General features: G+C 40.7%; 23 protein-coding genes, 2 non-coding genes and 1 pseudogene across 47 annotated transcripts in view; 12 read left to right on the top strand and 14 right to left on the bottom strand.

Moving 5' to 3' along the window:
• The first annotated feature begins 15,778 nt into the window (after positions 1-15,778).
• Positions 15,779-17,492, top strand: LOC125314223 (phospholipase A1-IIgamma-like). Its single transcript, XM_048275939.1, has 2 exons — positions 15,779-16,482; positions 16,567-17,492. Exons 1-2 carry the CDS (start codon positions 15,922-15,924, stop codon positions 17,221-17,223), a joined length of 1,218 nt encoding a protein of 405 aa, XP_048131896.1. The 5' UTR covers positions 15,779-15,921; the 3' UTR covers positions 17,224-17,492.
• Positions 17,493-22,569: 5,077 nt separating this feature from the next.
• Positions 22,570-24,239, top strand: LOC125314219 (phospholipase A1-IIgamma-like). Its single transcript, XM_048275930.1, has 2 exons — positions 22,570-23,285; positions 23,430-24,239. The coding sequence occupies exons 1-2, from the start codon at positions 22,617-22,619 to the stop codon at positions 24,174-24,176; spliced, it is 1,416 nt and encodes a 471-aa protein (XP_048131887.1). The 5' UTR covers positions 22,570-22,616; the 3' UTR covers positions 24,177-24,239.
• Positions 24,240-43,231: 18,992 nt separating this feature from the next.
• Positions 43,232-44,910, top strand: LOC115756641 (phospholipase A1-IIgamma-like). The gene is made up of 2 exons (XM_030696503.2): positions 43,232-43,941; positions 44,026-44,910. Exons 1-2 carry the CDS (start codon positions 43,381-43,383, stop codon positions 44,680-44,682), a joined length of 1,218 nt encoding a protein of 405 aa, XP_030552363.1. The 5' UTR covers positions 43,232-43,380; the 3' UTR covers positions 44,683-44,910.
• A 4,113-nt stretch (positions 44,911-49,023) lies between these two features.
• On the bottom strand, positions 49,024-71,947 carry LOC115756632 (GDSL esterase/lipase At1g31550-like). Its single transcript, XM_030696485.2, has 6 exons — positions 71,680-71,947; positions 71,330-71,557; positions 70,697-70,845; positions 70,042-70,318; positions 69,409-69,678; positions 49,024-49,046 (listed from the first exon to the last, which is right to left on the bottom strand). The coding sequence occupies exons 1-5, from the start codon at positions 71,945-71,947 to the stop codon at positions 69,419-69,421; spliced, it is 1,182 nt and encodes a 393-aa protein (XP_030552345.2). The 3' UTR covers positions 49,024-49,046; positions 69,409-69,418.
• On the bottom strand, positions 54,857-55,621 carry LOC115756645. The gene has a single exon (XM_030696506.1). It carries the CDS (start codon positions 55,619-55,621, stop codon positions 54,857-54,859), a length of 765 nt encoding a protein of 254 aa, XP_030552366.1.
• On the bottom strand, positions 59,139-59,885 carry LOC115756646. The gene has a single exon (XM_048275541.1). The coding sequence runs from the start codon at positions 59,883-59,885 to the stop codon at positions 59,139-59,141; it is 747 nt and encodes a 248-aa protein (XP_048131498.1).
• Positions 63,095-68,121, bottom strand: LOC115756631 (DEAD-box ATP-dependent RNA helicase 36). Of its 2 annotated transcripts, XM_030696484.2 has the most exons (8): positions 67,933-68,121; positions 67,001-67,468; positions 66,714-66,921; positions 65,755-66,077; positions 64,765-64,968; positions 64,599-64,680; positions 64,179-64,277; positions 63,095-63,520 (listed from the first exon to the last, which is right to left on the bottom strand). In XM_030696484.2, the coding sequence occupies exons 2-8, from the start codon at positions 67,426-67,428 to the stop codon at positions 63,362-63,364; spliced, it is 1,503 nt and encodes a 500-aa protein (XP_030552344.1). In that variant the 5' UTR covers positions 67,429-67,468; positions 67,933-68,121; the 3' UTR covers positions 63,095-63,361. The 2 variants fall into 2 exon arrangements, with proteins under 2 accessions (XP_030552344.1, XP_048132858.1); XM_048276901.1 differs by lacking the exons at positions 63,095-63,520; positions 67,933-68,121 and having other exon boundaries at positions 64,244-64,384; positions 67,001-67,533.
• Positions 71,892-74,796, bottom strand: LOC115756634 (signaling peptide TAXIMIN 1-like). Of its 2 annotated transcripts, XM_048276908.1 has the most exons (3): positions 74,356-74,796; positions 73,984-74,124; positions 71,892-71,908 (listed from the first exon to the last, which is right to left on the bottom strand). In XM_048276908.1, exons 1-2 carry the CDS (start codon positions 74,475-74,477, stop codon positions 74,001-74,003), a joined length of 246 nt encoding a protein of 81 aa, XP_048132865.1. In that variant the 5' UTR covers positions 74,478-74,796; the 3' UTR covers positions 71,892-71,908; positions 73,984-74,000. The 2 variants fall into 2 exon arrangements, with proteins under 2 accessions (XP_048132865.1, XP_030552347.1); XM_030696487.2 differs by lacking the exon at positions 71,892-71,908 and having other exon boundaries at positions 73,763-74,124; positions 74,356-74,794.
• Positions 74,797-91,511: 16,715 nt separating this feature from the next.
• LOC115756639 (nudix hydrolase 15, mitochondrial-like) lies at positions 91,512-95,715 on the bottom strand. 4 transcript variants are annotated; one of them, XM_030696500.2, is made up of 6 exons: positions 95,275-95,715; positions 94,648-94,790; positions 92,679-92,798; positions 92,391-92,588; positions 92,102-92,213; positions 91,512-91,992 (listed from the first exon to the last, which is right to left on the bottom strand). In XM_030696500.2, the coding sequence occupies exons 1-5, from the start codon at positions 95,630-95,632 to the stop codon at positions 92,211-92,213; spliced, it is 822 nt and encodes a 273-aa protein (XP_030552360.1). In that variant the 5' UTR covers positions 95,633-95,715; the 3' UTR covers positions 91,512-91,992; positions 92,102-92,210. The 4 variants fall into 4 exon arrangements, with proteins under 4 accessions (XP_030552360.1, XP_048132862.1, XP_048132863.1 ...); XM_048276905.1 differs by having other exon boundaries at positions 91,569-91,992; positions 92,102-92,588; XM_048276906.1 differs by lacking the exon at positions 91,512-91,992 and having other exon boundaries at positions 92,098-92,588.
• Positions 95,716-97,116: 1,401 nt separating this feature from the next.
• Positions 97,117-101,426, bottom strand: LOC115756637 (protein IQ-DOMAIN 9). 12 transcript variants are annotated; one of them, XM_030696499.2, is made up of 6 exons: positions 101,031-101,426; positions 100,287-100,378; positions 99,182-99,346; positions 98,627-98,854; positions 98,097-98,210; positions 97,117-97,746 (listed from the first exon to the last, which is right to left on the bottom strand). In XM_030696499.2, exons 2-6 carry the CDS (start codon positions 100,359-100,361, stop codon positions 97,393-97,395), a joined length of 936 nt encoding a protein of 311 aa, XP_030552359.1. In that variant the 5' UTR covers positions 100,362-100,378; positions 101,031-101,426; the 3' UTR covers positions 97,117-97,392. The 12 variants fall into 12 exon arrangements, with proteins under 12 accessions (XP_030552359.1, XP_030552357.1, XP_030552355.1 ...); XM_030696497.2 differs by having other exon boundaries at positions 100,287-100,398; positions 101,032-101,426; XM_030696495.2 differs by having other exon boundaries at positions 99,182-99,358; positions 101,031-101,425.
• A 616-nt stretch (positions 101,427-102,042) lies between these two features.
• TRNAI-UAU lies at positions 102,043-102,116 on the bottom strand. The gene has a single exon. It is a non-coding gene; the product is annotated as a tRNA-Ile (tRNA).
• A 2,234-nt stretch (positions 102,117-104,350) lies between these two features.
• LOC115756647 (sodium/calcium exchanger NCL2-like) lies at positions 104,351-109,316 on the bottom strand. The gene is made up of 8 exons (XM_048276291.1): positions 108,956-109,316; positions 106,848-107,042; positions 106,532-106,713; positions 106,288-106,409; positions 105,900-106,150; positions 105,638-105,670; positions 105,142-105,446; positions 104,351-104,641 (listed from the first exon to the last, which is right to left on the bottom strand). Exons 1-8 carry the CDS (start codon positions 109,314-109,316, stop codon positions 104,393-104,395), a joined length of 1,698 nt encoding a protein of 565 aa, XP_048132248.1. The 3' UTR covers positions 104,351-104,392.
• A 2,196-nt stretch (positions 109,317-111,512) lies between these two features.
• On the bottom strand, positions 111,513-118,673 carry LOC115756654 (sodium/calcium exchanger NCL2-like). Its single transcript, XM_030696515.2, has 7 exons — positions 118,205-118,673; positions 113,807-114,004; positions 113,498-113,679; positions 113,259-113,380; positions 112,857-113,145; positions 112,395-112,700; positions 111,513-111,912 (listed from the first exon to the last, which is right to left on the bottom strand). The coding sequence occupies exons 1-7, from the start codon at positions 118,560-118,562 to the stop codon at positions 111,664-111,666; spliced, it is 1,704 nt and encodes a 567-aa protein (XP_030552375.1). The 5' UTR covers positions 118,563-118,673; the 3' UTR covers positions 111,513-111,663.
• A 641-nt stretch (positions 118,674-119,314) lies between these two features.
• On the top strand, positions 119,315-123,165 carry LOC125314087 (annotated as a pseudogene).
• Positions 123,166-131,861: 8,696 nt separating this feature from the next.
• LOC115756640 (probable pre-mRNA-splicing factor ATP-dependent RNA helicase DEAH9) lies at positions 131,862-148,041 on the bottom strand. Of its 4 annotated transcripts, none has more exons than XM_048276279.1 (23): positions 147,642-148,040; positions 147,394-147,538; positions 146,275-146,349; positions 145,814-145,903; positions 145,565-145,641; positions 143,744-143,813; positions 143,519-143,604; positions 141,505-141,574; positions 141,285-141,380; positions 139,978-140,083; positions 139,435-139,481; positions 139,271-139,354; positions 139,111-139,164; positions 138,351-138,451; positions 136,860-136,950; positions 135,707-135,871; positions 134,343-134,432; positions 134,177-134,248; positions 133,853-133,951; positions 133,666-133,752; positions 132,676-132,729; positions 132,444-132,523; positions 131,862-132,321 (listed from the first exon to the last, which is right to left on the bottom strand). In XM_048276279.1, the coding sequence occupies exons 1-23, from the start codon at positions 147,743-147,745 to the stop codon at positions 132,174-132,176; spliced, it is 2,091 nt and encodes a 696-aa protein (XP_048132236.1). In that variant the 5' UTR covers positions 147,746-148,040; the 3' UTR covers positions 131,862-132,173. The 4 variants fall into 4 exon arrangements, with proteins under 4 accessions (XP_048132236.1, XP_030552361.1, XP_048132237.1 ...); XM_030696501.2 differs by having other exon boundaries at positions 141,505-141,571; positions 147,642-148,039; XM_048276280.1 differs by lacking the exon at positions 139,111-139,164 and having other exon boundaries at positions 147,642-148,041.
• A 2,679-nt stretch (positions 148,042-150,720) lies between these two features.
• On the top strand, positions 150,721-155,532 carry LOC115756649 (glutamate receptor 2.9-like). The gene is made up of 5 exons (XM_030696509.1): positions 150,721-151,021; positions 152,792-154,035; positions 154,295-154,604; positions 154,695-155,092; positions 155,233-155,532. Exons 1-5 carry the CDS (start codon positions 150,721-150,723, stop codon positions 155,530-155,532), a joined length of 2,553 nt encoding a protein of 850 aa, XP_030552369.1.
• A 1,906-nt stretch (positions 155,533-157,438) lies between these two features.
• LOC115756650 (glutamate receptor 2.9-like) lies at positions 157,439-173,097 on the top strand. The gene is made up of 5 exons (XM_048276337.1): positions 157,439-157,828; positions 158,059-159,323; positions 159,559-159,868; positions 159,959-160,356; positions 172,705-173,097. The coding sequence occupies exons 1-5, from the start codon at positions 157,519-157,521 to the stop codon at positions 173,005-173,007; spliced, it is 2,586 nt and encodes an 861-aa protein (XP_048132294.1). The 5' UTR covers positions 157,439-157,518; the 3' UTR covers positions 173,008-173,097.
• A 2,812-nt stretch (positions 173,098-175,909) lies between these two features.
• LOC115756635 (peroxidase 19) lies at positions 175,910-178,752 on the top strand. The gene is made up of 3 exons (XM_030696488.2): positions 175,910-176,313; positions 176,826-177,026; positions 177,935-178,752. Exons 1-3 carry the CDS (start codon positions 176,038-176,040, stop codon positions 178,511-178,513), a joined length of 1,056 nt encoding a protein of 351 aa, XP_030552348.1. The 5' UTR covers positions 175,910-176,037; the 3' UTR covers positions 178,514-178,752.
• Positions 178,753-179,353: 601 nt separating this feature from the next.
• Positions 179,354-181,498, top strand: LOC115756636 (D-aminoacyl-tRNA deacylase). 2 transcript variants are annotated; one of them, XM_048276338.1, is made up of 8 exons: positions 179,354-179,514; positions 179,617-179,708; positions 179,859-179,925; positions 180,024-180,054; positions 180,198-180,338; positions 180,966-180,986; positions 181,094-181,157; positions 181,257-181,498. In XM_048276338.1, exons 1-8 carry the CDS (start codon positions 179,356-179,358, stop codon positions 181,291-181,293), a joined length of 612 nt encoding a protein of 203 aa, XP_048132295.1. In that variant the 5' UTR covers positions 179,354-179,355; the 3' UTR covers positions 181,294-181,498. The 2 variants fall into 2 exon arrangements, with proteins under 2 accessions (XP_048132295.1, XP_030552350.2); XM_030696490.2 differs by having other exon boundaries at positions 179,355-179,514; positions 180,966-180,991; positions 181,099-181,157.
• Positions 181,499-182,560: 1,062 nt separating this feature from the next.
• Positions 182,561-188,037, bottom strand: LOC115756651 (negative regulator of systemic acquired resistance SNI1). 2 transcript variants are annotated; one of them, XM_048276026.1, is made up of 15 exons: positions 187,762-188,037; positions 187,528-187,594; positions 187,133-187,226; positions 186,978-187,061; positions 186,806-186,895; positions 186,092-186,163; positions 185,227-185,308; positions 185,091-185,140; positions 184,681-184,893; positions 184,538-184,608; positions 184,372-184,441; positions 183,470-183,535; positions 183,149-183,301; positions 182,921-183,057; positions 182,561-182,748 (listed from the first exon to the last, which is right to left on the bottom strand). In XM_048276026.1, the coding sequence occupies exons 1-15, from the start codon at positions 187,889-187,891 to the stop codon at positions 182,709-182,711; spliced, it is 1,419 nt and encodes a 472-aa protein (XP_048131983.1). In that variant the 5' UTR covers positions 187,892-188,037; the 3' UTR covers positions 182,561-182,708. The 2 variants fall into 2 exon arrangements, with proteins under 2 accessions (XP_048131983.1, XP_030552371.1); XM_030696511.2 differs by having other exon boundaries at positions 182,561-182,752; positions 187,762-188,036.
• A 61-nt stretch (positions 188,038-188,098) lies between these two features.
• On the bottom strand, positions 188,099-188,171 carry TRNAE-CUC. Its single transcript has one exon. It is a non-coding gene; the product is annotated as a tRNA-Glu (tRNA).
• Positions 188,172-189,936: 1,765 nt separating this feature from the next.
• On the top strand, positions 189,937-190,846 carry LOC115756626 (ethylene-responsive transcription factor ERF091). The gene has a single exon (XM_030696477.2). The coding sequence runs from the start codon at positions 189,937-189,939 to the stop codon at positions 190,732-190,734; it is 798 nt and encodes a 265-aa protein (XP_030552337.2). The 3' UTR covers positions 190,735-190,846.
• A 1,711-nt stretch (positions 190,847-192,557) lies between these two features.
• On the bottom strand, positions 192,558-193,679 carry LOC115756628 (pathogenesis-related genes transcriptional activator PTI5-like). Its single transcript, XM_030696480.2, has one exon. It carries the CDS (start codon positions 193,521-193,523, stop codon positions 192,975-192,977), a length of 549 nt encoding a protein of 182 aa, XP_030552340.1. The 5' UTR covers positions 193,524-193,679; the 3' UTR covers positions 192,558-192,974.
• Positions 193,680-200,393: 6,714 nt separating this feature from the next.
• On the top strand, positions 200,394-202,518 carry LOC115756627 (ras-related protein RABA1f-like). Its single transcript, XM_030696479.2, has 2 exons — positions 200,394-200,821; positions 201,688-202,518. The coding sequence occupies exons 1-2, from the start codon at positions 200,601-200,603 to the stop codon at positions 202,118-202,120; spliced, it is 654 nt and encodes a 217-aa protein (XP_030552339.1). The 5' UTR covers positions 200,394-200,600; the 3' UTR covers positions 202,121-202,518.
• Positions 202,519-205,985: 3,467 nt separating this feature from the next.
• On the top strand, positions 205,986-248,009 carry LOC115756623 (disease resistance protein RPV1-like). 2 transcript variants are annotated; one of them, XM_048276101.1, is made up of 5 exons: positions 205,986-207,180; positions 207,273-207,550; positions 208,410-209,536; positions 209,751-210,035; positions 247,033-248,009. In XM_048276101.1, exons 3-5 carry the CDS (start codon positions 209,450-209,452, stop codon positions 247,861-247,863), a joined length of 1,203 nt encoding a protein of 400 aa, XP_048132058.1. In that variant the 5' UTR covers positions 205,986-207,180; positions 207,273-207,550; positions 208,410-209,449; the 3' UTR covers positions 247,864-248,009. The 2 variants fall into 2 exon arrangements, with proteins under 2 accessions (XP_048132058.1, XP_030552331.1); XM_030696471.2 differs by lacking the exon at positions 209,751-210,035 and adding an exon at positions 246,660-246,944 and having other exon boundaries at positions 205,990-207,180.
• A 32,794-nt stretch (positions 248,010-280,803) lies between these two features.
• The window catches only part of LOC115756621 (disease resistance protein RPV1-like), a 4,218-nt gene continuing 1,055 nt past the window's right edge, over positions 280,804-283,966 (top strand). Inside the window, exons 1-5 of the mRNA XM_048276098.1 lie at positions 280,804-281,543; positions 281,959-282,551; positions 282,678-283,159; positions 283,279-283,566; positions 283,682-283,966. The exon at positions 283,682-283,966 is cut by the window's right edge and continues 1,055 nt beyond it. Of these exons, the coding sequence (XP_048132055.1) occupies positions 280,939-281,543; positions 281,959-282,551; positions 282,678-283,159; positions 283,279-283,566; positions 283,682-283,966 (2,253 nt within the window). The 5' untranslated portion in view covers positions 280,804-280,938. The remainder of the gene's footprint in view (positions 281,544-281,958; positions 282,552-282,677; positions 283,160-283,278; positions 283,567-283,681) is intronic.

The following is a 283,966-nucleotide window of genomic DNA, read 5'->3' as shown; positions in this document are numbered from 1 at the left end:
ATATTTCGACGAGTCGGTGGCATCCGGTGCAGCAGATGCAGGAATCATGGTTATATCACCTTTTCGACAGAAAACAAAACTCATATTCAGGCTTGACTTTGAATGCTCAAATAACCAAGCCGAATATGAAGCCTTGATCCCGGGATTGAATGTTTTAATTGACATGGGGGTCGGGTCAATTAGAGTAAAGGGCGATTCCCAGCTGGTGATCAAACAACTAAATGGTGAGTATCAATGTTTGAATGAAAACATAATTAGACACCACCACCTGGCGAAAGAATTGTTGTTAAGGTTCGTCGAGTACGAACTAATTCATGTCAAGAGACGTGAAAATTCAGAAGCCAATGAATTGGCTCAAATGGCGTCGGGATATCGTATATCGAAGGAGCTAGCGAATCACATCATTACTCAAGTAAGGACCTTACCGTCGATAGATACTCGGGTAATGATGATTGAGAAACTTGAAAGCTCGGGACAAGCCAACGGCCAACAAGATTGGAGAACCCCTTTGGTAAACTATCTGAAAAATCCAGGTTACGGCATTAAAGACTTCAAGAGAAAAGCCCTAAAATATCTGTTGATTGACAACGAGTTGTATCGAAAGACAATCGACGGATTGCTTCTTAAGTGCTTGGGGCGGGAGGAAGCAAAGCTAGCCATGACAGAGGTCCATGAAGGGATCTACGGGGCACATCAGGCTGGATTAAAGATGAAGTGGTTATTAAGGCGACATGGATATTTTTGGCCAACAATTACCCAAGACTGCATTGACTATACGAAAGGGTGTCAATCATGCCAAAGACATGGGCCAATCCAGCAAGTACCGGCCGCACTAATGAACCCAATTGTCAAGCCGTGGCCTTTTCGAGGATGGGCGATGGACGTAATAGGAAAAATTTATCTTCCCTCATCGAAGAAGCATAGTTTCATTTTAGTGGCCACAGATTACTTCGCGAAATGGGTTGAAGCGGCGTCGTACAAAAGCATGACATAGAAAACAGTCGGGGAGTTCATCGAAGAGCGGATTATTCATCGATTTGGGATTCCAGAGACTATCACTGCGACCAAGGGACAGTCTTCACGGGGCAAGAAATACTGGATTTTACTAAGTCGAGGGGTATCAAGATGATTCATTCGACGCCCTATTATGCCCAAACTAATGGCCAGGCAGAGGCTTCAAATAAAATAATCATCGGATTGATTAAAAAGCATTTGGAGGACAACCCAAGGGAATGAGACTCACTATTGTGGACGGTGTTATGGGCTTATCGAACTTCTAAAAGATCAAGCAATGGAGCCACTCCTTATATGCTAACATATGGACAAGAGGCCGTGTTACCCCCGGAGATTACGGTGCAATCATTAAGAGTAAAGCTCCAAGATGGTATGGCTAAAGAGCAAGACGATGAGATGATGTACGCCAACATTGATGAATTGGGAGAGAATTGAGCCACGGCACTTGGAAAAATTAATGGCTCGAAGCGAAAAGTTGCCAAAGCTTACAACAAATACGTGAAAGCTAAGCGTTTCGACGTAGGAGATTTGGTGTGGAAAACTATTTTGCCTATGAGCCTCGATAGCGAGAAGTTCGGCAAGTGGTCATCAAAGTGGGAAGGACCATATTTGATAACAGATACCCTCCCAGGGAACGCGTATCGAGTAATGGAAATCGATGGAAAGAAACTACAATGTTCGATTAATGGGAAGTATTTGAAAAAGTTCTACCCATCGATGTGGGAAATGCAAGAAGAGTCGGAGGGAAAGGAGTAAGAAAATTCAGTTTCATTCATAGAACCTTCATACATCCCTCACTTTCTCTTTTCCTCTCTCTCTTTTTCTCTCTCTCTCTCTCTTTCTCTTGCTCGCCCCAGCAAACCTTCACTAAAAGTGCTCCCCGAAACGAATAACGAAGCCCCGCAGCCGGCACTTTAACGTGGCGTTCTCCTCCCTAGCACGATGGTGAGCCTCGCCCAACTCCTCCCGTGCCGCCTCCGGCTTCTCCTTCTCGCCCTCCAGCCCCTGAAGGTACTCTTTACGAGCCTGCATAAGACCGCTGGTAGAATCCAGCATGGTCTTCAAACCCTCCGAAGGGGCTTTAATGGAAGCCAAGGACCGGGTCTCACAAGCTTCAGCCGGTTCGTATTCCCGCTGCTCAGAATCCTTCGTAGGCCAACGCAGGTATCGCTGGCTGGTAGTCGGACGTTTGGAAACAATGTTCCGAAGTTGGAGGACGCTAGCGTGAGAGGCATGAAGGGCTTCCTGGACATTGCAAAACTCCTTGTACACCACTTCACCATTCTCGATTTCCTCGATTTTACACCAGACTTCATGTTCGGTGAGATCGTGTTGGGACATGGTCGCGAGATTACAGCGAAACTTATCCAGCCCATAATCAAAGAGCGTGATGAACTCTTCGTAGTCCGACCGGAATGGATGGTTGGAGGGCGGACCTTGAGGTGCGGAGCGGTTGAGCAGGGCGTGCGGTTTCTCAAGAGCCCGAGGTTTCACCACCAGCATGGTGTATAGGTGTAACTCAAAAGGGAGATAATCTCCCTCCAAATGGCCGAAAACTCACGGCTAAAGTGTGTAAGGGGAGATGATGCGGAAGAAGAAGACGAACGTTCCATTAGGGCTTTGAGAAGTTTGTTCTAAGGATGAAAGGCTAAGGATTTGGATGAGGACCTACTTCGGGCAAGGGATCCTATTTATAAATAAAGACCAAGGGACAGTTCACCCCACGATGCTAAGTATCCGCCCACGACCTTCCGATGACCGAGGCGGTAAAAGTTAGTGGACGGTTATCGAAACGAAGAGGTATATCGTGATTGGTGAAGTACATAAGTAACCATAATGACGCAAGTGGCGGGTTTCCCGCTGGCTATTGACCACGTCAAACCATCGTGACGATTCGAATTCGGAAGGAGAATCGGAAACGACTTCTTTCATTAAATGCCGCATGGAAAAAGAGTGATCTTGAGAAGATCATGTCATGATGAACTTCGGAGAATTAACACTAAGGCCGAAAGTTCAATGATAGATTAAGGTGATAAAGACAGGTGGCATTAATATGGGACTAGCAACAACGGATTACAACACGCGCTGTTCGAGGGTCAAGACAAAGCTATGAAGTTGCATTTCACTATTGCGATTAGCGTCATCAATTGCTTCCTTTTGGTATTTAGCTTGCATCATATCAATGTGCGGTGACTCGCAAATCGCCTCTTGCTGTCTGACTACCTTTAACTGTGCAGATAGGGCTTGTAGGGTGGTACAACCGTCATTTTCCAGAATATCAAGAATACTACGTTGGTAAGCCAGCTCATTATCAGCAAGGAGAGAGTCTGTTTCCAATTTGTCGATGAGTGCTAGTTCACGTTGCCTTGATCCGAAGGATCTTAAAGTCGAACCAAATGAGAGGAAGAGCTCATTAATGGCAAACCCAATAGCACGGCATTGGATCGGATAGGGTAAATGGGCCAAGAAAGTAAGGAGAGCTTTGATCTCATTCTCAACAGGTGTTTTGTTATATATAGCGGCATACCCTTTTCCCAGTAAATCATGCAGACGTAACTACTTGCTGCGAAGATATAGATAGTCATAGCGAAGAGTAGTCGATGGGCCGGTTGAGGCATTCGCCATGTTCATATGAACAACCCATGATTTATTTGGCGGATCATCCGTACGACCGTTAGAAGCCAGTGAATCATCTGCGGAGAAAGTTGGGTTAATACTTACGTCAAGCAAGAGTGAAAGAGAAGTGCCTACCTCCATCGATAAATTGTTCATATATCTATATCAACAAAGGGTTTACATTCATCGATTGGTTGCTCAAGTATAATGCTCGGGGCATGTTTTCTTAAAGGATGCGGCAAGCCCAATGGAGTTCGACGGACTTTCGGAAGAACATCCATTGCACTAGTTGGAAACAAAGAGGAGCGGTAGGAAAGCCACCACTTGTCGAAAAATGAGGAACTACAAGGATAGCCGGAGAAGCCGATAAATGTAAATTGCCCGAGAACAACACATGCGACCTCGATATGACCTACCATGTCGATTACATCCTCCTTGCAACCGAGAAAAGGGAAATTCATGGAATACACCACTGGCATTGGGATTCCTTGAGTAAGCCCAAATTGGCGAGCACAATAATGAGGATTATAAATTTCGAATCCCGATGAGAATTCGCTACCGCGAGACAAATTCATGGCTAAGTCGGTTGGGATTAACACGCTCATCCGGAATAGATGAGAGCTGGAACTCGCACTGGAGGAGCCATAGATATCATCATCGACAGGCAGCATGAAAAAATTGAAACTAGTGAGAGACAACAATTCGGTGAGGAAGTGTTGCTGGGTTTGTTAGTGTTGCTGGAGGAGCCATAGATATCACCATCCAGCTCCTTTTGTTAGTGTTGCTGGGTTTGTTGCTAGTTTTTTAGGCCGACTGTTTGGCCATTCCCGTTCCCGTTGGGCTCTTTTGCCCTTTTGTGATTACTACTCCTCCTTGGTGTATTTTGCGGGCGGATCACCTTTGAACTCCCTAGGTCACATTTCGTGACATATAGAGTTCAAGGTTTTTGTGTCCGTTTCTTTTGTACCTAGCTTTTGAAAGATCAATACATACTTACCTTACCAAAAAAAAAAAAAAAAAAAAAAAAAAAAAAAAACAGTTCGGTGAGGAAGTCATCGAAAGGTTAAGGTTATCATGAGCACAACGAAGGATTTGATTAAATGTCATAGGTGCACCATTTCCTTTAACCTCCGATGGCTCAGCTGTCGAAGTAAGCGCTTGATCAAGGAACATATGAGGGAAGTACGCTCGAAGCCAATAATGCGGGATCCATAAAGGACCGGAAAAAGGAGCAGGATGTTTATCCATCAGCGAGGATTGAGCATCCGACAACCCTCGATACAACGCAGTCGGGAACATCCGGCCTAGTCCAATATCAACACCACGTGCTAGTTCATAGGTCACATCGAGGAATTCCGAAGAAATTCGACATGTGGGGAGACAAAAGACATATTTGCAAAGCCAACACGGAAGGAAGGCTGTATGTTCCCCAAGAAGAATGGGTCCTGAAGACTTAGCATGGCAATCAATGAATTTGTTATATGGCGGGTTGAGGCAACAGGACATATCGGGAAAGAATTGGTTATTCGGAGGTTGAGAGTCACCATCGATAAATGGGGAGAGACCGGTCGGGAACCAAATATCGAGAAGGGTAGGGGTTACTGGACCGGTAGGCAAAAAGAAACAATTCGATGATGGTGACCAAAAGTAACACAAACCGCCAATGAGGCCATACTCGGAGGAATCAACGGATGCACCGCAAAATGATAACATGACATCTATCTTGGCTTGTGCCCAGATGGTAGCCACTTCTCCTTCCGATCGTTTGTACCAGGTATAAAATTGGTGGTCGAAGGATGGATATGAAGAAAATCTATAATTATCCGACAACCAAGTAGAGGTACAAATGATGGATTGCTCAAAGGGTAAAATTTCTTCCGAGAACGAGAAAAGCGAGTTAATCGGTGAAGAAGGAGGTGGCAAACTTGTGAGATTCGGACCTAAAATGATGTGACCATTGCTGGGCTGGTGATCCATGAAGGATAAGAAAAGTTCCCCTTTGGCTTCATAGTGGGTAAAAGCGTTGAAGCACGACAAGCGGGAAGCTGCATGAGTGCTCATGTGAACTCTATGGCAAAGTTCGTGTGGATTGGCATTTGGCGGCAATCATTATTTATAAGGGATTTTGAAGTAACCGACTCGGGATAATGATGGCAGTTACTCGGACGTGGGCGATTACATAGATCGTGGCAGAATGCAATACAAAAAATAAGGAGGAAAAAGGGGAAATTTCATTAACAAATATCATGATACAAGGCCGTCTTGATCCCCTCAAGCAACTCACGGAGTAAACGCTCAAACTTCCTATTTTTATCTATGTACATGTTCCTAGTACGACGTTGATCTACTTCTGCTTGCACGACTTGAGCGCAATCGGCTTGTTTCTTCTCTTCTAAGGAGGCTACGGACGTTTTCGGTTGATCTTCTATGGAGGATCGATGAGAGAGTACAATCGATCGTTGACTTCGAGTCTCCTCTAGTTCTCTCCCTATCGCCAGCCTCTGTTGCTCCAGGGCAACTTCCTTCTCGTCCAAAGCAACGAGCTAGTCAATAACGGATTGAAGGGATTGTTCTCCTTGAGTCACAAGTTGCCCCGCTTCTTGGGTCTCGGAGCTAGGAGAGAAGAGCTGATCGGGAAAGTTCGATAAGGCGAGCATCTTATCCCGACATTGTCGAAAATGCACAAAGGGCGTAGGAAAGTGTTCCAAGAATGTTTTCAGCCTACGAACTAAACTTGTAGGAAGCTTCCCATTGGTCTCCTCTTTGATCGACCATTCCATCATGAATTTGATACTTTGAATATTCGATGGATTGTCGACAAAGGAGGCCACCCCGGAATGAACAAGGTCCAAGGAGCAAGATAGCATAATTCCCAACTTGCTGAAAGTCTCTAAGTCGGAGGAGCTGCTTGGTTGAGGCATACTTGGATGATCCGAGGAGCGAGAAGATCCAGCAAGATGGGTTTGAATGTCTTCGACGGGCAATAGAAGAAGAGAAGCAGCAGAAAGATCCCGGATAACGTCCGCAGATGAAGGATCTTCAATGATTGAGGGACCTTCGACTATCGAAGGAGCTTCGATCGTCGAGGACGGGACAAAAGTAAGGGCTAGCGAAGAAGGCTCCCCTTGAGGCTCTATAGGCGAAGGAGCCGCAGGTTCAGACGAACTTCTAGCAACGGTAATATTGCTGGGCCCACCAACAGTTGGATCAAGACCCACCAAAGGATCTTTAGGACAAGCGATTGGAGGTGCTTCGATATGCTGAGGGACTATTGGAGATTCCACCGGAGATTTGCTCTTCTTCGCTCCCGGTTTTCGCCGTTTAAGAGAAGTGAGCGTTTCCTCATCAGCTTCGTCATCCGAGTCGTCGCCTAGCAGCAAAGGTAAAGTACAGTCACTACGGGCCGGTGACACCGAGAAGTTAGGAAGAAAGAGACTCACCAGAAAAAGTCGTCGAGCGTTTGCGACCACCAATTGAGGGGGATCTGGTTGCACCCTTTTTCCCGATCTTCTTCAACGTATGACCGAAGGGCTGTATCCGGCTACTCTTGAGGATGGACGAGATGGCATCTTCAAAAGGGCTCTCGAAAGCAAAGGACGTCCACCAAGTTGTAAACTCGGAAGTTACACCGGGACTAGAGCGTAGTGTTGTCGGGATGTCCCCCGAAAACCGCCGATACATCGTAGTCGTAATCTCGGCGCAGCGAGCGAACGGACCATCAACCTTGATGTTATAGACCTTCTTGTCCATCGATGGGAAATCCATGAGATAAGGGATAGGTATAGGCACTGCCTGTCGAAGGCCGAACTGCTCGGCGCAAGAATGAGGAGCATATGGTTCAAAATCGGGATAGAACCTCCCCTTAAGACATAGTTGGATTGGAAGGTCTCGAGGGAATAGGACAAAGGTCCAAAAGTCACGATGATTGAACCATTTTAAGGTTCGAGAGCTGAAACAAAAATTGAATTCGCCTAAGCGGTAAGGAAAGAAGTCTACTTGATCAGCCTCATAAGACAGAAGCCGTCGAAGAAAGAACCGGAAAGGTTGAACATCGCCGGGAGCCTTTGAGGGGGCAGCTTGGAGCGATCGTATACCAAGTTTTAAAGGAACCATGTTAGGATTGGAGGAAGGAACGCTCTCGAACATGAAAGGAAAATAGAATGCGACCCAAGCTTGAAGAATCCATAGCGGACTCGACAAGACACTGTCTTCTTCAAAATTTGACATTAGTTGGGCAGCATAAGAAATACTTCTATATAGAGACGCCAAGGCAAGAGAACCAAGAGCAACAAGATTCCCCTTTGCTAAAAGTGAAGCAAGGTTATAATAGTCCTTGGATACTTTGAGAGTCGGACTAAAGAATAGATACTTTGACAACCAAAAAAGAAGGAAAGCCGTTTGCTCCTCAAGGGAAACAGCTTCGGATGTTCTACGATAAGCATCAATGAACTTCCCGTAGGAAAGAGAATAATCAGAGATGGGGCAGTCCTTGGTTTTCCCCATATTTTTTACTGAAGCCCCATAAGGGGAGAGACCAGCTATGGCAAAGTTATCTAGAAGGGTTACGGACATGGGACCCCATGGGAAGAAAAAACAACCGGTAGAGGAGGACCAGAAACTTGTAACGGACCCCGGTAGGCCTCTATTCAAATCGTGGGACAACATGCTGACCTCAATCGCTGTCCCGATCGGCGCCGTTTCCTAGAGACCGACTGTTGGAGTATCCCCTTGAAGCCTTTGGAACCAGGTATAAGCCCTGTCATCAAATGATGGAAAACTCCTAAATCGCTAAGCCGGCGTGGATCAAATATCCTTTAGTGGAGATGCTTGAATAAGAAGGTGTTCATCCGCCCACATTGGGAAGCAAGGTTGAAGAGACACTGGAACATGATGATGATCGTGGAGACTAGGCCCAAGAATGAGACCGGCATACTCTCGTTGAGTATTTAACAATTTGAAGAAACAATGATCAGCATTATCACTATTGATGATCTCATCGAAGCGGGCGATGAACTGGTGAGGAAGGAACTCGGGGGTTTCGGTAGCCGTGAAAAACTTGAAATGCTCGGGAAAGGGGTTTAGGGTTTAAGGGAAACCTTGGATGAAGAAAGACGACAATTGAAAGCTTTTTCAAGATCTTTAAAAGCAAGACAAGAAGAGCCGGTGCACGGTACAAAGTCGAAAAGGTTGCATTTCGGGAAAATGGATCAAAAGGAAGCGTAATCATCATTTGTACAGTGGAGACCATCAAATCGAGAGGAAAATATTTTAAAAGAGGTAAATCATCGATTTACATCTTTTAAAGGGGGGCATGTGTTGGCACCTAAAACAAACCAAGAAAGCTCGTGACAAGCACGTGAGGGGGCGATAATCAGCTATAGGAAGGAACACTGAAGCAAGGTACGTGTCGATCAAAAAAGTGCCACGTGTCGGGGTAAATTCTCACGCCACTTCCTTCCAGAACAAGAAAAGCGCGCGGAGGAGGGTCACATCGAGGCGATTGCTAAAAGATTGGCGGTAATCCCCACGAGGTAAAAAGAAAAAGGCGCGAAGACCGGGAAACCGTCATCCACGTGGCTTATGGAAAAGGGCAAAGCGTGGGGCAAAAGGAAGAAACCGCTCGGCGGTTACCGGAGAGCCTGCCTATAAATACCTCACGGTAGCAAAAACACAAGACACACACAACAAACTCAAAACACTTGCATTTTCAACTAGCTCTTAGCCTTTAGCCTAGCCTAGCTATAGTTTTTCAGATTCCCGTCGTCGATTCAATTCCGGCGAGTCTCATATCCAGAGTTAGGTGTCGTCGATTAAATTCCGACGTCCGTTCACTAGGTTCAGTACCGTCGATTAAATTCCGGGGTTGCACCCTTCATCCATCCTGTCCCGATCCGTCGATTCAATTCCGGTATTGTGTCCTATAATTTCCCGTCCAGTGCTGTTGATTAAATTCCAGCATTGTATCCTACATCATTTCCCCGATCCTGTCGATTTAATTCCAGAATCGTGTCGAAATTTGTTACATACTTTTGCTATTGCACGTGTTGGGCTGTCGAAGTTGTTGAAAGACTGTAACGTGCCTTTTGTGCCAACCTATTGCATTTGACATTCTCTGTCCAAAACTGGCCCCGAACTCCTTTTCGGAAAACGAACGGATTAAGTTCAATAAAAGATTCTCGCGTTAGCAACCTTTTTTGAGCTATAGTCATTTTTGGGCCCGAAACCCATAACCAAAAAAGCCTAGTCGAAGGATTTAGACGCGCAACAATGCCTTAGACACATCTCAGACAAAGGAAAAGAAAGCCACAAAAAAAAATTGATACTCTTCTTTTCCTTGCAGGTTCCAAAGTAAAGCCTCCTCGATCAAACCAATCAAACGTTGGGGGGGTCTTTGTGGGGGTCTTCCAGCTTCGAAAACGCCACCGATGTGCCGCTGTGAACAGTTGTTGTCGCCACTGTGAGGAGTCCAGCCGTACCAGGCCGAGCCGAGCCATGGAGGTTCCCGCACCGTTCGGTCCGAAGTGCAAAGCTTGGAGTGAACGAATCAAATCCGGAAAGCAATTTGGGTATCTTTCCTATTTTGAATGCTTTCAATATTTTTGGTTGCTTTATTTGAATAAATTGCCAATTGAATTGCATATTTCAATAATATTGTTACTTGATTTAGAACATTGCAATATACCGTCGCTTAAATTGAGAAGTTTTAGACCAAAAAAAAAAAAAATTTGAGAAGTTGCACGTCTAAATTAAGCACTATGAAAAAATTTGCAAAACTGGCTTGCCTAATTTGAAAGATTGTGATTTCAACGTGAATATTCTTGGAATCTTGTGATATTCTGGTCGAATTTGGAAATCTTTTGAATATACTCTAGATACCCAAAAATTTTAATCATGTGATCAATTAGGAAATTTTCTAATTCGCAACCGCATATATGGAAATAAGTCTATCTATCGGGCTTTAGACAGAATTATTTACATAGTGGGTTTTTCAAATTTAAGAGTTGATCTTTCAAGTTTTAGATCAAAACTTGATTCAAAAGAAATAGCGATACTTATCCTTTAATTAAAAGCTTTGCAATTGTAATTTAAATTCATGTCATAAAATCGAAATTTTTTTAAAAAAAATTGATGGCTCACCTTTTAATTCATCTCACGAATCAAAGAAACTTAAAAAAGATGTACCAAGATATGGTTTCTTAAAAACCACATCTCATCAGTTTTTTTAGAAAGATAGGATTATCATATTCAATAAATAAAAATCTTTTGAATTCATTCTGACTTTAAAAAATGTAGACATAGCATTTAAAAGATTTTTTTTTCTAAAATTTTGAAGTTTAATGCATATTAATTCCGAAACCTTTAAGATAATCTTGAACCAATTCGGTATCATTTTTTATTAGTTTTTATTTTCGAAATAACACAAAAACAAAACAAAAATTCATCCAAAGAAATCTAAAAAAATTGCACCTTTGAACTTCAAATCAAAATTCATCAAAATTGCCTAATTGAACATTTTTCATGAAGTTGGTACTAAAAGTGCATTAATTGAAAAATTAACCAAGTCCCCGAATTCTTAAATCAATGGTTCATAGAAATAAATAGTTTTCTCTTGCTATTTTATTTAGGTTCCTAATCGGCCTATCAAAAATGATTAGTGACGGCTCTAAAAATTAAAATCTTTTTCCTAGTAATCGCTTGAATCTTAAGTTGTGAATCGATAGAGCTTGGGAGAGTTCGAACTAGGTTAGTTAATCCAATTAATTAATCTGGTAATCCATTAACTTGAAACTTCAAATTTTAAGTTGCGACACCATTGACCGTGCTATAAATTCATATCTCCTCATTAAATGAGCTCCACATGTTTGCTTCTTTGATGCCCAAGACACTACACCATTTGCAAGCTTGAAAACCTATCCACATGTCAACTTGTTATCAATTGTGCTAATTATCAACTAGCATCTGAATATTCTTCTAATTCTGCTGGTTATCTTCCATAAAATAGACAATAATTTACTTCTTTCTTTACGTAACGAAGAATATTACTTATGCCATTATAAACGCTATATTCGGTCTAGTGCATTGGATAGCATATATCAGACTTCTAATTGCACTACCATATTATAATTGTGCTAAAAGTTGTCTAGTATCATCCATCAATTTCATTCACACATAGTATGGTATATTTGATTCTTTAATTTCCAAATGCTGGCATTTTTGGGGAAAATTATCAAAAAAGTTCTAAACCTATTGCATTTTTTTTAATTCAATCCTAAATCTTTTAATTTTGTTAGTTTAGTTCTAAACCTTTTGTATTTGTACCAATTCGGTCCTAAATTTTTTATATTTTTTTTTCAATTTAGTCCATCCGGCCATCTTTGACCAACTGGCATTGACGTGGACCCATTTGGAGCTGAAGGGGCAATTTTCAATAATAATTTAATATGTTTTAATTTTTTTTTCAATTTTTTTCTTTTCTTTCTTTTTCTTTTTATTGTTCATCTTCTTCCTCTAAGAAATATTGTGACTGGATCATTAAGATGCAATAATTAATCGGGTAAACAATTCCCGAAATTTCAAGATCAAATGGTCGTTGTTAAAAGTTGCGATACTTCGAGATCTTGACGATTGGATGTGAAGAGTCGCACGCCATCAATGACAAGGCAACGTGCCTATAGGGTAACCATATTATATCGTTATTCCTTTTTTGTAACTTTTAAGGAATTGTATCAATATTATTTCTATGTTTTTAAGAAATGCTTATTGGTGATCTAACAACTATATTTGTTTAACTTTCTAGGGTAAGTGTACCATTGTGCCGGCTAATTTTTATTTCAAAAAGCGGTTTTAAAACCCTTACCTAGACGTCGTGCCACCTTTCTTGGATCGAGCTCTCCTCCAAAACATTGGATTTTCCCTTCAACGTAAGATCAAGATGCTATCGAAAATTCTAGGAAGAAACACAAACTAAAGAGAGATGAAGTTACCCACTATGAGCATGGCGTGTTTGGTGAGAATCGAACCTTTGACGATAGTCGGGGGTTCGAAACTCTCCCAACGTGTTTTTCGAACTTAAGTGGGGGCCCTTGCTGGTGGGCTTGATTCCATTACGATCGACGGGTCTGGATATATATAAAAAAAAAAAAAGAAGTTGAAGTTATTTACCTTGTCCGAAAATAGGAAAACCGACCACTATTTGCGGGAGGTCTTGGGCCCTACACAACGCCGGGCCCCACGTTTGGAACACCACTTGGCGAGTGCCTATTGGGAGCTGCCAGCCTACACACACACACACACATATATATATATATATATATATATATATATTGACATAACTTTGACTAAACATATCTTTTTTGCCTTATGTCTAATTTACTTGAAATTTGTGCACGAAAAGCTTGCGAAGGAAACTTTTCCAAGTTTCGGTCTAATCTTTGGAGAAGTGGTGGCATCGCGGATTCGTGGCAGTTGGGTTGAAAGTGCAGTGGTAATGAAAAGTTGTGATGTTTTCTATGTGATCGACGCGATTCCGACATTGTTGTAAATATTATGACTTGACTTTGAAATGGATTAAGTTAATCGGGTAAAAAAGTTCCGATACCTCAAATCGGATGGCCTAGTTAAAAGTTACGACTTCTCGAGATCTCGATGATTGGATCTAATAGCTAGCACACCATAGGAGAGAGAGAGAGGGGGGGTTGGGGGGTTGGGGTGGTGGTGGTGTGGTGGGGGGGGGGGGCGGAGTGGGTGGCGGGGGACCAATTGTGATTTGATTGCATCCGTACTACCTAATAGAGAACCATGAGAGCAAAGAGAGGTGGAGACGGTGACTCCGATAGTGGCGGCATGGAGGTCGGTCTGTAAGAACAGGAGTAAGAGAGGAAGACGGCATTGGAGTTTGTCAAAGTTGATATGGTAAATTAGCTTCAAACAAGAACGATGCATCAAATAGTGAAAGATCGGGCATGGGCTCGGCGGTGTCCGATCCGAGGTGGAGGAGTACACAAAGAGAGTGGTGTTGGTGCTCGGGGCTGGCCCATGGCGGCGGCGGGGAGCGGCGAAGGCCCGATCGGAGGTGCGATTGTGGCCGGTGGTCATGCTTTGGAGGTGGTCTTGTGGTGTAGATCCACAAATTGTTCATGTCGATCTGCCACATTGGATGGCCGTGATTTATTATATGCAAATTGATGTGACAAATACATGCAAAATGTTAAATCGAGAAAAACAGCACGAAGCAGCAACTACCGGTTGACAAATTGATCCGCGTGAGAAAAGAATGGAGCGGGATTGATAATATCGGAGGCAATTGTTTTATCACTCAGCCTCCACACACTAAGTAAAGTTTTAGTTCATCACTGTATGATATGATTGATCTTTGCCTATTTCATAAGGATTATTCTAAAAGTAATCAACAATTGGTGGAGGACGGAATAGCAATTCCCTTCATTTTTCTCGTGCACGGGGACAGGACTGGCCAAACAAATAGGACAGGCGCATGTTCCGGACCTGACATAGTACCAAAGCTAAGCGACAATATAATTGCAATAATCACTCAATAGTGGACGAGAAAAGGCACATGTGTTTCACAAGAATTTTACGTAACAAGAAAACCCTAAGCACTGTTATCAAGAGCTCTGATTTTTCAGTCACTATCTTTTTTCTCTTCCTCTCTTTCTTATTCCCAGCCTTGTATTCTTGGTGCACGGATAAGATTGTCTAAAAAAAAAAATCTTAAATCTATTACACTTTTACCAATTTAGTCCTAAACCTTTTAATTTTGTCAATTGAGTCTATCCAGCCAATTTTGGCTAGAAACTATTAGCATGGTACTGTCGTTGATGACTTGAAAATTTTTAATGAATTTATAATATTTTTTTCCATTTTTTCTTTTCTTAGCAACCGGTGTGAGTGAGGGTTGCGGCTCTCACCCAACAGCCCGCGATGCCCGATGACCCTCATCGATCATTGATAAAAGAAAAAGAAAAAAAAAAGAAAAGAAATAAAAGTCAAAAGAAAAAAAATTATTAAATAGTCTAAAAAATATAAAAATATTCTAAAAATTATCAATTTCGGCGCTAACTATGCCAATGTGGGATAGCCGGCATCTACATCGGTGATTTCTGGCCAAAATTGACAGGATGAATTTCATTGGCAAAACTATGAAAAAGTTTAGGGCTCAATTAAAAAAATTAAAAGGTTTATGACTGAATTGACAAAAGTGCAATATGTATAGAACTTTTTGGACAACACTATAATGAGCTGTAGAGCACTTCTCACGGGTGAATGGTCCATCAACGGTGCACATTTTTCTTGTTTGACAAGTTTCAGTGGTTGAAAAAGTGCATACATAAATGGATGAGGGGTGCCACATAGGATGGTCGTGCCGCATACAATTATAAAAAAATATCTCGGTCGGTGCCAACCGTGCGACATGCAACTGTCGGCGTCCACATGAGCAATTTCCAGCTTAAATTGACCCGATGAACTGAATTGGTGCCATTATAAAAATGTTTAAAACTAAATTGGCCAAATTAAAAAAGTTTAGGAGTAAATTAATATTAAAGCAATAGATTTACGACTTTTTGGTACTTTTCGCCAAAGTGGATGGTCCATTCCCATTCATCAATAATTGCATCACACATTGCCTAGGAAAAAAACATTGGAACATTTTGTATCCTTCCGTACATTGCGCCTAGGAAAGAACATTGGAACATTCTGTATCCTTCCGTACATAGACATGTAAACTCCAAGCATACAATCTTGGACATGCAATTTCGAGATTCTAGCGTTCTATGCTAGCAAGAGATCCTTATGAGACTAAAAATTAGCATTCTCACTTACTAAAGAAAGGAAAATACTTCTCCGACAGCCTGACAAGATTGTCGGCTATTTTTGATAGCAGATTCACACACCATCACAGTGTATTTTGCATAAAGTACTTATTAATTAGAAAATCGTGGGATTAGAAGTAATAAACAATACTGTCAAACCTGTCGACTAGCGGTTTTCCCAAAAAAAATGCATGGTCGCTCTTATCCATTCTGTTCGTAGCGCTATTTAATAAAGGTGGGCCTAAGGGAAAAAAAAAAACGTGGAAGTTTCACCTCAAATATACAATCAGGAAAGTTTTTCTCGTGCTAGATAGTGCAAAAAGCAACTCTATCACGTAACTCATCAAGATTGGATGGCACTGTGAAAAGGTTGAGTCTATAAATTGCATGGAAGCAAGACTGCGTCTCCACAAGCCTTTCCATCTAGAGAACAAAAATTACCAGTGAAAGAGAGAGAGATACCATGGGAGGAAACAGCTCAAGGCCATGGACTGACCTCAGCGGCGAGACCTACTGGGAGGGCATGTTGGATCCTCTGGACGAGGATCTCCGGATGTACCTCGTACACTACGGCGAACGAGTCCAAGCCATTTCTGATGGGTTCAACGGCCAGGCGGAGTCGAAGGGCTACGGCCTGCCCCGGTTCCCCATGGACAAGCTCTTCCAGGAAGTGGGTCTCGAGACGGCCAATAACCCGTTCAGGTACGAGGTGACCCGGTACTTTTACGTGCCGACGAAGTTGCTCGATCTCCCACTGGTTCCAGACAGGTCTTGGGCCGGGTACGTCGCGGTGAGCACCGATGAGGTGACCACGAACTTTGGGAGGAGGGACATCTTGGTCGCTTGGAGAGGAACGACAGAGCCCTTGGAGGCCATCTCTGATCTTATCGACTATCTGGTCCCTGCGACCAACATTTTCCCAAAAGACGAGCACAAGGATGTCCGGATTCACGGTGGCTGGCACATGCTGTACACGAAAAGTGCTTTATTTGATCCGTACGTGAAGCATAGTGCCAGAGACCAGGTTTGACATTCACTCGTACTAAACATTGCTCTTGCTAATTTACCTTGGAATTTACTAAACTAAAGATTGTACTACTTTGGTCAGGTTCTAATGGAGGTCCGGAAGCAAGTGGATCTCTACGCTGGTAAAGATGAGCCGATCAGCATAACAGTGGTCGGCTACAGCATGGGTGCGGCTTTGGCAACGCTCAACGCGCTGGACATCGTGACCAACAAGTACAACGTGCCCACCGACCACCCTGAGAAAGCCTGCCTGGTGACGGCGTTTGCCTTCGCCAGCCCCAAGGTCGGGAACGAGAGCTTCCAGGAGTTGTTCTCATCATCGGAGAAGCTCCGTGGCCTTCGCGTGGTCAATGCCATTGATATCGTTCCCTTCTTCCCTCCAGTCGGATATGACCATGTCGGAGAACAGCTGATGGTCGACTCGCGCAAGTCCCCATACCTGAGGCCCCTCACCAGTAGTCTTTCCGGCGCCATGGGAATTGCGCATCAGTTGGAGACGTACCTGCATCTAGTCGCCGGGACCCAAGGGATCAGTAGTAACCACTTTGATCTCAAGGGCCGACGCGATATTTCGCTGCTGAACAAGAATTGGGATGCCCTGGACGATAGCAAGTACAAATTTCCGGTGAAGTGGTGGGTGGCGAAGAAGAAGGACATGGTCCAGAATGGGAACGATGGGAGCTGGAGCATGGCCGCTCCGTACATCCCACCTCGACCAGAAGATGATCAGAACGAATAGTCCCAAGTCTGATAAGCTATTACCGATAAGTTGCTACTTTATGACTTAGCAGCAGCAGCAGCAGCAGAATAAAGGTTCCTAATGCAAAAGTGGAGTTGTCTGATTGAGTTGTACTACGTGGACTAAGTTATGTGTGTTGCACTGATGTTCCTAAGCTATATGTCCGATCTTTTGTTTACCTTCATGTCCTGAAATAATTATGGTATTAAATGCAAATTAAAGATTGTTTCAGTATTATTTGTTTTCTTATAGTAGTTTTATTCTGTAAATCTTGATTTCTTAATTTTGTTTTTTGGTTGGAAAAAAATTTCCATTCATTGAGCATAATAATTCTCAAACAGCTAACACGAGTCCGACATACCATTTCGTAGTTCAGCTATATGAACTAATTTCAATTCTAGATCCCAACATATTAAAATGATGACACTCGATATGGCTCCAATTCCTAACCCAAGTAATTTCAACTAGGCCAAGTTTTCTCACACAAAACCTGCCGGACGATCTGTGCTCTACTTTCAACCTACCCAAAGACAGACGTTCACCACATAACCAACGAATTCATCATGCATGCACCGAACTTCATATATCCTTCCCCAATCCATGTAGCCGAACCTCCTTTTACACAGCCCCACTCCAATTCGTCAAGAATCATCGACAGCCAAGACGATCGGCTCACATATTTCACTTACCCAATACCTAAAGGCACCAACTCATGTAATGGATCGCTCATGAACCACCAATTTCCCCATCATGCAAACCCGAGTACTCACAATCATACCCATTTTCAAACATCGATAATTCATGCTAAAACCAATGACAAATGAACAATCTAGTGGTAAGGATAGATATCTACTTGCCTAGGATTATGTACAAAGACAACAGGGTTGAATTGACGCCAAACAAACCATGGTTCCTTCCTACTACTTCGGTGCCACTCAAATTCAGGATGTTCCATTAACTTCTTTGACGATCAGCCCATAGATTCAAAGTACCCACAACCTTAGGACTTCATACAAAGAAACGGGGCTTGAGTTGCCTTCCGGATGAGCTCAAACCGACCTTCTCGTCTAAGTGGCATCATACGGGTCACCGAGCGGGAGCGGCAAGGCAAGTGACATCGAGAGCTGGGACACGAGGCCTACAACAGCTCGTGGACAGTGGTTGTCTAGCTAGGGAGTTGCCGGCGTGGGCACGAGAGCAAGAGGAGTCGCTTGGGTGGATTCACCAAAGAAGAGACGAAAAAGATGAAGTAGAAGAAGAGGGAGGCTGTCCATGGAAAACGAGGGGGAGCAAATAAGAGGAAGAGAGAGAAAATCAGCCCCTTTTTTAGAGGGTCAAGGTTGGTGGAAGAGTGGCGGTCGGTTGGGTGCCTTCGTGCCTCAATCTTGAACCAAACTTCGCGTGATTGTTCTATTTGCGGTTCGAAGATAACTAATGACAATTAATGATCCGCCAATTCCGGATTTCATGGGGCCAATTATGAACCAAAATCCAATACTTCAGACCCACTTTGTAGCTCCGATTAGCTGCATTGTAGTTGAATGCTTTGATGAAGCGCAAGGTCTCTAGAAAGATCCCGTAACGCTTTGCCTTCTCAAGATTATCCTTGTAATTCTGTCCATGGCAGGCCATCCACTGCTCGAACTCGGCCAATGTCGAATTTGGGGGCATTGCGCCCGAAATCCAAGCCCCTGCACAGAACGATGCTGTCAATATGTAGAGCTTAGTTTGCCTCTCGAGCCATAAGGCCATTATCGAATGCTGAAGTGTATCAAAGATCAAAGATGGATCGACGGATTGTTAGTGAGCTTTGGGCCAGTGCAGATACATATGAGCAAACCATGTTCATAAATAGAACTTCATGATCAAATTAATTGATCAGAGAACTTTGTTAATGGTCCGGTCATATTCATTTCCTTCATTGCTTAACTGTGATGAAAACCATAAAATATGTTCAAAATTAATATAGTTGACGACTATGCCTCGAAAAATTTAGTAAATGTCTCGATCTCAGATCTTTGGCTCGATTGAATTGTTAAGTTGGTTGTCTATTTGTCTCTTTTGCATGTTTCTAGTTGGGGTTTGACTCAGGTATTCAGACTTATGAGACGCCTTCTCTCTACAAAAGTCCGACGCGAGGCGTGACCTCCGATGAGTTCCTCCCATTCTTCTTGGCAAACCAAAAAACAAAGTTACATAATTCCTTCTACTATATCGAATCAATTTCAGTTTTGCTCCTTCATGCCTCTGTCTGCTTTGGGGTCTCTTGTTGGCTGGAGACCTCGAATTTGAGGTTGCGACCTCGGACAATGTGCGCGCGAACTAGGCGTGGTAGCACCCACAATGGACTAGGAGTCAAGCGAACAAGAAGGAAGATGGGAAAACATATGTTCTGGCCATTGGATCTCTTGGGCACCGCTTTGCGATTTGCCTTGTGCCTAAGAAGTAGAGGTGTCAAACTGATTGATCGAATTGGGTTTGGATCGAGTAGGCTCAAAAATTGTCCGACCCATATTGACTCATTGAATCCGATTTGACTTATTTTCATACCCGACCTGATTCATACTTAACTCAACCCGTGTTATTTAAATACTTTTATATTTAACCAAATCATGAAACACTTCTTTTTTATAATTTGTTAAAAAATAATATTGCTAAAACACTTTCATGCAATAAATCTAGGGAAAACTTTTTATAATTTTTTTTTATAATTTTAAACATTAATTTTTATGCTCCTTTCCTTTTTGTCCATCCGAAATCCAATGGCCGGCGACCAAAGGCATTGGGTAGGTAGGCCGGTGCGGGCGAGCGGTGGCGCTCGGCTTGCACCGAGAAGGCGCAAGAGGCACCAAAACGTGTCAGCCTAGCACGCCATCCTCGGGGCACCATCATAAGAGAATCCAAACTCTTCTTCAGACGACCGAAGGCCTTCCTCTTCGTCAACGTCGAACACCTTTATCTCTCCATTCTTCTCTAAGTACCCTCTCTAAACAACCTCTCTCTCACTATCTCGGGTAAATTGTCAAAAATGTCATGAACCTATTACATTTTTGTCAATTCAGTCCTAAACTTTTTAATTTTGTCAATTCAATCTTAATCCTTTTAATATTGCCAATTCAATGCTCGATCATTTTTTGCTGCCAATTCAGTCCATCTAGCCAACTTTGGCCGGTCGGTGTTGGCGGGGAAATTTTTAGTAATATTTTAATATTTATTCAATTTTTTTATTTCTTTTCATACTTACTGTTCTTCTTCCTCACGACACCTCTTCCCAAGCCTTTGCATGCACCTGCTTGCATCACTGCCAACCTCCATCCTTGGCCATCGTCGGCCACCGCCAACGCCGACGACCGTCACCAATCTCGCCATTGGCCAATTACGATCATCACCACACTTCCTCTAGTGGCCAAATCACTCAACACCAATAACCTAAAATTATTCACCAACACGAAACCAGAACTAGAGCTCTAAAGATCATATACACATAAAGCAGGGAAAGAAAGCTAACGCGACAAAAATCCGATCATAGGCGTCATTTGAAAGCAAACAATGGCTTCGGCTCACGTTAACATCCATGGACAGATCTAGTATTATGATCACTTGGCCTTGCCTAGATCCGGCGAGGCTAGACGAGGCCCGGCTATCGGCGGTTGAGGCCGAGCTCACCTAGCGATAGTGGCGCGACGCCATAACCGGGTGAGGTCAACCTCACTTAGATGCGGGCGAGGCCGACCTCACCCAATTGTGGCAGCACCGGTGGACCTTGTCGGCACTCGATGGAGGACGAAGATAAACCAAAAAAAAAAAAAAAGGGAAAGAAATAAAGAATTTGAATTTTTTTTTAAAAAATTTTAAAAAATTGCCCTATCAGCCCCAACTGGATCCATGTCAATGCAAGTCGGTCAAAATTGGCCAAATGGACCGAATTGGCATAAATACAAGAGGTTTAAGACTGAATTGACATAAATGCAAAATGTTTAGGATTGGATTGGCAAAATTAAAAGGTTTAAAACTAAATTTGTAAAAGTTCAATAGGTTTATGACTTTTTCGAGCCACTTTCTCCGTGGCGAAGCATGAAGCCACCAAATCCGAAGAGCTTCGAGCTCCAACATGGCTGCAAGGCTTAATGGCTTGACAGCCATGAAAGTGATAGCTAGTGAGGGCTCGCGGCCCTTGCTCGGATCTGGGTGTGGGTCGCAACAATCATTAGTGGCCGACAGCTCTACTGGTCCTTAAAAATAAAAAGAAAAAAGAGAGAAAAAAAAATCCATGTTGGTGCCGGTAGTACCACGAAGGACAGCTGGGGTCCATGTTGTCAATTTCCAACTAAAATTGGCCTGATGGATTCAATTGACAAAATCTGGAGGATATTCAAGCCATTATGAACTCGGAAGGCATACGTAGACGTTGCTTGCAGAACTTAATAGTCACTATTACTACATACGAAATGAGCCGTGCAAGAATTTAAACGAAGTTCATTTTCTGCTCTGCTTTGAGCTTCGTGCGTCATGAAAAGCATGGCGCATAGTGATGACCTATTCCCTTTCTGTGACGAAACAATATCGGATTGAGGAAGCAAGGTCCTTTGGCATCATTAATCCATATGTGCAAGCAAGGAATTAGAATTAAAATAAAATAAACAAACATAGAGTAACGATTCATCTAAGTATATGTTTAATTCATGGACTAGCTTTTTTTTTTTAAGGGTTAATACCGCGGAAAACCCTAATCCGCTACGCCCGTAACAAGTTTACCTCAAATTAATTTTTTGACCACAAAAAAACTCAAATTGATACATAGATGACAAAGTTACCCCGAATTAATTTTTTGATCACGAAAAATCCAAATTAGCACACTTGTGCAAATTTATCCAAAAATAACTTTTTGACAACCAAAAAATTGAAATTGGTACAATTGTGATAAATTTATCCTCCATTAATGTAATTGAAATTGGGTTAATGCCACGAATAATCCCAAACTTGTACAATACAAATAGAAGCTAAAAACCCCAAATTGGTACATCAAATTCAGCAATTTGACAGTAAAATTTAAGGAAAACTAACGGGGGTAATTTTGTTATAGATGTATCGGTTTGGGATTAATTTCTCACAAATGTATCAGTTTTGAATTTTTTTGTGATCAAAAAATTAATTTAGGGTAACTTTATCATCGATGTACCAATCTGTGATTTTTCGTGGTATTACTTTTTCTTTTTCGAGTAAGCATCGATTTAACACTTTAGAATGCATTTGAGATGAGGCGTGAGGCCCCAGAGAATACTATATAGGAATGACATGCAATACATTCCCAAACCCCGAACAAACTTTAGTTAACCCCTTCTTTTTCTACATATTCTTGCGGATGCGGTTAAAGTAGTCGAGCGCTCGAGACCATGCCGGCAGAAACCCTCGTCCGACGGAGGATCACGATGAAGAAAATCATGAACGCCGTGTCAAGGAAGTTCGCGAGGAAGAAAACGGCGGATGGCATATCCAAGAAGTGGAAGATCCTGAGCGGCGAGAACAGTTGGGAGGACCTGTTGGACCCTCTCGACATCGATCTCCGTCGGTATGTCGTGCACTATGGAGAGATGGCGCAGGCCACTTACGACACCTTCACGGCGGAGAAGGAGTCGAAGTTCGCGGGGAGCTGCCGGTATGCGAGGCGGGACTTCTTCTCCAAGGTGGGCCTGGAGCTGGGGAATCCATTCAAGTACAGCGTGACCAAGTTCTTGTACGCGACGTCGCAAATCCAAGTCCCGGACGCGTTCCTAGTGAGATCGCTGTCGAGGGAGGCGTGGAGCAAGGAATCGAACTGGATTGGGTACGTGGCGGTGGCGACGGACGAGGGGAAGGCCGTGCTCGGGAGGAGGGACATTGTGATTGCCTGGCGAGGGACGCTCCAGACGTTGGAGTGGGTGGACGATTTCGAGTTTGATTTGGTCTCGGCCTCGAAGATCCTGGGGGAGGCGGGCGATCCTAGGGTGCATCAGCGTTGGTACTCGATATACACGTCCGACGACTCGCGCTCGCCGTTCAATAAGACTAGTGCCAGAGATCAGGTGGGTTTTGAATTGCAATGGCTAGGTAGTCAGATCGGATCGAATCGAACGAGTACGTGATAGAGCAGAATCATTAGTATGATCGGGAATGATTGTGATTTCATCTTTTCATTTGGGTTTCTTGTCTGATTTGTTCCGTGACAGGTTCTGCAGGAAGTGAAAAGACTAGTGGAATTGTTCAAGAATGAGGAGATCAGCATCACTGTGACCGGCCACAGCTTGGGTGCGGCAATCGCGACGCTGAATGCGATCGACATCGTCGCCAATGGACTGAACCGGCCTAAAGATCAAAGAAGCAGGCCTTGTCCTGTCACGGCCATAGTCTTTGCCAGCCCCAAAGTCGGCGACTCCAACTTCCAAAAGGCGTTCTCCAAGTACCGGGACCTCCGAACCTTACGCGTCCGCAACGCCTTCGATTTCGTCCCCAGCTATCCAATCGTGGGCTATTCGGAAGTCGGGGTGGACCTGGGCATTGACACTCGAGAATCCCAGTACTTGAAGAGCCCCGGGAACGCGACAAGTTGGCACAACTTGGAGTGCTACTTGCACGGGGTCGCAGGGACGGAGGGGTTGAAAGGCAGGTTCAAGCTAGAGATCGACCACGACATCTCCCTCGTGCACAAGAGAATCGATGCTTTGAAGGATGAGTACCTCGTGCCGGTCTCATGGCGGTGCGAGAAGAACAAGGGCATGGTTCAGCAGGAAGACGGGTCCTGGAAGTTGATGGACCATGAAGAGGATGGCGAGGTTACGTCAATGTTAAAAAGGTCAATAGAGGCACAACATACGCTTGTGCTCCCACTCCTAGTCTTTTCCAGGAAAAGCAAAGACAAAAAAGCACGAAAAAATGGGATTTCACGCGAGCGCTTCAAAGGCCGTCGCTGTCGTTAAGAAAGTTCGAACGATTGTCGAGCCGCCTGTGCCTTTATGCATAACATTACGGGTTAGAGTTTTCTTTTGCCTTCACGGACGGTGTATCTCGGTTTCTCGATTAAAATCACGAAAATGTAGAGAATCTTAAAACTTTTAAATAGAACAATCAAGTCATAAAACTTATCACAAAAGTACAATCGAATCTTAAAACTTTATAAAAGAGCAATCAAGTTCTAAACTTGTCAAGAAGGTGCAATCGAGTCCTAAAAATTATAAAGAAAGTGCAATCGAATCCTAAAATTTGCAAAGAAAGTGCAATCAAGTCATAAAATTTTCAAAAAATGTAACTAACAAAACGACTTAGTTGGACCAATTCGATATGCTTTTGTGATAATTTTGAGGACTTGACTGCACTTTTTGATAGATTTAGGACTGAATTACTCATATGAGACAAGTTTTAGGACTTTCAATGCACTTATCCCAAAACATATGTAACAATTATAAAAGATATTTTTTTTGGAACTTCTAACGATTTATTTTGATATTAGAAAAACCAGTTTCATTTCTAAGTATTTTTTTTTTAATCCAAGACACTTGATTTTATCTTAAAACAGAATTTAAAGAGAGATGGAGTGATTTAACTCCCTTGAAAATAGAAAAATAACCGCTATTATTAGCAAACTTAAAGGAAAAGATAAACCTCATGCAAGATTGGACTAGCTTCCCATAGAGGTGACAAACCGGTGGATTGGGTCAGATTTGAGTGAGTTACAAACGGGTGCGGACCTTACTGACCCACTCAAGCCATATATACCAACTATCATGCCATAATTTATGTGACCAATAACCAACTCGACCAAGGTCCAAACCAAATCCATCCAAAATGAACTCATATTTTAAACATTACCATTATATTCGCAAATTACTAGTTCTGTGGCAAAAAGCCTGGAAATTCAAAATGAAGATGAAAATCAACAACTTGAAAAGATGATGGCAAAAAAAAAAAAAAAAAAAAAAAAGGTAAATCTGAATATCAATTAAAAGCTAACCTGTCTCTGGCTCTGCTGTTTGTTCTTTTTTCAAGTAGAAAAGTAGGTTTTTTTCTCTTCATTACACACTTTCAATCCACCTTGTCCATTGTATTATATTAAGTGTGAATGAAGTGATGTATATACAGTTATACACTCTTCTAATAAAGCTTAGGTCCTTTTTTACCAACATAAACCGAACATACATTTGCCAATGAATTTTTTTAAAGAAATATGGAAGTATCTTTCCAAAGCATAGTCTAAATTTTCAGATCGTAAAATAACAAGCACCTTAATGTACTTGATAATTTATTAAATTGCCATCCTTACCTTATCCCTTGTAGGCATGTGCATCTTCTCATAATAACTCATTTGACCTCTTTCTTACTTGTTTGGCAACATTTATGTTCCCGAGAACAGTTTCTAGACTGAAATGATTATGCTCTCAGGAATAGTTTAATGCGTTTCGTAATTACACAAAATTTATATCTCCGAAATAGAAAAAGAATAGAAACGCATTTTGTACGAATCTAAACATTTCTATTTCCAATTTTTTCCATTCAATTATAAAAATGTCGGTGAAGACGGCAGGGACCATCCAGCTTTAGCGACGGCGGTGGGGGTGACCGGTAGCCAACGGCAAGGGCGGGGGCGGTGGACTCATGACTGTAAAGACGAATATTAAGTTATACCGAACTTATTTTTCTAAAATTACGCCTTTTCTCTTTTCGTTCTAGGGAACAAGGAAGCTTCTTTTTTTTTTTTTTGTTTCTTATTTCCATTTCAAGTCTGTTCCTGAGGATAATTTTTGTGCCAGGGAACAGAAACAGTCTCACGTTACCATACAGATTTTTGTTCTTTATTTATTTTTCTGGTACAAAAGAACATGAATGAAAGAATCAAGAGTGTTACCAAACATGCCTTTAATTTTCCAATCCACAAAGCAAATTAAAACTAAAAATCCAAACAAAGTGACCTAAAACAGCAACATAAGCAAACTTATTATTGATCCTCAATTTATTGCACAAATCTGTTATTATCGATGTCCTCGAACAAGCGATCACAAAGTATTTTAGATGAATAAAATTGCAAATATCACTAGCTTTTTGCGACAGACAGGTTGGCCAGCCAAACCGAAACAGCAGCAGCTAATGTAACTAAGACATTGGTATGTCATTAGCGAGAAGATAACATACGCAAGAGGGATCAAACGCCACCTTTCTGGAACCTGTGAGGCTCAAAATCATCTGTTCAACCGTCGGAGAGGTTGTCATCATCAATGCCACCAGAAGGACTAGCTGCATGCTCCGCAGTCCCATTCCCTGCCGTCACGCTGCCGGACATCGAAATACCCACCACAATAATCAAGTCGGTGAAGCGACGAACAAGAGGATGGGTGTACCCAAGGGGGATGTACACCAAAAGATAGAAACTCAAGATGATGAAGAGCGAGACGGATCCCATGACCAAGACAACAATCGCGAGCCAAGCAAGCTTGGTTACAGTCACGTAGACACCCGCCATGAATGCCAGGGGCATCGCGGCAAGAGTTACCAGCAACGGGAGCCTTGCTTTCAAAAGGGCATTCCGCACCGCGTAAGGATCGTTAATCTGTGTCCAGAGGAGGATCACGAGTGCGATTATGGAGCTGTACATGGCGATGGAGTTGGAAATCACAAAGACATTGTACATGGCTTTGTGGAGCAACATGGCGATTCCAGCTCCCGGGTCAGAACCATTGTATCCTCCGGGGACGGAAAAACCAGAAGCGAAAGTCATAGCAGCCACAAGCGCTGCCACGACCATGCGAGTGTTCACCTCCCCCTTGAGTCTATCCAATTCCCGTGGTCCCAGTTCTTTCCCTTTGCTCTGCCCGGTTGGATTGCAGATAGCTAATTCTCCACTTCTCGGTGTCCCAGCAGATGCCAAGATTATCCGTGTTAACTTCTGCATGAAGTGAGTCAAAACACTCAAAAAGACACCAAAAACATTATGATTTTCGCAACTATGTTACAGATCTGGTTGAGACAAAAGTGTAAAAGGTCGTACCTTCCTAAGTGGAGCATCCATTCCTTTCATGTCCTGCTCGACTGCATCGAGAGCCGTCATGTTATCCTTATTTACCAGCTTAAGATCAACTCTTCTGTCTCGTGCAAGAAGAAGCAAGACCGAAGGTTGCCAGTGCAACGCAGCCAGATGCAGAGGCGTATTCATGTCGGAATCTCTCGCATTTACGAGGTGATCGAACTTGGGATCTTTCAGTATGTATTTGACAGTTGAAATGGATCCGTGCCCCGCGGACACGTGAAGAATGTTCTCGCATTTCCGTGATATGAACTCTGCGGGGTCTGGCCATTGCCGCACCAGCTCCTTGACGATCCTGACGTGATCCATTAAGCAAGCGACATGGATAGGAAGATAGCCATTTCGACACCTTTGCTTCAGGACGCTCTCTGGGAACTTCTCGATCATGAATTTCACTCCGTCGAGATAATTCGTGTACGCGGCATAATGGAGTGGAAGGCGGTGATCCGCATCTCTCAATTTGAATAGCCACGGCTTCTTTTCCCACATCTCTGTTAGCATATCTAAATCCACCCGCGAGAATTTCATCATTTGGCTCACAGTCTTGCCCCACAGGACAGTAAACTAGACTTTGCTTGGGAAACTTGATTTATACACCACCAGTGGAAAACCAAAATGAAGAAAACAAGAGAGTGACCAAGAAAGATTAAAGAACCAGCGAGAGCGTGAAAGCAGTATTTACCCTTTTTCTGGTACATAATGGCGAGATGAACGGGCGACATGCCGAAATTATTCTTCTCTAGTCTCCTCTCGTGTTCGCCCTCATCTGGCGCTGCCAACAAGCACTTGAGAACCTCCACATCCCCTGTTTCGACTGCTAGGCACCATGGAGTCTTGCTTTCACCATTCCTCCGGTACAGCATCTTGGGTTTTTTACTCACCAGCAGACGGATCACCTCGTAATGCTGATTCCTCACGGCCTCGTGCAGAGCGGAGTTCTTGTTCCGGTGAGAGTATTTGGGATTCCCCCGGGGAAGGAGAAGCTCCACAGCATTGGTTTTCCCCGCTCTAGCCGCGATGATCAGAGGTGTCTCTGCCCTGGAGTTCGATGCGGAGATCAAATTCTCAGGGACAAAATCGATGATTTCTCTGACAATATCATCACTCTCTGTTTTCCATTGACGTCGGGTTAGTTTGAGCGCGAAAGTTGGAGGATTTTAAAATGCGCAAAACAAAGAATAAATGTGAGGGTCACTCCCTTTTCAATATACCTGCCGCAGCGTGAAGCAGTGTATTCCCGGAGGGGCTGGTTAGACCGAGAACGATTGGCAACGACACTCCTTCCATGGTGCAATAATCCTCCAGGGCTTTGATGAACCTGTCGACGTCTCCATCCTTTGCTGCGAAGTATAGCGGAGGATCCATAAACTTGTCGGATTGTGCAGGATCCTGCTCGCTCGTGTTGAAGTCGGGGTAGGATTGTGCAGAGTCGGTGTCGGACTGTGCAGGATCCTGCTCTTGCTCGATTGGGTCGGCCCTGATCAACGCTTCCAGTTTCCGCCTTCTCTGCTGCGACATCTCCTCGTCTATAGGTGGGTTCACATCCATATCTGGGAGTTCAAAGTGATAATGATGAACAAATTTCAGGAGCCAATTGATATTTTCTGAGGAAAGAAAATCACTTGAGCAACTGTATCATTTCATTACATCTATCATAGATGATCTATGGTGGTCATCATCCGATTCAGAACAAGGAAATCAGAGCTAGGCTGGTTTCTTTTTCCTCTTTCTTTTGGATTGAAAGTTACTTGTCCACTTTCACGCCAAAGTTTCAGATGTCGTTTCAAGGCTTAAGTACACTACAAAGTGTTAAAATTTGTGTACGGCGCTGACTTTAGTATCAAAACTTTCAAAACAATCACTTAAGTGGCAAATTTTTTGAAAAACGATCACTTAAGTGTCAATTTTTTTAAAAAACGATCATTTAAGTGTCAATTTTTTTTAAAAAAATAATTACTTCAGTGTCAACTCCACCGAGCCACGTCAGCTCGAATATTAATAAAAAATAGCACGTGTCGGATTTCCGGCAAGCCACGTCAGCTCAAATTGAAATTGGCACTGAAATGATCATTTTAAAAGAATTTGGCACTTAAGTGATCGTTTTTTAAAAAAATTGGCACTTAAGTGATCGTTTTAAAAATTTTGATATTAAAGTGAGCGTCGTATACAAGTTTTGACACTTCTAATGTACTTTAGCCTCGTTTTCAAAGTTTTAACAAACTAGAAAAAGAAAAATTATGCCCATTTATATATTTCTAAAGGTTTTAGATATTTCGCAGTGAATGAAGATCAAATTGCAAAGCACCAAAATGAGAAAGAGGAAGTGAAAAGACAGAAGTTTCTTATTGGGTGGACCCCCGGAATCTCAAGCTCGGGTGCCCGGAACCCGGCTCGGGCACCTGGGACTAGGTCATAGGCACAAGAGCAAGGGTTTCTCGAACCCAACCACTAGGAGACCGAGTACACGAGTCGAGGAGCTAGGCTTGGCCTTGGTGGACCCGAGCTCGAGTACCAACAACTCATGCACGGGAGCCGGGTACCTAGACATGACTGCTGGAACTTGGACACGAAGACGATGTCCTAGGCCTAGCCTTTATAAACCCGAGCCTGGCCTGACCGCCAAGGACTAGGCACAGGTGTGAGGGTACCCCTAGCCATGTCCAAGCACCGGGATCTAGCCATATTTTGAGAATGAATTCTGATTTTTAAAAGATTATTCAACTTTTCGAAATTAAGCATAAGTGATTCGTTTCACTAACTCATTTTCCTTAGCAAACTTGAGATTATTCAGTAATAAGTTTCCCACATAACAAAGGGATATTCATTTTGAAAATACATTATAGGAAGGGAAATAACATCCTACTCAGATACCATTGTGTCATAATTTATGCTAAAATTGATTTTTAAACGGGTATATGGGGTCGTGATTTGATATTTAAGTAATTTAACACACGGCAAATGATACCAAAGAGTATGGCATCGACGAGATACATGACAAAAACGAAGAACTTCTTCGCGCCAACAATACGTGAACAGACAAAAATCTACGGCTGAACTTACTTCACCATGACGAGGAAAAAAAAAAAAACCAGAAATCACAACCAAAACAAAAGCCACTCACCAGCTCCGTCCAGCCACGGAATGCTTCGGCCTCTCCCTCTTCCTCTCTATCTGCAGCCTCTCTCTCTCTCTCTCTCTCTCGAAAGCAAAGCCAATGAGGGGGAAGAGGAGGGAGTAGAGTATTAATAGAGGAGGGAAGGGCCAACGGTCTCGTCTTTCTGTATCTTCTCTTGACGTTGATGAAGAAGTGAGAGAGAGAGAGAGAGAGAGAGAGAGAGAGAGAGAGAGAAATGATGGGTAGGACAGATGGCAATGAAACGCGAGTCAAATTCATGCGAAATGAAGGGTGAATTTGGCAGCTAGGATAGCTTCAGAAGGATGAGTTCCCCAGGAAAGAAGCAAGGAAGAGAAAGTGGGATAATACAGTAATGCGGGAATAATAAGCAGCATTCAATGTCACGTGTCTAATGTTGCGCGGAACAAGCGATCGAACAATAAATAGACAGAACAAGAAAATAAATCGGACACTAAATGTACGTGATTCGGTCTTAGATACATACGTCCACGGAGAGAGCAGCAACGAATTCCACTATAGAACGAGCGATACACGGAGATTACAGATTTAATTCGAGTAACTCAAACACTCTCGGTGTTTTTCAAGCCCCAATTACATCCAAGAATGCACATAGTGTTTAGCCCCCAATTCCTAATGAAATAATCTCTCAATCTCGCAAAGGAATTAAAACAAATCTAACCTCAAGATTTAATCGGCTTCGACACTTGAATTCTTGATGTAATTTCGCGAATAAAACGAAGTCCCAATATCAAGCACTCGCCTAGGAAACCGGTGCTTCAAGTGAAGGGATTTATCGGAACCGAATCAGATGATCACACAGAGAATCGAGAAAAATTGAAAGACGCACGAGATTACCCAGGTTCACCCCAAAATTAGGGCTACGTCCTGCAAAGAGATTTTCACTATATTTTTCGGTTTACAGCCAATTCGCAAATTACAATAATAAAACCGAGCAAAATATATATGCCCAAAAACAGGCTAAAAAACCTAAATCTCTTAATCCCAACCATACGGGCCAGCTTAAATAAAAGTCCAAACCCGTAGAGGTTTCGGGGGCGCTGCCCCCGAACCCCCATCCGCTCACCGGCGAGTGGGGCAGCCGTCCGCCGACCGGGCAGCGGAACCCCCGTCGGGAGGCGCTGCCCCCGAACCCCCGCCCGCTGACCGCGCAGCGAGACACCCGTGTCGGGAGCGCTGACCGGGCAGGGAGACACCCGTGTCGGGGGCGCTGCCCCCGAACCCCCGCATCCCCCGCGTAGGGGTCATATGTCGTTGGGTAACACTTCGGTTTCCCTAAGCTCACGTGGGCATACCCGGTGTGAGAAACAAGGGTCCCCGAAGTATTCGCTAACTCCAACATTCTCCCACTTAGTGGATACTTCGCGCAAATGAGAGCCCTTCCAATATCATTCTTCTTCAATCCAATCACAACAGAGCACCATTCAAACTTCGCACCTGTAACGGCTTTAGTAAGGAAGTCTGAACTATTTTCTACCGTTCGACCTTTACAAGTCGAACCTCATTATTCTCCACTTTTTCTACGATAAAATGATATTGAATATCAATGTGCTTTGTGCGTGAGTGAAATGCCGGATTCTTGGCTAAATAAATAGCCCCTTGATTATCACATCTCACATCTACAGCACCTTGCTCAAAACCGAGCTCCGAGCACAACCGCCATAACCATACAGCTTCTTTTCCGGCATGAGTAAGAGCCATATACTCAGCCTCCGTAGAAGAAAGCGCTACCACGCTTTGTCTCCTACTCATCCAACTCAATGCAGCACCAAACAATGTGAAAACAAACCCGCTAGTGGACCGTCTACTATCAATATCTCCACCCCAATCAGCATCTACATGGCTTACGATATCAAGCATATTTCCATTCCCCGTACCTTCGTAACACAAAGAAAAATTTGAAGTTCCACGAAGATACACGAAAACTCTTTTGATCGCATTCCGGTGTTCTTTACCTGGGTTAGACATGTATCGGCTCAAGACTCCCACTGCTTGGGCTATATCCGGACGCGTGCACACCATAGCATACATCAAGCTACCCACCGCACTCGCGTATGGAACTCGGGCCATCTCTTCAGCTTCTTCATCCATTTTAGGACATTGCTCTGCAGATAACTTGGTCCCTAAAGGTATAGGGGTACCAACAGGCTTACAATCTATCATATTGAATTTCTTCAAAATTTCTTTGATGTATTTCTCCTGCCCTAGCCACAGCTTCCGTTTCTCATGGTCTCTCCTAATCTGCATGCCCAAAATAAAATTTGCAGGCCCCAAGTCTTTCATTTCGAACTTTTTAGCCAACAAACTCTTCACGGACTTCACCATCTTCACGCTATTCCCGATCAACAACATATCATCCACATATAGCGTGAGAATGACAAACTGATTGCCCGTCCTCTTCACATAAACATAATGGTCAGAATTTGAACGCACAAAATCAAGCTGGAGCATATACGTGTCAAACTTCCGGTACCACATCCTCGGTGACTGCTTCAGCCCATATAAGGACTTTTTCAATTTGCACACCAGATTCTCCTTTCCTTTTACTTGAAAGCCTTCCGGTTGCCTCATATATATCTCCTCCTCCAAGTCCCCATGAAGGAAAGCCGTCTTGACATCCATCTGTTCTACCTCAAGATCATATGCAGCTGCTACGGACAGAACAAACCGTATCGAGGTCAACTTCGCCACGGGAGAGAAAATCTCGTCATAATCAACACCCTCGATCCGAGAGTACCCCTTGGCTACAAGCCTAGCCTTGTACTTCTCTACAGTTCCATCCGGTTTCAGCTTTCGCTTGAACACCCATTTACACCCAATTGTCTTTCTATCCTTAGGCAATTTACACAGGCTCCATGTCTCGTTATGATCAAGTGACTGCATCTCATCTATCATCGCGAGCTCCCACCGATTCGCATCATCCATGGATCTCGCCTCTTTTACAGAACTAGGATCATCTCCGGTAATGCTCAAAGCATGAAACGTACTCAAAGCACTAAGGGAGTATCGAAGTGGTACCTTTCTTTCCCGCGTCGATCTCCCGAGAACCGGCATGCTATCTGTATCCGAGTCTTCATCCGAATCCACATCCTCGACTTCGTTAACCGAGTCCCCTTGCTCCGATTCAGAATCAGATTCTACTAGCGTACCTTGTGGAGCCATCTCCATAGTTTCAACTTTAGGACTTTCTTCAAGCACTACCACTTTCTTCGGCTCATCCCCTTTACGTGTGCCAACCTGGGATTGTGATTCACGAAAGACGACATCCCCGCTGTATACAATGGTCTTTGATTCCGGATTCCACAACTTATAGCCCTTGACCCCTTCCTTATATCCGACAAATATGTTCTTCTCAAACTTATTGTCAAGCTTACCCCGTTTCTCCTTGGGTGCATGAACATATGCATCACACCCGAACACCCGAACATGTGACAGATTCGGCTTCTTCCCAAACGCTGCCTCATATGGTGTACGATCCTTCACCGATGAGGTTGGTGACCGGTTCTTCAAATAACAGGCCGTGGCTACGGCTTCAGCCCAAAAGTCCGGCTCCAAACCTGCCCAACTCAGCATGCATCTCGCCTTTTCTATGAGTGACCGATTTAATCTTTCGGCCACCCCATTCCGTTGGGGCGTATATGGAGTCGTCTTACGCCTTGCAATACCATTATCCACACAAAATTGCTCGAACTTATCCGAACAGAATTCACCTCCGTTATCCGTACGAAGGACCTTGATCTTCCCGCCCAATTGATTTTCAACCAATGCCTTAAATTCATGAAATTTCTCGAATACATCTGATTTACTCTTAATAAAATAAATCCAACTGTATCTTGAAAAATCATCTATGAATGATACATAGTACCTGGATCCTCCAATAGATGGAGTCGAAGTAGGTCCAAAAACGTCGCCGTGAATCGGCTCGAGAACCTCAACTGCTCTCGTACCGGTGTGTTGGAAGCTAACTCGGTTCAGTTTTCCATGGAGACAGTGTTCACAGAACCCGAAACCCATAGAGCATTTTGGAACACCTTCTACCATCCGACTCGAAGCTAAGGTAGACAGCCCCTTTTCACCGATGTGCCCTAACCTCTGATGCCACAACATGGACATATCATGTCCATCTTCTTTGGCCTTTTCAGAAACAAACCCGCTACCAACAGACACTGTTTCCCCGAGCAGCTTATATAATGTCCCGTAACGGACTCCTCGTGCAATCACAATAGAACCTCGAGTCATCTTGCACGAATCCTTATCACGACTAAAAGTAACCCCCGAGTCGGCCATCGTACCGACCGATAACAGATTTCTACTCATCAAGGGTATGTGCATCACGTCCGGAATAGTCTTCACGGTGCCATTACTCATCCTCGACTTCACCCCGCCACGCCCGACAATCTGAACCGTAGTATCATCTCCGAGCATGACATCCCCACCATTATATTGCTCATATTCATAAAACCGGTGTCTATGAGGCGTCATGTGGTATGAAGCACCGGTATCGATCAACCGGATATCCTTGTCTAATCGCACCATACATGCAGCAGCCAAATACATATCTCCGGCATCGACCTCCTTTTTACCCGAGGATGATTCAACTTCCTTCTTAAAAGCCGGCTTGTTTTTACGGTCTCGCTTCACATGGCCCCATTCTTCACATCTCCAGCACTATACCCTCCTCTCCCTACTCTTCGATCGCCCATGAGATTTGGACCTGGACCCTTTCCGATTCGTAGTCTTCTCTGCTGGCCTTCCCCTAGCCGCCAATGCCTCTTTATCGGAATTTCCCGATCCCTTTCTTCGTGTCTCCTCCGATAACAAAGCAGAACACACACTTTTATATGATAATTCCTTATCCCCACCACCGATCACAACAATCAAGTTATCCCATGAATCCGGCAGTGAACAAAGCGGTGTTATCGCCTTATCATCATCCTCAAACTTAACACCGATTAATACGAGTTGACTAATCAACGTGTTAAAGCTATACAAATGTGCAGAAAATGAGTTGCCCTCATGCATCCGAAGATTATACAGCTTTTTTCTCAAAAATAGCTTATTAACCAACGACTTACTTTGATACAACGACTCCGGTTTCTGCCACAAATCCTTAGCTGTAGGTTCGCTCATCACGTTCGTCAGAATCGAATCTGTGAGACAAAGCCGAATCAAGCCCTTTGCTTTCCAATCAATCCGATCCCGGTCTTCAATCTCCTTTGGATCCGCCCTTTTGGAAGACGTCTCGTCATCCTTCCCCGCTTCCTTGCCCGATTCCCTTATCACGACACCAGGCTTCGCAGCAACAGGCCTTTCCGTTTCGATTGCCGACCAAAGATCTCGATCGCAAAGTAGATCCTCCATCTTCATCTTCCACAGATCGAACCGCATCCCATCGAATTTTTCGATCTCAATCCGTGACCCTCCCGACATCTCCGATAAACCCTAATCTCTCGAACACAAGGCTCTGATACCAATTGAAGGGATTTATCGGAACCGAATTAGATGATCACATAGAGAATCAAGAAAAATTGAAAGACGCACGAGATTACCCAGGTTCACCCCAAAATTAGGGTTACGTCCCGCAAAGAGATTTTCACTATATTTTTCAGTTTACAGCCAATTCACAAATTACAATAATAAAACCGAGCAAAATATATATGCCCAAAAACGGGGTAAAAAACCTAAATCTCTTAATTCCAACCATACGGGCCAGCTTAAATAAAAGCCCAAACCCGTAGAGGTTTCGGAGGCGCTGCCCCCGAACCCCCGCCCGCTCACCGGCGAGCGGGGCAGCTGTCTGCCGACCGGGCAGCGGAACCCCCGTCGGGAGGCGCTGCCCCCGAACCTCCGCATCTCGCGCGTAGGAGTCATATGTCGTTGGGTAACACTTCGGTTTCCCTAAGCTCACGTGGGCGTACCCGGTGTGAGAAACAAGGGTCCCCGAAGTATTCGCCAACTCCAACATCAAGAACTTCTTCGTGGACGAAATATCACGAAGACCCACCACGCTTCCAACTCACCCTCGTCTAACGAAAACAGAATAGATATAAACAAAAAGATATGCAAGGAAATCTTAGTCAAAGTTGGACTCAAATTTCCTCAGCCGAATATATCTTCTCACGCATGGAATCCAACACCGAATAAGATTAACGTGGACTTGGACTTTTCCCCTTCTTTTTTTTTTTCTTTCTGTTATTTACTTTTTTTCACGTGGTTATCTTCAAGAAGAGTCCCATTGTGAATAAATATTCATATAATTCGGTCAAAGTCAAAGATTGCACTTCCCCCTTTTCTCTTTCTTTCACGTGAACACATATCCACCGACAAATACATGTGACAATCTTTTTCGTTCTTTCACATGCTAGAGCATCCACACAATACATCGTTGGATTTCGTTCGAGCTCAAATTCAAGACATAATTTCAACATCTAACAGCTCTCTCTGTCTCCCTCTCCTTTAGTCAAACGTTTTCATAGTCTTGGGGGTGATTCGATAGATGCACCTGCCAAGAACAGGTAAAACATTTGGGAGTGTTTGAGAAAATTTGATTGTGAGCAGAAAGTTCATACTTCTTTAATACTTTGACGTGTGACAACCGTAACTATTCTTGAGGCGCTATCTGCCCCACTATTGTTGTTGTCGAATTTCAAGTAAATATACATTCGGGATATATAACCAAACTCACAGCGAAACGAGGTCATCAATTACTTCACTTCCCTCCTAAAACTTAACTTTGAACGTGTTGTCGGACTTGTGGAAAAAAGAGAACAAGAGGGAATTATGAAGAAGAGGAAGTTGTGAAGAACGATGTGTGATTTGGTTCTATTTATAAATAACCAAACAACGCATCTTTTGGAAAATATGTACCATATCTGAACCATCACTAGTTTTCACATTCAACTAATTACTTCTATTTATGTCAATAATCACTTCTTTTTATGTTCTTTTAATTATTTATAGATAACAATCTATTTCAACAATCCCTCGTATTGACATGTAAATTCACATGCAATTCTTCATTTTTCTTTTTCGGTGACTTTATTATATTTGATTTTTTTTTTGCGACAAAGCAAAATTTAAGAAAAAAAGGTAATTATCATTGGAAATTAAGTTATTGTCGATTCCAATTGTACTAAATAGCGCAGCTGTCCTCATAAATCATGCGGTGTAACATTCAAAATCTAATTAAATGATGTGATATGTGTTAAGTTTTACGGCGTAAATAGTCAAATATGTACCGAGCATCTTATTCACACACAACGTTCCTTTTCCGGTGTAAATGTTGGACTTCCGTCCCCCCCGCCGATTGCTGCATCTTTCAATGACAGCACTAATCATTAGTCAAGGAACCTTCCTTGACTATTGATTTGTGCTTTGTGATATGTGTTAAGTTTTATGGCGTAAATAGTCCAATATGTACCGATTGTGATTTGATTGCATCTGTACTACATAATAGAGAAACACGAGAGCGAAGAGAGGTGGAGATGGTGACTCCGATAGTGGCGGTGTGGACGTTGGTCTGTAAGAACAGGAGTAAGAGAGTAAGACGGCGTTAGAGTTTGTCAACGTTGATATGGTAAATTAGCTTCAAACAAGAACAATGCATCAAATAGTGAAAGATCGGGCCTGGGATCGGCGGTGTCCGATCCGACGTGGAGGAGTACACAGAGAGAGTGGTGTTGGTGCTCGGGGCTGGCCCATGGTGGCGGCGGGGAGCAGCGAAGGCCCGACCGGAGGTGCGATTGTGGCCGGTGGTCATGCGTTGGAGGTGGTCTTGTGGTGTAGATCCACAAATTGTTCATGTCGGTCTATCATGTTGGACGGCTGTGATTTATTATACGCAAATTGATGTCACAAATACATGCAAAATGTTAAATCGAGATAAACTTCACGAAGCAACAACTACCGGTTGACAAATTGATCTGCGTGAGAAAAGGATGGAACGTGATTGATTATATCGTAGGCAATTGTTTTATCACTCAGCCTCCACACACTAAGTAAAGTTTTAGTTCATGACTGTATGATATGATTGATCTTTGTCTATTTCATAAGGATTATTCTAAAAGTAATCAACAATGGGTGGAGGACGGAATAGCAATTCCCTTCATTTTTCTCGTGCACGAGGACTAGACTAGCCAAACAAATAGGACAAGCATATTTTCCGGACCTGACATAGTACAAAGCTAAGCGACAACATAATTGCAATAATCACTCAATAGTGGACGAGAAAAGGCACATGAAGAGGTGGCCATTTGAAATCGTGGGCCCAAAATCGGCCCGGAACCGGCCCGTTGACCGGGCCCATGGTTCCATAATTTTGGGAACCGGCCCGGAACCACCGGTTCCAAGCCGATTCTAACCCGTTATTTATTAAAAAAAAGGATATGGTGGGGCAAAAACCCGTTGGGCTCTTTGCTCCACGGCGCTCCCCTCCGGCCCACCCCCCCCCCCCCACACACACAAGCCACAACGAGCCAAATTGGTCATTGCCTAAAAAAAATATATGAATTATTTTTAATTCTTGCCTATAAATACCTATCATCTCCCTTTCATTTTTCTCACAAATCCTCTCAACAATTCTTTCAAATCCTTTTAATTCGCTCAAATTCTCTCAATTCGCTCAATTCTCTCAATCCCGCCTCAATTCTCTCAATCGGATTTCCCATCAATTCTCTAAAAAATGACAAGTGAAAGCAGAAATGCCGACAAGGGCAAGATGACTATGGGAGATTCCGAGTATCCCATTCCCGAATATGATCCTCGTGAGTATACATGTTGGGAAGACAACGACAATAATATCAACATTGTCCCGATTCCGAATATCGAGCACATCCCAACACAAGAAAGTCTTCATCCTCCTACTGGTGTCGAAGAAACGTCAACGGCAAATGAGTCGGAACGGAAGGGCCGAGAAAGTACATCCGACTTGTGCCTACACTTCGACAATGTACGTGATGAAGACGAAGGTAAGTATGATATAAAATGTAAATATTGTTCGCAAACATATAAATTTATGAAAGGAGACGGCTACGGAACATTCCGTTGGCATCTGACGAAAAAACATCCAACGCAAGCGAGGATCGACAATATGCAACAACAAATTTCCGGGTACGCCAATTCTAATGCTCATCCTTTATTCCGTTACACATATGCACTTTATAAACAAACATTAGCTGAATATATTGCCCTTAATCATGCTTCGTTTACTACTGGTGAAAATTTTAATTTGAAATATTTGATAAATACTGCGTTGGTTCCGCAAGCACCAACTATTCCAAAAAATACTCTTAAACGCGAAGTTTTTCATCTTTATAAAAAAGGAAAAAAATCTTTAGCAAAATTTTTTGCGAAATTCAATGAACGTGTGCATATAGGTAGCGATATTTGGAGTGATCCTTGGCAAATTCATTCTTATATGGGTGTCACGCGTCATTGGATAGGTGACGATTGGACTATTCAAAAAAAACTTATTGCATTTCAAGTTTTTGATGAAAGACATTCTGCTCATAATATTTATAGAATAATTAGATAAGTTTTAGAAGAATATAATTTGATAAATAAAGTATTTTCAATTGGTTTTGATAATGTCGCCGCAAATACCGCTTCTATTCCTGAATTAGAAAATATTTGCAAACCCTCTTTTGGCGGACAATTTTTTCACATTAGATGTGCTTGTCATGTTTTAAATTTATGTGTACAAGATGGTTTATGAACTCTTGACACTTCTCTCGTCTCAATAAAGGGTGCAATTAAATTTTTATGGAGTCATCCCCATTTTATGAAATCATGGGGAAAATTTTATAAACAACATGGGAGAAGGGCAAGAAGATTTTCAAAAGATATTCCGACTCGTTGGAATTCTACCTAAGAGTTGCTTCGGCAAACTTTTGATTACAAAGATTTATTATGTATGTTTATTTCACAAAATATTCCCGAAATTACTTTACTTCCGCAATATTGGGATATTTGCAAAAAAAATTTAGATTTTTTGAAAATTTTTAATGATGCTACTAAGACTTTATCTTGTATTTATTATCTTACTACACATTTATTTTTAATAGAGTGTGTTAATATTGGTAGTGTTTTTAGTGAATATGAAAATGATACTAAATTAGCTCGAATTATTTTAGTAATGCGAGAAAAATGGTTGCATTATTATTTCCAAATTCCTCTTGTCTATTTAGTTGGTATTATTTTTGATCCACGTATTAAATTAGAAGGTTTACTAGATTATTTGAATGTGTATTATCATGATTGTTTACATTTGGAAGATTCAATAGATATTTCAAATATACAAAGAGATGTTAAATAATCTATAGTAGTATTATATGGAGAATTTTGTAGTAGATATGGTTTAAGTGATTACGGATCTTTACAATCTACTGCTTCACATAGCGAAGGTAGTAGTTCACTTAGTAGATGGTATAATATGCTCAAGAGTAGGCAAAAAAAATAAAAAGGGGCAATATGTATTATTTCTGAATTAGAAAAATATTTAACCACTCAATTTGAGTTTCGTGATACAGAACATAGTACAGATTTCAAAATTCTAAAGTGGTGGAAGAGTCACCAAATCGATTACCCAGTTTTCGCCCTCATCGCTCGCCAGATATTAGCAACCCCTTCTTCAACAGTTGCAGTTGAATAAACATTTAGCGCTGGAGGATTAGTTTTAGACTCTCGTCGTTCAAGATTAAGCCCGGAGTCCGTGGAAGCTCAAACTTGTGTCAACGATTGGACGAGGACGAAATTTCAATACCAAGAGCTGGATCGAGAATACGAATTTTTTAGCGAGGATTGTGGAGATACCACCGCCACGGGTACCATAACGGGTAGCGACGATTGACGATGAGGTACGTTGGGGTTATCAAAGGTAAAATAACTACATGGACTTTGATTCTTCTATCCCCAAGAAGATATGTAAGCGCTTAATGATAATTCATTAAGTTCAAGCCCATTCCTCCTCTCTCTCTTTTTTCCCCACATTTTATTACAATGTACAATTTGATTATAATTTATAATTTATAATTTATAATTTTATTTTATTATTTATTATTTTAAAAATTAAAATTAAAAAGGAACCGGAAGGAATCGGCCCGGAACCGCTGGTTCCGAATCGGAATCGGAACCGGTATTTTCAACGGCCGGTTCCGGTTCCACCTTTTCGTGGAATCGGAACCGCTGGTTCCTGAACTGGAACCGGCGGTTCCACGGGACCGGCCATCTCTAGGCACATGTGTTTCACAAGAATTTTACGTAATAAGAAAACCCTAAGCACCGTTACCAAGAGCTCTGATTTTTCTGTCACTATCTTTTTCTCTTTCTCTCTTTCTTATTCCCAGCCTTGTATTCTTGGTGCATGGATAAGATTGTCTTAAAAAAAAAATCTTGAATCTATTACACTTTTACCAATTTAGTCCTAAAACTTTTAATTTTTCCAATTGAGTCTATCCAGCCAATTTTGGCTGGAAACTATTAGCATGGTACTTTCGTTGATGACTTGAAAATTTTTAATGAATTTATAATATTTTTTTCCATTTTTTCTTTTCTTAGCAACCGGTGTGGGCGAGGGTTGCGGCTCTCACCAAGCAGACCGAAATGCCCAATGACCCTCATCGGTCATTGATAAAAGAAAAAGAAAAGAAAAGAAAAGAAAAGAAAAGAAAAAAAGTCAAAAGAAAGAAAAAATTATTAAATAATCTAAAAAATATAAAAATATTTTAAAAATTATCAATTTCGGCGCCGACCGTGCCAATGTGGCATAGCTAGCGTTTACGTCGATGATTTCTCGCCAAAATTGGCGGGATGAATTTCATTGGCAAAATTGTGAAAAAGTTTATGGCTCAATTAAAAAATTAAAAGATTTATGACTAAATTGACAAAAGTGCAATAGGTATAGAACTTTTTGGACAACACTATAATGAGCTGTAGAGCACTTCTCAAGGGTGAATGGTCCATCAACGGTGCCCATTTTGCTTGTTTGACAAGTTTCAGTGGTTGAAAAAGTGCATACATAAATGGATGACAGGTGCCACGTAGGATGGTCGTGCCACATACAATTATAAAAAAATATCTCGCTCGGCGCCAACCGTGCGACATGCGACCGTTAGCGTCCACGTGAGCAATTTCCAGCTTAAATTGATCCGATGAACCGAATTGGTATCAATGTAAAAATGTTTAAAACTAAATTGGTCAAATTAAAAAGTTTAGGAGTAAATTAATACTAAAGCAATAGATTTACGACTTTTTGGTACTTTTCGCCAAAGTGGATGGTCAATTCCCATTCATCAATAATTGCATTACACATTGCCTAGGAAAAAACATTGGAACATTTTGTATCCTTCTGTACATAGCGCCTAGGAAAGAACATTGGAACATTTTGTATCCTTCCGTGCATAGACATGTAAACTCCAAGCATACAATCTTGGACATGCAATTTCGAGATTCTAGCGTTCTATGCTAGCAAGAGATCCTTCTAAGACTAAAAATTAACATTCTTACTTACTAAAGAAAGGAAAATGATTCTCCGACGGTCTAACAAGATCGTCGGCTATTTCTGATAGCGGATTCACACACCATCATAGTGTATTTTGCATAAAGTACTCATTAATTAGAAAATCGTGGGATTAGAAGTAATAAACAATACTGTCAAATTGTCGGACTAGCGGTTTTCCCAAAGAAATGCACGGTCGCTCTTATCCATTCTGTTCGTAGCGCTATTTAATATAGGTGGGCCTAAGGGAAAAAAAAACGTGGAAGTTTCACCTCAAATATACAATCAGGAAAGTTTTTCTCGTGCTAGATAGTGCAAAAAGCAACTCTATCACGTAACTCATCAAGATTGCATGGCACTGTGAAAAGGTTGAGTCTATAAATTGCATGGAAGCAAGATAGCGTCTCCACAAGCCTTTCCATCCAGAGAACAAAAATTACCAGTGAAAGAGAGAGAGATACCATGGGAGGCCACAGCTCAAGGCCATGGACTGACCTCAGCGGCGAGACCTACTGGAAGGACATGTTGGATCCTCTGGACGAGGATCTCCGGATGTACCTCATACACTACGGCGAACGAGTCCAAGCCATTTCCGATGGGTTCAACGGCCAGGCGGAGTCGAAGGGCTATGGCCTGCCCCGGTTCCCCATGGACATGCTCTTCCAGGAAGTGGGTCTCGAGACGGTCAATAACCCGTTCAGGTACAAGGTGACCCGGTACTTTTACATGCCGACGAAGTTGCTCGATCTCCCACTGGTTCCAGACAGGTCTTGGGCCGGGTACGTCGCGGTGAGCACCGATGAGGTGACCACGAACTTTGGGAGGAGGGACATCTTGGTCGCTTGGAGAGGAACGACAGAGCCCTTGGAGGCCATGTCTGATCTTATCGACTATCTGGTCCCTGCGACCGACATTTTCCCCAAAGACGAGCACAAGGATGTCCGGATTCACGGTGGCTGGCACATGTTGTACACGAAAAGTGCTTTATTTGATCCGTACGTGAAGCATAGTGCCAGAGACCAGGTTTGACATTCACTCGTACTAAACATTGCTCTTGCTAATTTACCCTGGAATTTACTTAACTAAAGATTGTACTACTTTGGTCAGGTTCTAATGGAGGTCCGGAAGCAAGTGGATCTCTACGCCGGTAAAGATGAGCCAATCAGCATAACAGTGGTCGGCTACAGCATGGGTGCGGCTTTGGCAACGCTCAACGCGCTGGACATCGTGACCAACAAGTACAACGTGCCCACCGACCACCCTGAGAAAGCCTGCCTGGTGACGGCGTTTACCTTCGCCAGCCCCAAGGTCGGGAACGAGAGCTTCCAGGAGTTGTTCTCATCATCGGAGAAGCTCCGTGGCCTTCGCGTGGTCAATGCCATTGATATCGTTCCCTTCTTGCCTCCAGTCGGATATGACCATGTCGGAGAACAGCTGATGGTCGACTCGCGCAAGTCCCCATACCTGAGGCCCCTCACCAGTAGTCTTTCCGGCGCCATGGGAATCGCGCATCAGTTGGAGACGTACCTGCATCTAGTCGCTGGGACCCAAGGGATCAGTAGTAACCACTTTGATCTCAAGGGCCGACGCGATATTTCGCTGCTGAACAAGAATTGGGATGCCTTGGACGATAGCAAGTACAAATTTCCGGTGAAGTGGTGGGTGGCGAAGAACAAGGACATGGTCCAGAATGGGAACGATGGGAGCTGGAGCATGGCCGCTCCGTACATCCCACCTCGACCAGAAGATGATCAGAACGAATAGTCCCAAGTCTGATAAGCTATTACCAATAAGTTGCTACTTTATGACTTAGCAGCAGCAGCAGCAGAATAAAGGTTCCTAATGCAAAAGTGGAGTTGTTTGATTAAGTTGTACTAGGTGGACTAAGTTATGTGTGTTGCACTGATGTTCCTAAGCTATCTGTCCGATCTTTGTTTTACCTTCATGTCCTGAAATAAATATGGTATTAAATGCATATTAAAGATTGTTTCAGTATCATTTGTTTTCTTATAGTAGTTTTATTCTGTAAATCTTGATTTCTTAATTTTGTTTTTTGGTCGGAAAAAAATTTCCATTCATTGAGCATAATAATTCTCAAACAGCTAACACGAGTCCGACATACCATTTCGTAGTTCAACTATATGAACTAATTTCAATTCTAGATCCCAACATATTAAAATGATGACACTCGATATGGCTCCAATTCCTAACCCAAGTAATTTCAACTAGGTCAAGTTTTCTCACACAAGACCTGCCGGACGATCTGTGCTCTACTTTCAACCTACCCAAAGACAGATGTTCACCACATAACCAACGAATTCATCATGCATGCACCGAACTTCATGTATCCTTCCCCAATCCATATAGCCGAACCTCCTTTTACACAGCCCCACTCCAATTCGTCAAGAATCATCGACAGCCAAGGCGATCGGCTCACATATTTCACTTACCCAATACCTAAAGGCACCAACTCATGTAACGGATCGCTCATGAACCACCAATGTCCCCATCATGCAAACCCGAGTACTCACAATCATACCCATTTTCAAACATTGAGAATTCATACTAAAACCAATGACAAATGAACAATCTAGTGGTAAGGATAGATATCTACTTGCCTAGGATTATGTACGAAGACAACGGGGTTGAATTGACGCCAAACAAACCATGGTTCCTTCCTACTACTTCGGTGACACTCAAATTGAGGATGTTCCATTAACTTCTTTGACGATCAGCCCATAGATTCAAAGTACCCACAACCTTAGGACTTCATACAAAGAAACGGGGCTTGAGTTGCCTTCCGGATGAGCTCAAACCGACCTTCTCGTCTAAGTGGCATCATACGGGTCACCGAGCGGGAGCGGCAAGGCAAGTGACATCGAGAGCTGGGACACGAGGCCTACAACAGCTCGTGGACAGTGGTTGTCTAGCTAGGGAGTTGCCGGCGTGGGCACGAGAGCAAGAGGAGTCGCTTGGGTGGATTCACCAAAGAAGAGACGAAAAAGATGAAGTAGAAGAAGAGGGAGGCTGTCCATGGAAAACGAGGGGGAGCAAATAAGAGGAAGAGAGAGAAAATCAGCCCCTTTTTTAGAGGGTCAAGGTTGGTGGAAGAGTGGCGGTCGGTTGGGTGCCTTCGTGCCTCAATCTTGAACCAAACTTCGCGTGATTGTTCTATTTGCGGTTCGAAGATAACTAATTACAATTAATGATCCGCCAATTCCGGATTTCATGGGGCCAATTATGAACCAAAATCCAATACTTCAGACCCACTTTGTAGCTCCGATTAGCCGCATTGTAGTTGAACGCTTTGATGAAGCGCAAGGTCTCTAGAAAGATCCCGTAACGCTTTGCCTTCTCAAGATTATCCTTGTAATTCTGTCCATGGCAGGCCATCCACTGCTCGAACTCGGCCAATGTCGAATTTGGGGGCATTGCGGCCGAAATCCAAGCCCCTGCATATAACGATGCTGTCAATATGTAGAGCTTAGTTTGCCTCTCGAGCCATAAGGCCATTATCGAATTCTGAAGTGTATCAAAGATCAAAGATGGATCGACGGATTGTTAGTGAGCTTTGGGCCAGTGCAGACAAATATGAGCAAACCATGTTCATAAATAGAACTTCATGATCAAATTAATTGATCAGAGAACTTTGTTAATGGTCCGGTCATATTCATTTCCTTCATTGCTTAACTGTGATGAAAACCATAAAATATGTTCAAAATTAATATAGTTGACGACTATGACTAAAAAAATTTAGTAAATGTCTCGATCTCAGATCTTTGGCTCGATTGAATTGTTAAGTTGGTTGTCGATTTGTCTCTTTTGCATGTTTCTAGTTGGGGTTTGTCTCATGTATTCAGACTTATGAGACGCCTTCTCTCGACAAAAGTCCGACGCGAGGCGTGACCTCCGATGAGTTCCTTCCATTCTTCTTGGCAAACCAAAAAACAAAGTTACATAATTCCTTCTACTAGATCGAATCAATTTCAGTTTTGCTCCTTCATGCCTCTGTCTGCTTTGGGGTCTCTAGTTGGCTGGAGACCTCGAATTTGAGGTTGCGACCTCGGACAATGTGCGTGCAAACTAGGCGTGGTAGCACCCACAATGGACTAGGGGTCAAGCGAACAAGAAGGAAGATGGGAAAACATATGTTCTGGCCATTGGATCTCTTGGGCATCGCTTTGTGATTTGCCTTGTGCCTAAGAAGTAGAGGTGTCAAACGGGTTGATCGAATTGGGTTTGGATCGAGTCGGCTCAAAAATTGTCCGACCTATATTGACTCATTTAATTCGTTTTGACTTATTTTCATACCCGATCCGATCCATACTTAACCCAACCCGTGTTATTTAAATACTTCTATATTTAACCAAATCATGAAACACTTCTTTTTTATAATTTGTTAAAAAATAATATTGCTAAAACACTTTCATGCAATAAATCTAGGGAAAACTTTTTATAATTTTTTTTTATAATTTTAAAAAATAAATTTTATGTTCCTTTCCTTTTTGTCCATTCGAAATCCGATGGCCAGCGACCAAAGACACTGGGTAGGTAGGCCGGTGCGGCGAGCAGTGGCGCCCGGCTTACACCGAGAAGGCGCAAGAGGCACCAAAACGTGTCAGCCTAGCACGTCATCCTCAAGGCACCATCATAAGAGAATCCAAACTCTCCTTCGAACGACCGAAGGCCTTCCTCTTCGTCAACGTTGAACACCTTTCTCTCTCCATTCTTCTCTAAGTACCCTCTCTCACTATCTACGGTAAATTGTCAAAAATGTCTTGAACTTATTACATTTTTGCCAATTCAGTCCTAAACTTTTTAATTTTGTTAATTCAATCTTAAACTTTTTAATATTGCCAATTCAATCCTAGATCATTTTTTGCTATCAATTCAGTCCTAAACCTTTTGGGCCAATTCAGTCCATCTAGCCAACTTTGGCCTGTCGGTGTTGGCGGGGAAATTTTTAGTAATATTTTAATAGTTATTCAATTTTTTCTTTTTATTTCTTTTCATACTTACTGTTCTTCTTCTTCCTCACGACACCTCTTCCCAAGCCTTTGCATACACCTACTTGCATCACTACCAACCTCCATCCTTGGCCATCGTCGGCCACCGCCAACGCCGACGACCGTCTCCAATCTTGCCATTGGCCAATTACGATCATCACCACACTTCCGCTAGTGGCCAAATCACTCAACACCAATAACCTAAAATTATTCACCAACACGAAACCAGAACTAGAGCTCTAAAGATCATATACACATAAAGCGGGGAAAGAAAGCTAACGCGACAAGAATCCGATCGTAGGCATCATTTGAAAGCAAACAATGGCTTCAGCTCACGTTAACATCCATGGATAGATCTAGTATTATGATCGCTTGGCCTTGCCTAGATCCGGCAAGGCTAGGCAAGGCCAAGCGAGGCTCGGCTATCGGCGGTTGAGGCCAAGCTCGCCTAGCGATAGCGGCGTGATGCTATAACTAGGCAAGGTCAACCTCACTCGGATCCGGGCGAGGCCGACCTCACCCAATTGTGGCGGCACCAGTGGACCTTGCCGGCACTCGATGGAGGATGAAGATAAACAAAAAAAAAAAAAAAAGAGGAAAGAAATAAAGAATTTGAAAAAAATATTAAAATATTTTTGAAAATTGTCCTATCAGCCCTAACTGGATCCATGTCAACGCAAGTTGGTCAAAATTGGCCAAATGGACCGAATTGGCATAAATACAAGAGGTTTAGGACTGAATTGGCATAAATGCAAAAGGTTTAGGATTGGATTGACAAAATTAAAAGGTTTTAAACTAAATTTGTAAAAGTTCAATAGGTTTATGACTTTTTTGATAATTTTCCCCACTTTCTCTGTGGCGAAGCATGAAGCCACAAAAATCTGAAGAGCTTCGAGCCCCAACATGGCTTCAAGGCTTAATGGCTTGGCAACCATGAAAGTGATAGCTAGTGAGGGCTCACGGCCCTTACTCAGATCGGGGTGTGGGTTGCAACCATCATTAGTGACCGGTAGCTCTGCTGGTCCTTAAAAATAAAAAGAAAAAAGATAGAAAAAAAAATCCATGTCGGTGCCGGTAGTACCACTTAGGACAGTTGGGGTCCATGTTATCGATTTCCAACTAAAATTGGTTGGATGGACTTAATTGATAAAATTTGAAAATTTTTAAAACTCAATTGGCAGAAAAAAAAGAAATTGGACTGAATTCGCATAATTGCAATAAGTTTATAATTTTTTTAGTAATTTTCCTACAGTTCCTTGGTTTGTCGCTCATACTATACGATTTGTTGCTCCCTCCTCGATGTACGTGTCCGCTTTGAGGTTTCTTATGGTTGGCAACCTCGGGTTTAAGACTGCGACCAAAAAAAAAAAACCTCAGGCTCAAGGTTGCGACTTGTAACCTCGGACAACATGCACGCAGGCAACACAGACGCGTGTGTGTATATATATAGAGAGAGAGAGAAAAAAAAAAAAAAACTACAGGCATCGGAGGGGTGGCAGCAGTTGAGGTGGATGGCCGCTGAAGGCGATGGAGCTCCAGTGCCGATGTCGGCGCAGCCATAGATGATCATCCACTATAGACTAAGAGTTAAAACAAAAGCAAAGGAAGGAAGACGGGAAATCATATGTTCTGCTGGCCATTGGTTCTCTTGGGTACGCATGTGATTCGCCTTTCATGTCTACAAGAAGACGGTCCAGTTATGAGCTCACCGGAGATATCTCCATGCAAAGAACACGTACGTCGTTTAGAGTACGTTGCGTTGAGCATTTTCTAAGTATGTAAGACTAATTCTCAAACTTTATCTATTTCTCTATAAAGTTTCATTCCGAGCTAAAAGAAAATTAAAGCCTCACGTCATATGATAAATTAGCAACGTAGTATGTTAAATTAACCAAAATCAAATAAATAAAAGTATGTCGAAAGGTATATAACTTGCACATGTCACCAAAACACACAAGCCTCTCTCTCTCTCTCTGCGGTGAATGTTGACGTCACCAGATCTGGGAGCATCAACCTCCGCCATGACCGTCGAGGCACGATGGCTGTGAGGTATTGACAACCATGGACGAAATGATGAGCTTGACCTTTCGGGGTAGAGAAAGGGTTCGGAGAGGAGTCATTTGGCGTGGAGAGGATCAAAGTAAAATGAGAACTCGCCGCATCCTTAAAAATGTTATCTTTTTCATATCATAGGAAGTTAGGTCCCTTTGAAGGAAGGAGATGAGCATGAATTAAGTTGAGCTTTAGAGCGATAAAAATCATGAAATGAAATTAATTAGAAACGAATTATTGCTATTGCTTAACCATTACAAAACTCTCTACTTCTTATGAAATTCATCCTTGGTCATATTGCTAAGTTTCATTGTGGAGCCACAGCAAACCCTGTAATTTCGTCTTGTTATGCCATTCTGAATGACTAAATTGCATAATTATCTCGGTAATAATTCCAGTTAATACATCGATATAATGTTGAAAGTTCTATGTTATGACAGACAATAAAGTTTAGGAGCTAAAAGACAAAGGCCAAAGTTCAACAACCTAAAAGTAAAATCACCCAAAAGAACTTGGATGGGACAAGTGATCATCAGAGGATCCTTTAAGCAAGACGTTTGTGGAAAAGAAATACATGCTTGAATGAACAGAAAAAACAGAAAACAAAAAGGGAAATCATTAGACATTACAAACTTCAAACAGGAACCCCATCCTGATTTGCACTTACTCAACATGACTTATTGAACGGTTAATTTATTTGTTCACAAGAAACCAACCTAAAGATGGCCTTCTTATGTATTAAAAGGGTTTAGTACCCGATGGTTTGGGCTGGTGCTGGTCCAGGGCTTCCATAGAATAACTTATATTCCTCCCACAAAACATCCACAGACTTTCCAAGTAACTCCCAGAAGCATACATCGCTGTACGAATCAATCATCATGGCATTAAGGTCCGAGACGAACCCTGGTCGGAGCAATTCACAAAACTCTAAGAAGTTTGCCGTGGTCGCATACCTCTCATCCCATCTCAACCCCGAACCTCTACGAGGCCAGCCCCAGTATCGCCATCCAGCGGTTAGCCTGATGTAGTCGGCCATCCCGGTTATGAGGCCCGTTGGGGCATTGCCGTTGCCTGTCCATTCCCAGACTAGGCCACTCATGAAGTATACGATCCCCGTGAACTCATCCATCATGTTACCGGGGAATATCTGGAGGTAGTCCGCATTCACATATATCCGGCTGCCGTTGGTGGTTGCAATGGCAAAGGGTCTGCCATTGGCGACAAAGCTCTCGATGACCAGCAAAACAAAATCGTAGCCTCTCCCCCCGTCTCGCTTTGACTGAATGTCTTGAGGACAAACTCGGTGGCAGCTACCAAAGCCTCCACACCGTACTTTGTTCCGACCTCTCCCCTGAACCGGGTGTCCGGTGTCCCGGAGGTATTGTCAAAGACCTCGCATTCGAATGGTCGGATTGCTTGTGTCGACTTCAGAGAAACCGCAAAGAGCACGACGAAGAGAAAGAGCTGAGAAGGCCTCATTGTTGTTGAAAAGAATGATTTTGTTAGCTCTTCTTTCGCAATCTCTTCAGTCTATGCGTTGACAATATATAAGGTTTTTCGGCGATGAAAACCATGAAATATGTTCAATTTAATATATTTGACGACTATACCTTCGAAAATTTAGCAAATGTCATGATCGTACATTATTTCTTGCTCAATTGAGTTGACTTAAGTGCGCCGTCGATACAATGTAGCAATTGCGTTTGTCTCTTTCTTCGTTTATTGTTAGGGTTTGTCTCCTGTGTTAGGATTTTAGGGACGCTCTCTACCTGCAAAAGACCAAAGCAAGGCGTAACCTTCGATGAGTTCCTCGCAGGCGTATCCTTCGATGAGTTCCTGATATTCTTCTTTGAAGAAACAACTCCATGTATCAATTATCACAAGACGTTTATGCAATCTGGTTAGCTAGACACACATAAATACAAATTGCAAAAATCCATTCTACTAAATGAAAGTCAATCGAAATTTCGCCCCTAAAGAATTCCTTTGCTCCATTGTGTGCATAAACTCGTCACAATGAGTTCACTCAAGAGCAGCAAATGTAAAATCTGACCGAGCTAATTTTGAACCGGGACCTAACCGGTTTTGTTGATCAATGAACGCCTTTGTAATGCGATTTTTATCTGCCATTGCTAATTATTGGCAATAAAATAGCGTCTTTCGATGGTTATCTTGAAAAGCATTGTCTTAAGGGGACCAACTTTTACTTGTATAGTGTAAATCTATAAGCTTGAGTTAACATAATGTGAAGATATGTCTTTTATTTTCTTTTGTGTTCCCCAACTATTTTGTCCAAAATGTGTCTTCGTCTTGCTTTATTCAGTTGTGAGATGGAGAAGCTACTGTGGTTGTTTCCATAACTTCACTTAGATTTACTATAGTTACTCAACTTGAGTATTCTTCATCGTATATTATTTCAGCAACCGATAATGTGGTCATTATATAAGAAAATGAAGTCAAACAAATAAAGAACTAGCCAGTTCAAGGCTCAACAAGTTCACAAATTCCAAAAATTCCACATGCGGAACTACCCACCCTGGAATCCAAAGCCGATTACCGTAATTTAAATATGGAAAATGCTTCCATGATAGTATTGTCAGTGATTGTACAATCTCAACCATAAATTCACATACCATCACTACGTCTTTTGCATAAAGCATTCATTGATTGGGAGATTGTGTGGTCGAAATAATGCGACGATCGGTCTGGTAGCTTCCTTCAAATATCTAGCAAGTAGAGAAAGAGCCAATTAAGCTCAAGTTATCATCATCCTAATTCATGGTTGATATTCAAACTAATGCAGCTAGCTGAGGAGATGGATTTCTGAATACAAATGAACGAGCTAATCCGGAGATATTCAAATTTGGTTGACTATTCCCAATGCTTGATGAGCTTTATTTCCAACGTCAAACTTGAATTTTATCTCTTCCAACAAACCCTGTCCGTCACTTTGGTTTCTTCATGTTACCTATAATGTAATTAAAATATGCAGAAATTCATAATCAAAGGATGTTAGATTTTCATGATTTATTCAGGACAAGAGGGCTTAAGGTATACCTTTATCCATAGCAATAATCTTGAGAAAGCAATAACTTTGACAATGCAATAATCTTGTGAAAGCAATAACCCCGAGAGTGCAATTGATGCAGAAATAGAAGAAACGGAAGAAATCTGATATTTCTCCCTTAACCCACTTTTTCTTAACATATTTTATTGATGGATGATAGAATAAAACTTTCGTTGTTATTGTATGGGTAGAGAGAGGACCAGACTCTATATATAGGCTATAATAGATGCCTTAATTTAGTGCATCTATTAAGAATATTCAATTAATGCTTTAATATGTGTCGTCCATCAAAGCACATTACATCTTGACAAAAATTGCAACTTATGATATTCTATCTTCATAGAAGTTGCAACTTTTCATGGCCAATAGGCATTTCTTTTTAGCATTTAAATAGATCTCATCCTATTTCCACCCCTTTTTGGCTCTTCACACCCTTTATCACATTGATTTGACTACATTATGCCTTGCGTATCCCATACTTAATTTAAGATTATTTCTTCCATTTTTATTTTCATTTTCTTTTGTTTCAATTTACTGAGAGACAGACCTACCCATGCTCCTCTCAAACAACATTTGTTAAGGCAAAATGTGTGGCCCACTCTTAATTTAAGTTACTTATTTCATTCTTTTCTTCTTCTTTTGATTTTTTCCTTTTCTTCTCCATTTGGAACAAAATCAGTGTTTTCATCAATTTTCCTTTTAATTGTCACTTTTTTTCCTTGAACTTAGGGCTGAAGCCGGGACTCCCTCGTCGGCCCCGGGTGAGGACGTCGCCGCCCTTGCCCATACCCGAAAAGGACAGTAGCTCCCTCGCCTGGCCAATTTGGCAAGGGCGTCGTGGTCCTCACTAGATTTGGACAAGAGGCTGCGCACCGTCGTCGTAGCCAATGAGGGCCGCCACGGCTTCTCCTAGTGCTAGGATTGCGTCCTGCCCTAAGTGCAAGACAAAAGAAAGTTCAAAACAGAAAAGAAACAAATTTAAAAACAATTAAAAAATTTAAAAAGTTATTTTAATATTGTCAACGTCAGCGTCGACTATTTTATGTAGGGCAATCGGCGTCCACGTTTAGCAATTTTGGCCGGAAAGAGCTGAATTTGGCACAATTGCTATAAATTTAAGATTTTTTTGGTAATTCTCTCTCCATAGAACTGTCATGTTGCCTTCCATTGCCTGGACAAAGCGCCTTCCTGGAACTGTCATGTTGCTTTTCAATGCCTGGACGAAGCACCTTAGGAAGCGAGACGCCATTCAAGACTGTCAAGATCGGCAGTAGAACTTGCCACCTCGTGCTTCAGTTGATCTAAACCTCACAATCGACCAGCAAATGTTTTGAGTATCTTTATCTTCTAAATTACTGAATCTCTCTTTTGACCGGTTATTCGACTACCTTCTTTCCGAGATGGACTGTCAAGTTCTATTCCACGCTTTGATGGAGCCAACATGAACATATTATAGATATTTGATTAAATATTCCCACAAATGGTCGTAGATTTAATTGTATCTCGCGTGAATTCAACGAACTATCAAGATTCAATTTAGAGTCAGGATTAATAGTTCGTGACAGCATACTTTTTTTCAGAATGAATTCCTCTGACCTTACGTTTATGTCCTAGAAGGTGCAATGGACCTGCCAATTGGCTTGCAGATAAGAAGAAGAGGAGTCTTTTCTAATTATTTGTTGCTCATACATGAAACTGAAATGTATGAAGACTTTGGCTAAATGGAATAAATAGCTGATATCATCACCATAATCAATTTATTCGTACATGAGAAACCAACCTCAAGCATAGTGTTCTTATGGATTGACATGATTTAGTACCCAAAAGTTTGTGCTGGTGCTGGTCCAGGGCTTCCATATTCTAGCGCTTGTGCTGGTTCAGGGGTTGCATATTCAAACTTATAGTATTCCCACAGTACATTCACAGGCTTGCCAAGTATCTCCACGAAGTACGCATCGCTGTACGAGTCGATCATCATGGCATTGAGGTCCGACACAAACCCTTGTCGGAGCCCTTCACAATACTCTAGGAAGTTTGCCGTGATCGCGTACCCCTCATCCCATCTCAACCCCGACCCTCTCCGAGGCCAACCCTCGTATCCCCATCCGGCAGTTAGCCTAATGTAGTCAGCCATGCCGGTTAGGAGGCCCATTGGGGCGCCGCCATTCCCTGTCCATTGCCAGACTAGGCCGCTCGTGAAGTATACGATCCCTGTGAACTCTTCCTTCATGTCGCCGGGGAATGTCTGGAGGTAGTCCGCGTTCATGAGGATCCGGCTTCCATTGGTGGTTGCGAAGGCGTAGGGTCTGTCATGTGCGTAGAAGCTCTCGACCACCAGCAGAACGAAATCATAGCCTCTCCCCCCAGTATCGCTTTGACCGAATGTCCTGAGGACGAATTCGGTGGCAGTTATCAACATGTCCGAACCGTACACCGTCCCAACCTCTCTCCCGAACCGGGAGTCCGGAGTCCCGGTGGTGTTGTCCAGGACCTCACATTCAAGTGGTCGGATTGCTTGTGTTGATTTCAGAGCAATAGCGAAGAGGATGACGAAGAGAAAGAGCTTGGTAGGCCTCATTTTTGCCAAGGATGATTTTATGAGCTCTTGCTGTGCAATCTCTCGAGTCTGACCGCTGACTATATATAAGGTTTGCCAGCATTGAGAACCACGCAATGCTCCATTTAATATAGTTGCCGACCATGCCTTCAAAACTCTAGTGCATGTCGGGACCGCAGATTATTTCTCGCTCAATTGAATTGCCTTAAGCTCCTTGTTACAGATGTAGACATTACATTTGTCTATTTTTAGTTGGGGTTTGTCTCATGTATTAAGACTTAAGGATGCTTCTCTTTGTAAAGCCCAAAGCAAGGCGTAACCTCCGATGAGGTCCTTTCATTCTTCTTGAAAGAAACGACCTCATGTGTCAATTGTCACCAAATGTCAACACGATCTAATTATCAAGACACATTTAGATACAAATTCCATAAATTCATTTTTCCAAATCAATTCAATCACAATTTCATTGTTCAGAAACTTTCCCCCCTTGTGTATGTCAAGATGTGCCGAACACCTTTTTATTTTTATTTTTTTGTGGGGGGGGGTTGTGGCCTGCTGCCTTTTTGAAAATTAATTGACTAGACATATATATCTGAGAAATAGAGGTGGCTGTGTATACAGATCCCAAAAACCAGTTGCAAAATAGAAGGCTCAACTTTCAAAATGTCGGATCCATGGTTATATAGAAAATATATGCACACACTTGACCCTAAAATTTTTTCATAAAGGGCCCTCTCGAAAAGCAAAATCATACCATAGAGATACATTGTCCGACGTAACACCTTAACCGAATGTGATAGATTTTAAAATCTTGTTTCAACCAGCTAACACGAGCCCGAGACATTTTTTTTGGAAAAGTACCAAAGAAGTCACATGCCTATATTCAGTATTAAACATTTCAATTGGACTAATTTAGTCATAAACATTTTGGCATTAGTACCAATTCAGTTCATCTAAGCAATTGAGATCGAAAATTGCTAATTGGAACGCTATCCGTCTAATGTGGCACGGCCGATGCTGACATGGATATTTCTTTTATTTTTTATAATTTCTTTCCTTTCCCTTTTCGTTTTGCTTGTGGGCGACTCTACAGGTTGTGGCTAACAAGAGCTGGCCTCGCCTGGGTGAGGGTCGACCTTGCTACAACAGGCAAGGGTTGGCCTCGTCGGGCTACGCCCGGGCCGGGACAAGTGCCGGCAAGGCACCCCTCACCAGATCTGGCTTTGATTCCATTTGTTGGGAGTGTGCGGTAGAAATCCGATACCTTCACTTGGGGACTCATCAAGAGGTAGCCCAAATCTAAGCCTATCAACATATCTAGCGGACTCACTTACCATCAAAAGCTTAAGTGAATAAATTATGGACCAACTAGGATAATGTTAGATGCTCAACACCACATCGATTTCGGATGTGGGACTTTTTTAACACAACCGACACATGTATCTCAACATTGTAAGTATGAGGAAAAGTCTCACCCTTTAAGCTAGCTTTTGGGTGAGAGAGTCCCAAGACCACCTAATACTTGTATCGAAGCCTAGGTTACCAATAAGTATGGATCTAATACTCAAAAAGGGTTATTGCTACTCTGACTAAGCTCGATGTGTGAGAAAAAGATTGTTAGGGTTATTCCACACCGATTATGAAAGGGACTAGGAGTGAGATTCTTAAGGTTATATCACGTTGATTGTAGGAGGAACCGATGGTCGGTTTATAAGTACGAGGAAAAATTTCACTCTTTGAATTAATTTTGGGGTAAAAGAGACTCAAGACCATCCAACATGTTGCTCATTCCCATATGCCTCTATGTGCTTTGAGGTCTCTTATGGTTGGCAACCTCAGGTTTAAGGCTGGGACCTCAGACAATATGCATGTAGGCAACATAGACGCGTAGTGAGAGAGAAGGGTCTATTGGCATCGGGGACATGGCGCCATTCGAGGGGGATGGTTGCCGAGGCAATGGAGCTGTAAGGCTGATGTCTACGTAGTCGTAGATGATCACCCACTATAGACCAAACGTTGTATGCTGTTTAGAGTACTTTGCATTAAGCATTTTCTAACTATGTAAGATCAATTCTCACTTCACATGATAAATTATTGACTTCGATGCACACATCCAAATCAACGATGCAAAAAAAGTTGCATCAAGTCGCTCTGCCTAACTAATGATAATTCACATACGAATTCAACCTATATTATTTGGAAATTACCTACTTAATATGTCAAGTTGACCATGGAAAAAACAAAAGAATGTCAAAGTTATGTAACTCGTATGTGTCACCAAAACACTTGCCTCACCTTAAAATGCCAATGCCCTTTCTGTCTCTAAAGACCCTCTCTAATAACTCTCTCTCTCTCTCTCTCTGGCAGCGCTTGCCGTCACCAAATCTGACCAGCGCCAAGCTCCGCCATGTTCGTCAAGGCACGATGGCTGCACGTCTCAACAACCACGGAAGAAATGATGAGCTTGAGCTTTCAGGCAAAGAGAGGAGCATTTGGAGGGGATTGATTTGGCGTGGTGAGAATCAACTTAAAATGAATATTTGCCACATCCTTAAAATTGTTATATTTTTCACATGATAAGAAGTTTATGTCCCTTTGAAGGAAGGAGATGGGCATGCGTTAACTCAAGCTTTAGCGGGATAAAAATCATGAAGTGGAATTGGTTCGAAAAGAACAACTGTTATTGCTTAACCACTTAGTAAACTCTCTACATTTCAAGAACCTCATCCTCGGCGATATCACTAAATTTCACCGTTGGAGCCACTGCAAACCCAGTAAACTCATTCTGCTCTTGAAAAAGAAAATGCTTTGAAGACACAAGAACGTCTAATCAAAATCGTGAGTTCTTGATAACAACGAGATTTGATGGCTGTAATGAAGATTGACAATATTTGCTACCAATCATAATTGGCACTTTTAGATATTTCCTTTGAATGATAAAGCTAGTTTATACGATTTTGAATGATTGAATTGCATAAGTACCTTGCTAGCCTGACTGTCCACTGTCATTTGACATAGACGGTGCAATGCCAACCATAAATTCCCTTGTGGCAGGCAAATAATTGTAAAAAAAATGATTTGTGATACTTTTTTGTGCCAAGCATAACACGGCCACACTGTCATTGAACGGTGTGATCGTCATGCAAGTTTTTTCCATTGCATAATCATCTCGGTAATAATTTTTATTTAAGAAATCGACATGATGTCAAATTTTGTATTTTATGATAGAAAATAAAAGTGTAGGAACTAAAAATACAAAGCCTAAAGTTCACCAGTAAAAATAAATTCACCCAAAGGAACATGGATGTGGCAAGTGATCAGAAGAGGATACCTTAAGCAAGACTTTTGTGGAAAAGGTCATACTTGAATTCAACGGCAAAAAAAGACAACGAAAAGAGAAAGCATAGAGTCACCTTGACTGACACATTCAAATGCTACGATGAACAAACCAATCATTAGACATTACAAACTTCAAACGCGATTTATTTGTACATAAGAAACCAACCTCAAGTACAGTCTTCTTATGCATTAACATGATTTAGTAAGTGAAAGTTTGTGCTGGTGCTGGTGCTGGTGCTGGCTCAAGACTTCCATAGAAAAACTTATACTCCTCCCACAAATCATCTACAGACTTCCCAAGTAGCTCCCAGAAGTATAAGTCGCTATACGAATTGATCATCATGGCATTGAGGTCCGACACAAACCCCGGTCGGAGCAATTCACAAAACTCTAAGAAGTTCGCCGTGGTCGCATACCCCTCATCCCATCTTAACCCCGAACCTCTTCGAGGCCAGCCCTCATATCCCCATCCGGCGGTTAGCCTAATGTAGTCAGCAATCCCGGTTATGAGGCCCGTTGGGGCATTGCCATTGCCTGTCCATTCCCAGATTAGGCCACTCATGAAGTATACGATCCCCGTGAACTCGTCCGTCAGGTCGCCGGGGAATCCTTGGAGGTAGTCCGCATTCACATGGATCTGGCTTTCACCATCGGTGGTTGTCTTGGCAAAGGGTTTGCCGTTGGCGACAAAGCTCTCGATGACCAGCAGAACAAGATCGTAGCCTCTCCCCCCCGTCCCACTTTGACCGAATGTCTTGAGGACAAACTCGGTGGCAGCTATCAAAGCTTCCGCAGCGTAATCAACTCCGACCTCTCTCCCGAACCGAGTGTCCGGAGTCCCGGAAGTATTGTCAAAGACCACGCATTGTGATGGTCGGATTGCTTCTGTTGATTTCAGAGAAACGGCAAAGAGGACAACGAAGAGAAAGAGCTGGGCAGGCTTCATTTTTGCAAAGGATGATTTTGTTAGCACTTGCTGTGCAATCTCTTGAGTCTATTCTCGACTATGTGTGATGTTTGTCAGCGATTAAAACAATGAAATTTGTTCATTTTAATATAGTGTTTTTTTTTTGGTAAAGTTGTTCATTTTAATATAGTTGATCACTATACTTTCTAAAATTTAGTAAATGTCAGGATGGCACATTATTTCTTGCCCAATCGAATTGCCTTAAGTGCGGTGTCGATTCAATGGAACGATTACATTTGTCTCTTTTTTCGTTTTTAACTGGGGTTTGTCTCATGTGTTAGAAGTTTAGGGACGCCTTCTCTCAGATAAAGACCAAAGCAAGGCGTTACTTCTGATGAGTTCCTTCCATTCTTTTTAAAAGAAACAATTTCTTGTATCAATTGTCACAAGACGTTAATGCAATCTAATTAACTAGACACACATAACTACAAATTTCATAAATCCATTATACCAGATGAAGACAATCCTAGCTCCCGGCGTGGTCGACCTCGCCCAATGACGGCAAGGTAGAGCCTCGCCAGCCCAACCCTGGCGAGGTGAACATCATTGGACACAATTAAAAACAGAAAATAAAATGGAAAAACGTTAATAAAACAAAAAATAGAAATAATGATGAAATTTTAATATACATATATATATTTCACATCAGCATACGTGGCGTTACGTTACTAATATCTTGCCAAAATTGACTAGATGGACCAAATTGGCAAATTATCAAAAGATTTAAGACCGAATTGGTCAAATTAAAAAGTTTACGACTGAATTGGCAGAATTGCAATAAGTTTAAGACATTTTTATGGTAATTTTGACTTTTTGCAATGGGACCTAACCAGTTTTGTTGAGTAATTAATGCCTTTGTAATGGCCATTTTACTCTTGCGTTGCCAATTACTGGCAATAAACAAGCATCTTTCAATGGTGATGTTGAAAATCAATGTCTTGAGAGGACCAAAACTTTTTCTATGTAGTGTAAATCTGTAGGTTTTTTTTTTTTTTTTGGTCGAAATTGTAAATCTGCAGTTTGCGAAGTCCATTTATGAAAGAATCGACGATGGCTGGAGAAAACCTAGCTCTGTTCGAATCGAGGGTCTTCGGCTTGCAAAGAAGGAGATACATCGTGAAGTACAAGGAGAAGGGAGTATTGTCTTAAACTATTTTATAAAAAATTAGAGACTAATCTTAGACTCTAAAAAAAATAATATAAATCAGTCTGCATTTAGTTTTAGGAACATCCATATAATTTTGGGGACATTCGTTAGTTTGCATTAAACCGGCAGCAAACCAATCAGAATCGACAGCGCGGATTGGACCCGTGCCACATGAAATACTCGGTCAGGCCTTATGGGGACCGGTGGCCGAAACTTTGGATTAATAGGGTCTTTATTGGCCTAATTTGAACTTAATTCAGCCCACTTAAACTTTAATTAGGGAAAGGCCTAAGGTTACTGAAGCCTATTAGCAAAACGACGCCTAAATGAAGCCCGCAAGGAGCAAAATTCGGTCAAGCCCTCTAGCCAACAAGTTTAGTTTACGGGCTTAGGCTTTGATTGCTCTGGAGAGAGCAATCAAAGTTGAGTACAGCTCAAGCATTTCTTCTCACTTGTTGGCTACCTACAAAAATGTTCTGGAGAGAGCAATCCAAGTTGAGAAGGAATTTGTAATTGTGTCAATTCAGTCATTTTTTTTTTTTTGCCAATTTAGTTGCAAACCTTTTGCAATTGTATCAATTCAGTCCAAATCAATTTGGCAAGCAGGTCTTGACGTAGATAATTTTTAATAATATTATACTAATTTTCAAATTTTTATTTATTTTTTGTTTTTTAATGATTTATTTTTATTTTTTTTTTTTATCTTTCTTGTTAGGGCCAGCAAGAGGTCGCTATCCCTAACCAAAAAAAGAAAAGAAAAGAAAGAAGAAAATATTATTAGAAAATTATTAAAAATTATCCATGTCAACTCCGACCGGTCAAATGGACTAAATTAGTACAATTACAAAATGCTTAGTCAATTGGCCAAAAAAAAAAACTGTTTATAACAATAGTGGCATAATTACAATAGATTTGAGACTTTTTGCTAATTTTCCCTTCATATCATGTAAAGAATTCTTGCCATTACTTATCAGCTCGCGTTGCTACCAGCCTTATTTGATGTCCGCAAAGAATGCCATGTTTCCGTTGCAAAATATGTCCCGAACTCATAAAAGTGTTAAATTATCGCTCCTTTAACGCTAAAGGAGAACGTTAAAAAAAAAAAAAAAAGGAGAACCTTGCCTATGAGGAGCAAACAGTTCACATTGCAGACAAGAAGGACCTGAAGGCATCAGACTATTTCTCACGTGAAGATTCAAGGTAAAAAACCATATTGAGAGGGAGATTACTCGGCAAAACGAAGAGGAAGCAGGACGTAAATATCCTCGTTTGCTTGAGAATTGAAGTAATGAAGCTTGAGGAACCTAGTGGTTGGGCTAGTAACTAGAGGCCCAAACAGCCCCTCAGCCCATTTAGGTGGAATAATCTACAAGACGTCGTCGTCTTCTTCTTCTTCTTCTTCTTCTTGCAGTTGGCATTCGTGAAATGGAAGAAGAAAGAGGGTAAGACATGGAGAATCGCAAGAAATAGACGAAGAAGAGAGGGAGATAGTGGTGTTTGTTAGAGGAACATCAATTGATGCTAGAAAGCACCATTTGTAGTAAAATGACATTTGGCTGTAGATTGATCTCTGGACTCGGACTGTTGATACTTTTCTATTCCAATGTGGAAATGCTTTGTTGTGAGTAAACATTTTGCTATCTTACTATAGATATATTGATTTGGTCAAATGACAATAGTCGGTGTTCGATTACATAAAGAGACAAGCAACACTCAATGAGCTGTTATTTTTATTTTTATTTTTTTATCGAAACTGTGGTGTTGTTTGCTCACTCCTTTAAGGTCCTTATCCCGTGATGCTACTGAATCAGCTATTTTCTATTTTCAATGAGTGGGAGCTTCAAAATACTAACCATTAAAAATGATTCATTGCGATCATTCAATGTGAAAGGCTAAATTCCAAATTTCAAGATATGCAATGTAAGTTCTAGGGTCCAAAAAAATAAAAACCTGTTCCGATTGATAAATTTTAGCCGAAATCTGTACGGAATCTAAAACCTCTCACCCGTATCAAAAGCCCAATTTTCTGCTTAAGTTTTCACTTCAAAAACACGCTCCATTTTTGGTAGCCCCTTTCCCTCTCAACATTAAAGAAACCTAGGACATGTACAAAGGAGTCTGTCTTTCAGCACCAACTTTAGTACCTTGGTATTGTATAGTTTAAAAACAGACTCTACACCGGATAAACTCATCAAAACTGTTCCGACAAAAATGCAGCTCCAACACATGATTGGGTTGTCCAAATGCCTGTGCCTGCACCTGTGCCTGCGCCTGCGCTTTTGGTGATGAAAAGAACTATCGGAAGATATCAGGAGGTGTTCGACCTTCGTTTTCTCTTGTTACTCCTCTTATTCAATAAACCCTTCCGAGCCATCGTCTTACGTTTCTGCTTTTTACGCTCTCTCACCTTTTCCTCAAAGCCATCGTCCGTCATTTTCATGGCTGCCACTCGTCTGGCCTTGTAAACCTTGTATTAAAGAATTCTTAATGAGATAAATGGAGAAAAACCACTTTCGGTCGCACAGGTAAAAGTTCATTATTTGCGACCGAAAGAGATTATATATTGGTGTAAGCGAGCTATTCCATTATTGGTTAAAGGCCATAAAGAAACAATAGTTAGGGAATACCATATCTTTCAAAATACACCTCAAGTAAATTTAAGAAAAAAAATCATGAATCAAAGGATATATTGACCCCTAATACAGCAACCACCAAAAAGATGTCGAGCCCTAATACTTTAACAACTTACAACGGACAGCCCGACAAGAATATTTCTAAAGTTGACATCTGTTGAAGCCTTTTCGTAGCAATGATTATCTCGCAATAACCAAACTCACTCTTGATTCTCCACTTTAATAATATAAATACACTAAAGTGCTAGAATATCGGCATTAAAACAAATGGAGAAATGGGAAAAAAAAAATAGAGCATGCTGGGACATTTGACCGACACAATTCAACAAATGGCTCGTCATTCCTTAACAATTACGCCTAGGAAACGAGCAGTAATGACTGCAAGGTTAAAAAAAATGAAATCCCTATGGAGGTAAAATTGTGAATCATCTAGCAATCAATTTTTGCACATCTAAATTTGTCATCAAAACGAAATGGTACAAAGCAACATACCTTCGTAATGTCCGAAAGCACCTTGTTCTCTTTACATTCAAACTTCTCAAGTTGTCTGCCGAGATCTGCCTCAATCTCTTGAATCAATGTAATGTCATCCTACAGAACCAGTGTTCCAAGGTGAACAGGTCAGGCTTACTATACTATAAATGTCGTGCTACAGAAAGTTTGAATATCGGGAATGCCAAAGGCACTCCATATGCTCTCTGCTCAAACAGAAGCACAAACACATAATTGGAGATGCATAGTATGCTATATGTAGAGCCTGTGTTGGGCTGGGTGCATGAGAGGCAACTGCACAATTTTACCATACCTGTCTGTATATGCGTACACATGCGCATGTGTGTGTGTGTGTGTGTGTGTGTGAGAGAGAGAGAGAGAGAGAGATGTTAAAAGCGTCGTGCCTTATATGCTATATACCTGGGTAACAAAACTAATAGCTAACCCTCCTCTGCCTGCTCTTGCAGTACGGCCAACACGATGGACGTAATCTCGAGGAAACCTACCAGCAACCGATGACATTGTTACTGCAGAAATATCTAGCAGAAAAACTTATAACGAAAAAGAATGCTGCAAAATGACGTACTGGGGGATGTCATAGTTAATGACAAGGTCAACAGTAGGTATATCCAGACCGCGACTTGCAACATCAGTTGCAAGTAGTATAGGAACTTGACCAGATTTGAAACGGTGTAGAGCAGCAAGCCGTAAATTCTGGGATTTTAAAGAATGCAACGCTGCAGCTTCTTGATCAAGTTCTTCCAGCAATAAACTTAGAAGGTGACAACTTCTGCTCAACATCACCAATAAAGAGGCTTAATTAAAGTCCAAATGCAAATTTCATACTAAGTGTAAGCACACAATATTCATCAATAACAAAGCACACCATAATATCCACAAAAGGCAAGTCATTACATCATTCTTTCTAGTGCCCTACTTACACAATACCAATAACAAGCATCCACCAATACACTTATGACTTGTCTGGAGCGACTAGTCACTGATACTTGATACCACCGGTCAGGTGAGGTTATGTTATATGTTAAAACAAAGTCGACGCAGTTCAAACAGGCAAAATTTATTACATTACAGTCTATAAAGAACAGAGGGGTGGACTTTAACTTTCATCAAAATAATAAATCCAACAAAAAGTTATCTATTCTAAAAACATTGCATATACAAAATGCAGAAATGCACTCAAATTAAATGCTCATGCTAAAAGAAATTGTGCCGATACAATTATATCACAAAGGTAATATAAGCTATCAAAGGTGAAAAGAGTAAGGGGATTAGTGTAGTCCATCTAAGAAAAAACAATAAGGATTAGTTGGATAAGCCAAACGCAGAAATCATCAGACATTGCAATTAAATAACTGTATCAAAATGAGCAAACACTTACCACCACATCCATCTATATTTCATATAGATGTAGCGAAGTAGAAAACGACAACCCAAGTGTTCAGAAAAACAGGCAGGCAAGAATATATAAAGATTAAAACAGTTATGGACAGCGAGTAAGGATGATAGGTGCATGCTAAGATTGCACGCATTGAAAGTTGAGAAAGCCTAGAAATACCTGCAGGTGGAGACAAATATCATGACCGAGCGGATACCCATGTCTTCCATTTTGGACAAAACATGAAATAAATAGACATCCTTGACATTTTTTGGGATGAATATGTACTGCTGTTTGAGAGTGTCAACTGTCTTGAAACCTTCATATGCCTCATAAAAGAAAGCCTTATTTGAAGAAAGCTTGAGCAACGTCTGGAGATCACTGGTAATTGTAGCAGAAAATAACAGGGTCTGCCGTTTCTTTGGCAAACACTGAAAGATTACTCTAAGCTCCTCTTCAAAACCAACATCCAACACTCTATCTGCTTCATCCAAAACTAGGAACTGAAGAAAACAAATAGGAACATATCAAGACAATTTCTTTAGATCCGGGGAGAAGACTTTTCTCAGTGCCACAATAAGATGCATGACCTGGTTTCACAGATCTTACTATGTCTCCAAAAGAGAGATATGACATGAGCACATCTAAAATGAACTCTGGAATCATATTAAGGAGGAAAAAAGAGAAATCTCAAACCTTAGACAACACAAAGCAGTATTTGAGTGGTCATTTGGATTGGAAGGAAGGAAAAAAAAAATGGCTGAAACAATAATAGCCTAGATAGTAAATTCCAAGTCCCGCATTGCGGGAGTATGTAAGAATAAAATAAGATTTACTAGTTAACTACTACTTCTCTGGCATCATAACTAATCTTCAGGAGAGGATTTCAATGCAAATCAAATATGCAATTGAATTCAAAACTATTTGACTGCTTAATCCAAAAATAGCTTCACAAGAACATTTGATGTGCATCTAGTAGCAACTGTTTAAACTCATCTTTCCGCAGGAGGTACAGTCATGAAGAAAGAAAAATCAACTTGCACATTGAGATATTTCAATCATCCAGCTAGGCTGTGAATATTATCTTATCAACGCACTAATCATGGCATTTCTAAATAATATATAAATGGGACATTTACCTTGGTGTTGGAGAAAAGAGGAGGGATGTCAGGATTCTCATCAAGCAAGACCTTGATCCTGCCTGGGGTGGAGATGACAACGTGAGGCCTTTTCATCAGACTCTGGGCCTGGCTCAACATGTCCATTCCTCCCACTATCACAGTACACCTCAGGTGCAGGCACGACCCCAACGCCCTGAACTGCTCTGCCAGCTGATAAGCCAATTCCCTAATACTCAGAGCTTTAAAAAACACATACACAAAACTTTACAGGTACAACCAAAAATATGAGGACGAGACGATCAAACCTGGTGGGAGTGATAACGAGGGCGAATATGCCATAGGGGTCAAGGGATAGGCGGTGGAGAATGGGCAGTGCAAAGGCAGCGGTCTTTCCCGAGCCGGTCTGGGCCAAGCCTAGAACATCTCGACCGGCCAGGATTTGTGGGATGCAGTGAGCCTGGACAGGAGTTGGCTTGCGCATCCCCAGCTCCTTGCATGTCTGCACTGCCCATTCAGCCAACCCTAAATCTCCGAACGTTGCGAAATCCTTTGATCCGGTGCCAGCAAGGCTAGTATCCTCCGTCACTTTCTCCACTTGCTCTATCGACGTCTCAGCTGGGAGACTGGCAGAGGAGGAGGAAGTAGCTATTGATAATGACGGTAGCGCTTTAGGGTGTTTGGAGCATTTGCGGAAGAGGGGGAAGTCCTCATCCACCTGGGACTCCTGGTTCATTACTATGCCCAGGAACAACTAAGTGGGAGTAGTCTTGTTCCTAAGAAGATGGCCAGCAGAGTAGGAATCAAGTTGATCAAAAGCCCCTCTAAGCTGCAAACCACCGTAGAGAGAATCCAGAGTGTGAGCAAAACTAACGCAAAGCATGACCCTTTCCAATCTTAACATATCCGATACCGAAACTTCAACCACGACATCGAATGGACTTGTGATTTTTCGTAGAGTAGCAGCATAATTAGAACAAAAGAACAAGAAAACAACTAAAGTTCCTCTTTTGAGCTTCCGGGGCATGAGCCAACACTCTGCTCGATAACGACATGCGCACATCAATGGCAAATAACCTCCCCCCCAAGTAAAGTTCAATGTCAAAAACGAATCTACCCATGATGCACCATTAACCTAGAGAACACTTGTTCATCAACATAGAACAGAAGTGAGGAACAAGAATCTGTTACGCGAGAGAGAGGAAGAGAGAGAGAGAGAGAGAGAGAGATGGACGCGTACCTGGCTGCGATGGAGACGGAGACTTGGAGAGAGTTTGCTCGCGGGTGGCGGGTCGCGGGTCGTCGAAGAGAGGTTGCTCGCCGGAAGGCGCTCGGTGAGAAGGCGAGAGAGTCGCACGTGAGGTGCGGCAGGTCGGCGAGTCTAGAGAGGACTAACGAGAGGGAAGGCTAGGGTTTCCACGTGGGAATTTCTACTCTTATTCCTAATTTAGGTGCTCTTTTATATTATTTTAGGATTTTTTTTTTTTTAAGGAAAAGATGTTAAGTTCATGAACATTATACTTAGGTACAAGGACCGGTATTGAGAGACTTTTGATATTTAATGCTTTTTATAAAACTAGCATTTTATAAAAGGGAATTTTCTAAAATCTCAATTTAAATAAAAATCTAATTGCTTTATAATGACACAATATAAACTGCCTCTCATTAATTTTGGACGAGTTTAATGTGCAGAGTACAAAAACGATTTTTTTCGATTAACGAACATTTTAACCATTCTTCAATTATGATAATCCATTTAAAGCATGAAGAAGAGTAGGCTTGTCAAATGGATGAATTGAGTTTGGATTGGGTCATAAATGATCGAATCCAAATTGGTCTATTCATATTTAATTTAAATTTAGCAACTCGTACTAGACCCGACTGAGGATTCATTATAAGCATTTATTCCCCTTAAATTATTATTTTTGAAGGATGGACAGCTTCATGAATTGGCTTATCGAGTTACGAGGAAGGTCAGAGGTCTTGGTTATGGACGAGAGCGTGAAGATGGTGGTGAAAATCCTGTCCAAGCCATTTGTAAATCATGAAATAGGTTCAATTTTGATTTTCGGGGATCTTAATGTGCTGGGCTCGATTAAAGCCCATCCTAAGCCTCAATTCATGTTCCCGCTACTTAAAAAGGTCATCACCGAATGTCCAACTCAAACATTGAGTTGTCTACCATATGGCCTCCTCATTTTGTACAACACATTTGTTTCAGCCTCTTTATTTTGTAAACTTTCATGCCGGTTCGCGAAGTTTACTATGACGCATTTAAAATATACTTTGGTTATTAAATGAATTTTGGACCCATTTTGACGGGTCCACCGACCACAAGCCTCAATAACTTAGTCGGATAATGGACATACACATCAATCCTCCTCCATCTCCGACGACGCATAAGGTAACACCTTATCTCCTTTGCTCCTGCATTTTGCTTCCATTTATGTGTCCTTTTCATCATCAGAAGTTCGATAGCATCGGCAATCGCTGAACTAAACAAGGTACATACTAATCATACTTTTTAATCATCGCAAAAATAGAACAAGAAAACACATAATTTGATGACTTTATGCAAAGATATATCCGTCCCTTCTAGATTCGATCATCTTCTTCTTCTTCTTCCTTTTTTAGCTAATAATTTCCTAAGCAATTTGCCAAAAGGGCCCTACAGAAGGTCATTCCATAAGCAGCACAGACCAGACAACTCCAAATGAGGTGGCTAGTCACTCGGACTCGGTTAACGCAGGCTCATTCAAGGCTAGTGAAGGACAAGAGATGTCCAATTTAGGTACAGTAAATGGACCATCCGCTATACTCTTGAAAATCCATCTGTATGCTGCTTCCGTGAAGTGGATACCATCCCAGCTTGCATACGAAGACGGGTCGTCGCATACCGTTGCGTTGGAATTGCATGATTGCGACGAGTTATAATTGTAAGTTCCTCCTCCTCCACAGCATGCTCTGAGTATCCTGCCTTCAAACCCTGTTCAAAAGGAGAGTTCGATCAACAGCCAAAATGACCAACGTGTCGGACTGCACGCTGTTAACTGGCCAACCATGGATACAATGAGTTGGCAGAAGAAATTTGCGCATGTTAGCTATTGTCTGTTGTCAATTTGAAAGACCAGATAATGTTGTCAATAGCAAGACTGAAATTTTGAAATCATTCATGCGACAAATTATCAAGCTTGGTCATCTCCGTTGCGAAAAAGTAGTGAATTAACCGACTTCCTCTGCATGAAAATAAGTGAGCATCGCTATATTAGGGATTGGAAAGTGAGAGCTCCACCATGCACCAAGAAGTGAGAGGGCTAATGGAATAGTCCATTACGTAGATGTGACTTACCGAATTTATCCGGCGACCGATAAAGGCGGAGTGCAGCATTGTAGTAATCAACGTACACAATGTTTGCTCGGGGATGAAGCTCTCGTAAATGATCGAGTTTCCTCTGGAGCTGTTCGTTGTGATACTGAGAGAATTCATTCAACCAATTAAGGCAGCCAGTTGACGGATCATATTCTTCCTTGACTGAACTCTGGAACTGCGTCAGATAGACAGGCAAGCATCCAATCGGAAAGTTCCCAGGCACCAATATTGTCGCTGCACCTAAATCAATCAACTCCTGCAACCATATATGACAGGAAGAGGGGAAAAATGATGCATGTCAAGGTGATAAGATAAATATGATAAGTTGAAGAACTAAAGTTTGGCAAGATAAGGTCATGTGAGAGATTCTCCTGATGATAAACTAGATCCCTGATATCAGTTCGATGATCAGGACAAGCTCCATGCTTTTCTTTCTTTACTTAGACTAGGATCATTCTCTAGCTTTTGCTTGGAAAATGCCATAATTTATTAACAATGACAGAATTTGAAAAGGCCAGAGAAGGCCCTACAGAGAATCTCTGGAAGGTCACTAAGAGCATATATGTCCATTAGCCCTTGTTTTGCAATGCGGCATAAAATTCATCTAGCTTGGAAGTTAAGAAGAGGATCATACACTGATAGCCGAAACAATCTCCTCAATTACAAGGGGCACGATGTCCTGCATCTCTTCCAGATCTCTTCCCATGAAGAAGGGATAATTGTAGTCGTTGCCCCCAATCTCTCCCATGAGAACCAAAGATTTCCCAAGAAATTCTTTGCAATCTGCCAAGTGATTCAGACGCCGAGGAATTTAACCAACATTTCGGTATACATAAACTTAATGCTGCAATGAGAAGAAGCCTTGAGATTTAAGTATCAGACCATTTCGCATCTAAGATTACACTATTTAACTTAACAAACTATACCAAGTGTCATTGAGTCATCAGCAGATTGAATCCTCGATGCAAGAGAAGAATGCAGAAAAGGAAAAATCGGGTTTATCAGTCAAACCATCAGAATTTATTAGGGGATTGATCCCTGAACTTCTATCCTGTCTGCAGTTAAGTTGTTCCTTTAACTTTCATTTTCCTGTGATCTTGGACCTTTAAACTTTCAAGTTTGCAGTGATTCTGGTCTCTGACTGCATAGAACGTGGGTCATCAATCACCAACGCCAGTCATTTTCCACCCTTACAGGGCCTAAATTGTAAATTTTGGAATTTCTGGGGGCTTCAATGTATTCTCAGCATTGACAGAATAGGGCTTACCCGAAGATGTGCTGCGTAGAGAAGGCAGAAGCTCTTTGAAGAGGCCCAGCTGAACCCTCAGAGACTCGTTCGGGAAACTGTTGCCCATCCCCCTCCCTTCGAAGAAGCTCGCATCGAGCGCCGTCGCTCCCGCCACCGCGAAATTCACGCCCTTCCCGAAATCCGCCGCACTCCGTCCACCGTCCTCCCCGTAGTAAGGAGCCACAAACGGAAGCCCCAGCCACTCAGCTGCAAGTCGCGACGCCACCGCACCATCAGAACCCGTCAAAAATTTCTCGAGCAACTCACGAAAAATCGCGCGGATCCGGTTCGAGTCGAACCCATTTGCAAGTGACGACTTTCCGACTCACCCATGAAATCGATGACCAGACGGCCGTCGGAGAAGCGGCCAGTGGGGCGGCGGAAGTAGGTCTCGCCGTAGGGGAGGAAGCCGGCGCGCGTGGGGCGGGCGTCGGAGCGGGAGAGGCGGAGCAAGTTCCCGGTGTCCGCGAGCGAGTCGCCGAAGCTGATGATGGAGTCGAAGCATCCGCCGGCGGGGGAGGATGATGAGATGATCGGAAGCGCGACGACGACGACCAGCTGTGTGAGGAAGAGCGAAGATGCTGTGCACGACGCCATTGGAGAGGGAGAGAAGAGAAGATGGGATCGAACCAATCGCATGACGATTAGCAGTGGGGTTGGTGAAAGGAAAACGTTTTCCTCTTCTCAAAACGAGGAAAATAATTTTTTTAATGAAAAAATATATTTTTTTATTAGTTTATTTTTTTGTGAATCAAACTCTGAAAAATCCAACAAGTTATTTTTCGCGAAAATAACGTAACCTAAAATGTTCATCAATTGCTCGCCAATCAAATTGTGGGGCGTCATATTTTATCTAGAACGTATGCATGAGTTATTTTTGTGGAATTGTTTTCAAAAAGGTTTGATGGTGAAATGGATATATGATATACTTAATTAATATTGTAATTGAGTCAATCGCCAAATATATGCTCAAATACAAAAGCCAATTGCAGGCAGGTCCATTGAAATGCAATGTTGGCCAAGTTAATAGCTTAGTATGGCCCCAAATCTGAAGACAAACGATTCATTTTTCTGGGCTTTCTAGAGTAGTCCCAAAAATTCGAGTATCACTTGTCTTAGTATGTGGTAGGTAAAATGAGCTCTTATCACTAAGTCAGTTGTAATGATCTACCCCTACTTGTGAAACCCATTATCATAACCTAGAGAAGCTTCCGTTTCCTTGTTCCATTGCCGTGAAGTCTTCCATTTGCATTCTTGTTATGTAAATCAAATAGCAACACACCCGCCTCGGCCGACGCCAAATATGGGTTTGCTTGAGGCGGGGCCGTCGCTCGCCGTGTCACGAGGTCACTACCTCTGCGACCAAACCCGTCCTCGTGTATAGTGAGCACGGTGGTGAAGGCTTGATTGACGAATGACAGGCTAGGCGCGACAGGCGGCATGGACGAGATGGCGACGGAAAATTTAAGGCTTTGTAAGGTGAGAATTCTGATCGACATCAATCTATCATCACATTACCAAATTGGAAGAGCAATACATGTATTTAATAATAAGAGATAGAACAAAAAAAAACAAATCTCGTTCTTTTTCGGGCAACCGGATCGGGTGATGCTAGATCCGATTCGAGCCATGATCATCAGAGTTGGGCCCGCCCACTACACTACTGATTCTCACAATAGGTCCCAATGACGGCGTTCACCAAGCTGCGATTGTCACGCGTAGCGAGCGGCCCAATTGACCAAGTTGATTTTCCACTATCTTAAGAAATTGACACTTGTCTTCCAAAAATTGTCCTCGACACTAAAGTCGGTCACTAATCATCAACATGTGAAGATAAAATGGCTTTCGATCTCTTATCTCTTCCATGAACTTACTATCAACGGCCCAATTACTAACGTTGTCGAGATCGTCGCTCTTGACTTCTTCGAAGCGAGTAAATTGGTCAAAATATATTCTAAATTCATTTCTTAATCCATATATAATGGGTTAAATTATTATATGTGATAATTATATTCAATAAATATATATCATATACAGGTTCAAACATACATGTGGGAGCCATCGCTAGCAATGATGCTAGTAGGAGCGGACGGTGGGTAAGCTAAAGCGACTCCTATAGGACCTTCTCGAAAAGAGGGCTACTTTAACATTATAAGACAAGGAACGGCCTCGCTCTTGCGAACACCGATCATAAGCAACGAAAAGCCATGTGAATCCTCATCTTTGGTCCCTGAGCTCTCCATCATTCCTTTAAGAATCGCAAATGTCTTTTTATATAATGGTGCAGGCGATTGCCCTCGAGGCATCGGCATCGGCATTGGCATTGGCAGACCAAGGCCTTCGTCTATCAACCGAATTTCTTTTGATTCACGGCGTCGAGTATTTAACCACTTAACCACAACGACTGATTAGTTGAATAGAATTTCCTCCTAACATACGATTGAGAAAACACGAACCCTCTAAAGGATTACAGCAACCGATGAGACCATCGTACCGAAAATGTTCTACAAACGGGAGGAAAAAGAAAGATGTAGCAATCAAAAGATGTATATACCGAAAATTTGCACAAATAAATCAATCAAGTCTGAGTCTTCTCAAGCAGAGAACTCGAATGTATGGCGACAAACAACAACGTTAAAGATCAGATATATCAACAAGGGATCTTGGAGGTGAACCACTTCATGATCAGAATAGGAGCCTTGATCAACCCCAGAGCGAACTCAACCACCACCGTGATGCAGAAGCAACACGGGCATATGCAAGACAAGGGCAGTCTGCAGAATTCACCAAATTGATGATCAGATGAGATTAAGATTGGACTACGAACCCAATCACTACAATTAGCGACTCAACTTATGAGATTAATGATCCACTGACCGACACTAATCGCTCTCTCTCTCTCTCTCTCTCTCTGACACACACACACACACACACACACAAAAGATTTCAAAGAGAATTTTCATCAAACAGTTGCAATGCATATGGGCAATGAACAGAAGAGTTACCCGATGATCCAGATCACGACGCCGACGATGGACAGGAGGAGCGCGAGGAACGCGAAGGGAAGGCCCAGGAGGAACCCGAGCGGCCGGCATTCGCAGCCCTCGTCGTCGCAGCAGCAGCACATGATTGGCCGGCCCTTTCTTGGACTTCGCTCGTCAAATTTGTCGTCCCGGGGTCGAAGCTTTCTCTGGGGTTCTCAAGAAAATTTGTCGGGTGTTTTGCTTGCTTGCTCGTCTTCGTTTATGAGGGGGTCGGGAGACGGGTTTGACGGGGAGAACGAAGGGAGAAAAGCGAGTGAGGACAGAGAGAGAAAGCGTGGAAAAATCAGCCGTTCAGTGAAAGCCAAGGTATTGAATCTTGATTTGATTGGTTGGGGGCGATAAGATGAACAGACCCAGCTAACCTGCAAGTCTTGGCGTCATCCTCCGAATCATGCGTTGACCCAATTGGCAACAAAAGAAAGGACCATCCTCGTCGGCTGCGCTCTTTTATTACATAACGTGTCCGCATGTGAAAGGTTCTTGTTTTCACGTGATAACAACTCCAACGCGCTTTGCTGGCATAACATTATAGGTACCCGGTTGCATCAAGTCGTCCGAACTTGAATTGAAATAGAATTGGACGAATTAAGTCTGAAGACAAATTATGAAGCACGAAATCAGCTATACAATTAATAGGAGAAGAAATACCCCAATTTTGCTGCATTGAAATCCACAAGAAGAGGCGCAACAACGAGGATCAATGCCTAGACTAGACGTGAGAAGAGAAATCTAGAGAGAGCTTCTCATTCTTCTTCTTTTTTTATAGCGCTATGATTTTTACGTTCCCCAAGCATGAGTGAGCTTTCCTCCACTCGAGGGAGAACACGATGCGCTAAGTCACTCTGAGCGAGTCGATTACTTTCTTGTAGGCCACAGAGGTTCCACTCATCAATGGTGAGTATGGTAGCCAATTCGACCTGCTTTTGCATGGATTGGTCCATCTCCTCATATCGCTCGGACTACTTGGCAAACTTCATTAAGTACGTGTTTTGGTCTATGCTTAGGATCTTCGGTGCTACCGTCACAAATCGAACTCGTTGAGTTGCTCCAGTTAGTCAATTGAACTGAGAGCATTCACTTCAAGTAAAGGAGAGAGAGAGAGAGAGAGAGAGAGAGAGAGAGAGATCTCCTTGGCTCTGTGTGTTGAAAGGGAAGAAGAGGATGAACTCCTCCATCGGAGATTCTTCAAAAAAATCTCTCTGACGATGGCGGTGGCGAATTGGTAGCGCGAAGAGAGATCGATTGAGAGGTGCAAACTTGGCATGGAAGACGTTGAGCGGTGAACAAGAAGTGGGTTCAAGGGATTTTTCTCCTTTTTCTCCTCAGTTTTTTTTTATATTAGACATCCTATCCTACTCACTACTTCCTAGGTGGAATTTTTTAATCTAATATATCTCTAGACATATCCAAATTTAATGTTCTCCCAAATAACCTTCTTGGAGTTATATTCGGTCTACCAAATATAGCCCAAGTGTATAACCCTAAAATATATAGTGAAATTGCAATCGAGTTATGAAACTTTCAACGCATGCGATTATGTCCGAAAACATGTAAAATTTGTGCAATTGAATTCTTTTGTTTTGCGCCGTCCGATTTTTCTTTTTGGTTAAAATAACATTTCATTCATTTTATTCGCTTCCTCGGGAATACAAGAAAGAAACATCGCAAATCAATTGCAAAACACAACAAATTCCAAACAACTTAAAAAAAAAAATTCAAATAATAAGGGAAATCATCAGAAGAAAATTATAGATCACCTACCCAAAAGGCACATCTATGACTTTTTCACATCAAAATCGACTACCGATCGCCGAATCCGTTCAATTTTGGCTGCCGAGAAACGTGCTGGGATAAGGTGCCCTTCTGCCAATTCGCTTTCTTTCCTTGGGCATATGGTTGGGCTCACATTTTTGCCTCTCGCCGGTTGGTGTATTCCTGGGCTTGCGAGTCATCCATTCGAAATCGTTCGAGCAGCTTCTTGTTAACTCAAACTCTTCATATTAGATCGAGTACCTATTAGCCACAGCAGATATGAAAATCATACTAAAGCAACGTAAATTTGCAGAGCATGCCGTTTTCGATCTTCCAAGGTGTCCAACATGGTAGTGCACATATAGAACGCTTCAACATGGCATTTATTGGACACAGACGCAGCACAGAAAACACTCAACGTGCTCTGATGCCAATGTCGGATTTTTCATAATCATGCCACAAGTCCCGAGAACCGAGATTGCTCCTCATAATGCCAGTGTCTCTGTACCGGTCGGAAATGTAATCATGCATGCACTCGGATTAGCACTCATGTTTCCACAGCCAAATATGCTCCTTGATCTCACATTTTCCTTGCGGTTCTAATAATAGTTGTGTTCGATTTTATACCCAAGCACTCTCTCACATGCTTGTTAAGGATGCGCACGGCAACACTTCTGCTCTATAAACTAATTTCTTGCGAGGAGTTGATTTTTTATTTTTGCTTTTGAGTAGAAGTTGATTTTTTTACTTTTACAGAGAAGTCAATTTTTTTTTTTAACTTCTTCAAGTAGTAGATGTGTCAATGCGTGGGTCGGGTAGAGTTTGGGTCGGGTTGAATATGGTCCTACTCATATTGACCCGTCTAACCCGTTTTGGCCCATATTCAATGACCCATACTGGACCCGATCTGCAACCGGCTCATATCTGATTTGATCCATTTTGACCCATATTACTAAATCACACTAATATTCTAAGAAAATATAAATAACTCATTTAACCTATTTTAAGCTTTTCACATGTATATGTTATCGGATAAAAACTTCATCAAATAAAAAAAAAGTATATAAAACAATAAAAACTATTAAATAAAATAAAGCATGATATTACTAAAATACTTTCATGCAATAAAAAATTTAGTAAATTTTTTTCTTTTTCTTATTTTTTTGGATTTTTATTATTAAAAAAATATTTTTTAAAAGAATAGTTTTTTTTTTAAAATTTTTCTCCGGTGGATTATGGCGGCCATTGGAGGTGGGCGGAGGCAAACAACGATGGTCGGCGGCGGAAGGCAAACGACGATTGTCAATGGCGGCGGCGAGCGGCGGCCGAGGCGGCGACGGGCGACGAGGGAGGAAGGCAGCAATCGGGGTGGCGGTGGGCGGCGGGGGCGGAAGGCGACGGTCAAGCAACAATTTTTATAAGTTTTTATTTTATTTTTCTTTTCTGCTTTCTTCATTCACTTATAAAAATAGAAAATTTTAAAAAAACTTAATAACCAAGTTGAGCCTTTGAGGCCTTAGGCCCATTTGCAACTTATTTGTGGGAACTGCTCTCATGAGTCAAAAATGGGTCTAATATGGGTCAAAAATGGATTTAAGTGTGTGATCCGTTGGGCCCTTTAAAAACTTAGAATCCAAATACAACCCATTTGAACAAAATATGGGTCAAAAATGTGTCGTTGACCCATATTGACGGCTATATTAAGTGGCTCCAAGACTATTTCCGGAGCAAATTTTTGCTCCAAAGCTAGAAAAAGGAAGTTGTGTAAATAAACAGATATCTGCTCCACAAGTTGCATTACTAAACGAATTTATGCTCTAAAGGCACTTCTGCCTTTTGGAGCAGAAATTCTACTTTAGAAGTGTTGTGATGCGCAATCTTCTCTTTAGAAAAAACTTTTCCTTCTTCAAAGCTTGTGGATTGGGCTTGGGCTTGGGCTTGGGCCAAGCCTATAATGGACCGCCCAAGCTCAAAAACCGAAAAGCAAGCTAGTATTGATAAGGGTGCTGACCAAAAAAAAAAAAAAAGCTAGTATTGATAAGGGTAACACTAGTAAAAGAAATCCATCTATGATGTTTGAATAATTGAATAATATAAAAAAGTTATTCGAAGAAAAAACAGAAGACACAAAATAAAATGTGGAATTAAAAAGAAATTACAAGTTACTGGAGTCACAATGAGGCTAAAGTAGTCATTTTCTGCTACCTATTTGTCTAATTTTTATAATAATATTAAAAAATCTAACCCAAAATATTAAGTTTACCAACGGTGAGTGTATATATATGTATATGTACATATACACTATCATATAAACTCATAAGCAAACAACATGAGATATTTCAATACTTCATTTCATGTGCAAGCCGGTCAAAGAATGACACGTGAAAATTGACGAACTGGATGATTGGAACTTGAGATAAATTGGGGCAAGCCTAATTCTCATACCATGTTAGAACGTCTAACATAAAAGATTTAATTGATAAGCATATCTTATACATGTCTCATGATAATTTAACATAACTTTGTAACCATGCTCGGACTTTTCATGTTTCACGTTAATTGGTTTTTTTATGACCAATCGGTGCGAGGTTTACATACAGTGATCATAATAAAGTTATTGCTTTTAATGGGAGTCGAACGCATGACCTAATTACCTAATTAATGACTCAGATGTTGCCACCATTTTGAAACGATTAAAAATCACCAAAGTACCTAATTACATAGCCTATGGAAGAACAATAGACCTAATTTTGTGTCAAGTCTTATGGGTATCTTCAAGATCCTTTTTTTTTTCCTGTTCAAAGTTTGCTTTGTCCTCCTTTTCATTTGCTTTTGGCAATTGGACCTAATTAACGACCCAACCCGATTACAAAGCCTATGGAAAGCATAGGTTCAAAAATCAGAGTCGGGTGGAGCTCCTCACTAAGAATCTCCTTTTCTTTGTTTTGTCAATTAGACCTGATTAATGATCCGACCCGGTTACGTGGCCCAGGGAAAGCTAGGTTAAAAAATCAGACTCGGGTGGAGCTCCGAACAAACTAGCCAACGTAGCCTCGCCAACCCCTTCATCAATGAAAAGAATCATAGAAGTTCCTCTACGTAGCTTTCATCTTTAGTCGATGGACCATACTTTGAACAATGCTACTAGATATGTTAGAGATTTCGATGGCGCCAAGCTCGACCCCATCACACTCCTGTTCACAACTTGTGGACCTGGACGAATTTCACATAAGTGAAGTCCACAAAACATGTGAGACGACAATGAGCATACAACTGATGTATGTAACCATCTTTTCACATCTTCTCCGGTCCGTCGATCTCGTTTAATCATCTAGAAGTGGCTTCATTTCCGCATTCTTCAATAAATTTTAATTGTCTTGCATTTCGTTGATCTTGTAGAAATAGGGCGATGTATATTGGGAGTTGCATTGATAACCAAATTCTTGTTGACGGATGTATACCAATTTGATTATGTCAATGATAAAACATCTAGATAATACAATACCATGTGGACATGCATCTATTACGAAACAATGATTAGTACAGGAGACATGTCAATGGGAGTGGGACAATACCATGGTTGTTCCGTCCATTTATAATCAATTTCATATGACTGACAAAATGGAATATGCGCTTAGCAAATTTCCTTTTGGCTAACACATAACAGAATGTACATGGGGAGTTTTGATGCCCCACGTCTTCGACTTTACGGATTGAGATCTTGTAAAATTAGGAACAAACTTGCATTTTTATGTTATTCATTGACAGATTGACACCTCATCGTTGGGTCCATTAAACGGCTTAGATTTTTTGTTTTTGGTCGAATAAACGGCTTAGGTTAATTTCCTATTTTTCTACCCTTTTTTTTTTACCGTTCTCCTCTCTTCCCTTTTGCCTGCCTCTCTCATTCCGACCCATGAGCAAACTTTCCCCACAAACCAAGAAATAGAGCACACAGGCGCTACTACGACATCGGAGCCACGCTCCGCAGTTTTCCCCCATGACATCCCCACCCTTGCCACCATGCCCAATCATTGCAAGCCTAGATCCACTGAAGATCCAATAAAGGTGGAGAGTGATTTTCGGGGTTAAACGGCTCGGATAAAGAGCTACTCCTAGTCGGCTTCTAGAATGACGAAGGGGGCATGATTGAATCGAATCGCGCACCGAACAAGCGGAGAACAATCAGGGGATATGTGTATGTGTGTGTATTAACTTACGAAGGTATTTTTTGATGTAATGAGAAGCATAGCATTCGAACTACAATTTTAATCGTGCTCTGTTGAGAGCACTATCAAGATAAGTGACCTCATGGGATAATGTCCCCTTTTAGGCCAATATGGGACAGGGGAAAACAACCAATATCTCGAGTGAGTTAATTCGTTGATGTCATGGTAGGATAATAGAGCGGGACCCTCTCCAATAGGTTTGTGGTTCAAGGACGACCCACTCGAAAGCTAGTGTGCCCGCAATGGCTCGATCCGACGAGTGCGGGCAGTGATCGTAGGGCCAAATGATTCGAACAATGAGCGGCTCTTTGTAAGCTTCTAGGATGGCAATGGGAGCGGGAATGAACCGAATTGCATACCAAACATACAGAGAGCATTCCCATGATAGATGTGTTTGTATGTGTGTAAAATAGAATTAACTCATGGGGACTTATTTTGATATGACAACAAGTTTAGCATTGGAAGTTAGTATTGAGTAGTCTTTTGATGTAACAACAAGCTTAGCATCGGAATTCCAATGTTAGCATTGGATCTCCAATATTAAGCTTGCTCAGGTTGGATCACTACTAAGATGATTGGCCTCTTGAGAAAGTGGCTACCCTTACGCTAGAGGACAAAAAAGTGAGTCTTGATATGAGTAAAAGCATAGCGCATAATACTTCGAGTGAGTTGTCAAAAATGATTCCACCCAAATTGACCCGTGTAACTCATTTTGACCTATTTTCACACAATACAAATCTAGTGACTCAACCCATAATATTAAAATACTTTAATATTTAATTATATTTAGGAAAATTTTATTTCTTATAAATTATTGAAAAAAAATCCCTAAAATATTATGGACAATTTTTATAATCTCTAAAAAAAATTAAAATTAAAATTATTTTTTAAAAAAAAATTCTTTTCTTTTACTTCTTCCTCTTTTCTCCTCTCAGAAATGGTCGATTTTAGCAAGCTCGAGGCTCGCCAGATTTTAAGAGAGTCATACATAGGTTTTTTTGAGTATTTAAAAAATATTCGATTTTTTTAGAAATTTTTGATTTTATTTTATTATTTTATCTCTTAGTTTTTCTTATTTTTCTTTCTTTTCTTCCTTTTTGTTCTTCCTCCAACCTCCGTCGCTACAATTGGCTAGAGACAGCCACCGGCGAGCTCGAGCTAGCCGGCCTAGGCCAAGCGTCGGTGAGCTCGAGGCTTGGGCGATCTAGGTCGGCATGAGCTCGTCCGAGGCCGGGGAGCTCGAGCTCACTGGTAGCCGTTGCTAGCTAGTGGCGACCAAAGAAGGAGGAAAAATAAAAAGGAAGAAAAGAAATTAAAAAAAGAAAAGAAAAAATTAATATAAAATATAAAATAATAAAAAATTGAAAAATCATTTTTATTTTAAATATTCATAAAACCTATGTATGACTCACTTAACTTGTGTTTAAGACTTAAGCCAATCTATTTATGACCTACCACTATTAAATATGGGTAAAATATGGGTTTTAGACTCATTTTGTCATCTCTAGATGGTGGGTGGCCATAGGTTTTTTGGGTTGAGTTCGTAGAACAAAGAAGGACGACTTGATCAGTTCAAATGGTAAAAGTCATCAAGTTTATAGAATCCTCGTCCCAACAATAAGGCCTCCTTTAAGCCTTTTGGAGCTTGTGCATTTACAATTTATATTTGCCTTAAGTAAACACACAACAAACAAAATTTCCCCAAAACGACAATTTAGCTTTTCTAGCATGTTGCCTTGACACGCGTAACGCCTACATTCCTTTGGCTCAACATACGGCACTCGGTGCGATAACTACGCGATGCTGTCTGGTCTGGTTGTCCAAAGGGAGCTCCTCCCCTTTTTTCAGCTGATCTGTCGAAGCCCAATGCCTTTGGAAAGAGCTTCCCATTTGGCTCATAATCTGTTCGATCAAATGCAAATTTGATTGCTAGCCGACAAGTTCATCTCCTTCGCCCTGTCGCTTTGTGCTTTTTCCTACGTCAAAACCAGAAACGAGCCGCCACCCCCAGCTCCTTGAGTTTTGTCATTGTGCAAGAGATTAGTACTAAGTAAAAGGTTCTGTGCCTGACATAGAAGGTCAAAGGGTAGTAACGACACGGTTCGCTTTTGTTTTTCTTCTATAGCCAAGCGTGATAACAAGACACTTTTCCAACGTAATCGATATTGTCCTTGTCGGGGTAGCCGTTCTCTTTAGAGAAGTTCAAAAGTTGTCAAAGCAACTCAGGTTGAGAAGAAGCATATCCCCATGTATATCCGGTCTATGATCGTAATGCTCTCCCCCGCGTATAATTTAGCATTGTACGGATGAATGATCTTACATTGTTTGACACTTGAGATTCGACTGAGCTTTATTGCTGCGGTTTCCCTCTATCTTATAACTTATGTTTTCGAGTTGGACATTTAAATACGTATTGGGGTCGGGCCTTGAAGTCTTTCATTTATTTCGTGCATGCTTGGCTCTACGTTATACTTTTTTATCCTATGTAGCGTTGATTTGCCACCATGTGAGGAGAAAAAATCAAAGATAAAAACATGAAAGGAAAGGAAAAAGCAAAGCCAAAAATGAAAAAAGAAGGAAAAACACCCGTTGGGTAATTGGAATGGGGTAGTGCGGTCCCTCATCGTGCGAGACCTTGGATTAACTCACTTAAAGTATTGTCAACTTTAACCCGTTCCATATCAAGTCTAGTGATTTGATCTTTTTTGACGTACAAGTAGGCGGTTTCCCAAAAAGTCACATAAAGTGATAGTACTTTTACTTGAGCAAACTTAATATTGCAGTTCTAATGTTAAACATCGTCGTTACGTCAAAAGACACATCTTCTGAGTTAATTACAGTTTCATATAAATAATAAAACAACGCTCCCTTCATATTCAATTTGCAATTCAATTCATTCCCATCTCATTTGCCACCCTAAAAGTTTGTCGCAAGACGCCCCTCATCCGATCTCCGTCGGCTTGGCGATCACTCCCTGTTCATCGGACTGAATTGTTACACCTCGCTTAGGCCTCGGCAAGGGTTGACAACTCTCGTCGGCAAGTTTCGCCGGCGACAAGCAGGGCCCCGCGATCCCCGTGGGGAACAGAAGATAATGCCATGACCTAAAAGGGGATGGCTTTTGGCGAATATTTGCCAATAAGTGGCCATCCAGCTGCATCTGTCATTTAATTTCTATCCCACTTTGAAAGTGCCCTAAAGTATCGGTGGGACAATAAAGGACGTACGGACTAACATAATTTTCTTACAGCATATCGAGGCTTACTGCTTAGTGGTTGCTTGATCCACAACTAATGATACTCTATAATGATTAATGACCCTCTTTTTTGTCCGAACATATGGAGAAAACTAACACATCCGAAGTATAATTGCAGAAGATAATGCGATGATAGTTATGTGCAGGAGGACCTCTAAAGTCTTTTGTCATATCTTTTGTAATTTGTCCTCATTGACCCTAATCTATGTTAGTGGACCCGTAGTTGATCGTGCCTTTTTTTTTTTTTACCCCAATGCGCAATTTGGTGAGGACTCGTCCCATTGTTAAAAAGCATGGTGATGTTGCCATCCCATGGACTTCAAGTTTATCATAATGTATATGTCTTTTGAATTCTGCCTACTAGAACATTCAACCCAAAAGTTTAAGTCAGAAAATGAGCGAGACAAAATTAATATAAGACATTTATAACCTCCATAGATATGGGACATGAGACGCTTTAACATCCTCCCTTATTTGCAAACCGGAATGAGAAGTGCCTGTAGAGTTGATACTTTAACATGGGCGATCTTTTCAAAGATGTGAACGTTCTAAAGCTCAATGATAACAAAAATGCCAAAATAGTTAGTCAATAACATCTTCATTAATGTTTCACAAATATAAGACAGCTTACGATAAACACATTACATGTAGGACTCCTCCTTGCCACGCCCACATATTCCATGAACAACTCAACATTTGGGCTAGGACAAAACAGCAAATGAGTTGGTGACGTTACATGACAGGCTCGTAACATTCTCACTCTCGCTAGGACGCTATCTGCGAATAAATGAAAGCGGTGATGGTTTTGTTCGATCAGTCCGATACTCATTACTTCAGTGATGTTGCGGATCAGGACCTCCGGGACTAGCCCTCATAACCTCGTAACGGCTTCCTTGACGGGCATTTCCCCTTCCAAATTCTTCACGTAAAGCTCGAACCGCCTTACTAAGGGTCTTCCCGCGCATCACGACGTGGGGAGCTCGTGCACAGGAGCTCGGAAGTGAAAGCAATATCAGCATTAGGCATAGACAAATTTTGAACATGCTCATTGCCATGTTTGTTTCTTTTCAGGATAGAGAAACGTTCTTGAGTCGATGGAGAATTAAGGTTACGACCTCCTATATATATAGTCGCAAGGATGGTTACCTTTTCGTTATTCGAATGATCAAAGCAGATACGCCAAAAGTGAATCTTAGTCAATTCTCGTCCCTTTTGTTCTTGGAGCGAAACTCATTCGATTGGCCATTGCTTTGTTTTAATTTTCCGCCAAGTAGACATATTTGTCGTGTATCGTCCATTGTAAAACAAAACATCAAGAAATTTCTCACCTATACATAGAGTGTTGGGGTGTGGTTCATACTCCCCATCAATAGGAAGGCACGTTGGTCCCGCTTCACGCTAAACAGGCTGAAGTCCGGGGGAGCTGCCTCGACGGGGATCTCATGGAGGTAGCGCTCCCTGGATGCTAGAGACTTTTATAGTTTGAGCCCATATTTTTTTGTTGATAGTTTGCACTTGGGCTCATGCATAGTTACTGCTATATATACTCTTTTTTACTTGTAATTGAATGATATAACGAGAAGTATGAAATACTAATTATAATGGAATCGTCCATTGGATGTGGTCTTAATTTAAGAGTGAACCATGATAAAGTCTTGTGTTGATTTCTTTTTCTCATTTTATGCTTTACTTCATTGTGATTTTTCGCCAAATCCTAACATAGAAGACAAGCCTTTTTTTTTCCCTCGAACTATCTCTTCAATTGAAAAAAAGGGGTCAGAAAAGTCCTAAACCTATTACATTAGTGTCAATTTAGTCATATACCTTTTAAAGATGCCAATTTAGTTATAAACCTTTTGATCTAGATTCAATCATTCTGACGAATTTTGGCGAGATATTGCCGAAGTGGAAGTCGGATGGCCTATGATGCATGGTCGTGGCTGACGTAGATATTTTTAAAATAAAATTTTGATTTTTTTCTTTCATTTAGTTTCTTTTTTTCTTTTTCTTTTTTCAGGTTTCTCCGATGCTTAGCACTACTATGGTTGGCGAGGGCGAACACCGGCGAGGCCATCCATCACCCGGGTGAGGTCGACGCCTAGGCCCAAGCAATGCCTGATGAGGCCAACCCTCACCTGCGGCGATGAGGAACACCCTTGTCACTACTGAGGAAACATGGAAAAAAGACAAAAAAAAAAAAAAAGAATGGAAAAAATGAAAGAAAAATATTAAAAATTGGAAATTATTAAAGTATTATATAAAATATCCACGTCGGCGCCAGCGATGCCACTACGTAGGTCGCCCGATCAAAATTAGTTGGAAGGACTAAATTGGCTCTAGGAAAAAAAAGTTTATAATTAAATTGGCACCATTAAAATATTTAGGATTAACTTGACACAAATCCAACAAATTTAGGACTTTTCTCACACTTTTCGCCTCTTCGATTTGTCAAAGAACTATCGGTGATTAATGGCCACTCTAATTATTCTATTGTTGACCTTTTGAAGAGGCTTCAAAGATAGGTTGGCTATCTCTCCGTGCATTTCATCGTTGGAAAGCCTAATGCCTTTTCACCTTTTGGAATGACCATTCGTGTCCTCATTATTGTCTTATGCAGCGAACCAATGAATTTGTAAATCAAAACAATTTGCACGTCGTGCTGCATGGACGAAGGTCGTTCATCCTCTTTATACTTGATATGAATGATTTGAAATGCTGAAGTATTATCCTACCTCTGACTGCTGAATTTGATTGGACTTTATCCATGTGGATTATCTCCTCTTTATTTATTTTGGATTGGACATTTTAATGCGGTATGAGAGCCGAGTCTGAGAGTCCTTTTGGCCCTAGGCTTGTTTTGCGGATGTGTGGCTCTATGTTATGTGATTCACTTATCTTCTTCCATGAGGAAAATTGTCAAAAAAGTCTAAAACGTATCTTACTTATGCCGATTCAGTCATAAATCTTTTAATTTGGCCAATTGAGTGCTCCATCTTTTAGTTATGCTAATTTAGTCATAAACTTTTGATGATTTATCAATTTAATTCTTTGGGCCAAAATCATTAATGTGGATGCCAACCGTTCTATATAACATGATCAACACCGATGTAGACATTTTTTTTAAAAAAAATTTCTCTTTTTATTTTATTTTATTTTATTTTTTATTCTACTGTAGGCGACGAGGATCACCAAGTCCTCACCGGCAGAAGGCAAGGGTCGCAGTCCACACCCAACCTCGCCCAAATCTTGGCAAGGCCAATGTGGCCACAGACAATGCAAGTCCGCCTTGCCCAGACCTTCATGGCCACAGGTGAGGCTGCCTTATCCATATTTGGGTGAGGCCGAGTGAGGGTTAGGTGACCAATGCCTGCGATCGGCAAGGTCCCAACGACCTTTGCCCGGTGGCCAACGGGGGTCCAACAACCCTTGCTAGCCACAATAAAGAAAATGTAAAGAAGAAAAGAGAAGAAAATAAAAAATATTAATAAAAATATGAAAAATATTAAATCTTATTAAAAATTATTCACTTCAGTTTCGGCTGTACCACGTGGAACGGTCAAAGTCCAAGTTTGTAAGCTGAGTTTAATACCTCTAGCCCTTTTTGGAAGTCCTTTTACATCCACTGCCAATGATACTTTACAATGACTTGCTTTTTTGTGAAAAGCATGGTGATGTTGACATCCCATGGACTTCCAATTTATCATTACGTGGACTTAATTTTAAAATGTGTCCTTTATATTCGGACGATGACAAAACCTAGGACCAAAAAAAAAAAACAAAAAATTGCGCAGGTTCGTATTGATAAACAGCATAGCTTTTTTTGATCCACTACCTTCTTCTCCAAGTTGTCAAGATTCAAAAGCTCAGGTATTAAAAAGACAAAATGTCAACATAGTTAGGTCAATGGTATCTACATTAATGTTTTACTACTATAAGTCCGCTTGTGGTAAGCACATTACATTAAAAATTACCTATATCAGCATTGATCGTGCCACATAGAGCGGTGGGAGTCCAAGTTTGCGACTTCCAACTAAAATTAATTGAATTGTCTCAATTGCTAAAACTTGAAAATGTTTGGAACTCAATTGACATAATTAAAAAGTTTATGACTAAATTAACAAAAGTGAAATAGATTTAGGACTTTTTGGACAATTTCTCCTAGAAATAGATCGTTTCTCTTTGATCCACTCCTTGGATCAATGCCACGGAACATTTGGGAACCGATTTAATCGAATCTCTTAATTTGTGAAAAATTAATCTATTTAACGAGGTTGTTAGCACATATATTAAGCACCACACGATTTCAAAATGTTTTGCACCAAAACTTTAAAAACATTATCTTTAGTATCATCAATTTAATCCAAAGCTATCTACAATCGTCCATTCAAGTGATTCTAATAAGTTACGTCCTGATTTTCCGTTACCGAAATTACTTAAGTGATTGCTTTCTAAACTTTGTCGCACATAAATGATTATTTGCGAAAGATTAGTATCAAACTAAGCGTCGCACAATTATTATGCGACCGATACCGTCCTTATCTCCACTTATCCAAAATCTTCTTGCGCATATCGATGCTTCATGCTGAGAGGATGCTACATGATACATCCACCACCAATGACATTTTACAATGACTTTCTTTTTTTGTGGAAAGCTAGGGTGATGTTGACATCCCATGGACTTCAAATTTATCATGACGTGGAATTGGTTTTAAAATGTGTCTTTTCAATTCAAACGATGACAAATCCTAGGACAAAAAAAAGGTCGCAGGTTCATATTGATAAGCAGCATACCCTCTTTTGACTCCACTACCTTAGATCTTCTCCAAGTTGTCACGATTCAAAAGCTCAGGTATTAAAAAGACAAAATGCCAACATAGTTAGGTCAATAGCGTCTACATTAATGTTTTACTACTATAAGTGCGCTTGTGATAAGTACAATACATTGAAAAATAACCTAGTACGATTACTCATAGTAAAACAAAAGGAGACGATAGAGAAAAAAGAAAGTAGGCTATCTCATGCTTGGTAGGACATTATTTCGCGAATAAAAGAAGGCTGCGAACGTCTTATTCAGTGATGCTGCGGATCAGGACCTTCGGGACTGGCCCTCATAAGCTCGTAATGACCATCTTGCCCGTTATCTCCCTTTCCATAGTCTTCACGTAATGTGCGAACCGCCTCACTAAGCGTCTTCCCTTGGATCACGACGTGAGGAGCTCGTGCACAGGAACTTGGAAGCGAAAGCAATATCAGCATTAGGCATACACAAACTTTGAACATGCTTATCACCATCGTTTATTTCTTTTCAGGATAGCGAAACTCTCTTGGGTTCGATGGAGAATTAGTGCTACGACCTCCTATAGATAGTCCTAGGTATGGTTGCCTTTTCATTATTTTAATGATCAAAGTAGATACGCGAGAAGTGAATCTTCCTCGCATGTTGTCCGTTTCTTTCTTGGAGCTAAACATCATTGGATAGGACATTATTTGAATCTCCATCTGTTCGATCTTACATTTTCCCACCATGCCTGAAGATGCAGTGTCGTCTATCGTCCAGAATCAAACAAAACATCATAGCTTTTTTGCTCGTGCTCTCTTCTATAGGCTAAAGAACTGTTAGTGATCAATGCCTACTTTAGTCTAGGTAAAAGTACCCGAAAACGTCTTAAACATGTTGCATTGATACCAATTCAGTTTTAAACATTTTAATTGGACCAATTTAATTTTAAACCTTTTTGCATTGATAACGATTGAGTCTACCCAGCCAATATTGATCGGAAATTCCTAATGTGGATACCGGCTATCTAGTGTGACACACCAACATAGACATTTATATTAATATTTTAATAATTGATTTTTCATAATTTTTTATTTTTTTCTTTTCTTTTCTATTCTTTATTTTTTTTTATTTGGCTGACGGCTAGCAAGGGCCATCGGTCAACCCTTGCCGGCCTTGGCAAGGGCCGCTGGTCAACCCTTGTAGGCCTTGGCAAGGGCCACGACACCCTAGGTCCGGAAAAAAAAAATAAAGCACAAAAAAGAAAACAAAAGAAATATAAAAAAAATTATGAAATAATTTAAAATATTATTAAAAATGTCCACTTCAACGCCGATCGTATCCTTGTAGGACGGCCGACATTTACGTCAAAGATTTTTGGCTAAAATTAGCCGGATGGACTGAACCGATACAAATGAAAAATGTTCATGACTAAATCGATCCAATTGAAAGGCTTAGGATTTTTTGGATACCGATTCAATGAGTTTATAATTTTTTAAATACTTTTTCGTGTTTTGTTTTCGACCTTTTGAAGAAGCTGCAAAGTTGGGTGCGTCTGTCTCTTTGTGTGTAATCGTCGTGGGAAAGCCCAATGCCTTTTCACCTTTTGGCATGATCGCTTGCTCCTCATTATTGTCTGATGTAACGAGCCAATCAATTTGTACACAAAAGGCGATTTGCACGTCATGGTACATGCCTCATAAATTCATGCTCGTCCACGAGCGTCGTCGAAGGTGGTTCTCCGAGTCACTTCCCTGCAAATCCTCGAAGAATCGCACCAAGATGCAGTACAGCCGATAGAGGAGTACATTTCATCAACACCTTAGTTTTCTGGAGTCACCAGCTCAATCGTGTCGTCACTCGATGAACTGAAACTTTGAATTTTGGTTTTAGCAGATGCATCATTTTTTTTTCTCTTTGGTTTTTGTTTCGGGTAGATGATTATCCAATATCAAAATCCAAGCTACTCGATTACCAGATGATCATGGGAAAAGGATCAAAACAATCGTAAACCTATTCCATCGGTAATAATTCAATCCTAAACCATTCAATTGCATTAATTTAGCTCCAACCAGCCCATTTTAGCAAGAAATCGCGGAGGTAGACGTCAACCGATCCTATGTGGCGCAATCAATATTGACATGGACATTTTTAGTTATTTTTAATAAAAAAAACCTTTGAATTTTCAATTATTTTCTCTTTTTTCCTTTCATTTTTGTATTTCGTTTTGGCTGGCGAGGTTTGCCGGCAACCCTGCCCTATTTGATTTTACTTAATCGAACTCGTGCTCTTTTGTATTCTTTTCTTGTTTGACGTCTCTCATCATTTTTAGCAACCCCACCCGCTTTGATTTTTCTTTGTTTTAATTTACACTCGAAACATTTTACTGAGTAGTATCAACGTGATGCTTCAGCACCATCACAACATTGCCTGGATTGGTGTCTCTCATCATCTGTCCCGGTGGTCCCAATAGTTCGGTCCACACTTAAAACCCGGCACTGGATCGATTATCACCGGTTCCAAATTTTAGGAACCCAGAATTGTCCAAAACCGGCCGGTTCATTCCAGTTCCAATGCTCACCCTTCCAATTGCCACCCCTTGTGAGAGTCCTCACTTGGTTCATTCTCGCAGTACTCTTACAATTAATTGTTCTTGTCGTGAAATTGGCACTTCAAGCATGAAATAAAGCTTGATTGCATCCACGAACCAAATTTGACACATGGTTTGCAGGAAGGGAAACAATGAGAATCAGAATCTCAACTCCGTTTCAAATTCACAGAACCGCACTCAATGTCGAACCGAATATGAGTTGTCAATAACTAGCCACACACAAATACATCGATCATGCATTTACCTATCGCGGGATCAATATAATGATTTGTCACTTCCTCGAGGTTGATTTGATTGGCAAGGAGACTTTTGCAAATAGCTCACACATCACAAAGGCAATATCTTTCAAGAGAAGATGAGAAGTACTGTCAACATAAAATCATTCTTGAGTTCGTAGGATTATGAACGCGTCCGGCGTATCTCCACTTTAACGGACTCAGTTTGGCTTTTCATTATTGCAACAAAAGCAATCAACCCTTTTACTACCAAATGGAGAAGTAATATCATCTGGTTAAAATTCTATTAATCAAGCATTTTGCTCGAAGTATATTAAGCAGTAATGCACCCGCTACTTTCTTGCCTTTATGAGCACTAACAACTCAACATCAAAGTGCACAACCTATGGAGTGAAAATTGCAGAGGACCTTACTTGAACGACGAATGTCTAACGACAGGTGAAACTAAATCTCTCTCAATTCGCCCCTCTACGATGAGAAACTACCCAGCATATCAAAAACAGCAAATGGACTTCATAATCAGAAAGGAGGAATAAACAAACGAGGGAAACTAAGCAAGGCGAGCAGGGTTTTCATGAATCGATGACAAAATAATGATCCGCCATTTAATTCTGCAAGTGGAGGTAAGCATCAAACTCTGTTACATGATTAATCCACGGCTAACAGAAAGCGGGTTCTTACCTGGAAAGCTCGAGCAGAATAGAAAAGGTCGGCAAACATTAGATCATTTCCCCGACCTAGCCAAAGGAAATGCAAAATTAGTCCCAATCAACAAAGGTAGCATAGACAGATAGCAGATCAGAAGAATTAGACAGTCGTAACTTTAGTGCTCAGACAGTGACTGACCTGAGAGAAGTCAATGAATCATCTCCGAGATATTTGTCTGATACTAATCATACACGGTGCGTCTTTACTTGAAATTTATCTTCTTCTTTGCAAAAACTGGTCAACATCTTCACTAAAAGCATCAAGCAGATGGACTAAGTTACAAGTTTGCAATGCTTTACAATTGCAGAGTACATCTAAGCACTCGTCTTCAGCATGTTCTATCCAGCAGTAATAGATTCTTGCTTTTATTGAATATGTATTGTCAACAGTTTTGCCAGATTTAAGGCATTACAGTATCTTCATTTACCATACTAGGAAACGTAAACTTAGGATTCTGCTCCAAAAAAGCAGGTGGCCGCTGGTATACCACTGATGCGGCCCTTATTAAAATCCCTGCTGTTAATCCCCATATCAGGTACGTCTTTTTCCCCGCCTCATAGTCGAAGAAATGAATGAGATATTTATTACCCAACCACTCTCTCTCTTCATCTCTTCGATTTTCATCCTGAAACAAATATACATTGCTCTTATCATGAGGACCTTCATGTTCCACTGAGATAATTACAATCACATGGTGTGTTGAAGGAAGCAGTACCTTGATGAACATCTCCAACGGAGCATCAAACACCGCTTCCACTTCCGCAGGATTTGGGATGGGCTTAAATGATTTTTTGTCTGTAAGTATGCCTATGACTGGCATTACTCTCAAAAGATGCTGCACAGGATCAAATTGTCATTGAGCCCATGCATATTCAAGCAAAATAAGACTGAATGCTAACATTTCGTGAATTCACATAGTGGCAAGACATAAGTAAATTGATGTAAACTATATCTGAAAGAACTTGTGAATAAGTATAGCGCAAGAGGTATGACATGACTAGTTCCTTTTGTTGATAATGGAATTCTATTCAAGCACTTTGCCAGGGGAATATAGACAAAGAACCCAGAGGAAGAACCACGAAATGAGAAAATGGATTAGACATAAGTGCACGTAAATTACGATAATTCATCGAAGGACCAACATGATATTGCACAGAAATATAGTAATCTCCCGATGCACATTAGAAGAACAAGATAGTAAGATAGTTTGGTTTATTCTGGTAGGTTTCATAATGTGACTCGGTCCAATTTCATTTCCTAAACATCCGAAGTAGGTAACTCCTTCACAGTTGATGAATTGGGGAGAACTGAATAAAAATGAAATAAGTTCCACGCTAACTAAGATTGATTCCAAGGAGGGTCGATAAACAATAAATGAGTAGAGCAAACTGGTTTTTGAATGGAATAGGAGATCAGTTACTCAAAAGAAAAATGTAAATGATTATTGGCTCATTGCAGAACATAAATCGAACCACATAAGTTCGGCAATTTCAATCTTTTGTCCTCCTCTTTTCCCATCAGACAAGTCCCTTCACAAGTCAATCATTGTGTGAAATCCACAATAACAGATGGCAAACAATGATCATAGACAATGCCCGTATAAAGCATGGTTGAAGATGAAGTTCTTCTGTCATTCTGGTCTAAGAAGACCCTATAGGATGAATACCACTGAAGCCCACACATTGAAGACACCATAATCTCATGCAAGAACCAGCATCCCCCCTTCTCCTGCACACGCACTCCAAAAGCACGAGCATGCAAATACAAGTATGCATCCTTCACTTTGCAGAATCAAAGTCGACACCACATATGCAAATGTTTGACAAACATCTGAGCTACTAAAATCATTCCTTTCCTGAGCTCCTTGCCAAGAAAATTGTCAATGAGAGCATAAAGGAAGAACTTCCCACTAAGTATGGCCACCACTATATTAAATGGACTAGTGAAATCATTTCTTTCTAAAAAGAAAACTCCAGTGTACACTCACCATACAATACACTGAAAAGATCAGAATAAACAGGAGAGACTGGATTCATAACATTGAGGGGCTATCCCAGTTTCAAAGAAGAAACTGATATAAACCATTCTTGTAAAGTGGTGTCACTAGCATTCAAGTCAGACATGCTTTCATTGTTCCAACACTGCAACTCGATTCTCTCACAATTCCTATCAATGCCGACAGGCAAAGTACATGCCACATATGCAGAGTTCTGCAGATACCCTGTCAAGAATGTGCAGCCTAACAATGGAAATGGCATGGCTGGAGAAATGACCATTGAAAACAAAGGAAAGCTCCATTATGTACCATCAAACGTATACTCGTCTTGATGATTATGCTCTCAAGTATCTACATTCTAGTGACCACTACAGACTATCCTCAAGAATAGTGGAGATTGCTGGTGTAACGATACTTCATTTTAAGTGACAGGAGACTGATGAAATAGTAGAATGTATTACTACTAAAAGTGGTTCAATGGAGTCAGCTATAAAGCTGCTTGTTCAGGTTCATACTTCTAAAACATTATCCATTTATATCACATCCACAGAAAAGGCCGCCACAACTTGTCCATTAATCGTCATGGGAGTGAAAAGACCGAGCGACTCACATACTAGGGAATTCTCAGTCGGTATTATACTAGCAAATTGAAGTTTCCATGGCAAAAGAGAGTGACGTATGCTAATACCTTGGACAAGAACGGCTCGAGTATAGTTACCACATTGACGAGGGAAGGATCCAACCCGATTTCCTCCTTGGCTTCCCTTGTCGCCGTATCTCCATCGTCCTTATCGCCCTCCTCTGCTTTCCCACCTGGCAACGATACTTCACCTGCAACCCAAAACAACATTGAACTCAGACACTGGACAGCACCTTCATGCTGTTCTAATAACCTAACATGCTTATACCTACTGCAGAGATCCTAGTCACCTGAAACAGTACACAACCAAACTTTCTGCATTCAATGTAGCTGAAGCTTCAGTCCCAACCATTTCTGCTAGTATCGCATTTCTGTGCCTCAATTTTCTAGGAAACAAAGAATTCACCTTGGCACTAAAGGTACAACGAGATCAAACCTTATCATTCAAGGACTAGAATTAAGAAGCTACCACTTGATCAAATTGAACACACATTTTCCCAATCATCAAGAAGCCTAAAAATGCAAATTTCAAATGCGACAGCGAGTTAAAATTCAAACAAGAAAGATTCCTTTTTCTTCCCCATTTTTCTCAATTTAAACGAGAACGAGAATCGAAAGAATCTAGTTTCTCAAAAATTGACAAATCAAACAACGGCCATCGAATGCGAGACGAACCAGAGTGAGTGGACAATCTGGAGGACCTCTTGGTGAGGATGACCCGCAACTCCCCATCATCGCCTTCAAAGAGGCAGATCAAGACCGCGGCTCTCTTGGGTGTGAACCTTTCGGGGTCGCGAGCGATCGGGGTCGCCGACTCCGGAAAGCCCACTTGCGACACGACTTTGCCGGCGGCTTCTTCGATCCGCTGTTCCTCGGCGTCGTCGAAACTGGGCGGTGGCTTGTAGAGCCGGAGTTGCTGAGCCAAGCCCACGAGCCTCTGCGAAGGAGGAGGAGGAGGTGGTGAGTTGTTCATGAGCTTCAAGAATGGAGATGCTGACGCCGATGCTGAAATTCTTCTGAGAACTGAGATCATTTGCGCTGAATCTCATAAAGAAAGGAAAAAGTTTTGTACTTTACTGTTCCTGTTTAATGTTATTCCTGATATTAACAACCCTTTTTTTTCCCTTAGGTATACAACTGATACGTGAACTTTTTGCTAAGCAAAAACTTTTAATCTTAATCTTAATATTAATCTTAATCTCTCTCTCTCTCTCTCTCTCTCCCTCTCCAAGCTCGACAACAAAGACTGTCCTTTTTTTTTTAAAATTATCTTGACGCGGCTCCTTTTTCATCATCGTCTTCTCTCTCCGGCCGTCTCCCCCACATGCACGTCCACCTTCACTACGCCGCCGCCGCCTCATGATATTCCCTCCGATGGCCACCGACAATCTGTCCATCTTTTGACGCCATGTGTGAGCGTCCCATCTCTCTTGCTCGAAAAAGCCCATCTCATCATCCTCTCCCTCTGAGCCCGACCTCCGTGCGTTCCCCACCATCACTATCGGCAGAGTCACTCTGATGAAACAGCGAGACCAGAGGGAGCGACAAAGGAGAGAGAAAACTCTGAAAAGTGGACCACTCAAACACGTGGCAACCAATGAGTGGAGTGATGAATGAACCACGGGACAAAACAGGCCTATCCAATATTTTCTCGCAAAATGTTATATTGTATTACTACAATACCAACAATATCATAGAATGGCAAATAAGTATGCGACCCTACTGTTAAAGAGGTTGGAGAGATGGAATGCTAGTATTATAGGTGCGGAGTTTGACTCCCACTTTTTGTAAATAGGCAGAGTAAAAGTAAAAAAAAAATGAGAGTTAGAAATAAGACAGACAAAAAAAAAAAAATATCATAGAAGAAAAAATTGTCTAAAAAGCCTTCAATCTATTGTACTTTTGTTAATTTAGTTCTAAACCTTCTAATTTTTCCAATTAAATCCTAAACAATTTCACGTTTTATTAATTAAGTCCGGAATTAAGTTCATCAGGGTAATTTTAACTAAAAATCGCTAATCCGAATGGCGACTGTTCTACGTGCTTTGCTCTGATGTGAATAATTTTCAATAATATTTTAATATTCTTTTAATTTTTTATTTTGTTTCTTTTTCTTATTGTGGCCGACCACGGTAAGAAAAAGAAAGGAAAAATAAAAGAAAAATAATAAAAAACTAATTAAAATTCTCAAAAAAAAAAGTTATAATATCATTAAAAGTTGTCCATATCAAGACCGGCCTTGTTATCTAGGACGGTCGGCATCCACTCCACGGATTTCCAATCAAAATTAGCCGGATTGACTCAATTGACAAAATGTGAAAATGTTTTACTATTTAATTGGCAAAATTAAAAGGATTAGGATTGTATTGACAAAAGTGTCAATAGATTAGAATTTTTTAGACAATTTTCCCGATTACATAGAAAAAAGAGATCTGTCTTAGAAACAACAAAGCCTTAAATGCAAATGGATGAGCATGAACTATAAGAAGTCAGCCGCAGAAATATAACATACCACAGTTTCCACAAATGGATCAAGATACTATCTATATACAGCATAAATACAATATAAATCACATCATTTATAGAAGAGAAAAACAAATAAATGAGCAGACAAGATTATGCATCCCGCCAGTCTATTCCGCCAGTCTTTTCACCTCAAACCAACAGAATTTTCAAGCAAAAGCTATACACATAATTTCAGGAACAATGAATGACAAACCAAAAGCATTTCCCTCGCCGTCTTTGCAACTCAAAGGATGGAAAAGAAAATCAGCACCACCCATCATCTTCTTGTTAAGCAACCGTCGATTCTTTCTTAGTGTTTGCTTCCTCAGATTTACTTTCTGAGAGCAGACTGGCAGGCTTTTCGGCTGCTGGGTAAGACAGTCTCCTCGCCTTCGTAGTTGCCTTCCCGTTGGAGGACGGAGGAGGTTTCGGTGAAGCCACGGCCTTTGGCGTTTGCTGGTTCAAGCTTTTAGCGACATTACTTCCCTGCTTGTTGAGTGGTTTCTTCGGGCTAACGGTCTGAGTAGGTACTCGGCTTTCCCACGGGCGAGCAGCGATCCATCGCTCCATCCAGCTCCACCCCCAACTTGCTTTTCCGAGTTCACTATTCTTCACACCATTGGTGTTGGAGCTGGCCCTCCACTGTGGATTATGAACTAACACAATGTAAGGATAACTGGAATTGTATTCAGAAACTATAATCACCCATTGTATTGTGAGCTAGCAAGATAAACTCCTTAGCAGTATCTAAGAACCGAATCCTTCAATGACTGTTTAATTTTCTCTCCAATTTATTCCATTTTCCTTGAAAAGACAAGAATTATCTCGCGTTGCTAAGCCCAGCCATTAGACCTGGAAAAACTAAAATAATACCAATTTACAAGAAACCAACCCCTATCGCACTCAATGGCGAATCTTATCACGGCGATGTGCTTGAACCTACAAAGAGCCTTAGTGTTAAATCTTGACATATTTTATGTGATCTCCCTCACCTGATGGTTAAAGGCATATGCCATGGCTCGTTCGCGTTTAACTGCTGCTTCTTCTCTCAGATGTATCCTTGCAAGAATTTCTTCCATGGTTTCAGAGCCACCGCACCAGTCGACCTGTCAGGCATGTTATGATGTAGTTGTAAGAGAATGCTAGGTGGCGCCATTTCAAACACATTACACATTCTTGCAGAACATGGATATATAACTATAAAGCCATGATGGGCACTGGTAAACAAGCGATTTATTTCAATGACCAAAAATTGAAGTAGCAGGCTTCAATGACTACAATCCAAAACCAACCCTGACAACACATAGTTATCCATATGCTGCAGTTGCCTTTTACACTGCAGACGCAGAAAGCATGACTCGACAAGAATCCTTAACCAGGAGCTTTTCTGCATAGAACGGGACAATTGACCCGGCAGGGTTTGATATGCTGCAGGGGGCCATTGATCCCTTCCTATGCAATTAAGTTTCCTTAATCAGGTTTTCGAAGTCCAAAAAATTTTAATTTGGATGATGAAATTTACCTCAAGATCATGGAGTTTAGCCTCGAGTTTCATCTGGTTCTCCAACTTCTTCTGTTTTATCCGCCCTTCTGTCACCATACAAAGACGGCGATCTCTGACCTGGGACTGTATTTTGCTCCAGGAATGAAGATACCCCAATGTTGTCATTGCTTGCTTTTTGACCGAAAAGTTTTGTGTCAGGATCTGCAATCTTACTATCCCTTTCAAACGCCGTAACACTTTCCTTGCCTAGAGCAGGATGAAAACATTTCTGTCAAATAAACGTTTTAAACGCATCTTCCAAAGAGTTAAGCCAGACAATCACCAAGGGCCAGATATAACAAAGAAATTCACTTCTGAGGTACCAAATAAGTTATGTCCATGATGATTCATTACTAGCAGAATTGAACAGCAAAGTTGCTAGCTGAAAATGAAAATAGATGTAAGAGATGTTCAAAAGATGCTGTATCTAGCTAGGAGCTATCTAGCCATGGAAAGTTTTAAAACATGACCAATCAACAGGATGAGCCGGAAGACAGAACCATAATCGAATGAAGCATTTTGTGGATGTAGTACCATATATGCCCGGAATGCTGTTTGAATTCGCAGTGCGGCTCTATCCTCAAGGAGCATGCCAAGAGAACTTTTTCCAGCAGTAGCACCATTTTCCAAAGTTGTAGACTCTTTATTTGAGTGGCTCTTCCACTTGAAGGAATTTGACTTCCCAGGAGATGAAGATGCCTGTTTTCCGCGCTGAAAGCATCACATCAAGCAGCAATGCAACATCAAAGGTATGAAAGAGACAACAAACTTTAACCCTACTATTCCGTGAACACATTTTTCCTCCATAATTAACGGAAGTAGAGATTTCTTTAAAATTGTAACCGCCTTCTAACTTTTTATTCCAATTATAATTTTCCAATGGTTTATATCGACAATTGAAAGAAAGAATTCACTTAAGACTTCATGATATTGGTAAGTGCTAAGGTAGAAATTTACTTTAACGTTTTACTCTATGTCCATTGAATAGTTCATATTAGAAGCCTTTTCAGATGAAACCTGAGAAGCAAAGAACGCAGAGGGAACTCATTAACACTACAAAACACATATCAAGCAACTAGCCATAACTTACTTCTGGAAACTGGCACCAATCATGACAAGTTTCTTATCACAGTGAATCTAATGAGAAAGTGGAGACTACACAAAAGACTTCTCACAAGGAAGAACGATAAGCTGTCAAAGGATAAATATTTAATAACAAGCAGGAGAAAAGGCAGAACATTTTCAGAAAGCAGATTAATTCATCAAATGATCAATGTGTACAAGTGGTCATTGTAAAAAGCATTTTCAGGGCACGAAAAACTGTCCATGAGATAGAGCCCAATCATGAATAGTTCTCATATGCATATAAATCCTTCTACATCCTTAGAAACTTTGCGCAAAATTCTCACAGTTTCAGGAAAAACAACTCCAACAGGGATGTTTCATTATTAGCTAATAATAGAGAACATGCAATCTTATGCTGGTATAATCTAGAGCTGGAAAATTTTTACACAAACTTGAAACAGTCACCTTACCCAAGTCAACTATACTGGAAATGAAAATGATTCATTCATCGCTTAATACAAATGCGAAAGGACTTAAAAAAGCAAAAGAAAAATGTATCTGGACTGTTTGATACCTTCGATTGCTTTGAACCATTGTTCTTCACTTTCTTCAGGTTGATTATAGACTTGAACCAGTCCCCAGAACCCATATCTTTAAGTGCCTTTATCCGGATGAAGAGAAACGCCCTGTTTCATGAAAGATCTATGACATGACTGCTGGCACCAAACACCCTTTGAAAGATTGCACCATTAAGAACCACAACTCTATATACTCGAATCTCTAATTTTTTTCATCAACTCAAAAAAGAAGAGTCATAGACATCGTGATATCATCAAAATTGATCTCGACAGCATCATTTAACAATCCAAGATCATCCTATTACTGCACTTTTAATCATACATAACTAGTGCTTTTCCATTACATAATGTGACTGTCTCTCAATTAGGAACGTTAAACCACCTCTCGAGTCAATCACTCTGCTAGACTGCTAACCTCAAACCATGTTGATCCAATTCTTAGAGAACAGCACTTCATAATGCTGGCAACATCATTGCACTTCATCAAATGCACGACCACAAAGAAAACATCAAAACGAAGAAGAACGCTCCATCATTCAAGCAAAATTGCAGAAACTACAATCAAATTACCAGATCAAGAAACTGTGTATTTGCTTCGCAAATCATTCACCGCCCTGAGCCCAGATCCCAATCTCCCCCAAACCAAAAAAGGCCTACCCCACATCAGATATTCAGGTGAAAAATAGAATGAAACAGAACAAAAAGCAAAGGGGTATGGTTCTATGAAGAATGATGACATACCCGCAGAAGCAGATGAGCTCCAGTCCTCTGACCGCCTTTTTTCTTCTTTTCACGCAAATGGGTACTCAAAGGTCTTCCCTAAAGACGTGTGGTGGAGATAATATTAGTAGTAAAGCACAAGAAAGCTCGAAGAAAAGGGTAGTCACAGCGAAGAAGAAGAGAGAATAAAAAGTGGGTGTGGACTGTGGATTTGCAAAGGTCCACCTCCAGTTCTGCCGAGAATTTCTTTCTTTTCCTTGAGAAAAAAACGATTCATTCATCAAATGGGGTCGATGAAAACGTTTGTATTTATCTATCTCTTCCTTGATTGGAGCCCTCTCTCTCTCTCTCTCTCTCCCCTCCTTGGTCCACCATATTCGGCTCAATCAAAGTCTCAACCAACGAAATACAACTCATTCGAAACGGGTCTGCAGTTTGGTGGGAAGAGAGTGTTGTTGCGGTGACGAAGTCAAGCGAAAAACAAAGGGGCTCGAGTGAGTACAGCGACAGCAGAACAAACCAATGGGGCTTTTGACAGTGACGGCCTGCCTTTCCGTTTTGGTGAGGGAGATTCCTGGTTTCTTTTTGTGGAATTACTGTGGATATTCCGAAGTTGCTCAAACCGTGCTACGAACAGGAGCTGAAAATTATTAGCATGTTGATGATGATTGGGTTGGTGCGCTTTAAAAAAGGAATTAACTTTCACACGAATTTCTTAACTTAAGATAGCCTGCTTAAGCAGATATCTTTTGAATGTAAACGGTTAGAGAGGTAATTAAAAAAAAAAGTTACTGTTAAAATAGATCTCATCCCGACATTTTGAAGTTAAATTCATAAGAAACTTTATTTAATTTAAGCCTTCATATTACATGTAACGCATAAAATGAAAGAATTTTCGAGAAATGAGTAGGCAAATGATTGCTTGTAAGAGCAAAAAAAAAAATCTCATGAACATAATTTTTTTCTCCTCGCAAGTGCTTGGAGAAAAAATACAAAAGAAGAATTTAAAGAGAGGGGAAATGAAAAAAAAAGTGGTCCCGGCGGGGCTCGAACCCGCGACCTTCGGCTCATAAGACCAACGCTCTAACCAACTGAGCTACGGGACCGTCACGCTTGGGATTTTCCCTGTTCAAATTATTTATTTACAACCTATGTTCTTTCGCTTTCGAATGACGCGGCAAGCCAATTGATTAATGATTTATATACATGGCTTTTTGACCTCCGGTTTGATGATTGGAATGATTACAGTTGGGGTCGGTTCAACTACCAATCTCCCACTGTAAAAAAATAAATTAATTAAATAATGGCAATAATTATTGAAATTGAATTTATCCCTAAAAAATTATTGTTAATCGGTATTGTTCTTTATCATTTTGCATCAACAGCCTCTAGATATGGCCATTGGCCAGCACGTTTTTTTAGCCAAATTTAGGCAGTGACACTGCAAGACCTGGCCATTGGGGCATGATTCCAATCCTGCTTTCATAGTTAGGTCTATTTCAATCAATATTTCCCGATTTAACCGTGAAATTACTGTTGTTATAACGCTTGTAATTGCGTATTTACTTGTCGGCGTGAACATTGCTATGTCGGATTTTTCACGGTCGCTATAGACAGGAGTCTATTCAGAAAGTCGTTATTTCCGGATTGCCAGTGTAAGCTCGGGCTATTGGTTAGACGATAAAAAAGATTGGGACTAGTGGCCCCGAGAAAAACTTTGGGATTTTTAGCGAGATTATCCCTTTACAGTATTGCGTCCTTCTCATTGATTTTTTTTTTTTTTTTGTTACAGCGAAGGCAGATTTTCTGGAACTAAATTCACAAGAGAAATCTTCTTTTTAATATAGACTCGTATGTCACAACACCATAGTATCAAAATAGGCATAGGCAGGAACATGTCACTAAGGTTATTCTACACATCGCAGCATAATCTCATCTACAAGGAGCATTTCGTTGAAATCCAAACTATAAAATGTTCGGTAGAGATGCGAGGTTGCTTTATTCTTCTTCTTGGGAAATGTCATTGCTTCGTAGAATTTTTTTTGGGAAATGATGTAATCAAGTCAATCGAGTTCTAAACCTCCGTATTGATGCAATTGAGTACTCAAATCTCCATTAAAAAAGGTACAGCCCAATCGTAATACTTTTACTTGCAATCTTAAGTTCGACACAAAGATAGATTTTGGTCGCCGCATACTCAATTTTGCATAGCACTCAATTTGCATTCTCGGTTTGTCGCTTCAGGGTCGACCAAAGACGACATACTTATAAGTTTGTCACTTTAGGCCGTACCCAAAGGCAAAGAAACACTAATTTCTTCGCCCACTTTAAAGCATCAAATGAACCTAGGGGCGATCGCGCCTTGACCATGGCTGCAGCTCCAGCCGATGAACTTCCCCGACGGAGTCCCGACACACCCAGGCGAAGGCGCCAGCTGATTCCTCCTCCCCGGTACGGCCCATCGACATTTATTTCGAGGGTTCCGGAGGCCGGCGGTACCTACTCATCCGGTAAGGTTAACTTTTCCTTTCCATTTCCCGGTTGTTCTCGAGCTCCAGGGACTCACTTTAGGGTATTTTACATGTGGTGAACACTGGACATTAGTGGCACTCTTCGTTCCGTTGAACTAACTCCGACCAAGAGTTTGGCCCCAAATTGCACAACTTCAACACACAATGGCGCCCATTAAAGATAGTGGACAGAGATGGTTTGTACAATCAATTCTTCTAGTGTCCTCCTCCACACAATGCCTCGCTTATGGTGCATCCGTTTTACAGAAAATGAACGATTCAGATAACATTTTTCCGAAAATAATCACTTTTGACACTTGAAATAATTAGCCAGATGAAGTTTTCATCCATATTTAAACACAGACAATGTCAACGTCTCTAAATTTATGTCGAATCAGTAGCTTGTAATGACACTACCAACATCAATGCCTTTGGATTTACCCCCAAGGATGCTAGATTGGATCCAAAGCTTACTTTGAGAGAGAGAGACGATTGGGTGCTTCCTCAATGGTTTTTCATTGAAATAATATCAAGTGATAATATTTAATCTACTGTGAGAATAAATTATATTTTGGATCACAAAAAATAATAAAAATAATTATAAATTATTGTGGGGCCACTCCTTCAATAATTATAAATTTGTCTTTTGCATAAAATTCCTTTGATTAAAACAGCATCTTGTTGACCAATCCAAACGGGATGAACAAGTCACATATCCAAATTAAAATCACAAGGACGATGCCATCTTGAATACGTTCTGCTCTTCACCAATGTTCCATCTCTCTTCTGTTTATAGATGTATCCAACTAGACTCGCGTGTCGCAGAAATCGTTCTTGCCATATATCGCTTCGCGGCGTGGCGGACTGGGGTCCTAATACCAGCCTAAAACACTCGTGAGAATGTAAAGAAGCAGAAGAGATAACGGGTAGAGAGCATATGCAAGAATACAGGTCCAGAACTGAAACTTGGTGCAGCAGCTTGTGATGACCCCCATCAAACTGCAGATCAGGAACACGACCAGGGCTTCGGCCGAGACGTCCCACGCCATGTCCTTGATGCATACGAGGGCCAAGAACGTGGCTAATCCCATTACGTTGTTCATGAATACCCCGTTGTAAACCTGCAATGCAAAAATACTGAATTCTCCGGCCTAATTCTCATGAAAACGCGGCAAGATTGTACACCGCTAAAGTAATTGTGAATGTAAGGGCGGAGGCTATTGGATTTTGCAATTGAGATGGGTGTTTGCATATATGAATGTTCGAACCCTTCGCCAATCATTGAGTTGATTAGTATCATACCAATCAAGGAATTAAAGTTGTTGCAAATATAAATGCCGGAAATCGGATTTTTGCGATTGAGATGGATGTTGGCATATATATGACTATCCTCTTTCTCTAGATAGTAAAAATGTTGTTGGCTGCTCGAAATAGGGCGATAATGATGTAGCTATTGAGCCTATGAAGGTAAACATTTTTTAGAATCACTTCAACAAGATAACTGGGGATTCTTAGGATAGACAATTAGGTTTCAAAGAGCTCTCACTATCTCGCACCGTGATGTATACAAAAGATGAGAAAATGAAGGAAGAAGGAGAAGTACATTTACTTATATATTCACCTCAGTTAGCGCCCCGGAAATGTCTTTCGTGGTCTTCTTCTTCGCCGAACTAACGGCTGCGAGTCCTTGCTGGTAGCTCATGGCCAAGGGAATCAACACATAGGAGATGAAGAACGGGTGAATCCCCGCGGCACGCCCGAATTCTTCGAAGCTGTCCCCGAGGGGCTCTGCGAGCAGCACCATTATGCCGGATCCTAGGATTATCAGGAAACCAGCTTTTGCGTAGTTCCACCACACAGCAGATCGGCCCGTGTACTTGCTTGTCTTGTACTGGGACAATAACAAGCTCTCTTGCTCTGGTGTTGCTCCCTGCAGATTCATGACGCCACGATAGCGCCAAAAGGCGAAAAATTTCGGTAGGTGAGCAGATCATGTTGATAATATAAGTCTAACACAGTCGTTAAACTAAATCAATTATAAGTTTCATAACACTTGGACCTCATCTTTGAGAGCTTTAATGTAGCTCTCGCATGAATTTCCAAACCAGGTAAGCGGCAAGATGATTCATTTATCGACGAAACCCTAGAAGCTAGTAATTGTGCCAATATGCACCTTCATTTGTGCCCTGTGATGCATTGCGAAATTTGTTGCTGATACATTTCCGAAATCCATCATATGACTGGTGATGTAATTCAGTTGTAAACCTAATTGTCTTGTATAAGACGACTATAAATGCGTCTCGGACGTACCAAACATAATTTTTTGAGAATGTAACTAGGGTTTTCGTGGACGGTTGCGCTGTACCTCCAATTCGTTGCAATCTGAGGATCGAGCTTGAGCAAGACTGTTTATCGGGAGTAGGTCCTCTTCCAGCCATTTGCAAATTCCTTGCACGAATTCGGATTCGCTTATGGACTCCTCAATTGAGAAGTTGAACAGCTTCATTAAGGTGTCGGTATAGTCGTCGGTGCTCAAACCGGCTTCTTCGATCTGTATCCCCAGCATGAATGCGTACAGTTCGGTTTTTAGTACCTGTGAATCCTTGTTCTGATCCATCTTTTGAAAGAGGCTGAATGTACAAGTTACAACCAAGAGAAAATCTCAAAAAACAAGCAATAACAATAACAATAGTAGTAACAAAAAAGGCAGTAGGAATCTGGAAATCTTATGAATTTGAACTGGAGAATGAAGATGAGGATTAATTACTCTTTTATACGAAGTATGTTTGGCTTGCCGTGGACAGTAAGAAGGCTCTGTAGTAGGCTCTCTCCTTCATATAATCGCACTAGATATTCGAGTCTCTTCTTCTGAATCCATGGCTTAAATACCTGCACCAAGAAACAATCGACGAACTCGATAGTTTCCAGTGATTCCCAGACTCTTGTATTATTAAAAGAGAAGGTTAATTTAGCTCGGGATCTTGGGAGATCATCAAAATTTTTTACTTTACCTGATAAGTGCAATACGTGACGAGGAACACCACCGTAATCGCGAGACTGACCAGAACCACTATTCGTCTCCCCACTGCAGAATTAACGATCTTCGCCGCTTGAAGAACGAGAAATGGAATCATGGAAACGAACATGATCCTGGCGACATGTTTAGTCTCCAGGTCGGTTTCGACGCCTGAACCTGCAAATCCAGAGGAGTAAAACATCCAAACTATCACGAATACGAACCCGATACGGCCTCTATATATCCTGGAAGGAAAGAATGCAAAGTTCAAGGTATAAGTTGGAAGGAGAGACAAGATTGAAGAAGAGAACCCGTTAGACGGAATGGCTTTCTGGTGGGTTCTTGATCGGACGAAGAAGACGAAGAGCTTGAAAAATCGCAACTGCCAAAAGCAACAATGGAACCCCAAACTATCGAGAGACTGAAGATCGCCGATCCTGCGAGCATGGCCATGGCCATCGCCGCCATCGACTCAATCGTGTCCGAGCTTAATGTTATTGCGCTAGCTACGAAAGGACCGAGATAATTCAAGATCAAGAGGACATTAAAGAAGCTTAAAAGTTGCAAAGCTAGGTTAGGAATTTGCTACCCCAGAAAGATATCTAGTACGCTAAAAATTAAGGAGAAATATGTTTATGTTGGCCATTTGATCCAATTCTTGTCGAATGGTAAAGTCTTGTCAGAATGTCGCGATGAATGAATATGAGCAGCAATATCTCAAATTTGCTGATTATTTTTATTAATTGAGTGTATAAATGAATATGAGTGCTTTATACAAAACACACGGTGATGATGTGTGGATTTACGGTCAGAAATAACCGACAGTACCGTCAGAGAAGCATTTCCCTTAAAAGTTCCCACGTGACATCATAATTCATTGGAGAGAATTATAAAAAAAGTCCTAAATCTATTACAATTATGTCAATTTAGTCCGAAACTTTTTTTTTTTTTTACCGATCAAGTTCTAAATCTTTTGCAATTGTGCTGATCTTGTCAATTTGACTGTCGGCATTGATGTGGTACCGCCAATGCTGACATGGCAATTTTTCTAATTTTTTTTTAATTTCTTTAGTTATTCTTCACATTTTTTTTTCTTTTGTCCTATTTTCTTTTTTAAGGATTTGGGCCGATAGCCACAGATTGTGGGCTGACGACTTCCGTCGGCCCCTGGGCAAGAGCCTCTCATAGGCCACTAGGCGATGGCTCATGACCCTCACCTAGCCACGGAGAGGGCTTATGGCCATTGCCCAGATCTACCTGGTGACGGGATTTGCAAGGATTTGCAAGAAGACAGTTTTTAATAGTAATTTGTTGTTTAAGCTATTGTTTTAGGTTATTCTATTTTGACCCCCTGGTGATCTGTAGTACGAAAGACATTTCTATCATGTACTGAGGTTGCGTATAATGTCCATCAACAGAGGCTCGTAGGATCAAGTGTCACGTGAAGTGTACGAATGGTATAAAACAAAATTAAATGGAGCTATTGTCATAAATATAACGCCAACAAGGTCAAAAAAGATTGCTTTTTCTTTTTGGAAATGGGTAGAAATGAAAATATTATTCTAAACTCCCGGTAATAGTGTAATTACGAAAACTTACAAATAGTATGGAGGGCTTATTTGACTTGTTGTGAAAACTTGAGGAACTAAATTGGACAAATTAAAAACTTATAAACTAGATCAATCATTTAAAGATAGTTTAAGGATCATATCAAACGAATTAAAAGTCCAAAATACGACACAACACATTGAATGAAAGTACAATGACCATTAGTGTCGTTTTTCCTATATTGAAGTATAAGTATGTTGTTAGCATAACGGTGCCGTTACTTTCATTTATTAACAGTGTAAGGATATTGACCCATTTCGTTGGCACGGGATGGGCAACCGGATAAAAAAAAACATGGGATAAGACGGCATAATTGGTGTAATAATTCGAAAACAAAGAGAGTGATGTTATACGAGGAGATTGTTTCGTACTTGTGATAACCTCATTCCTTTTTCTTTTTTTTTTTGTTCTAGATATATAAAAGGAGTTTATCACTTGTTGGAAGATAAGAATGATAAGAATAAAGTACGAGTATGGTCAAACTTGTGGTTCCAATGTCATTATCAAACGATAAACAATGTCTCTTTGGCTCCATAAAGAGGGCAAAATGCAGATCGATGTATAGCACATGTCATTCATACTTGCTCGTTGTTTGGCGTAAGATCAAAGTAATAAGCACGTTCATCAATCAAATTATTAATTTTAGAATGAAAAAAAGAAGAAGATGAAAATGAATTGATGAAACCAGAGTAAATATAGGCATAATAAATAGTGCCACGTGAGTAGTCATCCTCGGTACCAAAGCAAGCAATCGAGTGCCAATTCTCAGAAGAATCATAAGGAGAACGAGACTGAGATTAGGGTTTTTTACCAAGCATTATGATGACTTGAGGGAAGGTTCCGAGCATTTGGAACAGAAAGGCACCGAAGATCCCAGTCCCAAACATGCGGAAGAAGAGCTCCGACCCTGAAGACACGTACTTGCCGGCGAGGGCGAGCAAGCACTCGTACACCGCGATGAGGAACAGCTCGCCCCACAGCTCGGTCGTGCACGGCAAGAACCCATAGGTTGGCTCACATGTCACGGTCACCGTCGCGAGATCCTGGGCTGAGGACAACGTACCACTGCTTCTGTCCGAGCTGTCTGATATCGGGTTGAAGATTCCCTTGACGTACCGGCCATCCGCCGATCGGGTCAGTATCGCCAGAATCACGGAGAGTGTGAGCCTCATTGTTGTGTGTTTGAGAGAGAGAGAGAGAGAGAAGAGAGAAGGGACGAGGTCAAGAAGGTTTCCGAATTGGGGAGGGGTCTATATATTTACGAGTGAATATGATTCCACTGAGTATGTGCTGCACTGAAGTTTTGAGAAAATGAATGTCGAGATAGAATTCAATTTCGTATATTCTATGAAGAAGTCAAAGGTTATTAACATCGGTCCTTGAATGATACGCTAGAAAGCATTGCATGATCTTATGAACTTGTCGGGGACAATGGGTGCATGATCTGCTAGTGGTAACCTCGTGCCAAAGGCACGATTAAGAACGCTAACAGTCTAATACATTTAATCGTTTCAGTTATATTCTCTGTAATACGAAGTTATAGCATGAATAATCTTTTGATAAGTATGTAAAAAGCTATAGATTATGTCGGTTTTGTCGGAACATCTACCGTTAAAATGTGCTTATTATCTTTATTGGTGGCACGGTCAATGGTCTTTCGTGTCGATATCAAGTTAGGACACGAGATTTGTCGCGATTGCGCTACACGGAATGGAACTCGCTGGTGTAGTTAGAAGAGGGAACTCACCGGAGAGCACTCGAAGAGAGGACGATGGAAGGGGACCCTAGGGCGAGAGAAAAAGGGGATGCATGAAGAAGGATGAAGCCCCGAAGCGCAGAACCAAATCAAACCGTGTTTTCAGTTCGGGTTTCGGGTCGTAGCAAACATACATAAAAGTTTAGTTTGAGTATCACATAAGACCGAAGCGAACCGTTGACAACCCTAATTTTAGGAACTCTGCTGCCCAGGCCGAGAGACCTCGACACTTGCACTCCGGACGCAATAGCCTGTGACTAGGTCCTCAGGTCTCTGCTCAGTCTATTTCTTAAAAATGTTTTCACAGTTTTTCTGTGACAAATAGCATCAAGTAACTTCTATCTTTGCAAAGGACAAGTAAACAGAAGAAAATAAGACAATATTTCTTTGAAAATCATTTCTTTCGACAATGTTCTCTACTGTAGTATAGTTTTCCGTGAAGCGAACAAATCCATTTTTATAGTCCCTTCCGTCTCCCTCAGGCATAAGTAGTCATGTTATCAACACAAGCTTCAACTAGAAACACAAGCGCAATACCGCAGATGACATTGGGAAAATTGTCAAAAAAGTCATAAACTTATTGCATTGGTGTCAATTCAGTCTTAAATATTTTCTTTGTGCTAATTTAGTCTAAAATTTTTGTATTAGTATTAATTCAGTTCTAAACATTTTATTGGTACTAATTCAGTTCTAGACCTTTTGCATTTCCGTTAATTGAGTCAATCCAGCCAATTTTGTTCGAAAATTCATTGATGTGGATGTCGGTTGTCATGTGTGGCATGACCGGCGCCGGCATGGATATTTTTTGCTATTTTAAATAATTTTTTAATAAATATTTTATTTTTTCTTCATTTTCTTTTCTCAATCATTAAAAAAATATTAAATTTATTTTAAAATTATATTAAAAAATGTCTACGTTAGTGCTAGCCGTGCCACCGAAGATAACCAACGTCCACATTAGCGAATTTCCGAACAAAATTGGCTAGATTGACTCAATTAACTGAGATGCAAAAGATTTAAAACTGAATTGACACCAATACAAAAGGTTCGAGATTGAATTAGCACTAATAAAAGCTTTAGGACTAAATTGGCTCAATGCAAAATGTTTAGAAATTTTTTAACACTTCTCCCAAATGACATCAATCTTTGCAAAAGGACAAACTGAATACAAGAAACTCGAATCATTTTCCTTAGAACTCACTACCTTGGAAAACAATTTCCAACAAAGGCTCCGATCATTTCACTAAAGATAAATGATTTGTAAAGTTTTTTTTTTTTAAAGAATAATCGCTTGTATTACTTGAAATCATTTGTCAATGAATATAGAAAACATCAATAACAATCTATATCTAAACATTTTTTGTGCTCATGAAAATATTTTTCATTGCTTCGATTTTGCAAGCGATACAAGAGACTGTTTTTACAAAAAAGTTTTCAAAATAATTCAATTTTCTTGAAACAAATGGAAGAAAAGTTTGCGGAGCTGATACTTAATAGACCTTACCATCTCCACCCCCATATATAAATCGGATTACATCGGTGTAACAGAGAAGTTATTCTTGCTAAATATATTGTCTCACAACGTGGCGAATATATCGGATTACATCAAGAGCACGAAGATGAGGATCCCTGGAATGAATTCATCTGCAGTTCACCAATGTTCCATCTCTTTCTCCTCACTCTATATATGTCAGATTACATTTGTGTATCACAGAAATTTATTCTTGCTATATGTATCATTCCATGAAGCAGCGAAATTCGACCTAAGACCAGCCAAGAACACTCGTGAGAATATAAAGAAGCAGAAGAGAAACTGGGTAGAGAGCAAATGCGAGAATGCACGTCCAGAACTGGAACTTGGTGCGGAAGCTTGTGATGGTCCCCATCAAAGTGCAGATCAGGAGCACGACCAGGACTTCGGCCGAGACGTCCCAGGTTATGTCCTTAATGTACACGAGGGCCAAGAACGTGGCTAGTCCCATTACGTTGTTCATGAACACCCCTTGGTAAACCTGCAATCCGAAGTAATCTTTTGATGAGAAGACGAGGAAAAGGCTCACTGTACAGTCTCTTTCGTATAAAGATTGATGAAGAAAGATGTCGAGAAAAGATTAAACCGTTGTTTTGTCAGATTAAAGCGCTTCCATGCATGGGATTATGGTTCAAATCTCTCTCATTCTTAGACCATGATGATGCGGCAAATGATAGGCAAGTGTCACGGGCCGGGAGAGTCACAAGTTACTTAATTACACAAAATTCATCTGCTCATAGGTTTCCTTTAGGAAAAAAGACATAAAGAAATGTGTTAATAGATACATATGGATTGGGAAAAAAATATTTTTTTTAATGCTAAAAGAATCATTTGACTAAATTATAATTTCCTTAACATGATTGCCACGAAATCATAACATAAATAGGTTCAGAGACTCAATTGCGCATACTGTGTCCTACTCAAAAGACAGAAAATAAGGAAGAAGCGGAAATATCTATATACCTCTGTGAATGCCCCGGAAATGTCTTTCTTGGTCTTCTTTTTGGCGGAACTAATGGCTCCGAGGATTTGCCGGTAGCTATTGGCCAAGGGGATCAGCACATAGGAGACGAAGAACGAGGGAATATCGGCGGCGCTCGCGAATTCTTCTATGCTTTCCATGAGGGGTTGTCCGATCAGCATCATCACGCCAGTGCCTAGGATTATCAAGAAACCGGCTTTCGTGTAGTTCCACCAGACAGTAAGCTCGTTTGTGGGTTTGCTTGTCTTGTCCTGAGACAGTAAGGTCGCTTGCTCATCTGACGTCCCCTGCAAAATTCATGTGCATCATGGAAATGTAAGATTGACCAGTAATGTCATCTAGGCATAAAGCTAATTCTGTTGTGTAAGACTACAAAGACCTTTGTTTTGTAATCACGCCTCGGGAACAACTAGGGATTCCAAAAATGAAATTTTGTGCCGTACCTGCGATTTGTTACTCGTCGTTTTCGAAGATGTCGTTGACGACGACCGGCCTTGAGCAACACCATTAGTTGTAGACTCCATGTCCTCGTCCAACCATTTGCAAAGCCCTTGCACGAACTCGGATTCACTTATCCCCTCATCTTGGGAAATGTCGAACTTCTTCATCACAGCGTCGCTGAAATCGTCGGTGCTCATACCGGCTTCTTCGATCTGTATCCCCAGCATGAATGCATACAGTTCTGTTTTCGACACCTTCGAGTCTTGGTTCTGGTCAATCTTTTGAAAGAGGCTGCAAAGTACACATTCGAGAGATTTTTTCAAAAGAAGTTGATGAAATGGCAAGTGAAGTTCAGCAATTTCAATGTTTGCGCCATAAAAGAGGAGAAAACGAAGATTAATTACTCTTTGATACGAAGTTCACTTGGCTTGCCGTCGATGGTAAGAAGACTCTCTATTATGCTCTCTCCTCCTGATAATCGCGTTATATATGCAAGCCTCTTCCTTTGGATCCACGGTTGAAATACCTGCATCAAGATTTCTTTTTTCAGCATTTTAAACCATGTTCTAGAGTTATACACCAAGATTTTAGCCATGAAATGACTAGCTAGGGATCTAAATAGAGCACAGAATTTTCGATTTACCTGATAAGTGCAGTAAATGATGAGGTAGATGACCGTAATTATGAGACTGATCAAAACAACTATTCGTGTCCCAGTAGTCGAATTGATGATTTTTGCCAATTGAAGAATGAGAAATGGAATCATGGAAACAAACATGATTCTGGCTATGTACTTAGTCTCCGTGTCCGTTTCAACCCCGGAACCTACAAAATCAGTATGGATGAGAACAGGTAAAACATCAAATTATCACTAATATAAAGTGTTCATTACAAGAAAGAAACTCTGATCTTCAAATGTATTGCAAGGACAGATGATATTGAAGAAGAGAACCTGTTAGACTAATCGATGTTTTGGTGGATTGGTTGACTGATGTCGAAGATGATGAAGAGCTGGAAAAATCACGGCTACCGAAAGCGATGACGGAGCCCCAAACCAGCGAGAGACTGAAGATCGCCGACCCAGCAAGCATGGCCATCCCCATTGTCGCCATCGACTCGATTGTGTCCGAGCTGGATGTTACCGCACTTGCTATACATGCGTATAGAAGATAATTCACAATCATTAGATATTGGATTAGTCATAGACTTAAGAGCGAGCACGCAGTTGTCAAATCTAGCCCGGATCGATGCATTGTTTTTCGAGTTTGTGAATAAAGCTGTGTTTTGCTGATTATTTTTTGCTATTAAATGGATGTACAAGTGTTTGAATATTTGCAGAAAAGGTGAAATTACTCGCCAAAAATTTATAGGATTGCATCCTAATTAAAATACCTCCTTATAGTAACATGAGAGCATCAGCCTGAATGATTCATATGGTTATTGTATTGCTACTGGGTGATGTTATGGACATATACTGGACCGACATTTTTTTCGTTCCATCAAGGCAAAAACTTGCAAAATTTGCGAACGATGAGCTTCGAAGGTCAAGAATCCTTATCGAGGCCACTAAGTCAGCTAACGAACACTCGTGTTAGATGGCCATGATTGTCGACGAAGTCCAGCATCAAATGGATCTGTGTCCCGATTAGTCCCTAGCAAACGCCAGCAAATTAAGCAGTACACAGCAAATGTTCCCGTGCGTTGACTACGTTATCCATGCGAGATGCGACTCCATAGGATTTACCATACTGGAAAAATTAACAAGTTTTGGATTTATAAATCACAACAACTTGCAAAATTCCCTGTTACTGAGATTGGCCTTTGTTTCTTGGTCATCTTTTCTTTCTCTTTCTTCTTTTTCCAATTCTGATTCTGTTTATGTTGTTTTAAGGTTCATCTTGAAGCTTACAAGTGATATAATAGAATATATTAACAAGTATGGGTTATATTTTTCGAAAACACTAGTTGGAAGAAATTGTTGGAAGAAATTTACTTCCATCTATACACGACTTTAATTGATAAGTTATGAACATCGCCCATCTGCAAATTTAACTGAGTAGAATTTTGGGTGATGTCTATGTTTGTAATCTGCCAATCCAAAGCATGAAGCGACCACGGCTCTTGCGATAAGTACAAAATAGACCATATACCACCAGCGTAAAGGAAATTTACGTGAGCGACCTTATTCGGCTTTTACTTAAAGAGAAATATTTCCCGATAAGATCGTCGTGACCAGTACATTCTCAATTGTAGACTCACACACCATCATCTTATGTTTTGCATAAAACACTCATTGATTATGAGATTATGTGGTAAAAAATAACCGACAGTATTATCAAACTGTCAGGCTAGCAACTTCCTTAAGTAAATATGATTTTGACCCACTATCTCAAATCAATGATGTACAAAGCCATTTGTGTAACTTCTTTTAATACCGTTAGAGTGAGCTATAAATCCTTATGATGATGCCCAAAAAAGATAACTTGAATATACACGGGCAGTATAAAGAAAGCTCTATACAAGCGATCTAATGCACATTTGATTTGAGGGTTTTAACTACTTGTTCTATCGCTAACCATCAATCGATGGTGGATAAGACTGCTTATGAAAAAAAAATTGTTTACAGCTCTAGTGTATGCTATAATTACTCGCACAAAAAAAAAAAAGCTAGCTTTTTGTGACAAGGGTATATATATTTCTACTATGCCTCTAATTGCCTAATTGGTAGGTTACAACTTTTGGACATCAACCACTTACGAACTTAACTTAATACAATTGCTGGTGATACCCATGTTTGCAAATGAATAAAAAATACACATATGTAGTATAAGAATAAAGAAATATTTGGGCTGCGCGAGATTGATAGTTACATTTCCAAGGAACATACTATTGTTAAAATAGCCATTCAGTTTTGCCTTTGAGGGGTGAACTTTGTGACTTATCGACTCTTGTGGCCTATTGACTGCTCATTCTCTCTAAGGAGAATTTGTACGATCACGCTTTCATGCAAATCCACCCATAAGTTATCTACATAATCGAGATTGATTAATCTAACATGATTTAACTTGGACCTATCAATTGAACTTAGCGATTAGATATGGATATACGTATAAGAATCGATTTTTCTTATAATCTCTGATAGATTTAGAGGGTGAGGAAGCTAAGAATGGCAAAAATAAAGCACGAAGATAGGCGACAGGAAACTAATAACTTCTCTTGATACTAAAAGGAGAGCAAGACGAAAGCAAAATCCCAATTATGGATCATAAGTGCTTGATTGGGGCTTGGGTAGGAGCGTAGGACAAAGGTGAAAACCACGTTCGTGGACCGACGGATGAGGATTGGAAAAATAAAACACTAAACAATACCCTCAACGTGCTCACAACCGATCGGAACATGGAAACAATGATTGATGATTTGACGAAATCAGCGTTGGACAAAGTGAGCTTGAATATTTTGAATGGTCAGAACTACATATGGCCAAATGGAACCGTGGGTCCGGAATCGGCCCTCAAGGGCTGATTTCGGTTTCTAAATTTTAGGAATAGGCCCGGAACCACCGGTTCCAGGCCGGTTCCAACCCCTTAAAAAAAAAAAACAGGCTTGGGGGAAAAGAGCAATTTAGGCCTAGGAATTGGCGGTTCCAAACCGGAACCGGAACCGGCCCGGAACCCGTGATTCCACCTTTTTTAGGAACCGGAACCGGCCACATCTAGTCAGAACATGAGAAAATTGACGCACGAACCTCCCCGTATATCGAATGGAGAAAAAAATGTCATGGAAGAATCCACAAAGTCGGTGAACTCTTTTAAGAGTCCATTGTGACCCAACGTGTGCCTTAGTTGCTTTGAAAATGTCCCCTCTAGAGAGAGATTTGAGGATGTGACTTGACAGTTAGATATGCAGATGGGTATCTAGCGTACGGTGACTTAAGTATTTAATAATTACAGCGTCAACATCCAAAAAGATATATACCACGTGATAAGGGAAAAAGTGTCCAAAAAATATCGAACATTTTACATTAGTATCAATTTAGTTATAAACATTTCAATTGTATTAACTTAGCCCTAAAACTTTTGTATTTTTATCAATTGAGTCCATTTAGCTCTCGGTAAGGGGCATCGTGACCAACACAAGGCCCTCATTGGCTCTGGGTGAGAGTTAAATTGGTATAAATACAAAATATTTAAGACTAAATCGGCATAATTGAACGTTTAAGGCTGAATTAACATAATTACAAAAGGTTTTGGGACTTTTTGAATACTTTTTTCCATGTTAGGTATAATTAGAATAATTTAAATCACTAATAGATAAGAACTAAAAGCTTAAGAGGTATTAGTGTCTCTTTGGAAGTTTGATTCTCATTTTGGGTTGGAAAATAAAGAACATAACTGTTGGCTGGGTCCGCCTCCTTGTGAGGCCCAGCAGCAAATAAAGAAAAGCAAAAGAATTAAAAAGTCAAAAAGTCAAGAAAAGTAGAAAAAGACAAAATATTGCAAAAAGAAAGAGAAGAGAGGGCTGTCTTTGTGGGGTGGGGGGTGGGGGTGGGAGGTCAGTACTCAGTAGCCGAGTGAGAGAGTAAAACAGGGGAGGCTCTCGGCCACCGAGAGAGAGAAGAAGAGAAAGAAAATGGGCACAACTTTGAAGTCCTGATTCGAAGGCGAAACATTAACAGAATTGGTTCAAATTTTGATATGTTGTTCGTGAGGCTGAGATCTACGAGTTGATCGGTTTCCTTAGTTAAGATTCATTTTCGAATTCTCCAATCGTGATTAGGGTTTTATTGCCCCATTTTTATATTGTTCTACTTTTGTGGCGGGGAAATGCTTTTTTAATATTGGTGTTGAACTTCTAGTGTATGACTAGAAAAAAACCCTCTTATCAACGTACTATTCTTGATGATTAGTACAAGTTTTTTGGATCGTCCGTGGTTTTTCCCGTTTTGGATTTTCCACGTAAACATCAGTGTGTTGTCTCATTATCATTCCTCTATCATACTTACATGTCTTGAGGTTTTTGTTGGATATATATTGTTGGTTGTTGTTGGATTAAGTCTGCGTAGTTTCAGGGGATAGTTTGATAGAGGATTGGCTTAGTTTGCCTAGAAGTGCTGCCCTTTTTTTTTCCCAAACAACAACCATTGCAAGGACATTTTTCTTTCTTGAACATGTTGTCTGAACACGGTTTTGGAATTTCACTCTAATCGCAAACTAAAGATAAAATTGTAAAATTCCCCTAGTACCCTATGAACACAACCCACCGAGTGGATGATTTGGCAAATATTAGATCAAAGCAAGAGAAATAAGGTCAAAATTACGAGCGAAAGAGATCAAGAATTAGGGTTTCTGACCAAGCATTATGATGACTTGAGGGAAGGTTCCAAGCATTTGGAACAAGGAGGCCCCGAAGAGTCCAGTCCCGAACATGCGGAAGAAGAGCTCCGACCCGGAAGATACCCAACTGCTCGCCAGAGCTAGCAAGTACTCGTACACCACTATGAGGAACAGCTCCCCCCACAGCTCCGTCGTGCACGGCAAGAACCCGTAAGTCGGCTCGCACGTCACGGTCGTCGTGGTGAGGCCAAGGGCCGAGGATGTGCCGTTGGTCCCATCCATGCCGTCGGAGACGGCGTCAAAGCTTCCTCGGATGGACCGGCTATTCGCCGACCGGGTTATTATGACCAGAAGCATGAAGAATGCGAGCCTCATGTTTGTGGTGGGACAGAGAGAACGCTCGGTTGATGCTTGTTGCTCGGATGGGAGGGAAAGGTCAGAGCTTGAAGAAGATTCAGACTTATTCGGGTGGTATTAAAGAGAGGAAATTCAACTATCAGTACGTGATGTACTAAAATCATAAAAAAATTTCGTGGGATTGGACATAACCATATTTAACAAGTCAAGGGAAGGCGCACGTTCACCCACGTTTTTTCATTGTTTATTTAGTCCGTAAATAATTACTTAGCATGACCCTGAGAGTTTGCCTAAACCATATGTTTAATATATTTTGTTACTATTAATTAAGAAAACTCAATAGTCACTTCCAACCACAAAATTTTTATAAAACTTACAATAGAGAAGCATGCATATATGAAGTTACTAGTAATTTATATCATGTGACGGGCCAAGTTGACACATAAAATGGAGAGTAAATGAGGGAAAAAGATATCGAGACGTAATGTTTATCATGGCTCGCCCTTAAATTAGGGTCACATTAAACAAAAGATTTTACTGTAATTAACACATTCCACATTTCTGCTACAACTCTCAATTGCAAAAGAAAAATGTTACATGTTTAACAATAAATATTTATACGCTCAAGCTCAAACTACCAATTAAATATTGGCTTAAGCTATAAAAGCCCTTTGACGTCTCGTAAGTGCTGCTCTCTACACCCCCATGGACCTAAACCCAAACTACTCATAAAATACGTATTCAAATTGTAAAAGCCCTCCGGCATCCCGATGGCGCTTCTCTCTACAACCCACGTCCTCCGAACCCCTGCCCGCTCATTGAGAAGCATGACTCCAGTGTTTTCCAGTCAGCACGTCAGCACATCGGATATGGTACCACAGATTATAGGATCAATCTAAAACTTATGCCATTTTCTATAATGTTTGTCGAATGAAAGCGTGAGTTGATGCTTGATATGCTGAATCGGTGGTCGTCATACGAGATGGGGAGTAAGTAGGGGTAAGGTACAAGTGACGTTTAATAGAGGCCAAAGAGAAACTGTTTAACAATGGAGGATCTCGAAGAAGATTTTGCTAGCCGCCTCCCCCCTTGTTAAACCTTGGTCTTCAACCATTTTGATTATTAAAAGGAGACAACAATACTCAGCATGCTAAAATTTAGTTGGACCGTTTGAGCTAACATTCCACCAGTTTGCCGACGGCCATGTGACTATTCTCACCAGTTTGCCAGTGAACTTGGTCTTCCTGATTAGACCTTGGTGTATGTATGAACGGTTTGTGAATCTTGCCGCTGAAGTTTGAAGGTCACGTAATAATTACTAAAAAAATCCTAAATCTATTGTACGATGATCGATTCAGTTCTAGCATTTTTAATTTGGGCATTTTAGTTCTAAATCATTTGACAATTTGCTAATGTAATCATTTCGGTCAATTTTAGTAGGAATTCGCTAACGTCTACGCCGCCATTTCTACATGGCACATCCAACTGATATGGACACTTTTTACAATTTTCATTTAATTTCCTTTTTCTTTTATTATTTTTATTATTATTTTATCTCTTATTTTTTTCAAATTGGGTCGGCGACGACTCTCGTCGGCTCAGAGTTAACAAGAAAATAAATAAAAATTCAGAAAATAAAAAATTATAAATATTGTTGATGCCGATATCGGCCATGCCACGTAGGACAATTAGCATTTATGATCGGGATGACTATACTAGCAAACAAACAAAAGATATAGGACCCAATAAATCGAATTAAAATATTTAGGACTAAATTAAACGTTATACAATATATTTAAGATACTTTTTACAAACATACCAGTCAATGATGCCCATTTCGTTTAACGATGCTGATAGTTTGGCGGTGCGCCTTATAAAGGCAAAGAAGCTCTAACCTTTACAAATTAGTCAACCTCGGACAATGTGAAGTGAAGATCAAGCATATAGGAAATAATCGTCCCAAATTATTTACCTAGAGGAATTCCCAAGCTTGCATCATTTATAAGAGGAAGGCTTTTAAGAAAAGAGATTGCACTTACGATTTTTTTATTGTTATTCTTATTTCGTACTTTCATCAATAATATCATAAATAAAACATAATAAAAAATCTACATTTTTTTCCTTAAATGTACATTGAACGGATTCACGACAGAGGTAAACTATTCCAGTTTCTGTAAATATTCTATCCGGAATCTAGAATCTACCTATGAAAATAGGTTTCTTATTTTTTGTAATTGGAACCTACCATGCATACTCTAAAACTTAAAACCAACCATGTTACAAGTCTACTTAAGTTCCACATGTATTCTTAATTGATTGATTGCAATGAATCATCACTTTTAATTGCCACCACTTGTTGCTGTAATCTATTGATCGCGATTCATATTTAAACATACAAATAAATATGAATTATTAACAAAGTAAAGTCTGAATCATATTCGACAAAAAAAAAAGTCTAAATCATAAATATCGCTAGAAATGGAAGCTTAGACTAGTGGTTCTATTTGATAAAAAAAACTGATGGTTTTAGATTATATATTCATCATTGGACGTTATGAAATACCGCAAGATAACATGAAGATATATACCAAGAAAAACAACAACTTATTTGAGGTTCTAAGTTTCAAATTCCACCTACCTAGAACTTGGAACCCGCTCATTTGAACCGATTCCCCAATTTTTAGATCCTAGAACTTACCGTACATACTCTAAAACATGGAACAGGACTAGTTTCAAGTTCCACGTTGCTCACCCCTAATTCATGGCATAGGGAGAGCTAATATGGCCCCACCTATTTCCTCGTGAGGCAAATTTTGTGAGGCAATACTTTGTCAAAATCAGTTGAAAGTTCAAGAATTCTCTTGAGGAAAAATTTTTCCTTTTAGGCTCCTTTTATTTTGCGAAAAATATGACCTTTTTTTAAAATATTTTCGGAAAAGTTCGGCTGAGACTTGAAAATGAATTGAAAAACATTTTCCATTGTTTGGTAAAAAAATATCATTTGATTTTTCATATCATAGTTTGGTTGAAAATTGTTGATGTGAACTCGATCCTCCTACATGACACTGTCGACAACAATGTGAATTTTTTTATTCTTTTCTTTTCTTTTTTCCTCTACCGATCGTTGACGATTGGCCATAGGCGAGAGACGAGATTGCTGACCATAGCTACGACCGGCGATTGGCCACTAGCTATGGACGAGCTCGCCCAAGGCTAGAGAGCTTGAGGCTCATCGGCCTCGAGTGAGACCGAGCCTCTCCTCGCCGGACTTGAGCAAGGCTCGAGCTCTCTAACCATGGGCAAGCTCGTTGGCCTCAAGTGAGGCTCGAGCTCCCTTGCCATGGGCAAGCTCGTCCCTCTTCTATGGTTGGTCATCGGTCGTTACGGTGGTTAGCAACAAGCAGAGGAAGAAAGAAGAAAAATAAAAAAATATAATTTTTTAATAAAATCAAAAAAGAAAAATAAGAAAAGAATTAAAAAAAGAAAGGTCAAGGAGTGTAGTGAGGAAATATGAGGGAAAATGATTCCTCTTTTTAAAAAGAGGAAATCATTTCCCCACTGAGTATTTTTTTTAGGGTCGCACTATTTCCACTCCAGTATTGGCTTTGACACTCCTAAAAATAATTTTTTTCCCATTTTGCCCATTTATCTCGTATGCTTTGGTCGAATTTCCCTTCCTTTTTTTTGTTTATTTGTTTCTTTTTTATTATTGCGGTTCCACGTTCCTCCTCCTTCCTTTTCTTTTTCTGCTGAACATTGGACAATAGTTACGGGAAACTTTAATGCCTCAACCTCTCATATAACGCCTTGACGGTCGGCAAACTTCTGTCCCGCCCACCGCTAGTTATATGGAAACCGTCTACGCAAGTTGCTCCAAACACTCAATGAGGTTAGGCGCCAGCTGTCCAAATCGACAGTTGATCGTGCGGGCAACGCATGATGAGGACGTCCCCCCGTGTGTGATGAGGACAAGGGTGAAGACGATACCGATGAGGAAGAGAATGAAGAGAATAGTAACCGTGAGGAAATGAACAAGGCGAAGGGGAGAGGGAAGGTGATAGTCAATTGGACAACCAAAACGAAGGAGAGAACAAAAATGAATATGATGAGGAAGATGCGCGATGGAGGCGGCATGACGTGGTCAGGTTCTAGATCTAAGAGTTCACAACGCAAGCTCAATGTAGCCGTAATCGGATTGTCAATTGGACTTAGATTTTTATGGGATTGAATGATAACTCCTTCGAACTGAGGGTGGAAGTGCCTGAATCAAACTGCTACATAGCCATTTCGAAGGATTAGGTGGATGATGCTACGTACCAATTGTTGTTGCAGAAACACTAGAAAAAGAGGAACTCCGTTGGCCGTGAAATTAGCAGTTTTGGAGCTTCCAACTGAGGAGATCGGATCAAAGAACGAAACCTTGATGTGTGGGATCTATAAGGACATGGTGATTATTGGTGAGATGGCGAAGAAATTGCACTGTGGACTTGGTTACCATAAAAATCATATCCTGTGGTTGGGCGTGAGGAATACGTGTCTGATTTATCGGTTTGAGTTACTGACTGATGATCCCGATTATGAAGAGAAGAAGAAAATGAATGGGAATTGAGGTGGAAGCTAGAGTTTCCTTGTCCAAGATTCCGCATAAAATAGAAGAAAAAGGAGAGAAGGAGTAACTTGAGACCTACAAGAAAAGAAAATGAATAGAAAAGCAAAAATAGAGGAAAATTTGACCAAAGCATACGAGACCAATGGACAAAATGTGAAAATACCATTTTGAGGAGTGTTACAGCCAAAATTGGAGTGAAAGTAGCGCTGCCCTTTTTTAATTGGATGAAATTTTTTCCTTGACTAGATGTTTTCTATAAACCAAACGCAGAAAATCCGATTTTATTTTTCTGAAAGTTATTTTCCGTGAAACAAACGAAGCATTAACTTTAGACATCTCTTCAATATTTTTGACATGTCAAATTTAATGTCATATTTAAGAATTTGGCTCTAATGTGCTGAATTATGCGTGGGCGCTCGTGTTGGTGTCGCTGTTGGGCTCAGATCGGACACCCGAAGGCGGTCCCGAGAACACACCCTGACCTCAGTCTCCCTCCATCCCTGGCCTGCCCTGCCCCGCCCTAGTTTTATGGCGTCTTGCCAAATGACTCGGTAACCTCCATTTTTGTTAGTTTAGGAGCTTCCCATGAACAAAAGACAGGATGACGAAAGGATCATAACAACTCTCCTGAAAAACACCCTTTGCTAATGGTACATGCCAAGGATTAGCTAGGGAAAGTTCGTCTCATTTTCTCTTTATCGTGTAGCCAATCCTAGAGGCAAAGAAAAAAAAGGATAGATCATTCAGCTTCATCATTAATATCAATGATACATGTATAAAATCAACAGTGACGTTTGTGATTTCAAGTTGATTCCTCTTCTTCCTCCGGACAAACCGAAAAGGAAGAGACAAAAGGGGAACAAAAAAAGAAAAAAAGGAATTTCAATATTTTTTATCATAAAAAAAAAAAAGGAAAGAGATTCAATGCATCACATGCTGAATAAAGTCATTTGACTAGAGCTGATTGGTCACACAAAGGGGCAAGTGAACCATATCCAAAGAAACCCTATGTCGATTGGTTTTTTTTAGGTATAGTTGATGAAGATTTAAAATCCAACATGCATGATGATGTCATTTAGTATCTTGACTTAACATTTCATGATCCTAAGTTCGACTTTTGATTTTGTTTACTTGGACCGGCAGGTTTAGCTATTTGAGAAAACAGACCGGCCTTTCCTGGTCAGAAGCCTTGAGTCAAAGCCGCCGGTGGCTAATTCCTACCTCTTTAAGCATAGTATAGTTGTTCGGGGTTAAAAAAAAAGATAGATGCACTGGTCAGTTAATTCTATTTTATTGGATAATATGCACGTGGTCTGTTGATTAATCTAAATTTCGTGCTCTTTGGAAAATGCATGTCTCGCAATTGATTGGGTAGAGAGAGGGTTAGAAAACATTACCTTAGGAAAAGCTCGGATGATGTCAATTATCATAAGAAATTACGATCAAAATACCCTTTTCAATAGTCTATAATATCACGAAAGGGCTCGCATAATGTGTATGCCAAAATTGGGAGAAAATAACACAAGAAGAGAAAGTATGATTTGAATTACTTTTGGAAACAAACTCAAATTATTGTAGGATGGGAAGGATTTGACGCAAATTTAAACTTCATGAGATGTTTTTCGGGATAATATATTGTGTTGACCCTTTGATATGACCGAATTATCTATTGTTTAGTGCTATGTCGTTATTATGCGTTGATGTCAACCACGTACATCACTGGAAAATTTAGAGGTTGAAGTGATTTTGAGTTTGCTATATATTGGGGTATTGATGATTAAGCTAAACAAGAGTTATACAAGGAATATTAGGCTCGAAATTAGGAACGGGGAACGGACCAATTGTAATGTCAGTCCGGTCTCATTCTCGGTTCTGCTGTGGAACCATGCTCACCTCTAACTCTAATTGATTCAAGTAATGATAAATATATTGATATTGGTCGGTAAAATCAATTTTTTAGGTAATGTGGCAGGTTGTAGGTGGACATTTGAATAAGTTGGACTTCTTCAACGGCCAATAACTAGTCTACTAGATTAATTAATATACAAGTCAGTCTTGATAAAATTTAGCATTTACCGATTATATAGTATGGGTGTCCACTACATCGAGTCAAATATAACACAAAAGCCACTTAAACAAGAACATGCCTAATTAGAGTTGGTAACTATAATAAGTTGACTGATGAAATTGAAAATTAATACTGAATTTTAAGTACTTGAAATTGAAAATTGTTTGATGACAACTGACAAAGTTATATTGCTTGATATAGTTTTTATTTTTTAACAGATTATGAAAATACTAACATTCTTTGTAGGGTTTTGTAATATCATAAATAGGCCAAAAAAGTCCAAAGCTTATTATACATGCTGCAAATTCAGTAAATAAACTATTCTATTTGGCCAATGTAATTCTAAACCTTATCACAAATTGCTATTGTAGCCCATCTGATTATTTTAGGCCGAAAATTGGTGATGTACTAGTTTAGTTAGCATTGACCATCCTATGTGGCACGGTTGGCGTCTAACATGGACGATTTAAATAGGCCAAGGCATCAACTACCCTCGCCGGCCACAGTGGGATAAAGGAAACAAATATTCAGACAAATTTTTAAAATTTGCTAACACTGTCCATGTTAGCATCGAATATTCCAAGTAAGTCGACCGGCGTTCATGTCATGGATCCTATGCAAAAATTGGCTAAGACTACATTGTCAAATCGTCAAAAGGTTTAGGGCTAAATTAGCCAAATTGAAAGATTTATCAACAACAATTTAAGTGCAATTGATTATATGAACGATGAAAATACCTTTTATTCGTTAATTTTTATAAGTGATACAATTCATCATTTTTATGAAAATACCTTCAAAATCATTTATTTTTTACTAAATAAATGCATCATTAGTCTAAGTAGCACCGATACTGACACGTGGCACGACACGATAGGTCGACACATCATTTCTAAAAAATAGAGAATTTTAACACGTTACGACACGTTGTATATTAAATATATATTTTTATATGTGCATGCCAATAGGTGACATCGAATTGCAAAAGAATAGATGCCAATCATTTCGGAAGTATTTGTGTAAGAAATATGATAAAATGCATTTTCATGTGACGATCTTAAAATGTATTTTAAGAAATTATTTTACATTTGTAGAATTCTAAACACAATTCCCTTCCCCCCACTCCCTCACCCCTCTCCCTCTCTATCTTAAAAACAAAAAAACAAAAAAAAAAAGTCTTTGTCACATCAATCTGAGATCTTGTCACATCAAGCTTTTGTCTTACAAGTCACAACTCCCCAAATTTTCTCTTATTCTCGCGGTGAACCGAGAAACCCTCGTTGATGTTCACTTGAAACCGGGAAGTCCTCATCTTTCATTCTCCATTCATCTCTCTCTCACCAGTCACCACCCACTTCGACTCCACCGGCCGGCGACAACCGGGCTTGCACCTTCTGGGTTCATCCGCCGTTCCGTTCTCGGGCCGCCTTTTCACGTCGTCTTTGGCTTTTCTCATTTCTCGGCCCGATGACCTTTTGGTTGTCTCTCTTTGCGGTTCGTCTGCCCCGTTTCAGCCCCCTCCTCTCCACCACCATCGCCTTAGATCTGGCTCAGCGCTCCGCCGTCATCGTCCTTGCCGTTCCCCAACGCCTAACTCGCCTCTTGCGACCTTGCGAGGCGCCTCTCCCCCCACCTCCCTCGTCGATGTCCCCCGCCACCGTCTGCTCCTTCAATTCCTCTCCTCCTTCGACCTCCACCAGATCCCCTTCGGACTCGCGCGTCGGCCGTGTGTCCGGCTCGTTGACTGCGTGTCAGAAGTCCGCCACGCGTTGACAGTGTGTCTGGACGTCTCCGAGCGTGTCGGACACGCGTCCGATACGACGAGATTGCTCCCTGCACGTGTTGGTGCTACATAGCCATTAGTATTAGTTTCCCGGGCAATTCGATCCTTCCTCACCACCATTCGTAAATTTGAACCAGTAAGGTTGAAACTCAATGGACCGTCTATTTAGAAAGATCGATGCAAATGACAAAAAAGAATCTGTGCGTGGCACGGGCTCTTTAGTCTAGCGTTTACGTGTGAATATGCAGCCAAAGAGCATAAATATGCTTTGAAAACACTTACGGAAATGTCAATAGTAGTTAGAAATCATTAGGTTTTGTCCATTTTCCAGATGTTTGAAGGACACTGACATATTGATTGTTGGTTTTGCCCTCTTTTTCTTCACTTTGAATGGGGACCGGTTCGAAGTTTATTTACTTTCATCTAACTAATCAATCAATGAAATAAGGAGCATATGTCAAGAATTTAACACGCCTGAGATGGGAAATTGCCAAAAAGTCATAAGCTTCTTAAAGGAAAAATTACTGTAAAAGTCTTAAATCTATTGTTAATTGTGTCAACACAGTCTTTTTTTTTTCGATTTAATCCTAAGTATTTTATTATTGTGTTAATTCAGTTCATCCCACCAAATTGTGGCAGGCCAACACCGGCTGTCCGGATACATAATACTTTAATACTTTTTGAATGCAGCTTTTGAAAAAACTGTGTTTGTGTTTATTTATGTGTAAAATGTCATTTTGTGCTCAATAAAATTAACATTGAATCGATAAATAAAGAGGAGACAAAAAATGATCTTTTTTTTTTTTTAACAAACAAAACAAGAGAAGTAAGGAAATGGCTAGATGTGTGAGAATATCATTCAGTGAACTGAGTCCGGCACCAACACTCCACCATCCTAGTAGTGAGAATTGGGCCGGGTTTATCCTAAGCTAATAAATCCCAAAGCCTGCTTGTTTCGCTTACATTATAGGGGTTATGTCAGGAAGATGATCCCTTAAAGGGAAGGATCCACGCTGACCATATTTTAGGACGTGGGATTTTGACAACTTCCTTTTGACAAGCATATCACGAGAATATGTGGTGCGCATGGCTCCGTCACTTTAATTGACCGTCTTCTTAGCTTTTCTCAATAGAACACTAATCAACCTCAATTGGAAATGGAATGTCAAGGACCAGCATGGACAACCAAGGGCTATTAAGTGCCATTTCCAAGAAAGGAAAGCATCTAGAAAGTCATATGATAATGCTTATTTGACCCAAATGGTTGCCTGATTGTTAGACCTAGAAATCTTCAGGTGACGAGGAAATACAGTTTCTAGAACAAGGGATCAAATTCAATGCCCCCGATAATGCGTCACTGCAACTACTGAAATTAAAAACATTGTTCTCCTTCATCGTTGAGATCTCGAAGATAGCCAGAAAAAGGAAAGCCCTAAGACCAGCCCAGAACACTAGTGAGGACGTAGAGAAGCAGGATCGACAATGGAGTAGAGAGAGTATGCGAGAACGGTGGTCCAGAGTGGGAACTCGGCACGGAAGCTTGTGAGGATGCCCATGAAACTGCATATCCAGAGCACGACCAGAACTTCGGCTGAGACGTTCCAGGTTATGTCCTTGATGAGTACAAGCGACAAGAAGGTGACTAGCCCCATTATGTTGTTCATGGACACCCCGCGGTAGACCTGCATTGCAACAAAAATTCAAGTATGCACTTCCCATTATTAGGAGGAAAATTTGAACAGCGGATAGGAGAAAAGTGGAAAAATAAAACCATCCTCCAAATATTGGTTCCGTGAGTACTTTTGTGAAATGTGCAAAGGATTCTTTTTACGACACCCGGGTATCAGGAACTTTGGGTTCGATCGATCGATCGATCAATCCCCAAGGATGCATGTAAACCCAGCGTCACATATAGTGAACACATTCAGTATCAAGCAAATATGTTGTGTTCTTTGGTATGATACTGTAATAGACGTGCAGTCCTTAAATATTTAAGCACCATAATTAGGTTATTGACTTATGATTATTCATACGTAGAGTCTATCCTAGACCGAGATTTAAATAGGAATAACTAGGTTCAAGACTCGTTTCCCACACTAAGAAGTTCTCAGTTTGGCGCATAAAAGAGGAGGAATAATTTCACGTCTATATACCTCACTCATCGGCCCTGAAATGTCCTTCACTTTCTTCTTTCTGGCAGAAGTAATGGCTCCTAAGAGTTGCTTGTAGCTCATGGCCAAGGGAAGCAGCACGTAGGAGACCAAGAACGAGGGCATGTTCAAGTGGCTCGCGATATCTTGAAAGCTTTGCATGAGTGGCATCATCATCATCATCATCGTCATTCCTAGAATGATAAAGAAACTGGCTTTCGCGTAGATCTCCGAGATGGCAACTGCCCTGCTGGGTTTGCTTAGCGGATCTTGTTGCGATAGTAAACTTTCTTGCTCTTCTGTTGTTCCCTGCGTACTCATGGCAATGTATTACGAATATGAAAGGTCGAGATATATTGCACCAGGATCACAGCAATGATCCAGATTGTATGGGTCAAAAAAGTCCTCTAATGTCCAAACCCAAACTACCAATGAAAAAATATGGGCTTGAATCATAAAAGTCCTTTAATGTCCAAGTACTGCAATGATCCAAATTGTATGGGTCATAAGAAGAAAACCCACTTCAAGAAAGTTTCTTTTGGAAAAAGAAGAAGAAGTAAAGGGAAATGGAAATTCCTACGCAAAAAATCAGTTGCTCTTCTTTAAGCTGTGGTACAATCCTCGAATCAAATATTATTTATCATTCAGAACCAAGTTAGAGTCCGAATAGAAATAGTGATAAGATTCAGTTGTGTGCAACATACTATCATAAGTAATGAATCAGACTTGATGGACAGAGAAAATTGAACATAAAAGTTATAGTGGTTCGGTTTTGAGCAAGCTTGCGTCCACTTTTCATGCTAAGAGCTTATTGACTAGATTTCACTAATTAATCTATCAGAGGTCATAGTGAGTGATGGTACTCTAATTGATAGACCACACTATCTCACACTCAATCATTCTAAAAAAGCCTTTCAAAGATTGCAATTTGTACATGAACATAGACAAATGTGAATGATAGAAGCACTCTTCAAACTTTGAAATTTTAGACTCTTGGTTCTCTAGTCTCTTCAGCATCTTGATTTCCTTTAAGACTCAACCACTTTCAAACTACCCGTTCGACGGTCTTCAGAGGATCAATCACCAATCAACCAATTGGAAAGACTTGCCAAAAGAAGATTAAGTAGCCGTTGAGAAATGAGATTAGAATCTACTGTTAATTCAGTCGCCCATATAACAAAATCTAAGTTTCCGCAATTTTTTTTGTTTTTGTTTGGAAATAGATCTTATCTTCACCAATCAATCAGGATGTCTTGCAGTAATTTTTGTGTCATGAGACAATCTTCAAAATTGATTTTTTTCAAACTTGAAATCCAAGCCAGATCACTAACCGTTATGATAGAAACAGTTTTCAACTCAATCCGAGTCCGAGTCGCTCAGCAGTCTGCATCTAAATTTGAATATGAGTCTAACTTTAAGTCCGAGTCTAATACTCAAAATAGAATTTGAGGATCTCAAATTCCTTGAGAATAGTCACGTTTCAGTTCCTTAACATATCCGGGACTTGACCCATGAAAACATCCATGGGATAAACATCCACGAGATTAGCGTTTTAGACTATAGTTGCATGATTCAACTCATAGAGTTTGAAAACATAAGCAACATCGATATATATGTTTTTTTTTTCTCATGTATCTACTGCATACAAATGCTATAAAACAATAATCAGATTCAGACATATCAGGGATTGTTTGGTCAGATTCAAAATTTATTAAGAAGCTTTCTCAACACTTTTGACCACCAATCTCACGATTTTTGTCATGTGAGAAACTCCTTATTTGGGATTCTATGGAAGGCTCGTGATTTCTAGTGTAACTTCGCTAATCTAGTGCTGAGTCTATTCCAAATAATTAGTCTCCATATTGCGAGAAAATTGCAAAAAAAAAAAAATTTCATAAACCTATTATCATTGTGCCAATTCAATTCTAAACATTTTCTTTTTGCCAAATTGAATCCAAAACCTTTTGTATTTATGCTAATTTGATCCATCCGGCCAAACTTTGGCTGGCTGATGTTGACATGGTAGTTTTTAATAATATTTTTAATATTTTTCAAAAAAAAAATTTCTTTTTTTTTTCTCTTCTTCTTCCTCCAATTGGTCATTGGATCGGCGATCGGCTAGAAGTAACGATCGGCAAGGCCGAGCTCACCCAACGACGATGAGGTTTCCCTCACCAGCCCTTGCCTCTAGCCCATCGCCGATCCGACGACTAGCCAGAGGAAGAAAAACAAAGAAAGAAAAGAAAAAGGAAAATAAAAATAAAAATTTAAAAGAAAATATTAAAATATTATTAAAAACTGCTATCTCAACACTAACATGGCTAGCCAGCGTACACGTAGTGCCGACCGACCAAAGTGGGTTAGAGGACTAAAATAGCACAAATACAAAAGATTAATGAATATTTTCCTCTTAAATTGCAAAATTCTCAAACTCAACGGTAGGAAACAAGGATATAGCCAAAATAAGGTTACTTTGACTTTCCTACTAGAAATCAAGGAGAGTAAAAAATATATTTTTAAAATGCACTTTCCTTTTCTTTTTCTTTTCTTTCCTTTCTTTTCCTTTTTTTTCCCCCTTTTTTTTCCATTAGCTGGCATTTGAACCAGCACGTCCCTAGAAATCCCAATCGTGGAATCACCCGTTGTGATTCAGTACAAGAAGAAAATCCCGAAAAGGAGCCACTTGTTGGAAATAAGAAGTTCAAAAGGAAAAGAAAAATGAACGGATCCCATTGAGCTTTGCACCAGGTCATAAATTTATCTCGCTAGTGGGTAAATTTTAAAAACCCACTACCCTTACAATTACATTACAATGTTCCAAGACTTACTGGTTTTTCACTGTGTGGTGGACCAGCAGTTCAAAAGTTGGCCCTGAAGTACAGTTGCTTAGAAATGGCAAAATGTTGAACTGGCCCCAGGGAAGAGAATCCGTATACTCAACACAAATCTCTCCATAAGTATGTCTTGTGAGTACATGGAAGACCGCAGATTGCCCTGAACACTTCTACCCGGGTCAAAAAAATCAATGCAACATAGGATCAGGTCCATCCTGCCTGTAGAAATGTGGTGCAACTTCTCTCAACCACGATGGTTCGATGGTTGCAACATTGCGCATGTATTGTCGGTCAGTCGAGACAATCGAGTGGTAGACAATCCACTTCGGATTTACTCTGCGAGTGACATAGTTTGAGCAAGAAGGCAAAAGATACAAAATCAGGTGATGTATATTCTCGATACAGAAGATCAACTCCCAGCGGACACAATATGAAAATAAATAGCATTGGTTACTCACCGAAATAAAACCGAGGACGGGTGAATGTAAACTTCCTGGGACGTTCTCACGGTCTTGTACATCCCATTATGAGTAAATGGCTTTTTAACACGTTAAAGGCCACAAGAAAAATAAAAGATCAGCTGACTGTGACTTTGATGTATTACTAAAGTGAACTAGAACACCAAGGGCGATTAAGATCGTGAATGTAAATAGCAGTGGCTAGCCCAATACGTGAAGGAGAAAAACTCACCTCAAGACGACAAGCATTCGCGAAGAACCCTGTCGTGACGGCCTTTCTAACAACCTGCAAGAGATTGTGAGAATAAGAGCTTCCCTCAAGTACCACCACTGTGAAAATAATGGTGTCTTGTCAAAGGAGCAACATGAAATTTTTTGTAAATAGAGCGGGGGAAGGAGAGCTCGCTCTTCCTGTTAATTTTTATTTTGGTGCGCAGTTTTCATGAGCACGTTATTTGAGATGGCCCTGCAGGACTCAATGATCCAATCTCCGAAGATTCACCATGCCATGCATGCCCTTATGATCGGGCCATTTGACTCTAATATTACTATATTGTAACCAAACAGCCTCTTGAAAAAATCAATATTCGCCCACAAAATTTGAACCATGGAAGTGATCTCCAAAAGGGATGCATACATCATCGATCTCCTTTTTTTTTTTTTTTTTGGTAAGGTTCGATCTCCTTGGTTTTCATACCGAGGGAAAATACAATAAAAGGAGAGAATTACTAGGGGGAGCAGAGAAGTCTCATCTTGGAACTGAACTCAAATGCAACAGTAGCAGACTAAAGTGTAATAGAAAAAAATTGTGCATTAAACCAGTAGTGCAACAGTAAATCTCCACAGTAAGTCAAAGTTAGGAAGTGCTATCCAAAACATTTCGTAAAACATGAGGAATTTTTGCTGCTTTTGGAGACATTCCTGAGAAAATCACTTTCTCCGTATGAAAAATTTTCTCAAGAATATGTCAAGATTCACTTGAGCAGTTATTTCAGTGAAGCTATACCTCAACAGCCAACAAATTTGGACCTGAATAAAGTATTGGCATTTAGTGCAAGTAATTGATTTCATGGCCCAAAAAAAATTGGAAGGAGAGATTGTGGCTCCAGAAGCACTCAGCGGATTGCGAAAAGCTCTCTCAGTAAAGCAGCTAGTGAAGTTTCAGACTGACCAAAATCATGAGAAAATAATAGAAACCAGAGCTTGCAAGTAAAAGCATTACCTGCATATCTTTGTCGCAAGATTTTAGAGTTACTCCCAATCTCTGAGCTATTCTTCTTAATTGTTCTCTGATATCAACCACCTTCTTCTGCAGGAAAAATAACATTGCAGTAAAATAGATCAAATGTAAGGCAGGCAGGCGCACAAAAACAAATAACATCAGTCTTCTATACTGTAAAGGTGCATACCATTGCATGATAATTAATGTAGTTCTTATGACACCACTGCGATGATTTGCCAGACTGAAGAAATCCTTTGTACACGTTTAAGAATGTTACAAGATCACCCTGCAACAAATTAAGAAGGTAAACCCAATAAAGTAATTGATGGTGGAAAGATTTGCATTAATAACTTCAAAAAATCCTAAATATCTAAGTTTAAACCCCGTAAGACAAATGACATGCTACAACAAAATTAACAATGTTTAGGAGAATGCCATAGCGAAATAATATTAAAGAAGTCTACCCCAAGCATCTATAGCTAACTAGTGGATCAAAAACCGAGATGCTAACCTCAGCAGCAGCAAATCTCAACTCTGCTTCATCCAGTTCCTTTTGTATTCCCCTACTGGAAACCCAAATAGACTGAAAAAGGAATTTCCACAGGTAATTTAAGCTCAAGAAATTCTTTTACCATCAAATAAGTCTAGCTAACGATGGCACTGGCAGAAACTATTACTTGGATAGAAAGAACCGCAGCAATCGTGAGGACCTCCTCAGAACAACCCAGCTGGTTTGAAGACAAGATCATCTTTGAGATCATTGGGTCCTACACAAACATCAACTTATATAACAAAAAGCTCAATCAATATAACCAAATGCAGAGATCTTCATGAACTAAGTTAATCATGAAAACTTCACACAGTTTTTTTCAAAAAGTACATCAAGATGACTAGGAGAACTAAAAAATAAACAAAAACCTTGGGTGCTTAACCAGTCAGAATTCATAGCTCAAAATGCTAGTGCATAAGCAACTTCAACACTGAATGAATATGCAGCACTACCAAGAAGGAAAGGTTTGCTCCGGGAAATAGACATCTACAAACCACGTGGAAAAAAAAAGTTGGTGGACAGGAGTAGGGGATAGACAAGTACCAATATGATTAAAAAGAAGTCAAGAATGCTTAGGGCTTGTTTGGTAACGTTTCTGTTCCTCTAATTCTGTTCCCCGGAAAGAAAAAGAATCAGAAACATTTTTTATAACGCAAATGATTTTGATTTTGATTTTGCTCCCGGTCACACTTTTGGACCAAAAATAAGAACAAAAAAAGTTGGTTCTCCAAGAAAAGAACACTTTTTAGAATCACCAAAAAGAACAAAGTCTCAATTCTTTTAAAAAGATTAAGTCCACGTGGACTTTTGAACTTTAAAAAAAAATAATTAGATTTGAAAATTTACTACAACTAAATTTTTAATTTTGTTTTATTTAAAAGTAAAGTTAAAAATAAACTTTAAAATCTACCCAAAAAAAATTAAAAACTTAAAAGGGGGGAAATTAAAAATTTAGAAAAAAATTCAAAAAATGCAAAAAAATAAAAAAATAAAAAAATGGGGGAAATTTAAAAAAAGGAAAAAAGTTTAAAAAAGTTTAAAATTTAAAAATTTAAAAAAAAAAGTTAAAGAAACATTTTAAAAAATTTTAAAAAAAATGAAACGCATTTCTTTCAGGAACAGAAATTTTGTGTAGTTACCAAACTCGTTCTAATTCTCTAAAAGTCATCCTATGAATAGAATCGGAAAATATGAGTCTAACCAGAATCACTTTTTTGGAACAAAATTGTTGCCAAACAGGCCCTTATTCGCTTATTTCTTCTCTCCAATTTTGCCTCTCGGTCATCTAAAGTAAGTGTGTTAAAATAACACCAGATTAACAATTACCGGATAAACATACCAAAGAATAGGAATATAGGATTGGGAGTGGCGGAAGGAATAACAGCTAAATAAGGCATGTCAATTTACATAAAAGTCTACTTGAAAATTCAGGCATCATAAGCAAAATTTACTTTAAAAAAAATAAGTGAAAGAGAGTCCAGTGCTACTTACAAGTGGAATCTCGGCTACTTGAAAACCAAGAGGTGCTGTAAGTTTGGCGTCGTCATCGAGTACGCCAAGAGAGTATAGCACTTCAAGAGCACGAATCATTGACTCAGGGGATGGAGATGCCGGCCAGTCGAAGCCCAAGATATTATCTATCCCGAGGGCTTTCAACTGAAAGATCGGTAAAATATGATTAGCTTTATAATTTTGAAAAAGAGTCAACATTCACTATAATAAACACATAATATGCTTAAAGTCAGTGAAAATTAGTCCCAAAGAAATGTTAATTGCATCGAGGACACACTATTTTTCATGCGATGCCTACATGAAGTTATTTGTTGAACAAAGTGGACTTTCCTTTCAGCATGTTGCTTAAAGGCCCGTACCTTTCTTTTGTTGGAGTGTGGTTCATACTCCCCATCAACAGAAAGGCAAGGGACCCGCCAAAGGACTTTATAGTTTGGGTCAATATTTTATTGGTAATTTGAGCTTGAGCCCATGAATAATAGCTACTATGCAGCCTAGGGCTTTCTCGGCCCCAAGGGATTTCTTGTGCAGTCCGTATATAAACTCTTTCTCCAGTAATTAAGAGTTGTAATAGAAAGGTGAGAGGTGCTAATTACAATGAAATCCTCCGGTAGATGTAGCCCTAATTTAAGGGTGAACCAGGATAAAGCTTGTGTCTCGATTTCTCTTTCTCGCCTTTAGACTCTATTTCGCTGTGTTTGTGCGCCTAATCCTAATATCTTTTGGCTACTAAAACTTACAAAAAAAATAACATGCTTGTCCATCTATGAAACAGTAAGTAAAACAAAGAAGCATGAGAAGTTGCCTAAGCAAGTAAAATTTAAATGAAGTACACCTGAAGAAAACTCTTCCCTATCTTACCAAATCCCCCATCAAAAATTGGAAACAGAACTTTCAACTACTGATAAAGCGTAGTAAGGTTTACACAGAAGAGAAAAGTGTAATACGTTTTTTATTCAGCTACAATAATGCCAGTGACAATACAAATTAAAACCGCATCGGGTCAAAACTTATCCTTGTCAATCTTATATACCAATCCTCCTAAATTCAGAGGCAGTTTGTAGTAAAAGTAATAATATCGTAAGTTATGCATGTATTCAAGAAACCTTCTCGTGGGCAAGAAACTCCACACCTGAATCACACAAGAAACGAGATTTGATCTTTGTATCTCTGGGATCCCCTCAGTAGCCATTTCATTGACAAAATACTCTTCTGTGTATAACCTGGTTGCACATGTAAAGAGAGCCAAAAAGGCAAGTTCGTTAGACGTAAGTATAGCTACATGATAAGGCATGGCAACATGCAAAAAGGAATGCAATGAATCATGGGGCCCAAGAAAGACAGAAGGTGTCTTCATACACACTTTTTCTTAGTTTTGGCCGGAGAGTCTTCAGAGAATTAAGCACACAAAATCAATTCACCGTTCTAGAGAGAGACTTTATGTTATTCTGTAAAGCTGCAAAACAAGCAGGATGTTTCCAACTCTTTCAAAGATATTTTTCCAAACAAGTTTAAGCTTGCTCGCCAGGTGACCTCATCTACTGATTATAATAGGAAAGTTAACCTACACATGAAGTTACCATCCGACACTAGTAATAGTTGTAACAGAATCCTATGTTTTCTTTTATTCTTTGAGGAGGGGAAAAGGGGGGAGGGGTGGTTTCCTATATTATTAGGCTTCTGTAGCTAATTCTATCATGAATTGCGGAAGTCATATTCAGTGCTATCCTGATGTTAATGCAAAATTTATGCAACCAGTGCCATATTACCTAAAAGAATTGCGTTAGTAGATAAAGGTGTAGTTCAATATTCAAATGCTGCAAATTTTAACCTCAAGCATCGGCTGGAATATGCCTAGCCAAAAAATTTTGAACACATAGACTCCTATTCTAATACCATGTAAAATTGTGTAAGACAACTAGCATTAGTCTTTCAGGAAACACCGCAACACTCAAAAGGGATTTCTCCCAGTTTATAAAGTTTAGTCTCTGTTCTTATTCAAGCATCTTGAGGTTGTTGTGACTTGTGTCATGTGTTCAGACCACTTTAAACATGCTTCTTTCATCTTCTTCTCAACAAAATGCACAAGGACTTTCTCTCAGGTAATTCATGTATTGAAAGTTCAGTCAGCTTCTAAGTAACTCTTTGGGGAGCATAACGCAGACAAAGAACCAAAAGACAATGTAGCAACTAATAAGTGGTTAGCATAGCTCTCACATAATACATGTCAAATAAATCAACCTTTTTCAGGGGGAATCCTCCAGAGGTTAATAAGGCTATCAGAAGAACTAGCTATCGAATAGCAACACACAGAAGCGCCAAGCAATCACTTCCTAGGACATTGCGCCGGTATTCTGTGGCTTAAGACCCCTTGTGTGTTTAACTTATGAGCTAGAAAAGAAAAGCGACATTCAGACATCAAAAGCAAACTGAGAGTTTTTTAGCTAAAAAGCAATACATGGAAAATATATTTATCTGATAACACAATATGCTATCATAACTGAACAAATCAATCATCAAATAGCTAATAGTTGCAGTCAGGACTTAGAATAAATATGATATCTAAGGACATAACCTCCAGAAAAAAAGATGGATACTTTACACATACGCTGTCAATACTCACCTATAACACTTCCCAGGTCTAACTCTTCCAGCCCTGCCAGCCCTTTGCCTGGCAGATGCTTTAGATATTGGTGCCACTACAAGGTTTTCAATGTCTGAGACCTGCATCAGGCCGACAGAATAAGTCAACATAATTTAGTACTAACGTGTATGCATATGCTAGAATGATAATCCCTTTTAACACCTCCAGGAAAATGACACACGATAAAGGAAAAACAAAAATAATTTGACGATATGAGGACAATATTCAAATGAGAAAGAAAGCAAATAATCATCTTTGACAGGTGAATACCATTTTAGATGCTATGATAATCTACTTATTTCAAGTTAGAGGTACTCATAAGCTTCCACCAGTCCACACTATTCTAGGTACTTAAACACAGTTAAAACTTTCTGGGTTTTCAAAACTAGGAGCATTATAGAAAGATTCAATGTGATAGAAACAAAATGGTTGTCAAAGAGCTATTAAGCAACACTAACATATCAAAATCCTAAAGAAGATGAGACCTAATCTGTTTATAAGATCTAAAAGCTTGTCTGGATAGACTTTTGCTTTTCCCTTAATCTAAATTTTGGGGCTAGCGCACTTTGACTTGAAACACCTGAACCTTTTACAAATGTTGACACAAAAGTTCAAATACTATTATTCAGTTTTTAAAACTCGGACAATATTTTAACTTTTGGCGGGAAAGCAAAAAAGTTACTCTTTGCTTTTGAAAATACAAAAACAAACAGGCCCTAAGGGAATATGAGTGAAATACCGGATTATAAAACCTTTGTTTAGAGAACCCACTGTCAATGACATAAACAACACCCTGCACCAGTCAGAAATACAAAGCAAGTTATAGATGGGATCATGCCAAGAATATTGAAATTAACGCTTATAGGTAATACTACTGCTTCAAAATTAGAAAGTATAACCTCCAAAGTCAATGATGTCTCCGCTATATTTGTTGATATCACTACTTTTCTCTTCCCCCGAGGAGTGGGAGAAAATATTAACTCCTGGAAATAAAGAGCAGTTAAAATCTTTCTCTATGCATATGCACAAAAAGAAAAACGATCCCTGGACCCCATTACTACACCTGTTCTGCGCGTGAAAGTCCCGAGTACAAAGGCAAAACAATCAATCCTAAAAGAAGCAAAAGGAACAGATCAGTTAGAAACGGATATCTGAATTAGGTCTACAAGTGAGGCTATATGCCAAAACATGCTGCATGTCACAAGAAGAGCAGCAATAAATGGCCATTTATGCAATATGATCATCCAAATTCAGGCAGTGATCAACCTATGTCCCCATGACAGAGTTATGCTATATTGTCCCAGTGTCAAAGATAAACAATAATAATTGAAATCATTACCCTATGAATATGCACCTCCTTTCAAATATTGAAAAAACCTCACAATTTTACGTATCCAAATTGTCTTGATGAAAAGTTGTCCCAGTGTCAAAGCCCAACAGCAATAATTGAAATCATTACCCTATATATGCACCCACTTTCAAATATTTAAAAAACCTCGCGAATTAACACAGGTTACAGGTATGCTACATTCATATAATGTTACGTATCCAAATTGTCTTGATGAAAAGAGAATTCTATCTACATGCTAAGATCAGAAGAACATACCGGAAGAACTTTTTCTGTTATCTCGAGCTTCTTCTGTAAGCAACTTAACAGCAGCTTCAATATCTTCTTGACCAGTGAGAAAGACCAAAATGTCACCAAATGGCTCCTAACAACAATAAAAGCTGTTTTTAGGGTTTAATCCATTATTCCCCCATGAAGTGCCACCATGCAAGGCTATCAAAAGGATGATGTAAACGAACCACCCAAAAAGAAAAAGTATCACTGGGACTAGTTTGCTTCTTTTTCTGGTCATTCAAGAGATCCATTTTTGTTTCTTCATAAGAACGTGAGTGGTAGGTCTACTTTTCTCAGTATTCTCTCAGGGTTTTGAGCTATATATCTAGTTGGCATGGACTTAATACTAACAATAGCTTCTCCAAGTAAAGGATAGAAGATTATAACAAGCACAGCACAAACCCATCCCCTACACAAGGGATCACATCGCAAGGAAGCACATTCTTGTTACCTAGTACTTTTACCCTCAAGATATTCTGCCATTCAAAGGCAGTTAATAAGAGGCCAACTGCCCAAGAAAATGCACGAACTCATACCCAAAGGACAAAAATAATCTCACTTCTCAAACAACAGAAAAAACGAACTTTTGCTCAAGAGAATAATGTATCCACTAACTTGTACCATCAGGACAAAATGACCTCACTTTTCAAGCAATAAAAAAAAAAACACAAACTTTAACTCAAGGGACAAAAATTTCCATCGTTACCTCAAAAATGCTTATGTGGCATCCGGCGCAGCTAATGGCACATAAGCAGTGGACACATCAGCTGAAGCTAACCGAAATCAATTGAGCATGAATTTTTTTTTTTTTTTTTTGAGTCAAAATTGAGCAGGATTTTGGATGCTTTTTTTCCAGAGAGAGAGAGAGAGAGAGAGAGAGAGAGAGAGAGAGAGAGAGAGAGAGAGTTTAGCCCTAAACCGAGTTTGCAAATTGGATGGCTAGGATTGTGCCTCTAACCGAGTTTGCAAATTAGCCACATCATATGCAAAATTAACTTCTTTAGACGGAAAAGTGCATGGATATTTTTGTCTTCGAGTAAAAGTTCATTTTCGTTTTATTTTTGTCTCGAGAGTAAGTTCATCGACATTTTTCCTCCCTCGAGCAAAAATTCTTGCTTTTTTTCAATCATTCAAAAAGTGGTTACTTGTGTCCTGAGGGTATAAGTCCTGTGCCTTCTTTCTGGCAGTTAGCTGTTAATATCAGACGGGAACAGAAAAGTAACGAGTACAACCTAAAAGCACGGACTTCATAACAAGGTTATCATACATCAGAAAGATATTTAAACAGTTACCTTGTCATGAATCAACAACACTGTTGAAACAGCAGCCTGGATATAGTCCGACACGGGATCCTCAACATAATGAATTTGCACATTAAAACCTCTACCCTGAAGATCAAATTAATTCATTAGATGTTCATGCATCGCAACAGCAATCGCATGAGATGTGTGTCCACTTGCACACCATATTTCCAGTGGAGATAGAAAGAGAGAGAGAGACAGGTTTCAGCACCTCAACCGAGAGAATTGCAGGTTCCATTGCCAATGCAGGTTCCGCATCTTGTAGTCCTCGACGCCTTCTGCTAGTTTATGACATACAGAAGACAATAACCATGTTCAACTTTAAAAACTTCAATGGAAACCTGAGTCCGAGTGAATACTTGACTAAACATGGACAATCGCATTCCCTATCTGAATCATGTAGACTTTATGAGAGAAAGTAGGTTGAGTTCAGAATGCACATAATAAATCATTAGAGGGCAGTGATTCGGACGAGCCAACCAAAATGGATCTAAGCCAAGGCTACAAATAAGAGAGTAAAGGCAGAAAAATCAATAAAATCAGGAACTTCACACACAAAATTGTATCTTTTAAAACAGTGATTACACAGGAAGGACAGAAGATAATGCTTGCAGTAACAGATGATCATAACATAATCTAATCCAAATTGTAGAAAAAATCTCATTACAGTATTTCATTACCCTCAATTTTGTTCCCTTTAGCAGAAAATATAGCCAGAAAGACTATTTCAATAGCGTCGTCCAAAATGCCTATACGAATTCAATTTATTAATTCGGAATAGGGACATAGAACCAAAGGAAAGAAGTCTTGGTGATAAAAAGACAATTACAGGTTTCTTTTTGACAAACAATGTCTTTTTTTGTATACCTTCGCCCTTTGCATTAACATTGAAAGAATAACAAAGGAGCGTGAAATGCACAAGTGTTCTCTAAAGCCCAACCGAATTTTTTTTAATTGTCCTCCATTTCCAAACATGACAAAACTAAAGCCACATTTCATTTTATGTGAGTCTGTCATCCCCGTCCATTCTTTCATACATAAAGCCAATAATACAAAGAAATACCAACAATAATCATGTAGTCATCTAAATCAAACTCAGGATCCAGTTCAAGAAAGGTCAAAGCAAAATTCCTTGGCCAATCGAAAAATTGACATGCAACTGTGAATGAAAACCAATTTTCAGTCACGGCCACGACCAAGAATCGATGTTCACTGCGTTCCAAATAATCAAAATTGCTTTCAATCCGGTTTCATATCATCTTGTTTTAAAATTGCTTTTATATGCATTTCATTCATTATTTACAATGATGTTCAGCATAATCTCATTAAGTTCAGTCAGACATAGTTGACATAACTTGTTATCACGAGTTCACCAAACCAGAACCCTTTGATGCATGTAGCACCTGACCGATTTCATCTCACCAAACACTAGTGTTATATAGTCTTTTTGTCTTGATTGAGTAAGCAGCACAACTGAGGCCGGTGTTTCAAGCTATAGCCTTTTGCAAGCATAACCCTGCCTATTTGCTTTGGAGGTTAAGGAACACAACTTAAGTAAGGTGTTAGTTTGTCTTAATCTCAGTGACCATAACCGCAATTTTGTTTTCTTCTTTGTAATAAGAATGGTTGTGGGTGGACGTTTCTTCTCCATATTCTACTTAGAAGCAGTGCGTCTATGTGTTTGCAAAGTAGTGACACTATACCACAGTTTTATGAGATTGGAAAGTAGAGGTTTTTTTCCTTGAAGAACATATGCTGGTTGATTGTGAAGTATCTGTAAATATTACAGCCTTTAGTGACATTCTGGGAAAAAAAGTACAAATTGAATTCAATGAGTGACCCTGGGCATAATCTAGCCCAACTAGCAGAAATACTAGTAAAGAATCAAAAACCACTTTCCAATCACAGGATAATCATCAAACCGCTAAAGGGAGACACTACTCTTTTAGTAAAATCTAGAACTTGCAAGAGAGAGAGAGAGAGAGAGAGAGAGAGAGAGAGGAGCAACTAGCAACCATTCGGATTGAACAAACAAGAACACACTAATATTCAAAAACAGAAAAACAAAATTGCAAATCACTAAATACTTCTTGATTGCAAATTTAGATGAATAGACAGATTCATGCAAGCCTGCATGTCAAAGAAGCTCAAAACAGAAACACACACAAACCAACCAAAATCAGACAAAACTCAAACCAAGGGCAGGTAAATGTTTCGAAGAAAACCTGGTTTGGAAGAAAGCAGACATAGATTTAGCTTCAATAGTAGCCGAGGATATGATCAACCGCAACTCAGGTCTACGTCGTTGAATCTAAAGTTTCAGAACTAGCAATTAGACTAAACCAGAAAAACTGAAGCTTTGAAATTGCTTCCTGAAAGCAAGTAAAATACAGGTCTAAGATAGCTGTATCACAACCAACAGAAAATGTCCTGGTTGTACAAAAAAATACCTTCTTCAGAAGACCAAGTAGAATATCAGTTGAAATAGACCTTTCATGGGCCTCATCTACCATTATGACACTGTTATCACAACAGATGACGATAGAAAGATATTAACAATTGCATGATAAGCACAATGAACAACAGAAATTAACCTAATATAATTGATACAAGCACAATCAACAACAGAAACTAATCTAATACAAACAAAGTATTTGTGAGACCAAAAATCCCAAGTTTTTTAAGATATACAAATACAGAGAGTAAGTAAAGTCATGCCATAGTTGTTAAACATTTTCCACCTCCGAAAAGTCTTAGTATTCATACTCTTTTCCTTCAATGCACTGAAACCCTCCTACTTGATCATCTATTGGGGTATCTCTCTATATTTACGTCACGAAGATCTGCTACTTTTCAAAATAATTACTGCTAGGCTAAGTCAACATCTGTTTAATGATAACAGTCACCCTATTATAGCAGTATTGCACCCATCTCACTTCTACAATGCGCATCTCACTTCTACAATGGGATTAACATTCTAGATCCACCAGAATAGAAATTATTTTGCAATGCAGAATTTTGCTTCAAACTATTCTAGCAACCATTCTTAATAGGAAAACATCTACTCCGTGAACACAGTGTGCATAGGCACATGCAAAAACCAAAAGCCACACTGCAGGTAGAATCGTGGGTTGTTTGCAGATACTCAAGGTGACACATCTTGCCATAAAGCAATCTTCCCTTTTATTGATAGGTCATACAGGACTATACTAGAAATACAATCCTAGTACATCAGAACGACATTGATGTTAGACAAAACTGGAGCAGGATGAACAAGGGACAAATAAAAGATGCAAAATTGAAGAACCAGAAGCTTCAAATCCCTCAAACAATCTTTTGTTACAAAGATGCCATGTAACATGCACCAGTGCCTTGCTCCAAGATTTCTTTTGAGAAATCACCCGCAAAGGCTTTCCGTTAGTTAATTAACTGTCTAGCATTTCTACGCACGACCCGAGAGAAATTTGAAGATAATATTACAGAGTTTCGCAGTGAAGTCACAATGAAGAAAAAGAGGATCAACAGATTTGCCCACAATTTGTACATACAACACCAATGCCTGATAATATGATTACGCTTTCTGACAGTTTCGATAGTAAGGATCTTAATTCAAGCAAAGGCCCAACAGACAAAAGAAATTCCAAAAGGAATCTGAGGAAGCTCACTTGCTTTAGAGAGGAAGGGCAAGGGGAGAAATTTCCCAAGATGTAGAAGATTTAAAGCTAAAGCTCTAGCTATTCGGTGGACGGCATGCAATCTCATCTTATCCTGACCCATGAACTTTAGCAGAACGCAGAAGAGACAGAAAGCAATCAATTAAAGGAAACTCCCAATCATTTAAACTCCATATAAAGCAAAGTACTCATGAACATTTAACCTGCTGGAGACATATAGTTTGACACAATCACGTTGAGCCGCTAAAGCAGAAGACTCGGTCTTTTGAAACTCTCATCCATCTCAACTAGACCAATAGACATTGAACATGCCACGACTAATCATTTAAAGAAAAAAGCAATACTTAAGCTGGCATCACATGAAAAGAGAAAAGGAGCAGTAGATGGAAGCACAGAGTTCAAAGTGATCTTTGTGTGGATATGGATTCTGCATATACAGATGCTTCTTCTTGAGTGTAGTCGCATGCACGAATACGAGAGAGAGAGAGAGAGAGAGAGAGAGAGAGAGAGAGAGAGAAAGAGAGAGAGAGAGAGAGAGAGAGAGAGAGAAAGAGAGAGGATAAGAGAAAACATGAGATGGAAATTCAAATGTAGCACCTATATTTAGTCAAAAGTGGATCATCCATCATTTCCCTGAGTAGCACCCCATCTGTGAGAAACTTGATCAGGGTTCCCTGCGCCAAAAAAAGGAATGTCACCAAAAAAGAGTATATTCGAGCAGAAATCAACATTTCTAAGCCAAACCAGGCTCAAGAAACATTTCTTGTAAATTCTACATAACCCTATAGCAGGCAAAGCACAAACACTAAAAGGTAACTCAGCCACAGGGAAAGTAGAAAAACTGACTGTACTGGTAGCATCTTCAAACCGTATTGTGTACCCAACTTCCTCTCCAAGCTTGACTCCCATTTCTTCAGCAACTCTTGACGCAACGGCCTGTCGTCGAATATTTGAAGCTTAGTAAAAGAAAAGGACTAATGCTCCTAGAGATCCGCTACATGTAAGCAAGCAAAAAATAAAGTCTAAAATTGTGGGTAATTCAATCTCATACAGTAGACAAGCAACTCCAAAGATGCTGAATTTACTACAGCGCATGACAGTTAAACATTGATCCTGCAATTTAGAATTTGCAATGCAGGGCAGTTTAATGGAATAAACTTAGCACACGAAGTGAACAAGTGAAAAGCTCAATGCCAATGCAAAGTAGGCTTTTTTTTTTTTACCAATAATAGCCAGTCTTGGAAGTGGCAAATGAACAAGAAAAATAGTGAGCATATACGTAATTATAGTGTAACTTAATTTATGACCTGGACAGCCAGTCGTCTTGGCTGTGTGCAAGCTATTACACGCCCACCATCGGCCCAACCTGCTTCTTTGAGGTACTGCATTTACCAAAGTAAATCACAACCATCAAACTTGCATTTCGTACTCGAAGGATGAGAAGGATCCAAATAAGATTAACTAGGAACTAAAGAGGCGATGGAACAATCAAATAGAGGCTAGCGCTGTTGAGAAGCCACACACAGTCTCTTTTGATTGTTAGATATAATTCATCAGCGTCATGGTCGCCAACAACATTAAAGGAAACTACAAGTCTCAAGCTTTGTCCTTTTTCAAGAATACATATTGCAAGCATAGGCATGAAAAACAAACTGCATAAATTGTTGGTTCTAAAAACCACAAAACCAGCTTCACTCTAAATGGACACGGAGGCAATCATCAATGCTTCATGAATAAAACTGTACCTTACAATGTTCCAATTCTTGCAAAGAATGCTATCAATCTCTATGTTTTCGCTCCTCTCCATATGTGTACACCCTATATTCTATTCTTTTCCCAGCATTCAGATTCCCTATATTTACATCAAAACATACATTCATACGTAAGACGTCATTTCTCACTCTCTAAGCATGGCAAGCAAAAGCATTCCAGACAATAATTGCAAAGTAACCAGAAATTTGACAATGTAACTCCCAATAAACAGCCATATGGAGGCTACACAGGTAATATTTCCCCTACAGTTTTTACACTCAGAAATGCGAGTGCTTACCACCGAAATCAAGGACATAGGGCAACATTCTGCATTGCTTATTAAGACAAATCTCACAGTTTCACAGACAGCAAACAAAGGCCGAAGAGATGAGAAAGCGGATGCAGGAAAGGGTCAAATAAAGAACAAAAGGAACAAAAAATTGGAAACAACGGGAGAATCTAAATTGAAATTGCATTTCCTAGTGTTTCCCAGAGTGAATTCGGTTCTGACGGCTATAAAATTAATTCGGTACTATCTCCGAGGAGTGTCTCTGTAATTTGCATCAAATAAAACTACAGCTCCATCTCATCGTAACACATTCTGCTTCTTCCAATTTGGGATGTCTGACCTCCAGAGAAGTATAAAGAATCGACCAAAATCAAGAAACACAAACCTGTGGAATCTGAGTGGTTTTGCCACTACCCGTTTCACCAACTACGATGGTGGTCGCGTGAGTCTCCACCAAATAAAGAATGGCGGTCCTGTACTTGTACACAGGAAGCCTTTGCCGCTGCTTCTCGATACTAGCAAACCCATATCTAGGCACAAGCAAGCATGACAAAACACAAAATCATTTTGCGCATATCAACAGACACCCAATATGCGTGTAATTCGAAACGAAGATTGTGAGAAGGGACGTACCCGGAGGAGGACGAAGAAGCAGAAGCCGTGAGGAAGAGGACGCCGCCTTCTTCGTCGTCAATTAGTCGAGGCTTCTCAGTCCCCGGCTTCCAGAATTGCGACATTTCACTCCTGTTTTTTCAGTGTTGATCGTCTTCAGTGGGGGTTTTGTAGGGAAGATTGCGTTTTCCCGCTTCTCGGTCCACTTCGACTGGCGTCGGTCGGACACCAGCATGTAAGCAAGACTCCAAAACCGATTATACTCCCAGGTGGTACCGTCGCAGGTTTAAATCCACACTCGCTCTTTCGATCTCGGGAGTCCCCGGTTCGTCTGTAATGTGGATTGATTCGACTTGCTCGTCCGATTGCTAATGTGAACTCCTATCCTAAGATCAGGGGTTGCCAGCATAGGTCGCCCTTACATTGACCTCGCAATCATATGAAAGGAAATTGTCACCTCTAGCGTTTTTCACTTGAATAAAAGGAGACTGTCCTCGCATACATATCACTTTAAGCACGAGATTATTTCGTAAAAAATAAATGATTTCTTATAAAAGTGAATGGTATTGAAATATTCTCATCATACAAGAAAATTTTTTTAGTAACTTTTATGAATGATGAAAAATATGTCATTCACTAATTAATCCTAACGGTCGCATGAAGATGATGCGACCGTTGAGGATGATTGGAGCCGCTCGCGAAGCTCCTGCTCTCAATTTGAAAGATTGAGTGGTTACTTTTGGGGGCAAACCAAACTTGGATGTCGATTTTCGGTTGAATGGCAGCTAGGGTTTGAAATTGGGGCATTTGCTTCAATTTGGCGATTTATTAGGGTTTTGATCTGGGCCAAACTCAGCGTATGACGTCGTTTAGGGGTCAGATAGCAAACTAGCGAGGCATGTCAGTCTAAGAAATTAATAAACTATGGCCACGTCGGTTTTTGGTGATCCTCTCTAGAGTTGGCACCTAAAAGATGATTTTTTTTTTCAAAAAATTAGCACAAAAGTGACCATTTATTAGTTATGATTGTTATTCATCACCGTTAAACTTATACGAACACATTATCTAGCATGTATATCTTGTTAAGGGGTTACATCGAAAATTACTAGTTCCGAATAACGGTCATCTGGCATAATATTTGATGACACACATCATGCTTAAGCGAAGGCTATTAGAGGAAAGAAATTAAACAAACAAACAAAGTTCAAGAATGAATCGGTAACTTTAAAGGCCACAATCAGCAAATTTCATTAGATCTCTAATGAAATGATCACATTGAATACTGATTAAAAGGTCAAGGGACGACATTGAAAAAAAAAGGTTTCGACGATAATATAAAGAAATGAGACAAAGCTAAGGAACTATTAGTGTCATTATTCTTCATTTGTATCCCAAAATTGTCAAGTCATATCTTTTTTGAGTGCTATCGAAACACACGTCAATCATATTGCATAAACAAGTCTTTCATTTTAAATTTACTGTGGACATAACACGGGACAGTGCGTTCGAAATGATAAGTCTTTTTAATTAAAGAATTTAACAAGTGCCCCTACTACCAAAATTCAAATAAAAGTAACGTTGCAGGGAGCTCGAAAACGAGAGGAAAACAAAAGTCCACTTTTGAGAACACAGTTCAAAGAGAAATACTCTCTTTTAAGTGCAGTCAACGGTGATCGGTCTTACCTACTTTCATACACAAAAAGATTTGAATGACACGACTGACTAAACATGGTATCGAGCTACCGTCTTTGAAAAGTTGCTACCGAATCTCTATAACGTGAACGAAGCTCTAGGACGGGGAGAACTCTGCGTACTTTGACAATTCAAGGGCAATGGAATCTTAGGGTCATCAAAAACAAACAACTACTTTGGTCTATCCTCAAAGTCCACGAGAATTTTAGAAGCTTCGTGTGATGACAAATTACCAGGTGATGGGAATATACGCGTTCTCAAATGCATTTGGACTATCGGATCGGACAAGTGTCGCTTAAAATGGATCGGATATTTTGTGATTTAAATGTACGTTCACACACGTTTGAAGGAGTCACGTTACAATATCAGTCAATTGTTCGGAAAATTGAAATTTGCTCCGCTATACATTTACCCGAATAATGATGTGATTTCCCACTCTTTATATGAGTTTGAAATTTATTTCACCAAGTTTGATTTGAGATAAGCTGGGTTTTCCCATTGGCTTGGGCTTCTCCTCGTTAAGTAATGATTGGTCCGCCAGTCATGTATGCTGGGAAAGATAGGGAAGTGCAAAGCCTCCAATGCCACAAAAAATTTCGTTTTTCCAAGCGAACAGAAAAAGTGGTTATAAATGTTCTTATGATCTAGAAGCCCGAAATAAGCCACAGATCCATTTCTTAACTCATATTTGATGAACAAAGTTGTTATATTGATTAATTATACTCTGTAAATTGCTCATAAATGGATTTACAATGGCGAAACTTGAAATAATGTGTATTAAATGGTTTCATAACTTCGATTAAAAAAAAAAAATGGTTTCACAACTTACTTACTCTCAACCCACCTTTATAACTCTCTCTCGCACTCATTCGATCTCGTGCTCGTTTATTCCTTGCTTACACCTCAATTTGGTTATGAATTTACTTAGAATATGTCAAAAGTACAAGTATTTTAGCAATATAGGTCATATCAAGCATGTGTGCATATGAGCCATATATGGATTAGTAGAATTATACTATATAAAATGGGTCAAAACATGATAAATTGATCAATTGGAGTAGGGCCATCTTCGACCCGGCCTGGCACACCCGTGCGACGGGTCTACACGTAATGGGAACACACACAAATCCTGACATCATCAAGCATGTAATGATTCCTCGTCCCTCTCCCCTGCCCTCGGAGTTCTGTCATTTAGTCTTCTTATTCAGTCCAAGAAAGACCAAATCGACTTGACCTTTTCTCACATGGAAATTGCATGCAGCCATGTCATCCTCTTTTCTTGGAAAATCACTTCGTGGCACCTACTTACGATACCCTCTCTCAATCTCTCTCTCTCTCGATCGATCGATCGACTATAAATAAGTAGGAACTGCGAATTGGGTACTTCATGTGACAAACAAAAAGCACTATGGGATCTCTTCGAAGATCATTTAGCAGAAGCAGTACAAGACCCTTTTTGGCCAACTTGGAGCTCTTTCTCTTGCTCCTGTCGCTCCTCAGCCTCTGCGGGGGAGCGGCCGAAGGTGCAGATCGCAGGAAAACATTCAAGGTCGGCGTGATTCTCGATCTAGACTCGAGCCTCGGCAACCAAATGCGCATGGCGATCGAAATCGCATGCCAAGACGCCAACAACAGCTCGTCAGGAAGTTATTACATGAAGCCACATTACGTGAACTCTCGCGCAAACCCGCTTCGATCAATTTCGGCAGGTTAGTATTTCTCAAGAAGTTTCTGTTTGCATAGAACTAATTACTTTCCCGTCCATATTCAAATTATTATTGAAATTTAGAAAACAACCCTGCAAAAATCATGGGTAAGGCTAGGTGTCAGTATAAGTTTGCATCTAATATATGTAAAGTATGTTGCTTAAAAAATGGGAAAATTACCAAAGAAGTCCGAACCTGTTGCAATTATTCTAATTCAGTCATAAACATTTATTTTTGCTAATTTAGTCCTAAATCTTTTGGATTTGTGTCAATTCAATCATAAACCTAATTCGGTCAATCCGGCCAATTTTGGCTGACCATTCTAAGATGGATCGCCCGCATTGACGTGGACTTTTACTAATAATATTTTAATAATTTTTTCATTTTTCCTTTTCTTTAGTTTTGTCCTCAACTCTTAGGGCCGATGAGAGGCCGGATGCCCTCGCCGACCTCGGGCTAGGGCGTCGTGGCCCTCGCCTGGTGCGGATGAGAGCCCCAACGGCCTCGCTTGGGACCGACGAGAGTCGTGTCGCAATGCGCGGCACCCTCACCAAGCCGGATCCGGCGAGAGTCACGACCCTCATCGGTGGCCGGCAAGAGAGTCACCGGCCCTAAGAGTTGGGGAAAAACTAAAGAAAAAGAAAGAAAGAAGGAAAAAAAATATTAAAATATTATTTTATGAAGTCCACGTCAGCATAACGATGTCATGTCAACGCCGGTCGGCTAAAATTGATCGGATAGACCGAGTTAGTACAAATGCAAAAGTTTTAGGATTACACTGGCAGGAAACAAAAAAGTTTAAAACGGTGAAAAAATTGTTGGTACTAGAATATTAAAAAAAGGTCAAAAGGTAAAAGCCACGGACCATGGCTACGAAAAATGACACCCTTTAACCCATGCAGAATTCGACCAAAAAACAAAAACCCCCATGCAGAAAAATGAGCCTTTCGCCGCTGTTGAGCAGAAGACCAGCATATGAAGACCAAATAGAAAGTCTTTGTTTATTTGTTTTGACTCCCAAAAAGCCAAAAGCATTTTTGACTATCCGGTCAAAACTTAACATTATTCAAACGTTTAAACATCATGAACATGTTATATGTGTATCTATGTCTCGAGGTTTTACATATTGCGAAAACTTCAAGTGCTTAAGCTTGAAAGAAAGTCAGAGTGTGGGCACCACAAGATTAGAAAAAAGTTGTTAAACGTCTTCATCGATTGCTTACGAGTTTTATATACGACTCAAATTCATGTAATTTCCCTCCACTAATAACTCAATTTTTTTGGATTGGACTTTCTACTGCGGTATCGAAGCGATATCTCTCCAAAGATCGTTATGGGTATAACGTTCTCCATATGTCGATTCCATGTGCCGTTCTTACCGTTCGGTTTGCACATACGTGAGAAGGGTATTAAAAAAATCACCCATCTCTTGGTGGTTTGTACAAGAATCTTATAATAAAAGTAAAGGAAGATTACAAGTTAAAAGTCACTCCACACCTTTGAGAGATTAGCATGACAACTGACTCATCAATATGTTCAACGTAAAGGCCACATTTAGAGCAAACACTGCAGATCTGTCTTAATCGAGAGAGGTTAAGCTTCTGTGCGCAGTGGCTTAACGGTGTGACGTGATAATCTCTTAATGATCAGTCAAGAATCCAACGAATAGCAACAGGGGTTAATGAGAAATATAGATTGAAGAAACTGGTGATGAACATTACCTTGAATCCTGAAATTTAAGAGTTTCATTTCACTTCTTACTCTTTGTAACAGCTGAAAAGCTGATAAGGAAGAAGGTGCGAGTTATTATTGGCTTAGAGACATGGCAGGAAGCGACTTTAGTTGCCGAGATCGCTGATCATTCTCAGGTACCAGTGATATCCTTTGCGGCAAACCACGTACCGCCAACATTACCGTGGCAAACTATGTGGCCCTCACTGTTTAGCATGAGTACCGACTTATCCGACCAAATTAGATGCATCGCAGATATAGTTGGTTCTTATAACAGACAAAGAGTCACTATAATATATGAGGCGGAGGCATATGATACTGTCTACTCTGAGCTGTCGAATTCTTTATCGGTAGAGCTCGACAAGATTGGATCCAAGATAGAGGACCGGGTGATTCTTCGAGCCTTTTCATCTTCGCCAAGCGGAGGAAAGTCTTTCGAAGAGAGATTAGTGAAGCTGAAGGGCAAGGCATCCCCAATATTCATTGTCCTAGGGTTATCATCTCGTGCGAGTGGCCATTTTCTCCAAGAAGCGCGGAAGATAGGACTCTTCAATGGAGATTCAGTATGGATATTTGCTGAAAAACCATTCAACAATCTCTTAGCTTCAGTAGAACATTCAATAATCTCAACCACCATGGAAGGCGCAATAGGATTAGTCACCCACCATCCCGAAAACCGTGCGTCTGGAGATTTCAAGACCAAATTCTTGAATAAGCTCCATCAAAAGCATGGAGAAACCTTCAATTTTGAGCAAAGCATAGATGTTAGGCGAGCACATGATTGCCTCATGACCATAAAAAAGGTCATAGATTCGTCGCCAACTGATGATATTACCCCCGAGCTTTTGCTTGACAGACTATCGCGTGTTCGACTCTTTGGTTTGAGTGGGGTAATACAATTTGAGAAAGGTCAGCTGACAGGTCAATCCAAATTTCGAATTGTAAGTGTCAATGGAAATGAAACTAGAGAGCTTCAGCTTTGGTCTCCCAACTTCGGCTTTTCGAGGAGCTTTCCAAAGAAACAAAGTCAAAGAACAAGTGCTTTTGCAAATTCAGACACATCGAAGACCGATAGAAGATACAGCCCGCGAATGGTGATTGGAATTCCTCGTACAACTCCCTTTGGTAAATTCGTGAAGGAGGAAATAGACGACGCAACCGGGAATGCAATGTACGTCGGCTTTTGCATAGACATTTTCGAGAAGGCGCGTCCTCATGGCTTGAATTACACATTTTCACCTCATGAAGGAGCGTATGAGGACTTGGTTGACAAAGTTCATGACAAGGTACCTCATCATCATCTCTGTTCTTCAATGGAATATCCACTAGTTAGTTTCTCAGACACTCATACCATCGAAGCATGTGCACATTACAGCAAGCAACATGTTTATTTCGCACAAATCCTTATTCGCTACATTTGGTCACTAGGGAACTGTCAAGATTGTATCACTTTGCATTGGAAGATCGTCACAGTGGTGTAATTTTGGTCTTAATTACTAAAATGCATCATTTTAATGTTGTTTCATGGCGTGACATTGATGGAAGACCTACGACGCTGCGGTTGGTGATATAACTATTCTAGCTAATCGCTCGCAGTACGTCGAGTTCACACAACCATATATAGAATCGGAGCTTTCAATGATAGTTCCGGCAAAACCAGACTCCGACAGGGCATTGATCTTCATGAAGCCTTTCACTCCAACCATGTGGGCTGCTTCTGGAGGCATCCTTATATACACAATGTTGGTAGTTTGGTTCCTCGAACATCCGACGAATCCGGAGTTCAGAGGCTCTCGGACTAATCAGCTCTCGACCGCTCTGTGGTTCACTTTCTCATCTCTCTTCTTTGCTCACAGTAAGTAATCACACACTGTTGATTATAGTCCATGCACAATCTTTTAAGCCCAAACTTTCGAACGAAAAGAGTACGTCATTACCTTTGCAGGGGAGAGAATCAACCACAACTTCACGCGGATCGTATTGGTGATTTGGTTCATCGTCGCATTGATCTCAACGCAGAGTTACACAGCCAGCCTCACTACAATGCTCACTCTCCAAAATCTTCAACCGACTGTGACCACCATGGAAAGGCTAAGAATTTCCAAAGCAAGAGTGGGTTGCGACGCCGTCTCTTTCGTTTGCGACTATCTGAATAAAAAATTGAACTTCTCGAAGGACGTTGTCATCGGTCTAAGGAACAGCTCAGGCTATGGAGATCAACTCGCAAGCGGTAACATTGCTGCTCTCTTTCTGGAATACCCATATGAGAGAGCTTTCCTCGCTAAGTATTGCTATGGATATGTTGTCACTCACGAGAACTACAGATTCGGCGGATTTGGCTTTGTAAGTATCAGCGATTGTTCTACATAAACTTGATTATTCAGAGTATTCTATGGCATCCTATGTTTGGGTTCCTCTTCTCGAAAAGGAAAGCGTCTGTGCTGACGTTGAGTTACAAATGGCCATGTTCTCTGTACACTCAGGTGTTCCCGAAGGGCTCTCCGCTGGCCGCGAAGTTCTCCGAGGCAATCTTGAAGCTTTCGGAGAGCGGCGAGATGAAAAGGCTGGAGGACAAGTGGTTTCCTCGCGAGTGCACGATGAGGAACAGCACAGGCAATGCGCCGAGGCTGGGGCTCGACAGCTTCTGGGCGCTCTACGGTTTCACTATCGCCACTTCCACTGGTTGTTTGCTGTTGGCGTGTCTCTGCGCTCGGAGGAGTCGTCAGGTTCACGAAGAAGGAAGCGATAGCCACGGCACGAGTCAGGATATGAGTACTTCATAACGAAAAGAAATTAGTGCAATGTAATATATGTAACAACAGAAAAATAGGGGCTAACTGCCCATGACACCCCCTCCACTACTTTTCTGTGTATAACCACCCACGTTTAGGAGAGAGAAGAGGGAAACATGTGTAAGTTTTTTAGCTTTGGGAGTTTTTCTCTATATTCTGCTCTGCATTTTGCATCAATGGTGTTTGGGGGTCTCAGATCTCTTACGAAGGGAATCTTGGGTGTGCAATATCTCTGGGTTGTGAGAGTTGTACTGTAGAAAGGTTCTCTGTTGAGATTGCGACCCACTGTTTGATGTTTGTCGTGTTGAGAGGTGTGCGTTGTAATTTTTCCTGGTCATCAAAGAGAGTTCCGTGTGATTGCCCCGTGGATGTAGACAGGCCAACCTGTCGAACCACGTAAATCTGTGTCTCTCCATCTTTACTTTGTTGCCCTTGTCTTGTTTATTGTTTTATCCAACGCAAGCATCAATTACGTGTGAAGAATCGATTCAACAATATAATGGTGAAATGATAAGGGTTCTTCATTGGTTTGACTTTGAACTGCTCTCCGAGGCTCCATTTGCTTTGCTGGACGTGGATAATTTGGCAAATATTACCGGAAAATGACACTTTATAAAGCGTGAAACAATTAGTCAATGAAGAATATGTTTATTGTCAAAAATAATTTATGTCTTTATTTGCATGGACGATGGAAATACTTTTCTTTCGTTCATTTTTGTAACTGATATAAGCCATTCATTTTAAGAAAAATATTTCTCTAAAAAAAATCGCTTGCATTGCTTATAAAAATGAAAAAAGTGAAATATTTTCCATCGCCCACGAAATGTTTCGACATAGATTTTTGTCGATAATGAAAGAAAATTTCATTCACTAATTATCTTAAGTAATAAGAGCGCAGTAGATATTTTTGCCGACTAGAACAGATTTCTTGTATTAGGACTGATGAATCTTGGCTTAAGCACACTACAAGAGTCAAAACTTGTGTACGGAGCCCATTTTAGTGTCAAAACTTTCAAAACAATCACTTAAGTGCCAAAATTTTTGAAAAACGATCACTTCAGTGCCCAAACTTTCAAAACGATCACTTAAGTGCCAACTTTTTTTAAAAACGATCATTTAAGTGCCAATTTTTTTAAAAAACGGTCACTTTAGGGTCAACTTCACCGAGCCACGTCAGCTCAAATATTAATTAAAAAAAAAGCACTTGTCGGATTTTCGGTAAGCCACGTCAGCTGAAATTAGAGTTGACACCGAAGTGATCGTTTTTAAAAGAAGTTGGCACTTAAGTGATCGTTTTTAAAAAAAGTTGGTACTTAAATAATCGTTTTGAAAGTTTTGGTATTAAAATGAGTGCCGTAGATAAGCTTTGGCACTTCTAGTGTTCTTTAGCCAATGAATCCTCTAGCATTGTAGGAATATACTATTTCGCTGAGAAGTTGGAACCATTCCCAGCATTCAAGAAGAGGAACAAAAGCACGTCATCTCTCTCTCTCTCCGACGCGCAAAGAAGGACCCCACAGCCCCTCCGTGCCCGCGTCGGGAATTTTGCTGATTCGAATCGATAGGAGCCATGAGTCTAGGATCCAGTATCAAGAACCGTCACGACACAGCAGCGACGACTTGGTCTATCGTCAAAAGTTCACGAGAATACAAGTCTTTGCACGAATCAGAGGACGCCTCCATTGATCATTCGCTTTAGTCCAGGAAAGACTTTTCACAGGAAGAAGAAGAATCTTACTGCAGAAGAGACGAAATCAACAGTGACTTTTCTGTACGCGCGCCCCATTTACCTGACAAAAATTTGCAGGCAGCCATCTTCCTTTGCACTTACGTATACCCCTCTCCCTCTCTCCCCAGTACTTATAGGCAAGAATTGTGGAATGAGTTTTATGACAAACACAAACCAAATTATTTGCAGAGCAATACAGTTTTAACACTTGTTTTAGCTTCTGAGGAGGAGTTGTTCAGGTTTCCGAGATGGGTTTTCTTCGAATCTCATTGAGCAGAAGCGCGAGGCTCGTTCTGTCCATTTTGAAGCTGTTTCTCTTGCTCTCGCTGCTCCTCCTTGTCCCGAGCTACTCCGGTGCAGCTGCCGGAGCCGTGGACGAGAGGGACGCATTCGGAGTGGGCGTGATTCTTGATTTGGACTCGCGCCTCGGCGACCAGATGCGCATGGCGATCGAGATAGCTTGCCGAGACGCGAACACCATGTCATCTTCGGGGAGTCATTACATAAAGCCGCATTACATGAACTCCCACGGGAAGCCCCTTCGAGCAATTTCGGCGGGTTAGTCATTCGTTGCCCTTCCTCAGTTTGGAAGCTGCTGCATGCAATAATTTCAGCTTTGTTTAATGAAAAACCACCCCGAGTGTACTTTGAGATCAAGCACCGTTGTTATCTTTTTCTCAATTTTTCTGCATGTGCTAAATGTTTACTAAGAGTTGGTGAAGAATGATGCCATGAATCCTCAAGTTACAGTATATTCATTTACCCTTTTTTTTTTTTATTTTCAACAGCTGAAATGCTGATCAAAAGGAAGAATGTGAAAGTTATCATCGGCTTGGAGACATGGGAGGAAGCAACTTTAGTAGCTGAAATCGCTAATCAATCTCAGGTACCTGTCTTCTCCTTCGCGAGAGAACGCATAACACCGACATTGATGGCGGAAACTCTATGGCCTTCGCTGTTTCGAATGAGTACCGACGAATCCGACCAAATTAAATGTATTGTGGATATAGTTAGTTCTTATAACGGGCAAAGAGTGTCAATAATATATGAGGCGGAGGCATACGACACCACATATTCTAAGCTGTTAAATTCTTTGTCGGACGAGCTTGGAAAAATCGGCTCGACAGTAGAAGACCAGCTGATTCTTCAAGCATTCTCATCTCCGACCGGAGCAGAAGTGTCTTTGGAAGAGAAATTAATGAAGCTGAAGGGAAAGGCATCTCCCATCTTTATCGTTCTAGGATTGTCGTCGCAGGGAAGCACTCATTTTCTCAAAGAAGCAAAGGAGATGGGACTCTTCTATGGAGATTCTCTTTGGATATTCGCTGAAAAACCATTCGCCAATCTCTTAACTTCAGTAGAACATTCAGGAATCTCCTCAACTGTCGAAGGCTCGATAGGGGTAATCACCTATCGTCCCAAAAACCAGGCATATGGAGAATTCATATCCGAATTCTTGAACATTTTCCATCACAAGTATGGAGAGAACTTCAATTTCGAGCCAGAAATCGATGTTGTTCGAGCATACGATTGCATTACGACCATTAAAAATGCGGTAGATGCAGTGCCGAGGCATGATACTATGCCAGAGTCTTTGCTTGATAGAATTTCGCGCACTAGACTCGTGGGTTTGAGTGGGGCAATACGATTTGAGAAAGGTCAGTTGGCACTTCGACCCAAACTCCAACTTGTAAGTGTTGATGGAAATAAATATAGAGAGCTTAAGCTTTGGTCTCCCAATTCCGGTGTCTCAAGGAGCTTTGTAGCAAAACAACACTCGCGGAGAAACGCAATTTCAGACACGTTGATGACCCAAGAAGGACAGACTTCTAGTGAGAATAGGCCGTTGGTGATCGGAGTTCCTGCTGAAACTCCGTTTGATAAGTTTGTGAAGGTGGAAGTGGACAGCTCAACCGGGGAAAAAAGGCCCGTCGGCTTCTGCATAGATGTTTTCGACAAGGCTGTTTCTCTTCATTTTCCTGATGGTTTGAAGCATAGTTTTAAGTTTCACTGGGGAACATATGACGACTTGGTTAACAAAGTTCGTGATCAGGTACAGTACCACACCATCCCTGTTCTTGCACCATTGCATGATAGAATATCATCTAATACTTTCTCTAATACATAAACCATCAGAGCCTGAATAAATTAGACCAAGCAGCAAGTTCATTTCACGCAGATATCAATTTTCGCTCACAAGATTGTATTGCTTTGCATTAAGCTCACAATTTTCTTCTTTGACGGTGCTATTTGCTTGATGTTGTTCCATGGTTCGACATTAATGGAAGACCTACGACGCTGCAGTCGGTGACATAACTATTCTGGCCAATCGCTCACTGTATGTCGAGTTTACACAACCATTTATGGGATCAGACCTTACAGTGATAGTCCCAGCAAAGCCGGTCATTGACAGGGCGTCGATCTTCATAATGCCTTTCACTCCAAGAATGTGGGCTGCATCTGGAGGCATCCTTATATACACAATGTTGGTAGTTTGGTTCTTGGAGCATCCGACAAATCCGGAATTCAGAGGCCCTCGGACAAAGCAGCTCTCGACCGCTCTTTGGTTCACTTTCTCCTCTCTCTTCTTTGCTCATAGTAAGTAACTTCCCTCTGTTGATTGTAGTCCGTGCACACTCTTTTGGGCTCACACATTCAACAAAAAGCACATGTTGCTGGCTTTTGCAGAGGAGAAAGTCCATCGCAACTTCACCCGAATAGTGGTGGTGATTTGGTTCTTCGTGGCATTAATCTTGACGCAGAGTTACACGGCCAGCCTCACGTCGATGCTCACTCTCCAGAAGGTCAAACCGACTGTGACCACCATCGATCAGCTGAGAATTTCTAAAGCTAAAGTGGGTTGTAACCCCGATTCTTTCATTTGCAACTACTTGAATAGCCAATTAAACTTCTCCAAGGAAAACATCGTCCACATAAGGAACACTTCGAGCTATGGAGATCAATTCAGAAGTGGCAACATCTCCGGTCTTTTTCTGGAGTACCCGTATGCAAGAGCTTTCTTCACTCAGTATTGCGACGGATATTTGACCATTGGCGATGGCTACAGGTTTGGCGGTTTCGGCTTTGTAAGTATAATCCAGTTATTCGGCGTAAATAGTGGCTATGCAAGTGCTTTTCCTTGTTACTTATCTCTCCTTCACTGCTCCATATGCAGGTGTTCCAAAAAGGCTCTTCACTGGCTGCAAATTTCTCTCAGGCCATTCTGGAGCTTTCGCAGAGCAGTGAGATGAATAGATTAGAGACACAGTGGTTCTATCCGGAGTGCACGTTGAGGAACAATACCGGCGAGGAACCGAGGTTGGGACTCGGCAGCTTCTGGGTGCTCTACACTTTCGTCATAGCCACTTCCACTGGTTGTTTGCTCTTGGCGTGTCTCCGAGGGAGGAGGAATCATGGAGGAGGAAGCGATGGCGACAACGAGAGCGTGACGGAGATGAGTATTGTCACGCCCCGACTCTCGAGCTCGCGACATCCCTACCAAATCGCCACGAGGTCATGAAGGATAACGTCCCAGGCGCGTTATCGACCTTTCACAATATACGCATGCGGAAACGGTTTACTCCCGGACAGCATATAAACAAATAGGGATAGCATAGCAGGAAATACATATCAAGGCAGATAATCAAAAGGTAACATGTACAGTTACAAGACGGCAGATGAGTCTTAACCCTACTGAGCTACAGAAATACATACAACCCCATACTTCGGGACGGCTCACTAAGACCTCAAAAGGTTACTAGGTCAGATAAGGTTAACTTCTCATCTACTCCAAAAGACTACCCTCAACCTGGCCTTGGTATCCGCAAAGCTCCATCACTTGGGACCCGAAAGTGGTTCCCACAACGGGGTGAGATATAAATCTCGATGAATCAAACCTAAGCTCGGTTAGGACACCGATTCACCTAAAACATCCTAACCACGAGGATTATAACACCACGATATAACCATATATCCAACAATCATATCACATGGCAATAATCACCCACATGCATACTTACCAACCTTTAGCCACACATAATGCAATGCTAGACTCCACTCAACAGCCACATCAGACAACCATCCGAAAACGCATCACACTCACAAGTATGCACTGGACACCACACAAGTCCATTTATTAACGATGATCGCGCCCTTGGCGCCACAGTGATGAGGATCCACGCGACCGGCGTGATCGACTCTCACAATTAATGCGATCCCGCATTCTTCCCAAGCAGACCGGGCTACGTTCCTTTTCCCTCTCGGCAACGGCTACTACAAGCGGTGTATCCAGTGCACCCTGTACGGCACGGCAAGTAGGCATCCCTATACGGGGCTTCGGTCCATCACAAGTCGCGACCGGCATCCAATAATCCCTTAAAACCGTACATACCATACGGGGCATGAATTATCGTGCTTCCGGCAAGTCGTGTGGTTCCATAAAAATGGTACGGTGTGTACTATGTGTACAGACGAACTTGCCAGGAAAACCCATCATCGTTCCGTCATATGACCATACAGCACACCCGACACATTAATCAATTTATTCTCTTTGATTTAGGCCGGATGCTCACACAAACGTGCTCAAAGACTCGGCCCAAGGCCATTTTCATGCTAAAATATGTCTTTGATCTTGCACACGGTTATATGCATATGCAGACTACCAAATAGACACCGCAAGGACACACGGGACAATTAATTCCCAAACAAACACCAATTCATTCAACGAGCATCCAGGATACTCAAATCAACATTTCAACGTGACGATCCGCCCAAACAAAGTCATCAATTCAACACGAATAAACCAATTCGATTAGGCCACATAGGACTCAATTTCGTGCCGTAGTCATTAATTAGCCAATTTGATTTAAAATCGCCAATCGATCGCTCGTCCTTAACCTATCGCTCGCTCGCGATCTAATCACAACATACAGCCAATTCATTTAACAACAATTAGCCGCAGACAATTCTAATTTAATCGATTATGGTCATTTACCCTAAACCGGGTTTCTAACTAATCCGACCATAATCAAAACTACTTAAATGCCCTACCGACTAACTAACTAATTCTAGGCGCAATTAGCGCCCTAACCAAGTATTAGGGTCAACTCACAGTTTTAACTAGCTCGGGCGGTCTCAACTCGAGCGACGGCGACGCGAACTCGGCCCGGCCCAACAACGATCGGCGACTCTTGAAAATTCCTCGGTACAAACTTTGAGACCGGTGTCGAAAAATTACTGTTCACCGCCGGAGTTACTGTTCACGGCCGCCGGCGGCACTATTCACGCGCGGTACTATTCACCGATCACTGTTCACCCCGGTACTGTTCATCCGTTACTGTTCACGAAACACTGTTCACCCGTTACTGTTCACGGCACTGTTCACCCGAACGGAAAATCTTGGCTCCACGCTCTCGGGACGACGACGGGGCTGCGATTCCAGCGGTCGGGACACCCAGATCTAGTGGGTCTTGGGCGAGGAGCAACGGAGGCCGAGGCGAGGGGCTCGGGTTGGCCTCGGGTGAGGTCTCGGGTCCTCGGATCTCGCGGCTTGAGCGATGGTGGCGGCTCACGGTGGGACGGTCGACGACGACGCTGTGCGGTGGAGGAGCGGCATAAAGCTACGAGGCCGAGAGGGAGGGATGAAGTCGCGGGGTCTCGGCGATTTGGCCGTCGCGGCGTCGAGCTTGGTTGTTGGTGGGGCGGCGACGCAAGGCGGAGCTGCGATGGTGGCTGGTGGGCGACGAAGTGGCCCGGCGATGGAGTTGGCCGGGCGAAGCAGCTGCAGCTTCGGTTCTTGGTGGGGGGCGTCGCACAGAAACCAGAGAAGAAGAGGAAGAGGAAAGTGAACAGGAGGAGGGGGGCTGGTCTGGTCGCAAAAGGAGAAGAAGAAGAAAAGGAAAAGGAAAAGGAAAAGTCAAGTGGGGGAAAAAGGGGTCTGATCACACGGCAGAAAAAAAAAGGGGAAAGGGGGAAAGAAAGGGAGAGAGAGAGAGAGAGCACGTGGGAGGTGGGGGAGGAAAAAGGAAGAGAGAGAGAGGATGATGGTGATGGGTTGGTGGGACTGGATGGGATGGAGGACAAGTGGGGCCCACCAAGAGAGTTTAAATAATTTTTGTCTCTAGCAAATAATTCAGGGGTAATAGAGTGATTCAATAAATCAGGACTGATCGGATTTTTGGCTCAACCGATAGAAAATAAATTTGGATTTCTACGGGCTAGGGTCGGTTCGGGAAAAAGTCTAGGCGCGAGATTAAAAATCCTAAGTCAAGGCGACCACGGTTTCGAGATCCAATCGAAACCGAACGACATTCCGGGATTAGTCCAAATTCGTCACTTTCGTCCTTTCGATCCAAAATTTGCACCGACTAAAATTCAATTTTCTTTCTTTTTATTGAATTCGGGCAAATTTACATAGTCCAAATTTCCCGGGCGTCACAAGTATCTTGTAGTGTAAATCAATGTACAGTGGCATAGTTCTTAGGCCCGATGATAAAGGGGGAGCACATTGTTCTTGAATCTTGATCAAATTCAAAATCTGAATCTTACTGTACATTTTGGAAGATGGAAAGGGTTGTAGTCATTTGCCTATTGCTATATACGTATGCTCATTTTTCGAAAACAACGGGGATGATGGTTGAGATCCCCAGACGATTTATGGTTTGGAACCCTTGACGGGCTCGGCTTTGGACTCTGTTCATCCTCTTTCGAAATTTATACTGTGTGTCGGAAATGTAGAATCGATTACGGCAGCTATGGGGGCAATCCATGCATACAAGCACTATTTGTCCTTGCTTTAAGGCTTTGTTTGTTGAAGACAGAACAAATTTCGTGTTCAAATTAGGGTTTTGAGGCTTTAGGCTCTTTCATAAACTACCGCGAGAAAATATACACTAGAACATCAACAACAAATTCATAGCATGTAAGCTAATTCTACTGTTTTTTGCCAAAAAGTACGGATTTTTTTTTCCCCCTTCTGGCAAACTTTTATATGCCTTATTTATTGTCACAAAGTAATGCGGCCCAACTAGCTCATTACTGGAGATCTGGAATGGACTCATGAATAAATTAAGGAAGTTGCTAACTTGCCATGGCATTTATAAGGGAGTGGAAATGGGGGGAAATGCGCTCTGAAATGCTTCTGCTGCTCCTCCTGGCTCTTTGGGGTCTTGGATTCAACATGACAGAGCCGTTTCTGATCCTGAAGATAAACCTTTACTAACTTCTGGTGTGCCAAAGTTGCAGAATTCTGCAACTGGTTTGCGTAGGGAATGAACATAGATAGAAGGTCGCTTCTTGTAACGCTGGGAAATCATGCAAATGGTCCCCGAACTTTGGCCAATTTGTAATATGATCCCTAAACTGCTAATTAGTTCAATGCGCTCTTAGAATATTGGCTCAATGTGTAATGCCGTCTCCGAACTTTAATTTTATTCAATGTGGTCCATGAACTTTTTGTACGTGTTCAATTTAGTTCTTAGATTATGTGAAAATATTCCATATTGTCCATCCATTAGTTCAAGTTCAGGAATAACATTAAACATTTTCACATAATTTAGGGACTAAATCGAACACGTATCAAATGTTCAAGGACCACATTAAATAAATTTAAAGTTTATGGATCATATTGCACATCGAAATAAAGTTCATAGACTATATTACATATTAGGTCAAAGTTCGGGGATCATTTGGTTATTATTCCTCGTAACATCTCTGGGCAAAAATCTGAAGATGGATAGCACAACTCACATAGCATTCTCATGTATGGCTTTGAAGAATGACCTCATCTCGTCGATTTTTTCTCTCGTTCAGCTCTTGAATTTTTTGTTTTTTTTTTCCAAGTTCTTCAAGTTAGTGACATGAAAATCCCACCTCCCCCCTCTCTCCAGTTTCCTTCATTGTTAGCATTGTGTGTATGCAGTTTTGCATCGAGCTTGAGAAGACCTAGATCTCGCCCTATTTCTGCTTTTTCTATAAATTAAAAAAAAAAAAAACTCAGTCCGGTTCAGGCGATTCGATCAGTCCGATTTCCATCCTAAAACCGGGAAATGAACCGCCTGTCACTAGTTCCATTTATATGAAATCGAGAATCGGACCGGTGCCTCTAGGAACCGCTCACAAATGACCGATTTGAGCGGTTTTCGGTCCGATTCGTTCTTTTTGCTCACCCCATAGCTGAAATGATTCGCTGCCATGTTTAACCGCATGTGATGAAATTTGAGATCAATTAGACATGATCTTTTTACAACCTGATATAGGTTTTCCCTTGACTGAGGCTAGAAGTGTGTCATTAGAGTGAATGTCCTCCATGTTAGGCTTTTTGATTGCCTTTAGTAGTTCCGATTTAAGCTCCATAGGATAACAAATTATAATATCTGGTGTTTGACGACGTTATCCAGACCGGATAAATTCATATATAACCAAATAAAATGCAGATAAGAAATCTTGAATAAGGGTGGGCTATATTCTGTTGGATTAAAATGTTATAAAATAGTTTTATAAGCCATGTTATCTTTCAACAATGGAGTAATGAAGTGACACATTCGGATTTTGCTTCGCTGACCATGCACGAGGACTACCACCACAACCATGGTTGTCGTAACTTACAACCACCGCGCGATCACCCCCCACCTCCAACCACCATCGATCATCAATGATAGGCAACCGATTGTGGATTGATGATTGAGGGTCAAAACGAGTCTAAAGACGATCGTGGTTGACTCGTTACTTCCAACCACACGGGCTGATTTGCAAGTTGGTAACCTTAAACTTTTTTTTTTTTTTTTGGTTAGGTAAGTGTGTATTGAACTTTTGAAGAGACTAGGTACAAGTAGGAAAACCGGACACAAAAAAACCATGAACCATCGGTGGCACCATGAGTGCCGGAGATGGTTCAACGGTGAATCGGTTGCAAAATACGGAGGAGCATCAAGGACGCAATGACCCATAGCCACAGCAGCCAAAAGGAGTAAACAAGTGGCTAAACATGTAGCCCTAAGTAAGGAAAGAAAGAGTACGGAACAATGAAAGCTAGGAGCATAGAAATGCTGAGATACAATAGGACTCCAGAGACAAAGGAACCCAAAACCACAAGACCGGTACCAGCAGCATCGAAGGCCAAGATCATGCATTGGTGTAGGATGTATCGTGCAACAGCAAAAGAGAAGCCTCCAATCAGCATTAGGGGTAGAGGAGGGCAGTAGCAAGAGGGACTCCCGTGGTGTAGCACCGGTAGAACCAGCACGTCAAGTCCAGGAGTAGCAGAAGAACCAATTGGTAACAGCACCAAAGTACGAATGCAATAGTCAAGGGGATCAAAAGCAGCAGCAAGTCGGTAGTAGTTGGCCCGATTAAGTTATGTAGCACCGGCAGAATCAGGTTGAGCAACCCAAGAGCGATAAAAGAACAACTTAGTAGAAGCAACGCAAGAACAGAGCAGACCGAGGAGGGCAAGAATCCGGGGTTATCAGCACACAATATAACCAATCAGCCCAAGAAGCCCCAACAAATATGGAACAGAGGAGGTAGCAGCAGTAGAGCAAGGGGAAGGGCACCAATAATGCAGCCTATAGCGATCGGAGAATAAACCAGAAAGGGAGTAGCATAGAGAATTGGAAGGAGTATGAGCAGCAGCCAAAGTGATGCAACGGGACCATCCATTAGTGAGCAAGACACCCGAGCAACAATGAAGGTGACTAGTTGAAATCATCCTTATAGGACCAATGGGATGATTACACAGTAGCTTAAAGGGTCCGTAGTACCAACACCAACCAAAAACCCACCGAGAACAACAACTCCAACAGTTGTAATTGGAGAGAGTAATAAAGTAAGTTGGTGAGAGGGCTATGTAACAAAGTGTGCATCCCAGCCAGCAAACTAGCAAAACAGAACTAAGACAGCAACAACTTCCAATGATTGGCTGCAGAATATACAGGTTACCTTAAACTTTGAAGTGTGGCTTAGTCGAAGAAAAGTTGGTAAGTCAAAAAAAAAAAAAAAGGTTTGCTTGTGGTAGGATCTTTTGAAATTAGCTATAAGGGTTAGTAAAAATTGGTGAAAGCCAAAGAAAAAAAGGTTGATTATGATTTTTTTTTTTGGTAATAGCCCCGAAGAAGTGCTGGTGAGCATGGAGAAAATCCCACCTATGCATTCCATCTCCCACTTTCCCTTCTCTCCTCTCTCTCTTTGGCCAATATACTTTGGCGCGCTGGATTTAACTCTACGAGGTATTGTCCATTTTGGTCCTTTCCATACTTAGCCTAGGTGGGCACCTTCCTAAGAGATCACCCATTCTGGGAGTACTCTCTCCTAAGCACATCTAACCAAAGCTAACCGCTGTCGTTATGTCAAAAGGCGCTTTTGTGAGTTAATTTCAACTTTCACATATATATTTCAGAATCGCTCTCCCTCCTTATTCAAACCCTCTCGCCCTGGTGATCACTTCCTACCCTCGTTGGACCGAGGGACTCGCTTTGATACCATATTGTAACGCCCTAGATTTAACTCACCGAGGTATTGTCCACTTTAACCCGTCCTATATCGAGCCTTACGGCACCTTCCCATGAGGTCACCCATCTTGAGGTTACTTCCACTTGAGCACGCTTAACTTTGTAGTTCCAAAACTAACCGTTGCCGTTAAGTCAAAAGGTGACCCGGTGAGTTAATTCCAACTTTCACACATATATTCCAAAATCGCTCTCCCCCTATCCGATGCATAATTTGATTCATTTATGCTCCCTTCGCCATCCCAAAAGCACGCTAGGAGCCGCTCCCAATCCAGGCCCTCCGGCCCCGGCAATCACTCCATACCCTTGTTGGACCGGGTCGTTACATATACCGTGCCCTGTGCTTTGGACGGAAGGGTGCGGGAGCAATGATAGGCGATGGCGGAACGAGCGCGGCAATGTGGCTGGAGCTCCTTGTGCATATTGAGGTCAAGTTTGGACCGCCTAGTTGGTAGATGAGAGAGACAGAAAGGAGTAAAGAAGGGAGGTTTCTTTAAATGGTTAATGCCACAAAAAACTCCAAACTGGCATACATGTGACAAATTTATCCAAAATTATTTTTTTTACCACAAAAAATCCAAAGTCGGTACACTTATAATAAATTTAACATAAACTAATTTTTTGACCGCAAAAAGCCTCAAACTAGTATATAATGACAAATTTACCCCAAATTAAATTTATTTACCACCAAAAATCGCAATCGGTGCACATATGTCAAATTTATCCTTTATTAATTTCCATTAAATCCGGTTAATATTACGAAAAATCCTAAATTGATACATTTGTGATAAATAGAGGATAAAAATCCTAAACTAGTACACATGTTAACTCTCGGTTGTCATTGAACTCAATAATTTGATGGTAAAATTTAAAGAAAAATTAATGGATGGTAAATTCGTCACAAGTGTACCGGTTTGAGATAAATTTATCACAAGTGTACAAATTTGAAATTTTCGGTGGTAAAAAAATAGCTGTAAATTGGTCACATATATACCAGTTTGAAATTTTTTGTGATCAAAAAAATAATTTAAAATAAATTTATCTAAATTAATTTGAAATTTTTCGTGATATTGACCTCTCTTGAAACGGGGTGCTTGATTGGCACACCTACGTGCCCGCTTCAAGATTCTACCAATTTGAATTGACAGGACTGGTGGAATCTGGAAGAAGGTGAGTAACCAGAGCAGCCATCTTCTCGTGTGGAACGAATACCGCCACATCGCTGAAAAGTTGGACCCGTTCGCAGCAATCCGAACGCGAACGAAGGCTCAAGGACGAGAAGACTTCTCCATCCTTTGACAATTTTGGGTCCACTCGAATCCTAATGCCATCAATACAGACAATGACTTGGTCCATTCTTAAAGTCGACGAAAAAAACAAAAAGAATCTTGGAAGAATCGGGCCGCGTTACCCCACATGAATACTGACCATGGACTCTTCCCTTCAGTCCAAGAAAGACTTTCCAGGAAAATAATAAAATAAAACCATAGTCCCAGAAAGACCAAATCAACACTGACTTTTTGGTCCATGCACCACATGCTGCCAAAAGTTTGCATCCAATCATTTTCCTACCTCTATTTTCCTGGAAAGTCACTTCCTTTGCACTTACGTATTGTCCTCTCTAATAAGTATGTAGGAACTGCGACATGAGTCCCTTTTATTACAAACCCAAAGACAATGATCAACATAGTTGAAAGCTTCTTGTTCAGTTTACGAGGAGGAGTTATTCAGGTTTTCGTGATGGGTTTTCCTCTGAGCTCATGCAACAGAAGTGCAAGACACGTTCTGTCTGTTTCGAAGCTGTTTGTCTTGCTCTCGCCGCTCCTCCTCGTCCCGAGCTGCTCCGGTGCAGCAACCGAAGCCGTAGACGAGAGGAGCGTGTTCAAAGTGGGCGTGATTCTCGATTTGGACTCGCGCCTCGGTGACCAAATGCGTATGGCGATCGAAATAGCGTGCCGGGACGTGAACAGCATCTCATCATCAGGAGGACGTTACATAAAGCCACATTACATGAACTCCCACTCGAAGCCCCTTCGAGCAGTTTCAGCCGGTGAGTCATTCATTGCCCTTCCCAGTTTGGTACCTGCAGCCTGCAATAGTTTCTGCTTTGTGCTGAAGGTTTACTAACAGTTGTTCATTTAGTAATCTAGCTACAGAATAAAGTTGTGTATTTAAGACACCCAATGATTATGTTAAATCACGCACTGAAAAAAATTATGGACGAACTTCTTGATTCCTTTGCCATTTCATGACCAAATAGAGTACCTGGTAAACACTGTGGATCCACAACCGGGAGCTTAAGCTTTTGCGCGAACGGTGGTTGTAACAACAGTAAATTGATGTTCTTCCATGTAAACATGTATCTCACATAATCAATGTGTTTTGACCACAAAAAAAAAACATAGTCAATGTGTACCTGCAATAATCTCTCCAAGAACCAAATTAATAGGGTTAAATAAGTGATATGGACAGAAGAAATTGGTAAAGAAAATTGTTTTGATTTTCCTTTTTTTCTCTTTAATAGCTGAAAAGCTGATCAAAAGGAAGAATGTGCAAGTTATTATTGGCTTGGAGACATGGGAGGGAGCAACTTTAGTATCCGAAATTGCTAATCAATCTAAGGTACCAGTCATATCCTTTGCCAGAGACCACGTAACACCGGCATTGATGGCGGAAAATCTCTGGCCTTCGCTTGTTCGAATGAGTACCAACGAATCCTACCAGATTAAATGTATTGTAGATGCAGTTAGTGCTTATAACAGGCAAAGAGTATCAATAATATATGAGGCTAGGGCGTATGATACTGTGTACTCCAAGCTGTTAAATTCTTTGTCGGAGGAGCTTGGAAAAATCGGCTCGACAATAGAGGACCAGCTGATTCTTCAAGCATTCTCATCTCAGACCGGAGCAGAAGTGTCTTTGGCAGAGAAATTGATGAAGCTGAAGGGAAAGGCATCTCCCATCTTTATTGTTCTAGGATTGTCGTCTCGGGGGAGCGCTCAGTTTCTCAAAGAAGCAAAGAAGACGGGACTCTTCTATGGAGATTCAATTTGGATATTCGCAGAAAAACCATTCGCCAATCTCTTAATTTCAGCAGAACAATCAGCAATCTCCTCCACTGTCAAAGGCGCCATAGGAGTAATCACCTACCGTCCCGAAAACCAGGCATATAGAGAATTCAGATCCAAATTCTTGAATATGTTCCATCACAAGTATGGAGAGAACTTCAACTTCGAGCCAGATATCGATGTTGTTCGAGCATACGATAGCATTATGACCATTAAAAATGCGATAGATGCAGTGCCGAGTCATGATATTACACCTGATTTTTTGCTTAATAGAATATCGCGCACTAGACTCAAGGGTTTGAGCGGGGCAATACGATTCGAGAAAGGTCAGTTGGCTTATCGACCCAAATTCCAACTTGTAAGTGTTGATGGAGATGAATATAGAGAGCTCAACCTTTGGTCTCCCAATTTCGGTTTCTCGAGGAGCTTTGCAGCAAAACAAAGTTCAAGAAGAAACGTGTATGCAATTGCTGACATGTTGAAGACCCAGGGAGGGCAGGCTTCTGGTAAGAACGAGCCATTGGTGATTGGGGTTCCTAGTAAAAGTCCCTTTGATAAGTTTGTGAAGGAGGAAATGGATGACACAACTGGGAAACCAAAGTACATTGGCTTTTGCATAGATGTTTTTGAGAAGGTTGTTTCTCATTTTCCTGACGGTTTGAACTACGAGTTTTTGCGTCATGATGGAACATATGACGACTTGGTTAACAAAGTTCGCGATAAGGTATGGTACCGCATCATCTCCGTTCTTGCAGGGTCATTGCATGATCGCATTATCCCATATCGACTGTTATTTCCACTGATAATAAACCAAGCAACAAGTTCATTTCACACAGATATCAATTTTCACTCACAAGATTGTATCCCTTTGCATTAATATACTGTCGAAGCCTCGCAATGTTCTGCTTTGACGGTGAACTTTTGGTATCGATTTCTAAAGTGGATTGTTTGATGTTGTTCCATGGTTTGACTATAATGGAAGACCTACGACGCTGCAGTCGGAGACATAACCATTCTGGCCAATCGCTCACAGTATGTCGAGTTTACACAACCGTTTATAGCATCAGACCTTTCAATGATAGTCCCAGAAAAACCGGCCCGGGACAGGGCATTGATCTTCATGGAGCCTTTCACTCCAACAATGTGGATTGCCTCTGGAGGCATCCTTATATACACGATGCTGGTAGTTTTGTTCTTGGAGCGTCCAATCAATCCGGAATTTAGAGGCCCTTGGACAAATCAGCTCTCGACTGCTCTTTGGTTCACTTTCTCCTCTCTCTTCTTTGCTCATAGTAAGTAAACCTCCCCTTCTTGATCACAGTCCATGTACAACGCTCTTTTGTGCTCAAACTGTCAACATAAAACACATGCATTTGCCGACTTTTGCAGGGGAGAGAGTCTACCGCAACTTCACTCGGATCGTGCTGGTGATTTGGTTCTTTGTAGCACTGATCTTGACGCAGAGTTACACGGCCAGCCTCACGTCAATGCTCACTCTCCAGGAGCTCAAACCGACTGTGACCACCATGGAATGGCTGCGAATTTCTAAAGCAAGAGTGGGTTGTGACCCTGAAGCTTTCATCTGCGACTATCTGACTAACACGCTAAACTTCTCGAAGGAAGTCATCGTCGGCATAAGCAACACTTCCAGCTATGGAGACGAATTCAGAAGAGGCAACATCGCCGCTCTTTTTCTGGAATACCCATATGAGAGAGCTTTCTTCACTGAGTACTGCTATGGATATGTTGCCACTCAGGAAAACTACAGATTTGGCGGTTTCGGCTTTGTAAGTATAATCCAGTTATTTTACTGTGCAAAAATGCTTTTCCTTGTGACTGATGTCTTCTTCACTGCCCTACGCAGGTGTTCCCGAAAGGCTCTCAACTAGCTGCAAATTTCTCTGAGGCCATTCTGGAGCTTTCGGAAAGCGGCGAGATGAAAAGATTAGAGAACAAGTGGTTCCCGCCCGAGTGCATGATGAGGAACTTCACGGACGAGACGCCGAGGTTGGGCCTCAACAGCTTCTGGGCGCTCTACGCTTTCACCATCGGCACTTCCACTGCTTGTTTGCTCCTTGCGTGTCTCTGCACGAGGAGGAATCGTCAGGATCACGAACACGGAAGCACCGGCGACGACATGAGCGCGACAGAGATGAGTATTTTGTAGTGTAAATCCATGTACAGGGGGCCTAGTTTTAGGCTCGAGGGTGAAGGGGGGAGCACCATTGTTGAATCTTGATCAGTTCAAAAGCCGAAGCTTCTTACTAGCAAAGCCCATAGGGCTTGCAGCAGGTGCAAAAGCCAATTCCGTGGGAGAGTTTTTTTCCCTTTGGGCCCGAGCCAACCAGTCGGAACAAAAGCCCATCTTGAGGTCTGAGAAGTGGAAACATCAGATCGTGACGATCACTGATAAGAGACCTTACTTCCCACGGGACTTGATCTGGTCTCTCCAAAGCACTTAACAGTTTAGCACAGTCCGTATCCAAGGAGATTTTTTCGTGTTTCCGCTCCGGCAGGAACTTTAGAGCTTTCGTTCAGCGCTAGGGATTCGGCGTGAACTGCAGATGCTGCCTTTGCCGGTTTCGCGAATCCGTCAACGATCCTCTTCCAGTATAATCGCGGCATATGCAGGCGATTGCTGCGTTCGGAGCTCCTTCTTCAAGCGACTCTTCTATATTAACCTTTAGAACTGCTTTGCTCGGTGCTTCTTGGATCTGGAACTTGGTGCTTGAAGACAGAGTTGTTTCACGCTTTCCAGATATACCATAAAACAGTGGCTACCGGCTACGTGCTCTAGCGACGGTGACGTTGCGAAAAATGAATGATTTGAAAAATATTTTTCTAAAAATGATTGCTTGTATCGCTTATAAAATTTAATAAACGAAAATTATTTTCACTGGTCACTTAAAAATTCACACAAATAATTGTCGATCATGAAAGTATTTTTTTCATTGATAAATTAGTTTCAGTAATGCAGACAATCATTCTAGAAAATATCTTTTAAATCATTTATTTTTCGCCAAATAAACGGACTTAAGACGTGACTCTTATCATCAAGTAGGAGTATAAAAACAATTGGTAGTCGAAAGGAATCTGCAAGCAAGCACTGTTGCTTAGATTCAGTTTAGTAGATCGACTCATCCTCGACTTGAACGCCTTCATCGGTAAGCTTCCCCCACCAAATTCCCTTTTCATTTCGAATGGAGTTTTAATCTTATCTTGGATGCACCATATAAATGATGAAATTTTCCACTATTGAAAAGATTTCTAATCCCACATTATCATATCATATCCCGATTCGTGTCCAAACATCCAAACGAATCGCGAATTTACGACTTTTCTTCGAATTTGTTGGTTGCTAATATCACCATATGTGAGTGGACTGCCACTTCATGGAGTACCTAACTTTTGAAAGGCATTCAGTTTTCTTATATAAAGAGGAAGAACATATTATCATAAGATATGAAGGGTGGTGGTCCTCCTTAGCTTTCTAACTGCACTCCATACATCAGAAAGGCTCACTTTACGCTAAAGAGAGAGACCAGAGAAGCACAGTGGGGGGAAGAAAATGGAATCAAATTGGCCTGAACCATTTCAAGACCATTGAAGAGAATCTTGCGATGTGGGTGATGTCCTTCCTTTGCACATGTCCTGCATTTAAGAAGCTTCACGCTTTGTGTGGCCTTTTTGCCTGTGATTCCATTGCCCACCAATCAGCTGTTGCTGCCTTCCATTTTAATTAGAAACACCACCAAACTTTTTCAAGTTAGCCAAGCCAAAATTGTACAAACGACCATCTCACACGACATTGTAGCGTGCATCGTTAACCGTCAGTCGTTGGATGATACCATTTGGCGAGAAAAAATTGACGGATCCACAAATCTCGGCCGTTGTCTTCTTTGCAGAGACCTAAGTACGAATCGTTGTGTATTATTTTGAGGTCGTCCTCTTAGGTTTTGTGAGCACGGAGATAATGTGCGGGATATGAAGATGTTAGGAGTGCGTAATAAAAGTCTAATACCATCATTTGGGGAGATCGCCAAGAAAAAGCTCAAGTCCGAGCACGTCAACATATCCAATCGAATCCATCTTTACTCCAAAACTTAAGCCAATGAATTATGGACTAATTATAATATATTAACAGCTCTACATTACACCAATTCTCAAAATGAGATTTATTTAACACAACTTACACGTGCATCCTAGCAGAAGGCGTATACGAACGGAATTCAATAAGTCTAATTGCTTAAAGAGTTTCAAACGCCATATCGCTTGGAAAAGGAATATTCTCCTTCTTTGCTAGCTCCGCAAAATAGTAAATGCAGCAGAGATCGTTCTGGGTCGTCAATCATGATGGCATATGGTGACTTGCTCCTTTCCCGTGACTAGATTCTTGCTTTTGATGACAATCGCTTCTTGAGCAGTAATAGTTTCTCCGAGGATGGCCTCTTGTCGCCGTGGTCGAATTTACCAATACCATGGTTATCAAAATTCACAAGTTATAATTAGAGAGGGTGGCACCTCCATGGGTAACTTCTCTCCTCGCACGAAAGTTTTGATAGAAGAAGATATATCATGTAGCGTTCACGCTAGGATATTACCAAGTGTTGTTCTTTTTTGTAAGGAAGAATTCATAAATAATCACTCAATGTGTTGCTTTCCAATATGCTTAATGAAATTAGACATTAAAGAGTTGGCCGAATGGTTAGACGCATTTCGTGCCAATACGATAGTGTTTTAGGCGGAATCAAGAAAATTGTCCTAAAATTCCTAAACTTTTTGCAGTTTTAATTTTGTCAATTAAGCTCTAAATATTTTTCACGTGTTACCAATTGAGTCCATCTGGCCAATTATGGTCGGAAATTGCTGATGTGAGTATTTCGAATATCATATATATCATCCAAAAAAAAAAAAAAAACAAAGTGATAACATGTTAGTGTCAGCATGTGCTATATGATCCAGCATTACAACATAAACTTTTCCTTCTTGCTTTTCATCCATCCCTTTTGATTTTCGTTTGTATTATGGTGTATGTAGGAGCTCTTGTCCTTGTGGTTTGTGCTTCACGGGTCTTGATTCTCTCTCTCTCCCATGGGCATTCCGTCCCAACAAGACAACAACCTTTGTCACTAACTTCAATGTCCCTCCAACACTTTTCTCACTGATTTTTGTCTTCAAGCTGCGCTTGGCAACAAACATGCCTCATCTCCCTTCTCATTCTTCTCCTCTAACTTGCTCATCGACCCTTTTCATCACCCTCATCCTCGTATGCAGCCAGCCAAATCGATCTGCCGCAGCCGCAGCGGCCGCCAATGCCACAGGCCGCCACCGCCAGATGTCGTTGGACTATTACACCAAGTCGTGCCCCCAGGTTGAGCAACTTGTCGCGTCAGTCACGAGCCAACGGTTCAAGGAAGTGCCGGTCTCCGGGCCGGCCACCATCCGGCTCTTCTTCCATGACTGCTTCGTTGAAGTAATCTCTCTCTCTCTCTCTCTCTGAACTTACTTTCACGTGCATGCAATAGCAGGAAAGGAAGTTAACACCCAGGCACTGACAGTTGAACAACTCCTACATCATGAATATTTTTTATTATACTTGGTGACCGCACCCTTGCATGTTCTTGTATCTACACTGATGAGTCTGTCTACGACGTCAACAATACCGAAATTACAGTTTTCATCCGCTAATCTTAAGAAAAATTTCAATTTAACCCTTCCGCGACGGTTTCGGGTTTCGCTATTGTTCCATTCCCCAAATCCACCACAATTGTCGATCATAGTCGGCCGGGTATGAGTTACGAGCCGATAATTCTCTTCGTTTTCATAGCGAACAAGAGAAATCATGAGGAAAAAGTGCGGAAAATCATCGACTCGCCAAGAAAATTACTCTCGGCGAGCGCCGCTCATTTGTTAATCGATTTGAGTACGGCGAGAATTCTAGTGTAGAAACTACTGACTTTGCGCGACTTATGACCGACGTGGAAGGGATGCGACGCGTCGATACTGATATCGAGCAAGCCGGGAAGCAAGGAGTTGGCCGAGAAGGACGCGATTGAGAACAAAGATTTGAGGGTGGAGGGATTCGAGACGATCGCGAAAGCCAAGTCCTTGGTGGAAAATAGATGCCCCGGGGTCGTTTCTTGTGCTGACATTCTTGCAATCGCCGCCAGAGACTTCGTCCACCTGGTACTTCCATCAACCTCTCTTTCTTAATTTTTCTATTTTTTTTTTTTTGGACGAACTTAATTTTTTCTATTCAAATAGATATTTTAAATTTTTTTTTTGTTATTTTCTTTTGGGATTTACTCTTCCATAAATTGTGAATATAAGATGATTCGTGTACAAAATATTCATGGTATGGGAACCAGAATCAGTCCCCCACATCCTCGTCCCAATCGGACTATCCATTTTGAATTTCGGATCCGGTTTCCTGAAGGAGATATAGGTTCCTCCGATAGTATTTTCATTTTAAATTTGAGAAAAATTGCAACTTATTATGCAATACACGTTAGAATACATGTACCCTGTAACTTTAGTACGAAATTTTGGTGGACCTAACTTAGGATTTGATAAAACATAAAACAAGGACTTGCTTGCCGTTTTAGGTATATGTTTTTCAAGGAACCTCGTCGGAGAGATATTTTTATTAATATGAACCTGACTAACTTTGTCTTTATTAATCGGTAATATACTTTAACAGCCAACACAACACTGTGATAAAAAAATAGGTTGTCGTCTAGTTAACTTGGCTTTTCTGGGATCCAAAAGTTTAGAAGCAAGGCATCATTGTAATGACAAAAGGTTAAATAAATGCATCATAAGGTTTCGGACAAGACCGATAAATTTAATTGCTCTTTGACGAGACCCCGTCAGATCCTTTTTTTTTTTTTTTTGAAATTTCATTTTTCTATGATTACACGTTCAACTCTAATATAAGATTAATTGTTAGGAGTGATAACTACATGATGGAGCCACTTTACGATCTGATGAATAGTTGAGGAGAAAATTGAATTACAACATTTTATTTACTTGCTAGAGTTTTAGTATAATGTTGTGTAGGCATAGGGTATGAGTTGATGTTGCATGGATCGCAGTCTGGCGGTCCGTATTACCAAGTGAAGAAAGGAAGGTGGGACGGGAGGATCTCAATGGCCACGAGAGTGCCACCTAATATCCCGCGTGCAAACTCAACCATCGATCAGCTCCTCAAGCTCTTCAACTCCAAGGGCCTAACCCTGGAGGACATGGTGGTCCTCTCCGGCGCGCACACGATCGGGTTTGCGCACTGCGAGCAGTTCTTGAGCCGCCTCTATGACTACAACGGCATGAAGCAACCCGATCCGATGCTCGACCCGAAGCTCCTGAAGGCCCTGAGGATGTCGTGCCCGCACTATGGGGGGAACAAGGACATTGTCGCGCCGTTCGACGTGACCACGCCGTTCTTGTTCGACCACACGTATTATGCGAATCTCGAGGCCAGGCTAGGCCTACTCGCCTCGGACCAGGCCTTGTTCGCGGACCCGAGGACAAGGCCCGTGGTGCAGGACTTGGCCAAGGATAAGCAGAAGTTCTTTCAAGCTTTTGGAGCTGCGATGGAGAAGATGGGGTTGATTGGGGTCAAGAGGGGGAGGAAGCATGGGGAGAGGAGGAGAGATTGTAGCTTCCATGAGTGAATGTGAATGCTTTCTTCCTTGGTTTTCAAATTTCATGTTGTTTTTTTTATTGGATTTGGGTTTGGGATATGTTGAGTTTGATGGGTTGGAGTTGATGTGGAGTTGTAGGTGAGACCTTGTGAATGGACGAGAGTTGTAAGAATTTAGGAGAGTTTGTGCATACTTTGTGCACATTCACTTGTTCATTGTTGACTTTGACTTTGTTCTTACATCTAATTGGGATTAACTTCATTTGATCATAAGGATGAGATCAATTTTTTTTTTTTTGGTCAATAAGGATAAGATCATTCACTTGTTAAATTCCTCACACTATTCAATTTTGGACTTTAGGCTCCACAAATTTAAAATCAACATTCAATTCTCGTTTAGGTGAATGCCGCCTTTATTTCTGTACTGCTGCACATGTAGGATAATTGAGTGGGTATGATAAAACGGATGGTATATTTCATATACGTCCCATATATGATAAAAGGGCGTTGAAAAGTAAAGTAGGATCCAAAACACCTAAAAATCGAGGTTGAGTAGACTTACGTCTAATGATTAGGATTTCCACACGCAAAATAGGAAAAAAAAAATTCGATCACTAATGTATCGAATTACTTAATTTTTGAAAGTCTACTTTGTGAAATTTTTTTGTACCATAGTACGAGATTATCAGTGCCATCCAGCCATTGATAATAAGTGATGGAAAGATTTAATTGCAAAAATTAATATTTGCCAGAAGGTATGATACCGTATTGAAATAAATACAAATTTAGAATTGCTATCAACCAATAATATATAGAAATTTAAAAAAAAAAAGACAAAAGACAAAAGACAAAAAGAATTGTAAAAGTGGAGCAATGTACTCTCTCCCCACGCTCACCCTCCGCTCTTCCGGCACTCTCCCCGGTTGCGTCCGCTTCACTCAGCCGCCGCCTTCCGCAGCAACGAAACGGCGGCGCCTTCAGATCAGAGCCATGAGAGCAGTGGTTCAGAGGGTCGCCTCCGCCAGCGTCGAGGTCTCTCTCTTCTCTCTCTCTCTCTCTCTCTCTCTCTCTCTCGCTCTCTCCCTCCCCCCCATCTTAACGCTTCAGCTGCTCATGTGAGCTGCTTCATTGCAGGTCGAAGGCCGCACGGTGTCAGAGATTGGCCCTGGCCTCCTCTTTTTCGTCGGAATCCACGAATCCGACACCGACTCCGATGCCGATTACATGTACGGAATACTCGTCTTCTTATCCAAAATCCGTTCTTTTACTTCGCTGATCGTCATTTCTCTTGCTCTGTTGATGGCTGAATTGTTAACTTTTATAGTTCGAGAGATAACAATTTGAGGGTCTTTTGTGGTTTTCGAAATTGGTTGCAGATGTCGGAAGGTCTTGAACATGAGATTGTTCACGAACGAAAGTACAGGGAGAGGGTGGGACCAAAATGTAGTTTCTTCCCTCAAGTTGCTTTTGCGTGCACCATAAAGAAACGAATTTTTCTGTGCTTCCTTCTAATTTGTGCTTCATCTGCTGTTGCATTGCAGGTAATGCAGAAGAATCATGGGGTTCTTTTAGGTAAGCAGTTGGTGGATTTCGTTGTTCTCTGTTCAACCGATGTCACATCTCGTTGCAGAAAAATTCTAAGGTTTTAGGGGTTTTCTGCAACCGAGGTAGAATTAGCAAATAATCTCATGTTGGGTAACTTGTGGATGCTACAGTCAGTCAATTTACATTGTATGGGTTCTTGAAGGGTAACAAGCCAGACTTTCATGTTGCGATGCCACCTCAGAAGGCGAAGCCCTTCTACGAGTCTCTGGTTGAGAGATTTCGAAAGGCTTACAGCCCTGATGCCGTTAAAGGTAAAACCTTTTCGATTCTTTAGTTGTCTTGCTTAGCTTGGATGTACCATTGCATAATTTGGATCAATGGTAAGCATGAAAGTAGATTCAAACAACCTGTAAACGTACCTCTCAGTATCATCAAGAAAACTGTTGGTGCTAGCAGTTGTCAATGTTGGTGGCCTCTGCATTAAAGTGGCAAATTTGTACGTCTATGAGTCTACAGCAATGTTACGCTGTGGAAGTGACTCATGGTTGTTGCTCTGGGTTTTCTTTGGCTTTCTCTGAAGGATAATGTGAGGCTCTTTTGACATTTATTTTGGTTGACTAGAACAGCCGCATTCAATTATTGTATCTGATTCAGAGAACTTTCATGGTGTTTTTGTACAAATTGCAATCGTAGATGTAAATTGCGACATTTGCTGGCTAATTTTTTGGCTTGGCAAACCTGTTCATGTTTAGGATAAAAAAGAGTTCCTTTGCTACCTGTCATAAAAGAGCATATTATCGAGTGCTATGATGTAACTGTTCTTGTTCATCGGTATGCAATGTATATTCACTTGCCGCTGGATATCGTATATACTCTATCATCTCTTTTTCCACTTCGCTAGCTGATTTATTTTCACCATCTCCCAATGATTTGAACAGATGGCCTATTTGGGGCAATGATGAAGGTATCTTTGCGTGCATTCCTCTTCCTCTTTTCGTTCCTCGTTCCATTAGTTGTTTATTTTCCTGAGGATGCTTCTTCTTAAATATTGTTTCTCCTTATGAATTGAAGGTCAACCTAGTTAACGATGGACCAGTCACCATGCAGCTCGATTCATTGCAATCAACCAGGTGAACGATCATTGGTGATTTAAGCGGCATTAGTAGCGCCCCCTTTAAAGTGTATCCTGTTGTGGTTGACAAGACATTGTGATCATTGATCATTTTCAGGAATGCTCAGACTGCAGCCGAAGAGTCGGAAAAGTAGTTAACGTTGCGAGATATCTATGAGCCTCGCAAATCTCAAATCATAGAATCCTTTGGATGCAACGCATTGATCTGCAGCAACGATGTGATCAGTGAAAATATACACTCGCTGAAAAAACTTACTGGGGTTTTGTCTGGCATTTCGTGAACTCTCTCTGTATTATCTGGTAGAATAGGTGAATTGTATGATGCACTCGATAATACAATTAGCTTTTTATTCTTGACAATTGCTGTACCCTGTAGCTTTCTCGACTAAAAAATTTAAGATGCTTGCCCAGGCATTAAAGTAATGCCTTTCGGTTTTTGGAACAGGGCTAAAGATTGCATGCTATGGAGGGCATGCACCCTGATAATACCGTATGGTACCAGCCGTCCAGTTTACCAGCATTCGGTTCCTCTATGCCCGGGGTCCTGGCCCCCGGACCCAGGTGCCAGCGGTTGCGGACTCCTCGAAATGTAATTTATATCTTCTGTAGTATACTTGTTTGTCGACTCGAAAGGTTTGAGAAGGGACAAACCGAAGCATCAAAGTGATGTTTTTCATTTCTTGAAACAAGACTCACAAGTAGTATAGTTTGTAGGACGTGCACACTCATAAATCATAACAAGGTACAATATCTGCCTGTCCCGGTTGCCTGAACATGGGTCCCCATGGCCAGACGTGGGTCTTGGCTGCTTGACCGAAATTGCCTGAAGGCTGGACCTGGGGTCACTGCTTGCCGGACCAGAGACTTGCCTGTGGACCTGTGCACCTGAGGTTGATCCCACTTGAAAAGCATATCATGAAATTTCTCAGCTATATATGCCGATGAACGGACTCATGTGGGGACTTATTTTCTGTAAAAAACTTGTTCGATGCGAATGTTTTTCATTGGAAAGCAATTTTATGGGAACAAGAAGGCAATATATCACCAAGATTCCATTTCAATTTTGTACACCTATTTCAGGACTTCTAGATTTTCAGAACATGTGATGAAAGGACCAAATTAGGGGGAAAAGAAAGGAAATTAATAAGCTTGAGGTGAGGGAACACAATTTAGTTTGAGGACCATATTCCAAAATGTATAGACTGAACGCAAAAACCATTGTCCGAGATTCTCTAAACTGCAACAATAAGACAATTCAAAGGGACGATACGGATCGGTCTCTTCTTAACCTGGGATGCGATGAATATGCTGTATATGGTAATCATAATCCCCACAACGACTCCAAAAAAAAAAAAGGGAAAGAGACTGTTCACAGGCATAATTAGAAGGCAAAATGCCGACGTGAGAGGTAATTCGTATGAAGTTGTCCAAGTTGAGAATATAGTAGAAATGGCGAGATCACCTGTTGATGGAACTCTTCAGAAAGTCTGAGGGTTGATACATGGCAATTTTGTTCATTGCTACGACTTGATTGACAGGATGGCAGTGGCTACAAACAAGGCTTCTTTCCCAGTTGGTAAGATGTCCATCTGCCTGTCCATGAAAGTTGCGCAGTCGATAATGAGGATGACTGTAGCATTTAGAGAGCGATAACTGTGATGCTATTGTCATTTGACTTCGACGCTCTTCATTTATAATGAGATGCATGCAGATGAAAATTGGAATGGAAACTGTTTCAGCTAAACCTAAGGAGATGCTTACTCATCCATTTTTTTTAAGCCATCAAAAGCAGAGATCATATGCTTGCATATTTCCATCAACGAGCAGTCCATGACGTCTCCGTTGGACTTTGAAACACTCTCAGCAGAACGAGATTTGCATGAAAGAGCCAACTGGGCCTGAAGGATACCCATGAAAAGAAAGAAAAATAATCAATATAATGCAAGACCTCAAGACATCTGTAGTGCGTATTTAGATCATATCCTTCACCTGGAAAGCATGAGCTAGGAGCAACTGGACTGTTTCTGCACCAATCTTCTTCGTAATGCTTCTCAAGCTACTCCCGTTTGAGAGGCACTTCAAAACTCCACCAAATGTTGGATCATCAGTATAATCACTTGATCTTCGAGTACGAACAGAAGGCTGTTGATCACGGGAAAGAAAAAGGGCATGCAGCTATCATGGATGACAGGAGTAATCCATCCCTTAATTTGTCCATGTATAAAGCATGTCTAAATGAAAACTTCTGTTGAGGAAAGATAGAAACACTTCATCAAAAAATTGGCAGCAATCCTATGGTCTAAATCAAACCTTGGCAGTGTACTTAGAGAGATACTGCAAGATAAGCTCCAGCTTCCATTTTGGTTGATTAAAAACCTGAAATCAATTTTGTGAAATTAAACTCAATCTTCTAACAACCACTAAATCTAAAACGTAGCAATAGAGACTTATGACTTGTAGTAGTATCAGAACACAAAATATTGGGATATTCAGATAAACCATCCTCAAGTTTCTTCTAACCATACTTTGCATCCTCTAGTTTCGAGATCTACATTTCGCACCTTAGTTTCAAAACCCTACACTTTGCATTTCAATGTTTCAAAAAATCTACTCTGCACCTCACATTTGCCTATGGTTTTAGACCCCAAGGTGTCAAGTATTAGGTCCTTTCAAAACTCTAGCGTGCAAAGAGTAAATATTGAAACTAGGGGGTGCCACATGTAGATATAAAACTAGGAAGTTCAAAATTTGCGTTTTCAATTGTCCGTAGAACTTTTCATGAATGTGAGTCAATATACATCCACTAAAGAAGAAATATAACAATATTTGTCTCACTGCAAGTTTTATGATTTTCCTTTTACTAGATAAGAAAAGTCCGAATGGCTTTTTTGAAGGTCTTGCTAACGAGTGCCCCCAAAAAACTTAATAAGCATGCTCAATAAGGAAAAAATCGATTTTCAAAACATTGATTGTGCATATCACAAGGATAGTCACTGCATCGGAAAGTGCGATATTTCTATATCTAATTGCTTAACAAGTACCCTTTCTGCCAAAATCCTTCTTCAGAAAGTCTGAGAGCTCTAGCAGCCCAACTCTGCCGCACATCCCACCCCCTCTGCCAACCCAAAGAAAGAAGAACAAACAACGCCCACAATACCACCCCAAATATGTCAATCCCTATGTGAGAGGTAGAGACAGTTCTACATTGGTACCTGAAGATATGGAGACAGGATCTCATTATTGTATGTCAGTTCATCTAGTATTATCTCCAGCAATGGAGTTCTGCACTGAATCCAATGGTTAATGCATTCTTAATGGGTAAACAGAATTACCAAACCAAGGTGGTTTATAAGGTGATTAAAACTGGGAAACATGTACCTAAAACCATCAGCTCTTGTAGTACAGCCTTTCTTATCTGCTTGGTTTTTTAACACATCAAGCTCCATAATCTAAAAGAACACAAGTCAGCACGTCAAGTAGAAGGCATTGCTCGAAGTCCCCATACAGTAAAAAACAATTACCATTGTCATAAGTTTCTGCATGGCTGTGCAAGTATTGTCTAAAGCTTCAAGTGAAGCAATTACTAACGAAGTGTCACAAACTTCAGATGACTTGGCCTCTGAAAACTCTGGAATTATAAGATCATCACCAAATCCAGTGCAAAGTTGCCGCAACTCACACAAAACAGATGGGCAATCCTTCATCAAGTTCTTGTAGCTGAATCTTCTTGAGCACTACACAGATGGCGATGCATAATAATTGACCATCCTTGTACAAGATTTTACAAGATCACAACCCTTCCCCTACCACTACTGCATTGTCGAACAGAGGATTTTTTTCCTCTGTCTAAAAGACAAATTAGAACATGCGCAAATGAAGACATTGCTATTGTTGACACAAGAAATAGTAATTTAGCAGATATAGAAAATACCAAAAGCATGCTCAGCAAAGACTCCCTTATGACAGTCCAATCCATGGTTTCTGCAATAGTGTGTAGTCTCTTAAGCCTTCATTGTGGAGCACAAATGCACAAATTAATGGGATTAGGATGAGACAGGACGTCTCACCTTTATAAAAATTGCTGCGAGATGAAAAATCTCCTTCAAGAAAATTGATGAGATACTGGAGCAATAACATATTTCTCAGAGACTGCAGTCAAATAAGACGAGGAAAACCAATATTTCAAGATGTCATTCAAGCTATAGAGAACCTGTTATTGCGTCAGATACAAAAATTACATTTGGAGTAGAGCCATAGAGAACAAAAATAAATTGGTGTCTGGCATAAACAGCAAAGAGGATTGAAGAGTCAGGATACTGGAACAGATATAAGTATTTAAGATCAAATAACAGTGTAGTGTGAGTGTTACCAAATAAATTCTAGAATAGGAGACATTAACCAGAAAGAGTATACTGCGCCATTAAAGATCGTGTTGGACTAATTACGTACATTTTCCCTTTTTAACCAGAGTTTCTGAATAGTGACTAGCATAATTTTCCAACAATAGAAGAGGAAAGAGGTTCTTGATCATTTGTAAATTTATCTTTAGGTCAACTTACTGCTTCAGCTTTTAATTTTGCACACAAAAGTTCCACCAGAAAGAGGGTTTCAAGAAGCAAAATGCCTAAAGAGCTAACAAGTAAGATACATGATGTAAATAGATCAAGCTTTTCCTTTTTGTTCTTTTTGTTTTCCAGCTTTATTGAACTTAGTCAATTTATTATGAGCATCTGCTAAAAAAAAAAAATATTATGAGCAGCAGATGGATATACTTCAGAGTTCACACTCTTCTCAAAATGGAAAGGTCGGTAGGCATATTACTAAGTGCAACTTTGTAAGCATGATTTACCAACATGGCGTACCATCTATTCACCAAAGCAAGAGAGTTCGGTTTAATTGACATAGCACTGAAAATAAAACAGATAAGCAGACCTCCATATCAACTACTTGATGATTTGTCCCATTCACCAGTGTAAATAGGCCTTGTATCAGAAGATCAAAACCCTGCAGTGATGGATCGAAGAGCTTTGACTGACTATGGCAAGGTTTATGGACCACCTTAAGAAGAAACTTCGAACAAACACCAGAAGGTTAACCAAAAACAAGCTCAATCACCACCAAGAGCCGTGACAAAAGAACTCACATTTGCAATCATGAAAGTGCAATGGCACTTTCTATCATCTACATGAAGTATGAAAAACTTTATTCTTCTTAGTTCGTCCTAGGATTAGAAAGAGTAAAAGAAAAACAGAAGGAGAGATTGCCATTATGTCCACCCAACCAGAACCTGGTTTTTATGAGAAATTGGAACATAATCATATATCTGTAGCCGGCTAGCATTTTTAATCTATCACATTCTTATGCATGTTTGCACGATTCAAGGTCTAGATATATCTACTGTTAAATGCATTTCAGTTCACAAGCGGGCTGCATAACTAATCACTATCAGCGCCTTAAACCTACAGAAAGTGTTGAGAGCAACAAAACAAAAGGAATGTTACTACTGCAAGAGAAGATATCGCATAACTTTCAAATCAATCAATTCCAAAAAATGAAAAGGGAACAGATTAGCCAGCATACACAAATTCAATCAGTTTAAAGCACTATAAAATGAATGTCATGAAGTATGTCTTAAATTCAACTCACGGAGGGGTCAAGTGGTCCACAAGGGTTTTCGTTAACTGCTGCTCTCCCACTAGTAGCACTGTCTGAAGCAAGAGACAAGGGAGACCAAGCCTGTTACAGAGGTGTTGCTTTAGCAATTGAGAGAGAGAGAGAGAGAGAGAGAGAGAGAGAGAGAGAGAGAGAGTACTAATACCTCCTTTAGCACTTCAAGCTCAGGTTGAGCAACTGAAGATGATTCGGATGTACCTCCAGCAGATGAGCACAGGCGAGGATAGCGCTTCAAATGGAGCAAAATCAGGACTTTGTTCATCCGAAACGAGTACATCAATACAGAGAGCGGCCATTTACCTTTTCCAACTCGTTAAGAAGTTGGAAACTCGCCATGATAGATTGCAGCGATTCTCCGGTCCTGAGAATCCGAAAGATAGCCTCCAACATTTTGCTGTCGCCACCAAATTTAAAGAAACTCACAATCAACTTAATGGGCAGCCAAAAGCAAAGCACTAAATCGGCAGAAAACCTCTGGTACTCACGAAAGGTAACGAGCGACGCAAATGTAGTGCAAAGAAAGAAACCAAGCTGAACTACACACCAGACAGAGAATCGATAGGTGATTGCGAAGGACTAAAGTCTTGACAGTCGAGCTTAGCTTAAGATTAACACGTTCGAGATCTCAATTTCGACATCCAGCCCAACGACAATCACAGAGGGAGAGGGAGAGGGAGAGATCAATGGGGGATTACTTGGTCAGAGGAGTTCCATTTTCTGCAACGACTGAGGCGCCGCGAACTGCTTCGAGGAAAGCCATGCCTAAAATTTTTCAATTCCCAGAAACGAACAATCGCAATCATCAACACTGAAGCTCGCACGCGAAGTCGGGAAAAAAAAAAGGGGGCGCCGATTTTCAAAACATGAAGGTGGAATCGTCAATCCAACAAAAGAAAGGCGCGAACTTCTCGGGAAGAGAACACACGTACGATCGTCGTGAGAGTAGCGAGGATCGCTGGACTCGAAAGCATCGAGGATCGCCAAGGTGTTCTCTTCGACACCGGCTTTTACTCCGACGCTCCTTTTGACGCTAGCATCGGTGGCCTCGTCTCTCGCCATTGCCGTTCCCTCGAAGCTTCTGGTGTTCTTGCTTGCAGAGATTTTCAACCCTAAAAGTTGCAGAGAGATGGGGACTGAAACTGATGACTGAAGCTTTTATGGTTTTCCCGCCATTGTTGTGTTGGGCGTAGAAGGGGATGGAATCGGATCGACCCGATCTAACCAGATTCGTGCCCCGAACTTGAAATTACCGAAAAAAAGAGGGAATTCCGTTGCCGGGACTTGAACCCGGGTCTCTCGGGTGAGAGCCGAGTATCCTAACCAACTAGACTACAACGGATCTTGGAACATTCCGTCAAGATGTATATTAAAACTAAGGGACAGTACCGGAGAGACGCATTTCCACATAACAAAGAGGCCTCGAACATCTTCTGTTGCAGGTAAGGACTCTTGCCCGAGAGGTTATTTCTCAGAAAACCCATTGATGATTGGGAAGACATGCTCGAAGGGACCACTCCAGAAAGACCGGAGGAATTTCGCCCGTCGAATGCACCCGATCTCAAGCTTTTATTAAGACACACGGACCCATGATTTGGTCGTTACGAAGATCCAGTACGAGCACGACGAGTCCTTGTGAGGTGGTGGGATGTTTCCTGAATAGACTAAAGATGTCGGGTGTCTTAGGTGAGCTTCTACTCCGACAAGCCCTTGCACCTAAGAAACGATCTCATTTGTGATAAATTTATGCCAATGCATGGAAAGTTTGAAATCTGATGTACAAGGTTTATTACGTGGATAGCGCGACAGGAACCAGAAAATTAATAATGGAGATGGACTCGATCCATTTGTTTCTAGATCATGCAATTAATATCTCATTATCCTGCCTTGTTTTTCTTCTTATTTTCTATTTGCACAATCCCTAGGCTATTAGTCCAAGAGAGGACTCCACTAGGCCATTGGGCCTAAGACTCATTTTATGATCATTTAGAGCTAATTGAAGTTAGAAAGAACTTTGACCCAAAAAAAGTTAGAAAGAACATCTGCTATAAGTTGGCACTAGTTGTTATTTCCAGCAAATGTCAATTGTTGAAGACAAGTATAATTTCTCAGAAGACACATTTCTCGTGTGGTGTTGATTAAGGACCAGATCCTCTCAATTTGGCATTTAATAATATAGAAAATCAATTCTTTGGTGCCGAGCGTAATCCACTTTTCAATACAGGCTCCTTAATCACCAAGTCAACCTCGGGGCACGAGTCGAAAACTTTTCTGACTTGCGAGGATCCGATCTCATCCTGGCACTTAAACAGTAGTCGAACACGTGAAAGTCCACAAAACCTTTTGCAGCCGTGATGGCGACATGCTTCAATACAGACGATGGTGTCTGGATCGATGGCCACACGTTTCCCTCCATCCCAATCCATTATACATCGAATACGTGTCGCCGCATACATGGATTGTGATGACTTCTTCTTGAGCAACAAGCAAATGGACCCCCATCCATTTCTCACGGCGATTCTATTGTTTGAGGTATCATCAAGCGTGTGCCCTCATTCTATGTACTCGGAAGATACATCAGCTTTACGGCAATTAACTTTCTTGATTGTTGTAATTACAAAACACAAAACAAGCTAGAATGTCTATTCAATCAAATGTTAAAGGAAGATACATCATAAGACATTAGAACCTTAACTAGAAACCGGACCTCATATTAGCTTCTCTCTTACTCAACCCCAGATTTCCATTCCTTCTAATTCTCTCTTCCTTGTATTTTAAACCATAAATTAGCATACAAACATTCGGCATTTCACACAAAGATGACATCTGCACATACATTTGAGCCTCAGAAATGATTAGATGGACCACATAAGTCAAAGTGTGTTCACGAAGAAATTGTAAACCTTCATTGCTGTGTCCCGATACTCATAATCACCCTGAATTTAGCAGGTCAATGGACCGATGCACAAGTTTTTCCAGCTGGATCCTCCATTAGTCAACCCCGAGACATGGACATAGTTAAGCTGTCCATATCATATTTCATGAAATAGCTCTACATTTCTCAATCCTAGATACAAATGCTCGCGATTCGATACCCGGCTTGAAAAATGGACGAAAACCGAAACCGCGCAGCATCCGAGGAAATGCTAGAGAACGTCTGGGCGAGCTTCATCGGCCAAAGTCCATCGGAACCGCCCGAAACGTGGGAACGATTGCCTGGTCTCGACGCGAGAACTGGGTCGGCGGGGATGTTGCAAAGGCTGCCTAGTTTAGGCAGATGGGTGTCGATGGGGTCCGAAGCCTGGGAGGAGATCCTAAGTGAGATCGTCCCTGGAATGGCTCAATCAGATGTTAAAGACAGGACAAGCGGCTCATGCTCCGAAGCTGAAGTGAATTCCTCAGCAGGCAAGGCGGTGATTGCGCGACACTACCGGGGAGTGAGGAGGCGGCCGTGGGGGAAGTACGCGGCTGAGATACGGGACTCGTCGAGAAAGGGGGCCCGCGTTTGGCTCGGGACGTTCGACACGGCGGAGGAAGCCGCTCTGGCCTACGACAAGGCATCACTGAGAATTAGAGGGCCTAAGGCCTATCTAAACTTGCCAATTGAGCAAGTTGCTGAGGCTACTTCACACGAGGATTGTCGGCGCAGAGTGTGGGGTAATTCAGCCATGATTTCTCGAGGAACGGGCAGTGATAGCACGTTGCCGAGCCGTGGAGAGAAAGTCGTCGAGGCGGGAAAGAGGGCGAGGGAGCCGGACAGATTCGATGGGGTGATGATGAATGACGGACCTCCATTGAAGAGGATGGAGAGCATGGGAGAGAGTCGCTGGATCGATGAATTTGACGTTGTGGAATTCCAAGATTTGGGGAATGATTTGTTGGATAGCTTGCTCTCTTGTTCATAAGGAGAGATGGTGAATCTAGTCATCATTGAGACAGATTCTTTTGAAGTATGGTCGAGGATGTTTGTAAGATTTTGTTCGTCTCTGTTGCAAGATTTAGTGTAAATGGTTCTCCTGATTCACTTACATTACGTTGCCAATGTGGTCGATCCAAACTAATCACTACTTTGAAAGGACTGACGGTGTGTTATAGGAAAGATGACACTAACTCTTTGGGAAATCGTAAAGCTCGGTTAGTAAATTACTTCGGCTTCATTCGATCAATTTCGAGTTCGAGCAATTTGAGCCCTCGATTAGCTTGATCGCAGCTTTGATAAATACTTTATTGAAGCGGATTGAAACCTGAATAAAGTACAATATATATAATGTTAAACTTGGCTTCTGATTTCAAGCTTAAATAGAATATAATCTTGCTAACGCTCAACCTTGAAGTTACACAATATTTTCTTTCGAGCTTAAATCTGAGCATCAATTCTTAAGCAAGCAAGTCGGTGGGATGGAACTTTTACTTGGACAATTTTTTTTTTATGTCAGGCTCCTCTAGACAATCTGATTCTGCTCCTGAAGCTTTTGTCTTGTTGGAATGATGTTGTTGTAACGGAAATATCCAAACAATTTAAGTGCAGTAAAATTTTCATTTATCAAAAAGGATGGTACAAAATATAAATCTCACTCCCTTATCATGAATTATGATTTCTTGCATCGATTTAGTGAGAAGAATTGTAAAAAAAAAAAAAGGTCTTAAACCTGTTATGATTGCGCGAATTCAATCAATCTCATCTATTTTGACCGATAATCGCTGACATAGATATCGATTTTTATAAAAAATTATAGACCTGGACTCGGACCCGCCTATCCCAACTGAATAGCGTGAGTCCACGGAACGATCGAAGGTTTTGTGGCTCGCAGGCGGTTCACGAGCAAAGAGAGACGAAAAGTAAAAGGGCAGCCGGTCAACGTCAACATACTTTTTCCTGAGAATTAATCCTACTTAATTAAGTCATATCACCCAAATCAAGCAGTGCCGTGAGAGGTTTGTCTTGCACCATTGGCATCGCCATCGTTGAAAATTCATGTGGCTTATATTAGATTTTGACCATAGTGGGTGAGACCCACAAAGATGATTAAGACCTAATTAAGATCTAAAATGGATTGTGCATTGTATTGTGATTGCACGAGCAGTTAAAATTTCTGTTGAGCGAACCTCCCTCGTAGCTTCCCCTCCTCGAAGCAATTCTTGCACGTGGTGAAAAAAATCTCTAAGCAATTCGCAAAAGTAATTTCCGCCACTTCTCCCGGTAATATCGCCGATATGAAATTATGAATCGGTTCGATTACGATAGAAAAAATAATAACGCTAGAGAAATGATAATTCTTTTTTCTGATTTTTGTTTTTTGTTATTTGAAATTTGTGACTAATGGAGTTAATATTAAAGGGCAAAAGATATACCCCAAAAATAAATTCTTTTTAAATTCATGAGGAAATAATTCTCTATTGAGAGCGTTACAAGTTTGGTTTACAAAAATAGAAGTGTGAACATCATCTCGGACAGGACTTTTCTCTTTGAATGTCATAAAAGAACTCTGAACAATGTGGTTTTGCAGTCAAAATATAGAAAAACATTAGTGTCATCCCCATCTCCCGTTTACTCAATCCAAGCCCCTTATTACATGGCAATCAACTGTATCAATCGAACTCTTGAGTTTTCAATCAAAGTCGAGATGTTTTTCGACCAAAAAAAATTAAAAGTACATTCAAGCTAAATTAATCCAAAAAAAAAAAAAAAAACAGGGCAAAATGACAACCTGGACTTGTTCACATTACTTATACAATATCATGTAGCCGACGTACAATAACTTGAAAAGACATCATATGAATCGACAAACCAAAAAGTCTAGCATGGACAAAATGCACTTTGTCTTTGTAATGTCTATACCTTATTGTATTTGCAAAGTTTGTGCAATATGGTCCATTTGATTTTTGTCGTAATAGGAATCGATAGACATATAATCATCAGGAGATAGATGCCGTGATTTTGCTCGTCATTTAGACAAAATTGACCACACATTGGGCCACATTGAAAATCAAGATGACCTAAAAAAAAAATGTTCCTGAAAAACTTATGCGACACCCACAAAAAAAAAAAAACGTCCTAATTCCCAAGAAATTAAAACCTTTTGTCGCATGTTCCATGGCACAGGTTGCCCGCAAAGAGTTGTGACTTGTGAGTGACCAGAGCCGCTCAACCTCCGAACACATCCATCATCCTCTCAAGGTGGTCCGTGGCCGCATCCCGGGACGCTCCTCCGGCAGCGACGCCAGCCTCCGAGTCTGACGGATGTGTCTCGCCTCTAGTGTCGGAATTAGCCGATCCGGACCTCCGGCGCCTATCCATCGGCAGCGACGCGGCCACCATTTCCGCCGGGAAGTTAAGCAGGGCCTTGGCCCCGCGCATCCGGAACGCCGCCCGGTCGTATGCCAACGCCGCCTCCTCGGCTGTCTCGAATGTCCCGAGCCAGACCCGGGCCCCGTGGCGCATCGAGTCACGGATCTCAGCCGCGTACTTCCCCCACGGGCGGCGCCGGACCCCTCGGTAGTGCTTCTTCGCGATGCCACGGGACGGCTGGAGGGCGCCACCGCCGCCGCCGCCCGGCGCGGACCCGGACCGGTTCGGATGCTGGAGGAAGGAGTTGCTTTGGGACGTGGCGTCGTTTAGGACGTGGTAGATGACCATGTCTTGGGAATCATTCTCGTTGAGAGGGAGTTCTGCAACTTGGAATGGCGGAACCATGGAAGACAGCAGAAGATGCTAGAGTGAGTTCGCTTGTGCGTCTATATGTTGCCGGGGATTGAAAGAAGGGTGGGGAGAGTTTGTGTCCAAGTTGGTCTTGATGACTATAAATTGATTCAGGCAAATGGGTTATTGTCTTGGTGGGGACAAGAATGGAAGAAAGGTGGAGGAACCAGAGGGAGAGAGAGAGAGAGAGAGAGAGAGAGAGATAAGATAAGAAGGTGAAATGGATACTTAGCACTAGCAGGTGGTAGGCTATTTAGGTAGCTCTGCTTTTTCTTTTCTTTCTTTCCTTTTCTTCTTTTGTCTTGTTATAAGGTCTCTTAAAGACAATAGTGAATTTAGGTAACTAAAATCATTGGAGTATTTATGGCATAGTGTAAACCAAATCTTATTGATTTGAGAAAATGGGTAATTTGCAACTAGGGGTGTGCAGCCGGACCGGATTTTCTTGAAACCGGCCTAGATCACCTGAAAAAGGGGTTTGGGAATAGGTTCTAATTTTTGGGATCCAGTTCCCGATTGCAAGTGAAGACCCACTTGAGAATCGAACTGATTTTGAAACCGTTTTTTAGCTACTTTTAAAAACAAAACCATAGTCTCGCTCGTTTTACCTCATCTGTTTTTGGTGCATTGTAATTTCTATTGCTCATATTATGGATTGTTGCTTTCGGCAGATAGTAGGTTTTGTTATTCATTTTTTACTTTGAATCGATTCATTGCTACTCATATTTTTTTTTGCTGAAAAAAAGGAAATCAGAAAAAGAAACAAAAGAAAAATATGTTCTTGGGTAGACCTTGAAATCGAATCAAAAAAACATCATAGGTTCTAAAATAGGCTTCAGGACAAAAATGGTTGGTTCTAGGTTCCAAAAACTAAGAACCAGTTATAACGGATAGGTTTCAAGTTCTAGATCCGAAATCTATCCACCCGGATCATGTTCAACACTAGTTACAACACTCAAATTAATGGTAAATAAAGGCGTTCTTATAAATTTTTCTTTACACTAACGATGCATGATCTATTTTTTCGAATTGTCATATAATACTAATGGGTACACTTAACTCTTATGCACAAATAATCGCATCTAGTGGAACATGCGGAAACTAATGAAGCATATTTTCCACATACTAGCTGAATAGGCAGGAATATACACATTTTACATGAAATTTTAAGAATTGCATTGGACATCGGATAATTAGGGTTGGGGACGCGACGAGCCCCGCCTCCTCGATCCGTCTCCGATTCGGTTCGAAACTCCCGATGTTACACTTTACATCTTCAATAATTTGTACATTATTAATCCTCATCGATTTGGCATCATTGCGAGAAAATTTATATAAATGAAAGATGATTTTGACAACGTGGGCTCTTCCTTTTGCTAAATAGATAAGCACACAATCTTTATGCATGTGAACGGACTTGGAGGAGAAGTCAAAAAGAATTGTCAATCGGGCGATCTTCCAATTTATGTTGTCGCCCCATCTTCGAGGTGGCTTCGTGCCATTGAATAGTGACATCATAGGTTTGACCATGTGGGCTTGTCTCGATTCAGTGAACCTACCAAGGCACCCGAAAATCTGTAGACTATTTGTCCTTGGAGAGAAAGTTACGTCGTGAAAGTAAATGGAATGACATTCCGACCCAAAAAAAAAAAAAAAACTACTAAATGATTTTGATTACTATAAAAATCGTGTATCATCATCCCGTGTTTAATAAATAAGATGGTTTGATTTTAGGGAAAATCTCACAAAAAAATCCTAAACTTTTTTCCCGTTTGACCAATGGTCTTCGTTACAATTCCGTCAAAAGATTTACGATTAAATTTTACGATAAAATTGACACAATTAAAAATTTTAAAACTGAACTGGTCGTTGTACGATATGTTTAGGACTTGTTAGACAATGCGACAGCATATGAACAACGTCATGTAGGACTTTAGAAGTCGTTGATACAAGTTTGAAGGTATTTTGCGAGGCGAAAAAAAAAGAAGAAGAATTGGGCATTGATGTTCCACGAGGCAAAATTAAGACTTCACCTTTTTTTTATAGATTAACCCTAGATTTTATGGATAATGTAATGAGGGCTCTTGTTTTTTCACCCATCATTTGAAATACGACTGCTTCGTCGCATAATTTTTCTTGTCCTCGTGACGCAACTGCAGTCGTAACGTGGGTTGAGCTGTCTTTTAAATACAAATTTCTTTCCATCCAACATTGTCTTTCCACCTTTGACTTTTTCGACAGCTTGCATCCGCAAGTTAATAAATCCAGAAGAGGATTCCTGCGAAGGTTCAAACCCACGTGGTTTGACTTTGACCCTTGGAACAGATGAGAGAGGAAGGTGGGGAAACGAGATCCAGTGTGCTTTAAGGAAGCAATGTGTCGCGGTCAGTTCACCATGTCTGAAACGAGAAGCTGAGGTTTTCCGACCCATGAAGAGATAGTTGAATTTAAATTCACACCCTTGAAAAGGACAGGAAATGTTATTTTAATCCTCGTGCCCCTAAATTTGTGTCAATTTACCCCCTGAAGTTTGGCTAATTCCTTCTAGAAAGTGTTCAATTTGGGAAATTATTAATTGAGAAGAATCATGGAAATCTTCTCCTGTATAATAACGTGGAGAACGCCTTTCGCTGAGTCCACTCACAAGTGCTTCCTTAGAGTGAGGGCAATTCTGGAATAAGAAAGTGTTTAAGCGAGTAAAAAGAAACTCAGGATCCGGATTATTATGTGAAAAATAAATAATTTGAAAAATATTTTGCTGAAAATGATCACTTACAAAAAGAAATGAACAAATAAAAGACATTTTCACGAAGATGTTTAGACATAATGTTGTCGTCGATAATGAAAATATTTTCAATTAATTAGTTATCTCGTGTGATACAAGCTATCATTAAATAAAAAAGATATTTTCTAAATCGTTCATTTTTCATGAAAGAAATGGAGCCTTACTCTCTTTCTATAATACTATAGTTAATCCGAGTAATGATAAATTAACACACTTTATTTTCAAGATTGGTAAAGGCAATATCCTTAATGATGCTCATAATGAATGGAAATATCTAATATAGAATTGTTTTACCGGCTTTTTCAGACATTTTAAATCTTATTCAATGAGATATTTAGGATTGTTTGTCGATAATTTGACTCATATATATGTATGATATGTTGTTGATGGTGATGGCCAATTATTGGATCCAGGAAAAACATAGTGGATCTTAGAAAATAAGTTCGACCATTTAGATGAATCTAATTCTTTTTTTTTTTTGTGGTCGAAATATCTAATTCTTTCAAGTGTGAAATGATATAAGTAACTTGCATTTGTTCTTTACGATTCAAGCAATTCAATTCTAAGCTGCTTTATTTATCTCAACCTTTTTAATTTCTTTAAAGTGATATTATTGTGACTTTAATGTAATTATCTATCTTTGATAGGTCTAAACCTATATTTTGGAGATATGGAGACATATTTTTATATTTATATTATTCATCCTATGCAAACGTATGAAATCCAGAATGTTCGGCTTAAAGCAACTACTTATTAGAGCATGCTCATCATCATTGCCTCACTAAAGCACTAATTTGACCGCCCCTCTGCTCTCCCCAGGCAGCTCTAGTTCTCTCCTCTCCCACTACTTATACAAGGCCTTCTTCTTCAACCTCCATGAAGGGAAGGGTTTGAGCTAGATTTCCCCCTCCCCTCCACTTCTTCTTAGGATATTTTGGTTCTTTATTTCATTTTCTTGTTTTTCTCCCCTTTGGAAGCTTTTTTCTTTCCATTTAGTCTTGATCCGGAAGCTTTTCTGTCCCGTTTCGAGGATATTTCTATTCCGATCTAGTCTAGATTTGGGGTTTTTTGCGTATATGTTTTCGGGGTTTGGCTTTCCTCCGGTTTCGTTGGTAAACAAGTTCAGCTTTGAAGGATATTAGAGGAGCTTCGCGAAGGTTTTGCTTTCTTAAGTGTCGGATCCGTGCTCGTTCAACTTTTTTATTTTGCTCGATTATGATGTTGGGGATGCCAAACATGGGCACGGACCGTCGAAAGGCAAAGCTGTAACATCAGACGGAGTTCTCGGTGTGTGCTCATTATCGAAGAAGGTTTCGGTGATCGACCGTTGACTTTGGTGTGAAGAAGTCATAGGTGTGTTTTTTGAGCGTGTGACCTCAAACCTTATTCTGATAATTTCTTTTGTTATTTAGAGCTTGTTCTATTTTAAAGTTATCTCGGATTTGTTCTAGTTTGAAGTTGTGCTCTTTGAACTAAGATGTTTCTCTCCCGTATTCCGATCGAGGAAGTGAATGAAATTTTATTTTGCCAAAAAAATAAAGTACTAAGAGTAGAGCCGAAGTTCTCCTACGCCCAGCACAAATTTAAACCAATGCCACAAATGAACCAAGGTTTCCTCGGAAGGAGGATCAACCTGGGAATATGACCGAGGATCATCAAGACTCGTAATCGCATGAGAATAAGCCATATACCACTAGACGGACCGCCGTCGGCGTCGGCGGTCCTCGTCCACAATTGGTGGTCCTCGTCCTCGATCTTCTCTGTTGTGCTTTCATTTTAAGAATGTAAAGCCTGCTCCTCCCTAGTGGGATTACTCATGGAGTTCGATCAAATTTCTTGTATCCAGACTTCCCTTGAGGAGAAATTGAAAATGTCTAGATAAGGTGATGGACAAATTCCAAAAAGAGGCCAAACTTTCAATATTTCTTTCAATCGAGTCCACGATCCTCCCTTGAATCGAATTTGACTCTCAATTCAGCAGGGTTTGCTTGCTTGCACATGCCGAAAGTTTCCTTGGTCCATGCGTGCCTCAAAATGGGTGAGTAGCTCCGTCAATCTTCAAATCTTTTTTTGTCCCTAGCTCCAATGAATGGATGCGACGCTTAATTTGGAATGTCAATACTTTTATGTAGGTGCGATTTGTACCACGTTTTAAGTCTTATAACAAGTTATTTGCTCGAAATTTGCTTTCCCTAATTTACAATTTAGGAAGAGAAAGTAATGAAGTCTAGAAAGAGTGACAAAACCTTTTTGTAGATTTAGAAACAACGCCAAAATGGCACTACAATAGAAAAACTACCAAAAATATTCTATACCCGTTGCGATTATGCCGGTTTAGTTATAAATCATTTTTTGTAATCAATGGAGTCTTGAACCATTTATATTTGTACCAATTCGGTTCATTTGGCCAATTTTGACTGGAAATCACTAAGAGGACGTTGACGCCGACGTAGATAATTTTTAATAATATTTAAGGTGAGATCGGCCTAGCCCTCGCCAGCCCTCACCTCCGGCTGGTCGCTGGACTTGACGATTGGCTGGAGGAAGAAAGAAGAAAAAAAAGAAAGAAAGAGAAAGAAAATCACAAAAAGGAAAAAGAAAACACAAATAAATAATTCCAAAAAATGTCAAAATATTATTGAAAATTATCCACTTCAACCCCAGTCGCGCCACGTCAGTGAATTTTTTATGGACTAAATTGACACAAATGCAAAAGATTTAGGACTCAATTAAAAAAAAAAGGATTTAGGGTTGAATTGATACAATTGCAATGGATTTGAAATTCTTTTTAGGAATTGTCCGCAGTACGATACCTATAGCAACTTCTGGGCACTCGTTAATTTAAAATTATATATTTTTGGTCTAGATTCAACTGCCTAAATTAACCATGTTTAACTTTACTATAATGAGGATGGGTATTTCTACATAACCCTAGGATCGGAGACCGTTGACCGTTGGATGGTAAAAGAATAGATCTCGAGGATAACTCGTTTCAAGATAACTGCTGGAGTTAGAATGGATCCTCGATCAATTAGATAAATGGAGAACCCGATTGAATTCAACTGCCTAAACCTGCCGGACTAACGAATACAGGATTATATCCTGTAAAAGTCAGACCAGTCAAGAACCCAATTCGATTCAACTTTGCCATCCCTAACAGACCATTAAAAAAAGTATTACATGTTTCTGAACTTTCCTTCATGACCACTTCAAACTAAATTGAACTTTCACCAAATGTCACCCAATTTTGAGTAAACTCTCAGTGATATCATCGGGAAATTTTTTCCAAAGAGTCCTAAAACATATCGTATTTTTGTTAATTCAGTTCTATTTTTTCAATTTTGCCAATTGAGTCTTAAACATTTTCATAATTGAGTCTATATAACCAATTTTGGCAAGAAATCACCAACATGGATGTGAGCTATCCTACGTGGTACGACCAGTCATGACATAAACAATTTTTAACTTCATTCTCATTTTTTTCGAATTTCTTTCTTTTTTTTTTTCTTTACCTTTTTTTTCTCTTTTCTCTTTTCTCTTTTCTTTTTCTGTTTTCGTCTTCACTCCGCCAGCTTGCCGCCCTCGCTGGACTCAGGGTGAGGGATGCCCAGCCCTAGGATGGCAAGAACTATCCTCGCCAAATGAGCTCAATTGACAAAATGCGAAAAAATTTAGGACTCACTTAACAAAATTAAAAGGTTCATAACTGAATTAGCAAAAATGCAATAAGTTTGGAATTTTTTTAGATAATTTTCCTTGCGTGAGGTGATTTGTAGGTCAAAAAGAGGGTAACCAGTGATCTAATAGATATCAACGTCAAGTCCTAAATCCAAGTGAAACCTATCTCAAATAGTAAATGCAACGATGCCAAACGCATAATCTAGTAATTTTTATACTCGTTTCTTTGTCTGGGTCAAGTGTTCGGACGTGCACGAGAGAAGACAAGAAGACCTGTTCTCGGTCGTTTCCATTCCAATGACTTTGTGGGAACCGCATCATGTCCCTCGTCACGAGCCCCGAAGATCACCTTCATTCTCGTTGGTCGTTTTAGGCCACCTTCCAAGAATAGCTTCCGTCAAAATAGTTCCGCTGGACAATTTCCAACGTTAGTATTTATTTCCCTCCATGATTCTAGGTTTGTCTTTCTTTGGCTCTCTCTCGTTCTTCCTCCATCCCCATTCACCATGCATTCTCAATCTCATCCAAGAAAGCGTTGACGATTCTCTACCGAGTTCAAAAGAGAGATTCCTCCGTCTTTTTTAGCTTTTGGGATTCGAAAATTTTCGATGGGGACATATCGGTCAGACGATGACTACGACTATCTGTTCAAGGTGGTGTTGATCGGTGACTCCGGCGTCGGCAAGTCGAACCTGCTGTCGAGGTTTTCGAGGAACGAGTTCAGCATGGAGTCCAAGTCCACGATCGGGGTCGAGTTCGGGACTCGCTGCATTCGGGTCGATGATAAGGTCGTCAAGGCACAGATTTGGGACACTGCAGGCCAAGAAAGGTTCGAGCCATTGTCGTAGTATCTACATCTCCTCCTCCTCCTCCTCCTCCTTTCTATGGATTGCCATTTATTACGAAGTATACGTTCGCCCGCTTTTGATTGAGACTATCTTTTCTTAGAAGGATGTCATGTTCTCTAACAACTATCTTTTCAAAATCAGAATCTGCTACTCAGATCTTAGGCAAACCACATGCAATCCTTATTATAAACACTATTTACAAATGATTGGTTTTCTTAAACCTGGTTTATGTCGGATTTGTTCGGATGTCTGGAAGGTAAGATTGACAATGTTTGGACGTAATGATCCACCTTGATTCATGTATATGCAGAGAAGATAATTTGGATATGACAGATCTTGAGACGCAAACTAATACATGTCATTGATGAGTTTTTTGTTAAGTCGATCACGGGTGAAGAAAAATATTTTATACTTGCATTGTCGATTCCACGTCACGGGCAAGAAGTTCGGTCACAATGGCTAACTCGCGTTCTACATACATCGTGCGGTCATGCCGTTATTCAGAGTTTGGTTCTTCGTAAACTCGCCGTAGACTCGCCATACAAAGAGATGGATTGCAATTTCTGAACGGGCACGAATTTACCCGAACCGAAAAACTTGCTAATACAGATTGTTGTCTGTGATCATTGAAGAGGAAAGCAGTTTAATTTCCAGCTTTAGGAATAAGTCAGAAACATTCTCCATTTTAATTTGTTTGTTTGGTAGAGATCGTTACTGGCTAATGTAACATTACAGGGAGTAGAGGTCTGCTTGTGAATAGGAAGTTGTTCATGTTCTGTTCTTAATTATGTCTGATCTTCTGTTGAGGCGATTATATTTTTCTGATAATCAGTTGTGATTAACATAGATATCGTGCGATCACGAGTGCATATTATCGAGGCGCGGTGGGCGCTTTGTTAGTCTATGATATCACTCGGCACGTTACGTTTGAGAATGTGGAGAGGTGGCTAAAGGAACTCCGAGACCACACCGAGGCCAACATCGTGATCATGCTCGTCGGGAACAAGGCGGACCTGCGCCATCTCCGTGCGGTCTCCCTCGACGATGCCAAAGCATTCGCTGAGCAAGAGCACACCTTCTTCATGGAGACATCCGCCTTGGAGGCACTCAATGTCGAGAACGCCTTCACAGAAGTATTGACTCAGATCTACCGCGTGGTCAGCAGGAAGGCTCTCGACATCGGCGACGACCCCGCAGCCCTGCCAAAGGGACAGACGATCAATGTCGGGAACAGGGACGATGTCTCGGCCGTCAAGAAGGCCGGTTGTTGCTCATCATGAGAAATCGTGGGTCGGGTGCAAAAGTGCTTTGCTCCTCATAGCATTGTGTTTCCAATAGAGGGAGTGACACTGAAGATGGATTTCATCAATCATCATGTATACGAAAACTTAGACACTCTTATAGCATATTAATGTTAGCTGAATTTTGTTGGCATTTAAAAACAAATGAAATTGGCAGATACTCTTTCCTTATTGTGTGCTTCCTGTTCTTTCCTTTTTCCCTTTTGAACTTATTATGCCGGGTTTCTACACATGTTTCTGAAAAGCATTACCTGTTATTCATAATCCAAGAATGGTTCATCATCTGCAATTACTAGAAGTATCATTATGATCAGCAATTATTCTAAGTGAATCTATAGGACACTGCTTTATGTGTTGTAACCTGGATTAACACTGGTTCTGTTGCAATTCTGAAGATTGTCAGCAAATAGTTTGCGAATCCTGGAATTCCGACTATTGCTGTGGAAAAACTTCGTTTGGAATAGTGGAACATGTCTAAGAGACCTTAGCTAGTTGGAGTATAACAAACTTGTCTAAGGCAAGGCGTCCGGTGGAGGCCCTGAGTTCTGAGTTACAGCAAATAACAAACAGCAATGGAGCTATGCATGATAGGAACAGGGAAGCTTAACTTGAATCTCGGATTGGAGAAGTGTGGCGCCAAGAGGAAATGCATCAGGGCACGAGGGGTGGAATTGAATCGTTGTGTTGGGGAAAAGCTCTTCCCCGCAACTACTACCGTTCGAAGAAAGATGGCGAGACAGGATCTCCATTCTCAAGTCTCCTTATGACAGTTGGTGTAGAGAACCTCAACAGATAGAACAGATGACACTGCGGTATTTCGGGGAGTTGTACAATTCTGTAGGACGTCGCAATTTCCTTCCAGTAATTGATCAGCGTCCTAGTTGTGGCGACTTGGGGCATGAGAAGCTCCCTAACTCAAGCTGTCAACATGGAAGAAGTGAAATAGGCTGTTTTTGAACTGAGATCCCTTAAAGCACCAGGGCCTGATGGAATGAAAGGTCTGTTTTGTAGAGAGAATTGGGATGTGGTACAGAAGGATGCGCTCAAGGAAGTACATTAGTTCTTTGAATCAGGGACCCTCAACCTTCTGTTAAACAGAACTCCAATTACTCTGATTCCTAAAGTCCCTGCCCTTGAAAGCCTTCATCCATATTGTCACATAGGCTAATGCAGTTTTGCACGCAAAGTTACTGCAGAAGGCGTTGGATTTGGTAACAATTCCATTCCCGGGAACGGTTTCTTAGTAGAAATGATTTTTCTGATTCTATTGTCGAGAGCATATTTGTTCTCGAAAATAGAAAAATTACCAAAACAGATTTCTGCTCCTTTTCTTGTTTGTGGGAACGAAAAAACAAGGATCAAAGAATCTAAAGTGTTACCAAACATGCCCTAAAAGACTGTTGTATTAAGCCCAAGTAGAGTGCCTTTGTGCAATGGAGACACATCCAAGATAACATATTGTTAGAGTTGGAAATACTTCATCACGATTCAAGGTTCGTTGGATGAACCGAGAGTTCTTATCACGATTAGAGGTTTGTTGCGACGGCTTACGAGTCATGCAGGCTCATTAGGGATGGCTTGGACTCCACCTAACCTTTTTTAGTGGGCATGGTATCAGCTCATGCCTAGCCATACCATTTTATTGATGGGCCACAAATTATTGACATCAATTACATGTAAAGTTAATCAAAATTAGGTCTCCGTTCGTTTTGCCAAAAAAAAAAAATGAGGTGTTTCTGAAAAATATTTTTCAGGAAGTTATTTTTCAGGAAAGTGAAAATATTTTTTGATGCTCTGTTGAAATTTGAAAATGAACTGAAACTTTTTTTTTTGCCTTTCGATAGGGAAAATCGGATTTGATTTTCCTCCATGCACTCCTTTTAATAATTTCCATTTTTTTAATTTGAAATTCTTATTTTTTTTCTCTCTTTTTGTTAATTATAGGATTATCACTTGCTCTTTTGTTTGCGTAGGGCTCGCCATTTGACTCAGTGGAAAGAATAAGTCTCTTCTTGAGAGAAGTAAATTTTTATACTTTTGCTTCTGAGAGAAAGTTGATTTTTCTACTTTTGGAGACAACTAAATTTTGTTTGCTTCCTCTCAAGCGGCTCCAAAAGTTACTTTTGGAGGGAAAAAAAATACTACAGAAGTAGAAAAATGAAATTACTTAATCAAACGGATTTTCTCTCCAAAAATTATCTTGCCAATCGAATTTATACTCCAAAATGAGCATGGACTTCAACACATATATTTTCTTAGAGGCTGAGCCCAAAGACAATCCTACATCAGACAAGTTGGCCCATGAGTGAGCTTTGCGAGGTTTCTTAAAAGCAAAATGCGCTTTTTCCGGGTCCCTGAGGACATGCGAATGATCGAGAGACAATGCTAGGTATACTCAAATCGGTTCACAAAATTGAATTACGTGACATACTATAATTTTTTTTTTTGTGTCAAATATGAGTTCCATATTCGAATGCTCACTTATAATCTAGCACATTATTTACATACCAATTTTTATATTTGACAGTGTTCCTTGTTGGCTCAGCTAGTGAAGGCAAGGTGTGAAATTCAGGTGTGCAACGAATTCATACTCTTATCGTTTTGATCAAGAAGATGTTTGGTATTTTGTTGTAACTTATCATCAAAATATAGTTAGAGGGTGTTTGCTTTAGGGAAAGTATTTTCTCGAAAATTGATTTTTCGGACTTTTACTCGTTTGGTTTATCAAAAATACCGAGTCAACGAAAAACACTTTCTTGAATTCTCATATTAAATTTTTTAATAATTTATTTTATTATTTTATGTTTTCTTCTTATAATATTTTCTTTTTTATTTCAATATTCAATATTTTATTTTATTCCTTTTTTGTTGGCTAGTCGCCGGCTCTTGGCGATAACCTAGGATAGGTCATTGGCGCAACCCGATGAGCTCGGCCTTAAGCTTGCCGGATCTAGCCTTGAGGCAGACGGATCTAGAGCTCGAGCTTGTTGGTCGCGTCTATGGCCTATCGTCGGCTGTTGTCGAGGCCTTGCGAATGGCCGAAGAGGAAAAAAAAAAAAGGGAAAAAATATAAAAATAATTATAAAATGTGATTATTTTTTGCCTTATATAAAGTCATGAAGTTTAAATTATTTTTTAAATGAGATTCAAACACCAAACAATGTTTTCGGCCACATTTCACCAAATAAAAGAAAACTAATCATTTTTTCTGAAAAGTGATTTTCCAAAAAGTGTTTTACTTAATCACGAAATTTTGCTCGAAACAAACACACTCTTAATGTCGTGTCAATGAGATGCATGATATTTTTCTTTAATCTTTTGGACAGAAATTTTCTATTATATGAGACATCGGTAAAAAAAAGTTGGCGATCCTACTTTTTTAAATTGGGTAATCTATATTATATATATATTTGACAATTATACGTTTAGCGTGAAGACAAATACGCCAATTTGCAAAAGTGCTAACCCCATTCATGATCGCTCGCCACTCTGCCTCTAATCCGCTCGCTCTCGACGCTATGCTCTGCCTGTTTCCCTCTCGCCTCTCGGAATCGACATTGCGAGGAGGAGGAAGAAGAAGAAGAGCCGATGCAAAGACCGGGGAGGAGAGAGAGTGAGATTACAGACGGTGGTCGAGCAAGGGGACTATGAGCACAGGGGTTCACCATCTTTCGCATCATTCCTTTTCAGCATAGCTTCTCGCGTCGCTTTCTCTCAACAGCTTCAAAGGTTGAAAAAAGAGCCTAATTTTTAAGGATGCTGTTTCGTTTTTTGGTATTTTGTTCCGGGGATTTGGTTTTCTTCTGATAACTGTTGCTGTGATTATGCTAAGATTTGACACTCTGCTTTGTCATTTGGCTGGTGATTGCTTGTGATTTGCTTATTCAAATTGCTAAAACAATGCCACAACTTCCTTTTCCATTTTTGTCAGAGATGAATCGGAGCTTATACAAAGAATTGTGGAGGAAATCTCCAGTTACCTAAACCGAACACCTTTGCATGTTGCTAAGCATCCGGTTGGGATAGATTCACGAGTGGTCGAGCTGAAATCGCTGTTAAACCTAGAGTTTGACGATGATACTATCATGGTGGGATTATGGGGACAGCCAGGCATAGGAAAGACATTTTAGCAAGAGTTCTTTACAATGCTATTTTTAGACAATTTGAAGGTTCATGTTTTCTGCCAAATATTCGAGAAGCTTCAAAAGATTCCAAAGATTTAGTTCTGTTGCAAGAAAAATTACTATCCGTGATTTTATCATCGCAACATAGATTAGAAGTGTCCAGTGTTGATAGAGGTGTTAATCTAATACAACAAAGACTTAGTCACAGAAAGGTTCTCCTTGTCCTAGATGATGTGGATGACTTGCGCCCATTAAATGCTTTAGCAGGAGAAGCATGTGTTTTGGTAATGGAAGTAGGATCATTGTTACTACACGAGATAAACATTTGCTAACTCGTCATTGGATTGATCAAGATCAAATGTATGAAGTTAAAGCACTGAATTACATTGAAGCTTGTGAGCTGCTTGGCAATCATGCTTTTACGATACACCAAAAATTAGAAATCCAGAAAGATTTGATGGTTCGTGTTATGAATTATGCTGGGGGCATTCCTTGGCACTTGAGGTGTTGGGTTCCCTCTTATATGGTAGAAGAGAAAATGAATGGCAAAGTGCACTAGATGAACTTTTCAGGATTCCCAGCAAAACCATTAATGATGTGCTTAGAAGAAGTTATAATGAACTGGGGGCAAATGAGAAAGAGATCTTTCTCCACATTGTTTGCTTCTTTAACAGGTGGGATAGTAAGTATGCAAAGAAAGTTCTCCACGATTGCAATTTTGAAGCAGCAATAGGATTACAAGTTCTCATTGAGAGGTCCTTCATAAGCATTGGTGAGGACGGACTCATAAAAGTGCCTGAATTGAATCAATTGATGGGTATGGATATTGTGAGACAGGAATGTCTCGATGATCCTGGGAGACGTAGCAGACTATGGCTGTATGATGATGTCGTCAATGTTCTGTCAAGAGACATGGTGAGTTTTGATAATACGATCATAATTCTGCTCCTTATCTTTTCGACTCTAATTACTGAACATGCATAACCTAAATAGTCTTGTATATACAGGAAGATTGTGCTGTTAAAGCTATAGTGTTGGAGCTACCCGAACCGACAGAGATGCGTATCGGTCCTGAAACTTTTACAAAAATGTGCAGGTTGAGATTGCTCATCGTGCGAAACGTGCATAATTCTTTTCAAGGTCCTATATGTCTTCCCAATGAGCTAAGGTGGTTTGAATGGGCTGCATGGGCTCCCTCGATTCCAGAATTTTCCTCTTATCCAAGATATTAGTGGGACTTGATAGGAACAAATGCGGTATCACAGTAGTTCCCACACAATCTAAGGTGAGAATTTACCTACATAGACCTTTTTATTATCTACTTCATTTGTATATGTATATACGTATTGTATGTACTAGTACAACTGCTTGGGTAACAAATATCTTTACGTGCAGCAAAATCAGCATTTGAAAAATTAAGTGTAAACAACTTTAGTAAACATGAGTATACAACCGAAAGAAAATATATTAATATATGTGGGAGAGACAGATATTTGAAGATTTATTTTTTTAAGTGATTGCATTAAATTTCTAATATTGGAATATGTGAGATAAAATAGAATAACCAATTTCACGTATCTGTCCGTAGATGTCTTTAACAATTGATAAAATCAAATCTACCTAGTGAAGAAATTCAAAATGCAAATGTGCTAGTGAAAGCTGTCTCTAACCTTATTTTGACTGTGTCGGTTGTTTGCATATAACCTTTTTTTTTAATGTATATTTTAGACAAATTGTACAATGATCGAATATAAAGGAATTAAAAACGGGACGTGTATAAAAGTAAAGACACCCAAGGAGTAGCTGGCTGAGTGGCCAAGTGCTTGTGAATTAAATAGATGGATGTGCTTTTCTTCCTAATGTTTTTCCGAGTTTGGTTTCATTGTCTTTGCATGACTTCAAAGAAAATTTAAAAGTTTATTAACTTTTGGGAAAATTTCTTTGCTATAGAATATATATTTTGGACATTAAGCTATTATATGTAGTCTAAATCGGAATTAAGAGAATGCTCACTCCAGTGCTTGTCTCGTGCTATCACTTTGCTTCTATAGTTCGCACATGGCATGACACGTGTATTAGTGGCAGTCGCACTTTTACATCTCCAGGAGTTGAAACTTACCTGGTTTCCCTTGGGGTCATTGCAGACCTCAGTTGCCACTATTGAACGTGTAATTGGCATTGGTGATTGAGTTAAGGAAGTAATCGAGTTATTGGATATAGAAGATGATGAGGTTGGAGTGGACATTGTTGGAATTCATGGAACTAATGGAATGGGCAAGACAACTATTGCAAAGGCCGTATATGACCGACTCTCCTCTTATTTCGATAGTTGTAGCTTTCGCGTGGAGATTGGAGAAACAGCGCGAAATGGTGGTGGTATTCAGTTTGTGCAAACTAAGTTGATATCTGATATTCTCAAGCGAGATGTCGATGTGGCTTCTTTTGAAGAAGGAATCGATTTTTTCCTGGATGTATTTCGCAGTATAAAAGTTCTTATTGTCCTCGATGATGTGGAAGACCAGTCTCATCTTCATAGTCTAGTAGGAGACCAGCTAGACTGGTTTGGTCCAGGAAGTCAGATAATTATTACGTCTGAAAATGGTGAAATTCTTCAAGGATATGTTTCTGCAGGCCTGGCTCGTAGTTATGAAGTGAATGGGATGGATAATGGTCGATCTCTTGAACTTTTCAAGCATGCTTCAGCAATTGACAGTTTAATACCTGACCATCTTGAGTTGAAGAAGTGCATTATCAAACCTACGGCCTGGGCTACTTTTCTTATTGCACTCATTGATGAACTTCTTGAAGTGGCGAAGCACATTGTCAATGCTACGGGGCAGGTTCCATTTGTTATTGAAGTCATTGGCACATTTTTACGTGGAAAACCAATAGCAGATTGGTGGAATATAGAGCACTTGATTAAACCACAGAACGAGAACTCTCAAGGGAGGTGGAAGGATTGTAGGGAGATTTTGAATATCTGTTATGAAGCATTACATGATAAGCAGAAAGAAATATTTTGGGACATAGCCTGGTTTGCCAAAGGCGTGGACAGCCTGATTGCATCATATATGTAGCCTGGTCAAGATCTTTTGTCTTCTCACCTTGTTTTGATGCCCCTAGCAAAATTAGAGGAGACAATGTGCTGTGGATGCATAAAATGTTGAAGTGATTCAGCCGCACTATGCGTCAAGAAGGAACTAACTATCCTGGAAGTCGCAGTAGACGATACATGCACGTTACAGACCTGGAAGAATTCAACAAGAAAGAGGTAAAGGCTTTTGTTCAATGGTTTGTTTTCTTCTGTAAAATGAAAGCCTTGACGTAAAAGGTCTAATTTGTTGTCAAGTTTTCCACTTATTTTACCATCTATACATCTTCTTTCCATGCACAGAAAAGAAAGCACCTTGGTCCTTATCACTTAGCAAAATTTTCCCATTGTGTTTTATAGCTTTGGATTGATTTGTTACTCCTGGCGAATGTAGGGAAAGGAAGAGGTGGAAGCCCTTTGCTTTGACTTGAAAACTCTTCATCCCCCTACATTTAAGGAAACCGTTTTCAAGAGCATGCCGAACATAAGCTTCTTGAAATTGGATCGTGCAAGTATGACTGGAAATTTTGCAAATGTATTTCCAAAGTTAAGGTGGCTTCATTGGCAAGGGTGCCCGAAGGATTCGGAAGCAGCAGAACTTAATCTGACAGAACTGTTCATTCTTGATCTTTCATGGAGCAAGGTCACCGATGACTGGAGAGGTTGGACGTTGATGAAGGTGGTTTTCTATTTACAGCTCTGATGCATTTGTCCTGTTAATTATCTGGCAATTGAACCTGTGATTTTTTCATCTCCTGTTTTACAGGTGGAGCAATTGAAAGTCTTGAATCTCACCAGTTGCACTGACTTACTGATAAGTCCTACATTTTCTACCTTCCCGAATTTGGAGATACTGATTCTAGAGCGTTGCTCTCGGTTGGTCTATTTAGATCCTACAGTCGGTGATCTCAAAAAATTGCTTTGCCTGAATCTGAAGTCGTGCACTCAACTCAACTGGTTGCCTGATGAACTGGGTCGCCTGGAAGCTTTGAAGGAGCTCCTCATTGATGGGACTTCTGTGGAAGAAATTCCCTTGAAAGGTTAGCCAAAGGAACTCGAAGCTCTTTCTGCCTCCAATTGCTTGTCACTGAGTCTCCTCGATGGAGTTGGAGAGCTGGCGAAACTCCGGCGCTTGTCTTTGAGGAATTGTCGTTGGATATGAAAACTTCCAGAGTCCATTGGCCAACGGGGAAGCCCTTTGGAGGAGCTGGATATTTCGGGAACAGGCCTTTCTGAATTGCCAAATTCCTTTGGTAATTTGCGGAGGTTGAGAGTGTTAAAGATGGACTATTGCTTCATAAGAGAATTTCCTAGCTCTATTTGGCTTCTATGGAGCCTTGAAGAAATACATGCCGCCTCGTGTAGGAATGTAAGAGAGAGGAGGGGGGTGTGGTTCCTGGAGACATTGGGAAGCTAGAAAATCTGAGAATCTTGAGGCTGAGAAATTCTACTATTTCCGGCCTACCTCCTGAAATAAAGCATCTTTCGAAGCTGGAGACTCTGGATGTACTTCACTGCTACAAGCTTTATGGGTTGCCAGAACTTCCCTCTGGTTTGGCTATCGTGCGTCGGACCATGCACATCCCTATTCATAAACCACCAATTGTAGATATGATAGGACAGAGTTCCGAATACTAATACCAATCCAGCCTTGGCCTGAAAGGACCTTGAAATGTGGGGGTGCCTTTGGCCCAATCACAAGACACATTGCGTGCGAACATGCCTAATGGAGGCTCTGTGGCCGGAGACTTGAGGTGCCAGAAATCTTCTTTTAGTGCAGGATGTAGCCAAGTTGGAAACCTCTTTTTTTGGTCATCCTAGACAAACTTTTTAATGGATATATGCACTATAAGTCTTATAACTTGTCGTGAATGTGCAATTGAGTCATAAAATTTTTAAAAAGTGCAATCAAGTCGTAAAATTTGTTAAATTGATAAAATTAAAATTTTCTGTTAACCCCGTTAATTTTATTAGCGGATGGCATCAAACTTCTCCCTCGAAACAACTCTTAAAATTGACCCGGAGTGCATTCAGGTTTTATCAAAGTGAATAGAAGTGGACGGTGGTCATGACCCTCCTTTGCGTTTTTGATTCAGCCAACTCTTCTACTTTCCACCAAAAAAGTCGCGAGTACGGAAATGGGGAGCCGCGCAAGGAGAGATGGAAAAAATCGAAGAGGGGAGATGCGATATTACGTTTGCTCGACAACATCTGATAAAGATAAGAAGCATCGGGCTGAGATTGCACATTGTTCTTAGCTCGGCTTCTAATATTACTGAAAGCAAATGGCTTGGGCTTCCACATATACATTTTCTCATAGGATGAGCCGAAGACAATCCTACGTCGGACAAGTTGGCCCATGAGTCATCTTCTTCCAGGCCCCTGAAAATTTGTAAATTGGCCGAGAGATAATGTAGGCATACCAAAATTGGTTCACAAAATTGATTTACGTGAGAAAGTATAACTCTTTGTCAAATATGAGTTCCATATTCGAATGCTCACTTGTAATCAATAGTGCTCCTTCTTGGCTCAACTAGTGAAGGCACGTTGTGAAATTCAGATGTGCAATGAATCAGAATTTTGTCCTTTTAATCAAGAAAACTGTTTGGTATTTTGTCGTAGCTTATCATCACAAAATATATAATGTTGTGTTAATGAGATGGGTGTATGCATAATGAGCATGATATTTTTGTTTAGTCTTTAGACATTGATAAAATAAGTTCGAGACTCTACTTATTTAAATTTGGCAATCTACATGTTGAATGTACAAACCTACTGTTCATAAAAAAAATTCACTATGTTCTCGCATAGTATATATATTACTTGAGAGATATTGAATTAACATAGACCAGCGATATGATTTTTATTCCGTCGCAAATGCGGAACAAGTTTCATTAAATTTAGCAACGCTTGAAAATATATATATGTATATATATGTATATGTATATATATGTATATATGTTATAAAAATACATTTAGTGTGAAGACAAATATGCTCATTTTTTAGCAAGATCAAGTTGTTTCATATGATTTAACGTAACTTACCATACTTTAAAAAAAAAATACCGTGTTTTGGTACATCGATTATATATAGTCAAGTACATTGAAATTATAGTTTGAGACAATTTGTTTGAAAAATAATGAAAAGTTACATCAAGAAGTAAAAGAGAAGATTGAAAGTGGGAGTAGGTGAATGTGGGGTAGCATTTTTGATCAACAAGGTGACAACCACCAAATTTTCTTTGTGCATGACAGGTGCCGAATAAGACTAATCTATTAAAATACATAACAGCAAGCTCTTTCTTTTGGATTATCTCTAGAAGTAATACAAAGTATGAGGGGTGATTGTAATACTTTTATTGCACTCTCTATTCGTTTTGCTTCCAAATAAGATTTGTGCTTACCTTATTCAATACAATGAGTTTGTTCAACATAATATATATATATATATATATATATATATATATATAGTTTTTTGTCAGAAATATATATATATATATATATAGTTTTGATGAGCTTCAATTTTGCAAGTTAGTAAATATTAAAGAGTCTTAACAATTTTTCTTTTTGTGACTCTTCCTCTTTAGTATTTCTCGAAAGCTTTTAATTATCTTCCTCTAGTACAACAATAATATTCAGTGATCACAAGGAACCCGGCACGCACGTCTCAATCCTCTCAAGATATTCCACTGGATATTCTCTAAGACCGGACCAGGCGTCTCAATCCTCTTGAGATATTCCACCGGATATTCTCTCGAGCCTGCCCCACATTTCGATCCAAGTTTTTTTAGGATTATTTTTTATATACCCAAGTAATCTAAAGGATTAAGTAAGGTCCAAACGAAATTTAAGTATGGTTGAACCAAACTTGTGGTTGGTTGTGCTTGGGGTATGAAGAATCGAATCCTTAGTTATCTTCCTCTTTCATATTCGCATACCCTTGTTCTTTAACCGACGAGCCTACCCCCATGTGGTTTTCATCGAAGTTATAAATCAACTTTTTAACCCATGCCCCACGATGACAAATCCATAGTTAGAAAATTCTTATTGTTTTCAGATTTGTATATGAAAGGAGAATATGTTTATGGCACTTGCTCTTTTCGAGATGAGCATATTATTGAGTATTTCTCAATGGCTTCTACGGACAGCCTGTAACCTCTGGTTTGGACGTGAAAGAGGGAGGAAAAGAAGAAGAAGAAGAAGAAGAAGAAGAAGAAGAAGAAGAAGGAAATGTTCAAGTCTGTTTTCTGATAACTTGTCGTGGTTTGCACAAGGAATCCATCTCGCAGGTTGAAGAAAAGCTGAAAAAGTGGCGTTCATGGTGAACATGCAGCTTTTCAAGCATGGATTTGCATTGGAACTCTTATGTTTTAGTGGTTAAAGAGCTTTCAATGTTGAATGAATGGGGAAAACTGTAAAAAAAAATCCTAAATCTTTTACAGTTTCAGTCTTAAACCTTTTGAGTTTACCGATTTAGTTTTAAATCTTTTCACCTTTTGTCAATTCGGTCATATTGGCTGAAAATTGCTAACCTAGATGCCGGTCGTTTTACGTGGTATCGTCGGTGCTGATGTGGATAATTTTTAATAATATTTTAATATTTTTGAATTGTTTCCTTTTTCTTTTTTTTCCTCCTTAGGCGAGGACTGCCCTAGCTAGCCGGCGGCGGCCATTCCACGTAGAACGGCCAACATTCACGTCAGCGACTTCCGAGCAATGGGACTATATCGACCAAAGGTAAACATGTTTAGGATTAAATCGGCAAATTTAAAAGGTTTATGATTAAATTGACAGAAAGGCAAAAGGTTTAGAATTTTTTTTTGACAATTTTGCCTTAATGAATGTAATGTACAGAGATGGGATCCATTCTTCATGGATCCAACGAATAGGGTTAACTCTATTTTAACCGAAGGTTGGATGTCACATGGTAGAAATTCAAGTCGTTTATTTTTACTTTCAAAATTTTCATGAAAATCGCGAGTTGTAAGCAATACCAGAAAAACGTTGCTTTCCGGTGACTTTATAGCAATTGGAGCGCTGGAGCTTCCTGGGAGGATTGAGACGCGCTTGCAGGCTGTTCTTGTCTGGCTCCTCCATGTTTCTCGGCCAGCTCAGATTTGTAGGAGTGCGTCATCGGGGCGAACTTCTTTTTATCCTTCTTATTTCTTTGATTCCATGTCTTGGGAAACTCTGGTACCATATGTTAACCGTGTTACTTTTCATTAACCAATTTCTTTTAGAATGACAGAAGGGCGGAATCGGGCCGCTTCGGTCCAACACAATTTAGCATTGGAACGGTCCTATTCTAGGATTTTTCTAAACATCATGCCAATCAGAAATCAAAACTCAATTGCGTATTAGTTTTGATATTATCTTCATTATATAAAACTAGTTTACATAAGTACCGTTCACGAAAATCTGTTTAGACCACTTCCGAGTTGGAAGAGTACTAAACTAGTGACGGGACATTATTCTAGTAATTTCCCATTGAACTATGGCCAGCATGAGCGTCTCAAGCACAACTCTCCAGTACCCACATTTATTGTGTTAATTATCTGGCAATTCACCTGATGATTTTATTCCAAAATTGAAGGAAAAATTGTCTAATGTTGAGATTCTGTCTCTATTTCAAAGAGATGGGGCTAGGCTTTTTAGGAGAATGTTTAAACATGAATTATCGTCAATAATGAGATATTTTTTTATTAACTAATTAGTTCAAAGTGATACGAACAACCATTTTTACGAAAATATTTTACAAATCATTCATTTTTCGCGAAACAAACAGAGCCTAAATAAAATATTATATAATGTTGACCGGTCAAATTAATCAACAATTTAATGAAGCATCAAGCAAAGAAAGTTGCGTCAATGTGACGATTCGAAAAATGCCGAGGTATGTGGTCCTAAGTGAAAACAAGTCCATGTGGTCATACCTATAGAAATCTTGGGCATACTTAAGCACCGTGATTTTCCAAAGTTCTAATATTATTAATTACGCCGTGGTATATAGTGTTCGGTGAAAATAAGTCCATTTGTTTATACTTATTAGTTATCTTCGTCCACCCTTAAGCAATATGATCTTCCAAAGTTCTAACATTATCAATAGATCTGGTATTATTCTTTGCTGATATACTTAATTGTGCTTATAATTATATCTCTTTTGAGTGGTCCTGTGTTAAATAATACAACTACTCGGAGATTGGGAATGCCCTTCCGAGGAAGCCAGCGAAGTTTTTTTTAGTGAGGCTACGACAAAAGCCAACCTAATGACATGAGCAGATGTTCCAAGAAAAATACAAAAATTTATTTCAGGTTACATTCTAGGTTTCAGGTTCCATCTGCCTAGAACCTATATATCGGAATAGTTCTTTCAATTTTCGAAACCCGAAACTTACCCTCCATATCTTGAAATTTGGAACCAAACAAGTTTCCCACCGATCCGGTTCCAGGTTTCAGGTTCTACCATAAGACCATGCTCACCCCTAGTAGATATGCGAGTCACAATCCTATCAAGATATTCTATTGGATATTCTCTCAATCCGACAAGTACGTCTCAATTCAAGTTTGGTTCGATAATATAATCTAATCTTTAATTTAAGGATGATAATCACAAGTGGTATGGCAATTTGCTTCGGAATCCCAAGCATTGAACCGTCCAGAAAATGTTGCATTTTGGTGACTTCAAAGCAAATGTCTTCTTTTTTGTTAAAGTAATTGGAGTGCTGGAATATCAAAGTGTCGGTCACGGAAATGGGCAGCCACACAGGGATGGTTGGAAAAATCGAAGAGGGAGATGCAATATTACGTTTGCTCGACAAGGTTTAGGACTACATCTAATAAAGATAAGAAGCATCGGATTTAGATTGCACTTTGTTCAAAGATTTGTGATGCGTGGAAATAGGAGGTCTCTTCCTTGTATAGGACTTAGATTCCACTTTGTTCGTACCTCGGCTGCTAATATTACCGAAAGCAAATAGCTTGGGCTTCCACAAACACATTTTCTCAGAGGATGAGCCTAAAGACAATCCTGGATTGGACAATTTGGCCCATGAGTCATCTTCTTCCAGGCCCCTGAAAATTTGTGAATTGGCCGAGAGATAATGTTAGGCATACTAAAGTTGGTTCACAAAATTGAATTACGTGACAGAGTATAACTCTTTGTCAGATATGGGTTACATATCCGAATGCTCACTTGTAATCAATAGTGCTCCTTCTTGGCTCATCTAGTGAAGGCAAGTTGTGAAATTCAGATGTGCAATGAATCAGAGTTTTGTCGTTTTAATCAAGAAAAATGTTTGGTATTTCATTGTAACCTCTCATGAAAATATATATAATGTTGTGTTAATAAGATGGGTGTATACATAATGAGCATGATATTTTTCTTTGGTCTGTTGAACAGGAAGTTTCTATTATGTGAGAGACATTTTTAAAATAAATTCGAGACTCTACTCATTTAAATTTGGTAATCTATATGTTGAATGTACAAATCTACTGTTCACGAAAAAAATTCACTATGTTCTCGCATTATTAGTTTGTAAGTATATATATGACTTGAAAGATATTGAATTAACATAAACCAGTGATATGATTTTTATTCCATCACAAATACGGAACAAGTTTCGTTAAATTTAGCAACATTTGAAAATCTATATGTGTGTGTGTGTGTGTGTGTGTTTTACAAAAATACAATTACCGTGAAGACAAGTACGCTAATTTTTTAGCGAGATCAAGTTGTTTCATATGATTTAACGTAATGCACCGTACTCTTTTAAAAAAAATATACCGTGTTTTGGTACATCGATTTTATATAGTCAAGTAGATTGAAATTATAGTTGGAGACAATTTGCTCGAAAAATAATGAAAAGTTACATCAAGAAGTAAAACAGAAGAGTTTTAAAACCGTTAGTAGAAAGTGGGAGTAAGTGAATGTGGGGTAGCAACGGAAGCGACATTTTCTCTGTAATTGATCATGAAGGTGACAACCACCAAATTTTCTTTGTGCATGACAAGTACCGAATAAGACTTATCTATTAAAATACATAACAGCAAGCTCTTTCTTAGGGATTATCTCTTGAAGTAATCTAAAGTATGAGGCATGATTGCAATACTTTTATTGCACTCTCTATTCGTTTTGCTTCCAAATAACATTTTGTTGGATCTCAGAGGCGCAGCACTCTGATACCGAAAGGTTTAAAGAAAGAAATTTGGAAATGAAGTTTATTCACTCATAATGAAAAATGATTACAATACACATCTATTTAAAGGTTTAAGATATGACTGTACGTCTACTTTAGACACACGAACAGACACGTCTAGATTCATAACATTCAAAGCTATCTTAAAAGACTAGCAACAATAAATAGATATAATCTCCTAGGTAACAACTCTCTAGATTCCAAGTATCAAGATGAACTTGGGTTATGAAGAGTCTCCTTGAGACCCGAAAAGTCTTTTGAGGTTTCCAACACATTTGTGCTTACCTTATTCAATATAATGAGTTTGTTCAACATAAAAGAAAGAAAGATAGTTTTGATGAGCTTCAATGTTGCAAGTTAGTGAATATTAAAAAGTCTTAACAATTTTTCTTTTTGTGACTCTTCCTCTTTAGTATTTCTCGAAGGCTTTTAATTATCTTCTTCTAGTACAACAATAATATTCGTTGATCACAAGAAAGCCGGCATGCGTGTCTCAATCCTCTCAAGATATTCCATTGGATATTCTCTCAGGTCGGACCAAGCGTCTCAATCTTCTCGAGATATTCCATTGGATATTCTCTCGAGCCTGCCCACACATATCGATCCAAGTTTGGTTCGGATTTTTTAATATAACCAAGTAATCTAAGGGATTAAGTAAGGGCCAGCCGAAATTTAAGTATGGTTGAACCGAACTCGTGATTGGTTGTGCTTGGTGGTATGAAGAATCGAATCCTTAATTATCTTCCTCGTTCGCGTGCGCATACCCTTGTTCTTTAACCGATGAGCCTACCCCATGTGGTTTCCATCGAAGTTATAAATCAACTTTAACCCATGCCCAATGATGACAAATCCAGAGTTAGAAAATTCTTATCTTTTTTCAGATTTGTATGTGAAAGAAGAATATGTTTATGGCACTTGCTCTTTTCGAGATGAGAATATTGTTGGGTAGATCTCAATGGCTTCCACGGACAGCCTGTAACCTCTGGTTAGGAAGTGAAAGAAAAAAACAAAAAGAGGAAATGCTCAAGTCTGTTTTCTGATAATTTGTCATGGTTTGCACATGGAATCCATCTCACAGGTTGAAGAAAAGCTGAAAAAGTGGCGTTCATAGTGAACATGTGGCTCACGGATTTGCATTGGAACTCTTATGTTTTAATGGTTAAAAAGCCTTCAATGTTGAACGAATGAGAAAAATTAAAAAAAAAAATCCTAAATATTTTATAATTTCAGTCTTAAACCTTTAAAGTTTATTGATTTAGTCGTAAGTCTTTTCACCTTTTGCCCTATTGGCCGGAAATCATTAATGTGGACGCCGGCCGTTTTACGTGGTACCGCTGGTGCTGACATGAACAATTTTTAATAATATTTTAATATCTTTTGTATTCTTATTTTTTTCCATTTTTCCTCCCTAGGAGAGGGCCGCCCTCGCCGACCTCTAGCGGCCATGCCACGTAGAACGGGCAATGGGGTTAAATTAGCAAAGGTAAAAAGGTTTAGGACTAAATCGACAAATTTAAAATTTTTAGGACTGAATTGGAAAAAATATGAAAGGTTTAGGACTTTTATGACAATTTTCCCTTAACGAATGTAATGTAAAGAAAAGGGATCCGTTCTTCATTGATCCAACGAATAGGGTTGACTCTATTTCAATCAAAGGTTGGATGTCACATGGTAGTAATTCAAGTAGTTTATTTTTACTTTCAAAATCTTCATGAAAATCACGAGTCGTAAGCAATACCAGAAAAAACGTTGCTTTCTGGTGACTTTATAGCAATTGGGGTGCTGGAGCTTCCTGGGAGGATTGAGATGCGCTTGCTGGCTTTCCTCCTCTACATTCTCGGCCAGCTCAGATTCGTAGGAGTGCGTCATCTGGGACGAACTCCTTTTCATTGTTCTTATTTCTTTGATTTCATGCCTTGGAAAATTCTGATACCACATGTTAACCATGTTACTTTTCATTAACCAATTTCTTTTAGGACGATAGAAGGGCGGCACCAGGCTGTTTCGATCCAACATAATTTGGCATCAGAACGGTCCTGTTTTAGGATTTTTCTAAACATTGTGCCAATCAGAAATCAAAACTCGATTGGCTATTAGTTTTGATATTATCTTCATTGTGTAAAACTAGCTTATATAAGCACTGTACACGAAAATTTGTCTAGACCACTTCCAAGTTGGAAGAGTACTAAACTAGTGACGGGACATTATTCTAGTAATTTGCCATTGAACTATGGCCAGCACGAGCGTCTCAAGCGCAACTCTCCAGTGTCCACATTTATTGTGTTAATTATCTGGCAATTGACCTGATGATTTTATTCCAAAATTGAAGGAAAAATTGTCTAATGTTGAGATTCTATCTCTATTTCAAAGAGGTGGGGCTAGGCTTTTTAAGAGAATGTTTACACATGAAGTATCGTCGATAATGAGATATTTTTTATTAACTGATTATTTCAAAGTGATACGAGCAATCATTTTTACAAAATATTTTACAAATCATTCATTTTTTGCGAAAGAAACGGAGCCTAAATAAAAAATTATCTAATGTTGACCGGTCAAATTAATCAACAATTTAATGAAGCATCAAACCAAGAAAGTTGTGTCAATGTGACAATTTGACAAACGCCATGGTATGTGGTCCTAAGTGAAAATAAGTCCATGTGGTCATACCTATTGAAATCTTGGGTATACTTAAGCACCGTGATTTTCCAAAGTACTAATATTATCAATTACGCCGTGGTATATAGTGTTCGGTGAAAATATGTCCATGTGTTTATACCTATTTTTTATCTTCGTCCCCCCTTAAGCAATATGATCTTCCAAAGTTCTAGTATTATCAATAGCTCTGATATTATTCTTTGCTCATATACTTAATCATGCTTATAATTTTCTCTTTTGAGTGGTCATGTGTTAAATAATATGTTCAGCGTGAAGACAAATACGCCAATCTTTTAGCTAGATCAAGTTGTTTCATATGATTTAACGTAATGTACCGTACTTTTTTAAAAATGTACATATACCGTGATTTGGTACATCGATTATATATAGTCAAGTAGATTGAAATGATAGTTTGAGACAATTTGTTTGAAAATTAATGAAAAGTTACATCAAGAAGTAAAAGAGAAGAGTTTTAAAACGTTACTAGAAAGTGGGAGTAGGTGAATGTGGGGTAGCATTGGAAGCGACATTTTCTCCGTATTTTGATCAAGAAGGTGACAACCAACAAATTTTCTTTGTGCATGACAGGTACCGAATAAGACTATCTATTAAAATACATAACAACGAGCTGTTTCTTAGGGATTATATCTAGAAGTAATACAAAATATGAGGCATGATTGTAATACGTTTATCGCACTCTCTTGTCATTTTGCTTCCAAATAAGATTTATGCTTACCTCATTCAATACAATGAGTTTGTTCAACATAAAAAAAAAAAAAAGTTTTAATGAGCTTCAGTGTTGCAAGTTAGTAAATATTAGATATTCTAACAATTTTTTTTTCTCTTCCTCTTTAGTATTTCTTGAAAGCTTTTAGTTATCTTCTAATACAATAACTACAATATTCGATCATTACAAAGAAGCCGACATGCGCGTCTCAATCATTTCCAGATATTCCATTGGATATTCTCTTAAGCCGGACTACTCGTCCCAATTCTCTCAAGATATTCCATCGGATATTCTTTTAAGCTGGTCTGCGCGTCTCAATCTGAATTTGGTTCGAATTTTTTATATACCCAAATGGTTTAAGGGATTAAGGGCCAGATGAAATTTAAGTATGGTTGAACCGAACTCGTGATTGGTTATGTTCGGTGGTATGAAGAATCGAATCCTTATTATGTGCCTCATTCACGTCTTGGCATGCCCTTGTTCTTTGACCGACGGGCCTACTCCCATGTGGTTTTCATCGAAGTTATAAATCCAACTTTAACCCATACCCCAATGATGACAAATCCAAAGTTAGAAAATTCTTATTGTTTTCAGATTTGTATACGAAAGGATAATATTTTTATGGCACTTGTGGTTGTATTTTGGCCTCACTCTCCTCGAGATGAGTCTTTTATTGGGTAGATCGCAATGGCTCCAACGGACAGCCTGTAGCCTCTGGTTAGGTCGTGAAAAGAAAAAAAAAAGGAAATGTTCAAGTCTGATAATTTTTCTTAGTTTGCACAAGGAATCCATCTCACAGCTTGCGTAAAAGGCTGGGAAAAAAAAGGGGTTCATAGAGATCGCCGGTGTTTGGTCATTGGAGATAGTTTTGACATCTAACTCATGTTTCACGAGCCAAATCATGATGAACATCTGTTGACGCCTAAATTTTGATTAATCTATTTTTTGCATAAAAATTATAAAAAAATCATCTCACATATTTATTTTTAGCGTACATTGCATTGGCATATAATCGGGCAAGCAGAACACTTAATTTAGCATGCGTCTAGACTAGGCACGGGATGGAAAAATACACCGAGAAGATTTGAAACTTCAAGGACTGTATTGCAAATACTTAAAATTTCGGGGACTCGTATTGCAAATACTTGGAACTTCGGGGACTGTATTGCAAATACCAAAAGAAGATGAAGAAGGGAAGATGATGAAGGGAAGATAATGAAAAGAAGATGAAGAAGGGAAGATGATGAAGGGAAGATAATGAAGGGAAGATGAAAATGGAAGGTGAAGAAATGAAGATGAAGAATGGAAGATGAAAATGGAAGGTGAAGAAATGAAGATGAAGAATGGAAGATGAAAATGGAAGGTGAAGAAATGAAGATGAAGAAGAGAAGATGAAGATGGAAGGTGAAGAAATGAAGGTGAAGAATGAAGGATGAAGAACTTTGCCTATAAAAGAGAGAGCTCTTGAGAAGAGTTTTAGAAGGGGGAAGTGGAAGAGAATTGAGAGAGAGAGAGTAGAAGAGAATTGAGAGAGTTTTTTTAGAGAGTGTGGAGGAGAATTGAGAGAAATTCTTTAGAGAGGAAAAAGAGAGTTCTTGAGAAAAATCGTAAGAGAAAATTTGAGAGTGAAGAAAAGAGTTTTAGTCGAGCATCATCTTCGACGAGTCCCGGCACGTACTTCGCCTCTCGCCATCCAACAACGCCACTGCTTGCCTTTTTTCGACGATAGCCACGTTCTTCCAACTCCGAGATCTTGAAGGAAGCCATAACGTGTACGTGAGTAAGACTTTGTGTAATAGAAGGTAACCCTTTTCATCTCGATCTACAAAAATGTAATCGCTTGGTGTGAACATTTGTTTGTTTATTTTAGACATGTCACGTGTCCCAAAATTTAGCATTATTACATGTTAATTTATTTTTGTAAATACTCGTGATTGGCTGCGTTTTCTTTCTTTCTAAATCATCCATGGTGTATATCGTACAAAGTTCAATGTTTTACATCCCCATAAAAAAGAAGAAAAAATCAAAAAAATTGCATCTTTGAATTTCAAGTAAAATCCATCAAAATTGCCAAATCAAATATTTTTCATGAAAATGGTACCGAAAGGGCGTTAGAGTAATCTAGCGTAACCAAATCCCCGAATTCAAAATCTCCGGTTCGTGGAAATAAGATAGTTTTCTCCCGCTATTTTATTTAGGTTTCTAATCAACCTATCGAAAATGATTAGTGGCGACTCCAAATTCAAAACACGTTGCATGTTAATTATTTGAACCTTAAGTTGCGATTTGGTATGGACTTGGGAGAGTCCGAGTTAGGTTAGTTAATTAATTAACCTGATAATCCATTAGCCCGAAAATTAACTTGTTTATTTTTTAGGTCGTGACAACTTAGCGACTCACTGGGGACTAAAGAGGACTTAGGCCAGAATAATTTCATGAAAAATAAAATCACTTGATCCGGCAATCTTTTTTGAATTTTAATCCTTAGGTGTTAAATGGTTTTGCGGGAAAGGGAGTTATAAGGGGAGGAGTCTGTGGCTAACCTCTGTTTTGCAGGCTTGGTGATGAGAATTTTAATTTTTGAACTATCGAAGTGCTGATTGCTTTTAAAATGTCGTGCATGCCTCTATATAATTGCACTACACCACCTTGACTTGTGACCGAACCCGGGTCACCCGATAGTTTCAGGATGGTATTTATGTGGTTCTTTAACCTTGGCGGTAAGGCTTCGCTAAAGGTTATCCCGCTTGGATCCCGAATTCTTCAAAAAATGGCTCAAGAGTTATTCTCATGCACGTAAGGCTATGATGCATGAGAGTTGCTCTTGTCGACCGAACCAAGCCGAGATGATTGGACCCGACTAGTCGTGACTATGTATGCAAGGCAGCAACTAGTCATGATGAACGTACGCGAGGCTGCGACATGTCGTTCTGTCTTTCATTTCATTTTGCTAAAAGAACTAAAATCTGAATCCACACTTCATGTGCATGTCTTTGTGATTGACATTTTCTTCCCACGAGCGGTAATTTCTTGTCTCTTATGCCCTGTTATCTCATTTTTATTTTGGGCTGGTCCATGGTTTAGGTTGATTTAATTGGCACGTGATCTATATACGAATGGGTCGCAACGATATCCGTTTCGTGCCTACTCCAAAGCTAGAGCTCAAGAAGCTATGGGGTAAGTTGAAGCCGGATGGCTAGCGTGCGTGCTCAAGCGTATCGGGTTCATGTTGCCAATTCTTGAGATTGATGTTCAAAGCGGGATCATGCAAGCACTTGCTCATTTTTGGTGCCCCGAGACGACCACGTTTGTGTTCGGAGGTAAGTTTGAGCTCACACCCACTCTGGAAGAATACAGTATTGCCATTGGAAAATCAATTGAGTTGGATGTGGTTGAACCACCTATTCGGGTAGATCCGGTGGTAGTGCTTGCTGAATTTTTGGGTTCGACTAAAAAAGAAATTGAAAAAGTGCTCAAGGGTAACTACCGGGCATGCCCATTATTTTTCCTTATTGAATGTTTTGAAAATAACTCCGACCTCATGAGATCTAAGATTTTTATCTTAACCTTTTTCGGACTTATCATTTTTCCATTCCGTCAAAACTCTATAGATCCCGTGATAGCATGAACAAGAAAACAAGTTTGTGGTGGGGTCAATTTTGTAAACACCATCCTTGCTGAAACTTTCATTTCACTAACATGTTTCGCTCATTCCAAAAAGAAAACAAGAAAGAAAAAGATAAGACTTTTCGAGCCCCAATTGAGCTTTTACAAATCTGGTTTTTCTCACACCTTTCTCAATTCGGGGAAAATATGATCGTATTTGAAATGGGTATGACTAACAACCCTATTTTAAGATTTAAACAAATACGGGATCGAACTAAAAACTTGCACTATACGCAGTGGGTCCATTTATTCGAGAATCCAAATCCTAAGATTTTCCTTTGGCAAGCTGTATGGTTCCGAGTGGTAGAAGCTCGATTGTGCCATGGCGACCAGAAACCCGTGCCTTTGATGGGCATTTATGGAGCGACCAGCTATCGGCCTCTTCGGGTTACACGACAATTTCGGGTTCTGCAGGATATCCCGCCTTCACTTGGGCCCAACGAATTCCAAGTTCAATTTGAGAAGGACGAGAACTACGAGAGCGGAACCGAGACGTCATTCGAGGCTTGGCGGGAGTGTTCTAATCGAAGCTGATTTGGCCCATAGAGGAGCTCACCGGAAAAATGAGGAGTCACTTTGCCACAACTCGGTATATTCGGTTTCATGCCATCCCCGCTGAGATACTCCCGAAGATCCCGATCGTGACAATGCAGCATACCCGTCAAGCTCAACTCAAAGCCAGCGAAGAGAAGGCGATGAAGGCCCAAGAAAAGGCAGATGCTTTGGCAAAGGAGAATGCACGATTGCGGCGCGCCTTGAAGGCCCATTCGTATATAGATCACGTGGCCTCTAAAAAAAGAAAAACCGTTTGATTTCTTGGTTTGCTTAAATTGAGTCATGTATTTACTTTCATAGGTTGATTGTTTAGGAATCTCATCGTCTTATTTCCAATTTCACACTTTGCTTATGTAGTTTTTACAATTTCATCGGTTGTCCTCAATTCTGATTTGGCTTGTTCTTGTTGTACGATTTTTACTAAATTCTATGATCGAGTTTTGAGTAAGTGCCAAACACGAAAGTTGTAGACCTATGTTTCAACTAATGTCTTACAAAATTTCAGAATTAAATTCATAATTTAAGATGGCCCTTCGTTTTTTCAACAACATGCGGTTATAACAGTTTTCTGAACGTGATTTTTTTGGAAAGACACATTAAACTGCTTTGATCCGTGCATTTCTAGTCCGATTGGCCAACATAAAAGTTGTTCATCATCTTCTCAACTATAAGCTCGTAAAATTTGGACATGTTTTGATCAACGTGCAAATTGATACGGATTTTTTCGTAAAAGCAGACAAACTGAAAATTACATGTTTCAATCCTTTGGTTATAATCACTTTGTTCGTTTGAGTCTAGAGGGATGCCATGGACCGGCTCGATATTCTTGCTCTCTGTACTCATTTTGCGTTTGTTACTACGTACAGGTAATTTATCACGGATCCTCCGCATATTACTCGATCGATCGCGAGGAAGATGGCCGACATCAACGCCACCGTCGGTGCTGCCCCCGGACGAGAAACTTGGCTCCTTGACCGAGCGCTTCGAAGGGATGATGTCCCGAAAGATGGAAGAAATGATGGCTGCCTTCGCCGCCAAACTTCAATCATCCACCATCAGCCCACCGCTAACCATTCCTGCTCCAATTCCTCCTATGGACAACTCCGGTAAAGCCCCGGAAACCGCTCCCTATCAGACAATGCCGCTAGAAGACGTGATCTTCACGGGCGTGAGCTCGAGCACGCCGCCCGTAGTCTCAATCCCCCAAGCCAGCCCCGTGACCCCCGGGTTGAATGGTGATACGGCCAAGCGGTTAGCCCAAATGGAACAGAGGATCCGAGAGGTCGAGGGGACTCACAACATACCCCAGATTGACTTGTCTGTCTTTTCAAAGGTCACAGTGCCGGAGAAGTTCAAAATGCCCGACTTCGAGAAGTATGATGGGACTTCTAACCCGGTTCAGCACGTCCGGATGTACCAGGCAAGAATGAATAAGCACGCGACCAACGGCCCCCTAATGGTCCAGACTTTCCAGGCTAGTTTAAAAGAAGCCGCCATGAGGTGGTATACGGACTACGAGATCTATCGGATGGATGATTGGGAGAAGGCAGCTAATGCTTTCATCAAACATTTCAGCTTTAACTTGGACGTGCTCACCACCAGAGAGGACCTTGAGCAGCTTGAGATGAAAAATGAAGAAACAATCAAACAATATGCCACCAGGTGGAGGAACGTGGCTTCTCACCTGAAACCAGTCCCACCCGAAAGGGAACTCATGAAATTGTTTGTTCCACCCCGCCACCAGTTATGAGAACTCGAATTTTGGGATCTGTTGCCACGTCATTCAGCCATCTCATCGCAATGGTTGAAGAAATCGAGAACGGCATGAAGAAAGGATGGTACGGTGATGTCGCCATGACAACTAAGAGGTTTGTGGTAAGGAAAGACAAGGAGCCGGCCCCACAGGTCAACATGACCTAAAGCCAAAAACCCACGACCCGGACGCCGGTCGTGCAGATTCCTAATCAGCAGCAGGCTAATTTCGGCATGCAACGACAAAGAGGGAATCAACGGTCTCCTCGGCGGTTTACCCCTCTACCAGGAACCCCGTCGCAGGTACTTGCGGTTCTGCGTAAGAGATGTTTACCGACTTCCGAGCCTCTACGACCCGGTGACACGAGCTCGCCGAGATATGATCCATCAAAGAAATGTGATTACCATTGCGGGGAGCTCGGACATGACACTGACGGCTGTTTCGCATCGAAGCATCGGATTCAAGATCTTCTCGATTCTAAGGCATTCTCGTTCCAAGGCAACAAACAGCCAAATGTCCAGAATAATCCTTTGCCGGATCATTACGGTAAAATTAATGCTGTATTCGGGCTGGGAATCAGACAGGTTGGTGCTAGTAAGGATGAAGGAGTCTTCGATATCGCCGGTTGTTTTGATGATGTAACCATTGCTGCTATATCCGAAGACGGAGCGCATAAGGAGGAACCTTACCTGGCGCCTAAACCTTCCAAATCATTCATTAATGCCATATGTGATGATCCACTGGAGCGTTTACATTCGGAGGGGATACATGAGGAGGGAAACCTAGTAGATTTAGAAGTATACGACCTAGATGAGTCCAATCCAGATTATGAGGAAATTCGTCGGGATTTCGAACGACATGAGGAGATCAAGCCCTTGACCGGTGAACAAACTGTCTCGGTCAACCTAGGCGATGCAGAAAACCCTAAAGAAGTTAAGATCGGGGCAAACCTTTCCAAAGAGATGACTGAGCGCTTGACTAAGCTCCCGAAGGATTACCAGGATATTTTCGCCTGGTCCTATGCGGATATGCCCGGTCTTGACCGTTCCATTGTCGAACATTGTTTGCCGATAGATCCTTCGGCTAAGCCAATGGTGCAAAAGTCAAGGAGGGCCAGACTGCAATTGGTCCGGAAGATCAAAGAGGAGGTCATGAAGGCGCTTGACGTCGGATTCCTTGAGACTACAGAATATTCTGATTGGGTTGCCAATAGTCCCACTCCCGGAAGGGAAGTTTGCTCCAAACTATGGTGGTCCATATATAGTAAAGAAGGTGCTCCCTGGTGGTGCTTTGATTCCGGCCGAGATGGATGGTCGTGTATTTACCAACCCAGTGAATTCTGACTCAGTAAAGAAATATTATACTTGATTTACTCTGATGTTTTCATAATCGAGTTATAATATTAATACAGATTCACAAGTTGTTCACATTTGGGCATTCGTTTGTTTCATCGCTACCAATTTTTGCCGAGAGATCGTTTCGAATGGGGGGTCTCTCCGGCCCAATTGAATCAGCCATCGGAGCGTGAGATTTACATATTCACGCAGTAAAAGGGGTTATCTTGCGAAAAAATATGATGACCAAGATGAAATCGGTAAAAACTTGCATTCGTTTCATCCATCAGAAAGCCTTACAAATAGATCATCGGGGTGGGAACGTAAAGCCAAACCGAGCCCTAATGAGCATCACAAAGGAGCTTAACTGGTCCTCCATACAATTGATGCTCCGCCTACACCGATCGCTTCGAGAATCAAGATCCGCCAGCTTAAAGAGGAGGAGCTCACATTTCCCTTTAAGCTCGGCTACCTTGTCCTCGTGATACTCGACAACAGATTCCAAGTCATGGATCAGCATTCTCCCGCGGGCTATATCCAGGGTCAGATCGTCCAACCTTTCTTCCAGCCATGTGCATTGGAATTTCAAAACAATATTGAGCGGATCACGCTCAAAGATGGTCTGAGACATGGCCAAACGTTCCACCAAGTTTCCCCTCTCACGAACCAGCAAGGAGACTTGATCATTACCGTAGTCAAGGGCCTTCTTATAATTGTCGCTACAAGACCGGCCAACACCAAGTTATCTCGTCCGATCCGATAGCGTGCCCTCACAAGATAGGCCAAAGTAACATCTTGATGAGCGTGATTGTAAGCCTCCAGGAAGTTAGTAAAGAGGGTAGGGAAGATCCTATATTCCTCTTCTAACTTGGTACCTTGAATAGAAGTAGTGTCCATATCCCTAAACATAAGACGAATTTCAGTTTCGACCTCCGGATGATTGGCTATATAAGAGTAGCCCTGGCCTAGGAGATTATAAAGTTTCTCCCATTTGGCCAAAACCTCAGCCGAGAAGACGTGTGCGAGGGAGGGAGGCCATTGTTGTTGAAGCAACCGAAAAGAATGGATGCGAAAGAGTGCTTAGAAGGTTGGAGATGAAGATATGAAAGCGATGATCATCTCGGCGTTAAACCCTAATTTAAAGGGCAGGAAAAGTCATAGCAATAATTATTGTGGGGGCCGAGTTAATTATCCGGGTGAAACTACGGACGTTTCGTCCGTGAATCACGGATCTACCATCTCGAGGCTCACGAATTCGAAAAAGTTGCGAAATGACTTAAAGGTTCCGCCATATTAAAAGAGGGACAAGCATACTGCAGAAAAGATTTGAGGGTCCCACCGTGTCAGAAGGAAATGAAGAAGACAGAGCGGGAAACACAAAATCTTGGGAGAAGCACTGGCTTAGTGGTTTTCATCCACGTTAAAAGGGAGGCTCTGGAACATGCATGTTTACTCAAAAGAATTTGGAGAGAGTAAGCATACAACGGAGAGTAGAGTGAACAAAAAGCAAGTAAGAAGTATTTCAATCCAACATGTTTGGAGGCTACCAGCACTTACCGGAGGCAACCAACCTAGACATCCCCGAGAATGAACTGCTGAATTTCGAGGCCGGATCCAGCCTAGAAGCCGTAAAACCCAACTCCCTTGGCGGTGAAGTTCAAGATCTCGATAACAGCAACAACAATAGCAGCAGTAGCAGCCGTAGTCAACCCCAGAAAAGAAAACATCAAATCAAAGAGCTCGAAGCTGCCTTCAAGGAGTGCCCTTACGTGAACGGGAAACGAAAAAATGAGTTGAGTCGGAAGCTAGGAATGGAGCCCTTGAAGGTCAGGTTTTGGTTTCAAAATAAGCGGGCCCGAGTGAAGGTTCAAAGTGAAAGTCATGAACTTGCGTCTCTAAAGGAAGAAAATGAAGAGCTTCGCGCGGAGATCAAGAGGTATAGGGATGCTCTTAACATCGCTATTTGCCATGTCTGCAGCAACCCCATCACCTTTGGTGGCATGTTCCTTGATGAGCCACATCCGAGCATTGAAAATGCTCATTTATCGATTCATCCCCCCGAGCAAGTTCTCGCACAATCGGATTTCGTTGGGGATACATCCCAGAAAGTCGGCCTTGCGGAGACAGAATCGATGCCCTTCGAGGGAAGTGACATGCATCACTACAATTGGAGTTTCCACGATGTCACGATCGGCCAATTCAACACCGATGAAACTCCGAATCAGTAGCCTACATGAAGCTTGAGTTTTTATTATGGGCTTTCAAAATATCACTCTTTTGAGCATTACTAGCTAGCCCTTATGAATTCTCAAGAGAAGTAGAGACATGCGTGAATGAATGTACTGTTTGTTACAAAGTCCCCATGTGAGACATTCTTCCTTTTACGCCTAGAGTTAATCAAGGGGCAAAGAACAGTACTATCCGCAAATATCATCATGCTTAAATGCGTGAATTCTTTGTCGATTTGATCGAACGCCGAAAGGAAAAGCATTAAAAGCCTTCACATAGGTAGATGCAAAAAGATTTGAGAAAAAAATAGCTGCCTCGTTATTAGAGAAAGTAAAAAGATTCGAGGAAATAACTGCCTCGGGAGGAAGTGAAAAGATTTGAGGAGGGAAATAACCGCCTCGTTCGTAGGAGGAACCGAAAAGATCGAGGAGGGAAATAAGCGCCTCGTTCATAGAGAAAGCGAAAAGATTTGAGGGCTCCTACATATCGAGAAAAGGAAAAAGATGACAGATTGAGTGAGAGGCAAGAGTTATTACGAAATGGATCCAAGGCACTAAGACCGGAAAGGAGAGAAAAAGTTGTCCTCTTTCGTAGAAAAAGCGAGAACCTATATGCGAGACTAACGGATCAGAAAAAGTTTATAAATGACCACCGAAACTCGTCACGAAAGACCACCATCACTTTTGTGATTTTCGGGCAGATTGTTTTGCAAGTCCGAGAACATCTAAAGCTCGATCTGCGGTCGAAACAGACCATTTTTGATCTACATATGGAAGGTTTTAAAAGAAAAACACGTTCATTCCAAGGCGGAAGTATGGGAACCTTCCTATCTTGAAGATCTCGAGTCATGGTCATTGATGGCAACCCCGTTTCCCTCTCAATCCTCGTTGCTATCTTTGAGAAGTTGCATGTATAGGGTTTTTGCTAATGCGAAAGCAACGGATGCCTTACAAGTGCGAGGCAAGTACAAATATGATTTTGACATCGTCGTCACGGCCGTCGTAGGGATCGACATGGACGGTTTCAGTCTCTTAAAGATCATTGATTCCGAGTTGGACATACGGTCATCGTAGTATCGGCAAGTAATGATCAGCGGTTCATAACGAGGGCCATATCGCATGGTGCTCGAGACGTCTGCGAAGCCGGTCTGCGTTCAAGTGCTCCAAAACATTTGGCAGCATGCTTGTAAGGAAGCAATTACTTGTACAAAAAAACCACGACCAAGGCGACGACGACGATTTTGTCCAAAAGAAAAGGCCCCTTTGGTCCGCCAAGCTTCATTCTATATTCATTGAGGCGGTTTGACAGCTAGGAATCAATTCAGCACGACCACTGGCTGTACATAAAATGATGAATATAGACGGACTCACCATGCAAAGTGTCACAAATCACCTTCAAAGGGTTAGAGATAAGGCGAGGAAGCACGATGCAGCTTGGGACCAAGGCGACAGGACCGAGTTGGCTGGAAGATCAATTCGGGAAAACCTACGAGCAAAAGGTACCCGGCCACTTCCCAATCAAGAATACAGGTCATACCAACCTTCCGCTGGTGGTTCTAGTAGCGACCAGTTGATCATCCCTACAAGTTCCCGAGCAACGACGGAGGCTCAAGCTTAAGGAGTCGGGCTGCTCACAAAGCAATCGTCACCGGTGTTAGCAAGTAACAATGCCCAATTCGAGTATCAATTGCTCGAAAAATCAGAAGATTACTTTGATGATGAGCTTGCTACCTTGATGAGCCTGTTTGGAAATGAAGGACCTCCGAGAGCCGTGATCCGAAGCAAGTTATTATGGGTCTTCAAACAACGATTGTTGGTGTTTAGTCCAAGACGAGAATCGGTTGATCGTTGAAGTGGCCGCAAGAGAGGTGGAACTAATCTCGCATGAATATTCCTTTAATTCCATGTATAGTTCCCCTACGTGGGATATTTCTTACTTTCTAACCTGTCTATAATTTGCCTAGAGTTAAAGGACGAATTTTCTCCTCTCTTGTCAAATGCGTAAGTTCCTTACTAAGCTAGGCCTATAGCAAATCAATTTGTGGACGACGCCTCGAACGCCCGTAAAGAGAAATTCCGAATAGCCTTACTTGGGAGAATACGAGTAAAAGGCCAAGCGGGCTCAAAGATGGGTAACTCCGTATCGTCCCAATTGGCTCTTAGTCATTTCAAACTCTAAATTATGCTTATTTTATTCTCGACGGGGATTGCCAACTGTTTTGAGAACAATATAGCAAAAGCGAACCAACCATGGACGCCAACATCACCACGGCCTAGTGGTTGGGGGAATGACAAGTGGTCCGAGGCATCCCGGGTTCGATCCCGGGATTTGGCATCAATGTACAAAGATTAATAAAAACTTTTTTGCTTCGCGATTCGAGTGCCGATTGAAACTCAGCCAAGATGGTTACGGAACCCGGAGAGATAACGTCCCGGACACACGATCGATCCGGATAAATTGATCTTTTCAATTCAAAGTTTGCAAGGAATACGTACAAGGGTAAAGCGGTATCGTTTCAACTCGTTTAGAACGTGAGAACGTACATTGACGCTTTCCCTTTTGATTTTTACGGGGGTCATTGCCTTTCCGGATAGGGAAGTATCCCTTCTCCCGAAAAATTAATGAAATGAGAAATTCCCGGAGCCTTTGACAATCTCATGTCTCAAACTAGATAATGAAGTTTTGCAACTCATTTGCATGAGCGAGGGCAACTCACAATTCACGCCCTTAAGAATTTTCTTACGTGCTTGCACCAAGATAAAAAGTTGCTACATTTTATATGCTCGAAAACACTCATACATTGCATAGTTTGTGCATGACTGTTCCTCGTATTTAATTTACCAACTCTGAATAAGGAACATGAACTACATAAGATACATCAAATGTATGGAATGGGGCATGACAGGATGATGAAAGGCAATCATTTCCCAAACACGTCCAATTTTTTCAGGCGAGATGAACGGTGGCAAAATTCCGCATTCCCCGAGGTAAAGAGTTTTCTCGCGAAAGGTACGATAGCCGAAATGACAGAGGCATTCAGTTCTCTATCCCAAACACTACGGGTGATCCATTGATTACCCCTTTTGAGCGGTGGTTTCATTTCTTTACCCCCGTCAAGAACCACTCCACATCGGGGTCCAGACGATTTAATTCTAGCAGCAACACGAGGTAAATGGTTAGAAATTTTCTTGCTCGGACTAACATTAATCTTCGGGTGTTTCTTTGCATTTATACTCGAATTTTAATTCAAGTGCCTTAGGATGATGAAGAGCATTCACTTCTCTATCCTATACACTTCATTCTTTGCATAGCCCACTTGAGCCTCGCAAATTCATTTCTTAAACCCCCGTTGGTGATCATTTGCTCATTCCAAAGGCGAAGATAGCATTTTCCCAAGGATTAGAATTGGAGATGGTCGAGTCAACAGAGGATTCCCGAATGATCATTATGCTTGTTGTAATTCCTGGTTCAAAGTCATGGGATTGTAAAAAAAAGGGGGAGGCAAACTCAGCTTAAAGGAGAAGGGCCCGCTCTCGAAAAAAAAAAAAAAAAAAAAAAAAAAAGGTAAAATAAAGAGATGTCGAAGAGCTCTCAAAGAAAAAGGAAAAGAAATCTCTTCTCGAAAAAAAAAAAAGAAGAAAAAAAGAAAAATGAGAGTCGGGAGTAAGAAAAGCAAAGGCCGATCTCATACGAAAATTTCAAGCATAGGAAAAGCAAAGTGCCTACCAAAAGTAAGGCCAATGCACATTCATTTGTAAAGTACTTCTGAATTTTGAATGTACGTTTTTGCCTGTTAAGTTGTAAATTCCATGTACATGTTTGCATTGTGTCTCTTGCAAATCCTTGACAGACACTTGTTATGAAGAAGACTCCCCAAGAAATCGGTTTGCAAAGTGCAATTTTCGGTAGAAATCTACCATCCCTCATTCAATGATGGTATTCTTTACCAAGACATTTCCGGAAGACCAAGATCGGTGACTAGTCAACGATGATCACCAACGTCAAGCCCCTTCTCATTTAATTTCCGAGCCAAAACGAGCCTTTTCGTTCCTCGGTCCCCAATCCTAGCCTACGTTATAACCCTCCAAAGTCTCTTCCGATTAGGGCACTTGAGTTAACGTAGAGTTAAATGATTTTAAGCATCACTCGAAGAAGTTCGAGCAAGATTATTTCTCTCTCATTTTTGCGGGATTCTTGACTTGTAAATCCGGAGCAAATGATGAAGAAATTCATTTCAAAGCAGCCTTGACTCAACCTGGAGTCCCCTTTGTAAACCTTTGACCTAGCTCTCATTACGGTCCTAATCAAGACCTCCCGGATCGACTCGGTCGTATCAATTGCGAGATTACTTGGATCCTTATCGAATGCGATGATGGAAAGATTGAGTGATTTCTCTTGAATCCTGCAGACGGGATAAATAGCTTTTCTCGAGAGTGAGAGAAAGCCCTTTCGGACTGAAGTCCCCCATTCAGCTCACATTCGAGGTATTCGTAATGTGAGAACCTCCCTAGACAAAATTGGTAATGCAAACTTGACAGAATGGTTATGCATGAACCATAGTATGAGTGATTGCATTATACTCATTGTTGAATATGTTTGTGTGTGTTACCTCGACATTCTATGATAGGTAATACATTCCCGATGTTCGAGTTCCCTCCCAAGGTCTCGAAATTCTTCCAAGGATTATTGAATGAGCAAGTTTTGCTGGCAAATGCCTACCGGGTGCGATACAGACAATCCGCCGTTCCTTGATTAATCGTTTGGAGAACCCGGGTAAGTTTTCTGAACCCCTTTTCAAATTAACAACTCTTCTCATGATAGTTGTTATGATTCAATTCGAGCAATATGCCCCTTTTGTACTTATCGATTCCATTCGATGGTGCTCCTATCAAATATTGTTCAATTCGGGCAATATGCCTCTTACGTCAAGTCGTGTAGACATATGCACTGGCGATCTTGACATCTTATCAAATCATAACGACGTAGCTCTTATGGTTTCAATCTCGGGACGTGAAGACATATGCACTGGCGATCTTGACATCTTATCAAATCATAACGACGTAGCTCTTATGGTTTCAATCTCGGGACGTGAAGGCATATGCACTGCGATCTTGACATCTCTTCAAATCATAACGACGTAGCTCTTATGATTTCGATATCGAATCACGAAGACGTATGCACCGGGTGATCTTGACCTTTAGTCGGCTCATAATGACATAGCTCTTATGATTTTCGGCTCCTTTATCAAATCATGAAGATATAAGCACCCATATTTTTTATCCAAACCAAATCATAACGACGTAGCTCTTATGATTTTGGTTCCCCTTTATCGAATCGTGAAGACATATGCACTTGGCGATTTCGACATTTAATCAACTCACAACGACGTAGCTCTTGTGAACTTGATCCCACTTCTTTCGACTCACAACGACGTAGCTCTTGTGATCTCAAACGACACACATATCTTGCGCTGTCTTGCATTAGGGAGAAGTCTCCGATAACAGATAGGCCAAATACCTTAAAATCCTTGCATCCGCAAAAAGAAACTTGGAAATTAAGAGAACCATTAGCTTACGAGAAATTTGGTAAAACAGGTATTCTTGTATGCGATCCATGTGCATGTTTCTCTAACATGGAAAAGAGGAATTATGACACATGTTATTTACAGTCTTGCATATCATGCATCACTTCATTACATTAAAAAAAATGGGATTAAAACTCCCGCCAAAAAAGTTCATCCATAATTTGCACTATCAAAATTTAGGATTCAATTTTGTCTTTGAGCGGAACCTCTACGAGCCTCCACTCAAAGAGGGGCAGCTGTTGACGCCTAAATTTTGATTAATCTATTTTTTGCATAAAAATTATAAAAAAAATCATCTCACATATTTATTTTTAGCGTACATTGCATTGGCATATAATCGGGCAAGCAGAACACTTAATTTAGCATGCGTCTAGACTAGGCACGGGATGGAAAAATACACCGAGAAGATTTGAAACTTCAAGGACTGTATTGCAAATACTTAAAATTTCGGGGACTCGTATTGCAAATACTTGGAACTTCGTGGACTCGTATTGCAAATACCAAAAGAAGATGAAGAAGGGAAGATGATGAAGGGAAGATAATGAAAAGAAGATGAAGAAGGGAAGATGATGAAGGGAAGATAATGAAGGGAAGATGAAAATGGAAGGTGAAGAAATGAAGATGAAGAATGGAAGATGAAAATGGAAGGTGAAGAAATGAAGATGAAGAATGGAAGATGAAAATGGAAGGTGAAGAAATGAAGATGAAGAAGAGAAGATGAAGATGGAAGGTGAAGAAATGAAGGTGAAGAATGAAGGATGAAGAACTTTGCCTATAAAAGAGAGAGCTCTTGAGAAGAGTTTTAGAAGGGGGAAGTGGAAGAGAATTGAGAGAGAGAGTAGAAGAGAATTGAGAGAGTTTTTTTAGAGAGTGTGGAGGAGAATTGAGAGAAATTCTTTAGAGAGGAAAAAGAGAGTTCTTGAGAAAAATCGTAAGAGAAAATTTGAGAGTGAAGAAAAGAGTTTTAGTCGAGCATCATCTTCGACGAGTCCCGGCACGTACTTCGCCTCTCGCCATCCAACAACGCCACTGCTTGCCTTTTTTCGACGATAGCCACGTTCTTCCAACTCCGAGATCTTGAAGGAAGCCATAACGTGTACGTGAGTAAGACTTTGTGTAATAGAAGGTAACCCTTTTCATCTCGATCTACAAAAATGTAATCGCTTGGTGTGAACATTTGTTTGTTTATTTTAGACATGTCACGTGTCCCAAAATTTAGCATTATTACATGTTAATTTATTTTTGTAAATACTCGTGATTGGCTGCGTTTTCTTTCTTTCTAAATCATCCATGGTGTATATCGTACAAAGTTCAATGTTTTACATCCCCATAAAAAAGAAGAAAAAACCAAAAAAATTGCATCTTTGAATTTCAAGTAAAATCCATCAAAATTGCCAAATCAAATATTTTTCATGAAAATGGACCGAAAGGGCGTTAGAGTAATCTAGCGTAACCAAATCCCCGAATTCAAAATCTCTGGTTCGTGGAAATAAGATAGTTTTCTCCCGCTATTTTATTTAGGTTTCTAATCAACCTATCGAAAATGATTAGTGGCGACTCCAAATTCAAAACACGTTGCATGTTAATTATTTGAACCTTAAGTTGCGATTTGGTATGGACTTGGGAGAGTCCGAGTTAGGTTAGTTAATTAATTAACCTGATAATCCATTAGCCCGAAAATTAACTTGTTTATTTTTTAGGTCGTGACAACATCCAGCTTTTAAGCATTGGATTTGCTTTGGAACACTCATGTTTTAATGGTTAAAAAGTCTTCAATGATGAACGAATGTAATGTACAGAAACGGGATCTGTTCTTCATGGATCCAATGTATAGGGTTGGCGCTATTTTAATCAAAGGTTGGAAGTCATATGGTAGAAATGGAAAAATTACCAAAAGATGTCATAAACCTAATGCAATCGTGTAAATTCAATCATAACCCTTTTTTTGCCAATGGAGTCCTAAATCTATTGCATTTGCGCTAATTTTCTTATATGGTCAGCTTTGATTGAAAATCACCGACATGGATGCCAGCTGTCCTACATGGCGCGGCTGACGATGATGTGTATAATTTTTTTTGCTATTTTATTATCTTTTTCGAATTTCTTTTATTTTTTTCTTCCCTTCCTCCTTCCTCCAGCTAGCCGTTCGCCGGACCTTGGCGATTGGTCAGAGGCAAGGGCTGGAGAGATCCACATCTATATCAGTGATTTTTGAAAAAAGATTGATATTATAACTTTTTTGGTAATGCTCTCTATTGAAAATTCAAGTCGTTTATTTTTACTTTTAAAATCTTCAAGAAAATTGTGAGTTGTAAGCAATACCAGAAAACCAGAGCAATTGGAGTGCTGGAGCATCCCGGGAGGATTGAGACGAGCTCAGATCCCTTTATTACACTTAAGATTTGTATTTTGTCTCATTTGATGTCACGAGTTTAAATATAGTTTTCATGGGCTTGAATGTCGCAAATTAGGTGAAAATGGTAACACTTCTTTTTTTGCGACTCTTCTCAGTAATTTTTTAGAAAACTTATTAATTATTTTCCAACGATATAAAACAATGACATTCGGCTGATTACAAGGAAGTAGGTACACGAGTCACAATCCTATCAAGATATTCCATTAGATATTCTCTCAATCCAACATGCATGGCTCAATCCAAGTTTGGGTCGATAATATAATCTTATCTGTAATATAAGGATGAAAATCACAAGTGGTAGGGCAATTTGCTTCGGAATCCCGGGCGTTGGACCGTCCAGGAAACGTTCCATTCTGGCAACGTCAAAGCAATTAGAGTGCTGGAATAATATCCAATGGGAGAATCGAAACCGAGAGGCGCTTGTCGGCTTTCCTTGTCCGACTCCTCTACGTTTCTTGACCTGCTCAAATTCCTGAGAGGGCGTCATCCGTGACGGACCCCTCTTTGATTGCGTTTAGTCATCCGGATTTATAATCGGGATAAGATTAAATAAGATAAAATAAGAAATACAGGAATTTGATCATATCCAATCTGCCGTTTATCCGCCATTTGGTGAACTGTGGATTTAAAGTCGAATATCTTTATATCTTATCATATCCGTTATTTTGTAGAAACTTGATATCAATATAATGATTCTTGACTTGTATCATCCATTGGCTTTTTTCTAGAGCCAACACAGTGGGTCTCTGACCGCTTGTTGGGGCCGTCAGGTTGGAGCTCGAGAGGACGAACTCAAGGGCTGAAAACTACTCCAATGGCCACTCAAATGTTGCATCGTCATGATTTCCAAAGACACTAGCAAAGGGAATGCCCCTTGATCTTGTTGGAGAGAGAGCTTGATCCTAGTACGAGCTTGCATTCAATGTCGATCAGACGAAAGGCGGGTCCCTAACTCAGGCTCGCCACCACAGCACTAGGGACGTGTAACATATGATCGTATCTGAGAGTCTCCCTCCCTTGTTCATCAGCTCCAACATCAATCAAGCAAGTTTCTTATTTGCAGAATATACTCATGGCATCCTTACAGTTTCAACCATCATTTTGAGCAATTCGTACACAAAAGTTTGAATTACCAAAGGATCCAGTTATAATAGGCTCTATATGATGTGATACAAAATGATAAGATAATTGGAGCTACAGCTTCCATATCTGAATTATGCAAGATGTATGATCAATCAAAAGTTTGAGCTCTCACATGCCCCACAAAAAAGCGCAAAGCAGGTTGTTCCTGGTCAAGATTCAGTAGTGCGCCCTCATTGTTATTCAAAACTGAACCGAGAATCTCTTTCAAAAGATATGGCAACTGAGCAAATAGCCATAGCACCCCGAGGTATTTGAGAATTCCTCTCAAAACCTTCTTGAGAGCAACAAGTGGTACCCATCCACCTCCATAGCCCCCATCGTCGCCTAATCCAATTATAGCTGTAGTCAACTCCCTCTAACTTGAGCTGGGACACCTGTGGCAAGGGATCTTCGTAGTGGCAATCCAGGTCTGGAAGCTCCCAAAGTTGAAGATCCTGCCTGAGCATTTCCCAGACGATTTCCAGGAGCAACTTGGCTTCCTGCCCTGGAAATGGAGGTGGAACTAAGATTAGCTCTATTGCCATTAACAGCAGAAAGCTGTGTATTGGAACCTGAGTTTGCGGCGGTAGCATTTGCTAGTCCAACGGTCTGTTGACTTCCGCGAAGATTAGCTTCTAAACCGCCACAGGAGAAGTTGCCCACCGCACCTGGAGAGGCGGATGGGGCGTGGTGGAGAGGGGTGGCTTGAGTGATGGATAAAAAAAATCCTATGCAGTTCTATCTCACCTTCCTCTAGGATAATTTATCCCGCTGTATCCCCTTTATCTTATCTTGGGTAACTACCAAATACGGAATAGGATAAAATATATCTTATCCTGTGTTTTACCTGGATGACCAAACACAACCTTTATGTTTCATTTTTTTTTTGGCAAAAGTACACCTCAAGTATCAATAGTTATGTACAGTACTCACTTTAATGCCAATATATTTTTCGACTCACTTAAATGCCAAATCGGAGAAAAACAATCACAATATTGCTAACGATGAGAAATTCCGACTAACTAATTATATATTATTTGTTTTTAATTTTTTAACATTATGTGGTAACTTTTTTAAAAAAATCAGACCATGTGGACTTTTAAACTTAAAAATAAATTATTTTTTTAAAATAAAATTAAATAGAAAAATAAGCTAAAAAAAATTAAAAGAAGTTGCAGCGGTAGCCCTTGCCGTTGCCGCCCCACCATCTACGGCAATGGTGGGGGATGGCTAAGGGGGGTAACCGAGGTCTAGCCATGGCTGGCCGAGGCCTCACGGACCCACGAGGCTCGACCTCGGCCATCCCTCACCCTTGCCATTGTAGTTTCTTTTTTTTTTTTTAACTTATTTTTAAATTTTTTAATATTATGTGAATTTTTTTATTAATTTTTATCCTTTTTTTTAATTACTAACTGGGATCCTCCGGCAAGCCACGTGGATGCCACATAAGATTTCCGACAAAACTTTCCGGAGTTGGCACTGAAATAACCATTTTAAAAAACATTGGCACTTAAGTGATAAAAAAAAATATTTTCACTAAAGTGAGCGCCGTATACAAATTTTGGCATTTGAGGTGCCCTTCTATCTCCGTTTTTTTTTTTTTTTTTTGGTATTATCTCTAATTTTTTCTCTCCGACTTTTACTCTGTCACTTTACGGAGCATGGAGGTCAAATCCTACACCTATGATACTAGCTTTCCCATCTCCTAATCCCTTTACCAGCAAGACCGCATGCCTATTGGCGTTTCATATTTGTTTGAGTCTACTCCTTTTGTCATCAAATTATTGAGTCGGATGACACGTGACATTTGATGGGTATGTTAGTTTCAGATTTTTAATCATCTCTTTGTCACAGGTATATCAATTTGGAGTTTTTTTATGGTAACAACTCAATTTAACGGAAGCTAACATAAGGTAAATTTATCACTAGTATACCAGTTTGGATCTTTTGGTAGTCAAAGAATTAGTTTGTTGTAAATTTATTCCAGGTGTACCAATTTGAAATTTTTAGTAGTTAAAAAATTAATTGGAGATAAATTTGTCATAGATGTATCGGTTTGAAGTTTTCCGTAATATTAATCTTTTATTTTTCATATTGGTTTGCGTCCATGTCTTTGAAACAAAAATCAAAGAATCTTTGAGTGTTACCAAACATGCCTAAAGGACTGTCGTATTACGCCCAGAGTGCCTTTGTGCAGGGAGACACATCCAAGATAACTTACTTGTTAGAGTTGGAAATACTGCATCAATTAAGGAGAAGAAAAAGGAGGAGAATGTTCAGGGATACCGCCAAACTTAACATCAAGAAAGCCGATGACATGGTAGAATGGGAATTTAGTAAAGCTGTGTTCAAAGGAAATGAGTTTATGGAAATTTGGGCGAATTGGATAAGCTAACTTGTCAAGATTATACTTTCAATGTGAACCACCGATTTTTAATGACGGGTATACCTGTATAGAATAGAAAAAACATCTATATCAATTCATAATAACAAGCTTTATATAAACATATAATAACTTCTTTTCTTTTTCATATTACCCAATAACAAATACTTGGGGTTCAAAACACCTGACTCGGGTGTTGACTTCTCTTATTGGTCTTAATTAAAATGCTAACAATAAAAATATGTGACTAGCAATTACGTAAGTTGCGATGGTACTTATTGCCTATAGTTCAGTGTGAATATTTATTATCCCGAATCATAATATTTATGCATCTAACTGCTGTTAATTTATCGAGCGCACAGGCCTTGACTCCTAGCTTAATTTGGGGCGACGGTGGTAGCCTTAATATTCAGAGTACATATTGAAAATATAATGTCATCCTAGATTCAGCTGGAACAACTTTACCATCTCTTATCTTGAATTTATTTTTCCATATAAAGAAAGAACGGTTTCCTCGGATGAACCGGGAGTTCTTATCATGATTCAAGGTTCGTTGTGATGACTTACGAGTCAGATAGGCTCATTAGGGATGGCTTGGACTACATCTAACCTTTTTTAGTCGGCATGGCATCAGCTCATGCCATTTTATTGATAGAAAAAAAATTATTGACGTTGATTACATGTAAATTTAATCAAAATTAGGTCACCGTTCGTTTCACAAAAAATACAATTTTTTTGAAAAATATTATTCAGGAGCTCATCTTCTAGGAAAATGAAAATATTTTTCAATGTTATGGAGAAATTTCAAAATGGACTGAAAAATATCTTTCACCGTTCTATGGGGAAATGTGATTTAATTTTCCTTTGTGCACTTCTTTTAAAAAATTCTGGTGCGGCATGATGTAGCATGTTCCGCTTTGCTTGTGCTGTGGATTGTTATCATGATGCGTTTTCGTAACCAGTGTTCTCAATAATTCTTGTAGTGATCCAATTAAATAAGGACAAGCCAAGTTATATTCGGAACTTCGACAAAAGAAGAAAAAAAAAGTAATTTTCCGAACAGAGAGTTCAGATGAAATACGAATCTTTTTGGATGACGCAGGGGCGAAAGCTTCCTATTCTAGTACAATGACATAATTCAAATTAGATATAAATCCCTTGTTAAATGGAGGTATTTTTCGTCTTTTCAGATTGACTGGCTCTGTCACTGTCGTGTAGGAAAGGAGGAGCCCTGAGGAGACGCAGCTTGCGCTTCCGGAGCACGGGGACGGCCAACCTCCCGAAAGAAAAAGAGGAGCAGGATCCCCTTCACCCCCGACGGGCTATGGCGGAGGCAATCCTCTCCGAGACGGCTGAAACTCTGTTCGATTTCCCAAAGGATGGGAAATTGTTGGGGCGTTGACGGCGAACTTTACGAGCCCCAGAAAACCGTTTCCCGCTCTGTGCTTTGATCCCGCTATTTCTAAATGGTCATTCATTTTTATGTCTTGTAGTTTAGAATGCTCCTCTTTTCCTGTTAGTTGTCATGGGTTAACATGTTACGACGGATGTGATAAGGCTGAATCTACTCACTTGACAGGAATCGCCCTCTTCGTCGTCGTTACCAAGCTCTGAAATGTCTGGATACAAGTACGATGTGTACTTGAGTTTTAGAGGATCAGATACTCGCAATAATTTCGTACATATCCTCCACAAAAGCTTGAGAGAAGCTCGGATACACGCCGTCCGAGACGAAGATGTATGCTCTGATGGACTAGCTGATGGACTAGAGATCGAGAACGTGCTAATTGACGCGATCAAACAGTCGAAGGTTTTGATCCCCATCATCTCCAGAAATTATGCTTCCAGCAAGTACTGTCTCTGCGAATTGGTCGAAATGTTAAAGTGCGGGAAAACGAGGAGGGAAGCAATCATTCCCATTTTCTATGACATCGAACCCTCGGATTTGAGATATCTGGAGGATTCTTTTGAGAAGAGCTTCCTCGAACACCAGAGGAGTGGGGAGAATAGTGAGACCATCAAGAATTGGAAGGAGGCTCTCCTAGATATCGCAAATGTAAGAGGACTTGTAACGGAGAAAATACAAGACAGGTAATGGAAATGTTAAGATTGATTTTACAAGAAATTGCTGTGCCAGATCATAATAAATCATGCATGCTATCTCTCACATCGTTCGTTCTTTCTGTTTCGCGACTCCACTTAACCACTGGGCTTTCGGACCAAGCTAGACCATTCAAATGTAAGGCTATTTGGAAGTGCATTTAAATGCCTCTTTTGTTCTTGCGTCATGGTGCATTGCTCCTGGTTCAACTCTGCACATTCTGCTTTGCTCTGCTATGCTCTGTAATTATTGTTCCGATTCACCTTCTCATCATGTCCCCATAATTTGATGTCTGTACTGTAGGCAGTATTCCAAGCTCATAGATGCGGTCATCCCATTTGTTCTGCAAAAGCTGAAGGGTCGACTAACTGAGCCCAAATATTCAGTCGGAGTTAACGATCACGTGCAAGCGATTTTGGGAAAGCTCGATGTTGTGCATCACGATGGACAAGTAATTGAAGATGTCCGTATCCTTGGAATATATGGTGCTGAGGGGGTTGGCAAGACTACTGTTGCAAAACTTGTTTACAACCAACTCTGTGATCCCCTTCAAAGTTATCGCTTTCAAAGTTGTAGCTATCTTAAGGAAGTTCGAGAGTTATATCGACGTCGTATGATCGTGTCCCTGCAAAATCAATTAATCACAGACCTGAGAAGAAAACGTTCGTTCGCATCTTCTGAGGAAGCTGTGGCATTTCTTGCTAAAGAATTTCGCAATGAGCGGGTCCTCATTCTCCTCGACGACGTGGAAGATGTTGACCAACTCAATATGTTTGTTGGGGAGCTTAGTTGGTTTGGTCCAGGAAGTAGGATCATTGTGACTTGTAGAGAGAGCGACTTCCTTTCGAAGTTCGAAGAGGCTGAAATCTACGAGGTCAAACCAATGCAAGAGGGTAAAGCTCTTGAACTGTTTTGTAAGCCAGCTTTCGGAACGGTTTCTCCTAGGAAGGGCTTTGAAGCCCTTTCTCAGGACTTCATATCGGCTACTGGCGGACTTCCTGTAGCCCTTGAGGTGATCGGTTTGCATTTGCATGGGAAATTGGAGGATACATGGAAAAAAAAGTCGGAGAGATTGAAACGCACTCCTCAAGGGAAAATCATGGTGCAAGTCGACTTCTTGTTGGAGATGAGTTGCGATGATTTAGAAGAAGATGCAAAGCGGAAATTTCTGGAGATAGCACTTGTTATCATTTACAAGTGGCAAGACGGTAAACATGGGGGTATCGAAGTTCTCTTTGCCCGGGGTTTGGTCCAATTTGGGGAAAACGAGGAGCTGTCGATGCATGGTCTACTGAGAGCTCAGTGGAGAAAAATGTTATCGACCTCAGTCGCCACTATTGAACATGTAGTTGGCATTGAAGATCCAGTGAAGGAGGTAATCAAGTTATTGGATGTTAAAAATGATAAGGTTAAAGTGCGCATTGTTTTAATCCATGGACCTAGTGGAATTGGCAAGACAACCGTTACGAAGGCCCTATACGACCGACTCTCCTCTTGTTTCGATAGCTGTAGCTTTCTCGCAGACATTGGAGAAACAACAAAGAATGGTGGGGGTATTCAGTTTGTGCAAACTAAGTTGATATCTGATATTCTCAAGCGAGATGATGTCAATTTGGCTTCTTTCGAAGAAGGGATCATGTTTTTCCGGGATGTATTTCGCAAAATAAGAGCTCTTATTGTCCTAGACGATGTGGAAGAACAGTCTCATCTTGACAATCTTGTAGGAAGGCAGCTTGACTGGTTTGGTTCTGGAAGTCGTATAATCGTTACAGCAGAAAAGGCGGGGATTCTCCCAAACTATGGTTCTCGAGACGTGGGTACTCCAGTAGTGGTTGATCCCTATCCATTGAAGGAGATGGATGAACATTTTGCTGTTGAGCTTTTTTGCAAACATGCTTTAGGAACACACGGTTCAAAACCTGGCTATCCGAAAATTGTGGAGCGCTTTGTCAAAGCTACGGGGCACGTTCCATTAGTTATCGAAGTTATTGGATCACTTCTGCGTGGAAAAGAAGAACAAGAATGGATGCATATGGAGGGCTTGATAAAACCACGGGAGGAGAACTCTCGAGAGAAATGTTGGGAGATTTTGGAAAACTGTTATGGAGCATTACATGAAAAGCAGAAAGAAATGTTTTGGGACATAGCCTGGTTTGCCAATGGCGTGGACAGCCGAATTGCATCATATATGTGGCCTGATCGAGATCTTTTGCGTTACCATGTTCTGATGCCCCTGGTAAAAATTGGAGAAGACAACGTACTGCGGATACATAAACTGTTGAAGCACCTTGACAAATATATAAATCAAGAATGGCGCAGTAGACAATACATGCATTTTACAGACCTGGAAGAATTCAACAAGAAAGAGGTAAAGCCTTTTTGTTCAATGGTTTGTTTTCTTCTGTAAAATCGAAGCCTTGACGCATGCGGTCTAATTTGTTATCCAGTTTTCCACTTATTTTACCATCTATAGGTCTTCTTTGCATGAACGGAAAAGAATGCACCTTAGTCCTTATCACTTGGCAAAATTTGCCCATTGTGTTTTATAGCTTCGGATTGATTTGTTACTCTTGGCAAATGTAGGGAAAAGAAGAGGTGGAAGCCCTTTGCTTTGACTTAAAAACTCTTCGTCCCCATATATTTGAGGAAACCGATTTCAAGAGCATGCCGAAAATTAGGTTCTTGAAGTTGGATCATGCGAGTATGACTGGAAATTTTGCAAATGTATTTCCAAAGTTGAGGTGGCTTCGTTGGCATGGTTGCCCGAGGGATTTCGAAGCAACAGAATTTAGTCCGACAGAACTGGTCATTCTGGATCTTTCATGGAGCAAGGTCACCGATGATTGGGGAGGTTGGAGGTTGATGAAGGTGGTTTTCTATTTACAGCTCTAATGCATTTTGTCCGGTTAATTATCTGGCAATTGACCTTGTGATATTTTTCTCTCCTGTTTTGCAGATGGAGCAATTGAAAGTCTTGAACCTCACCGGTTGCACTGACTTACTGATAAGTCCGAAATTTTCTAGCTTCCCGAATTTGGAGAGATTGATTCTAGAGCGATGCTCTCGGTTGGTCTATTTAGATCCTTCAGTCGGTGATCTCAAAAAATTGCTTTGCCTGAATCTGAAGTCCTGTACTGAACTCAACCGGTTGCCTGCCGAACTGGGTCGCCTGGAAGCTTTGAAGGAGCTCCTCATTGACGGGACTTCTGTGGAAGAAATTCCCTTGAAAGGTTATTCAAAGGAACTCGAAACTCTTTCTGCCTCCAATTGCTTGTCATTGAGTCTCCCCGATGGAGTTGGAGAGCTGGCGAAACTCCGGCGCTTGTCTTTGAGGAATTGTCGTTGGATACGAAAACTTCCAGAGTCCATTAGCCAACGGGGAAGCCCTTTAGAGGAGCTGGATATTTCGGGAACAGGCATTTCTGAATTGCCAGATTCCTTTGGTAATTTGAAGAGGTTGAGAGTGTTAAAGATGGACTATTGCTTCATAAGAGAATTTCCTAGCTCTATTTGGCGTCTACAGAGCCTTGAAGAAATACATGCTGCCTCGTGTAGGAATTTAAAAGGGGGGATTCCTGGAGGCATTGGGAATCTAGAAAATCTGAGAATCTTGAGGCTGAGAAATTCTGCTATTTCCAGCCTACCTCCTGAAATCAAGCATCTTTCCAAGCTGGAGACTCTGGATGTACTTCACTGTGACAAGCTTTCCGAGTTGCCAGAACTTCCCTCTGGTTTGGCTATCTTCCATCGGAGTCCAAAATTGAAGGAGAAGGTGTCTAATCCTTAGAATTTTGTGGAGCAGCATTGTTTCATCACTGTGCAACTTGGATGACAGTCATTGAAACTGGTCTTTGTTCTACTTACCCTGGGCTATGCTCAATAAAGTTATCCAGGATAATTGTTATTATTTCTGCTGATATTTCATTTCAAAGTGTATGAGCTTCCTCGGATATTGTAGCAGTAGTAAATTAATAATTAAAGACTAAGTAAAGCAATAGTTGGGGACTGTAGCAAGTTCATGGAGGAGGAATCGGGCAAACGGGAGCTTTATTTGATCCTAGGCGCGGGCACTTCCATTGTGCATATTTTTGCATATTGTAGTGAGCTTCCCGCCTGTGGCCGTCCCTTCAACTTGGCATGGTGTGAGCTCTGCGCCCGAGACCTTCCTTTCATGGCAATGTGAGCTTTAGCAGCCCGGAGCATTTCCTCGGCCTGACGAGCTTTTGTAGCCTATAGTTTCCCTATCGACCTGTGCAGCCAATGCATCCCATGGTCTCTTTCATTGCACCGTGAGCTTTCGCAGCCCGAGGCATTTCATCGACCTAGCGAGCTTTCGATGCCCAGAGTTTCCCTAACGGCCTGTGCAGCCAATGCATACCAGAGTCTCTTTCATTGACCTAGCGATCTTTTATTGTAGCGTCCCATACTGCTGACACCCCGATGGGAAGGCTTCCCAAAATCCAGCTCTTTTCTTTAGTTAATCTTTCGTAATTCAGAGTAATTGACGCATGCGGAAGCTCTAAAATAGAAAATTCAAGCAAGGCAGCCATATAGGCACAAGTGTATGGAAATACAAAACAACAATATGGCAGGCACGCCTACACAAAGGGTATGGCCTTTCATGGTTTCACTAACCGGATAACACGCGTTAACGACAAAACACCCATAGGACAAAACATTCGGTTTTATAGTATCATTATCCAGTTCTTTACAAAAGTTCAAAGATAATGGGAGCATCCTAAGTTACGATAACTACTCTCGGCTTCACGGCACTCTCGGCGGATTTCACATTTACCACCAACATCCATAAGTTACTTCTTGCCGCCAACAACACCGGTTAGCTACGCTAATATGAAATACAATTATCCCACGAGGGGTGAGCTCAACTGCTCCGCGAATAAACGTCTAACCCAATAGAATGCAAGCATTGAAATCAGAATGCCACATCAACAATTCATGAATCCAATTGTGCGTTTCGGGCGATTCACATATAAAATTTCTTTCGAAAACTCATGAATTCGTCTACAATGCAACGCCGACTCACAAAGAGACCGTTCTCTCCGAATCACACAATGGAGGCATCTCATCACCAAAGGCATCCCCGAATCACACAGCGGAGGCATCCTCGAATCACACAGAGAGGGCATCCCGATTCCATACCAGCTCCATGGGGCATCGTCGGATAAATCTCACGATGGGATAATCTTTTGTTTCACCGTGAAATGTCATGTCATGCAAACACAATGCAATCTTACCCTCGTGAACGTTCGGAAGATTCAATGCAAATGAATGAGTCACATCATTTTCATGATCATGCCCTTTTTAGAAATTCAATACATAAATCATGCATATCAAGCGAGAATCCAAGAATACAATCGGGATTTCAAACCATCGGCTTACGATTCTAATGTCAATCCAAACAAATTGTAAAAGTTAGAAATCCACTCGGTTGGATTCAGAAATTCCAATATCTAAAGATAACATATGGACGAAAGACGACAACGGATGGTCGGTGACGGCATAGGGTGGCAAACGGTTAGCAGCACGGCCAAAGGCGGCACACGGCGACGTGAACAACGAACGACGGCCGAGCGGCGATCATGGCCGACAACAGTGGTCGAACGGTTAAGGGCGACCGAATGGTGGTCGGTGGTTCTCAAACAAGCAGAGTGACGACGTTCTAACGATCTTACAACGAAACCGATCGCTTAGGTATTTATAGGTGAAGCAGCTGAAGTCTAGTTAGTTTAGACCGGTTAGCTTGTCGGCAACTTGCGGTGGAGTCGGTTTATGACGAATCAGCAGCTTCAGCTGCTTGCGGTTGCACCAGAATGCGATACGTATCAAGCGGCTTGTCATGCTTGACGCTTTGTCGTGCTTATATTGGCCGAATTTCAAATTTCGTGCTAAATGATTTTAAATTGTCAAGCATTAACCTACTCCTACTTTAAGCAGGTGAAAGTTTAGGTCATTACAATCCTCCCCACTTTAGGAAATTTCGTTCTCAAAATTTCAATCTTACTCTCTCCTAAAAGGAAGGTTCTTATGGTGGAATTCTCTTCACTCAATCATGTGGCTTTACTATGCTTCTCTGCGTATTCTAATCTTAATTGTCACATCTCGCAATAATATATCAATCACCAGAATTCCATATGCACAATCAGTTATACATGGTTAACCATCAAACCACAACGTTGTCAATGCAAATTCAAGCCTAGGATCCACAAATATCAATCGCCAGAACTCCATATCCATAATCGGTTATACATGGTAATCTTAACTTATTGTCCAATTCTTCGGTTGATCACTTTGCTACATCCACAAATAGTCATAATAATCATTAAACTTACGAGTGATCAATATAACTCCTTATATAATGAGTAGCATACGCTACTGCCAATCCCGGACAAAAGAGAATCACATGCACTTGTAATTTCAGCCGCGTACATGCCTACCAAACACTTCATCCACTAATGTACCTTATCACTCCATAAACCGCTCCGATACCAAAAGAAGGAATGTAGCGTCCCATACTGCCGACACCTCGATGGAAAGTCTTTCCAAAATTCCGCTCTTTTCTTTAATTAATCTTTCATTATTTAGAGTAATTGGCACATGCGGAAGCTCTAAAATAGAAAATTCAAGCAAGGTGGCCATACGGGCACAAGTGCATGGAAGTACAAAATAGCAATATAACAAGTAGGCCTATGCAAAGGGTATGGCCTTTCAAGGTCTCATTAACCAGACAAGACGCATTAACAACAAAACACCCAGAATACAAAACATTCATTTTTATAATATCATTAACCAGTTCTTTACAAAAGTTCAAAGACAATGAGAGTATCACAAGTTACGATAACTACTCTCGGCTTAATGGTACTCTCGGCAAACTTCGCATTCACCACCAATATCCATAAGTTACTCATTGCCGCCAACATCACCGGCTAGCTACGCTACTTTGAAATATAGTTAACCCACGAGGGGTGAGCTCAACCGCTCCGCGAATAAATGTCTAACCCAATAGAATGCAAGCATTGAAATCAGAATGCCACATCAACAATTCACGAATCCAAATGCATGCGTTTCAGGCGATTCACAGATAAGATTTCTTTCAAAAACTCATGAATTCGTATGCAATGCAATACTAGCTCACAAAGAGACCGTCCTCTTCGAATCACACAACAGAGGCATCCCCTAATCGCACAGCGGAGGCATCTCATCACCAGAGGCATCCTCGAATCACACAGCAGAGGCCCTCGCAGAACATATCATGCGGCATCTCTTCGCTGGAGGCATCCCCGCATCCCCAAATCACACAGTGAAGGCATCCCCGAATTGCATAGCGGAGGCATCCTAATTCCATGCCGGCTCCACGGGGCATCGTCGAATAAACTTCACGGCGAGATAATCTTTTGCTTCGCCATGAAATGCCATGCAATGTATACACAATGCAATCTTACCCTCATGGACGTTCAGAAGATTCAATGCAAATGAACGAGTCACAACATTCTCATAATCGTGTCCTTTTTAGAAATTCAATACAGAAATCATGCATATCGGGCGAGAATCCAAGAATACAATCGGGATTTCAAACCATCGACGTACAATTCTAACGTCAATCCAAACAAAATATAAAAGTTAGAAATCCACTCCCCTGAATTTAGAAATTTCAATATCCAAAGATAACAAACCGACGACGGATGACGACGGTCGGTCGGCGACGGCCTAGGGCGGTAGACGGTCTACGGTGCGACCAAAGGCGGTGCACGGCGACATGAACAATGAATGACGGTCGAGCGGTAGCCATGGATGATAACAGTGGTCGAATGGTCGAGAGCGGTCGGACGGTGGTCGGCGATTCACGGACAAGCAGATTAACAACATTTTAACAATCTTATAATGAATAAGCTGACTTCCCAGGTATTTATAGGGGAAGCAGCTGAAGTCCAATCAGCTTAGACCAGCTAGCTTGTCAGCAGCTTATAGTATAGTCGGTTCACGATGAGTCGGCGGCTTCAATCGCTTGCGGTCACACCCGAACGTGATACGTGTCAAGCGGCTTATGACGTGTCGTGTTTAACGATTTGTTGTGCTTATGCTTTGTCGTGCTTACATTGGTCAAATTTCAAATTTCATGCCAAATGATTCTAAATTATCAAGCACTAACCTGCTCCTATTTTAAGCAGGTGAAAATTCGGGTCATCACATTTATAACCCAGAGTTACTCTGTCCACATGTAGAGCCAATGCATCCCAAAGTCCCTTTCATTGTCTAGATCATCTTAACAATGATTTTCCTCTTGGGATAATATGATGATTGATGATATCTTCCAAGCCGGTCAGCAATTTCATGATAATGAATGACCTTCAAAATCTCATTGATTGTTTGTGCAAAGTATGATTTCGAGGCTTGTTGTATGCGTCTCTAAATCTCTTCTTATGATACTGAATATTGAATGATTACGGCGAAATGGTTTTGACCCATTTAATAGTTTGCCTGGTATGCTTATGTTTCCATTGCATTTGATTGGATGCACTTAGTTAGATTCGCCCATGCGGTCTTGGAATTTTCTCTCATGACATTTTCCAAATGATTTTTGAACAAAGGTTCTTTAACTCATTTGTTGATTGATGGTTTCACTTGGTAGACTAACACAATCGGTGCCTTTGATGTGATGTATGTTGTTAGATGGGTAGGTGCCTTCTCGGAATCTCTTTGATAATTGACACATATGGCGAGCGTTAGTAGTCCGGAACCATTTCTAGGTAACACACTTCCTCAACAGAATTGTCTTCAACATACAACAAGCTTCAACAGTCTATGATGTCCTCTTTACTCTAGATGCACAAGTAACATTTCGGCATATTTTCTAGATTATGATTGACAGATATGACGAGCTTCTGCCCCCCTGAAGCACCCCGGAGCATTTCCTTCACATGTAGCACCCGAAACTTTTCTTTCGCCCGGAGCACCCGAAGCATTCACTTCACTCGATGAGTTTTTGCAACCCGGTGTATGAATTATTGTGGCCCATATGATGTTATTAATAATAGTTTAATAATTATTTACATGCTATAAAGTTAATATATTGGCTATGAAAAGATACAATTGAAAATGTGCAATTCTGATATGCTTTGATGGAAGGCATCTATCGAAGAGGTACCCGTTGATAACGTTAAAAGAGCATGGTCCGCTCTCCACCCATTACGAATGGCGTAATACCCTTCATCAGATATAACGACATAAAAGAACATGGGGTTAATTAAGGGAGAGAAATCGGGGTTCTCATCTTCTCATACTTCTGCAACAATCATGCTTCAAGTTATCGGTATGGATCAAGGTACGCCTTCATCCTTCTCATCGTAAAAATCATAAAGATCGAAAATCACTTGTTGTTGATTTTCTACATTAGAGTTTCACATTAAAATTCTGATAGTTGGTATTAGAGCCCGATTTCTGATCTCATGATTTTCCGATTATATGCATGTATGAAGTTTCTGTACGTATGGACCAAGGCTCGATGAATTCTCGTGGCTTTGATGAAATTTTGGGATTTTCATGAACGAATTCAAAGTCGGGGCATTTTTAGCCTTGAAAGAAGAATGTTGATTCCAATTGTATTCTAATCACACTCCACCCGAAATTTGTCCAGTGGGATCGCAACGCCGTGGGTGACAAAAGCCCCCAACAAATTAGGCATTACGGTGATTGCCGGTGGCGGATTTGGCAGCAGAAGTCACCGCAAGTAGGATTTTGCGTCCCAATGTTTTTTGCTTGATTCCGGCCTATTTCTTGATCGTTTTTGCAATTCCTTGGACATGGGTGGTTGTGCCGGCGTGGTCTTTAAAACTCATCAATTAATTTTGTCGCGACCTAAAAAATAAACGGGTTTATTTTCGGGCTAATGGATTATCGGGTTAATTAATTAACTAACCTAACTCGGACTCTCCCAAGTCCATACCAAATCGCAACTTATGGTTCATGTGATTATCTTGCAAAAGATTTTTCATTTTTTGGAGCCGCCACTAATCATTTTTGGTAGGTTGATTAGAAACCTAAATAAAATAGCGGGAGAAAACTATCTTATTTCCGCGAACCGGAGATTTTGAATTCGGGGATTTGGTTACGTCAGATTTCTCTAACGCCCTTTCGGTACCATTTTCATGAAAAATATTTGATTTGGCAATTTTGATGGATTTTGCTTGAAATTCAAAGATGCAATTTTTTTTGGTTTTTTCTTCTTTTTTATGGGGATGTAAAACATTGAACTTTGTACGATATACACCATGGGTGATTTAGAAAGAAAGAAAACGCAGCCAGTCACGAGTATTTATAAAAATAAATTAACATGTAATAATGCTAAAATTTGGAACACGTGGCATGTCTAAAATAAACAAACAAATGTTCAAACCAAACGATTACATTTTTGTAGATCGAGATGGAAAGGATTACCTTCTATTACATAAAATCTTACTCACATACACATTATAGTTCCCTTCAAGATCTCGGAGCTGGAAGAACGCGGCTGTCGTCGAAAATGGCAAGCAATGGCGTTGTTGGGTTGCGAGGGGCGAAATATGTGTCGGGACTCGTCGAAGATGATGCTCGACTAAAACACTTTTCTTCACTCTCGAATTTTCTCTTCTGATTTTTCTCAAGAACTCTCTTTTCCTCTCTAAAAATTCCTCTCAAAAACTCTCTCAAAACTCTCTCAATTCTCTTCCACTCTTCCTAAAAAACTCTCTCAATTCTCTTCTACTCTCTCTCTCAATTCTCTTCCACTTCCCCCTTCTAAAACTCTTCTCAAGAGCTCTCTCTTTTATAGGCAAAGTTCTTCATCCTTCATTCTTCACCTTCATTTCTTCACCTTCCATCTTCATCTTCTCTTCTTCATCTTCATTTCTTCACCTTCCATTTTCATCTTCCCTTCTTCATCTTCATTTCTTCACCTTCCATTTTCATCTTCCCTTCATTATCTTCCCTTCATCATCTTCCCTTCTTCATCTTCTTTTCATTATCTTCCCTTCATCATCTTCCCTTCTTCATCTTCTTTTGGTATTTGCAATACGGTCCCCGAAGTTCCAAGTATTTGCAATACAGTCCTCGAAATTTTAAGTATTTGCAATACAGTCCTTGAAGTTTCAAATCTTCTCGGTGTATTTTTCCATCCCGTGCCTAGTCTAGACGCATGCTAAATTAAGTGTTCTGCTTGCCCGATTATATGCCAATGCAATGTACGCTAAAAATAAATATGTGAGATGATTTTTTTATAATTTTTATGCAAAAAATAGATTAATCAAAATTTAGGCGTCAACAGCTGCCCCTCTTTGAGTGGAGGCTCGTAGAGGTTCCGCTCAAAGACAAAATTGAATCCTAAATTTTGATAGTGCAAATTATGGATGAACTTTTTTGGCGGGAGTTTTAATCCCATTTTTTTTTAATGTAATGAAGTGATGCATGATATGCAAGACCGTAAATAACATGTGTCATAATTCCTCTTTTCCATGTTAGAGAAACATGCACATGGATCGCATACAAGAATACCTGTTTTACCAAATTTCTCGTAAGCTAATGGTTCTCTTAATTTCCAAGTTTCTTTTTGCAGATGCAAGGATTTTAAGGTATTTGGCCTATCCGTTATCAGAGACTTCTCCCTAATGCAAGACAGCGCAAGATATGTGTGTCGTTTGAGATCACAAGAGCTACGTCGTTGTGAGTCGAAAGAAGTGGGATCAAGTTCACAAGAGCTACGTCGTTGTGAGTTGATTAAATGTCGAAATCGCCAGTGCATATGTCTTCACGATTCGATAAAGGGGAACCAAAATCATAAGAGCTACGTCGTTATGATTTGGTTTGGATCAAAAATATGGGTGCTTATGTTTTCATGATTTGATAAAGGAGCCGAAAATCATAAGAGCTATGTCATTATGAGCCGACTAAAGGTCAAGATCACCGGTGCATACGTCTTCGTGATCTGATACTGAAATCATAAGAGCTACGTCGTTATGATTTGAAGAGATGTCAAGATCGCCGGTGCATATGTCTTCACGTCCCGAGATTGAAACCATAAGAGCTACGTCGTTATGATTTGATAAGATGTCAAGATCGCCGGTGCATATGTCTTCACGTCCCGAGATTGAAACCATAAGAGCTACGTCGTTGTGATTTGATAAGATGTCAAGATCGCCGGTGCATATGTCTACACGACTTGACAGAAGAGGCATATTGCCCGAATTGAACAATATTTGATAGGAGCACCATCGAATGGAATCGATAAGTACAAAAGGGGCATATTGCCTGAATTGAATCATAACAACTATCATCGGAGGAGTTGTTAATTTGAAAAGGGGTTCAGAAAACTTACCTGGGTTCTCCAAACGATTAATCAAGGAACGAAACAGATTGCTGTATCGTACCTGGTAGGCATTTGCCAGCAAAACTTGCTCATTCAATAATCCTTGGATGAATTTCGAGACCTTGGGAGGGAACTCGAACATCGGGAATGTATTACCTATCATAGAATGTCAGAGGTAACACACACAAACATATTCAACAATGAGTATAATGCAATCACTCATACTATGGTTCATGCATAACCATTCTGTCAAGTTTGCATTACTAATTTTGTCCAGGGAGGTTCTCACATTACGAATACCTCGAATGTGAGCTGAATGGGGGGACTTCGGTCCGAAAGGGCTTTCTCTCACTCTCGAGAAAAGCTATTTATCCTGTCTGCAGGATTCAAGAGAAATCACTCAATCTTTCCATCATCGCATTCGATAAGGATCCAAGTAATCTCGCAATTGATACGACCGAGTCGATCCGGAGGTCTTGATTAGGACCGTAATGAGAGCTAGGTCAAAGGTTTACAAAGGGGACTCCGGTTGAGTCAAGGTTGCTTGAAATGAATTTCTTCATCATTTGCTCCGGATTTACAAGTCAAGAATCCTGCAAAAATGAGAGAGAAATAATCTTGCTCGAACTTCTTCGAGTGATGCTTAAAATCATTTAACTCTACGTTAACTCAAGTGCCCTAATCGGAAGAGACTTTGGAGGGTTATAACGTAGGCTAGGATTGGGGACGAGGAACGAAAAGGCTCGTTTTGGCTCGAAATTAAATGAGAAGGGGCTTGACGTTGGTGATCATCGCCGACTAGTCACCGATCTTGGTCTTCCGGAAATGTCTTCAGAAAGAATACCATCATTGAATGAGGGATGGTAGTTTTCTACTGAAAATTGCACTTTACAAACCGATTTCTTGGGGAGTCTTCTTCATAACAAGTGTCTGTCAAGGATTTGCAAGAGACACAATGCAAACATGTACATGGAATTTACAACTTAACATGCAAAAATGTACATTCAAAATTCAGAAGTACTTTACAAATGAATGTGCATTGGCCTTACTTTTGGTAGGCACTTTGCTTTTCCTATGCTTGAAATTTTCATATGAGATCGGCCTTTGCTTTTCTTACTCCCGACTCTCATTTTTCTTTTTTTTCTTCTTTTTTCGAGAAAAGATTTCTTTTCCTTTTTCTTTGAGAGCCCTTTGACATCTCTTTATTTTGCTTTTTTTTTTGTTTTTTGGTTTTTTTGTTTTTTTTTTTTTTTGAGAGCGGGCCCTTCTCCTTTAAGCTGAGTTTGCCTCTCCTTTTTTTTTTACAATCCCATGACTTTGAACCAGGAATTACAACAAGCATAATGATCATTCGGGAATTCTCTGTTGACTCGACCATCTCCAATTCTAATCCTTGGGAAAATGCTATCTTTATCTTTGGAATGAGCAAATGATCACCAACAAGGGTTTAAGAAATGAATTTGCAGGCTCAAGTGGGCTATGCAAAGAATGAAGTGTTTAGGATAGAGAAATGAATGCTCTTCATCATCCTAAGGCACTTGAATTAAAATTCGAGTATAAATGCAAAGAAACACCCGAAGATTAATGTTAGTCCGAGCAAGAAAATTTCTAACCATTTACCTCGTGTTGCTGCTGAAATTAACTCGTCTGGACCCCGATGTGGGGTGGTTCTTGACAAGGGTAAAGAAATGAAACCACCGCTCAAAAGGGGTAATCAATGGATCACCTGTAGTGTTTGGGATAGAGAACTGAATGCCTCTGTCATTTCGGCTATCGTACCTTTCGCGAGAAAACTCTTTACCTCGGGGAATGCGGAATTTAGCCATCGTTCAACTCTCCCGAAAAAATGGGACGTGTTTGGGAAAGGATTGCCTTTCATCATCCTGCCCTGCCCCATTCCATACATTCGATGTATCTTATGTAGTTCATGTTCCTTATTCAGAGTTGGTAAATTAAACATGAGGAACAGTCATGCGCAAACTATGCAATGTATGAGTGTTTTTGAGCATATAAAATGCAGCAACTTTTTATCTTGGTGGACAGAATTCGCAAGCACATAAGAAACTTCTTATGGGCGTGGATTGGGAGTTGCCCCTGCTCAAGCAAATGAGTTGCAAAACTTCATTATCCGGTTCGAGACATGAGATTGTCAAAGGCTCCAGGAATTTCTTATTTCATTAATTTTTCGGGGAGAATGGATACTTCCCTATCCGGAAAGGCGGTGACCCCTGTAAAAATCAAAAGGGAAAGCATCAATGTACGTTCTCATGTTCTAAACGAGTTGAAACGGTACCGCTTTACCCTTGTACGAATTTTCTTGTGAACTTTGAATTGAAAAGATCAACTCATCTGGATCGGATTGTATGTCCGGGATGTTATCTCTCCGGTTTTGTAACCATCCGGGCTGAGCTTCAATCGGCATTAAACTGCGAAGCAAAAAAGTTTTTATTAATCTTTGTACATTGATGTCAAATCCCGGGATCGAACTTGGGACGCCTCGGACCATTGTCATTCCCCCAACCACTAGGCTGTGGTGTTGGTGATTTTCAACTTGTCATTGACATTCATCGGGATCTGATTGTACCCGGAGAAACCGTCCATGAATGAGAACAATTCAAACTCTGCGATGCATCGAATACGCCCATCCTTCTTCATGATCGGGACTATATTGTCAACCAATCGAATATTCTCGTGGTCTCAAGGAATCCGACGTCAAGCGGTTTCATGACTTCCTCTTTGATCTTCTAGACCAATGCGTGCGGCCCTCCTTGACTTTTGCACCACCGGCTTAGCCGAAAGATCCGTCGACAAACAATGTTCGACAATGGAACGGTCAAGACCGGGCATATCTGCATAGGACCAGGCGAAAATGTCCCGGTAATCCTTCGGGAGCTTAGTCAAGCGCTCGGTCATCTCTTTGGAAAGGTTTGCTCCGATCTTAACATCTTTAGGGTTTTCCGCATCGCCTAGGTTGACCGAGACGGTTTGTTCACCGGTCAAGGGCTTGATCTCCTCATGTCGTTCGAAATCCCGACGAATTTCCTCATAATCTGGACTGGACTCATCTAGGTCGTATACTTCTGAATCCACTAAGTTCCCCTCCTCATATATCCCCTTGAAACATAAAGTAACAAAATCAGAAAAACAAACAAGGTTTAATTGCGGTGTGATTTTTTTTTGGAACTTTATTTATTTATTTTTGTTATTTTTTTTTTTCAAAACCGTGGGACATGAATTCTTGAAGAAGCCCAACCCTCGGTTCTTACCATGATGACAAACTTGTTGGTCGTTGGTTATCGTCATCGGGTTGGTTTGGGATACTTCAACAAGATTCGAAAAATGGTGCAATTTTATTGATATGAAATTACATCTTCTAAGAAAGAAAATCCAAGAGTGCAAGACAGAATAGAAATCCAAATGCGATCCAAAACCTAAAGGAAACAGAAAATGTCCCACGTAGGGGATTGCATAAACATAAAGATGTTACTACGAATCTAAACCCTCCAGTGGATCATCACATATGGCATTAATGAATGATTTGGAAGGTTTAGGCGCCAGGTAAGGTTCCTCCTTATGCGCTCCGTCTTCAGATATAGCAGCAATGGTTACATCATCAAAACAACCGGCGATATCGAAGACTCCTTCATCCTTACTAGCACCAACCTGTCCGATTCCCAGCCCGAATACAGCATTAACTTTACCGGAATGATCCGGCAAAGGATTATTATGGACATTTGGCTGTTTGTTGCCTTGGAATGAGAATGCTTTAGAATCCAGGAGATCTTGAATCCGATGCTTCAAGACAAAACAGCCATCGGTGTCATGTCCAAGCTCCCCGCAGTGGTAATCACATTTTTTCGATGGATCATATCTCGGCAAGCTCGTATTCTTGGGTCGTAGAGGCTCGGAAGTCGATAAACCTCTCTTACGCAGAACCGCAAGTACTGCGACGGGGTTCCCGGTAGAGGGGTAAACCGCCGAGGAGACCGTTGATTCCCTCTTTGTCGTTGCATGCCGAAATTAGCTCTGCTGGCGATTAGGAATGCAGACGACGGCGTCCGGGTCGTGGGTTTTTGGCTGTAGGTCATGTTGACTCGTGGGGCCGACTCCTTGTCTTTCCTTACCACAAACCTCTTAGTCGTCATGGCAACATCACCGTACCAACCTTTCTTCATGCCGTTCTCGATTTCTTCAGCCATTGCGATGAGATGGCTGAATGACGTGGCAGCAGATCCCAAAATTCGAGTTCTCATAATCGGCGGCGGGGTGGAAACAAACAATTTCATGAGTTCCCTTTCGGGAGGGACTGGTTTCACCGAGATGCCACGTTCCTCCACCTGGTGGCATATTGCTTGATTGTTTCTTCCTTTTTCATCTCAAGCTGCTCAAGGTCCTCTCCCGGTGGTGAGCACGTCCAAGTTAAAGCTGAAATGTTTGATGAAAACATTAGCTGCCTTCTCCCAATCATCCATCCGGTAGATCTCGTAGTCCGTATACCATCTCATGGCAGCTTCTTTTAAACTAGCATGGAAGGTCTGAACCATTAAGGGACCGTTGGTCGCATGCTTATTCATTCTTGCCTGGTACATCCGGACGTGCTGAACCGGGTTGGAAGTTCCATCATACTTCTCAAAGTCGGGCATCTTGAACTTCTCCGGCACCGTGACCTTTGAAAAGACAGACAGGTCAATCTGGGTATGTTGTGAGTCCCCTCAACCTCTCGGATCCTCTGTTCCATTTGGGCCAACAGTTTGACCGTATCACCATTCAACCCGGGGGCCACGGGGTTGGCTTGAGGGATTGGGACTACGGGCGGCGTGCTCGAGTTCACGCCTGTGATGATCACATCCTCTAGCGGCATTGTCGGATATGGAGTAGCTTCTAGGGCTTTACCGACGTTGTCCGTAGGAGGAATTAGAGCAGGAATGGTTAGCGGCGGGCTGGAGGTGGATGATTGAAGTTTGGCGGCAAAGGCGGCCATCATTTCCTCCATCTTTCGGGACATCATCCCTTCAAAGCGCTCGGTCAAGGAGCCAAGTTTCTCATCCAGGGCAGCACTAACGGTGGCGTTGATGTCGGTCATCCTTTTTGCTACTGATCGGGTGATATGTGGAGGATCCCTGATAAATTACCTGTACACGTAACAAACCCAAAATGAGTACGGGGAGCAAGAATAGCGAGCCGGCCCATGGCATCCCTCTAGACTCAAACGAACAAAGTGATTATGACCAAAGGATTGAAACATGTAATTTTCAGTTTATCCGCTTTTACGAAAAAATTCATATTAATTCGCACGTTGATCAAAACATGTCCAAATTTTACGAGCTTGTAGTTGAGAAGATGATGAACAACTTTTATGTTGGCCAATCGGACTAGAAATGCACGGGTCAAATCAGTTTAATGTGTTTTTCCAAAAAATCACATTCAGAAAACTGTTATAACCGCAGGTAGTTGAAAAAACGAAAGGCCATCTTAAATTATGAATTTAATTCTGAAATTTTGTAGGATATTAGTTGAAACATAGGTCTACAACTTTCGTGTTTGGTACTTACTCAAAGCTCGATCGTAGAATTTAGTAAAAATCGCACAACAAGAACAAGCCAAATCAGAAATGAGGACAACTGATAAAATTGTAAAAGCTACGGAAGCAAAGTGCGAAATTGGAAATAAGACAACGATACTCCTAAACCATGGACCAGCTCAAAATAAAAATGAGATAATAGGGTAAAAGAGACAAGAAATTACCGTTCATAGGAAGAAAATGTCAATCACAAAGACATGCGCATGAATTGTGAGTTTAAATCTTATTCTATCTATCCAAAAGGCTTTTGCAAAGTGAAATGATGAACGAAACGACATGTCGCAGCCTCGCGCGCAATCATCATGACTAGTCGCAGCATCGCGTACAATAGTCATGACTAGTCGGGTTCAATCACTTCGGCTTGGTTCGGTCAACAAGGGCAATTCTCATGCATCGTAGCCTCACGTGCATAAGAACGACCCTTAAGCCATTTTTTGAAAAAATTTTCGGGATCCAGATGGGATAACCTTTAGCGAAGCCTTACCGCCAAGGTTAAAGGACCATCTAAATACCATCTTAAAACTATTAGTGTGACTCGGGTCCGGTCACAGGTTGTGTGCGGTGTAGTGCAAAGACGATAAATCATGCACAACAATTAAAAGCAAACACCGCTTCAATGATTCAAAAGTTAAATCACAATTCCAATTCACCAAGCCTGCAAAACAAAGGGTTAGCCAATCACTCCTCCCCTTATAACTCCCAATCTGCAAAAGCATTTAACACCTAAGAATGAGAATTCAACCAAAGTTTGCCAAATCAAGTGATTCCTTTTTCATGAAATTATCTGGCCTAAGTCCTCTTAAAGTCCCCAGCGGAGTCGCTAAGTCATCGCGACCTAAAAAATAAACAGGTTTATTTTCGGGCTAATGGATTATCGGGTTAATTAATTAACTAACCTAACTCGGACTCTCCCAAGTCCATACCAAATCGCAACTTATGGTTCATGTGATTATCTTGCAAAAGATTTTTCATTTTTTGGAGCCGCCACTAATCATTTTTGGTAGGTTGATTAGAAACCTAAATAAAATAGCGGGAGAAAACTATCTTATTTCCGCGAACCAGAGATTTTGAATTCGGGGGATTTGGTTACGTCAGATTTCTCTAACGCCCTTTCGGTACCATTTTCATGAAAAATATTTGATTTGGCAATTTTGATGGATTTTGCTTGAAATTCAAAGATGCAATTTTTTTTGGTTTTTTCTTCTTTTTTATGGGGATGTAAAACATTGAACTTTGTACGATATACACCATGGGTGATTTAGAAAGAAAGAAAACGCAGCCAGTCACGAGTATTTATAAAAATAAATTAACATGTAATAATGCTAAAATTTGGAACACGTGGCATGTCTAAAATAAACAAACAAATGTTCAAACCAAACGATTACATTTTTGTAGATCGAGATGGAAAGGATTACCTTATATTACATAAAATCTTACTCACATACACATTATAGTTCCCTTCAAGATCTCGGAGCTGGAAGAACGCGGCTGTCGTCGAAAATGGCAAGCAATGGCGTTGTTGGGTTGCGAGGGGCGAAATATGTGTCGGGACTCGTCGAAGATGATGCTCGACTAAAACACTTTTCTTCACTCTCGAATTTTCTCTTCTGATTTTTCTCAAGAACTCTCTTTTTCCTCTCTAAAAATTCCTCTCAAAAACTCTCTCAAAACTCTCTCAATTCTCTTCCACTCTTCCTAAAAAACTCTCTCAATTCTCTTCTACTCTCTCTCTCAATTCTCTTCCACTTCCCCCTTCTAAAACTCTTCTCAAGAGCTCTCTCTTTTATAGGCAAAGTTCTTCATCCTTCATTCTTCACCTTCATTTCTTCACCTTCCATCTTCATCTTCTCTTCTTCATCTTCATTTCTTCACCTTCCATTTTCATCTTCCCTTCTTCATCTTCATTTCTTCACCTTCCATTTTCATCTTCCCTTCATTATCTTCCCTTCATCATCTTCCCTTCTTCATCTTCTTTTCATTATCTTCCCTTCATCATCTTCCCTTCTTCATCTTCTTTTGGTATTTGCAATACAATCCCCGAAGTTCCAAGTATTTGCAATACGGTCCCCGAAATTTTAAGTATTTGCAATACAGTCCTTGAAGTTTCAAATCTTCTCGGTGTATTTTTCCATCCCGTGCCTAGTCTAGACGCATGCTAAATTAAGTGTTCTGCTTGCCCGATTATATGCCAATGCAATGTACGCTAAAAATAAATATGTGAGATGATTTTTTTATAATTTTTATGCAAAAAATAGATTAATCAAAATTTAGGCGTCAACAAATTTGATTAGAGGTGGGCTGTCAAAGTAGATCTAGGCGAAGGAAGACACGGCGGATTTGGGTGGAAGGGGAAAAATCGAGGCGCCCCTCGGGCTCTGGCGAGATTGTACCAGTTCGCAACATTTTAATCACTTGAATTCATGTCGAGTTAACAATGTTTTGCATCGTGAACTGGCACAAAACAACATTTTAATCACTTGAATAGTATAACTACTATTCTTCAACTCCTGATGATGAGACCCTACCAAGTTTCTGGGATGAGGAATTAGAGACATGTACGTCGGTTGATGTTCCGTCCCCTTTTCCTTGTGTTTCTCCATGTCTTTGGAAATTCTGATACAACAGAGCATGTTCCTTTTTGTTCGTGTTTCCGGATTATTATCACTTCGGACAAAATATGACGCTTTTTTGAAATGACAAAAGGGCGAAAAGTGAGCCATTTAAATCCAACAGCACGATTTAACATCGTACTTGCGCCGTTTTGGGATTTTTCTACAATCGTGCCATCAAAAATCAATATCCAGTTAGGAATTCTTCTTCAAAATTTAGCTTGAAATCGATGGGCAACTCACATTTGGACCGTAATATGCCTCAACCTGCGGAGTCTCCTTCGCTATGTCACCATCCAGACCGTAATTGCACGAATCGCATTAGAATGTCGATGGTGTAGGCCTAGAGTCACCTTGTTCATCCACTTTGAGGTCGAGGTGGTTATCAGGCGACATGGGTGTCGGATCCAATGAGGCAATTCTGCGCAAATTTTGTGAGACGTTTTCGCCTCATGGTTCACATAGGAAGACAAAATAGTAATATAAAGTCACTAAGCATTTTTCTTATGTCATATTGAGCGGAGTTAATGAAGGGACTTGATTGCATTAATTTGATAAATTTTAGGACTAGATCCCACTGTTTGAAATTTTAAGAACTTAATGACACTTTCGTGACAAATTTCAGGACTTTCGTTACATTAATCCTTTTATTTTTTTTAGGAGTGGCCCTAAAACAATCCTACATCGGACAAGTTGGCCCATGAGTGAGCTTTGTGTGGTTTCTTAAAAGTAAAATGCGTTTTTTCATGTTCCTGAAAACTCGTGATGACCGAGAGAAAATGTTAGGTATACTGAAATTGGTTCACATAATTGATTTGCGTGACACGCTATACTTCTTTGTCAAATGTGATTTGCATATTCAAATGCTTACTTGTAATCCATTACGTTATTTACATACCGATTTTTGTATTTAATAGTGCTCCTAGTTGGCTCAACTAGTGAAGGCAAGGTGTTAATTTCATGTGTGCCATGGATTCATAATTTTATCGTTTCAATCAAGATACTGTTTGGCATTTTGTTGTAACTTACCATTAAAATATACTTTAATCTTTCGCACAGAAATTTTCTATCATGTGAGACATTGTAAAAAAAAATCGAAACTCTACTTATTTAAATTCGTCGCTACATATTGAATCTACATAGCTAATAACTTATAGTTCATGAAAAAAAATTCACTGTCGTCTCCGTTTTAGTTTGGAAGTACATACATGAAATTTTTTTTTTTTTTTGTCAGAGCATACATGACTTGAAAGATGTCGAATTAACATAGCCGGTGATACAAATTTTATTCCCCAGAACACGTCTTGTTAAATTTAGCTACGCTCCGAAATTTGTATATTACAAGACTAGTTTAGCGTAAGGACATAGACACTTATTTTATAGCAAGTTCAAGTTGTTTCATATGATTCAATGTAATGTACCGTATTTTTCTTTTTCTTTTTTTGTAATATACCGTGTTTTGATCCATTGATTATATGTCATCAATTACATTGAAATCATAGTTTTAGACAATTTTTTTGAAAAATAATGAAAAGTTACATAAAGAAGTAAAAGAGAAGAGTCTGAAAAAGTTAGTAGAAGAAAGTGGGAGTAGATGAATGTGGGGTAGCATTGAAAGCTACCAGCCACCAATTTTAATATATTAAGATATTAAACTAGTGCATGACAGGAACCCAATAAGACTATCCATAAAAATACATAACAACGAGCTCTTTCTTGGGGATTATGTCTAGAAGTAATACAATGGACTCTAAATTGCAAGGGATCGCTCATTCTGCTTGCAAGCAATACCTTTGTCGCACTTAAGATTTGTGCATGTCTCATTTGATATCCTGAGTTTGTTTTACACAGGAAACATAGTTTTCACGGACTTCAATGTTGCAAATTAGGATTTATTGAAAATTCCAACATCTTTTTTGTGACTCTTCTTATTAATTTTTTTTCAAAGTTCTTTTATTATTTTATTTCAATATAACAATGATATTCGCTTTATTATAAGGAAGCTGGTACATGCGTCACAATCACGTCAAGATATTCCATTGGATATTCTCTCAATCTGACACGCATATCTAAATTCAAGTTTGATTTGAACTTTAAATATGATTGTACTGAACTCGTGATTGGTTGTGCTTGGTGGTATGAAGAATCGAATCCTTATTATCTGCCTCGTTCGTGTTCGCATGCCCTTGTTCTTTAATCGGGATTAAATAAATGCAATTATAATAGATTTATGACTATTTTGATAATTCTTCCCGATAAAAATTCAAGATTGCTTGACATATTCAAGTCGCTTATTTTTACTTCTAAAATCTTCATGAAAGTTGCGAGTCGTGAGCAATGACAGAAAACGTTGCTTTTTGGTGACTCCAGCAATTGGAGTGCTGGAGCATCCCGAGAGGATTGTGACGCGTTCAGATTGCTCTATTGCATTTGACATTTGGATTTGTCTCATTCGATGTCGCGAGTTTAAAGATAGGTTTCATGGGCTTCAATGTTGCAAATTAGGAAATACTGACAATTGTAACACTCTTTTCTTGTGACTCTTCCTAGAAATTTTTTAGATTTTCCCACGATATAAAACAATGATATTAGACTGATTAAAATGAAGTAGATTAGGGGTGAGCGGGTCTAGGTTCCAAGTTCCGTATACGTTCCACCCGAAATCTCTAATCTACCCGTCGGAACATATTCCTCAATTTTTGAAACCTGAAACTTACCATGCATACCTTAAAACTTGGAACCTATCTTGTCATAGGTTCCGGGGTCGGTTTCAAGTATTATACAAGTTTCACCTATATTTTTAATTAAACGATTGCAGTAAATCATACCACCATATATTGCTAAAATCCACTGACCATAACTCATATTTAGATATACTGACAAATATGTAACATCAACGAAGTAAAAGTCTCAGTAATAAATATCGTCGAAAATTAAAGCTCAAAATAGTGGTCTCGGATTACACACTACTTATCGAATGCCATGAAGTACCGCATGATCGAGGGAAGAGAAATTACAAGAAAAATACAAAAACTTATTTTAGATTACATTATAGGTCCCAAGTTCTAGGTTCCACCCATCTATAATCTAGAACCTAATCTTTGGAATAGGTTACCTAGTTTTTGAAACATGAAACCTATCCTTCATACCTTAGAATCTTGAATTAGACATGTTCCTCACTGGTCTAGTTCTAGTTTTTAGGTTCTACTTGGAACCATGCTCATCCTTAGTAAATTTGCGAGTCACAATCTATCAAGATATTCCATTGGATATTCTCTCAACCCAACAAGCACGTCTCAATGAAAGTTTGGTTCGATAATATAAACTCATCATTAATTTAAGGATGACAATCGCAAGTGATAGGGCAATTTTCTTCGAAATCCCGGGCATTGGACCGTCCAGAAAACGTTGCATTCTGGTGACTTCATAGTAATTATCTTTTTATTGGTCAAAGTAATTGGAGTGCTGGAATATATAATTGGGAGGATTGTGAGGCGCTTGTAGACTTTCCTTGTCTGACTCCTCTATTATGTTGCTTGGCCTGCTCAGATTTCTTAGTGTGTGTCATTCGTGACGGACCTTTTATTCATTTATTTATGTTTCTTTAGTCCATGTCTAATAGTACAATTAACATAACTTGCTCCTGTTTGTTTGTGGTTTCGATTATCATCACGTCTAGTTCTAGGAACCAGTGTTTCTCAATAATTTTTTTAGTGATCCAATTAAATAAGAACAAGCCAAGTTATTTTCGGAACACCAAGTTTCGATGGAAAAAAAAAAAAATCAAAACCCATCGACCAGAATATCAAGAGACATATTCAAGATGATTTAATTGATATATTATATCATCACAACGGCTAGTAATTGAGTTGGATCGTTCTTGAAGATTCTCTATCTTGAAGATCAATCAAGGATGCGGATTAAGGAAAATGAGCATGACTTTCCTAGTAAAGAACTCCATCTATGGAAACCCATGATCACAATTGTATGGACGATTTGATCCAACGGGGAACTCTTTCCTTTGTCGACCTTAACAACTTTGAGATTTTCTTGAGATACGGTCTCGTCCAAACAAGAAGTGTTGGAGAGCGATCCTCTGGAGGCGTTGCAACGGGTAGTTGGAGGTGGAGGAGTATAAAAGGACATCTCAAGGATGAAGACAAAAAGAGTTGGCGTAAGAAGGAATAGAATTCTAAATTCCAAAATCGAGAGGGCATGCAGAGGCTCTAAGTAAAAAACAATCAAGCGGCCATACGAGCACAAGTACATGTCAAACAAAATATCCAACGGCAGTCACGCTTAATTCAAAGGGTATAGCCTTTCATGGTTTTACTAATCAGAAATTACACATGCCAAACAACAGCTTTTTATTCATATCTTTCAATTAGTTCTTTACAAGAATTCAAATGACTATGGGAGGATTTATAAAGGAAGGTAATCTACTCCAGATTTCCCGAATCATCATCGACGGTCTCCATCCCTCCAACCATCTTAGGCTAGCTCATTTGAAAAATGTTTAATCAACGGAAGTAAGCCGAAGCTCCTCCGCAATTAGGATCCCTAGGCCAAACTACTAAACCAACTATAACATCACTAAATTGAGTATCGTCCAAGACAACCAAACATATTCCACATCAACGGTAGATATCGAAATCCAATCATATCCAAATCCTCTATCACAAAACATCATCCACCAAAATCTAACACTCGCATCCGTAATCATAGAAAGCTTCGTAATAAGAATAGAGATCTATTTGCCTTAACTAAGCGAGAAATCAAACGGACGAACGGACGAATGGACGATCGATAGGCTAGGTCGGCCACGACGACCAAAGGTGGTCGTGGCTAGGACACCAAACCAAAGGCGGTGGACGACTTGGTGAAGGCGCACCGTGGTCGAAAGGTGACAACAACAACGATTGGTGGTCGTGGGTACGAACGGTCGGCTGGTGGCCGGTGGTTCCAGCAGAGTAATTCCGGGAATTTCGACTAAAGTTGCTGAATGAACTGACGACAATTACTATTTATAATGGTTCGGTCAGCTTAGTCCAGCGGCCGCAAGCTGCTTGCAATAGAGTCAATTTATGATGTATTGTGCTTACGATCAGCGACTTGCAGCTGCTTCTGATCTATCGTGCTTTTGCTTTGTTGTGCTTGGTTGCTTTATCGTACTTATATTGGTCGAATTTCAAATTTCATGCCAAATGGTCCTAGACTGTCAAGCACTAACCTGCTCCTATTTTAAGCAAGTGGAAGGTTCATATCTGCTCCTAAAAATAGTACCGGATAAAAAAAAATTACTTAAAAATACTCGGGAATCTTATATCTTATCCAATAATCTGAACTCATTAAATACTAATTCACCCATAAGCGGGTGATGGTTTTCGAGTCATCACAGCATCTCCGTCACCTCGAACAACAAAGGATCTTATCTTTTCTTAGTATCCACACGTTCATAATGCTCACATACAATCGGCATATTATTTAAACTTTAGTGATCATACAACATCAAATACATAACGTAGGACCACACAAGTACTTAACTTGCTTAAACGATCATACAACATCAAGATGCATCCCGTAGGATTAAATAAATGCTTAACTTGGCTCCTAACTACTTGTTCCTAACTACATCAAGGCCGAACAAGGTTCTATCCATGAATTATCTTATGCCATGCACAAACCGTGAACAATTCTTGCTATATTATCCTCTATATGTGTAACCGTGTCTAAGCACACCGAGTCAATCGCCTTAGCCTAGAGCTAGGAACTCCACTTACTGTGTGAGATGAGGCTGAACCGACCTCGGGCATGGGCATGACAATGAGCAGCCGAGAGGGTGAGAGGAGGGAGTTGCATGAGAGAGAGAGAGAGAGAGAGAGAGAGAGAGAGAGAGAGAGAGAGAGAGATGCCCGGGAAATTCAGATTTTGTAATTTGCCCGAGTTCATTAAAAGGAAGAGAATCGAATTTTAATCGGTGCAAATTTCGAATCACAAGGACAAAAGTGACGAATTTTGGACGATTCCCGAAATGTCGTTCGGTTTCGATTGAGTCTCGAAATCTCGCTCGCCACGACTTAGGACTTTTAATCCTCGCGCCTAGACTTTTTCCGAATCGAACCTAGCCCCCGGAAATCTAAATTTCATTCCCAATCGGTTGAGCCAAAAATCCAATCAGTCCCGATTTATCAAATTATGAAATTGCCCTCGGAGATTATGCAGATAAGACGAAGAAAATTAATTGGATGAGACCCGTGGGCCCCACCTCGCTCAAATTTGGTCAAATCTTCAGCAGCCCACGTGATTCTCTCTCTCTCTCTCTCTCTCTCTCTCTCTCTCTCTCTCTCTCTCTCTCTCTCTCTCTCTCTCTGGTCTTCTTCTTCCTCTGTTGCTCGCGCGAAGGACACCCTCACCGAACACTCATCCGCTTCTCCTCCGGCCATTTTTGTGTGGCACCACCACCTCAAGCCCCCATCGTCGCTCGGCCACCTCAACGCCACCATCCCGGCGGCCGTTCGCCGCCTCGAACGCCGAAACAGCCCCGGTGCTGGATCGCTCTGTTTCGCGTCCAAGGGCTACCCGAGCTGCTCGGCCGCCTCGAGGTCGCTTCTGACCACCACCAGCCACCGCATAAACTTCCCCTTGACCTCCAAACTTCGACCCACCGCCGTGCACCGCCTCGGAGCGGCCAATCAGCCCCGGAACAGCCCCTCAGTCCGTCTACCCCTGTTTTGCGCCGAATTGCTGTTCGTTGTCCTCCGCCGTGATTCAGCCGCACCCACTGCCCGCCGACCACCCTAAGACGTCACCCTCGACTCCTTGACGTCCCCCGAAGCCGCAGGCAATCGATCGACACCTGTGGAGCCGTGAACAGCCCGATCTTCAACCTCCCATGTTCCGCCCGTTTCCCCTGTTCTGCGCCGCGGTTACTGTTCGCCGCTGTTTGGCCCCCTCCGGCCGTCGCCGCCACCTACAACAACCCCGAAGACCCCTCGACTTTGGCCGACCTTTCCCTCCAACCTTGCACGGCCCGAAACCCCACAAAACAGCCCCCGGCGCCCATTCTTCCGCTCTGTTTTCCTCTGCTCGAGCACCGTTCACGCCGGCCAGCCATCGTTCCGGCCATCTCCGGCTGCCACCCCCGAGCCTCGTGCCGCTATCCCGAGGTATCGTCGAGTCTTTGGGCAGCCTTTGACCAAGTTGGAAGCCCGATGGTTATTTTGGACCGCGTGTCGTCTTTTATCATCGTCGGACCGGGCCGAGTTCGTGTCGCCGCCGCTCGAGTTGAGACCGCCCAAGCTAGTTAAAATTGTGAGTTAGCCCCTAACTCTTGGTTAGGACGTTAATTGCGTTCGGATTTAGTTTAATTAGCTAATTATGGTGTATAGGTAGATTAATTACGGTCGGGCTAGATAGAAATGTGGTTTAGGCTAAATGACCGTAATTAGTTAAGATTAGTCAATTAACTAGGTTGTCTGTGGCTAATTGGTGAGTAGAATTGATTGATTTGACTGATTGTGTTGATTGATCGCGAGCGAGCGATAGGTCAGAGATGAGTGCGCAATTGGAATTGAAATTGGAATTAATAATTGACTGGCCGCAATTGACTAATTGATTTATAAATTGCTTGTTGTGAATGCCGGTTTGGTTGTTGTTTGCCGTGGGGGTCCGATTAGAGGTTAATCGCCCAAATTGATTGGTGTGTCGGTCAATATAACTGCGCATTCATGTGACCACGTATGAGATAAAATTGCATGTTTTTGCACGAATACGGCCTTGGGCCAAGTATTTGAACATGCAAGTATGAGCATTCGACCTAATTCCAAGAAATGAACTGGTTGGTTGTCGAAGTGCATGAGTGGTCATATAATGGGATAAGTCCGACAATCATTATTTTCGGGTCGATCGGTCCTGGCAATCATTGCCTTCCGGTTGTTGGATGCGCGTTAGTCATTGTCTTCTAGCCGTACGTTTGTCGGTCGCAGCTTGTGATGGGCCGAAACCTTTTAAGGATTCCAGTTAGCTTCGTGCCGTGTCGACAATCATTGTCTTCCGGTTGGTCGAGCGGAGTCACATGGACTATCAGAAGCCGTCGCCGGAAGTAAGGGACGATGCACGGTACGCCGTAAGAGCACCAACCGACTAGTGTGTGGGACCTACGGGTCGGATTTGATAATAAATGGACTACGTGTGGTGTCCTGTGCATGCAAGTGCTGCGATGCTTTGCAGTGAGTTGAATTGATTTGGTTGGTTGACTGTTGAGTCGAGTCCGCATTGTATTATGTGTGGCCCGGAGGGTAAGCTTGCATGTGTTTGAAATATCCGTTACGTGTTGAGGTGATTGCCTTTTTAGGGTGTCTGAGCGAATCAACATCCTAACCGGGCTTAGGCGTTGGCTCACCGAGATTAACTTCTCACCCCGTCGTGGTTAACAATTTTCAAGCGGTGTTGGAGGCCGTGGACATTGAACCCGGAAAATTGTGGTAGGATTTTTGGGAGTAGATGAGGGATTAACCTTACCCGACCTTGTGTCTTTTTGAGGTCCTAGTGAGCCGCCCCGAAGAATGGGGTTGTATATATTTACCGTAGCTCAGTAGGGTGAAATTTCATCTACTCGGGCTGTTTAATGAAATTATGTTTTGTGAAATGATTGAGGTGATTTTCCTATTGTACTATCCCGTTGTTATTGATTGTCCGGGAGAATTGCACGTTCCACTTGCGCCGTAATTTCGTAGGTCGATAGCTTACCCGGGACGCTATCATTCATGACCCGAGGCGAGTAAGGTAGGGATATCGCGAGCTCGAGAGTCGGGGCGTGACGGATGGCGTACATGGGGCAAAAATTCTGGTGAAGAAGTCTTCTTTTGGGTCTTGGTGCAATGATTACTTTTCACTATGACAAGCCGATGGTTCAAGTGATAATTCTTAAGGCGTTAATCTACTTCCTACAAGATGACAACCTAGTTTTCCTATAGGTAGAATTTGCTTCAGAAGATTTGATGGAAAGCCTCCATGCGCCCCCTTCTTGACTAAACTAGGGGACATCATGATGACTTTTTCGATATCTTAAGATAACCTAGACTCCAAGTGGCCTAATGGAAGGATATTGTTAGCTTATTCATCATGAACTTTATCTCATATACATTAAGATTAGTTTAGGTGGTACAATAAAATTAAATTACTTAGATAAATTGAAGATTTACTCATAATGACTTAAGATTTTACTTCTAGAAGCATTTATGGACCAATGAGAATTGTTCGTTGGCATTTTAGTCTTCTGCCTACCTCAGCTATAATGTCGTTTGTGGAAGACAATTTCAGAAAAGTCTAAGCTTGGGGGTCAAATTGGGTCTTTGCCGTTCCACCGCCATTTCGACAAGGTCGTCGGCATCGTCGCTGCCGCCGGCGTGGCCATTGGTGTTGCCATGCCGGCGAGCATGACCGTTGATGCCGTCAAGACTGTCGGTGCCACTAAGCGCCAGGTTCGTTTTGGTTCATTTCCAAATCTTTAACCTATGCCCAAATAATTCTAGAGTAAGATTCCCGACCCATCCAACCTTATTTCCTTAATTCAAAAGCTCCTTGGTTTGGTTACATAGGATAAATTCTAGGGTGCTATAATTGCTTGCCGCCGCCCATTGCCTGTGACCAGCCATCGACGCCCCTCACCGCACCGCGAGCAGCCACCACCCACCGCCCGCCGCCGCCACTCACCACTTACCGCCGCCAACCACCAACCTCTACCACCCACCGCTACCCTTCGTTGACCGTTGCAACCATTGCCACCCTCTGTTGGCCATTACCAACGAGCGCTAGCCTTGCCGCCCACCACCGCTGCCTTCGGAGTAAAAAATAAATAATAATTTTTTTATTTTTAAATAGTAAATAATATTTTCTAATAATAAAAATTACTTTTTAAAGAAATTTTAAATTTTTTTAAAAAGGTAGAAATTTTTCGTAGAAGATTTTGTGTTATTAATATTATAGAAGTTGAAATTTTCAACCATTATCAAACTAATTTCTGTTCCAGGAACAAAAATTTTATATTGTTATCAAACACATTTTTTTTGCTCAGAAACTCATCTAGAAATTAGAAATAGAAAAACCTATTTTTAGCCAAAAATTAATTTTAAAAATAGAATAATTATCATGAGCATCCTAAATTGCAAGAGATCTATCATTCTCTTGCAAGCAATATCTTTGTTGCACTTCATATTTGTGCTTGTCTCATTCAACCTCCTGAGTTTGTTTAGCACAACGGGCTTCAATGTTGCAAATTAGGAATTGTTGACACCCAAAATAGCATTGTACACGTGCTATGCGCGTGGAGCTTACCCATCGGTGAACGTGTTATGCACACGGGAAAGAGATATGAAGGCGCAATGTCAAGATACGGGGAACCCACGTGCAAAGCACGAGGAAGACCCCTATGGGGATGGACAAGGCAGTTACAAATATTGGTGCTGATGAGAAGAGATCCCGTCAAAATCTAAATATTTACCATAGACGCACCAAAAAGATTAATATTTGTTTCTTTTGAGTGCTTGGTGGGAGAACAATTGTCGATAGTTATCTGAAGGTTAAAATAGCCTTTTAAAGGTGCTGCACGAATGTCCTCAAAGAAAGGAAGATGTGGCCACAGTCTATGCAAACCAAAGGAAGAGAGAGGTGAATCAATACGAGTAATCTAGAGGCTCTTGATAGTTACTTGAGCACCAAAACGACCCCCTAAAGATTCAGCTCAAACGACCTAAGATGTGGAGGACGTGGGCATGACTCATCCAGAAGGTAAAAGACTGGATCGATATAGAGATTTGAAGATGATCAGCAGACATTTAAAACCTAACGAAACAACTGTCTGAAGACCCGGTCAAAAAGAGTTCATGGGAAACAATGGACGTGACAACTATCTATGTACCAAAAGCTATAGCTGTTGAAGGGCAGTTACCAACTCAACCATTATAAATACCACCAAGCATCCACAGAAAAAACCCCCAAACAAATCAACAAAATTACTTTATCTTTACTTATCGCATTGCACTTTATCTTTCTTACTTGTAGCTTTCAGATTCTTGTCGTCGAGTTGAACTCCGACGTTTATCTTTATCTTAGATTCTACTCCGTTATTCAAACTCTAGTGTAGTGTCGAAGTGTGTTCAAAGTTCTGTGTCGAGTCAAGCTCTGGCATAGTTTTGGGTGCATTGGTTTGTTATTTTGAGAGAAATTGCACTCATCAAGCACTCCCGTTGAGTCAAACTTCATTTTGGTCTACGTTTGTGCATTTTCTTTCAAATTCACTTGTATAGATTTCCTTGAATTGTACTTGTCGAATATTTCCGTTGAGTCAAACTTCAGTTGGGATCACGTTTGTGTAATTTTATCGTAATCTTTACAAAATTCATGTGTTAATTTTTTGATTATCTGGATCTCTTCTATCCAAAATCATCACATACTTTATCACATTTAAAAGTCGAAGAACAAATTCCGGCAAAACAGGAATTATTGAAAATTCCAACATCTTTTTTGTAACTCTTCTTATTAAGTTTTTTTTTAAATAATTTTTATTATTTCATTTTAACAATGATATTCCAAGTTTGGTTCGAATTTAAGTATGGTTGAGCCGAACTCGTGATAGTTGTGCTTGGTGGTACGAAGAATCAAATCCTTATTATATGCCTCGTTCACGTAAGCATGCCCTTGTTCGAGACTCTATTTATTTAAATTTGGTAATCTACATGTTGAATGTACAAACCTACAGTTCACGAAAAAAATTCACTATGTTTTCGCATTATTAGTTTGTAAGTATATATATGACTTGAAAGATATTGAATTAACATAAACCAGTGATATAATTTTTATTCCATCACAAATACGGAACAAGTTTCGCTAAATTTAGCAACATTTGAAAATCTCTCTCTCTAGATATATATATATATATATATATGTGTGTGTGTGTGTGTGTGTGTGTGTGTGTGTTATACAAAAATACGTTTACCGTGAAGACAAGAATGCTAATTTTTTAGCAAGATCAAATTGTTTTATATGATTTAATGTAATGTACCGTACTCTTTTCAAAAAATATACCGTGTTTTGGTACATCGATTATATATAGTCAAGTAGATTGAAATTATAGTTTGAGACAATTTGTTTGAAAAATAATGAAAAGTTACATCAAGAAGTAAAAGAGAAGACTTTTAAAACGTTAGTAGGAAGTGGGAGTAGCTGAATGTGGGGTAGCAACGGAAGCGACATTTTCTCTGTATTTGATCAAGAAGGTGACAACCACCAAATTTTCTTTGTGCATGACAAGTACCGAATAAAACTAATCTATTAAAATACATAACAGCAAGCTCTTTCTTAGGGATTATCTCTAGAAGTAATATAAAGTATAAGGCATGATTGTAATACTTTTATTGCACTCTCTATTCGTTTTGCTTCCAGATAAGATTTGTGCTTACCTTATTCAATACAATGAGTTTGTCCAACATAAAAGAAAGAAAGATAGTTTTGATGAGCTTCAATGTTGCAAATTAGAAAATATTAAAAAGTCTAACAATTTTTCTTTTTGTGACTCTTCCTCTTTAGTATTTCTCGAAAGCTTTTAATTATCTTCTTCTAGTACAACTATAATATTCGGTGATCACAAGAAAGCCGGCATGCATGTCTCAATCCTCTCAAGATATTCCATTGGATATTCTCTCGGGTCGGACCAGACGTCTCAATCCTCTCGAGATATTCCATCAGATATTCTCTCGAGCCTACCCCACATCTCGATCCAAGTTTTGTTCGGATTTTTTTCATATACCCAAGTAATCTAAAGGATTAAATAAGGTCAAGACCAAATTTAAGTATGATTGAACCGAACTCGTGATTGTTTGTGCTTGGTAGCATGAAGAATCGAATCCTTAATTATCTTCCTCGTTCACGTACGCATACCCTTGTTTTTTAACCGATGAGCCTACCCCCATGTGGTTTCCATCGAAGTTATAAATCAACATTAACCTACCCAAATGATGACAAATCCAAAGTTAGGAGAATCTTATTGTTTTGAGATTTGTGTATGAAAGGAGAATACTCTTATGGCACTCGGAAGGTGGCATTTTTGGCCTCTCTCTCTTCGCGATGAGCATATTATTGGTTAGATCTCAATGACTCCTGTGGCTGATTGACAAAAAAATAATAATAATAAGACTGAATTAATATAGTTGTATAAGTTTAGGACTATTTTGATAATTCTCCTCAACAGAAATTCAAGGTTGCTTAACATGTTCAAGTCGTTTATTTTACTTTTAAAATCTTCATGAAAATTGCGAGTCGTAAGCAATAACAGAAAACATTGCTTTTTGATGACTCCAGAGCAATTGGAGTGCAGGAGCATCCCGGGAGGATTGAGACCCGCTCAGATTCCTCTATTGCACTTGAGATTTGTATTTGTCTCATTCGATGTCACGAGTTTAAAGATAGGTTTCATGGGCTTCAATGTTGCAAATTAGGAAATATTGACAATCGTAACACTTTTTTCTTGTAACTCTTCCTAGTAATTTTTTAGATTTTCTCACCATATAAAACAATGATATTGGGCTGATTACAAGGAAGCATATATTAAGGGTGGGCGATTTCAGGTTTCGTACAGGTTTTACCCGAAACCTAAAACCTACCCGTCGAAATATGTTTTATAATTTTTGAAATCTGAAACCTACCATGCATACCTAAAATTTGGAACCTATCCCATCACAGATTCCAGAGTCGGTTTCGGGTTCTATACATGTTCTATATATATTCTTGATTGAACGATTGTAGTAAATCATACCACCATATACTGCTGCAATTCATTAATCACAACTCATATTTAAACACACTAATAAATATGTAGCATCAGCAAAGTAAAAGTCTCAGTCATAAATATCGCCGAAAATGAAAGCACAAAATAGTGGTCTTAGATTACACACTCCTCACCGCACGCCATGGAATACTGCAGGATCGCGAAAGAAGATATTCTAACAAAAATACAAAAACTTGTTTTATGTTACAATTATAGGTTTCAAGTTCCACCTATCTAGAATATGGAACCTACTCATCAGAACAAGTTTTTCAATTTTTGAAACCTGAAACCTACCCTCCGTACTTTAAAACCCGAAATCATTTCGGATCCGGTTTGAGGTTCTATCATGAAACTATGCTCACCCCTAGCAAATATGCGAGTCACAATCCTGTCAAGATATTCCACTGGATATTCTCTCAACCAGATAAGCACGTCTCAATTCTAGTTTGGTTCAATAATATGATCTTATCTTTAATTTAAGGATGAAAATCGCAAGTGGTAGGGCAATTTGTTTCGGAATCCCGGGCATTGGACCGTCCAGAAAACGTTGCATTCTGATGACTTCAAAGTAAATATCTTTTTTTGGCCAAAGTAATTGGAGTGCTGGAATATCAAATGGGAGGATGGAGAGGCGCTTGTCGGCTTTCCTTGTCTGATTCCTCCATTTTGTTCTCGGCCTGCTCATATTCCTAAGAGGGCGTCATCCGTGATAGACCTTTTTCTTCTTTTTTTTTTTTTTTAATGTTTCTTTAGTCCATGTCTTTTGGAAATTCTCGTACAGCACAACATGTTCCTGTTTGTTTGTGGTTTGGATCGTTATCATGTTACGTTCTAGGAGCCAGTATTCTCAATAATTTTTGTTGGGATCCAGTTAAATAAGAATAAGCCAAGTTATTTTCGGAACACCGAGTTTAGATGAAAAGAAAAAATCAAAATCCAATTAGGTATTGTATTTAAATTTATCTTCCTATCGACAGCCATTGGACAAGGATGTCGGATCCAGCGACGCAATTTGGCACAGATTTATGAAGGTAATACCAGCATATTTCGTTATCGTACACGAAAAACAGTCCTTTGATGTAATTTCGGTACAAACGACGTGAAAGGACGCGAGTGCGGTGTTCGTTCAACTTTCGTCGGTACAGGAGGTTTTTTTTTTCGGTACAGGAGGTTAGAAAGGCGAGAAATGGAGGAGGTTAATTCATGGCTGGTGCTTAATCTAGAGCATTGTGTTAAACTAATAATAAACTAGTTCGCATAAGTATTGTCCACAAAACTCGCATAGACCACTTGCAAGTAGGAAGAGTATTAAATTAGCAATGACAAAACCGTCACTTCACACTATTTTAATTTTTTTTAAAATTTTCTTGGTTATCCCGATCCAAATTTTTCGTCCGATAGACTTTGAATGTTCCTCGTTGCCTAACTAATCCTCATTTATCTTCTCTTCACGCAGATGGTAGATTGTCAATGTCAATTATTTCTTAATTAATCCTAATTTGTCCTATTCTGGAAGACTTCGAACGTTGGTTCTTTGCCGGACTAATAATCCTCATTCGTCTTTCCGGTGGGCTTTAACTAGGATTTTCCTTTTTTCCAAGTTAGATGTATATTCCAAACAAAACGTCCCAAAAGTTATATACCACTACGAAACTTCACGTCATCACTCCAACCAAGCCCTTGGCCATCTCAACTCCGACTAGTTTTCAAAAGAGAAGCAGAATTTTTCCATTGAGCCCAATTGAACGACGTAGAGATGGAAGAATTGAAAATCGCCTAAGAGCAATGTTCTTTGCAAATACCAAATTAGACTAATTGGAAACTATTAAATTAGAAGGAGCCCAATATGAATTATCCTATTCATATGTCTTTTTTTGTGTGAGGACATACATAACACTGTTTGGTTGGGACACGGTGGTCAATTCCAGGTTATTTTTGGGATAAAGTCGAACATAAGTTAATTATCGATTCACAAAAGCAAAAAACGAAAACAAAAAACACAACCAAAAAATATACATTAACAACAAAAACTCGGTGTTTTTTGTTTTGGTCGGAGCCAAAAGAAAAAGAAAAACTGGATTAGAGAGAGTAAGTTGTCGGTGTATTTTGACAAAAAGTGCAAAGGTCTGTTGCAAAATAAGAAGATACAGCTACGTAAAACTCGTAATGAAACCATCGTTCAAATTCTATTTGATATACATTCTAAAATGATATGATAATATTCCTAAATGCTTTGGCAGTGTAATCATTTCCCTCGGGGGTGATTGGAGGATGGAACTGCCGAAAACTTCGAAGCGAATAAAAGAAAAAGGAAAGAAGAGAGAGAAGTAGACAAGTCTTCGGGGCAAGACTCAAGACTAAGACTCCGACTATAAGAGGGGTAATGAGGTGAACGCTCCAAACTCTGATTTGTGAACTCTCACGACTTCAATCAAGTTTGATCTTCATCTACATTTGAGCCGCAGTCTGTTTTGCAATTAGATTTTCGTGTTCCAATGATCAACTATCGAGTGTTCCTCAGCTTCAGAGGACCAGATACATTCAATAACTTGGCCAGCTACCTCCACTACCGGCTCACAAGTGCGGGGATTACGACATTCCTAGACCGCGAAGAGATCGAGTTCGGCCAAAATATCAGTGACGAGTTCATAAATGCCATCCAGAATTCCGACATCTGTGTCCCAATCTTCTCCCTGGACTTTGCTTCCAGCGTAGCTTGCCTGACGGAAGTGGCCAAAATGGTGGAGTTGCGTAAAGAAATTCGTCCCATTTTCTTCTTTGTCGAGCCCAAGATTGTTAAACACCAGGGGGGAACATATGCAACGTCCTTCCAAGAGCATAAGCGCAAAAACCGTAATCCCGAGCCAATCATCCAAGCGTGGAGGAACGCTCTGAAAGAGATTGGTGGTATCAGTGGACCGGAATTCAAAAATGCTGCTCTGGAGACTTCTCTAGAGGATGCTCTGGAAAAGATTGGTGGTATAGTAAAGGCTGCTCTGAAAATAATTGGTGTTCGAAAGGGACCGGAAAACACGAAGGCTGCTCTGGAGGCTGCTTTGGCAGAGACTGGCGGACCGTTTTACACGGATCTCTTCGACGGGTAAGTGGGATGGCTGGATTGATGTTGCTTTACTTGTTTAGCTTGCAGAAAGAAAAGATAGGAGAGTTGGCTTGTCTATTAAGATGCTCACCACGCTCTCTCTAGGATCCAGTGAACTTCTGGAGATCCTGATTTTTTCTTGCCTTTTTAATCGCAATGTTTAGCGTGTATATCGTATTGTCTTCTCTCTGTAGTACTCCTCTTTTTTTTTTTTTTTCCTCTTCTTCTTGGTTGATTGATGTCACCAGTGCCCTCTGTACCTTTCCGGAAACCAAACCATTGCATAACCGATCTGGGACCTTATTGTCACGTCAAGAGGGAGTCGCCACCGCTGGTCACCTCTCCTCGCCCCTTATATATATATAAAAGAGTAAAGGAAAAAGAATAAAGGCAAACTCCGTTTCTCATTTTGTAGGTTTCAAAAACTGGATGCTTTCATTTGCGATATTTGGAAACTCTCGAGGGGGATTGTTGAGGAAGACGTGACTCGAAATTTAGTTGGAATAGACAGAGACGTGCCAGAAATGATGCGAAAGCTTGGTTTCTATTATCAAAATGGAGTCCCCAAAAGGCTGCCGATTACTGGGAGGAGGGTGCTTGTAGTGCGGGGTATGCCCGGTGTTGGCAAGACAACTCTTGCGAAGGTGGTATTCCACAAAATCAAGCACTTCTTTCAAGGTTCGAGGGGAGGTTGTAGTTTCCTTGAAGATGTTCGGCATGAGTTTGCGCGTGCTGGGGGGTTATCTCTGCAGAATAGGTTGATTCGTGAGCTCAAGGGAGGAGGATTATGTCTAGAAGTGAAATCCTCCACTGAAGGTACCGCAGCGATACCAAACATGTTCCACAAAAAAAGAGTTCTCATTCTGCTAGACGATGTGGATGTGGATGACGATGACGTCGTGGCTGAGAAGCCAACTTGGTTTGGTGAGGGCAGCGTGATCATCCTCACAACCAGAAAAAGACATGTCATTGACTTTTACAGGAATCAGGGTCCAGAACAAAACCAAGGTAATCTTATCGAGGACCATGAGGTTCTACCTTTGGATGGAGACCATGCTCTCCAACTTTTCTATAAGCACGCTTTTCCACAATCCCCCTTCTATGAGCCCGATTTTCCGCGGGATCTTCCCCGAGAGGTCTACGAAAATTTGTCAAGTGACATTACTTGTGCCGTCGAATATCTTCCTCTTTCTATTGAAATGGCGGGAAGACATTTGCGTGAGAAGAGCTATGACCATTGGAAGGAGACTTTGGCTGCTTTAAGAAGGAGGCCGAAAGAATGCGTGAGAATAATATTGAAGAAACACCTTGATAGTCTGAGTGACTACCAGAACGCACGAAATATATTCCTTGATATAGCATGTTTTTTTACTGGGGTTGAGATGACAATCCCCCGTTATATGTGGACTGCCCTTGAATGGGAGCCTCGAGAGAACGTTGATCTCCTTGAAAATATGTCTTTACTAAGAAAAGGAGAAGAAAATGAGTTTTTGATGCATAACCAACTAAAATTGTTGGGAAGACAACTTGTCATAGATGAAAATCCTGATAATCCTGAGGGGCGCAGCAGGTTGTGGGATCACCAAGATGTCCAAACAATGTTGCATCAAATGCGGGTAAAAACACTGAAATTTCTCCGGTATTCTTGCCAAGTTTTTCTCTAGATACGATGATGATATTATAGTTTCATTGCTTATATCTCTGTTTGAATTTCACACTTCCATTGTTTTTAAAGTATTGGCAGGGTACCAACAAGGTTAAAGCTCTTCGTGTAGCCTCCAATTTTAATCAAGATGGTGATGCACTATTTGATCGTCTATGGAATCTGAGGTTTCTTGAGTTGGACAATGTCGACATTAGCGGAGGTCGTGAGAATATTCTTCCGAACCTAAAATGGCTTGATTGGTGTGGATGCAAAAATAATGGTCAGTTGTTTGCATTCGGCATGGAAGGCCTAGTAATTCTCAACTTATCTTCAAGCCCAATCCAGTTGACCTTGCAACAGTGGCGGCAATTGATGCAGGTAAGGCTTATTTGTGCTTGTGCACTTCTTTTATGTGCAAATGTGCCCTGCAAAATTTATCTTTAGAGTTATAGATGAAGTAGGAAATAAACATATGATCATGTGGTTTTTGCAGAGGGCTCCGAGATTGGAAGTCTTGAGCCTAAAAGGATGTACTTGGGCCCAGGCATCTATGGAAATCCCTGCCTCAAGACTTTTAAAGTGCTTGATCCTCGAAGGTTGTCTGCATTTAGAGTTAAATACAGCCAATTCTAACTTTGAGAATTTAGTTTCCTTCAACATGAAGGGTTGCAAATGGGTTAATGATTTGCCGCGAGCACTGAGTTCCATGACAGCATTGAAAGAGCTTCTCCTCGATGGAACTAGCATTAAAACACTTCAATTCGAGGAAGGCGCTCTG

This window comes from Rhodamnia argentea, chromosome 3, assembly GCF_020921035.1.
Source record: "Rhodamnia argentea isolate NSW1041297 chromosome 3, ASM2092103v1, whole genome shotgun sequence".
Taxonomy (NCBI): domain Eukaryota; kingdom Viridiplantae; phylum Streptophyta; class Magnoliopsida; order Myrtales; family Myrtaceae; genus Rhodamnia; species Rhodamnia argentea.
This window is presented reverse-complemented; position numbering and strand designations above follow the sequence as displayed.

What these genes read in the sequence shown, in the direction of transcription:
- LOC115756646 (XM_048275541.1), bottom strand. Translation starts at nt 59,885, where the DNA reads ATGAAGCCTGCCCAGCTCTTTCTCTTCGTTGTCCTCTTTGCCGTTTCT.
- LOC115756635 (XM_030696488.2), top strand. Translation starts at nt 176,038, where the DNA reads ATGCCTCATCTCCCTTCTCATTCTTCTCCTCTAACTTGCTCATCGACC. An exon ending in TCCATGACTGCTTCGTTGAA is followed by an intron (nt 176,314 to 176,825) that starts GTAATCTCTCTC and finishes CCGACGTGGAAG; the next exon opens with GGATGCGACGCGTCGATACT. An exon ending in CCAGAGACTTCGTCCACCTG is followed by an intron (nt 177,027 to 177,934) that starts GTACTTCCATCA and finishes CATGGATCGCAG; the next exon opens with TCTGGCGGTCCGTATTACCA.
- LOC115756634 (XM_048276908.1), bottom strand. Translation starts at nt 74,477, where the DNA reads ATGTGCTGCTGCTGCGACGACGAGGGCTGCGAATGCCGGCCGCTCGGG. An exon ending in GTCGTGATCTGGATCATCGG is followed by an intron (nt 74,125 to 74,355) that starts GTAACTCTTCTG and finishes TGAATTCTGCAG; the next exon opens with ACTGCCCTTGTCTTGCATAT.
- LOC115756639 (XM_048276905.1), bottom strand. Translation starts at nt 95,632, where the DNA reads ATGATCTCAGTTCTCAGAAGAATTTCAGCATCGGCGTCAGCATCTCCA. An exon ending in CAGATTGTCCACTCACTCTG is followed by an intron (nt 94,791 to 95,274) that starts GTTCGTCTCGCA and finishes TTTGGGTTGCAG; the next exon opens with GTGAAGTATCGTTGCCAGGT. An exon ending in TCGAGCCGTTCTTGTCCAAG is followed by an intron (nt 92,799 to 94,647) that starts GTATTAGCATAC and finishes GATCCTGTGCAG; the next exon opens with CATCTTTTGAGAGTAATGCC.
- LOC115756640 (XM_048276279.1), bottom strand. Translation starts at nt 147,745, where the DNA reads ATGTCGCAATTCTGGAAGCCGGGGACTGAGAAGCCTCGACTAATTGAC. An exon ending in TGTTGTTGATTCATGACAAG is followed by an intron (nt 140,084 to 141,284) that starts GTAACTGTTTAA and finishes TATTGTTGTTAG; the next exon opens with GAGCCATTTGGTGACATTTT. An exon ending in ACATTAATTATCATGCAATG is followed by an intron (nt 133,753 to 133,852) that starts GTATGCACCTTT and finishes TTTTTCCTGCAG; the next exon opens with AAGAAGGTGGTTGATATCAG.
- LOC115756654 (XM_030696515.2), bottom strand. Translation starts at nt 118,562, where the DNA reads ATGAGGCTCGCATTCTTCATGCTTCTGGTCATAATAACCCGGTCGGCG. An exon ending in TCAAGTCATCATAATGCTTG is followed by an intron (nt 114,005 to 118,204) that starts GTCAGAAACCCT and finishes ACGCATGTATAG; the next exon opens with CAAGTGCGGTAACATCCAGC. An exon ending in AACATCGATTAGTCTAACAG is followed by an intron (nt 113,680 to 113,806) that starts GTTCTCTTCTTC and finishes CTGATTTTGTAG; the next exon opens with GTTCCGGGGTTGAAACGGAC.
- LOC125314219 (XM_048275930.1), top strand. Translation starts at nt 22,617, where the DNA reads ATGCCGGCAGAAACCCTCGTCCGACGGAGGATCACGATGAAGAAAATC. An exon ending in AGACTAGTGCCAGAGATCAG is followed by an intron (nt 23,286 to 23,429) that starts GTGGGTTTTGAA and finishes GTTCCGTGACAG; the next exon opens with GTTCTGCAGGAAGTGAAAAG.
- LOC115756650 (XM_048276337.1), top strand. Translation starts at nt 157,519, where the DNA reads ATGGGTTTTCTTCGAATCTCATTGAGCAGAAGCGCGAGGCTCGTTCTG. An exon ending in CCTTCGAGCAATTTCGGCGG is followed by an intron (nt 157,829 to 158,058) that starts GTTAGTCATTCG and finishes TATTTTCAACAG; the next exon opens with CTGAAATGCTGATCAAAAGG. An exon ending in TTAACAAAGTTCGTGATCAG is followed by an intron (nt 159,324 to 159,558) that starts GTACAGTACCAC and finishes CATTAATGGAAG; the next exon opens with ACCTACGACGCTGCAGTCGG.
- LOC115756632 (XM_030696485.2), bottom strand. Translation starts at nt 71,947, where the DNA reads ATGGCGTCGTGCACAGCATCTTCGCTCTTCCTCACACAGCTGGTCGTC. An exon ending in TCTACGCAGCACATCTTCGG is followed by an intron (nt 70,846 to 71,329) that starts GTAAGCCCTATT and finishes ATCACTTGGCAG; the next exon opens with ATTGCAAAGAATTTCTTGGG. An exon ending in TCGGTCGCCGGATAAATTCG is followed by an intron (nt 69,679 to 70,041) that starts GTAAGTCACATC and finishes CCTTTTGAACAG; the next exon opens with GGTTTGAAGGCAGGATACTC.
- LOC115756641 (XM_030696503.2), top strand. Translation starts at nt 43,381, where the DNA reads ATGGGAGGCCACAGCTCAAGGCCATGGACTGACCTCAGCGGCGAGACC. An exon ending in AGCATAGTGCCAGAGACCAG is followed by an intron (nt 43,942 to 44,025) that starts GTTTGACATTCA and finishes TACTTTGGTCAG; the next exon opens with GTTCTAATGGAGGTCCGGAA.
- LOC125314223 (XM_048275939.1), top strand. Translation starts at nt 15,922, where the DNA reads ATGGGAGGAAACAGCTCAAGGCCATGGACTGACCTCAGCGGCGAGACC. An exon ending in AGCATAGTGCCAGAGACCAG is followed by an intron (nt 16,483 to 16,566) that starts GTTTGACATTCA and finishes TACTTTGGTCAG; the next exon opens with GTTCTAATGGAGGTCCGGAA.
- LOC115756645 (XM_030696506.1), bottom strand. Translation starts at nt 55,621, where the DNA reads ATGAGGCCTACCAAGCTCTTTCTCTTCGTCATCCTCTTCGCTATTGCT.
- LOC115756651 (XM_030696511.2), bottom strand. Translation starts at nt 187,891, where the DNA reads ATGGCGAGAGACGAGGCCACCGATGCTAGCGTCAAAAGGAGCGTCGGA. An exon ending in TCGCTACTCTCACGACGATC is followed by an intron (nt 187,595 to 187,761) that starts GTACGTGTGTTC and finishes GAAAAATTTTAG; the next exon opens with GCATGGCTTTCCTCGAAGCA. An exon ending in TTCTTAACGAGTTGGAAAAG is followed by an intron (nt 187,062 to 187,132) that starts GTAAATGGCCGC and finishes CTCCATTTGAAG; the next exon opens with CGCTATCCTCGCCTGTGCTC.
- LOC115756626 (XM_030696477.2), top strand. Translation starts at nt 189,937, where the DNA reads ATGGACGAAAACCGAAACCGCGCAGCATCCGAGGAAATGCTAGAGAAC.
- LOC115756627 (XM_030696479.2), top strand. Translation starts at nt 200,601, where the DNA reads ATGGGGACATATCGGTCAGACGATGACTACGACTATCTGTTCAAGGTG. An exon ending in GACACTGCAGGCCAAGAAAG is followed by an intron (nt 200,822 to 201,687) that starts GTTCGAGCCATT and finishes TGATTAACATAG; the next exon opens with ATATCGTGCGATCACGAGTG.
- LOC115756637 (XM_030696491.2), bottom strand. Translation starts at nt 100,896, where the DNA reads ATGATTTGCGAAGCAAATACACAGTTTCTTGATCTGG. An exon ending in CAGCATTCCGGGCATATATG is followed by an intron (nt 98,855 to 99,181) that starts GTACTACATCCA and finishes ATCCTGCTCTAG; the next exon opens with GCAAGGAAAGTGTTACGGCG. An exon ending in CTAAACTCCATGATCTTGAG is followed by an intron (nt 98,211 to 98,626) that starts GTAAATTTCATC and finishes CATGCCTGACAG; the next exon opens with GTCGACTGGTGCGGTGGCTC.
- LOC115756631 (XM_030696484.2), bottom strand. Translation starts at nt 67,428, where the DNA reads ATGAACCAGGAGTCCCAGGTGGATGAGGACTTCCCCCTCTTCCGCAAA. An exon ending in ATTAACTATGACATCCCCCA is followed by an intron (nt 64,681 to 64,764) that starts GTACGTCATTTT and finishes GGTTGCTGGTAG; the next exon opens with GTTTCCTCGAGATTACGTCC. An exon ending in TGCTTTCGGACATTACGAAG is followed by an intron (nt 63,521 to 64,178) that starts GTATGTTGCTTT and finishes CTTTAATACAAG; the next exon opens with GTTTACAAGGCCAGACGAGT.
- LOC115756647 (XM_048276291.1), bottom strand. Translation starts at nt 109,316, where the DNA reads ATGAGGCTCACACTCTCCGTGATTCTGGCGATACTGACCCGATCGGCG. An exon ending in AACATACTTCGTATAAAAGA is followed by an intron (nt 106,151 to 106,287) that starts GTAATTAATCCT and finishes TTGTACATTCAG; the next exon opens with CCTCTTTCAAAAGATGGATC. An exon ending in TTTCCGGGGCGCTAACTGAG is followed by an intron (nt 104,642 to 105,141) that starts GTGAATATATAA and finishes TTTGCATTGCAG; the next exon opens with GTTTACAACGGGGTATTCAT.
- LOC115756628 (XM_030696480.2), bottom strand. Translation starts at nt 193,523, where the DNA reads ATGGTTCCGCCATTCCAAGTTGCAGAACTCCCTCTCAACGAGAATGAT.
- LOC115756649 (XM_030696509.1), top strand. Translation starts at nt 150,721, where the DNA reads ATGGGATCTCTTCGAAGATCATTTAGCAGAAGCAGTACAAGACCCTTT. An exon ending in TTGACAAAGTTCATGACAAG is followed by an intron (nt 154,036 to 154,294) that starts GTACCTCATCAT and finishes CATTGATGGAAG; the next exon opens with ACCTACGACGCTGCGGTTGG. An exon ending in GATTCGGCGGATTTGGCTTT is followed by an intron (nt 155,093 to 155,232) that starts GTAAGTATCAGC and finishes CTGTACACTCAG; the next exon opens with GTGTTCCCGAAGGGCTCTCC.
- LOC115756623 (XM_048276101.1), top strand. Translation starts at nt 209,450, where the DNA reads ATGCGTCAAGAAGGAACTAACTATCCTGGAAGTCGCAGTAGACGATAC. An exon ending in AAGAATTCAACAAGAAAGAG is followed by an intron (nt 209,537 to 209,750) that starts GTAAAGGCTTTT and finishes TGGCGAATGTAG; the next exon opens with GGAAAGGAAGAGGTGGAAGC. An exon ending in GAGGTTGGACGTTGATGAAG is followed by an intron (nt 210,036 to 247,032) that starts GTGGTTTTCTAT and finishes CCTGTTTTGCAG; the next exon opens with ATGGAGCAATTGAAAGTCTT.
- LOC115756636 (XM_048276338.1), top strand. Translation starts at nt 179,356, where the DNA reads ATGTACTCTCTCCCCACGCTCACCCTCCGCTCTTCCGGCACTCTCCCC. An exon ending in GACTCCGATGCCGATTACAT is followed by an intron (nt 179,709 to 179,858) that starts GTACGGAATACT and finishes AATTGGTTGCAG; the next exon opens with ATGTCGGAAGGTCTTGAACA. An exon ending in CAGCCCTGATGCCGTTAAAG is followed by an intron (nt 180,339 to 180,965) that starts GTAAAACCTTTT and finishes TGATTTGAACAG; the next exon opens with ATGGCCTATTTGGGGCAATG.